The 288,358-nt window shown below is 40.7% G+C and overlaps 2 protein-coding genes across 2 annotated transcripts; one reads left to right on the forward strand and one right to left on the reverse strand.

Moving 5' to 3' along the window:
* The first annotated feature begins 21,680 nt into the window (after nucleotides 1-21,680).
* On the forward strand, nucleotides 21,681-238,603 carry ADAMTS12 (ADAM metallopeptidase with thrombospondin type 1 motif 12). Its single transcript, XM_060761364.2, has 23 exons — nucleotides 21,681-22,038; nucleotides 25,637-25,998; nucleotides 112,372-112,543; nucleotides 151,331-151,527; nucleotides 154,740-154,823; nucleotides 155,862-155,986; nucleotides 158,270-158,419; nucleotides 160,994-161,137; nucleotides 164,566-164,710; nucleotides 170,972-171,064; nucleotides 172,527-172,672; nucleotides 174,066-174,235; nucleotides 178,156-178,289; nucleotides 185,463-185,583; nucleotides 196,842-197,086; nucleotides 202,646-202,787; nucleotides 207,891-208,017; nucleotides 214,366-214,576; nucleotides 217,331-218,413; nucleotides 225,662-225,814; nucleotides 230,380-230,553; nucleotides 231,368-231,584; nucleotides 234,616-238,603. Exons 1-23 carry the CDS (start codon nucleotides 21,906-21,908, stop codon nucleotides 234,780-234,782), a joined length of 4,695 nt encoding a protein of 1,564 aa, XP_060617347.2. The 5' UTR covers nucleotides 21,681-21,905; the 3' UTR covers nucleotides 234,783-238,603.
* A 16,891-nt stretch (nucleotides 238,604-255,494) lies between these two features.
* On the reverse strand, nucleotides 255,495-280,465 carry TARS1 (threonyl-tRNA synthetase 1). Its single transcript, XM_060761363.2, has 19 exons — nucleotides 280,313-280,465; nucleotides 280,019-280,099; nucleotides 276,615-276,805; nucleotides 274,713-274,836; nucleotides 274,270-274,391; nucleotides 273,604-273,721; nucleotides 272,650-272,714; nucleotides 272,487-272,565; nucleotides 271,665-271,811; nucleotides 271,467-271,565; nucleotides 268,971-269,137; nucleotides 267,195-267,357; nucleotides 266,971-267,108; nucleotides 264,957-265,034; nucleotides 262,531-262,631; nucleotides 262,310-262,414; nucleotides 260,591-260,663; nucleotides 258,508-258,622; nucleotides 255,495-256,110 (listed from the first exon to the last, which is right to left on the reverse strand). Exons 1-19 carry the CDS (start codon nucleotides 280,328-280,330, stop codon nucleotides 255,962-255,964), a joined length of 2,133 nt encoding a protein of 710 aa, XP_060617346.2. The 5' UTR covers nucleotides 280,331-280,465; the 3' UTR covers nucleotides 255,495-255,961.
* Nucleotides 280,466-288,358: the final 7,893 nt, after the last annotated feature.

Raw genomic sequence — 288,358 nt, forward strand, 5'->3', positions numbered from 1 at the left:
CTTACATGATAATGGACAGGAAAAGTAATTAATCCTTGCCTACAAGTATCTACAGGTAGACTCAGTTAATAACAGCCTGGCTGCCAAGGTTGAAAATAGTTCTGAGGTCTTGACCTCTTCCATCAAAATCAAAGCAGATAGTTATAATGACAAAGGGAAGGGCATTTCCAGTTGCAGCTCTTCTAAACTGTAATATCTTTCCAAGGTAGCTTGCTAAGAACCATCATAATGCCATGGGAAGACAATCCTCTAATGTATTGGAGCCAAGGTACAGTAAATCATAGAAAACTTCCAAGGATCTTCCCAAGATGCTGAATGTATTTGGAGACTCAGGTTGGACAATTATTTTAATGTTCAGGCTAAATCTCAGAATATATTTAGTCAAACAGATGGTGGCATTTGAAATAACCAGATGTGAGCCTTTTTCAGTCATTCATTTTTTATCATGCCAGAAGCGACGTGAGAAGCTACAAGTCACTTCTGGTTTGAGAGAGTTGACCGTCTGCAAGGACATTGCCCAGAAGATCAACTTGCCTGCATCAAATAGGCAGCAAGCCAGGAACTAATGCAGAGTAAGCTCGGAAGCAAACATTCAGTAAGCCCGAAGTTGAATTACAAACATTCCCCAGTTACATCCCTTCAGGAGTGGTGCAAACTTGCTGACTTTAATTATCCTATTCACACAGCCTGTGTATTGTAATTAACCCGGGTGAGTCTTTTTCTCTTAACACACACACAGGGTAGTGATCCCACTAAAACTTAGCCAGTTCCTTACATATACCATAATACAGTTCAGCAAACACATGGAGACTGCCGTTTATACCTGGCTTGTGTGTGTGAATAGCAATAGAAATACAAAATTTATGACTATGATGATGTGGTGACCAGTTGTGGGGGACAAAGGTGGGGGAAAAGATATTGCTTAAAGCCAAGCTGCATAGATAACTATGTGGCATTGTGCTTTGCTGTGAGCAGGCCCGTAGCCAGGATTTTGATTTGGGGGGGGGGGGGGGCTGAGTCTGAGTGAAAGAGGGTCTAGCCTAGCAAACCTTTTGTATCGTTACCCCAATACCCCCATGCATATGGGATATATTGAGCATGGTGATCAGATCATGATATGAATAAACATAACAGTTTAAATAATGTACCAGTAAGGCCTTCTCGCGGACCACCATGAGAATTTCAGGGGGGGGGGGTGAAGCCCCTCAAGCCCCCCCCCCCCCCGGCTACATGCCTGGCTGTGAGATTTTTACTTTACTTCATCCTTCTTTTTCGTGAGCAAGGAAGGCTCAAGTGTGCTCTTTCTGTCACAGTTTGATGCTGATGATAATGCTAATGACAACGAGGATGTAGCTAAATGCTTCAAAGTCCTGACTGATGTTGCTATGCCAATGTGCCATGACTTGATCTTCAGGCAGCTCAAGGCAAGGAAAAGAAGCAAACCGTGAAGTTATCTGTCACCCCAGTGTTTAGCCTCATGACTGACGTGAGATCTCATTTGGAAGAGCTGGGTGCTGTTCTGACACTGCCCACTAGAGATCGCAGGAGCCACGGTAGAAAGCCCTGATTGAAAGACTCTTAAAATAAATCCTTCTGCCTCATTCTTCTATAGCATCAGTAGCAGATAAGGAGATTATAATTACTGCTGCACTTGAACCAGAAAACCTTGAAATCTTGTAATTGTTTGCTGCAGACTCGAAGGGATGAGGAAGGTTGAGTACAGGCTGTGCTCAGTGTCACTCTTGATCAGCATTTCCCAAACTATCATAAAGGGCTTTTGACATGAGCATAGATGTCTTTACAAAGTCAATGAAACATCCTGTTTGACTCCGAAGGAGAATAACATGCCATCAGTGTGCGTAATTATGAATGAGGTCCAGGAGGCCAACAGCTCTCCTTGGGCACACAGACATAACCAGTCAATCAGTGGTCTTTAAGGTTAAGGCAGCATTAAGAACTGAGATTATGTAAAAATCTGCAGCAAATACAGTCAGCCTCTCACATTTGCAGGCTTTACTGTTGTGAATTTTATTATTCATAGATTTGCTTGATAGGTACGATACTATGGTCAATCTCTATTAGAAGTTAACCATAAAATTGTACTCTGGGAACCGAGAGTTTCCTAGCAATAATACCTCTAGGCATTTGTAGATTTTTGCAGTGGAAGCTCTACAAATTTCTAGAGGTATTACTCTAGAGGGTCTGTAATTTCCTCAAGGTTTCCATGGCCGAGTGGGAATTCAAGGCCTTGTCTCCAGAGTAATAATCCAAATGCTCTAATCACTATACCATGTTTCCTCTTTAGGTCTAGCTTAAGACATTGAAAAAAATATAGAAGAGGATGAAGCTCAGGAACATCTGAGGACCTAAGGTTAGAAAACATTGCTTCATGTGTTAATTTTCCCTAACTCTCATTTGTGAGTTTTATCATTTTTAAGACATTCTGTGCTTTTTAAAAAAATAACCATTGTTATTTTATTTTTGCATGCCACTGTTTTATACTCTAGAAGTTAAGCACTCTAGAAGTTATGCTAAATAAACAAAATTAATATATTCAGGCATGGGCCCAGGATATGTCTAGACTATGAGATCAGCCATAACATGGCTTCCTTCTCTTTCCATGTTCACAAGTACTTACTGGATTTTCGCACACTCCTCTATAATTTCATTAATTGGAAAGAAGCTATTTTGGGTCTTTAATTAAAAGAGTCCCAAAGTATTTCTGCTTGCCTTTTACATGATTACACAAGTGAATAATTTGTTTGAAAATCATCATCATGACTGGCAGTACGTGCATGAATGTGCAACTGATTTTAGATCATTTCATTATCCAAACATTTTTAAAAGTCAAGTAACACAGAGGAATGGAAAAAAAAAAACGAATCAGTTCATCTCTTTGTTGAATATTAACATTCTCAAGTTTAGAAAGTACTAGGGCATCTTACAGTTAACCAGAGCCTGCAACCAAGGCTCAGTACAAGCGCATTGCATGTGTCATGTATCATGTTCCACAGTTGGTTGTGGTTGGTGGTGGTAGGCCTAGCAGTTGGTGATGGAAGGCATTAATGTAAGTCTTAGTTCTAAAGGGCTGAGTCAGGTCCGTAGCCAGGATTTTGTTTTGGGAGGGGCTGAATTTGATTCAGGGGGGCTGAGTCTGAGTGAAAGAGGGTCTACCCTAGCAAACCTTTTGTATGGTTACCCCAATACCCCCATGCGTATGGGATATATTGAGCATGGTGATCAGATCATGATATGAATAAACATAACAGTTTAAATAATGTATCAGTAAGGCCTTCTCGCAGACCACCCTGAGAATTTGGGGGGGGGGGGCTGAAGCCCCTCAAGCCCCCACCCCCCACCCGGCTACATGCATGGGCTGAGTAATCTGTAAGTAAGAGTTTACAGGTGAAAACAATTAAGGTTGGAGGCATGCAAGAGATAGGCTGCAGCTGGGTTTTACTGGGTATAAGAGCTAACCTGGAGTCTGATCTTTGGGAGAAAAATATTTGTTTTATTTTGGTTGTGGATGCTGCTGGTGTGTGGATTTTTGGAATCCTGATCTATCTCCTGAAACCTTTCATCTCTGGACTGGCTATTGATTATAGTATAGGCTCTTGATCCTTGGACTTTACTCATTGAACTCTTGGTGTTTGACTTCTGGACTGTACACTATGGTGTTCTCTTGAAACTGCACCAGTGTTTGCTGTCATTCTTTGTTTTATAATCTGTGGCTGAATGCTAACTTTATGTTTTATATGTTGGACTATGAAAACGGCCAGACAGTAACTGCTGCTTTAATTAAACAGTTTGACACAAGTTGAATGTTTGTTTTGGTTCACCTCTGCCTCTGTACTGGCAGAACCCTGGCAATGTGACAGTATAGTATATACAATAGCATAGTAAAATGGTGACTATTAAAGAAATGGCATAAACCAAGTTTTCAAACTCTGGATGGTTGCATCCATACTAAAGGCTGACTGTACTCAAATCCAGGAAAATGCTTGTATCTAATTCTGACTAAATTCCAGTGAGATGTAGAGATTACTCAGATGAGAACTGAGTCATTTTACCATTGGGTAAAGACCATTGGGTGTAGCTTGGCTGAAATGAAATGTAGAGAATAGGATAAAACAACATGAAATGCTCAAAACTTAGGACAATAGGAATAGGGAACAAAGGAGATATATTGAAAAGTAGGTAAGTGGGGAAATGATTGCAGAAGTCTTTCAACCAACTAAACAAGTTACAATGCTGAACATTTGTATTATGCTTTGGACTAACCAGTAACATTTGAAGCAAAAGTTTGTTGAAGAAGAGTGAGTTTCAATGTGTATCTCTTCATTTATTTAATAAAGTGTGTGCAAGGAGAGTAATGGGACATACAGGACAGCAACTCTCCTACTACAATGCCTCCTACCTATACTTTCTATGTGTGTAAGCCATCAACCGAGATATCTACTAACCTATGAATGTAGAACTATTCTCTCTAAATGAACCCCTCCAGTATCATTGGAATGATCATTCCTAGCAAAGACCACCAGTATTGAAGTGATTGCCATCAACTATCCTGGACTGGCCATGTTGTCCAAATGTCCGATCACCATCTCCCAAAGCAGTTACTATACTCTCAACACAAGAACAGAAAACTGAATGTTGGAGGATAGGAAAAAAGATTTAAAGATGGGCTTTAAAACTGTGGCAGAGACACCAAGAACTGGAAAACCTTGGCCTTTGAGCATTCAAACTGGAAGTCAGCTGTTACCAACAATGCTGTGAAATTTGAAGAGGCACGAATGGAGGGCAAAAAGGGAGAAGCATGTCAAAAGGCAGGCACATCAAGCCAACCTTTATCAGGACTGCCTTCCATCTGGAAATCAATGTATTAACTGCGAAAGAACATGCAGATCCAGAATAGATCTCTACAGTTACCTAAGGACCCACTACCAAGACTCTACACTTGAAAGGCAATCATACTCTGCCAAAGTTGATAGTCTATGATGACAACATATTCAAAGGTGAGAAATGTTGGGAGCTGCAGTCCATCAACAATTTCAAAGACCTTATTCCCTCCCCCCCCCCCCCAAGGACTGAAGTGGGGCAAGTGGGTCATTGGACATTGATGTCTTGAAGGCACACAACAATGAGTTGGCAAAATCTTAAAAGATTATTTTACAGTATTTGGAAAGGTTATTGCTTTGGATGGTAGCTCCCAGAACACCCCCCCCCCAACACACTCCCACCACCAGTCAGCATGCTCACTGGAAGTGAGTGATATAAAAAGGTAAAGGTTTCCTCTGGCATTAAGTCTAGTCATGTCTGACTCATCTCCATTACTAAGCCGAAGAGCCGGTTTTGTCTGTAGACACCTCCAAGGTCATGTGGCCAGCATGACTGCATGGAGCACCGTTAACCTTCCTGCCGAAGTGGTACCTATTGATCTACTCATACTTGCATGTTTTCAAACTGCTAGGTTGGCAGAAGCTGGGCCTGACAGCAGGAGCTCACCCTACTCCCTGGATTTGAACCACCAACATTTCTGTCAGCAAGTTCAGCAGCTCAACATTTTAACCTAGTGAGCATTTTAACCTAGTGATACGTTGTTTATTTGTTCAGTCACTTCCGACTCTCCGTGACCTCATAGACCAGTCCACTACAAAACTCGGCTATGGCCACCCCCAGTTCCTTCAGAGTCAAGTCAGTCACTTCAAGGATACCATCCATCTTGCCCTTGGTTGGCCCCTCTTCCTTTTTCCTTCCATTTTCCCCAGCATCATTGTCTTCTCCAAGCATTCCTGTCTTCTCAATATGTGACCAAAATACTTCATATTTGCCTCTCATATCCTTCCCTTCATTGAGCAGTCAGGCTTTATTTCCTGGAGGATAGACTGGTTGGATCTTCTTGCAGTCCAAGGCACTCTAAGAATTTTCCTCCAACACCACAGTTCAAAAGCATCTATCTTCCTTTGCTCAGCCTTACTGATATATCTCTGATTGTACTGATCCATTTAGTTTCCATGGCAAGAATACTGGGGTGGGTTGCCATTACCTTCCCCAGGGATCGTGTTTAATCTGACCTCTCTGCCATGATCATCCTGTCTTGGGTGTCCCTTCATGGTTTCGCTTGGGGCATCATTGAAGTGTTCATGCTCCAGCACCATGACAAGGTAATGATCCTTTGCTGGAGATGAGTGATATACTTTCTCCTAAAACTAACTTTTCCAATTTCTGCCCCTTTTGTCAAAACAGTTTGGAGGTGCAAGAGGTGTGTGAGAATGGGTGAATAAGCACATACTGTCATTCTAAAGAAATTTTCACAACTACAGATTTTTTTTAAAAAAAATCTGAGGAACTGAGGACTAGATATTTTTGTACTTGATAAGATGGCATTTTCATTATTATTATGTATTTTTTAAAGCTGCTTCACCTGCCAAGTCTCCTTCTCCAAATTATACAGCAAATACAATTATAGCGAATTCTCACTTCCCAAAAGCATTCAGGCAGAAAATATCTTTTTGAGCCACCATTATAATCAGAAATCATTTTAAAAGGTTTAAAACAACAGGATGAGAAGAGTGAAAAACAGGAGATGTTAATAAGGTACTTTAAAAACAATAGGGGAGAGAATATAATGGAATTTCATACCAAGTGTAATTTTACTCAAACGAGATGACACCATTCAGCTGATGTGAATGGGTTGGTCATTATTCATGTATTAATCATGTCTTTCCTGCCTGTATCCCAAACTGTACAATGAAATACTGTACATCTAAAACCTTAATTAAAAACAGGTTTAGAACAATTTTTAAAAACCGTGTTAAGAAACAAATATGCTGCAATTTCATCACGGTGGGTGTCTGAGGACAAGGCTGTTCATGATCACAAACTACAGTTTTTATTTTTCGGGGCTGCTGCAGATCTATTTACTAAGTCCTATTGAATACAGTAAAATCCATACAAATGTTAATCTTACAGTAGAAGCACTGTAAATCATTAGGGATTATTTGGACTAACTCTGCTTGGTGTGTTGTAAAAGCTCATAAACACAGGGCAGCTAGGTAGCAACCCAGATAGTATCCCCCTTGTATGGGGGATGATCTGAATCAAAGGAGGCAATACTCCTTCAGGTTCACTCCTGTATCCCTATATCTCTAAATTGTCTGGCACAGCTGAAGAGCAATTTCAGATTCTCCAATTCATTATTTCCCTCTCCCTTGCATGGTATGCTTGGGAAAATGCTCATTACATCCATCAAGAGGCGGGGGAAAATGTTTGCATCTCAGAATATAAAAAGAAGCACTCCAAACCAGTATAAGAATCTATAGACCAACACTTTGTCACATGGGCAACCAGATATCTACAGAAATCATGCAAGCAAGACGTAAGTGTTATTGCCCATCAGGTGGTAGACAGAGGCAAATTATATTTCATACTAGGCATAGCATGGTATACTGGTTTGAGAGTTGGACTATTGCTCTGGTTCCAGAACAGGCCTCCGCAGTCACTTATGGACCCACCCTCAAAACTCTGCCCTTGGAAGACAATAATTATGGTTCAATTCCCCATTCAGCCAGGGAAACTCACTAAGTAATCTTGGGCATGCCATACACGACCCCAGAAACCCTTGTGATAAATTTGCTTTAGAGTCACCATAAGTCAAGAATGGATTGAAGGCACATACAAGCAATGTACACCAATTCTTTTTTAAAGCTCTGATAGCCTGATCTGCCAAGGAAGGGAGGAATGAAGAAGCAACACTGCTTTCACATTTTTCTACTTTGGATGATTTGAAAGATATCAGGGTAATTTTCAGGAAACATTTCTGGTAAATACAAGGCAGCCAGTGTGGTTTCAGTGCCAAAGTCGGATTCTGAAAGACTTGGGTTCGAATTCCTTTTCAAATGTAAATACAGTAGACTCTTGCTTATCCAACCTTCGCTCATCCAATGTTCTGTATTATCCAACATAGTTTGCCTCCCATCCGAATCCACAGCTGTTTCAATACATCGTGATGTCTTGGCACTAAATTCATAAATACAGTAATTACTACATAATGTTATTGTGTATTGAACTGCTTTTTCTGTCTAATTGTTGTAAAACATGATGTTTTGGTGCTTAATTTGTAAAATCATAACGTAGTTTGATGTTTAATAGGCATTTCCTTAATCCCTCCTTATTATCCAACATTTTCGCTTATCCAACATTCTGCTGGCCCTTTTATGTTGGATAAGTAGTCACAAACTTACACTATTGCTCCCCTCAGCGTTCTTGTACCTGGAGTACACTTCCCCCTCCTTGTATGAAAGCTTGGTTTTTACAACCCCATTTTTTTGTAAGCTCTCCCTTGCAAATAATCTGTTTCTCTTTTATCTCACCCTGAGTTTTTAACATTTTATCTTGCACATGCAGCCCGCTCATAGTCTTTGTGATTGTGGATATTGTATTTGTATATTGCTCATTGTATTCATATGTTTTTATGTATTTTACTGTTTTGTTGCTCATGTTTTGGTTTTTATTTTTTTGTAAATTGTTGTTTGGGCTTGGCCTCATGTAAGCTGCCCCGAGTCCCTGTTGGGGGAGATGGTGGCGGGGTATAAATAAAGATGATGATGATGATGATGATGATGATTATTATTATTATTATTATTATTGAGACTCTACTGTAGTATACCCTCTGAATGGCCTTGGCCAAGTCACACCCTCCAAGCCACAAGGAATGTTATGGCAACTTTTAATTACATCTTCTCAATGAAACCACATGATAGGATTGCTGTAAGTCAATTTAAATAGGGTCAGCCTGGCAACCATAACTGTGACAGACTTTGCTGTTACTGGGATTCCAGTTTCTAATGCAGACATCTAGGTATCCAAGGGCAACATGCTAATTTGGAAGACAACAAGTGCCTAACGTGGAATCCATGACACACAATCCTTATAACATTTTCTGCCAGCATCGTCTGCTTCAATGACTACCTCAGTCTCCCTAATGGTATGGCCAGCCCTGTTCTCCTGGCCTGTCTTCCAGCAATTGATATTTAAGGTTTTCTCTTGCTGTATTGCTACTATTCCTTCATTTCATTCCATGGGGGGATGGGGACGAACTACTTGGTTATTTAAGCAGGATGCCACATGTCATAAAATTTGTATGGGAGGCACATGCTGCATTTCCTTGGAAAAAAGGTGATATTAAATAAAATGCAGCTTAGATTTCCATTGTAAAGCTTCTTCCTGTAGCAGGCTGCTCAGTCATATGGGAAACAGATTTTTCCAGAAAGCATGGGTTACTGCAAATGGTTTTGCTAAAAGCCTGACTCTGTATTTCATATATCCAACAGACTTTTGTAACACATAGCAGAACAGGGATAGAAAATGTATACATTTTCACAGGTCGCATGAAGTGAGATGTAAAGATAGCCAAGAAAAGTAAGGCTGGCAAAGATTTCTCCCTTGCTCATCATATTGCTGTTCCTCAGCAGATAATGTTGGTTTACATGTGCTCATGTCTAATCAGTCAAAACCAGTGTTTGAGTGTGAGCCTCTAATGAAGATACAGCAGAGATTATCCCCTGGAAAGCATAAATGTCACTCAGCAATATTTCATCTGGATAACATCACACTGAGACTCTTAATTAGAAGGGACAGACTCTTTAATTGATAGATGCACTTCCAATAAGTAAACAGGACTTGTTGTTATGTACCTCCAAGTGCATTCCAATTTATGGCAACCCCTTTCTATGGCTTTCTAAAGCAAGATTTATTTGTAGGTTTGTTGCCTTCTTCCTCTTAGCATGGGAAGTGTGACCTGACTAAAGTTATCTGGTGGACTTCCAAGGCTGAGCAAAGATTTTTTGGAGCTTACTCCACCACTCAAACCAGTATATTACAATAGCTCATTTAGTTCACTGGCTCCTATAGATGTGAGGAGCCTCACCGTGGTTATATGATTGATTGGTTGGAGCAATGATATCAAAAATGGGACCTTTAAATCATTTGATAAAGTAAGAGTCCACATCTACAAAAATTTTGCTATACTATAGGATTCTGTCTGCAGAGTCTCATAAATAAGTAAAACTCTGCTCCCAATCTAATTAATCTGATTAATATCCAATCTGGAACTCTGGAATTCTCAGGTAAGTAGCAATGTATAGTTAAAATAGATATTAACATTACTGGCTTTTGTTTCACAGTTTTTGCTGAAAATTGTTGTCTTCTCTTGCTCTTTTCCTCTTTCCACTCCCAAGTAAACATTCTTTATATATTTGGACATTTGGTCTCATTGCTTTAAACAGGGAATTTCTCATCAAAACATTCCTTACATGCAAAGCTGTATGGTTGATGAGCTACTTGTTTATTCTCAGGATATTTTGTTGAGTTCTTCATCTTGTGGCCTTTGAGCAAATAATTTGACAACCTCCCCCCCCCCCCCCTTTCTTTCAAGACCTAACCTGAATCCATTTGGGAGAAGAGCTCAGTAATTCTCAAGCCAGACAGACTATATGGCATGTGAATTCACATTCATGAGAAACATTAAATAAAAGAAAGATAAACTTTAAAATGGTAGAAGCATAAAGTTGTGGCAAGGAAGCATAAATCATGAAGTGAAGAGGCAGAAGCATCATTTTCCTCACACTATATCCATTCCAGCATCCCTCCCTCTTGCTCTCGCTCTCTCTCTTCATGAAGCCAAACATACCAGGAATAAAAACCACGTAAAATCAACTAACCCAAAGTTCCTCAAAGTGGACAAGAACAAAGCAGACAGCAATCTCCCAAAGTGAGAGGCATAGAGCCACTGGGACTGCTTCCTTGAAGCTCTAAACCCCGTACTCTTATGCTAGCACTCCCTCTGGCACTAGTGCTCCCTCTGGCACTAGTTCTTAATGCAATATGCTACTCTTATGTCAAAACAAAACCTGAGCTGAGCAACAGTTCTTAACTCGTAAGTAGAGGTTTCACCGTACTTGCATCTCTTTTGGCCAAGCTGAATAAACCTCTGAAGCTTTGCCTTCAACACAGAGTGCTTTTTCTCTGTTCTGGCTGATATGCTTTGGCGAAAGCTCACTGGGCACGGAGCTCTTTATTTGCAATTCTAGCTGAAATCTCCACAATGTTGCTGGGCCATATGTGTTCTGTGGTCAAGCAACATGTGGGATATAAGGGACTCTGAGTCTACTCTTGTGGGACCAAGAAGATATCTCAACTCAGTATCTCCCATGTTTCCATTTCAATTTTTCTGATGTATCCTCTCTTTCCCTCCCATGAAAGGTTGGCAAGGTTGCTAATTCAATTATTTCTTGACAAGGAAATTGATGGTTCCTGCTGATTGTCAGGTTAGAAAACTGGAAGATGTCCAAGTATGTCAGTAGAATTCTGGCACTTATCCCAAAAGGCTGAAAAGGTAAGCCAAAGACTGAATATCCATTGACATTGCTTGTCATGCTCACAAGCACCAACAAAAGTACTGTCCAAAAAGCCTGGCTTCCTATTCTCCACAACCACAAAAACAACATTTTTGCAAAAGATCAAAAATAGTACAGTTCATTTACCTCAATAGTAGATGAGAACAAGAAATATTATTTTATTTTATTTTTCAAAATAATGTTTATCTATTAGTTTTCATACAGACAATCTGATCAGCATTCAAAAGAAAAAGGGAAAACAGAAAAAAGGAATATGGGAAAAAAAGAAAAGGAGATAGATAGATAGATAGATAGATGGCAGGAGGTGGGGTGGTCAAGCTATGGCTAGCTGAATCTGTGGATACAGAAACTGTGGATCTACAGTCAACTGTACTTCATACAATTCATTAAAGGGAATTTTTAAAAAAGCTCCATTCCCTGGATTGTGCGAAGCCAAATGATAAGACATTTCTCCTCAATGGGATCCTAGGAATAGGTTAAAATATCCTTGGTAAATATGCACTCTTGGATAAAGCTGAATATTATGCATTTCTAAGACACTCTAGGCAAAGATCAACATTATACCATGTAATGATGGTCCCCATTTGTGTATCCTACATCTGTCTGGTGGCCTATACCAGTGTCTTGGCTTGCAAAAAATGGCATAACATTTCTTATGGCTGCCATTTTGTCTTATATTTGGCAGAATAATTTCATTTTCATTGGTGTTTTGAGGATGTTTGGGGGTCGTTGTAGGTAAACAAACCGCTGTGATATAGACTCATTTTTGATGCCTTTTTCAAGCAAAAGAATGACTGGAGCTTGTGGGGAGAGCCAGCGACCCCATTTAAGGGCGATAACAGCCATTTGTGACCCAACTTTATGCAACCATGCCATGACTAGGCTGTAAATGTCCTTGCCAAGTCTGAGCTCACTCTTGCTTCCAGTCTTGTTGACTTAATACAGGCCATTAGTTTGCACTCTTTCTTGGTAATTTGCCTCTTCTTCTACTTCTTTTGCCATGCATTTTCTCTTAGCTAGTCTGAAACCTCTCTGGGGGTTTATATGTGGCTTTCTTTTTTCTTTCCTATGCCTTTGCTATCATATTTTTAAGAACCTTCCATTCATCAGGCATGAACTCGCTTTTCCTCAGATCTGTCAGCACTTGAAAAAAATGCTGTCATTACTAGGAGCCAACATAATTTTCCCACCCAAAAACAAATCATGCCAGACTAACTTTATCTTTTATATAAAGACATTTGAAGCCTGGCAGATCAGGGAAATATTGCTGATATAATGTGCCTGGATTTCTCAGCAATTTTGACAATATTATGCATGATATTCTAGCAAATAAGCTGATAATACATGAAATAGCAGGTATTACTGTTAGGTGGATTTGTAGTTGTTTGACAGACCAATCCAATGATTTTCACCATTGTGGAGAGTAGTGACAAGTGGAATGTCACAGGATTTGCATGTGTCTGGTGTTGTTCATAAAGGACTTGGGCGATGAAACAGAATGAATCCTTAACAAATCCACACATGGCACCATACCAGAAGGGTTTGATAACATCCAACATAAACCATGGATTCAAGATAACCTTAACAGAATGAAGAAATGAATTGAAACTAAAATAATGGGTATTTACAGGGATAAATATACAGCTTTGCATTTAGACAGAGGGGGGAAATTAAATGTGCAAATACAGGATGGATGACAGTTGGGAAAGGATCCAGGAGACTTAGCAGATGACAAGTTAAAAAGAAGTCAACAGAGTAATGTAGTGACTAAAATATTGAGGCAGTTCTGGAGTACATTAACAAAACTATAATGTCCAGGGCTGCATTAATACTATATGACACCATTTTAATTCCCATGAATCAATGCTATCAAATCTTGGGATTTGCAGTTTAGGAAGGTGTCAGCACTCTTTGGCCAAAAGGGACAAACCTCTTGTGAAATTAAAAGCGTCACAATTCTGCAGCATGTCCAATGGTGGAAGTTAAAGTGGTGTTAAAGTGCACTATTTTTACAGTGTATATGCATCCCAAATCAAAAGAAGTGGGAGCCTCTGGTGACACAATGAGTTAAAACCCTTGTGCCGGCAGGACTGCTGACCTAAAGGTTGACCGTTTGAATCCAGGGAGTGGGGTGAGCTCCCATCTGTCAGCTCCAGCTCTCCATGCAGGGACATGAGAGAAGCTTCCCACAGGATGCTCCCCTGAGCAACATCCTTGCAGACCACCAATTCTCTCACACCAGAAGTGACTTGCAGTTTCTCACAGACACAGAAAAAAAATCAAATGAAGTAGTCATATCATTTTAATCTGCTGTGTTTGAACCTCACCTGTGTCCATATCTGGGCATTGCAGTTTAGAAGAATATGAGCAAGAAGCTTTTCAAAGAATTTTGAAACCAAACTGTATGAGGAATTGTTGGGATTATTGGGTATGTATAACCTAGCCATGGGGAAAGAAGTATGAGATGAGATATGAGAAATATCTTCAAATATCTAAAGGGCTAGCAATTGGAAGATGTAGCAGATTTGTTTTCTGTCACTCCAAAGGGTAACATTTGGATCGCAAGCTAAACATTAAGAAGAATTTCTCAATGGTAACAGCTGTTTGACAATGGAACGGATTACCTTGAACCATCGTAAGAGCTTTTTAAACTATGTATGAATTATCATCTCTCTAGGACAGTGGTTCCCAACCTTTTTTTGATCAGGGACCACTTTGGCCAGGGACCACTTCGGCCAGGGACCACTTCCAACATTAGTACCAAAAGGGTTACAAATCAGTTTTTTATCAACTTTAGGGTGATGTTTGGGGTGCTGATTCATAAAATTGCATTGGATAGATTACATCAGCTCTCGTTTCCGATACAGAATATATGCCATCCAGTAGTCACCATCTACTCACCCACAAAAACCCATATTTAATAACCTAGAGCTGCAGATCTTATTTTAGGTCTCACTGGTGGGCCACGACCCACAGGTTGAGAATCACTGGTCTAGGATGATGTAATTATTCCTGCATTATCAATGGGTTGAAGTAGGTGACCCATTAGACCTAACTGTAGGTTCTTTAAAAAATGTTGTCATTCTATTAGAGTTTTTTTTATAAAGAAAATACTGGCAGACTTTTAGCACTGAATTGTCTCCTTAATTGTCTTTTTAATGGATTTATCCTACATCTATGGGTGTGTGGTAGAGAGACTGCATTTCTAAAGTGTTTTAAAACTCAATTATTTTTAATGCTACCCTTTATCTAACTGAGCTTTAACATCACAAAATGTCTGTCTCTGTTTTTATCTTTTCTACCTGTATATTTTCATATAAAGCAAATTAGATCCAGACCCAGAGAAGACTGGCTCAGATGCCACCGTGCTTCTCCCAGCATTTCAGCAAACTGGATAAAATCTTGCTCTCTTATATATTTGAAATGCTGAGACTTTTAAATAGAGGTTGGGTGGTCATCTCTCGTGAGTATTTTAGTCTTGCATTCCTTCATGGCAGGAAGTTGTTCAATCTAGATGGTCCCTGTGGAATCTTTCACCTCTGTGATTCTGTATGACTGATAGTGGTGTCTGTGTGACTTTAAATTGCCCCTTGTCTGACCCCTGTGGGCTTCATAGGGTTTTCTCAGGCTACGAATAATCTAGGGTTGATTTTGTCACTATTCCCCTCAGAAATATAACTTGCAGCATCTGGTATTCATTGATCGTCTCACAACCAAGAACTAACCGAGGCTGATCCTGCTTTGCTTCCAAGATCAGACAGTTATGATGCCTTAGTTTAGGGCATTTAGTTTAGGGCATTTAAGCCTTTTGTGGTTTCATGTCTTCAAAAACCTTATGGTTAATTCATCACAGGGGTTTTGAGTTAAGAGCTCAAGGGCACTTAGTGGGTTTTCATGGCTGAGCAAGGATTCGAAGGCTTCCCCAGAATTCTAATCCAGAACCCAAACCACTAAGCAATAATAGAACACAAATGACAGGAGCACAAAGCTGTTGTGATACATAGCTAAATAAATATACTTATTTTATAACCATGATATAACATCCAGTTGGTTGTTGTATGCCTTTAAGTAATGTCTTACCTATGATGACTCTAAGCAGTGGTTCTCAACCAGTGGGTCCTCAGATGTTTTGGCCTTCAGCTCCCAGAAATCCTAACAGCTGGTAAATTAGCTGGGATTTCTAGAAGTTGTAGGCCAAAAACACCTGGGGACCCACAGGTTGAGATCCACTGCTCTAAGGTGAACTTACCACAGGCTTTTCTTGGCAGTTATTTGTTCAGAAAAGGCATGCTGTTGCATCTTTTGAGGCTTGAAAAGTGCGCTTTGCCCAGTGTGACCCAGTGGGTTTTATGGCGGAGCAGGAAGTCAAACCCTGATCTCCACAGTCATCAACATCACCACCACCATAAACATCAGCATCATAGGCTATCACTCGTGGCCGAGTATGATTACCTTCCAAGTCTAGTCTTGGCAGTGGGTCCATAGGTGACAATAGAGACCTATTTTTGATCTGCATGTTCTTTTGCAGTGAGGACATTGGTTTCCAGATGGAAGGTGGTCCCAGCAAGGGTTGGCTTGATGTGCCTTCCTCTTGACATGTCTCTCATAGAATCCTAGAATCAAAAAGTTGGAAGAGACCTAATGGGCCATCCCGTCCAACCCCCTGCCAAGAAGCAGGAATATTGCATTCAAATCACCCCTGACAGATGGCCATCCAGCCTCTGTTTAAAAGCTTCCAAAGAAGGAGCCTCCACCACACTCCAGGGCAGACAGTTCCACTGCTGAATGGCTTTATTTATTTATCTATTTATTTACTGCATTTTTTTCTTCCACCTTTTCAGCCAGAAGGCGATGCAGGGCGGCGCATGAATTGGCAACAATTAAATGCCACAACATACATACATACATACATACATACATACATACATACATACATATCAATTAAAGTTAATATCACATAATAAAAATCTATATAAGACCACTTAAAACTTAATCAATGTCTACCAGTTCAGCTCCTTATCCATTTACATTGTTTAAGCCATTCCGTGTTCGTTATTTCATCATACTGTGTTTGTCCAATTACACCGTGTTTCTGAAGGCTTGCTCAAAGAATTGTCAAGCATTCCAGAGCTGCTAGGGGCATTGGGTAACCGATATTATCTTCTTGTTCTTCGCCTGTTCTGTCGGAGGCGTGTCGGTTCGTGTGGCTTGGAATTGATGTTTACACGTCCATTTTTTTGGCTCTTTTTACACTTTGGTGTGCTAACCTGCTAATGAAGGTCAGGAGGGAGGGGGCTGATCTAATATCCCTGGGAAGGGAGTTCCACAGCTGAGGGGCCACCATTGAGAAGGCCCTGTGTTTCGTCCCTGCCAAGCGTGCCTGTGAGAAAGGCAGGATCTTGAGCAGGGCCTCCCCAGATGATCCATTGCCCTCCATTTGGGCGTCTTTAAATTCTGCAGCACTGTTGGTAATGGCTGACCTCCAGTTAGAATGCTCGAGGACCAGGGCTTCCCAATTCTTGGTGTCTATGCCAAAGTTTTTAGGGTTAGCTTTAAACCCATCTTTAAATCTCTTTTCAACATGGCATGACAAAAGTCAGTCAAATTGAAAATGAAATTAATGGTTATATACAGCCATATTACAATCAAGGTATAAAACCAAGATGACAACAGAAGCAAGCAGATGGTAAATTCGGAAGCAGAGACTAAGTACAGCTAATATTTGAAGGGCTTTTCCTGGAAAATGGAGCAAGCTGGCTTTCTCTTGATCTGAGAAATGGACCCCAAACCAAGTATTACTGGTTAGGTGATTCTGGGAATTGTAGTTTATAAACTAATTTTCCTAGGCTCTGCTCCCTTCTCAAAGCATCTTCAGGTACGCATTTAAAATTGTTGGAACTTAATTCCTATGACTATGCAAGAACTACATTCTCACTCCCCAAATTAACTGTATTGTAGGCAGCCACAGGTTTTCCCCTGACAATGAGAATGCAAAGTAATTAAATCTGAATTTATTTTTCTCATGCAGATGAGAGAGAAGAATTGATATGCCTCTAAAATGAACACAGTATTATTAATCAACATAACCAAGAGTTACCCAAAATGCTAATTAAGAACTGTTTCTCTGTAAACAGAAGCATATATAAACTGGAGATGCTTTAACTTTGTGACTAATCTCTCCAGCTGCTTGTTAACGATCCTGAAAAAAGGTCAACAACATGAGGCTAAGTGCTCTTATTAGCCTGCGGGAAGTTTATGTTCTCAGAGCTATCATCTTGTTTTCATACCATTTTCTCTAGTTGCTCAGTTCAAGCCTTTAAAGAGACATTAATCAAGGGACTGGGGCATATTAGAGTCTGCAAATACCTTTTGGCATGCTTTTTAAAACATGTTTTGTGTTCTTTCTTCCATTCCTCCAAAACATGATGCTCCAGGGGCACCTTTTAAAAGAAAGGGTTGCCTAAGGCAAAGTAGTAAAATGGCACTCCCTTTCATCCCATGACCAGAAGCAAACTCAAATGGCAACTTCCCAGGGATATGTGTTTCAAGTTGGATTTATGCAGACTTTCCTAGAGTTTTCTTGACAAGATGCATTCAGAGGAGGTTTACCAGTGCTTTCTTCCAAGAGCAAGAGAATGTCTTGCCCAAGATCACCAAATGGGTTTCCACTGTTGAGTGATTTCAGTTCCACTAAAACTGTGAGTCTGGGGGTGGTTCGTCTCTAGAAGATGTCAGTAGATAAAGCACTCCAAAGTAGTCATATACCACAATTGCTAACACGGGGCATTTTTATATCATTTGACAACTATTCAAGAAACACAAATCCTCCCAATTGGCTGCAAAACCATCCAGCTAGGATCTGTGCCTCAGTTGGCTTGTGTTTCTGTCAGATGTCATCGTTGATTGGCGGGAAATTCAATAAACTTTGGAGCATTTGAAGTTTCAGTCTGTTTTATTGATCCACCCCAAGAGGGACATGATCAGAAAGGAATGTCATGTGGCATTGAGAAATGAGTCCATGGTGAGCTTAATGGGTTAGCTCTGGTTAATACAGTGGTTCCCAACTTTTTTTTTTTTTTTACTAGGGACCACTTTAACCAGGGACTACTCTCATAGTACCAAATGGGTTATAAACCAGTTTTTGGTCAACTTTACATTTGGTTTGATAATTTGGGGTTCTGATTCAGAAAACTGTATTTGACAGACCACATCTCTTGTTTGTGATACAGAACATACGCCATCTGCTTGCTCACAGAAAACCACATTTAATAAGCCTCAGCACTATATGAGACCAGTCACTCTCATTGCAATGGTGAAGCCGCAGAACATATTTTAGTCCACTGGAGTCCACGGACCCCAGTTTGGGAACCACTGGGTTAATACAATAGATTACGGTACACAATGGATGCTTGGGAATGATAAGCATTTTAATAGGTGAGGTTGGCTTGAGTCATGAATGCTGGCTCTTTCTCATTGATAGTCCTGATTTTATGAATGGAACCAGGATATGGACCCAGGAATGGATACAAAATCTATTGATAGTTCCTCTCGTGTCTCCCAGTTTATTGTGATGGGATTGTGTAGATTAAGGAAGGGGGTTTAGTTGTGATTGGACAATTCCAGAGATAATTCATATAAAAGTTAATGTGAGACAAAAGGTGCTTGCGCTCACTAGATTTTAGTGAAGCTGAAGTTTCTCTTTTATACAATATCATATTCATCATAATTTGGGGTCCCATTTTTCAATATCATTATGGTTGAGAAAGGAATTGAACATCATAGTTGTCCCTCCATGTTTGTGGTTTTGATTTTTGTGGATTTGGTTATTCATAGATTGGATTTAAAATGTTCTCTCTAGGAATCTCTAGGTACTCTGGTGTGATCCTAGAGCCTGTTAGAGAAAAGATCTCGCTATGGCTCTCTGTGTCCTTCAATGTGATCCGGCCAGTGAATGTTGTTCATGGAATCATGCTGGAAGACAGAGAGAAAAAATAAGAACTATTTTTGTGCTTTTTCACTTTCATGGGGGTCCTATGTTCCTAACCCCATTGGATATGGAGAGTTGACTGTACTTCAAAATTTGTGACAACCAAGCCAGCAATGTGTCTCCTGCTCCAGGGTTTCTCTCACTCTTCATGGATAATGAATTTCTAGTGTACAAAGACTTCATTAAGTATTTCAGTCTGACAGCCAAGCAAGTAATTGCTCTAAATTATTAAAAAATGGAAAAGATTTATCTACAGATTGGTGGAGGGAGGAATTGTGAGCACTGGTGCTGACTGAAAATTAACAGTACATATTAAAATGTTCCTGGTAGTATGAGATGTGCCACAAGTGAACACACTGTCCTGCCTTGGGGTAGATTCTCCCTCAGGAGAGACTTTTAAGTGGAAGCTGCCAGGGATAATGAAGTTGCATGGATTCTAATCAGTGGTTCCCAAAGTTTGTTCCTGCAGCTGTTTTGAATTTCAGATCCCAACATTCCTGACTGTTAGCCAAACTGGCTGGGAGTTCAAGTCCAAAGCCCCTGGAGGACCAAAGCTTGGGAATCACTGCAGCAGATGAGGCTGGAGGTTCCTTCCAACTCAGATGTTGAAATGAAATCTTGGGTAGCAAGAGATAAAGGGTGCAACCACACAGATACATTTTATTTATTTATTGCATTTATATCCTGTCCTTCTCACCCCAAAGGGGACTCAGGGTGGGTCACAAAAAAGCACAATTTGATGCCATATACATATACAAAACATATACATATACAAAACATACACACACACACACACACACACACACACACACACACACACACACATATATATATATATATATAAACATATATATATATATATACATAAACATATACATAAACGTATACATATAAACATATACATTGAAAGCAATAATTAAAACATCATAATCTTAAGTAAAAGTCCCCTTGACATTAAGTGTAGTTGTTTCTGACTCTGGGAAGTGGTGCTCATCTCCATTTCTAAGCCAAAGAGCCGGCGTTATCCATAGACACCTCCTAGGTCATGTTGCAAGCATGACTGCATGACGTGCTGTTACCTTCCGACAGAAGCGGTATCTATTATCTACTCACATTTACATGTTTTCAAACTCCTAGGTTGGCAAAAACTGGGCCAACAGAGGGAGCTCACCCTGCTCCCAGGATTTGAACCACCAACCTTTTGGTCAGAAAATTCAGCACCTCAGTGGTTTAACCTGCTGTGCCAGCAAGGGGCCCATAATCATAAAGCCACACAGTCCAAAGGCATATTTCAGGAGCCATTCCAATCATAAATTGCACTATCCCATGGTCACTTATTGCATTGCAGATTATTAATGCAGTTTGACACCACTTTAACTGCATAGCTCAATGCTATGAAATCATGTCATTTACAAGATCTTTATCCTTCGCTGCCATAGAATGCTCCTGCCTCCACAGACTGTAACTCCCAAGGTTCCCTAGTATAGACCTGTGGCAGTTAAAGTGGTAACAAACTGCATCAATTTGTTAGTGTAGATGCACTCAAAGTAGGGAATAAAAAGAATCATTTTGCTATGGTTTGGGGACCATAGCAAGTAAACCATTACACTATGTAACAAAGTTTTAAAAAATCTGTTTCAGGTTTGAAAGTGTTATTTACTTTTTAATTGTGCAATACTAACTTTGAACATAGTTGTTACTACTCTAGAAACTTTGTTTTTGTGGCTGCCACAGACTATGTTAAATTGGTTGAGACTCTATGAAAAATTCACTGAAAAACTATAGCAAAATATGCTGCAGTTTAATAAACCTTTTCCATGTTTTTATGATAGAACCAATTAGGAAATAACATTTAAATCTCAGGAACAAAAATTGTGTTACAGTGTTATCATCACTATAGCATTTTCCAGAAACCCAAATCCTTTTATGTCTGCTTTATGATGTTATGCTTGAATGGGGTTAGGAAATATAATGCCGGAAACACAGAAAGTCCTTTTTAGGAGACAATCCTAGAGACCTGAAAATAAACCACACTGGATTCAATGGCACGACCATGCTGCAATATGATAATTATTATGTGTGAAAACAGTCTTTCTCTTCTGCTCGATTTAATGTAAACACTCAGAATGACAGAAACACTGAACATAAAGGGAGGGATCTTTTCATTCCCCAACAGAACTGCATTCTGTCATCTGAGCAAGAAAGAGGGATTTCCCTCTCCAGACCCTCCTTCTTCTCCCCCTCCAGAAATCAGACACCAGGACTCCTATTCACTCCCTCTTTCAGGGAAGGGGGAAAAAACCCAGCCTCCTCCTGGAGAGCACTTTCTTTTCTCCCTTCCTCCTTCCCTCCCTCCCTTTTTCTTTCTCTGCCTCTCTTTGTGCCTCAATTAATTCCCATCCTCCTTGGCCATGCGACTTGATCGCTTTCTTCCCATCGAGGCACCCTTAAAATAAAATAATAAAGACCAGAGAAGCACATTTTTCCTCTGCAACCCAAACATGTCATGTGGCCTCCAGAGAAACTGGATTGCAAACTTTGCCTTCTGGGTTCACCTCCTTAATATCCAGGCGTTGGGCAATGGTAGGAGTCCTCCAGCGGGCAGATTTGCTGCCTTCCCAGACAAGAGGCAAGGTCAGTGGCTTCTCTTGTTTCCTAATAATCAAAAGGACTGCATTTTGACGTGGCAATCTTCTTCCACATAACCCTTTTCTTGATCTCTCTTTTTCTTTCTCTAACAAGAGCCCCACCAGTAGAAAGTTTCATCTTTTCTTCTAAAGAGCTGAACTGTGTCATCAGCTGTACCTAATTAAGTAAATCATTTGTTTCCAAAACTATCAGAAGCTGCACTGGATACCAGGTGGATTCTGGAAGATGCAGTCCAAAAGATAACTTTTCCAGGCAGGGTTTCTCAAGGCAGCTTCACAAACGCAGCCACACAGACCCTTGGAAGTTTTGCTGAATCTCTTATAAAACACAAGGCTTGCTTGTTCATAACATTTAACTGTCAAAGTTAGATTACCAAAAAGGGAATGCTAGTGATGGATGGGAAGGGTTGGCACTCTTCACTAAAACATTTGGGGATTTGAAAAAAGGCCTTCTAACAATGTTTCAGTTACATTTTCCTTTTAAATATCTTTGACTTAACTTAGGTGATCCCTTGTAGTCCAAGGATGATGGTCCTCCAAATGTAGTGTCTTGGCAGTGGTTCCGTAGGTGGCTGTGAAGCCCTATTCTTGATCTGCATGTTCGCCCACAGTGAGAACATTGGCTTTCAGGTGGAAGGCCATCCCAGTCAGGGTTGGCTTGACACGCCTTCCTCTTGGTACATTGCTCCCTTTCACCTTTCATTTGTGCCTTTTCGAATTCCACAGCACTGCTGGTCACAGCTGACCTCCAGCTAGCCAAAGTTCATTTTTCTTTTTTGGCCACAAGGTGGTCACCCCTCTGGACATGGCAATCCAGTCAGAGATAAGAGAGGCAGACTATGTTTAGGGCACCTTTTCTAGCTCCTTCTTCATGTGGGGTGAGGTGAGTGGATCCTAATAAGGGCTGTTCAGTCATGGATACACTGCCACACTACTCAACCGCCTAGGACCTTGAGGTAAAATGACAATCCATATCCACCACCCACGTGCCAGTCCGTAACTAGTCCTGCCCTTGTCACCACTCGCTGATCGCCATGGGACTTTGGTTGGTTTGATTTTACTTTTCTTGAAAGACACCTGAGTATGAGTTTTTTTAAATGTGTGGAGATTGGTGCACAACTGATCAGCAAACAGTCTTCACATTTATTCTGGCTAAATAATGTTTTTTGCTCTGCCTTCTCGATCCCTCCCTTCTTCCTTCATGAAAACAATGACATTTCATACAATTGGAACCAGATCATGAAAATGTTACTTTTTGAGCTACAATTCCTAGAAATCCCCAGAAAACAATTCCACTCCTTAAATGCCATTCTTCACCTCTGCAGTTCTTCCACTCCTTGTTGAGACAGCCAGATCTTGACTTGGACCTTAACTTGAGTTACACATTTTCATTTCTGCTCAGAACGCATACACTACCAGCTGTTAGGAATTATGGGAGCTGAAGTCTAAAACACCAGGAGGACCAAAGGTTGGGAACCACTGCACTAGGTCAATGTTTCCCAAACTTTGGTGTTCTGTTTTGTTTTGGTTTTTTTTTGGGGGGGGGGGGGGGGGGTTGAACTTCAGTTTTCAGGATCCTTCATTGTTGTCCAAGCTAGCTAAGGATTCTCAGAATAGGAGTACAAAACAGCTGATCCAAGTTTGGACCTCACTGCACCAAGTGAACTCATTTGAAGATTCAAGTTGGAGAGTCCACCTTCTCTTCCAGTTTTTAAGGGCACTAAAGAGGTAGAAATGTTGAATAGCTGCTTTGGAGGTGAAATATGTGTAGACTTTCTGTAGCTTCTAAAAGACTATATACTTCACACCTGTGCAAGCTTTAAGATACCCTATTCCTTTGATTCTAAGATATCAATTGCAAGATGCACACTAATTTCAGTACCACCAACAGATAAAAGCTGTACACACACACATATTTCACATTCTAAGATGCATGCCATTTTAAAGAGGTTTATATGGGGAGAAGCATGTCTCAGAATTGAAGAATTACTGTTAAGTACACAGTGTTTACCTCAGGAAAAGAAAATCTAAGAAAAATGAGAGGAGAGATGTAGTAAAAGCAGTCAAAGGATATAACGTAAGATCTGACCAAATTATATTAACAGAATCATAGAATCATAGAATCAAAGATTGGAAGAGACCTTATGGGCCAGGCATGTAGCCCAATTATCATGGTGGTTCGCGAAAAGGCCTTGATCTGATCACCATACTCAATATATCACCATAATATATTTGGGTAATGATACAAAAGGTTTGCTAGGCTAGACCCTCTTTCACTCAGACTCAGCCCCCCCGAAACTCAGCCCCCCCCCCCCGAACCCCCCTGAAATTTTTTTAGCCCCCCCCCCCCCGAAACGAAATCATGGCTACGGACCTGTTATGGACCATCCAGTCCAACCCCCTGCCAAGAAGCAGGAATATTGCATTCAAATCACCCCTGACAGATGACCATCCAGCCTCTGTTTAAAAGCTTCCAAAGAAGGAGCCTCCACCACACTCAGGGGCAGAGAGTTCCACGGCTGAACGGCTCTCACAGTCAGGAAGTTCTTCCTCATTTTCAGATGGAATCTCCTCTCTTGTAGTTTGAAGCCATTGTTCCGCGTTCTAGTCTCCAGGGAAGCAGAAAACAAGCTTGCTCCCTCCTCCCTGTGGCTTCCTCTCACATATTTATACATGGCTATCATATATCCTCTCCAGGCTAAACATGCCCAGCTCCTTAAGCCACTCCTCATAGGGCTTGTTCTCCAGACCCTTGATCATTTTAGTCGCCCTCCTCTGGACACATTCCAACTTGGCAATATCTCTCTTGAATTGTGGTGCCCAGAATTGGACACAATATTCCAGGTGTGGTCTAACCAAGGCGGAATAGAGGGGTAGCATGACTTCCCTAGATCTAGACACTATGCTCCTATTGATGCAGGCCAAAATCTTGGCTTTTTTTGCCGCCACATCACATTGTTGGCTCATGTTTAATTTGCTGTCCACAAGGTCTAATAAAACTTCAGGGAAAACAAATCAGTTTAACCATAATCCAAGCTTACATTCTAACTATAAACAGCAGCTCTGAAGGAAATGGACATGATCCTGGAGCATCAAGCTACACCATTAAGTACTAAAATTAGAATGTTCCATGACACAGCTTGAAAAGACTGTGCATGTTCAGCTTAGTGAAGGGAAGACAGACATGATCTTGTTATTTAAATACCTCAAGGGCTATCACAGAGACAAGGAAGTAAGTCTGTTCTTTGCTTCTCCAGAGTATGAGGACAGAGTTCATGGTTTGAAGTTATAGGAGAGTAGATTTCAATTGAACATTAGAAGGCACCCCTTGACGGTAAGAAATGTTCAGTAGTGGAATCAATTAGAAAGCAAATGGGGTTTCCTTCTCTGAATGACTTTGGCTTTGTTAACATTATGAAAAACTGCACAGCATTCTTGTCATTGTATTATTCTTTGCAACTGTTTTTCTTGAATGTTAGGAAACCTGTTTCACAGCCAGGAAACCAATTACGGTGAATATTCTTTCTGTCACTAGTTAATAGTTGCCATGCTTCCTAAAACTGATTTTTTTTATTCTTTCCCAGATGATTTTATCAAAACGCTGCAAGATTATGAAGTGGTCAGCCCAGCAAAAGTCAATGCTTATGGACATTTTCTCTCATACAGTTTACATCACAATGCCTCCAATGTCCGAAGAAGAAGAGACTTCAGAAGAAAAGACACTAAAGTGTATTACAGAATTAAGTATAAAGAGAAAGATCTCTTCTTAAACTTAACTTTTCATCAAGGACTACTGTCCAATAATTACATTCTGGAAAGACGTTTTGGCAACTACACTAATGCAAAGATTGTCCCATGCCTGGAAATTTCATGTCATCTCATTGGAACAATCTCACATCCAGATTCCGGGAATGGGAAGGCAGCAATCAGCACTTGCAGTGGACTCGTAAGTGGTAAAGTTATCTCAAAATGTTCATTCCTATTGCTAATTCTAGGAAACTCTAAACAAAATCTCTATTCCAAGGTCAAGGAAGCTTAAAAGAATATGGGGAAATTGTCTATTTATACATTATTATTTTTAAAATCCATGGCCTGTATCCAATTGTTCCCAGTTAAAGCCACTTTATCAGTTTCTGAATGTAATCAGCCCCCTACATTTGAGGATTTGATTAAAATGTTCCCTTTGGGGATCTCTAGACCCCTCAATGTTACTCAATGGTAAACTTCCACTAAGTTGGAGGACCTTGAGATTTCTAGACCTTGAGATTTCTAGAGATAACACTTCTCTAGTCATTTGTAGGTCCTTCAGTGAGATTCTACAGTCAACTTCTATGAAATGACCATAGTTGAAGGAACCGGAGTACATGTGTCAAACTCAAGGCTTGTGGGCTGATTCTGGCCCTTCATATCATTTTATGTGGTCCTCCAGATACTAGACTACAACTCCTGTATTGCTCATCATTAGACATCATGACCAGAGCTGATGGGTATTACGATATAGTAATATCTCGAAGAATTCAGTTTGTTGTGTTTAGTCAGGATAGTGGGGTTTAAGTTTAGATACAAAGTTTGTGGATATGATGTCTGACTTTAAAATATCCTTTTATATACCTAAAATATCCTAAAATATACCTTTTCCCAACCTCAGAGTCAAAAGTGCTGCTGGGCTGCAATTTCCATTATTCCCAGTCTGTATGATGGATAATCAAAAGTGATAGGTGATGTTGTTTATTAACATCTGAGATCCTAAACTAGGCAAACATTAAAGAGCACTGATCACTATGTAAAAAAATATAGTTGGGTCTCAGTATCACATATTCTTCATCCATAGATTCAGTGGCCTTTTGAAGGCAACCGTAAGGCTGATGTCACCCTTGATGAAAATGAATTTGACACTCCTGATCAAGAGGTTCCCAGGGAGGTGTTGTCTTACTTTTAAAAAATAATGTCTTTATTTGTGGGTTTTCACTTTTGTGAGGGTCTTGTGCTCCTGTTCCTAGGGAATGTGGAGGACTGACTGCAGTAAGTCATTACTTGTGTACACTCTATCTACTTAGACTAGCAATTGGGATATGTCCATACTAATATGGTTTTGTTTGGTTCCATCACCTGGTTCTCAAAGATGTGTTTCAAATAAAGTTTTCCCAATCTCATGTAGTACTTTGAAGAAGTTGGATTCATGTATGTAGTATTATTCCATTCACGGATGTTGGCAAACTTTTTTTGTCTTGCACGAATGGTTTTGTTTCTAAGAAGTCTCTTTAAAGATTCAAGTATTCATGGCTGACAAAATGTACTCCTCTTGGTTGAAGTGTTCATGACATCTAGGTGCTCAGCTTGTTTTCTCTTCGGCAGAGAGAACTGACTGTGCCTGAGGACTGTAGGAGACTGATTACAATGTCTGAAAAAGATAATTTGTTAAAGGAAATGCAGGACGTGTACCATTTGTAGATTCTTGCCTGATCGGTTGTTTCTTTTGTTGAAAATTACATGGGAGAAAAATGAAGAGAGTGAAAACTACAAGATTAGTACCATACTCCCTTCCATTTTGATTGCTTGCATAGTTGCCACTGTAGGAAAAAAAGGTTTTATTTTGTTGGTTCCTCTCATATTCCTACTCCATAGAGAGGGAGGGAGGAAAAACATTACTCTGGCTGTGTTGTCAAAGGCTTTCACGGCTTGAATCACTGGGTTGTTGTAGGTTTTTCAGGCTGTATGGCCATGTTCTAGAAATATTCTTTCCTGATGTTTCACCTGCATCTATGACAGGCATCCTCAGAGGTTGTGAGCTCTGTTGCAACCTGGGGAAATTGGGTTATTTTGGCTTTCTGAATTCCAGTAGTCAGATCATTTACCAAACAAGTTTCATTTATCAAATGACTTTTTCCTTTCACACTAAATCTTTAGTCCAAAAGCTAAAATGAAATCCTAATTGTTCAAAGGAAAAGCAAGTGGCGTTTTTGCTAAACATGCCATCAGCAGCAACCATCAAGAGAGGGAGAAGTCAGCGTTGCCTCCTTTTGTATATGTTTAATCCCAGAACTCATTGATAGGAGCTGCTGTCATGACTAGTGAATTCTGAATGCCATCCCACACCCCATTCAGGGAAGGAGGCATAATTTGACAAGAAAGGGAAACCCTGTCTGTATACACAGTACACACTGTAGAATTAATACAGTTTGACTCAAGGTGGCTTACAGATTGGCAGACATTTGATGCCACATCAGCCCACAATATACAGTTAAAACCTTTAAAATAACATCATAATACAATCTAAACACTATTAAAAACATATAGTAACCAACGTCTTCCTGTTAATCTCATTTTCTGGTAGCATCATCTAGGCAGTTCCATGTTTCAAACTTACAAAAAGGCCAGGAACAGCACCATGGCTGAGATAGCAAAGGGGGTGTGTATCTTTTAGGTTCTCCTGGGACCAAGCTCATGACTTTCCTCATTCTACTCAGAGAAATATATGGTTCCTTTTTTAATAAGTGTTAAAGTACAGTACTCATGTTGAGCCATCGAGTCCCCCCTCGGGGGTGAGAAGGGCGGGGTATAAGTAACAGAAATAAATAAAATAAATAAGTTGACCCAGGTTTTGGGAAACTGACTATTTGACTAAAATTTCTAGATGCATATATCAGTATATATATATATAGGGTATATCTAGACAGAATAAGCAAAGGTTCTAAGGAGAATGATATGTAATAACATGTATCAATGCAGTTGGAAATCAGCATGTGTAGTAGTCACACTTTTTGGAGGAGGGAAGCAAATGTTTTTTCAGTACTTTGAGAAAACAGCTAACATATCTGTTTATTTTTGATTTTTTTTTGTTCACTGTAGTTGTTAATGTGTCTTATGTTTTAAATTATAAAACTTGCAGAGAATAGTTGTTAGTTCATTTGGAGGACACATCCAGGTATGACTGTTAAGACCTACGCAGTAGCCATGAAGGTTATTTAAAGGGAAATTAAATAGACTGCTCAGTGCCATATTTTTTCCTTTAAGTATTTTGTGCTGTATATTATTGATAGCCTGATTCACCATTCATTTGACTAATCTCTTTTTAAAGCTATCCAGACAGGGACCTGAAAATTGTATTCCACCTATGCACCTGCAGTTCTGCATTGAAATGTGTGAATGCTCCAGCTAAATAAATCAGTTTAGAAAGTGCCACTAGATTGCCTCCCACCTTTTTAATACTGAAATAAGCTAATATGACTTCCTTTTTGAAATCAATCTTTCCATAATTTACAGTAACTATATTGTGCATGAAGAATTACCTCTCTTCCAGTTTACTTGATTGGATGACCCTGGATTCTAACATTTTGTCTTTTTAGTCCACTTTATTTAACTTTGCATTATTTTATATAGTCATGCCATACATATACAATTTTGTACTTCAAAATGTGCCAAATGTTTTTTCCTTTATTGATCAGGCCTTTTCTGCTCACACCATATCTCAGTTGAGCCCATATTTGAGGTACACTTGACTTTATAAGTGGATATCATTCTACGCTCTAGTTATAGAATCACAGAATAACAAAAACATCAAGATGGAAGAGACCACAAGGGTTGTCCAGTCCAACCTTAAGTCATGAAGGAACATCAAAACACCTCCAACAGATGACCATCCAGCCTTTGTTAAAAACCCACCAGAGGAGACTCCACCACACTCTAAAGCAGCATTACTTACTTACTTTACTTACTTAGGCAATCCCTTGTTGTCCGAGTAAGATTGTCCTCCAAGTGCGGTGGTCTGGTGGGTACGTAGGTGACCATGTAGCCCTATTCTTGACCCGCACATTCTCCATTTGTGCCTCTTCAAATTCTGCAGCACTGCTGGTCACAGCTGACCCCCAGCTAGAGCACTCAAGGGCCAAGGCTTCCCAGTTCTTGGTGTCTATGCCACCGTTTTTAAGGTTGGCTTTAAGCCAATTTTTAAATCTCTTTTCCTGTCCACCAAAATTCCATTTTCCATTCTTGAGTTGGGAGTAGAGTAACTGCTTTGGAAGCTGGTGATTGGGCATTTGGACATCATGACCAGTCCAGTGGATTGATGGCATAGGAGCATTGCTTCAGTGGTAATGGTCTTTGCTTCTTCCAGCATGCTGACACTTGTCTGCCTGTCTTCCCAAGAGATTTGCAGGATTTTTCAGAGACAACGCTGATGGAATCATTCCAGGAGTTGAGTGTAACATCTGTAGACACTCCACGTTTTGCAGGAGTATAACAGGGTTGAAAGGACAATAGCTTTATGAACAAGGACCTTGGTCTCCCTACAGATGTCTCAGTCCTCAAACAAAGCATATTTCCCTGCCAAACAACTTTCACTCTCAGGAAGTTCTTTATCCTAGTCTCTGAAGCAGCAGAAAAAAATATTACCCCATCTTCAATATGTCATATTTTCAAACATTTATATAGTGCTATGATGTCACTTCTCAGCCTTCTCATCTCCAGGCTAAACACACCCAGCTCCCCAAACCATTTGTCAAACCTTTTATCATTTTGGTCATTTTCATCTTGACACGTTCCAGTTTGTGTTGCCCAGAACTGGACACAGTATTCTATGTGTAACATTTGACATAGGCAGAATAGAGTGGTACAATTATTTTTCTTGATCTTAACACTATACTCTTCTTGATGCAGTCTAGAATCATATTGAATTTTTTAGAACTGACAGAATCTAAGGCAAAATGTAGGGCTGTGTGCTAATATCACTTTTCTTCTCTATGATTTTAGCAGCCTACCAATGTAGAAGCCAATTATCTTTGAAAGCTTGCATGATGCATTTTGTGCATTTTGGTTGCCCAGTAAAAATAATGCGATGTTTTTGGATTATGGAATTTGGTGTATTTTGTGCCTGACCAACTTGGTCACCAAAATATATATTCATAGTTTTGTTTTATGTGTTTTAACTTAGCTTAGATAAATGTTTTGAGCTGCTTCTTCTTTTATTTGTGTCTGCTTAGGTTTGCATCACTTTGATAATCTGACACATCTAAACTGGTTTAGATCTTACAGCCACAATGAGGAAGGTATTCTCTTCCCTTGAATTTTGAAAATATGAGTTTTAGATTGGTTCAAGGCCAGTCAGAATATCTAGAAACCAGGCGGTTTGAGAGACTGTTGGCCTAGTCCCTAACCGCAAAGAGAGGAGGTGGATCAAGCTTGCAGCAGTCAATAGAATTCAAGCCAAGAGTTTGTTCTCAATCCACAGCTCTTTCTTATGTCTGCAAATCAAACTATGCTGATGTAAACATGTGTGAAACATTCCCCTGCTCCCATCCCATCAGTGTGGAATGAAAATGCTTTGCTTTGGAAACATTGCTGGTCTGCAAAATGTCTTGAAACTGTTCAAAAGCAATCTTAAAAGTGGATCTGGTATGAAGGAAAATGCTGTTGAGTTAAATCGATCCATGAAAAAATGGTAACTATTATTTTGCCTTAAATATATGGTTTCCTCATGTGTGCTGTCCAAATTCTACATAATCAGAGCACATAGATTTAAGCTGATTGAATATGACCACTTTAATAGTTACGGCTCTAGCCTAGCAAATCTGGGTCTGTGTTCATGCTATTTGGTAAGAATTTTTTTCTCACCTGAACTTTAGTTCAAAAGAGTTCATTGCAAAATTAAATGATTTAATCTCCAGTCCCTGTACAGCTGTCAAGATTGCTCATGGAGTAATCACAAGTATACTGATGTCAAATTGCTATAAGTTTATGTGCACAGTTAATTATGCAAGCAGAGAGAGAAAATGTGGAGGCAGTGACAGACTTTGCATTTCTAGGCGCAAAGATTACTGCAGACTCAGACTGGAGCCAGGACATCAGAAGACATTTACTTCTTGGGAGGATAGCAGTGACAAATCTCGATAAAATAGTGAAGAGTAGAGACATCACACTGGCAACAAAGATCCGCATAGTTAAAGCAATGGTATTCCTTGTAGTAGCCTATGGATGCGAGAGCTGGACCATAAGGAAGGCTGATTGAAGGAAGAGAGACACTTTTGAACTGTGGTATTAGAGGAAAATTCTGAGTGTGTCTTGGACCACAAGAAGGCCAAACCTGTCCATCCTCAAGGAAATAATGCCCAAATGCTCACTGGAGGGAATAATATTAGAGGCAAAGATTAAGTCCTTTGGCCACATAATGAGAAGACAGGAAAGCTTGGAGAAGATAATGGTGCTGGGAAAAATGGAAGGGAAAGGGAAGAGGGGCCGACCAAGAGCAAGATGGATGGTATCCTTGAAGTGACTAGCTTGACTTTGAAGGAATTGGGGGTGGCCACGGTTGACAGGGAGTTCTGGTGTGGGCTGTTCTTTGAGGTCACGAAGAGTCAGAAGCAACTGGATGAATAAATACAAAAATTATTTAGACAGGCATCAGGTGGCAAGATAAACCCACTCAATTGGGCAATATGGTAACTGTATAATCCACTCTTTTTCATACTTTTTCTCTCCCTCAGCCACTATCTCATGCTCATTGGGTCTTCCCCTTTCTTCACCAACATATGAGCCAGCAGGTATTCTTATTCTGTGAGTGAGAGAAAGAAGATAAGGAAGGGAGGGAGGGAGAAAGAGAGGGGGGGCAAAGCACCCGTGTCATTCCAGGAATAATAAAGACTAGGAGTTCAATTAACTTGGTTTTCTAGTATGTTCACCCAAAGCCAGCAGCCATCCTTAAAATCATACTTCCTACTTTTATTCTTGAGGAGACTATTACTTGCACAATGTCCCATAGTAACTCAGTGACTCTAAAGACAAATTTAAATTAATTAAAATTAATCCTTTTAAAAATAACATAATTTTGAAATGCACACCTCTCATGGACTTCTAGCATGCACATCAAGTTTTAGATCTTTATGTTTCATGGCCTTAGAGACAGGTGTTGACATAAAGTCAAACTCGTAAACACAAACACTTTCATGATGATGGATTATTTATTCATTTTATTTATTTAAGTTATTAATATATTTTCAGCACTTTTAGTTATTATCCAAGAGAAGGCCATTTTCTGGTGTGTTTTCTCCCTATTGTTAACCAAAGTCATTTGCCTGCAGTGGGATGAAAAATGAGATTTAAGTCCAAACTGAAATTTGTTTCTTTTGTGTGGTTTTATGCCTGAAGAATAATTCAGTAATGTGCGTATTGGCAGAGTAAAATATAATCTGTTTCCCTTCCACCACCTCCAGGCTTGATTGCTTCATTTTGCCCTAGAATGTCGCCCTACAATGTGCTTCTAGATTTCATTGATTAAACATTCAAGAAAAAAACAGCTCAAAAATATGTGAAAATTGGCATATCAATCTGGAAGGCTACTAGCAGAATAAAAGACACAATTTTAAAACTTAATTCTACCTATAAAGAAAGAAGATTTGTGACTGTGTCATACTAATTCAGAATAGCCCTGGTGTACTTCTTAACTGCTGTAATAAATTATAAATTTCAGGTGCTGGCAATTTCAAGATTGAAGACCAGAGATATAATTCTTTAGCAGCAGGAAGGATTTCAAAGAACCAAATAAGTGAACTGGGAGCCCTTCCACACAGCCCTATATTAAGGCCGAAAATCCGCATTACCCAGATGTTTTTGGCCTTCAACTCCCAGAAATCCTAACAGCTGGTAAACTGGCTGGTGTTTCTGGGAGTTGTGGGCCAAAAACAAATGGGGACCCCAGTTTGAGAGCCACTCCATTAAGGGTTATAGCCAGTAATGCGCCCTGAAAATAAATTTCCGCTCCTTCCTACAGCCCTCCATCTTTCTCCCACATTTGCTCAACAGAATTTGGAGACATGGGAGTACAGAAAGGAGGCAAGGAACCATCCCAACCAGTTGTTTGAGCATAAATCACATAGAGTTGTATTCCAGCAAGGTTTCCTGCAACAATAGTGGTGATTTTAGTCATTACTATTTTGCTCTACAAGCTGGAAGAGCATGTGCTAGGACTTGACCTTCTTGTGGAAGGAGGTGTCAATATCCTACAGTGTTTTGATGAGTAACAACACCCATCTGGTTGAAATAACAATGTAGTTCTCAAATAAGGTGGCATTCCTCTTTTGACAGAGATCAGAAATCTAAAGCGTTATTATAGAATCATAGAATCATTGAGTTGGAAGTGACCTCATGGGCCATCCAGTCCAACCCCCTGCCAAGAAGCAGGAATTATATGGTAGATCAGCTTGGCAGTGTTTGTTAAAATGTTCTTTAAGACACTGTTTCACCACCTTGTTAGCCTTCTAAAGATTAACCACCAGAGCTTATAAACACGTAGACCCTAATTTGCACCCAGTGGGTTTAAATCAGGCATGGGCAAACTTCCCCAGTAGGCTGTTATGAATTGTGGGAGTTGAAGTCCAAAACACCAGGAGGGCTGAAGTTTGCCCATGCCTGGTTTTAATCCACCTGACAATGTGATAGATTGAAATGTAAATGTTTCTTTCATGAAAGTGTCAAGAAGAACCTTCCTCCTTTTCAGGAAAATCAATCTACTGCAATTCAAAGACCATATTTTGTTTGATTCATATAAAGAAGATCTTGAAAGAACATCAGACAATCAATCTGGTTTCTTTTTTGTCACCAAAGCAGTGGTTGTTCTTAGATGAAAGAGCACTACAATTGTTTCAATTAAAGCATGACAAAATTTCAGAAAAAGAAAAGGAAAGGGGGTGAAGGATAGACTGAACAGATTAAAGTGGGAAGGAATGGTTTTTAATACAAAAAAGCCAGCACAAATGCTCTAGTGCATGGAAATGCTACTGTCTTAGATCCCAATATTCAGAATCCTACAGCCAACATATACATTCGCCATACTGGCTGGCAGAATCTGAGAATTGTGCTCTAAAAAGGTAGCTTCCCCCAATTATGAAATATTCCCAGTTCATATGATCCAGTTCTTTAAATCCAGTTCAATAAAGTGTGAGGTTCAGTGGATTTCTGCACGTGTGTCCAGGAACATAGCTTAGTTAGCTCAATGGGATTTGCACATATACATAGGATTGTAGTGTTAAATGTCATCCCAAAGAATGAACCTGTACTTTCCATTTTATATTCCAATGTAGGTTCCTCTGTGTGTGTGAGGTCGGGTGGGGTAGGGGTATAAGTACATTTTGTCTTCTCATCCAAACAGGCTGATTTAATACTATGCATGCAACTGTTTGATCTTTGAACAAACATTGATTACTGGATTTGGGTTTTGTCATGGATAGTGTGGATGAGTGTTTGCTTGGGCTGGAGTCCAGCCAGGAACAGTAACTCCCTCAGCCACACCCAGAAGTAACAACTACTAAACTTGCTGGCCAGATACCAGGGGCTTCTGTTGAGCAGGCTGAAAAAAAGTTCACTGTACCTTTCATTGTGCAACAAAGTAGAGAAAGGGCTCAACTGACTAGATCAGCAAGTCTTGCTGAGAAGAAGGCCAGCAATTGGGATCAACTCTGAAAGCAGCATTTAAGGGTTTGGAATATGTTACCTGATTGCAACTTCTGTATCCATGCCTGCACCTTGGAAGCTTGATTCTTATGTACGTTTTAGAATTTGGACTTCTCCTGGACTTTCACTCTTGTCTTGTGGACACAGCTTCATTACTTAGAATTCTAGTATTTGGCTTTGACTCTGGACTGGACACTTGGCTTTCCCTTCTGCTTGTTCCCTTGAGTTCTGTTTCTACCATGGACTATTCGGTTTTACCTTGGACAGTAGTTGTCTCCTGTCGGTGTTTCAAGGTTGAGGTTCATGACAGGTTTGACTCACTGACCAACCCAAGACAATTTGTTACCTAAAACAGATAATAAGATGTTGCCCTCTTTGCATGTAAGAACTGGTCAAATTGAAAGGTAATTTTATTGCAGTGCTACCAATGAAATATAGAGGGCCACACTACACCTGCAGTTACAGGCTGAATTGGATAAATTTTGTGATAGATCAGTGCCTTCAAAGAAAAGAAAACAACCAGTAGGTTCAGGAGAAAAGGTCTTGAAAGGGCCTCAGCAGATACTCAAGATTCTGCTGCTTGAGATAATTGTATGATTTTTCTCATTTCAGTTGAACCTCTACTTAAGAGTACCCCAACTTAAGAGCATTTTGAGTTAGGAGCTGCCACTTGGCCTGGATTTTAAGACGGTAGTAAGACCACGTTTGGTCTCCATTCATTTTATTTGACAGAACCGAAACTGCTACTATTGTACTGTAAAATTGGTGTAAAATATTACCAAAATGTATATCTTTAGGTTGAGTATGCGTTATTAACTTGATTTTAAAGCTTTGATAGCACTTGAGAATATTATCAAGTCTGTAGTAAAACTGTGTTTGTTTGTTTTCTTTTTTCCTTTTTGACAGTATTGGTATTTAAACTGAAAAGTGTAACAATGTTATGGTAATACTTGTGTGAAGTGTTGCTAAATTGAATACCTTCATGTGAAGAACTATAGAGGAAGACATTTCATTACATATATTGAACTCAATATTTCATTACTCTATACTATATACCTACTTTCCTTTTTACTGCAAATTATAGACATTTGTGCATTTAGTTTCTGGATTTTACTTTGACATAAGAGCAGCATTTTGAGTTAAGAACTAATGTCAAAGGGACTTTAGGGCTTTAAGGCTTCAAGGGAGCAGACTCCGTGCTTTGTGCTCTTGTCCACTTTGGGAGATTGTTGTCTGCTTTGAGGAACTTTGGGTTAGTTGATTTTGTGTGATTTTTATACCTGGTATGTTTGGCTTTAGGAAGAGAGAGAGGAAGAGAGAGCAAGAGAGGAAGGGAGTACAGTATGAAGAAAATGATGCTTCTGTCTCTTCACTTCCTGTTTCTACCATTTTAAACTTGATCTTTCTTTTTTATTGTTCCATGCAAATGTGCATTTATTGTTCCATGCAAATGTACATTTTCTTATTTTAAGAAAATTTGCTTTGAGATAAGAGTGTTTTGAGTTAAGAGCTCAGACATGGAACAAGTTAAACTCTTAAGTCAAGAGTAAACTCTTACTGAGGTTGACCCTTTTCTCTGAAGAGTCTAATGACTCCTTAAGGCCATCTGTCTTCTTCTATCTTCACAAACACAGCTGACACCAGTCACCTCTGTTTTATTTCATGTCAAAAGCATTGCATAAATAAAACAAGTATAAAACTGATAAAATTGAGGGAGTTCAAGCAGCTAAATAATTTTAGACCAAAAAATGGGCAACAGTGACCACACTGTCTGTAGCGTTACACAGTTCTTCCTCTGTGCACGATACAGGGCATTGTGGGCAAGCATATAGATGTGGAGCTGTTTGTTCAGCTCTGCAGTTGCACAAGGTGAAAGATTCTTCTAGGTAGTGCCATTTAGCCTGGTTGTCTTTTGATCTCCCAACACCACTTCTGAGTCTGTTCAGGGACTTCCAAGTTGCCCATTCTTGGTTTGCCCCTGAAGGAAGACTCTCATGGGGGGCCATCCAGTTGGAATTTCCTGGTTTAGCTTCCCAGAGGGAGACTCTTGTTATTTCAGACCTCTATAGGCCTGATAGAGAGAAAATTTTGAGATCTTAGTGCAGGATACTCGGTTGCCTCAGGGAAAATGGCGGAATCTCAGGGAGAAAGCATGCTTTGAATGGTGCAGATTTGTATCTGTTCTGCTGACCCTCCTCATAGAATCATAGAGTTGGAAGAGATCTCGTGGGCCATCCAGTCCAACCCCCTGCCAAGAAGCAGGAAACTCGCATTCAAAACACCCTCAATAGATGTCCATCCAGCCTCTGCTTAAAAGCCTCCAAAGAAGGAGCCTCCACCACACCCCTCCTTAGAAGTGGTTGCCCTATACTCTCCACCACACATCTTTTCCTCTATTCACCAACACATTTTTCCCTATTGTTTTCCTTACTCAACGTTTTCCAAAGTTCCTCAGAGCTTGCTTTAGGGATCAACAGGAGGGAATAATGTGTAGAGAAATACTAATCTTCTTTAGCGTTTGCTGCCTCAAGAGTCACTGAATATAGTATGACAAGATTGTTGCTTTTAAAGTCTTCTTATTTTTGGCTTTTAGCACCACTTTCATCCTGGTTGAAGCCATTTTAAAGGCTAATCATTTCCCACTCTCACAGATGGATAAACACAAAATGATTCATAGCAAAGGTCACATGTTCCATCTTGCAGTTACCACTTGCAATTGCTGGTTTTTAAAAAGTTGTGTGTGATAGTGATAAAGACAATATTGATTGAATCTGAATATCATACAAAGAAAGGAAAGTAGTGTAATTAAAACATGCACAAAGGGGAGTAGAAAGAAACCTAGAAGTAACTTTAAATTTAATGTGTATTTGATATGCACAAAAGCTCATGCTAAAACAAAAAAAACTCGTTAGCCTTAAAAGTGTTCCTTCAACCATATAAGAGCTTTAGGATAGCTTTTGCAGGTTCAAGTTCCTTTAGAGATGACAACCTTTCAATATTAGGATGGCTAATCATGCCAGCTAAGCCTCTGGCAGGCACAATTGGCTGTCCAAAGTTTGCTCCCCCATTTCCATCTTCATTAAACTTGAAATACTCCGGGTTTTGTTTTCTTTTTGGAGAACTAACAAGCAGTTACTTCTATTTTTTCTGACTTACCTAATTACTTAGGCAATCCCTCGTGGTCCAAGGATGATGGTCCTCCAAGTGTAGTGTCTTGGGGGTGGAAACATAGGTGGCTGTGGAGTCCTTTTGATCCGCATGTTCTTCCACAGTGATGACATCGGATTCCAGGTGGAAGGCGTTCCTGGTCAGGGTTGGCTTGACGCACCTTCCTCTTGGCACATTTCTCCCTTTCTCCCTCTATTCCTGCCTCTTTGAAATCTGCAGCACTGCTGGTCACAGCTGACCTCCAGTTAGAGTGCTGAAGGGCCAGGGCTTCCCAGTTCTTGGTGTCTATGCCACAGTTTTTAAAGTTGGCTTTAAGCCCATCTTTAAATCTCTTTTCCTGTCCACCAAAATTCCATTTCCCATTCTTGAGTTGGGAGTATAGTAACTGCGCTGGGAGATTGTGTTCGGGCATTCGGACAATGTGGCCAGTTCAGTGGAGTTGATGGTGTAGGAGCATCGCTTCAGTGCTGGTGGCCTTTGCTTCTTCCAGCACACGGACATACTTCTATTTTTTCTGGATACTGTTGGACTAGCAGGCCAAGAAACCCTGAAATAGCCTTGAAATGGTTTTTAGCATTTTTGGAAGAATGTCTGGCAAATTTTGTGCCAATCTTTTTTTCCTCTTAGGAAGATAGAAAAGAGTCTAGGAAACACATTGGGGCCCTGGTGGCTGTAAAGTTGTGGAGCTTTGCCTTAAAGAGCATCCCAAAATATCCCAGTCGGGGCTAAGGAATAGAATCAGCATGTTGCTGTGGCTGAGAATTGGACTAGATGGACTTTGGGAGGCCAGGGTTCAAACCCCTACAAAGTTAGAGAAATCCACTGAGTGACCTTGAGCAAATCATACACACTCTCGGGGTGCATCTGCACTGTAGAATTAATGTAGTTTGACACCAGGGCCTAGAGATTCCTAGCGAGAACATTTTAAATCAAATCTGTAAATAATCAGATCCGCTTAATGTACAAACCGCAATGTGGATGTATAGCTGAATATTTTTAAACCCTCTACATTCAGTTTTTGAGATAAAAAGATTTCCCCGTCCTTGGTTTGAAATACATCTTAAAAGAAATATCTACCTATTTGTCCTTTGGCACATGGTAGCTGTGGAGAGGCCTGATATATTCCTTCTTAGGGGGCACATATCTTTAGTAATGTCACTGTGTTTATATCTTCCTGACTAAGGAAGTGATCTGTATGACTGATACAAAAGCAGTGGTATTGGTTCAGCAATTTTCAGAACAGCTGGAGAGATACTCCCTTTTTTATCCAGTCAATCAGGCAATCTTCATATGCTTTTGCTGCTTTCCAGATATGACAGCCTTGGGATTGTTGTGTGCTATAAAATTCATGCACCACTGATATTAATTTTGGAGGGTGAGGAGTGAGTTTGTCACTATTCCCAGAGCCTGTAGTCAGTTACCCTTGATGCTATATTTGGGTCTTCCACCATGCCTAGCTGTTATCAAGATGTTCACAGGCTAATTGTTGCTGCTGCGCAGCCTTTGGTGCTTTGAGAATATGATCATCAGACAAGAAATCAGAGCAGAGCAGTGACATAATCCATTTCCAGATCCAGTACTACAAGACCTTTCGTTGTGTCTGCAGAGAGTTCTTCAACCTTGGATTTGCTCCTGATCAAATAAAATCAGGCAGCTTGCTCCATTTAGTCAAACTGGAGTCGGTAATACAGATTTTTAATCTTAATTAGGTGCATCTTTGTGTTACTGGTGAGGGAAAATGCATTGCTTCTCTTCAGGGCCACAAGACAGAAATATTTGCTAATTATTTTTCTCATGTTTCGTGTTTTTGTGCATCTTTGTACTTTTAGTCAAATGCACAATGTTGAAGTAGATAGCATTGAGTGTATTTAACGTGCACTGAATCTTGGTTCTATAGGGAAAAATACATTCACTTTTAAGAAAGCAGTCTGATCTTATTTTCTGTGAACCAGAATGCTGTGCAAATTGCATTACAATGTGTGCAAATTATGGGAAGTACCAAGAAAAACCAATACATCTGGCATCTTGGTCTCAGACCAGAACCATAATCTCTCAAGGGAACTGAAACATGGTCATGAGACACTTACTGCTTTATCCATACATAGACTTGGATGTCCTAAACTGGAACTTCAAGAATATGTATTTTTTGAAACGTGATCGATTTGTATGTTTGTATGGGCCCAGCCCATATTCTATGTGTTTTCCCTTCCATGAGGGCATGCTCGATTCCGGCCACAGGGGGAGCTGCTGCTTTACAGTCCACTCATGATACTCAGTCCTTTGATGCAGTACTTCGTCATTCTTCTGCACACTGCTGGAAAGTTTTATGGCATCATAAATTGGTTAAATTAGCCTCCCCGCATAAAGTGCTACCTAAATTTCCTACTTAACAGATGCAACTTTCGGGCTGCATAGGTCAACAGCAAGAAAGACTATTAATTGCTGGGAGCTCACTCTGACCCAGGCTGGCATCGAACTCATGACCTCTTGGTCAGTAGTGATTTAACGCAGCTGGCTCCTAACTAGCTCACCACGGCCCAGTCCTATAGTGTTGTGCTCAAGGATCTAGGATATTTCTAAAGAGGTCTAGGTCAGGCATGGGTAAATTTTCTAACTTGGGGGCTGCATGGCGGACAGGAGTGGGGTGAACGGGCCAGGAGGGAGAGAGGGAGGGAGCAGGGACTCTCCTCAAGTCCCCTCCCTGCCCTTTCCTCCCTTTTCTGTTCTCTTACAGAGGCAGAAAATGAAGGAAAGACAGGAAATGTTTGGATCCCAAAAGGGTTAGCCTTTGTCAGGATGAGATGGTGGACGGAAGAGAGAAAGTGTATCCATTAGACCCTGTATTGCCAACTCTTGATATATAATCCTAGAATCCTATTGCTGGAAGAGATCCCCAAGGGCCATCCAGTCCAATCTTTTGAAGAAGGCACAATCAAAGTACTCCTAATAGTCAGCCTCTGCTGAAAAGCCTCCATCACACTCCGAGGCAGCTTACGCCACTCTCCAATAGCTCTTACTCTCAGTTAGTTCTTTCTAATCTTTTCAGTTGAATATATTTTCCTGCCATTTGAACCCATTGCTCCCTTGAGCCCTGGTCTCTAGAGCAAGAAAGTGAGTTTTCCCCCTCCTCAATGAGACACCCTTTAAATCTTGAAACATAGTTCTCATGTTCCTTATCTACCTTTTCTTCTCCCAGCTAAACATTCCCCAGAAGGAAAGGAGAAAGGAAAAAGAGAAGGAAGGGGGTGGGGGTGGGAGAGAAGAATGAAAAGAAGAAAGGATGGAAGGGGATGGAGGGAAGGGAGGGAGGAAAGAGAGAAGGAAAGACAAAAGGGAGGGAAGGAAGGAAGGATGAAAGGGTGGATGGGAAGGAAGGATGGATGGAGAAAGAGGGAGGTGAGGAAGGAAGGGATGGAAGGAGAAAGGAAAGAGAGAAGGAAGGAAAGATAGGATGGTGAGGGAGGGGGGGCGAGAAAAGGGCCCTAGGGGCTGCATCTGGCCCCCAGGCCTGGTTTTGCCCATAGCTGCTCTAGTTCTTCAACACAACTCTAAGCATAATGGTGTCCAGTCGTATCCATTGTTTCAGGTAATCACAGTCCACCTGGGAACGTAACCCCCATGGATACAGATGGCTTGCTGGAATCATACTTTTAAAATCCAGCAAGATTCTTTCATATCTCTCGTCAGTAGTTCTGTGAAATTGTTCCAAATGATTAGACAAAAACAGTCATCTCTAACGTTGGAGTTCTGCCTGACTGTGATACATTCCCCATTCTACATTTTTCACTGTCAGGATAAATTTATGTGCATGAAGCCTGATGATGGGTTTTACACAGTGAAAGGAGAAACATGACTCTCCAAATGTCACTGAGGTTTGTGATCCACGTAAGATTTGTAAACCACAGAAATTGAAATGTCCTGCCCAGATTGGCTCGTATATCTTTGGACAGATTGAGATTGATCAGATCAGACTTATGAAAGCTTGCTTTGTAGCAAGAAGAGTGTCCAAAATCATTAAACCATAAGATTATTTTTGCCAAGGAGTTATGCAAATTGTCAGGCCATATGAAAAGAATCGCTCTTTCTATTCTGTCTGTACTAATTGGACGAGTTGATGATCAACATGAAAAGTGATGGCAAGCTGTTCAATTCTTACACCTTAGATGCTCTGATGAATAGCATGAAAAGCAGTAGCAAGGAGCTCAGTGAAAGCTTCCAGTAGCAGGGTCTGCAGGGCACTTTTAATGGAAAGAACTGTTTGAAAACTTTGGTATAGGTTATAGCTTTATAGATGTTGGTCCATCTTTGCATAGTTTATTCAGCTCTCCTGTTTTAGATTTTTAATCTCTTGGATGTCCTCTGTTTGGTTACTCATATTATTTATTTATTTATTATAATATTTATTATATTATCCATTTGTATCCTGCTTTTCTCTACCTTGAAGGAGACTCAAGGCAGCTTTACATGTGGAAACTACTTGATGCCTTTAGACAACAGACAATTAAATATATTTCAGTTAAATTTTAAAATTAGAGTTAAAGTGCACATTAAAACATATAACATTATTGGAGAAACTAAGGACCAGGAAAGCACATCTACTGTGCTCCCTGACTTTCCTTCTACGCTGCAGAGACACAGATACCATCCCACAATTCCTCGCAGCCAAAAGGACTTTCAAAACACCACAGGCTCACCGGATCTATGACCGCCTGGAACGCAACCTCTTAAGAGAGAGAATCCACACCATCCGCAAAGAACTCGCAAACACAGACAAGGAACTGCTGCATCTCCATATCAATATCAGCCAGAAGATGAATTCCCAGGACTGGGACAAAATAGACAATCTCACTTACAGGAAAATGGAGAAGAACATGGTTGTCCACACCAACAGACAAAAACAAAAATTCCACAAACGACAAAAGCAACAACCGAAACCAGAACTGGATACATCACGGACCATCATCAACCTGACAGACAGACAACTCTCTGAAGACCAAGTATCCATACTAGCGAAAGGAGGAAACTTTGCTGTAACCGCCACCAGGATCCCAGTAGAAAACATCATTGCCAATGTTGAATCAGCAATTTACCGCCTACCAGAGGAGGAAGCAGAAGAAGTACGAGCGGAAGCCGCAAGGATCCTGAAAAAGGCAAAACTCCCCTCCAGTAACATTACTAGGAAGGAAAGAGAAGCCATTCGAGACCTAAATTCAGATCCTGATATCCTCATTGTGCCAGCAGACAAGGGGAATGCCACAGTCATCATGCATACGGAGCAATACAAGGAGAAGATCAGAAAACTCCTGGACCCTACTATATACAAAAAACTCAAGCAAGACCCAACTGCCAAAATAACCAGGAAAACCAACACCCTGATTAAGAACTCCTCAATAAACTTTGACATACGACAGCAGCTATGTAAATCGGAAGCCCATCCACCCAGGCTTTATGGACTCCCAAAAATCCATAAGGACTCCACCCCACTCAGACCCATCGTGAGTGCCATTGGATCCCCCACATACGACCTAGCAAAATTTCTTGCTGCACAGTTACAAAGCCATATTGGGCTCACTACACACTACATCAAGGACTCAGCCCACTTCATAGAAAAAATCAGCAATCTCAAGCTAAATACAAACGACAAACTGATCAGCTTCGATGTGGTATCTCTATTTACCATGGTCCCGGTAGCAGACACCATGGCACTCATCAACCAGAGGTTCCCAGAAGACATCACGGCTCTGTTTCACCATTGCCTCACCACCAGTTACTTTCAGTGGGACAATGAATTCTACGAACAGAAAGATGGAGTAGCTATGGGGAGCCCTCTCAGCCCAGTCATAGCGAACTTCTACATGGAACACTTTGAAGAACAAGCCCTGGAGACAGCAACCAAAAAGCCCACGATATGGTTCAGATATGTGGATGACACCTTCACCATTTGGAGCCATGGAGATGAAGAACTCAACAGGTTCCTGGACCATCTTAACAGCATCCACCCAAACATCCAGTTCACCATGGAAAAAGAAAATGAAGGAAGACTGCCTTTTCTAGATGTCCTAGTCATCCGCAAACCAGATCAACAATTGGGTCACACCGTCTACAGAAAACCCACACACACAGATAGATATCTACATAAAAACTCCAACCATCACCCAAGTCAAAAAAGAAGCACCATCAAAGCCTTGGCAGACCGTGCAAAAAGAATCTGCGAACCCCACCTCCTCCAAGATGAACTGAACCACCTCAACTGGGCTCTCCAGGCCAATGGATATTCCATCTCAGACATCAGAAGAGCTGCAAGACCAAGAACAAATCACGAGAGTAAAGATGATGATCCACCCAGAGAAAAAGTGTTCCTGCCATACATCAAGGGAACCACTGACCGCATAGGGAAGCTGATGAGGAAACACAACATACAAACTATCTACAAACCCACCAAGAAAATCCAACAAATGCTACGTTCAGCAAAGGACAAGAGGGATCCTCTCACCTCTGCAGGAGTCTACCGTATACCATGCAGCTGTGGACAAGTCTACATAGGGACCACCAAACGCAGCGCCCAGACACGCATCAAGGAACATGAAAGGCACTGCAGACTTCTTCAACCAGAGAAGTCAGCCATAGCAGAGCACCTGATGAACCAGCCTGGACACAGCATATTATTTGAAAACACAGAAATGCTGGACCACACCAACAACCACCATGTCAGACTACACAGAGAAGCCATTGAAATCCACAAGCATGTGGACAATTTCAACAGAAAGGAAGAGACCATGAAAATGAACAAAATCTGGCTCCCAGTATTAAAAAACTCTAAAATTATAACAGCTAAACAACAGAGAGGAAGAAACCAGGCACAGATTAACACCTCCCAGCTACAGGCTTTCCCAGGTTCAAGCAGGCCTTCAAATGCTAATGAAGGTGATTAGCCAAACACTCACACCTAATTGCAGCAGGGAAGAGCTCCTTGCCCCACCCCAGCCATTCCACAGATATATAAACCCAGTTGTCCTAATTCCAACAGACCTCTGATGATGCTTGCCATAGATGCAGGCGAAACGTCAGGAGAAATGCCTCTAGAACATGGCCATATAGCCCGAAAAAACCCACAAGAACTGAGTGATTCCGGCCATGAAAGCCTTCGACAATACATTGAACATCTCTACGGGGAGAAACTGTTCCAAGACACACGGAAATTGGAGAAACTAAGGACCAGGAAAGCACATCTACTGTGCTCCCTGACTTTCCTTCTACGCTGCAGAGACACAGATACCATCCCACAATTCCTCGCAGCCAAAAGGACTTTCAAAACACCACAGGCTCACCGGATCTATGACCGCCTGGAACGCAACCTCTTAAGAGAGAGAATCCACACCATCCGCAAAGAACTCGCAAACACAGACAAGGAACTGCTGCATCTCCATATCAATATCAGCCAGAAGATGAATTCCCAGGACTGGGACAAAATAGACAATCTCACTTACAGGAAAATGGAGAAGAACATGGTTGTCCACACCAACAGACAAAAACAAAAATTCCACAAACGACAAAAGCAACAACCGAAACCAGAACTGGATACATCACGGACCATCATCAACCTGACAGACAGACAACTCTCTGAAGACCAAGTATCCATACTAGCGAAAGGAGGAAACTTTGCTGTAACCGCCACCAGGATCCCAGTAGAAAACATCATTGCCAATGTTGAATCAGCAATTTACCGCCTACCAGAGGAGGAAGCAGAAGAAGTACGAGCGGAAGCCGCAAGGATCCTGAAAAAGGCAAAACTCCCCTCCAGTAACATTACTAGGAAGGAAAGAGAAGCCATTCGAGACCTAAATTCAGATCCTGATATCCTCATTGTGCCAGCAGACAAGGGGAATGCCACAGTCATCATGCATACGGAGCAATACAAGGAGAAGATCAGAAAACTCCTGGACCCTACTATATACAAAAAACTCAAGCAAGACCCAACTGCCAAAATAACCAGGAAAACCAACACCCTGATTAAGAACTCCTCAATAAACTTTGACATACGACAGCAGCTATGTAAATCGGAAGCCCATCCACCCAGGCTTTATGGACTCCCAAAAATCCATAAGGACTCCACCCCACTCAGACCCATCGTGAGTGCCATTGGATCCCCCACATACGACCTAGCAAAATTTCTTGCTGCACAGTTACAAAGCCATATTGGGCTCACTACACACTACATCAAGGACTCAGCCCACTTCATAGAAAAAATCAGCAATCTCAAGCTAAATACAAACGACAAACTGATCAGCTTCGATGTGGTATCTCTATTTACCATGGTCCCGGTAGCAGACACCATGGCACTCATCAACCAGAGGTTCCCAGAAGACATCACGGCTCTGTTTCACCATTGCCTCACCACCAGTTACTTTCAGTGGGACAATGAATTCTACGAACAGAAAGATGGAGTAGCTATGGGGAGCCCTCTCAGCCCAGTCATAGCGAACTTCTACATGGAACACTTTGAAGAACAAGCCCTGGAGACAGCAACCAAAAAGCCCACGATATGGTTCAGATATGTGGATGACACCTTCACCATTTGGAGCCATGGAGATGAAGAACTCAACAGGTTCCTGGACCATCTTAACAGCATCCACCCAAACATCCAGTTCACCATGGAAAAAGAAAATGAAGGAAGACTGCCTTTTCTAGATGTCCTAGTCATCCGCAAACCAGATCAACAATTGGGTCACACCGTCTACAGAAAACCCACACACACAGATAGATATCTACATAAAAACTCCAACCATCACCCAAGTCAAAAAAGAAGCACCATCAAAGCCTTGGCAGACCGTGCAAAAAGAATCTGCGAACCCCACCTCCTCCAAGATGAACTGAACCACCTCAACTGGGCTCTCCAGGCCAATGGATATTCCATCTCAGACATCAGAAGAGCTGCAAGACCAAGAACAAATCACGAGAGTAAAGATGATGATCCACCCAGAGAAAAAGTGTTCCTGCCATACATCAAGGGAACCACTGACCGCATAGGGAAGCTGATGAGGAAACACAACATACAAACTATCTACAAACCCACCAAGAAAATCCAACAAATGCTACGTTCAGCAAAGGACAAGAGGGATCCTCTCACCTCTGCAGGAGTCTACCGTATACCATGCAGCTGTGGACAAGTCTACATAGGGACCACCAAACGCAGCGCCCAGACACGCATCAAGGAACATGAAAGGCACTGCAGACTTCTTCAACCAGAGAAGTCAGCCATAGCAGAGCACCTGATGAACCAGCCTGGACACAGCATATTATTTGAAAACACAGAAATGCTGGACCACACCAACAACCACCATGTCAGACTACACAGAGAAGCCATTGAAATCCACAAGCATGTGGACAATTTCAACAGAAAGGAAGAGACCATGAAAATGAACAAAATCTGGCTCCCAGTATTAAAAAACTCTAAAATTATAACAGCTAAACAACAGAGAGGAAGAAACCAGGCACAGATTAACACCTCCCAGCTACAGGCTTTCCCAGGTTCAAGCAGGCCTTCAAATGCTAATGAAGGTGATTAGCCAAACACTCACACCTAATTGCAGCAGGGAAGAGCTCCTTGCCCCACCCCAGCCATTCCACAGATATATAAACCCAGTTGTCCTAATTCCAACAGACCTCTGATGATGCTTGCCATAGATGCAGGCGAAACGTCAGGAGAAATGCCTCTAGAACATGGCCATATAGCCCGAAAAAACCCACAAGAACTGAGTGATTCCGGCCATGAAAGCCTTCGACAATACATTGAACATCTCTACGGGGAGAAACTGTTCCAAGACACACGGAAATTGGAGAAACTAAGGACCAGGAAAGCACATCTACTGTGCTCCCTGACTTTCCTTCTACGCTGCAGAGACACAGATACCATCCCACAATTCCTCGCAGCCAAAAGGACTTTCAAAACACCACAGGCTCACCGGATCTATGACCGCCTGGAACGCAACCTCTTAAGAGAGAGAATCCACACCATCCGCAAAGAACTCGCAAACACAGACAAGGAACTGCTGCATCTCCATATCAATATCAGCCAGAAGATGAATTCCCAGGACTGGGACAAAATAGACAATCTCACTTACAGGAAAATGGAGAAGAACATGGTTGTCCACACCAACAGACAAAAACAAAAATTCCACAAACGACAAAAGCAACAACCGAAACCAGAACTGGATACATCACGGACCATCATCAACCTGACAGACAGACAACTCTCTGAAGACCAAGTATCCATACTAGCGAAAGGAGGAAACTTTGCTGTAACCGCCACCAGGATCCCAGTAGAAAACATCATTGCCAATGTTGAATCAGCAATTTACCGCCTACCAGAGGAGGAAGCAGAAGAAGTACGAGCGGAAGCCGCAAGGATCCTGAAAAAGGCAAAACTCCCCTCCAGTAACATTACTAGGAAGGAAAGAGAAGCCATTCGAGACCTAAATTCAGATCCTGATATCCTCATTGTGCCAGCAGACAAGGGGAATGCCACAGTCATCATGCATACGGAGCAATACAAGGAGAAGATCAGAAAACTCCTGGACCCTACTATATACAAAAAACTCAAGCAAGACCCAACTGCCAAAATAACCAGGAAAACCAACACCCTGATTAAGAACTCCTCAATAAACTTTGACATACGACAGCAGCTATGTAAATCGGAAGCCCATCCACCCAGGCTTTATGGACTCCCAAAAATCCATAAGGACTCCACCCCACTCAGACCCATCGTGAGTGCCATTGGATCCCCCACATACGACCTAGCAAAATTTCTTGCTGCACAGTTACAAAGCCATATTGGGCTCACTACACACTACATCAAGGACTCAGCCCACTTCATAGAAAAAATCAGCAATCTCAAGCTAAATACAAACGACAAACTGATCAGCTTCGATGTGGTATCTCTATTTACCATGGTCCCGGTAGCAGACACCATGGCACTCATCAACCAGAGGTTCCCAGAAGACATCACGGCTCTGTTTCACCATTGCCTCACCACCAGTTACTTTCAGTGGGACAATGAATTCTACGAACAGAAAGATGGAGTAGCTATGGGGAGCCCTCTCAGCCCAGTCATAGCGAACTTCTACATGGAACACTTTGAAGAACAAGCCCTGGAGACAGCAACCAAAAAGCCCACGATATGGTTCAGATATGTGGATGACACCTTCACCATTTGGAGCCATGGAGATGAAGAACTCAACAGGTTCCTGGACCATCTTAACAGCATCCACCCAAACATCCAGTTCACCATGGAAAAAGAAAATGAAGGAAGACTGCCTTTTCTAGATGTCCTAGTCATCCGCAAACCAGATCAACAATTGGGTCACACCGTCTACAGAAAACCCACACACACAGATAGATATCTACATAAAAACTCCAACCATCACCCAAGTCAAAAAAGAAGCACCATCAAAGCCTTGGCAGACCGTGCAAAAAGAATCTGCGAACCCCACCTCCTCCAAGATGAACTGAACCACCTCAACTGGGCTCTCCAGGCCAATGGATATTCCATCTCAGACATCAGAAGAGCTGCAAGACCAAGAACAAATCACGAGAGTAAAGATGATGATCCACCCAGAGAAAAAGTGTTCCTGCCATACATCAAGGGAACCACTGACCGCATAGGGAAGCTGATGAGGAAACACAACATACAAACTATCTACAAACCCACCAAGAAAATCCAACAAATGCTACGTTCAGCAAAGGACAAGAGGGATCCTCTCACCTCTGCAGGAGTCTACCGTATACCATGCAGCTGTGGACAAGTCTACATAGGGACCACCAAACGCAGCGCCCAGACACGCATCAAGGAACATGAAAGGCACTGCAGACTTCTTCAACCAGAGAAGTCAGCCATAGCAGAGCACCTGATGAACCAGCCTGGACACAGCATATTATTTGAAAACACAGAAATGCTGGACCACACCAACAACCACCATGTCAGACTACACAGAGAAGCCATTGAAATCCACAAGCATGTGGACAATTTCAACAGAAAGGAAGAGACCATGAAAATGAACAAAATCTGGCTCCCAGTATTAAAAAACTCTAAAATTATAACAGCTAAACAACAGAGAGGAAGAAACCAGGCACAGATTAACACCTCCCAGCTACAGGCTTTCCCAGGTTCAAGCAGGCCTTCAAATGCTAATGAAGGTGATTAGCCAAACACTCACACCTAATTGCAGCAGGGAAGAGCTCCTTGCCCCACCCCAGCCATTCCACAGATATATAAACCCAGTTGTCCTAATTCCAACAGACCTCTGATGATGCTTGCCATAGATGCAGGCGAAACGTCAGGAGAAATGCCTCTAGAACATGGCCATATAGCCCGAAAAAACCCACAAGAACTGAACATTATAATCACTATTAAAATCATACCATCCACAATCGTAATTCGGGGCCGTTTTATTTTGCATTCTCATTGTAAACTTATAAGAAAACATGAGATACACATAATTTAAATATTTGTTTTTAAAATATAAAAATAACTGCAACATGGCCAAGGCTATCCTTTTCCATAAAAGGATGAAGTTAACAAAACAGCCAAAGCTCATAAAATAATCCAAAATAGTCTTGTTAGCCATTGGTTAGGAGTGTGAATACACTTCTGTTGATTTTTTTCCTCATTTTTTTTTGCTTGGTCATCCATATATGCTTGTAAAGTTGGTTTCAGATGTGGCCCTGGAAAATCACAGCTAGCGTCTTTGAATTTTAAAATATGCAAAATTGCCTTTTTGAGCTGAGCCAAGAGACTCCAAGAAATTCATTTGCAGTACACAGTGGGTTTGGTACCACCAAGCATCCATTTCCGATGGAGCCACACCCTTTCCTCCAAATTTGGGGATCACATGATTTTTCAAGAAACAGTGTTTTCAGTGGTTAGCAAGTGGGCAGTTTAACATGGCCTTGAGCATATTTTTCTTGAGTTTAATTAATCTCAGTATCAACTTGTATTTTGTCGAATGCTTACATAGCTGGAATCACTGGGTTGCTGTGAGTTTTTCGGGCTGTATGGCCATGTTCCAGTAGCATTCTTTCCTGACATTTTGCCAGCATCTCTGGCAAGCATCCTCAGAAGTCTCTGAACCAAGGTGGGACATCAGAAAAAAAAAATGCTACTAGAACATGCCCATAGGTAAAGGTAAAGTTTTCCCCCTGATATTAAGTCTAGTCATGTCTTATTTTGGCCATCAGAGTGGTGCCATCTGCATATCTGAGGTTGTTAATGTTTCTTCCAGCAATTTTCACCCCAGCTTTGCATTCATCAAGCCCCGCACATCGCATGATGTATTCTGCATACAAGTTAAAAAGGTTGGTTGAGAGTATGCAGCCTTGCCGTACGCCTTTCCCAATCTTGAACCAGTCTGTTGTTCCGTGGTCAGTTCTGACTGTTGCTACTTGGTCCTTGTACAGATTCCTCAGGAGAGAGACAAGGTGGCTTGGTATGCCCATCCCACCAAGAACTTGCCACAATTTATTATGATCCACACAGTCAAAGGCTTTAGAATAGTCAATAAAGCAGAAATGTTTTTCTGAAACTCCCTGCCTTTCTCCATTATCCAGCGGATATTGGCAATCTGGTCTCTAGTTCCTCTGCCTTTTCTAAACCCAGCTTGAATATCTGGCAACTCTCTCTCCATGTATTGCTGGAGTCTTCCTTGCAGGATCTTGAGCATTACCTTACTGGCGTGAGAAATAAGGGCCACGGTACGGAAGTTTGAGCAGTCTTTCGCATTTCCCTTTTTTGGTATGGGCCTGGGGATATAAGTTGATTTTTTCCAGTCTGATGGCCATTCTAGTGTTTTCCATATTTGCTGGCATATGGCATGCATCACCTTGACAGCATCATCTTTTAGGATTTTAAACAGTTCAGCTGGGATCCCGTCGTCTCCTGCTGCCTTGTTGTTAGCAATGCTTCCTAAGGCCCATTCAACCTCAATCTTCAGGATGTCTGGTTCTAATTCATTCACCACACCGTCAAAACTATCCTCAATCTTATTATCCTTCCTATACAGATCTTCTGCATAGTCTCGCCACCTTCTCTTGATCTCTTCAGCTTCTGTTAGGTCCCTGCCATCTTTGTTTCTTATCATACCAATTTTTGCCTGAAATTTACCTCCAATGTTTCTAATTTTCTGGAAGAGGTCTCTTGTCCTTCCTATTCTGTTGTCTTCTTCCACTTCCATGCATTGCTTATTTAAAAATAGTTCCTTATCTCTTCTGGCTAACCTCTGGAATTGCGCATTTAACTGGGCATATCTCCCCTTATCACTGTTTCCTTTTGCTTTCCTCCTTTCTTGGGCTACTTCCAGTGTCTCAGCAGACAACCATTTTGCCTTCTTGGTTTTCTTTTATATACTATTACAGCCCTTTTATTAAATCCCATTGCATATAGACTGATATACAGGAAAAATGGAAGACAAAGCTTCTCACAATGAACCCAGGAACATTTAATCAAATTGGACATGAGAGCTGAAATTAAGATAGCCTCTGTTGATGATGCCATGAAAATCCACTGGGTGATCATGGGAGAGTCCACATACTTCCAGTCCCAGAAAAAAAATGATTGTATAGCATCTGTCTTATTATATACTTGTCTTATGGTGACCATGTTGTAGGGTTTTCTTGGAAAATATTTATTCACAAGTTTACTTCCAATTAGGCTCCAAGATGCCCTATTACTTAAAGCTCTACTTGGGTCTTGCAAACTCAGGGTTGTGACTTCCTTAATTGAGTTGTTTTGTAGCCTTCTTCTTTTCCTACTATCTTCCACTTTGGCTGAAATCACCATCTTTTCTAATGAATCATTATATGTCCAAATTATGAGTACCTCAGTTTCTTTCATTGTAGCTTCTAGTTGGGTTTCACAACTTATTGTAATTTAGGGCTTATTTATTGACTTTTTAGTAGGTCATAGTTTCTGTAGAACTGTCCCTGGTGTAATGTTTCAGATAGTTTTTTTTTCTGACCACCTCCACCCCTTTTATTTACTATCCAGCTTTCACCACCATACATAGAAATGACACCTATAATGTCATGGATGTATTGTCGAAGGCTTTCATGGCCGGAATCACTAGGTTCTTGTGGGTTTTTTCGGGCTATAGGGCCATGTTCTAGAGGCATTTCTCCTGACGTTTCGCCTGCATCTATGGCAAGCTCACTACCTCTGAGGATGCTTGCCATAGATGCAGGCGAAACGTCAGGAGAAATGCCTCTAGAACATGGCCCTATAGCCCGAAAAACCCCACAAGAACCTAATGTCATGGATGATTCTGACTTTGATCTTCGATTGTCGATCTCTATACTTGAGGAAGCTGCCCTTCCACATTCTGGTATTCCACATTCTTGTCTATTTTAATTAATGACAGAGCCAAAAGTATAGAAACATTAAATAGTTTTAAAAAGTTTTCACTACTTTAAAGCTATGTGCATAATCTGTCATTATTTTTTTTAACATTAAGCTATTGCTGTACTTTTTCTCTTTCTGGTTTGACTGTAATCAATATTCATTCTAAGTCGCTGCATGATAACATCAGTGCCATGGATCATTTCAGCCTCTCTCCACTTTGAGGATATTTGAAGGCAATCACAACTGCAAGAACAGCCTCACTACTAAGTGAAGAAAGCCCACAAGGTCAGAGTGGGCGTGGATGATGAAGATGAATTGTCAATGAACAAAATTCAAAAGCAACATAATTTAGATGATAACCATGAAAAACTGATTTGTGTTTACCTCTTTCTGTACTCTGTGGGGGTTCTCCGTTCCTTAGCTCTGCCATGGAAACATTATCCTCATGGCTCATTTTATACAGTCAGTAAGAAAATGCTTGCCACGGCAGACTGTTCAGCTGCTCTCCCAAACCCTTCATGGTAGTAGTATAGTGAGATCCTCCTCCCCTCGCTTTTTGTATTTATGACCATAAGTAGAGAATGTTTGTCATTATAGCCCATTCATCACTCCAAGACATGTTGCACTTCATGCTATAGTAATGCTAGGTTCCTGCCAACAATTTATTTTCTCACAGCTCTGCAGCCAAATGCATACCTGCTAATATTAAAAGGCCCAGAGTTTCTCCATATAGTATAGAAATTATTTGCTTCTGGCTTATTATTAGGCTAATGGTTTGTCCTATTTTGCAGAGAATAGCCCACGGCTTGAAAATATCCTCCATTTCAGGTCATAGGGTAGAGGTCATGAGTTGAAGTCATAGGGTAAAGGGAGCAAGCTTGTTTTCTGCTGCCTGGGGGGTCTAGGATGCAAAACAATGGCTTCAAACTACAGGAAAGAAAGGAGATTCCACCTGAACATGAGGAAGAACTTCCTAACTGTGAGAGCTGTTCAGCAGCGGAACTCTCTGACCCGAGTGTGGTGGAGGCTCCTTCTTTGGAGGCTTTTAAGGAGAGGCTGGATGGCCATCTGTCAGGAGGTTGGACTGGATGGCCCACAAGGTCTCTTCCAACTCTATGATTCAAGGTCTAGTAACTACAGAGTTGGTTTCAATATTTTGGAAATTATGCACTGCCATTTCCACTAACTATTAAGGCTTATTTTTAGCCTTTTTTTTTTCTTTTGGCAAGTGAGAATGGGGTTTTTGTCATTTTAGGGAAAGCAAACCTTCATATTTGTATGTGATTTTGGGCATCTCTTGGCCAACGAGGGCTTAGAAATGCTCAAAGATTGCCCTCATTTTTTAATGTTGTGGGGTGATGGTGGTGTTTCCGATGGGCTTTAGAGACCACTTCTGTTCTGTTTTAAAGGACTGTCCTATCCAAGTCAACTTAAAGATAAAGTACTGCCTAAAAAGCCAAACCAGGAGGCTTTAGACAGCAGCACAGGCCACAATAGAGCTTTTCCTGCGATAGTGAAATATAGTGTACTTCTACTGAAGTTTTAGTAATTATTTCTAAAGTTGCAGACTGACAGGTATATTGGCATAGAGGAACCCATGCCTTCTTTGTTTTGTTTCTCTCTCTTTTTGGTAATATCTGCAATATTGAAGCAGATGTGTCCGTGGGCTTTACTTCTCTAACAGAAAATTTGATATTAGAAGCAGAAATAACATGGAAAGAATAGGAATAGTTTCCTACACCACAGAAAAAAAGAGCAGTTCAGGATGCTTCAGCAAACATTTTCTTCAGAACTACCAATATGCATGTGAAATGAAACAACTAGGCAAGCCTTGTATGAATAAACAAAAATCAGACCTTCAATAGATCACAAGAAAGTTACTTCCAAAATGAATCCGTGGATGAGCCCCCTTACCAGCCTCTATATTTCTGATGATTACCATTTCAGCAGGCAGACTTCCAACTCTATACTTTTTTAAAATGACAAAGGAGGTTTATATGGTCCCCCCCTTTTCTCTCTATATTGGTGTTCATGTATATTCAGTAAGGATTCTGGAGCTACCTGCTGTTTCCTTTGTCTATTTGAAACAGGCATGCACAGCTAAAGTAGAATTGGCTAGAGCAGAACTTCATGCTTTCCCAGTGCAAGCTTTATTGTATTGTTTACTGCTTATTTGCTGCTGCAGTTTGACACCAAAATCTGTTTCTCCAGTATCCTTTACATTCTACCATTGCTGATGCTACTAAAATAAACTTTTCAAGTAGACCATGGATGGGCAAACTTCGACCCTCCAGGTGTTTTGAACTTCAATTCAAAGTAGACTGTTGGGACTTGTGGGAATTGAAGTCCAAACTACTTGGAGGGCCGAAGTTTGTCCATGCTTGAACTAGACAGACCACTAGGAGGAACCTGAGGTGGAGAGGCATAAAGTGGCTCTCTAAAATGCAGTTTCTTTGTTAGATGCTTTAACTGAATTGTGGTTGTTGTGAAGTCTTGGCACTGCCTCTTCCTCTCCTTTGCTTCAGTTCCCCCTGTTCATAGATTTCTCCAATAGTGTAGACACCTTCCTTTGTATTCGTTTTTGGGTGGAGCATAACACCCCCCAGAAGCCAGCCTTAGTTGGTCTATTCCATTTCCTTATATACAGCTGTCTTGTTGGACTCCTCCTTTTTTCTACACTCCTCTGGATTCCTCCTTTTTTTCTAGAGGCTTGAGGCATTGCTTGGTAATCCTAGGCCAAGCAATCCAAAAACAGGCATTCTTAGCTCCTGCATTTATCAGTATTTTTATACCAGCAGTCCAAAGGACAACAGAAGCTTTTGGCAAGCCTAAGTTTCACAAAGAAGAATATTGAGACAGTTTATAACCATCACTTTGCACCAAAGGCAAGAGACGTTCAAAGATTCCAGAAAGATGACTGCAACCAGCAAAATCTCTTTTTGTAATATATTGTTTTAAGTTACCTTATGATAGTTCTGGGTGGAGTTAACCCTTTATTCATCTTGTAAACTCATTTAGTTATCTTTTCCCCTTGCCTAAAATGCCTCTGTCTGCTAAGGGCCTTAATCTTAACAGAAGTTATACAGATAACCCCTGGCAATATAGTTTTCCCAAAGGCTAGGGCATGCCATCACAGTTGTATTTGTACCAAAGCAAGTCCTATTTTAGAAGATACATTTCTTTGAGCTTTCTACTAGGAGTGAAATGGCTTTCTAAGAGGTTATCACTGGTTGCTTTATAAGAACCTTTCTTGCTGTTGTGGTATGCCTTAAAGTAATTTCTGACACATGGCAAACTTATCATGGGGATTTCTTTGCAGAATCTATTCAGAGGACATTGTCCTTGTCCAAGGTCACCCACTTGGCTTTTTTCCCATGTCCAAGCAGGGACTCAGGCCTTGGTCTCCCAATGTCCTACTGTCCAACACACAGGCTGCTACACCACACTGGTTCTCCATAAGAACTTGCCTACACTAAAAATAAAAATCCAAGAAAGAAGCAGTTGGTAACATTTTGGGAGAAAAAAACCTCTTCATTATCTTTAATCAGATTCATTGGAAAGTTATTCAACCTCATGGGCCTATGTTTGATTATATTCGATCTTTACTTTCTGTTTTAACTTTATACCAAAGTCATCTAAGGAGAATTTTGTCTCAGGGAAGGGAAAAGGAAAGAAAGAAAATGTTCAGTTCTAAACTCAACATGATGAAATTCCACTATTATATTTCAAAACGAGACAGGCTCTAGGGCTTTTTAAAAATCTGCTTTCATTTCATGTTCTTCAGACATGCAGAAGTCAGATGTAGCCCATGTCCCGCTGAAGCCAGTAGGGTTTTAAGGACATACCACTGTGTGTATGCCTTTTCTGAGAAGAGCTGCTGGAAAAAGCATTCAGGACCTGCAGCCCTACATCAAAAGTGAGTTGAATGTATAGCAATGAAGGACTGGCTGCTGTATCCTCTTGCCCTAAGCTAAACGACTGTACAAGCATCGGCCTTTCTGCATTTTAATTATTTGGAAGCAAAGGTGGAGAGAGCTCTAATCCAATTGGAACACATGCAGTTTAAATCTTCCCCACTTGCTTCCCTCTTGATGTTCAATGGCTCCATATGAAGGCTTTCAAAAGCTCTTCACTTGACATAGTGGGTCTAATCCAAATCTCTCCTGTGAATTACTTGTGGGTAATCCCAAAGTATAAATAAACCTGGTCTCAAATACTCACTCACTCACTATGGGACTATGTGTCATGGTCAGTGTGCAGAGCTTCGATGAGGGATTGCTAATCGAAGGCTTAGCAGTAGAACTGGAATCTAGTAATGAGCAGCAACTCCCTCTGCCACGTCCTAACGTAAAGGAACATCTATAGAAGGAATGACTACTTAGCCTGCTGACCAAATGCGAAAGACTTCTGCTGAGCAGGCTGAGGAGGAGTTAACTGTTCCTGCATTTGTGAAGTTAAGGGAAGAAAGGTCTCAGCTGTGTAGATCGTAGCTAAGAAGAGAGCCAGCAACAGGTACCACCTATGAAAGTAGGATTTACCTGATTGCTGGCTGCAACATCAGTGTTTGAGCAAATACCCTGGACCCTTAATCTCTCATGCTCTCTGGAACCTGGACTACTCTTGATCATCAGATTTGGAAATTGCAGACTCATCCTTGCATCTTGGATATTACTGGTAATTGGCCCTTGATCTCGGAACAGGCATTATTTGGGTTTCCCTCTTGTGTATTCCTTTGAGTGTTTGGCATCTTTGTGAACTATTCGGCTAGACCTAGACCTTGACGCTATGAACTAAGAATATTGAAGGAATATTGAACCATGTAGACATTTCTTAAGACTACATAACACCTTTCAGAGTTTTAAGTCTAGAGAAGGAATTGGAAGTTAATTTGTACTCAATAATCCAAATGCAAACGCATCATGTTAGGAAGTTGTATGCTGTTCTCCCACTTTTTTTCAGCATACACATAGCAACCCACTCTATAATTGCCTGTATTGCTGCATTGTGTGTATCTTTGTCTTGGTGTCTATTGCTTTGCATGAGTTTCCTCCCACATACAAGAGGGAGGGGAAAGCTGTAATCATCTCATCCTTTTTATCACTCACTCATACCTCTCTATCCCTGCCTTTCAGGAATTAAAAACATATTTAATATCTGACAGACTGGTTAAAAGAGAGAATGGCAAGTTTATTTTGCTCCCACATAATTTAACATCATTAGTCTGAGATAGCCCTTGCCTTTACAAATATGAAATTTCAGTTTATCTTTATATACATAACCTCCACACCTCAGGCATGGGAAAACTTTGGCCCTCCAGGTGTTTTGAACTTCAACTCCTAGAAATCCCAGTCAGTTTACTGGCTGTTAGGAATTGTGGGAGCGGAAGTCCAAATGTCCACCCAAGTAGATGCGATAGGCAGGAGTGCTTGCTATCAACTTTAGCTGATAAGCCAGCTGCACCGCTTCATAAGTTTGGGAGACCTAAAGATGGTAGTGCATACATTGGTAACCTCAATGTAGAACTTCTGCAATGCCCTTTACATTGGGCTACTTTTGTACTAAGCTTGGAAACTCCAGTTGGCTCAAAATACAACAGCCAGATTGGTTAAGATGGGAACATTCAGGAGTGAGCATATCACCCCTATACTAAAATCACTCCACTGGCTGCCAATTAGGTTCTGGGCATAATACAAGGTGTTGGTTTTGACCTTTATAGCCTTACATAGTTTGAGTTTAGGTTATCTATAGCATTGCCTTCTCCTATACAATCCACCATGAACACTTAGGTCCTTTGGGGGGGGGGCAGCTACTCCATTTATCCAAAACCCGAATCACAACCACCACCCAGAGGACCTTCTCATCGTTCACCCCAAGACTGTGAAATGACCTGCTGGAAGATCTCTGACTGCTAAAAGAGCTGTTGAAAGACCTATCTCTTCCAACATGCTTACCCAATCAGGTTTAATCATGAACTTATGCCTTGTGTTCACTATATTTTGATCTTGTTTCTGTGAATTTTAATATATGTATTTTGTAGAAATACATTTTAATATGTGTATTTTATATAATATTTATGATGATTATGTGTTTTTAGCTGTGTTGTAACCTGCCTCAAAGCACGAGGAGAGGCGGGCAAGAAATAATTTTTTTATTATTATTTAGTAGTAGTAGTAATAGTAGTAAGTTCATGGGGGTTACCATAAATCAACAGACCTGAAGACACATAAACACAAACACACACCCAATAAATGACAGTGTGCAGTTATCTAAATCTACGTCATAGTCCAAAGTGTGGGTTACAAGAGAAACCCAAGTTCCAAAGAAAGAAAAACTACCCATTCTTGCTGTTCCATTTGCAGTTGAATAGCTTAGTTGCCTGGAATCCTTTGCATATAAATATTGAATGGTCTCTGGTGCTTAGATGGCTAAAGGAAATGAAGTATGCTTTTCTTACAGTGATAAAATGTAAACAAATTTTAGGAACTCACAAAGGCAGGATATACAAAGGGTGATTCATTGGCAGAGGAGCTTACTTCAGTGTGGACACCTTGTTACAGCAAAATCAAATTTTGGTTACAGCCCAGCCTAGGGATGTGATGTATTCTTTACTTATCAGTAGCAAGTTTCTACTTTGATTAGCCACCCATCCACTTTTTTGGGGTAACTAGATTGAACCACCAGAGGCTTCTTTGTTTGAGAGGTACATGCCTTCCCATTAAAAAAAATGTATAGGCAGCCTGGCCACAAAGAAAAGGGGAAAAATAAAACAAAAATGATAAATTTATATACAGTGTAAAAACATGCAGGGAATATGATGAAAGATTAAATTTAACGAGACAAAGCGACAGGTCATTAGATAACATAAACCGAATATGAGACAGATTTTACATTGTAGATCTCTTCACGTGGGCATGTACAACTAGTGCCTCCCACCAGCAAACCCAAGTATAAGACACATACTGTGTTGGGATAACAAATGGCCACAACTTGTTTATTACTTACAGAAGAGACTCGGGGTTGGCAGCCATGCATGGGTCCTAGATCTGGGGATTGAGCAGCTCGCTGCTGTCTGATACCGCTTAACCACTCCAGGGAGAGCTGCTGTTACTGACCGGCAAAATACTGGGATCCCGACACTGTTGCACCCCTGGAGAACCATTGCACATCCCCCCCCCCCAATCCCTCCAATGGGGAGGAGGATAAGCAAGCCAAATCTAGGGCCCATTCCACATGCCATAAAGTCGTGACAAAGGAACAATGCTCAACAAAACCAGGAAACTTGAACAGCATTTATAAAGCGTGGATGACTGGGACACAGGAAAGGTGCGATGCTCAGCATGGCCTTTCACAGCCTTTTTAGGCTGCCCGAAGCTCGCAAGGGTGGCTGGCCCACCCAGTCATGAGGCAAGCAGGGGTCACCACTCATTGTCCTGCCACCCAGCCGGTGGGAACTTTTCCCACCACTGTGGGGGCTTCTGGGAAGAAGAAAACCCCTCCAACATCATGGTGGACAGGAGGATGCCCCACTACCACAACATCTCTGCCTGGTAAGTCAGGCAAAGTGTTAGTAGCAATAGCTTGAATGCTTCTTCTCCAACAACTGATTGAATAGCCACTATGTATTTTGTGGATTGTCCCACCTAAATCAGTATGACTCTTAACCGTAACAGCTGTTCTGGATCTTAACAAGTCTGGTGGCAGACTTCAAGAAATGATGTTCCTGGGCAGGTGGGGTAGGGATGGGGAGAGATTGTGAAAGCATTTGTGACAATGATAACACATAGAAGCCTGATTATTACACATTTCGGATGTCTAATTCAACATCTGAAACTGGCCACACCTAGCCAAAATGGACAATTCACAATCAGGTTTCTGTTGAAGGTGCAAAACAAAGAAAGGGACCTTTTTCATGTATGGTGATCTTGTGAACTGGTGCAGGTCTATTGGGAAAAAATAATAAAGGAAACAAATAAAGGAAACAAAATGATCCACAACAAATTAAAAGAAATCCAGGGATATGCCTATTAGGGATATTCAGAGATAGATTAGAACAACCAGAAAGAGAAACTTGTCTGTACATCTTTGTGGCTGCACGCATTACAATTGCCAGAAATTGGAAAGGAGAAAAATAATTAAGCATTAAAAATTGGAAGGATAAACTGTGGGATTATGCACAGATGGCTAAGATTTCTAGCAATTTGAAATACGAAAATCATTAAATATTTGAAAGAAACTGGAAGCTGGCCTTAGCATAGTTGATGGAAGATTTAAAGAAACAAAAACAAGAGGAATTTATTGAGCTGGAAGTATAGAGGGTTAAACAACATGTGCGTAAACTCTGTGGGAATCAGTGATGGCAGCCATGGTGGTGGGTAGCACTGGGGGTGGGTTGAGGGTTAATTGTACTGTGAGTGGGGGGTTGTCTGCGTATGTGTATGTCTGCAGTGTATATGGTTGGTGTATTACCTTTTTAAAATTAAAAGTTAATAAAAAACAATTTTAAAAACCTCTAAAATTAGAATAGGAAACATGGAAACAGTAAATGCATTTTACATTATCTCTCAAGTTTGGTTTTTGTTTGAATTCAGAGTTGCAAGCAAATCTTGCTTAGGCACTAAAAAGCATACCAAAAAATGGCCACGAATAGCCAAGTAAATCCTTCTTTCCTAGTAAAATGGCCTCATCCCATTCTCAATTTCCAGTTTGAAATGCAATATTAGTCTATCAACAGAATAAATCCAGAGGTGTTGCAGCCTCACCGTGCTGGCACTTGGCATAATCATTTCAAAACAATGTCTTGACAGGCTTCCAAATCTTGGAATGACAAGCCAAATGCTTCTTGTTAAGCACCAAGGTTCATATATAAAACTGAAATGAGTTGGAGAATTATCTTTTTCATCTGTCAAGTGCCGAAGGGCATCGGTAACTTTTTTCACCTCTGAAAATGCCAACTCTGCCTCAGTTTCCATCAAGTTCTAATTGTACTATAAATGTAACAGGGCAGCAGCCTACCAATAACACAGTCACAGCAGCTGGCATCAACTTAAAAGAAAAAAAATCTCCCTCTATTCCTGGGGAAATGATCTGTACTGTGTGCAGGGGTGGCTCAACCCATTACGCAAAGTAAGCATTTGCAGTATAGTTGATTTTGCCCAGGGGTGCTCTTGAGGCGCTCTTAGGGGAAAATAGACCTTGCCATATGCGAGTTGTAGTTACTGGGATGTATAGTTCACCTACAATCAAAGAGAATTCTGAACTCCATCAATGATGGAATTGAACCCAAAAATGGCACACAGAACTCCCACGACGAACAGAAAATAAATATCAGTAATTGGTTGGGGGGGGGGGGTGCCAAAATGCTGTTTGCTTACCATTGAAAATAACCTAGGGACGCCTCTGACTGTGCAGAATCAAGAGGTCCAGGTGGGAGTCTGGTCGACCAATCAATATTAAAGGGAAGGTAATGGGTGTTGGCCTCCAACCACTGAGTAAGTCATGCCCCTCTAGATGTTCTTGAACCTCAGTTCCGGTATGGTGGCTGGCAGCAAGAACGCTATGCTGCTCGGCCTAAAATCCTAATCTGGAGGAATCCTGAGCCCCCCCCTCGCCCACCACCCGCAAAACGAAGGGGGAGAGGAATCTCAAGCTTCGGACCCCCGATAGAGGGGAGGAGAGCTGAATAGAGCCACGAAAGCCGGAAAGCGGAGAGGAGAAGGAACACCCGCCGCCATCTTACCCCGGCCTACCTTGCGGCCTACTCAGCGCTGTGCCGACGCCGCCTGGATCTCGGGCTTGGCAGAACAGACCGCCGCTGTCACCGCCGCTAGCCCACTCCCATCACTGCTGGACTGCGGGACGACCGTCATCGGAGCGGCTGGACTGTCGGGGCGCCGTTGCCGCCGTTGCCGCTGCAGCCATCGCCGCTGAATCACTCCGCTGCCGGGAGAGAAGCCGAGGGCGGCTCGGCCAGACCATCGGCCCGCCGCGGGTTTGCTGCCGCCGCCAAATCATCGCCGGCAGCCAGCAGCCGATAGCCGAGGGGGGGAAGTTGAGTGCGGCTGAACGCGGCCCGACCGCCGCCGGACCACCGCCGCTGTCGCCGAACCACCCCATTGCCATCTACCACCGGCAGCCGAGAGGAGAGGCCGGGCGTGGCCTGGCCCAGCCGGATCTCGTTGCCATCGCCGAACTATCATCTACTGCAGGCGGCAGGGAGAAGAGGCCTGACGCTGAAGAGGGAGAAGAGGCCTGGCGGCAGGAGAAGAGCACCGCCGGTCACTGGGTGGGGAGGCCGGGCGCTCCCCGGCCTCCACAGCCGCTACTGACCCGCCCCTGTCCGCCTCCTGCCCTCTCCCTCTCCTTCCCTGTCAGATTCAGGCGAGTCAGGCGAGTCCTCCATTCTGCAGGCACGGAGAGTTCCCACCTTCGAGCGAGTCCGCCCCTGCTCTCCATCGTCAGGCGGACCCGCCCCTGCCCTCCTCCTGCCTCTCCCTGCCAGCTTCAGGCGAGTCTTCCATTCTGCAGGCACGGAGATACAGAGACCGGGACCCTGGGGAACCACCCCGGTAGAGACCAACGTGAGGTGCCTGGCCCATTGTCGACTGGCCTCATCGTAACTCTCGGCCCATTGTTGACTGGCCTCGTCGTGATTCCTACAGGGGCCTGCCCATTGTGTAGAACCATCTATAGGTAGACCAGCTTTCGCTGAGCAAGAGTGTTGACTGTCTATCTGTGCTGCCCCACCTCCGAGTCACCAGCTCCGGAAGCCCATCCGCTGGCTTACAATCTGTCTAGATACTCTGGGGTCATAGCAATTCAATTAATTTACCACCACTATCACCCTTAACAGGGAGTTGTATAACATCAACTAGTCCTTTCCTGGTAGTCATTGCTGTCATCTGCCATCGGTAATAGGATAGAGCACTTAGGCGCCTGCCATCGACTGCCGGATCGCACCAGCACTTACGCCCCTTCCCCGTCCCTCTGTGCCGCACTTTATTATCATTAGTAGAGCACTTTAGGCCTAGCACTTTATTGAGATCTGCACTTTATTTATATGCCTTTAGGCCTAGCACTTTATTGAGATCTGCACTTTATTAATGTGCCTGTAGACCTTGCACTTTGTTAATGTGCCTTTATGAATGTGTGCTGCTGCTAACCAATTACAATCATTACGACTACTGATGAATTGCTCCCAATTTTAAGCACTTTATGAACTGCCCTATTGTAGTAGTTGGAATATCAGTGACCGCCTGTATTGCTGCTACCCATGTGGTCCCCTGCCCCCATTTGTGTATTGTTCCTGTCGCTGCTTTGTAGCGGGGGGGGCAGAAGGGGTGGTGCTCTGGAGCCTATGATTGAAGATGTGGTGGGGAGGGGGGAGGAGGGGGAGAGGGGATGCTGGCAAGAACCTATAAGCTTAACAACAATTGTAGGAAAAAGGGATCACATGGTCCAGAACTGCGGCATGGAGGGGGGGAGGTGTTCCACTAGCCGAGGGGCCCCCATAGAGGTCGTGGTGGGAAGGAGGAGATGCGGTAGAAGGAGACCTCGAATTCGGCTCAATTCGGACCGTTTGTCTAAATTAACTATCCCCAACCGGTCTCCGAAGGTAATTTGGTGTAACCAGGTGAGCGGGCCCTCTGGCTTGAAGGTGGTGTTGTTGAACGCCAGATCTGTCAACGGTAAGACATCTTGGATCCAGGACCTAATCCTGGAGGAGCGGGCAGATCTGGCGTGCATCACGGAGACCTGGTTGGATGAAGCGGGGGGCGTAAACCTCTCCCAGCTCTGTCCTCCAGGCTTCTCCGTGCAACACCAACCAAGAGCCGGAGGACGGGGAGGCGGTGTCGCAGTGGTCTATAGAGATTCCATCCATCTAACCAGGAGCCCCATCCCGCAGACCACAAATTTTGAATGCGTCCACCTGAGGGTGGGTGACCGGGACAGAATAGGGATTCTGCTAGTGTACCGTCCACCTCGCTGCACTACAGTCTCCCTACCTGAGCTAGCGGGGGTGGTCTCGAGCCTGGCGGTGGAGTCCCAACGGCTTCTTGTGCTGGGGGACTTCAACATCCATGCCGAGACAACCCTCACAGGTGCGGCTCAGGACTTCATGTCCGCCATGGCAACCATGGGGCTGTCCCAACGAATAACTGGCCCCACCCACTGTGCTGGACACACATTGGACTTGGTTTTCTGTCAGGGATGGGAGCAGGGTGGCGGTGTGGAGGAGTTGTTCATCTCTCCGTTGCCATGGTCCCACCACTTCCTGATTAGATTTAGGCTCACTGCGCCCCCTAACCTCCGCAAGGGTGGAGGACCCATTAGGATGGTCCGCCCCAGGAGGCTAATGGATCCGAGTGGATTCCTGACGGCTCTTGGGGAGTTTCCCGCCACCGCGGTAGGTGATCATGTCGAGGCCTTGGTCGCTCTCTGGAATAGGGAGATGACCAGGGCTATTGACAAGATCGCTCCGGAACGTCCCCTCTCGAGTAACCGAGCTAAACCAGCCCCTTGGTTTACTGAGGAGCTGGCAGCGATGAAGCGAAAGAAGAGGGTTCTAGAGAGCGTGTGGCGCTCAGACCCAAGCGAGTCAAACCGAACACGGTTTGTGTCCTTTTTAAGGGCATATGCCGCGGCAATAAAAGCCGCAAAGAAAACTTTCTTTGCGGCCACTATTGCGTCTGCAAAAAACCGTCCGGCGGAGCTGTTTCGGGTTGTCAGAGGTCTTTTAACTCCCCCTACTTCAGGTGGGAGCCCTGACAACTCGGCAGCGCGCTGTGAAGCATTTGCTCGGTTCTTTGCAGACAAAGTCGCTTTGATCCGCGCTGGGCTGGATGCCACATTAGATGCAGTCTCTGTGGATGTGACACAAGCACCTGCTTGTCCGATTTTGTTGGATTCTTTTCAGTTTGTGAAACCCGAGGATGTGGACAAGATACTTGGAGGAATGAGACCCACCACGTCCATCCTAGACCCCTGCCCATCCTGGCTTCTGAAGGAGGCCAGAGGGGGATTGGCCGAGTGGGTAACGGTGGTGGTTAATGCCTCCCTTCGGGAAGGCAAGATTCCAGCGAGCCTAAAACAGGCTGTTGTAAAGCCGCTGTTGAAGAAACCATCACTCGACCCCACTAATTTGGACAACTTTCGGCCTGTTTCCAATCTTCCCTTCCTGGGCAAAGTCATGGAAAGCGTGGTGGCCTCACAACTCCAGGTATTCTTGAGAGACACGGATAATCTGGATCCGGCACAGTCTGGTTTCAGACCGGGGCATGGTACCGAGACGGTCTTGGTCGCCTTAGTGGATGATCTGCGCCGGGAGCTAGACAGGGGGAGTGTGTCCCTGTTGGTGCTTCTGGACCTCTCAGCGGCCTTCGATACCGTCGACCACGGTATTCTTCTGGGGCGCCTTGCAGAGATGGGTCTCGGGGGCACTGCTTTGCAGTGGCTCCAGTCATTTCTGGAGGGTCGTACTCAGAAGGTGTTGCTGGGGGACTCCTGTTCAGCGCCACAGCCGTTGATCTGTGGCGTTCCTCAGGGTTCCATCTTGTCCCCCTTGCTGTTTAACATCTACATGAAGCCGCTGGGTGAGATCATCCGGAGTTTCGGGGTGCGGTGTCACCTGTACGCAGATGATGTCCAACTCTGTCACTCCTTTCCACCTGCTACTAAGGAGGCCGTCGAAGTCCTGAACCGGTGCCTGGCCGCTGTAATGGTCTGGATGAGGGCGAACAAACTGAAATTAAATCCAGACAAGACAGAGGTACTCCTGGTCAGTCGCAAGGCCGAACAGGGTATAGGGTTACAGCCTGTGCTGGACGGGGTCGCACTCCCCTTGAAGGCGCAGGTTCGCAGCTTGGGTGTGACCCTGGACTCATCGCTGAGCCTGGAGCCTCAGGTTTCAGCGGTGACCAGGGGAGCATTTGCACAGCTTAGGCTCGTGCGCCAGCTGCGCCCGTACCTTGGGAAGTCTGACTTGGCCACGGTGGTCCACGCTTTGGTCACATCCCGCCTCGACTACTGCAACGCTCTCTACGTGGGGCTGCCCTTGAAGACGGCCCGGAAGCTCCAGCTAGTCCAACGCGCGGCAGCCATGTTGTTAACGGGAGCAGGACGCAGAGAGCATACAACGCCCCTGCTGTCCCAGCTCCACTGGCTGCCGATTCGCTACCGGGCCCAATTTAAGGTGCTGGTGTTATCCTACAAAGCCCTAAACGGTTCCGGCCCAAAATACCTTGCAGACCGCATCTCGGCCTATGAGCCCACGAGGGCCTTGAGATCGTCCGGGGGGGCCCTTCTCTCGGTCCCGCCTGCCTCACAGGCACGTCTGGCGGGGACGAGAGAGCGGGCCTTCTCGGTGGTGGCCCCCCGGCTGTGGAACACCCTCCCTGTTGAAGTTAGACAGGCGCCCTCTTTGATGGCCTTTCGTAGGGGCCTGAAGACATGGCTCTTCGAGCAGGCCTTCAACTGAGTGTATCTGGATCGACACTGGAACGGACTAGGACTATGAATTTTGGCTATGACCCCAGGACTTGACGAAGCGGATTTTTTAGTATAAGTATATGTTATGTGTGTATGGTCTGGTTAGTATTGTCTTGATTTATTGTACATTGTCCTTTTTGTTGTTGTTCACCGCCCCGAGTCGCCCTCGGGCTGAGAGGGGCGGTCAATAAATGCAAAAAATAAATAAATAAATAAATAAATTTTTATCATACTTGATGACTGGTCAGGCTGGTTGGATTGGAAAGAAGCTGGTCTGATAGGCCAGAGGTTTACCTATTGAGACTTATGAGTCATGATGTGTGTTCCCATATCTAGTTTGACTTTTTGATAGAAAGACAATCTGTACATATAGTAAACAAATAAAATCTCAGAATGAAAAGAAAGCTGTAAAAAAGAGTCCCCTGTCAATTCTCTGTCTAATGTCTGCCTGCCAGCCTCCTTGCCTCCAACACGAAGAAATTGTCTTATTAAAAAAAATTTCCTAAGTGTTGGAGGGCTCTGTATCTACTCATGAGTAGAGCTATGTAGAGCAAAGAAAGTCTTTCTTTCTCTCTGTCTGTCCTTCTCCTCCCCTTTTTCTCTTCTCCTGCTCTGAGAGGGCCTGTCCCACTATGTCCCCTTTCCTTCCTTCCTTCCTTCCTTCCTTCCTTCCTTCCTTCCTTCTTTTCCTCCTTTTCTTTCTTCCCTCTTCCTCCATTCCTTCTCTTTCTTTCCCCTTTTCTCTTTCTTTCCTTCCTTTTCCCCTTCTCCAGCTTTGAGAGGATCTGCCCCACTATGTCCCATTTCCTTTCTCTTCCTTTCTTCTCTGCTGTTTCTTCCTTCCTTCCTTCTCCTCCAGGAGAAAGGTGGGATAAAATAAAATGTCTGAAATAAGATTTGTAACTGAACTGGGGGAAGGAATTTGTTTCTGTTTGCCTGTTATATTATTCTTTTTGATCAGGTATGCCTCCGTCAGTGAAGAGGATTTGTACCAGAGCATTACTTCTTCAACCACAAATGTGGTGCCAGAGGCATAAGTAACATGGAAAGAATAGAAATAGGTTCCTACATCATAAAAAAGAGAAGTTCCAAGCATTTTAGAAAGCCTTTTATTCAAAACTGACATGCGCCTATGAAAAAAGTAATCAGATCAGCCCTGCATAAGTAGCATATTCACTCTCTCTGTGTATGTGTGTGTGTGTATGTATGTATGTATATATATATAGAGAGAGAGAGAGAGAGAGACAGAGACAGAGACAGAGACAGAGACAGAGAGGAGAATGGTGTTCATAATCATTTGGGAAAACCAGGAATCTCCATAGGCTTTTGGAAGTGTAACCCTCTTCACACTATTTGGAATAATTATAACTTTTGGAAAGGTTAGAGATCATAACCTTTTGTAAAGTATGACCTTCCCGAGAACAGTTAAAAACTCTCTTGAGCCAGCCTTCTCTTTAGTGGTAAATATCTACTAGTATTCATGAAACACAGTTAGGTTTCTCAGCTGTTAGACTGATATACTTAGATATCTCTTTGAACTGTTAGGAACAAAGATATGCCAGTGCCCAAAAAACAGCAGAGCTTCAGAAGTGTTCTTTTCACTTGCTCTCCCTTAAAACATCTTGGTTTAACTCATGCTCTCAAGAGACCAGAAATAAAGTAGTCTTCGTTAAAAGTAACATAGTTGGCTTACTTACAAACTTTATGTATTTAGCATACAGGTACATTTTTATCAATCCAATTACAGATAGGATTTGAAGTAGTTTCTTTGTGCACAGGGCATCTTCACAGTCCAAAGTCTAAAGCATCTCTCTAGTCTGAGAGTCTAATGGAGTCTCTAAAGCATTCTGTTTCTACTGACTTCTAAAATGGAGTCTGAGTCTGAACAGTCTCAGATCTGCAATTTCACCCACAACATAGAGTTAAGGAAAACTGCATACTCTACAGTAAACAATCTGAATTATATACAAACAAATTACTAGTGGAGGCTTGCTATTTCCAACATATTTTGACCCCTCTAGAGATCACATCCATCCAGGAATGATTCCTTTTTCTTTCAATTTTAACATGCTAGGTAGCTGATGATGAAGTTTTATGTTTTCTCCCTCTTCTGTCTGTCTTTCTATCCCTGTGTGTTTAGTAACATTTCCTGTTGTAGACAAATACAGCTATAAGAGGATCAGCTAGACCAGAATCCCATTCTTTCCCAGAATAAGCTTTATTGCACTGTTTACTGCAGGGTCACTGCTATAGCCCAAAACAGAAAGTCTGTGTTTCTCCAGCACTCCTTGACCATACATCTAGTGTGAAGGCTGCTAAAAGAATTTCTAGCTAGCTACCAGATGAAGAAGAAAGGGACGGATGTATGGGAAACCACTTTCCAAAGGACCTTCACTATCAGAGGCATTTGTTAACAAAGACATGCCTCACACTGGGAAGAGAACCTGCCTCTGGGTTTTGCTGGGTCCCAAATAATTTGATTAGTCAGTGGTAATCTTGACTTGTGAAAAGTCAATATTTGTGTATTTGTCTCAAACACCGTGATATCTTGGCCAAAGTCTTTGCAATTTGAGGATTGTGGTTCTGAAAAAAATGACTTAATTATATAGACTATGGTAACTATATTGTGGAGTATATCGTATTCTGCAGCTGTCTGTTTTGGACAAGGAAGCCTCACTTACATATCTGTATTTCCTAGGCCTGTCAGTTTTGTATCGTTAATTCGTTTTTCGTATTTTAATCGTTATTTTTTTTAAAAACGAAGCGATATCAAAACATATTTTCAAACCCGGAAGGGTTTGAAAATATCGAAACAGCAGCCCCATTTTTTTTACGAGCTTCAGCTCATCTCGTAAATGCAATGGCGGCTGCTGTGCTGACTTCAGTGCTGTGGTCATGTGCTGGTGCCTGGGAACCAATCAGGCGCTCCCAAGCAGGCAAGCACCCCAGCAGCACCGTGGCAGGAGCCGATTGGATGGCGCGCGCGCGCTCACCCGCGCTCACCTCCTCCTCCTCCTCCTACCAGCTGTGTTGCAGGAAGTGCTACGAGGAGGAGGAGGAGGAGGAGGAGGGCGCAGGAGCCCGAGCCGGATGGCGCGCGGGGCTAACAGCAGGAGCGGAGGCCGGTTGTAAAGGTGAGCGGAGCGCGCCGCGCGCCATCCGGCTCGGGCTCCTGCGCCCTCCTCCTCCTCCTCCTCCTCCTAGCACTTCCTGCAACACAGCTGGTAGGAGGAGGAGGAGGAGGAGGAGGAGGGCGCAGGAGCCCGAGCCGGATGGTGCGCGCGCGCTCCGCTCACCTTTACAACCGGTCTCCGCTCCTGCTGTTAGCCCCGCGCGCCATCCGGCTTGGGCTCCTGCGCCCTCCTCCTCCTCCTCCTCCCAGCTGTGTTGCAGGAAGTGCTACGAGGAGGAGGAGGAGGAGGGCACAGGAGCCCGAGCCGGATGGTGCGCGGGGCTAACAGCAGGAGCGGAGGCCGGTTGTAAAGGTGAGCGGAGCGCGCGCGCGCCATCCGGCTCGGGCTCCTGCGCCCCCCTCCTCCTCCTCCTCCTCCTCCTACCAGCTGTGTTGCAGGAAGTGCTACGAGGAGGAGGAGGAGGAGGAGGAGGAGGAGGAGGGGGGCGCAGGAGCCCGAGCCGGATGGCGCGCGGGGCCGATTGGATGGTGCGGGAGGCCGGTTGTGTGAGTTTACTTTTCAGGGCTGTATGTATGACCAATCCAGAAGCATTCTCTCCTGACATTTTGCCCACATCTATGGCAGGCATCCTCAGAGGTCTGTTGGAAACTAGGCCTGTTTGATCAAGAAAAAATTTCGATATTTAAAATACTAGGCAAATGGAGTTTAAAAAATGTTTTGTAAATATTTACGAAATTTACGAAATTTCGTAAATAACAAAACATTTTTTTGGAAAGTTTTGAAAATATTTTAAATATCGAAACAAAAAAACACCCCAATTAAGAATCGAATTTAGAAACAAATTTTTTCTTGATCAAACAGGCCTAGTATTTCCGCTTTCTAAGCTATTTTTAAAATGTTGCACCTTTTCCTTTTTCCTCCCAATCATTTAAATTGTTGCAAAGTGCTTAGTACTTTGCATCAGGCTGTGCTCACTTGAACAGAAGAGGAGGGCTGCCTTTCATCCAGAGTAAAAGAAACTAATAGTGCCTACGAACTGCTTCTTTCAACTTGTACAAAGCAGGAAAAGTTGGGGATACTTTACAACTAACTGTGGCTTTCTTTGACAATATACCCCTTGAATCATGAATTGAGAACATAAACTTTGATTTTTCAGACTTGTAGATTCTCTCTCAATTTCTCTCAGAAATGTTAACTTGAATTAATTTTTAATCTCCCCACCTCTGATTTCCCTAAAATAGGATACATTTTAAAGAGAAGCGTTCTTTATCTGCCTTTAAGGATATATGCTTTCTCTGTGTGTTTCAATGACAAATACCAACCATAGTAGCTCACAGCTTATTGAATAAGACTTAATGATGTCACCAGGAGTCATTCTTAGGTCTTGGGTTTTGATCCACAGATATCCTTGGAGGATCCTAAACTGGTAACCCTAGTGGCCAACCCATATTGTGCTTGTAAGAATCACGATCTTTCAATTTTATTTGTTAGTTGATTAGTCTATTTGTTAATAATAATAATAATAATAATAATTATTATTATTATTATTATTATTTATACCCCACCACCAACTCCCCAAGGGGACTCAGGGCAGCTTACATGAGGCCAAGCCGAACAACACATCAGTAAAACAACAAAGCAGCAAGCAAATAAAACAGTACAAATAATATAACTAACATATAAGCAGTAACACAAAAAAAATTAAAACACTATGGCCAGGCCAGATGTAATAGATTAAAAATTTAAAAACAAACACTGGGCGTGAACAGAGGTAAGGTATAGCTAAGAAGGGGGGTTTAAAAGGGTAATGTAGGGAGATCAACCCAACAGGTAGATAAAGTGCTTCTGAGGACATTTTGCAGGGAATTGGTCAGAACAGGGCATTGTTTCCTTTATTCAGGAAAGGCACACTGGAACAGCCACGTTTTCAGGCTCCCCCTAAAGACTGCCAATGTGGGGGCTTGTCTGATATCCGTGGGGAGTGAGTTCCAGAGACAGGGGGCCACCATAGAGAAGGCTTCTGAGTGATTCTGTCCCATTCTTTAATGAAAAAGGATTAAATATCTTTGCGTTCAGGCTTACAATGTAAATAATACAGGACATTTAAGGAAAAGGGGGTTTCAGAATGGGTGGACATTTAAAAAGGTAATGGTTTCCCCTGACATTAAGTCCAGTTGTGTCCGACTCGGAAGGGGGGGGGGTGCTGATCTCCATTTCTAAGCTGAAGAGCTGCATTGTTCATAGGTACCTCCAAGGTCATGTGGTCAGCATGACTGTATGGAGCGCTGTTATCTTCCTGCAGAAGAGGTACCTATTGATTTACTCACATTTGCATGTTTTCGAACTGCTAGGCTGGGAGAAGCTGGGGCTAACAGCAGAAGCTCACCCCGCTCCCTGGATTTGAACCACCAATCTTTCGATCATCAAGTTCAGCAACTCAGCGGTTTAGCCCACTGTGCAACCAGGGGGGGGGGCATGGGTGGACATTTGGTTCATCAAATGATGGCTACTATCTTCTTGAATGAGGAAAACAACTGCCCTGCCCCTCCAAAGTAGGCAAAATGAATAGCAACTTACCTGACAATGTTGAGCACTCCATAACCACACTACTAGGAGAAATTAGGATGGTTAAAAACAATTCTGCAGTGGCTTTTAAAGTTGAAGGTGGCTTTAAAAGAATGATGTTCTCCATGCTTCCTATTTGTTACCTTGGTGTGGCAGCTTGCCCAGAAGTCAGGACTTAATTTTTTTGCAAGATGTCCCCTGAAGAAGAAGGAGAGAAGGAGGAAGATGAAGATGAAGAAGATAAAGCAGAAGAAATAATGAATTTATCATGCACCCCATCCCCAGCCAAAAATTGCCCTTCCTTCCTGTATTGTATGCTTTTTGTTGAAGGAACAAAGGCCAAGCACTAGGAGGCCATCAAGTCTTCCATCAAATGAAGCACAAAACCATGGGAAAATAACAAGAGCTGAAACTGTGCCACTGTTAAGGAGAGGAAATTGTTTACAAGCCTCCTCCTAGCCCTTTCACAGCCGTTTGTGCAGATCAAGGAGCCAACCCATGAAGTGGCACCATTAGTTTCGGTTCACCAGCTGGCCTCAAAAAGGTCAGAGTAGAAATAAAATGTGCACTGACATTGCACATTGCGGATAAAACCGCTTGCCTGTCTACTGGAGCAGAACTGATTTGGAGACACAATCCTCAGCCTCAGATAATGTAGCTGTTGGTGGTGTTGTGTTGCCAGTTAGGAACACATCCAGGTGTTGTTTAAAAAGAAACAGGTGGAAAGTGACTATGACACTAGCAAACCAGAGTTCAAATACCTATTTGACCACAAAAACCCAATGGGTGCTTTTGGGCAAGTTATGCTCTATGCCTCAGAGGAAGGCAAGAGCAAATGCTATCTGAATGAATCTTGCAAGAAGGCCCCATGATAAGTTCACCTTATGGATGCCATAAGTCATAAATGATTTGAAGGTCCTCAACTGTAATGCAATACTGAAATACGTTTGCCCTCCCAAATTGTTTGCCTCTGTTCTCCTCAATGAACATTGTCTTGTCAATCCAGTACTCTTAAGAATGACTCACTGAGCTGTTCTCAAACATTATGGGTTTTTTTTTTAAAAAAATGAGAACCCCCTCAAAACTACAGTGCTATCATTAGAAGACACTGCATTTTTTTTCGGAATTGGCTGTTACATCTTTTAAAAGTAGCAGTTAGTCTTGTGCATTTATACAGAATCACTATCCATTTTGGTTCCTTTTGAAAACGGGTGCCTTTCTGAATGAGCTTTTCCCCCCAAGGTCCAAAAAAGAGAATATTTTCAGCCCATTGGTGGCAAAATGCCAGGGCCTAAAGACAAGTGCCGAGCACCAAGTAAGAAGCGTTCGGCTGTTGAGTGCCGAAAATCAGTTGACCAAACAGTCAATGTTCCTACTTACCTTTCGTTTCACTAATATTTCCAAACAAAAGAGTGGTGTACCATTTCGTGCCATCCGAATGAACTGTATAAAATGAAAACACAAAAGAAACGAATGAGACAAATACCAAGCCCATGTCCAGTAACATTGCTTCATATAAATTGTACTGTCCCTCTTACACACACACCTGTTATGCCCGAAAATTGCCCTGCTTTGGGCAGGACAATCCCAATTAATCCTCTCCTGTCCCATTTTTAAATGTTCCAGTTTTTGTCCTTTCCTCTCACTTTCTTCTTTTGTTCTCAGCTTCCCTCAGTTGCTGCAAAGTGAGCTCAAAGTGAAAAAGTAGTTTACACTCAGTTTGCCCAGCAGTGAGGAATGGAGGGGTTGGAGTGATATCTTGCCCTTCCCAGCAGGCTTAGCAAAAAGAAACTACGGCAGCCTCTTCTGACTTCTGTGTTCTTCTTCACTAATAACTTTCACAATAACCATCTGTGAAATGTTGGAGGATATGATATATTTGGTCTTAGAAGCGGAATTATTTCAGGTCACTGTCCTTTTTTTTTTACTGTATGTGAAGAAAAGCTAGCTATGAATATTAAAATGACAATTGTATGACTTTGCATGCTCATGAACGTAAAGGGAGAACAGTGTGCATGCAATAAAAACATTAACTTAAATTGCTGCCTTTGCAAGTATAATCACAGACTGGTCTTTTTGTTTGGGGTTTGGATACTTTCCACTTCCTCAAACACTTTTGTTAATGATATGGAACCACTGCACTGCAGAATAGCTAATCTCCATAAACTTGCATGCATTCTTTTCCCTTTCCTGTTTATTTCCAAAGGTTTTGAAAAATAAAATCTCTTAAAATGAGAAGGTAATATAAAGCTGGCTGCAACTATGTTTTAGACAGAGCCAGGGATGCAAATTCCTAAGTCTCAACAAGCAAGTTTTTCAGGGAATGATTGTGGCACAAATGTATAATGATAACATTAATAATGACATTAGTCAAAGACATAACCAGGTTAGTCTGGATCATTATACAAACAGATCTTTGAGACTAAAAGCTGAAAGCTAATGACTCAAAGGTGCTAAAAGATCACCTTGCATTAATATTAATAGTGAGCACATCTCACTCACCATGTAGGCTCCAGTATTGCTCCATTCTGCAAGCTCAGCTATTTTCTTTCCCATCAATTCTTGTATGCAATATAATTCATAGTGTTGATCAATAACATCTCTGTAAATCTTTATCTCAAAATATCTCATTATAAACCATACTCACTTTGCACAAACAAGTTGGGCTGTCAGACTGAGATCTTCTGGGACCTCCCTTCAGTAGGACATGTCAATTAATGTAAGTGGCCAAGGTTTTACCTTCCGGGATGTCTACCTCACAGCATGGATTGTCAGTGATTCAGCTGTAATTGCACTGCCCCAGTAATCCCAAAAGAATTGCAGAATTCACAGTAGTTCCTTGCTTTTGACATGTAGATCACCAGACCTGTCTGAATCCTTTGGCGGGGTGTACTCTAATCTGAGTGTTATTGATTCAGCCCCTGGCATTTCAAATCTGGCTCCTACTAAATCAAGATGATGATGTAAAAGAGTCATCTAGAGTAAAACTGCAGGAATAAAAATAACTTTGAGCCCTGAACTGGGAAGAAAATGGGATAGAAATGATAATATAGTATGACTTCTGTATCTACAGGAAACCCACAGTTTCACATATCCATGTCCAAAAAAATCATTCTCTAGGAATTTTCCAAGTTCTCCAGAATGGTTTTAAGGTATGCTTCAGTGGATGTTTACCATAGAATTGTTCTGGAGGAACTAGAAATGGCAGAGAGATATTATCACTCAACAGTTTCTGTGTTCTACAGCATGATACTATGGTATGTTTATGGTGGAAAGTCTTCAGTATGTGATTAATTCTCAGGTATCCTGCACAAACAAACAAAAATTACATTATTTATCACAGCAGGATTAAATCACCCACTAGGGATCTGATGGTTAAAGGCTTTCTGAGCTGCCTCCAGAAGCAATAAAACATGTTTCTGTGAGGGTTTAATAAGTGCACTGTAAACTATCAATTTTATTTTACAAAGGCAAAATGCCTGTTAAAATTTATACTCTATCAATGCAGAGGAAATTTCTGAAAGTATAAATTGCAATGTATAACTGACCAAAAATCCTATGACACCTTGAAGATGTAGAGGATTTATTTGATATAAGGTTTATGAAAAAATCAAAGACAAATTGCAAGCCTTCCCTTGCCAGGAAAATGGTAGTATTTGACTTCATGTATATGCTACAATGGTTTTAGTTTGGTAGGGACAAGTCAATCATTTCTCTATCATTCCACTTTTTTGGCTGGTTTTAAATTGTCTCAATCATTCTCATATTTCCCAGCTTGTTTCATTTGCTGCAGTTAGATTACAAAATGCAACTGTCCTCTAAAGAAATCTTGTCACAAAAACCCTGGAATAGGGAAGCACTGGCACTTAAGCATTGTAACTAGAGGTCAGCTGTTACCAACAGTGCTAGGGACAATCCTCCTTGATGGATTGTCATGTTGTCATGGTGAGGGGGCTTGCATTTTCCAATGAAGTTGGGGGCATAACCATCAGAGTCATGCACTCCCAGGAAGGGGTGGGAGGAGGGGTCCAGATCAAGCACAATCCTAAGACCTGAAGACCTCAGTGGCAGATCAGGCAGAAGATAACATGGTACATGTTATAGCAGCTGTGAAGGCAGAAGAAGGCTGCAACAGATTGAGAAGCCACTGTCATTGTGTTAACCATGCTACTGGTTGGGACCCTCACTCTGTGAAGAGTATGTGTTGATCGGATGTACACCAACCTTCACATACTAAAAAAAAAAAAAAGCTCACACACAGGCATCTTCCAAGAACTTGGAGGGCCATCATACTCTGACAATGAGGGATCACCTAAGTAAGAACTTTGAAGAGGTACAAATGGAGGGAGAAAGGGAGAAACATGTCAAGAGGAAGGCGCATCAAGCAAACCCTTGTTGGGACCACCTTCCATCTGGAAATCAATGCCCTCAGAGTGAAAGATCATGCAGATCCAGAAAAGCTCTTCACAGTCATCTGTGGACCCACCACCAAAACTCTTCTGCAAGTCGCTTCTGGTGTGAGAGAATTGGCCATCTGCAAGGACGGTGCCCAGGGGACGCCCGGAAGATTTGATGCTTTTATCATCCTTCTGGGAGGCTTCTCTCATGTCTCCACATGAGGAGCTGGAGTTGCAGTTTCTCAAGTTGCTCCTGACATGACAAAAAACAACAACAAAACAAAACAAAATTCTACCCTTGAAAGACAATAATGTCCAGTCACAGTAGTAGTATGTTTACCGTAAGTTGAAAATGACCTGAAGGCAGTGTGGATATTTTGGCATATCTACTACTCCATTACAATCACTCTCCCTACCTGTCTGGCTGGGATTTTTCCCCCACAGTGTAGTAAAATCCCAGTCTTAAGGGATTTATCACTCACATTACACATGCATTGGCTTTGGTGGGGGGATTTATGGCTAAAATGGCAGATATATTTCTGCTTCAGTTTGTCATTATGTCAACACACATGGCAGGGCATATTCTCAACTTGACATTTTAAAGACAAATTTTAGCCTTTTTAAAAAGTGGAAATCTGAAATTCCCCAAGATCCCATTGTTATGGTCAGCCCATTTCTAGGCAGTGTTTTAAATGATGGCAATTTCTCATCTGTTGCTGGTGGTTACTGATTTTAAGTTACTGAAATGATATCCCGCAGTTGTAAACTGTAGACTTTCATGTGTCTGTCTTTCTTAGGTTTCAAAGGTTAATATTCCTGCCTCCCACTGCATTGACCAAAGATCTCCCCTGCATCATGACCTGCCATAGAGCCACTGAAAAGTAGAAAATCGCTTTTGTGTCTGCCCATGTCCCTCTAGTTAGATTGCACCAGCCATTCTGACCTCCAGACAACCTCAATAATTGTTTGCGTCTAGCTTCAAGCACATAGTGCTCATATCCACACTAAATGAAGCCATCAGTGGTGCCATCCTAACAGACACACTAGGCTTTATGTCCAGATTGCTGTCTGGTTTAATCTGGTGGGAAATGTTTGAAATTTACTAAAGGATTGCTTGGAGAAATTGGCCGGCCTTAAGTATGCTTGATCCTTGCCCATTTTAGTTATTAGCAATGGTAGCTTGGGGAATGAGGCAACTGACCTCTTATAAAAGGGTCAGCTGCTGTAATGCCATTACCATAATCAACAATGCCATCACTGGGATCAAAACTGGACTTTTTTTCAAAATGCCCATATTCATAATTATGCTGTTTGTCAGTGACTGCTCTCTTGTGTGTCTTATTAGCTCAGATGCACTCTAAAGAAGCCCAGGAGACAGTTAAAGGATTTAAGTGGAGAGTACTTGAGATTCACGAGTCAATATCTGGCATGAATTTGTCATTTAATTTCATTCAGTCTGTGCAGAGGTGAGAAAATGGTGTAATTGAATAGCAACATGTTTTTAATGCAACCCATCCTGTAAGTCATTTACTTCACTATTAATCATAGGTAGTTGTCAGAGTCTGTGGAAAACATAATTCTTCTTTATGATAGGATTTCTATTGTTTGATGTCACAACAAAAACCAGCTGAGAAAAACAGGGAGGATATGCAGTAAAATCCTTCACATACTGTAAATGCTGCCTTTTCAATTAAAATATTTGTTGTTCAGTTAGCCCTCTACTTCTGCTGGGACCCCTCCAAAAGGAAAACAACTGTAAATAATAATATATTTCCTACCTGAGAGAACATGCGCGGACATGAGAGAAGCCTCCCACAAGGATGATAAAACATCAAATCATCCGGGCGTCCCCTGGGCAACCTCCTTGCAGACAGCCAATTCTCTCACACCAGATGCGACTTGCAGTTTCTCAGGTTGCTCCTGACATGACAAAAAAAAACCCTGAGAGAACACATCTCTAAAAAAATCTAGGTTCTCCAGCATGATCTAATGGCCAACTTCTGCCAAAGGGTGACCATAGAATTGTCTCGGACTACCATGAAATTCCCAGAGAAGTGTTTTCCTTATGAATCACTAGGTCTTCCAGCAGGACTCTGTGATCTACTTCCAGCAGAAGTTGACCATACAGTCATACTGAAGGACCTAGAGATTTCCTGAGAACATTTTAATTAAATCTATGAATAAATAAATCTGCAAAAGTCGAATCCACAAATGTGGAGGGTTGACTGTATTTCATTAAAATGATAGCTGTATTTAATTTATTACTATAGCACATTCATTAACCACATTTTGAAAGTAAGAAATATGGAAGTGTATGTCCATTTGTGTTTGAGTACTACCATGTTTCCCCGAGAATAAGACACTGTCTAATATTTATTTTTCCTCAAGAACACACACTATGGCTTATTTTCAGGGGATGTCTTGTTTTTTATTAAGTATGGTGTAACAATCTGCCTTTATGAGATAATCTCATAAAGGGCCTTCTCTGTGGTGGCCCTTCGACTCTGGAACTCGCTCCCCAGAAATATTAAACAAGCCCCCACCCTGGCAGTCTTCAGGAAGAGCTTGAAAACCTGGCTGTTCCAGTGTGCCTTCAATGCATAAATGAACAATAATTCCCTGACATCACCTACCTCTGTAAAATGGCCCTTGGTAGCACTTTATTTTACACCCTACTCTACCTCTCGGATCCCCTGTCCAGACACATTACATTGCTGTCTCACCAGTGTTTAAAATTTTTAATCTATTCAAATTGGCCCACCCAACGAGCTCAATTTCTATGTTATAAATGTTGTGATTTTATATTGTTGATATGTTTAAAATGGGTTTGCATTTTATTTTATTTTAATTTTTGCTGTGTTCTGATGTATATTGTTTTGCTGTATTGCTGGGCTTGGCCTCATGTAAGACGCCCTGAGTCGAGATGGTGGCGGGATATAAAGTTTATTGTTGTTATTGTTGTCGTCTCTCTGGGCTCAGTAGCAGACTGCTTGCTGAAGCTTTTCCCATATCCCCTGGTGTTTGTGTGGGGTGACAGAGACCCACAGATTGTTGCTGGTCAGTGCTGGGGAGCAGCAGCTTTACTGGTGTTTGTGGGGGGGGGGGGGTGAGAGAGACCCACAGACTATTGATGGTTGGTGCTGAGGAAGAGAGACCCACAGTTTTCTTCTTCTCCCTGAGGACACATAATGCCTAAAGCAGAGTATACTACTTCTCACTTCACTGAGGAGACCTTTCCTTTCACTTTCTATGTCTCCCTCTAGGCCTCAGTTTGCAGCATGCACAGAATGACCAGGACTTGACAGGGGAGCCAACCTTGTATAGCCATGCCTATCACTATGTCTTATTTTCGGGGTGTAGCTTATATTGCACAAATGCTTAGAAATTCTACTATGGCTTATTTTATGAGTATGTCTTATTTTAGGGGAAACAGGGTAGTATGTTAATGAATTGTGGGTTATTTTCAATAGTTAGGGGTTTAATGCAAATGTATTGAGGTGTTTTTTTTTATCCCAATGAGAATGCTAATGTTACCTTGAATAGGGCCAGCCTACCAACAACCACTGCATATCATGCCTTGATCTTATGATTTGTTGAAGAATAACATGGAACATTGTTTGTCCCAATAAAGTTTGCTGGCTAGGACAAAAATTGCCCCATGGCTAAAAGCAATAGATTTATTGGGACACTTTTTGTCCCAGCTGTTCTTTGTGGTTGTTCTAAATCCTGCACTTGCTGAAATTTGGGGAAACAGTTCAGATGACAACTTAACAAACTGCCTGTGTTGTATGCTTGCTTTTGTGTCAACTCTCTAGCAAAGTTTAACTCCCAGGGAGTAAAATGCTCCAATCTCATGCTTGAGGGTCAGGCCCGTAGCCAGGATTTCGTTTCGGGGGGGGGGGGGGCTAAAAAATTTTCAGGGGGGGTTTCGGGGGGGCTGAGTTTCGGGGGGGGGCTGAGTCTGAGTGAAAGAGAGTCTAGCCTAGCAAACCTTTTGTATCATTACCCCAATACCCCCATACATATGGGATATATTGAGAATGGTGATCAAATCATGATATTAATAAACATAACAGTTTAAATAATGCACCAGTAAGGCCTTTTCGTGAACCACCATGAGAATTTCGGGGGGGGGGGGGCTGAAGCCCCCCGAGCCCCCCCCCCCCCCCGGCTACATGCCTGTTGAGGGTTCAGAGTAGCAGAAGAGGTCCTTCTTAGTGGCCTCGTAAGAGTAATAGATGAAAAGAATAGTCTTGCCAATTATTTTGCAAGTTTTAGCAGCCCAACCAAGGCTGTATTTTTTCAGATGGGAAACACGGATTGGAAATTATTATTTTATCACTTTATTTAATTCGCTCGATGTAGAGAAGGTAGATTTATTGAGTCTGGAGAAAATCTAGCAAGAGCTGAGACCACAAAAGCATCGCCACATCTTACAATGCTTGCAAGACTTCTAGAGTGATTGAAATGCCTGAAGAAGTGCTATTTTGCAATTCTGGGAAGAATTTTTTATCACATCCTAAAGAATGTTGCCTGTTTAGATAAAAATGATAGTACAAGGACTCACCACCATTGTTACTAGTCTCCTTTTAAATCTTGAGTTGCAGAGTGTAGAATTAGTTTAGCATGAGATTAGTTTACTGATTGTGTTATGTACTGTTGATTTTAACCTGTTAATTGTTTAATTGCTGTTTTGTATGCATGTATATTTGACATAGGCATCGAAATGTGCCTTCTTTGTAAGCCGCCCTGAGTCCCCCCTCGGGGGTGAGAAGGGCAGGGTAGAAGTAATCGAAATAAATAAATAAAATAATTAAGAAATATAGCAAAATAGCAACACAGTACAGATTACTTAAAGTATTGGGAGCCAGTGTGATGTAGTAGTATGAGGATTGGACTTTGGCAACCTAAATTAATCCTCACTCAACCATCAAAACCCATTGGATGACTTTAAGCAGGTGACACTCCCTCTTCCTCAAGGGAAGGCAATGGCAAATTCTCCCTGAATAAAACTTGTTGGAAAAAAACTTAAGATCATGCAACATACAAAATATTGTCACTAATAACTTTAATAATAAAACATTGTTCAGGCCGTTCCCAAGTTATGAACAAGATGGGTTCTGTAGGGTTGTTGTGCTGTCGCACGCTGGGCCTGTGCATATGACTGTAGATAGGACATAAATTCCGTGTCCCCAACAGGACGCCGGGGCTGCCTCAGATTAAAGGCCCTTGGACCTCCCCACAAACAAAGTTCTGTAGATGGGTTCTGTAGGTTTTTTCTTAAGGTGAATTTGTTTGTGAGTCTGAACAAGTATATTTTTAAATGTAATTCCAGCCAAAAATATATCTTTTTAAAGCTTTGGATAGCATATTTCTTTATTGTATCAGAAGTGAACCGAAGATTCTGTTGTAATGTATTTAAAAAACACAAAGTTTAAAAAACTTGGCATTATACGAATTGTCCTTTGACACATGCCTCTGGTGTTGCTATAAGAAGGTCACCATTTTGCATAAGACAGGGGGCAGTTTGCGTTGTAATAGGTGGTCTGTGGTTTGCTCTTCTCCACACTCGCATGACATGGACTCCACTTTGACCCCATTTCTTAAGGTTGGCTTTGCATCTTGTGGTGCCAGAGCACAGTTTGTTTAGCACCTTCCAAGTCTTCTGGTCTCCTGTGTGCCCAAGGGGAGTCTCTCATTTGGTAACAGCCACTGATTAAAGTTCCAGGTTTTAGCCTGCCACTTTTGGATTCTCACTGCTGAGGTGTTCCTGTCAGTATCTCTGTCAATCCTGCAGAGCTATTTCTCAATTTAAGGCAGAGTGCTGGCTGATATCCAAAGAAGGGATGAAGAAGTCACTGCCTTAATCCTTTCATTATTGGCTGCTACTTCCCAGTGGATGTCAGGCAGTGCAATACTGGCTAAACAGTGTAATTTCTCCAGTGGTGTAGGGCGTGGACATCCTGTGATAATGTGGCATGTCTCTTGTCTCCACTGATTTAGCGTGGTGAGAAGTGTTCCACATTGTGCAAGCATATTCAGCAGCAGCGTAGCAAAGTGCAAATGCAGATGTCTTCACTTTATCTGTGGTGTTTCTTTTACTGTCTGTGCCCTTATTCAGAAGATTTCACTTCACTTTCTGTCCCTGTGAGAATTGGATTCTGAAAATCTTTGGAAACAAAGATTGGTGAAAAAGCTTCATTGTAGATACCTTTTCCCCATGATAACTCTTTCCTGATTTAATTTCCCTTCCAGGGGGTAGATTTCTCTCACTTCCAATAGTCTCACCTCTGTTCTTAACTAGGAGCCTTTTGTAAGTCAGATGTTTGTAACTTGGGGACTGCCTGTATTTGAATATAAGGCTAGCAAGGATGTCAGGGGTGGGCAACTGTTTATATCACCATATTTTTTAGCAATAACAACCCAAGTTCTGGGCATAAGGCGGCATAACCCACAATGGCAAGATGAAGCTTAGATCCCCTGCTAGAAACCTGTGGGAGATGATGGGGCCGGATCATTTGGAAAATGGATGTTGATTTTAAAAAAACAATGAAAGGTTCATGTACAATTAATTGCAATCGGTTTTTGGATATCTGCCTAGAACTGAAACTTTTGTAACTCCAATCAGCATAAACATTGTGGGTAGACACTGATTTCCTTGCAGAAGGGAAAATTTGTTCTGGGCTTAGTTACTTTCTCTCTCTCTCTCCCTTCAGACAGCATTTAAAAGTTCAAGTGTAGTTTTCTATTTTCTGATATTAAAACATCACACACCTCAGCTGAGCTAACAAGATTAAAATGGCTTAAGAATGCTAAATATGTCTTTTCCTCTTTAGGGAATTAGCAGACATGCACCCAGCATTTCGTTTTATTGATGCAGTGGAAAATACTTACTTCCAGGAACTTCACACATCTCAGAGCATGGAATTCCCTGGTCCATATATTCTGCTTGAAAGAGCATGACCTCTCCAGTCATCGTGCTGAAGTCAAACCTGTCAGCCCTGGCCTGCTTCATGAACTAAAAAATTACTTACAGCAAAACATGGTGCAGATGTTACTGCAGTTAACCAACCCCTATAAATATCAGCCAAGAGGAACTGTCTTCTCTTCTGTCAGGTGAAGAGTTAGGAGATGGAAATGGGAGTAGAGTAAGGCAGCCATTGATTTTTTTTCTGCAGCCTTTTCCTCCATAAATTTCCATAAAGCACCTCTCCAAAACCTAAATGAGGATTACTTTAAAATGTGCTAACATCCTTTCCGTTTGGGTAAGGAGACCTGAAAGACAGCAACAGAAAAAGCTAACAAACATACCACGCCTTCATTGAATTTCAAAAAAATCACACGATAGAATTTTAAAGATGGAAGAGAACTTTGGGAGAGACCCTTCCTGATTCTGACCAGTCATTCTTCCGTGTGTGTGTGTATCTTTTAAAGTTTTCTGCCTTTTTTCTAGCAACAGTGTAGCTTTGTTGTTGTTGTTGTTGTTGTTGTTGTTGTTGTTGTGTGCTCCTTCAAGTCATTTTGTGTGCGCCTTCAAGTCATATATAGCGAGCCTAAGGAAAGTATCATAGGGTTTTCTTTGCAGGATTTATTCAAAAGAGGTTTGCCATTGTCTTCCTCTGAGGTTGAAGGATTGTGACTTCCCAAAGTCACCCATGGTCAAGCAGGAATTCGAAACCTGGCCCCCAGAATCATAGTTCACTGTGCTGAAACCACACGGGCATATAGTGAAATGTAATTTAACTATTAATTACAACGCTCCTTCATGTCAATTGGTGTTCTTTACCTGCAGCATTTAACTTCTTAATGCTGTCACTGTTATTAAAAAGATAATTTAAAAATATAAAAAGGCAAAACTGAAACTATATGAGATAGATTTGGCCTCCAGATGTTTTGGACTTCAACTACCACAATTCCTAACAGTCTCAGGCTGTTTAAGTAACTGAGCAAGAAAAAGTAGGTTGTTAAAAATTGTGGGAGTTGAAGTCCAAAACACCTGGAAGGTCAAAGTTTGCCCATGCTTGGATTATAGTATTATATTGCATACATACAAAGTCTTTTTGGTAAATATTTATGTATTTATTTACGGTATTTCTAAGCCACCTTTCTCATCCCAAAGGTGACTCAAGGCAGCTTACAACTGGCAACAACAGAGGAGTTGTGTGTTCCCTGAGTGCTACTCCCGTTAGCAACCTGGCTGCTGCCCATTGGGCCATTTGAAGCTTCCGAACCCCACGCAGAGCACGTTGCAGTAGTCTATAAGGGATGTCTAAATCTTGCCTTTTCGTGACTGAATTAGCTTCACTTCCCCTGCACTGAAGCAAAATTAATGTCCTCGATAGGTTTAACTAAAGTTTTCCCTTTGGGACAACATGTTCTTGGTTTATTTATTTATTATGTCAGGAGCGAACCAAAAGAGTTGTATTGCATTAAAAACAAACAAACAAACAAAACACAAAGTTTGCAGGCTTGGTATTCTATTAAATGTCCTTTGATCAGTAGCTGGCCAACTGTTTCAAATATGCTACCAGAATATGTGAGTTATGAGGAGAAATATTGAAAGCTTAATGGGGCAAATTTAAAAGACTAGAATGGACTGCATAAGTTGAGCAGTTCCAAAAGCATGAAGTAATTTAAATCCCACCTTTCTTTGAGCATAGGTCTCTAAAGTGGTTTACAATAAATTAAAGCAAAATAGCTTTTAAAATGTATTACTACAAAGGTTTTTGTAGTTAAAAACCATTCCATTAAAAACATGATATTAAAGCAGTTAAATACACATTGAAACTATAATAAAAATGTAAAAGAACAGCAGGACGTATTAAGAACTTCTGCCACCGCAAACTGAGAGCCAAAGACCTGTTTAAAAGTCTTCCCTGGAAGTGGACAGAGTTCAACCAAATTCTCATTGGAGGGAATCCTGTTTAGCAACTCTTTTTCATCTCTCAGTCAATTACTCTTGTGCAGTATTAGCAACCACCAATGGGTTGCTCATCTAACCTTGCTAGAAGGGGACGAGCCTTGTTGCCTATACTCCATCCAAGACTCAGTCTGAAAGACAGGTTTAAAAAGAAGGAACTGCGGGAATCTTGAAGTTGCCTGCCATCAGCTGGCATTTGAATTGAGCTGGGAAAAGTTTACTTTCTTGGACTGTAGTTTGCAGAATTACCCAGTTAGCTTTTCCTGCTTAATTCTGAACATGGGCAGCATATTGAGAGGCATGCAAATCAGGTGGCGACATTCTTCCTGAAGATGCATTATAACTTCAATTATAATAGTTGTTTCTAAATGTGCAACAATAGTTACGAATTAGCATATGTGGATTTTATGCAAACCATGTCCCTCTTTTCCCTTCCGAGTTTGGTGATGCGTAAGCAGCTACCCTGTGTCAATGGAGCAAGCTACTGGTACTGACCCTTGGCTTTTGCACAAATCAAAATGAGATTGCTGTTAGCAGAGACTGCTGTCACTCAGAATAATATAATTTGTTTTGAAAAAATAGTGTCCAAATAATGTCTAAATAAATACACAGACACGAATATGTTCTCTGGCTACATTAATCTCCTTGACACTCTACACTCTATTACACATTTCGTTCAACTGGTAACTGTTTTATCTATAGGTGAAAATCCACGTTCAGGTCATAGTGTAAATGCGTTGCAGATGGAACTGTGTAGCTCTATGAAGATACTAGATAACATTTCAATCTCCTTCTGCATAGTCACCATTTAACCGCTCCAGCATACACAGAGAAAGCAATTCAACAGCTAGTTGATGGTGAAAGGGACCAGAAAAATTGTCTGGCTATGTCCCTGAAACCAGATTCAGATTAATATCGGCATCTGTCAAGGCCCACCAGGGTGGTTTATATATTTCACTGGATGAGGTAATCACAGGGAAATGAATTACTGGGATGATTTTGGAGATACCAGATAATATTGGCCATTTGCCTCCTGATTACATTGCATTGAAACCAGGTTTCAAATCCCTGCTTAATCATGCATGGCATTGAGTGACACTGGCAAATATATTTTCTCAGCATTAGAAGAAAGCTAGGTCATCCCTCCTCTAAATAAACCTTGCCAAGAAAACTCAATGATAGGGTTGACATAGGTTGGAGGTGACTTGAAGGCACATAACAACAACATATTTTTCTTTTCCTTCCTGGAGCATGTAATGAACCGTCATTCCCTGACCTGCTGCTCTGCATCAAGACTGGGAATTACAAAGCCCTATGGAAGCAGTTGGATTACAATTCCCATGATTACATGGCCATTCCATAGGCCCACTCTAGAGGACCACTCCTGTGCTACAGATATGGCAGACAATAACTCCTGAGTTTTATTATCCCACCAAGTACCACCAAGTCACGATGGTCTATCCCAGGCATGGGCAAACTTCAGCCCTCCAGGTGTTTCGGACTTCAGCTCCCACAATTCCTAACAATTCCTAGGAATTGTGGGAGTTGAAGTCCAAAACACCTGGAGGGCTGAAGTTTGCCCATGCCTGGTCTATCCTCTTGTGCTGATTCTATTGCTAGTCTTTTCCCAGTATGTCATAGACATTGCAAAACAAACAAATGTGCACACTTTTTATGCCTTTTTAGTTGGCTTATTGAAAGTAATATGACAATATGGAATTTGGGATTTGTGTTCTGGTCAGCACAACTACCTCTGTGTCATTGGTTTTTTTAAATATAAAAATATTTTTTATAAAATAAAAGTAGATTTCATATTTAGAAATAGAGCATAAGTTTTATCAGCAGAAAATATAACAGCAAAGAGGTAAAGGGTTTTTCAGCCCCTTTTTAAGGCTGAAAAAGCCCCCCTCAGCTTATACTCAAGTCAAAGTTATTTATCATTTTACTCTTGTTGTTGTTGTTGTTGTTGTTATTATTATACGCTATTTATTTTTATTATTAAATTTATTATTTTACTCTATTATTATAGTTATTATTAAATTTGTTATTTTACTCTATTGTTGTTATTATTACATTTCCATTTTTTACTTTATTATAGTTTTTATTACATTTATTATTTTACTCTATTATTATTGGAAGGATATGTAAGCACATTTACATTGAAGAAGGTTAGACTAATGGTTTAATCAGAGTTGGACAATCTTATCTTAAATTACAGTTTTATGTAAATATTCAAAAACATAACCTATTGATGCCTCAATTAATGCAATTTTATTGGTATCTATTTTTATTTTGAAATTTACCAGTAGCTGCTGCATTTCCCACCCTTGGCTTATACTTGAGTCAATACATTTTCCCAGTTTTTTTGTGGTAAAATTAGGTGCCTTGGCTTATATTTGGGTTGGCTTATACTTGAGTATATATGATATATATGTTTTTACCAAAAGTTTACAAAAAAAAACTAAAATTGTACATTTTTGTTTTAAAAGATACACACATAAAGGTATTAAAGAGAAATAGAATTTGAAAGTTTCAATACCTTGACAAAAGTTTCTGTGCTGAAGATCTGTTTATCTTCCTTTGGGTATTTGTTGAACTGAAAGGTGAAGTTTTTGATGATTAAATCAAGGATAGAGATAAGACAGACCTGCGCATAGCAATCCCCAGGACTGTCTTCATCATAGGCTACATTGTCTGTCTGGGGCTACTTTGAATTTCAGATCACAGCATCTGGAAGACCATATAATTTCTGGCTTCACTTCAAAGAAATAAGCAAATAACCTCCCACTCTCTAAGGCTAAGGCCTGTGCTCTTCATCAACTGAAGAGCATGCTTCAGAATATTCCATTAGCATGAATGAATGAAATGTATTGAAGTTTTTAGCAGCGTGCAGAAATGAAATATAGATCCATGTATACAAGGCTTTTGCGATGCTCTGTGGATACTGTCTTGTTATCAGCAGTTCAGCTGTCAATCTCAGTAGGAAACGAGCCCACAGAGATGTATCTGTTTAGGAAGCAGGGGGCATTTAAGATTATAGCAAAAGGATAATTTCATTTAGAGTATTTGGAGCAGCTGCAACCGCTCTCATACATCAGCAGCGATGTTGATGTGCTCAGGAGGATTTTGTCTGCTGATCTCTCAAAAAGTTCAGAAAGGCCAACACCAAATAGCTGTCTTTCTGCATTCCAGATGAAATCATTTTGCACAGGGACAGAAAATCATTTCCTGAATTTATGTGGCAGGTTTTCTCAAAGGATATGCCTTCACCTTGCAAGGATATGTAGGTGGAATAATGACAGTGACACACTTGCCCTAGTCAGACAAAATGTGTCTAAATGGCCAGGCAGTTCTTCAAACCTTCATATGTTTAGTGCCAAGGTTTAAAGATGGGTTTTAATATATTGATCAAAATATGCAGAATTATTTAGAATCCTCAGCAAGCACAGCTCCTTGGTGTGCAGACATCTGGAAAGTCTTCTCATTAGAAAACCTTATTCAGCCCTCTATGCGGAACATAAGAAGGACCCTGAGTATGTAGGTATTGAGGGAAAGACTTATATGTATGCCATTTAGGTATTTACCCTATATAGAAATGTATAAGTCTAGAAATTTTAGGCAAAAAAATCAAAGACAAAACCTTTGTTGGCTTATACAAGTTCAATGTGAGAACTGTACCCTAATGCTAATGCTTACCATATATACTTGAGTATAAGCCAACCTGAATATAAGCTGAGACACCTCATTTTATCACAAAAAAACCTGGGAAAACATTGACTCAAGTATAAGCCAAGGGTGGGAAATGCAGCAGCTACTGGTAAATTTCAAAATAAAAATAGATATCAATACAATTACATTAATTGAGGCATCAGTAAGTTAAATGTTTTTGAATATTTACATTAAACTGTAATTTAAGACTGTCCAATTCTGATTAAACCATTATTCTAACCTTCTTCAATGTACTATGTATACTCGAATATAAGCCTAGTTTTTCAGTCCTTTTTTTAGGCTGAAAAAGTCTTCCCCCAGTTTATACTCGAGTCAATGTTATTTATTATTTTACTTTGTTGTTATTATCATTATTATTACATATATTATTTTATTATTGTTGTTATTGTTACATTTATTATTTTACTTTATTATTATTATTATTTTACTCTATTATTATTGGAGGACATGTAAGCATATTTACATTGAAGAAGGTTAGAATAATGGTTTACTCAGAGTTGGAGAGTCTTATCTTGAATTACAGTTTTATGTAAATATTCAAAAACATTTAACCTACTAATGCCTAAATTAATATAATTTTATTGGTATCTATTTTTATTTTGAAATTTACTAGTAGTTGCTGCATTTCCCACCCTCGGCTTATACTCGAGTCAATCCATTTTCCCAGTTTTTTGTGGTAAAATTAGGTGCCTCAGCTTATATTCGAGTCGGCTTATACTCGAGTATATATGATAAATGTGCTTGTGTATCCTTCCAATAATAATAGTCAAATAAGAAATGTAATAATAATAATACTAATAATAATAATAGAGTAAAATAATGGAAATGTAATAATAACAGTAATAATAGAGTAAAATAATAAAATAAAATAAAATAAAAATGTAATAATAAATGGAGTCAAATAATAAATGTAATAATAATAAATAAAGTAAAATAAAAACAACTTTTGAGTCTGGTAATAAATGTAATAATAATAATAATACATTGAGCCTTAAAAAGGGCTGAAAATTTCAGCTTATACTCAAGTATATACGATATGTTAAAAAAGGACCATCACCTTTTCTGAATAAAGTGGCAAAAGGGGAAAGCTTAACCTATTTTCAGAGGACCTAAAAGAAGCACTCTCTCTAGTCTCTTCACTGTTGGACTGTTTCTGGTCTTTTTGAATGCCAGGATGGAGAAATGGTAGAGACAGCAGGGTGAGTGGAAGGGTGGCTGGTCCCTTCCCATCTCTGCGGAATGACCCTTGACAACAATAAAACTCAAATGGCTGTTTGGCCATCTGTCAGGGGTGCTTTGACTGTTATTTTCCTGCATGGCAAGGATTTGGACCTTGTGGTCTCTTCCAACTTTATGATTCTATGATTATCTACAGGTCAGATAAAAATCCACAATTTTAGACTTCAACCCTGCCTCCAACTTACACATAAAGTTGTCTTAAACATGAGTGTATATGGTACTGACTACCTGAAAGACTACATCTCCCTATATAAGTCACCACTAGATTTGTAGGGGCTGGCTTTATCTTGGTCCCTCCATTTTTGGTGGTATGTTTGGTGAGGACACAGGAGATGGCCTTCTCCATGGCTACATCCAAGTTGTAGATTGTCGGTTACCTTCCAACAGGTGAAGATCTTTTTGCCTTTGAGATGTGAATTGTGTTAAGCAGAAGTGTGTGCAAAATGGTGCGCTGTATTCTATTCTAGTCTTTTAATTTTTGTATTAGTAGTTGATGTCTTAAATCAATTTTAATCATTCTAATCATGGTTTTAATAACATTGACATTTAATTCTTTTTAACCTTTGTAGAGTAGGAGTTTTTGTAATGAAAACTTGTTTGATATTTCTGTAAGCTGCACTCAAATGTGGCTGGGGAAGTTCTCCAGATGCTCGTATCAAAGTAAGATTTAATTGCCAACCCAATTGGCTTCTGTACTTAGACTGAAGCATGTGGCATCATTTTGTCCTTTATCTTCCTTATGTCAGAATGGGGCTGTGTGTTCCTTCCAATGTACAGAAGCCAACTGGATTGCCATTTAAATCTTACTTTAATACTAGCGGCTAGTAGCTTCCCCAACCACATGTCATTGCAGCAGGAAAGTTTAGTGGGTGAGAATAAGTGACGTGGCACACTTAACTGTGCTTTCCAAGAGAAGAAAATTGACTAAGGGCTCAGGAGAATGGGGGAGGCTGCTGATTCCTACATCTGTCATTGCATCTGAATGTGACCATGATGATAAACCATGGTTCAGCACAATGGGAATCAGTCAGAGTAAGCCTTGATCTCACAAACGTCAATCTTCTCCATCATTCTCTAGGTCATCTGCTGTTTCCTTTAGATCAGTGGTTCTCAACCTGTGGGTCCCCAGGTGTTTGGGCCTATGACTTCCAGAAATCCCAGCCAGTTTACCAGCTGTTAAGATTTCTGGGAGTTGAAGGCCAAAACATCTGGGGACCCACAGGTTGGGAACCACTGCTTTAGATGTAGTATTATGTGATTGCTCTTACCTATGCCTTATGGAAACAAATCAACTTCACAAACTACAGTTTGAAACTATGTTTAAGATTAAAGATATTTTGTCTCTGATTTGGACACAACAATAAGGTGTACATAATTTAAAGCCAAAGCTGGAACAGAGCCTGAGGGAGTTACCCATAAGCCTCTTTGTGGTAATGCTATGGTACTGTTCCATCACAGTGTCCTCCAGATGGTTTGGTCTATAATTTCTCTCATTCTGATCATTGCTCATGTCGGTGGAGACTAATGGGAAATGTAGTTTAAACCAGGCCTGCACAACTGTGTCTCTCCATCTGTTTGGCCCTCCAACTCCAATAGTTCCTGGCCATTGGACAAACTGACTACACCTTCTGGGAGTTGGAGGCCAAAACATCTGGAGAGTCACAGGTGGCGCAGGCCTGGTCTAAACCATGCAAGATTGGCAGCTTGAGGAAGGTGTGCTAAAGCATGGTTTAGGATTTTATAGGGCTGTCGCTGAATGGCTGAACAGTGAACACTGATCTTCTCAATTCAGCTCAATTCAGCTCTTACTACCTCCCCCCCCACCCCACATGGCACAATGAGTTAAATCCTTGTGCTGGCAGGACTGCTGACTGGCAGGTCAGCAGTTTGAACCCAGGGAGAGTGAGTTGAGCTCCCTCTGTCAGCTCCAGCTCCCCATGCAGGGACATGAGAGAAGCCTCTCACAAGGATGGTAAAACATCAAACATCTGGGCATCCCCTGGGCATCGTCCTTGCAGACGGCCAATTCTCTCACACCAGAAGCGACTTGCAGTTTCTCAAGTCACTCCTGACACACACACACACACATGCACAAATCTCTTGCTAGCATATTTTAGCCCTCAACTGGAAAAAAGGAATGTACTAATTGCTCTATAGTACAGTCTAACGGCTTAAGGCTACCCACGGTTATTTCTAATTGACAAATAGCAAAATAAGGCTGAAAAGGTGTCTTGCCTAAATCTCGGAGATTAGTCTCCTAGATTCACATCCAATTCTTCATGCAGAAGATTTCTGCTATAGATAGAGCATACAAGAAAAAAAATGTTCTGCATACTTGGATATTCTCAAGGGAGATCTAATAGGATGATAAAATGCCATAACTAAGTGGAACTCTATAATCCACTAGGGATAATTTTCTGTTGGCAAAAGCATATAGGTCCTGACCATATTTTTTAAAAAAATTCCAACTATGTGCTGAGCCTGTAGAATGATGCAAAACAGAATGTTGCAGAGATTTTTTTTTTAGGCAAAAGTAATGAAGCACTTAGCAAAATTTGAATTATGAACATCATGGTTTCTAGTCACACCGTTTTCAGTAAGCTTGAAATATAGAGCTGTCAAATGAGTAACTATAACACTCTTGCTAGCTTGAGTGGAATTATGAGCAGTATCAGTTCTGCAGTTATGTTGATGCAACATACACACCATCTGCGTTTCCTGTGAATTGTACATTTTCCTCTGGGGTTTCATTTCCGGGGGAAAATAAATGGAACAATAAAGTAAGCCAATTAAATGAACGGATGTTTCCACTTGTTATGGGTAGATCTCCTGAAATAGGAGCATGCCATATAAATTATGAAAAATGTGAATTTTCTACTACACATCTGAAATATACACACATGTACCATATTTACTTGAATTGAATGCACACCATTAAAACTTGTGCACCAGTTGCGCCCATACTTTGGGAAGTCTGACTTGGCCACAGTAGTCCATGCTCTGGTTATACCCATATAGACTACTGCAACATGCTCTACATGGGATTGCCTTTGAAGACTGTCCAGAAGCTTCAAATGATCCAACAGACAGCAGCCATATTACTAACAGGAATGGCACTCAGGGAGCATACAACTCCTCTCTTGCACCAGCTCCACTGGCTGCCAGTTTGCTACTGGACACAATTCAAACTTCTGGCTTTAGCCTATAATGCCCTAAATGGTTCTGGCCCAACTTACCTGTCCGAATGCATCTCCCCTTATGAACCATCTAGAACAGTGGTTCTCAACCTGGGGTCCCCAGATGTTTTTGGCCTTCAACTCCCAGAGATCCTAACAGCTGGTAAACTGGCTGGGATTTCTGGGAATTGTAGGCCAAAAACATCTGGGGACCCCAGGTTGAGAACCACTGATCTAGAACTTTAAGATCGTCTGGGGAGGCCCTGCTCTCGATCCCACCTTCATCACAAATACATTTGGCGGGGACGAGAGACAGGGTCTTCTCAGTGGTGGCTTCAGGTCTATGGAACACCCTTCCTAGGGACATCTCCCTTTTAACATTCCGGGGGGAAAAATTAAGACTGTTTGAGCAAGTGTTTGAAAATGCAGTGTAAGAGATATAGCAATATGGAACGACTGGATGATGAGATTGGACAACGTTTTTAACTAGGAGATGCTAATGACTTATGTTTTTATTGATCTTCTTATTGTTTTATATTATATGTGAATGTTTTTAAATATGTTTATTGTGTTGTTGGGCATTGAACTGTTGCCTCTGTAAACCACCTTGGGTTACCTGCGGGCTGAGAAGAGCAGTATACAAATACAGTAAATTAATTAATTAATTAATTAATAATTTTTTGGCTAGATTACCTTGCCAAAATTGGAGCATGCTTTAGATTCACATCATACAGTGATCCTCGTGCTGCTAAACTAAAGCAAAACAGGAAGGTGCTTCAGGAGCTGCACCTGGGGGTCCATCATTTCATTGCCTTGGCTTAATATGCTATGCAATCCTGGAATTTGTAGTTTAGCGAGTCACCAGCATTCTTTGGCAGAAAAGCCTCAAAACCATATTAAACTACAGCCCCCATGTCTCCATAGCATTGATCCAAGGCAATTAAAGTGGATTCATTCTGCAGCATAGATGCACCTCAAGGTTTTCTTTTCCATTGCTGGAAGCTTTGGTGTTTTAACACAATGGAGGAATTCTAAGTAATGCACACTTTTGGCCAAACATTTTGCTGCTAGGCATTACACCTGATGGCAAATACTTTTTTTGGTTCGGGGTTTTAAAAATGGAGGAGCACTTTAAATTTGATGGCGCATTAGACTTCAGTAAATACAGGTATATAGAATCACCAAAGAATGCCTATTCTTGCAAAGAGTTTTAACCCAACAGCCATTCAGACCAGATGGTTTAAAAAGCTTGTACTCTGAAAGATGAACTTTAATGGAAGGATATTATTGTTGATTTACTTATGAAGCCAGGGACAGCTGCAAAAGAAGAAATAATTTCCTCCCTCCTTCCTGGACAATTTCAGAGTGTATTGTGATGTTCTGCCTTCCCTTCTCAACTCCTGCACCTCCCATTTTTGAACAGGATTAGGGTAAAACAAGAAGGCAAATTCCTCATCAGGAGCCTTTCAGAAATAGACAAAGGAGCTATTTAACTGTTTATCTTATATGCAAACTACCTACATTTTTAAAATATGAGATGCTACCTTGCAAAAATAAAAGTTTATACAGCAAGGCAATTTCTAACTTCAGCTTCTTTTGTGGAAAGGTACTTCATAACATGATCTTTTATTACTATGCAAACACTCTTAAGAAGCTGGAAATATAAATGAAAAAGATTCAGTGTAAACAGAGTTGCTGTGTAACTTGAGATGTGAAACTGCAAAGCTGAAATTTTCAATTGCATGTCTGCACCAGCTGTTTTTCCTGGGAGATATCCCAGAATATATTAGGAATAGTTGATATATTCCAATCGCATGCATCATCTTTGGTGGTGTCTCTGAGTAGGGTCCTGGATCTTGTTCCAGAAAATGTCTCATAAGGAATTGGGGGCCAATCCATCCACATTTAGTACATGTAAGATTCATTCATTTCAGTGGAAGATATTATAGAACAAGCAGTTACCCATTGTCTCAAAATAATAAAAATAACTTAACAGTTCTTAAAATGGGCTAGATATTGGCAGTGGCATTGGAATGGCACAGGGCTAGCCAGTTCAAGTAAAAAGGGGGTTGTCCAACAAACATGAAAAATGCATTGCTCATTTAGCAGAATGTGAAGTTGCAAATGAAGGTAGAGGTATGAAAGAAAGAAGTGAGAAGAGGTCCATGCTGAACTTCCAGTCAAAGGACAACTACTGTGTGTAGTCCCAAATACAGTTACCCAAAATTAAGTACCACTGGTCCTTACTCTCATATTGTGACATGTGTGTGGGCAGAGCTAGAGCTCTAAAAACATGCAAATAACATTTCTTGTGTGAAGAGGAAAACACTGTGGTCCTTTCGCTTTCTCCTTTGGTGGAAAGTGGCAAAATTGCTCCATTTGCTGTCTTTTCCCCTCTTAGCCTGTTTAGAACCAGATGACTGATCAAACCACATAGGAAGACAGTAAAGTTTGCAAGGGGTAACAAAATAGAAGTGTTAGATGCTGGGCTACAATTGTGCAATAAGAGAATATCATCAGTTATAGATCTAGGAATGAGCTGTTTCATCCACACCATTATTTAATGTGGAGGAGCTTATTTTTGCATCTGCCAACAATGGACACTGATAAGAATGGATGACTCCTTTCCAGAACTACAAGAAAGAGTTAAACAGCAGGAAAGAAAAGTAAAAACATGTCTGGAGAGTGCGGGAAAGAGAAACAGCAGCAGGACAGCTTGGCAAAATAGTTTAAAGCCAAGAAATAAGTCTATTAACATTTAGACTGCCTCTTGTGTCGCATGGCCAAAAAGTGATTCCATCTCACACTTTCTGCTCTTGCAGGTAATAATTACTTCTGACAGTTTGTACTTATATTTGTGAGTGTGAAACCTGGATTCAATTCTGATTTTCCATCCCACCTGACACCAAAGCTATAGCCAAATGCAATCTCTCTTAATCTAAATTTAAGTATTTGTTTTGCCATATTTACTTTTTCAGCTATGCACCTGAAAAGGTGATGCATGCGGATCTTTTGTACCTGTCTCTACCAAATAGGCACGAATTAGGCCATAGCTCTTTTCCATTGTCTCTTAAGACAATTTTAGCTAGTTGATGTGGACTTAAATCAGTCCTTCATTTGCTTTTCACCATTCTCCTTGAAGATGCTGACCAACAGGTGAGTTCTATCATCCTCACCTCTCTCAGTGGTGTCCCTGGGTAGTAAATCTTATTATTTTTACTTTTAGATACTTATAAAACATTTAAAGTACAGTATTATACAGAAATATCTATAATTAACACAATCCCTACTGTAACAATCACAACCCAAGAGGAGAAGGGAATGGATGGGAAGGAGGAAGCAAACAGAATCTCCTTTTCAGCTGATTCTAGATCTAGCCTAGAACCTGGTAGCCAGACTACTGGCATCTATTGCAGTGATGTCACTTCTTCACTCGTTGCCGATTGGTCATAAAATGTAACTTACGATGGCTTACAAAGCCCTACAGGACTTGGGACTAATCAGTTTGAAAAACCACATTCACGGGGATGAAGCTGTCCAGAATTTAAGATTATTTGAAGAGAACAGATTTCTTTGCTCTATCACTACAAATGGTAGATTTAGAGAAATGCAAGGGAGGGCCTTAACAACAGCTGCTACACTCAGAAACTTTTTGCCAAGTGAGGTCAGACTATTGCCATCTCCCTTGTCTTCCAGGATGCTGACAAATAATTTTTATTCCAGAAAGGTTTTAGCATATTTGTTGAATTCATTTTTAACTGATTGTCCCTGTTCATTTCTCATTTTATTACAAGTTTTTAATTGATTTGATGTTATCTTTTAATTATTTTGTATTTTATCTCAGTTTCAATTAAAACATTGGTACTCTATCTGTAAAGTATTTTATTAGAAACCTTGAGCAGGATGTTTTGTGTAAAGGTGGGGTGTATGTTTAACACATGCACAAAAAACAGATATTTTTGCTAACTGATGAATGGAGCCACATTAGTCCGACCTATTGCCTCAAAGTTACTTCCCCATGATCTGCTACTCAATGGCAAAAGCCAAAATTTTCAATCCCAGATATTAAAAAAAAACAGGCCAAGTGAGATTTGGAGTGAATGTACAACAAAAAGTGATCACATCCGTTGTTTGGTCCTAACTGAGTTGAATATATATGCATTTATGGGCAAATTTTTCAGAGTTAAAAACCCTGTGCTCTACACCTGGAGGAACAACCTGTCAATGTTGATGTCTTCCATGTTGGATTTTCAAAAATCTCAAGTTTGGGCAAATCACACTTTCACAGCCTCGAAAGAACACAACGGAAATCAAGAACAGGAATCTTGCCAAGAAAACGTCATGATGCCTAGAATTGCTGTATGTCAGAAATTACTTAAAAGCATTCAACAACAATGCTATGTCATATTATGAGGAGACTAGACCTATTAAAAAGACAATGATGCTCAGTAGGATAGAAAGAAGTAGGTAAAAAGGTCAGAATGAGGTCTCATAGGGTTGTCTTAACTTAAACTTGACTTGACAGCAAATAACAATGCTGCTTCTCTGCCATCTTTTTTCATTCTGCTGTACAAAGGCTTGGCTCTTCTGGTACATAAAGGAAAATCCAAGGGGTGGCCTGGCTATATCCCAGTCCACGTGGCCAGCAACCCTCTTGGAAGATATTAGAAATAATAGTCCAAAAAAAGGAACTTCCCAAGTTCCTTGGGAAATTCCATGTGAATAAAACCTCTTTAAACAGAGAAAGTTAACATTCCCTCTCAAATAGCGATATATATGATTGTGGAAGCAAGAACATTCTGTACATAGCAACTCAAAAATGTTAGTTCTTGTGGGTTTTTTCGGGCTATATGGCCATGTTCTAGAGGCATGCCTCTAAAACATGGCCATATAGCCCGAAAAAACCCACAAGAACTGAGTGATTCCAGCCATGAAAGCCTTCAACAATACATCAAAAATGTTATATTATTATGTCTGTGCACAATAGATAATTGAGTAAAAAAAACAATCTTTGTTGCTTTTTACGCATGTCTTGTATTTAGATAAGTGCTCCTTTAATAGCCTTTTAATATGTGTTTTATTTTTTTTATTTCAAGCATTTATATCCCGTCCTTCTCACCTCCGAAGAGGGACTCAGGGCGGCTTACAACTGGCAGCCACTAGATGCCAATACAATACATTGAAAACCACAGCTACAATTAAACAACAATTAAAACAATTATAAACAATTCAATTTAAAAACAGTTCACTGGTTCAAAATCATAGTCCAGGTCAATCCATTGCAGTCACTTAAAACATTCTCTTCCCAGCTGCTCCATCTCTTGTTCAAATGCTTGATCCCATAGCCAGGTTTTGAGGGTTTTTTTTTACAAAAGTTCAGGAGGGAGGGGGCAGATGTAACTTCATTGGGGAGGAAGTTCCACAGTCGAGGAACCACCATGGAGAAGGCCCTGTCTCTCATCCCCACCAGTCGCACCTGTAAAGGTGGTACGTTTGAGAGCAGGGCCTCCCCAGATGATCTTAACATCCTTGGTGGTTCATAGGGGGAGATATGTTTGGACAGGTAAACTGGGCAAGAATCATTTAGAGCAGTGGTTCTCAACCTGGGGTCCCCAGATGTTTTTAGCCTTCAGCTCCCAGAAATCCTAACAGCTGATAAACTGGCTGGGATTTCTGGGAGTTGTAGACCAAAAACATCTGGGGACCCCAGGTTGAGAACCACTGATTTAGAGCTTTATAGGCTAAAGCCAGCACTTTAAATTGTGTTCGGTAGCAGTTAGACAGCCAGTGGAGCTGCTGTAACAGGTAGGCTGTACACTCCCTGTACTCTGCTCAGGTGAGCAACCTGTTCATTGGACTAACTGGAGCTTCTGAGCAGTCTTCAAAGGTAACCCCACGTATTCGGGATGTAACAAGAGCGTGGAACACCGTGGCCAAGTCAGACTTTTAAAAAGTCTCTTCAGTTAAATTACTTTCAGAACAGGAAAAAATAGGACCACTTGCACCAAATTCAGACTAGTGTTCTTCACATCGCATTGTGTGACTGAGTCTTTTAGAGACCTCATCAGACTCAGGGAAAGGAGTGTCTTCTTCCCACTTCTCTCCACTGGCGGGACGCAATCCCACGGAGCCCATCGCATGCTGCTGGACAACTTCCCGCATGACTCAGTGGGACTCCATTATGGCTGTAAAGAGAAACAGAACCTAGATTATTTATCTGACTCCTCATTGAAGAAGGTGAAGAGGTAGTGGGGAAAGCCAAGGAAATGACATGGGGAGAAAGAAGACTGACCCTGATGGGAGGGAACAGAGCCTGACTTTCCTCCATTTTCCCACACTTTCCTACATTTCCTGCGCTTTACCCCTACATGTTCCCTACTCGTCTGATGAGGTCCTAAGTAATACTGGGTTTTTAGAATCCAAGTAGCTATTCTATTTATTTTCCTATACTTTGGCATTTTGTGGATTTGGAAGGTTTTATTATAGTGTGAGGATTAATCTCTTGTTGCAACAGTATCTGCTTCTTTGAACTTCTAGCTACTACTTCTATTTCATTAGGAAAAAATTCTTAGGTCTAGGTGTGAGGTCAAGCAAACAGAAGGCAAATGAACAGAAAGCATACTCCTGATCTCCTGAACACCCATTGAACTCAAAAGGTTTGAGGAGGTCTTTGTTACTGTGTTCGACTGGTTATAAAGATTGTGTATACTGGGTACAACTATATGAGTATTCCAAAGAGCTAACAGGCCCCTCTCCCTTCTTGCTTTCTGAAATGGAAATGTTAGTGAACTGAAGACTGTAGTTTATTTAACCACAAGATGCTGGTCCAGATGTTAGCATCCAAGGTTGGCAATATGGCAGCAAAGTAAACACACTTCTAATCAATCACAGAAATGTTCTCAGCAATAGCAAATAATATAAGTACATTAATATTTGCATTAGCCAGTTGTTAAACAGCCATAATGGAAAATTACTAGGCAAGTACCAAGTGAACATTATTCGTATTTACCTTTCCCATTACATTTTAGGTTGCTATTCTTATTAATAGAAAGTCTCAGCCACTCACCAGCAGTATCCAAATGCTTTGAAATGCTTAATCTGATTTTCCTTAAGATTACTAAAAAAGTGATAACTCTGAAGCTTTCCCTGGCTAAAGATACTTTTTCATTCGGCATCTTACCTTCCAGCTGTTGTAATTTTGCAGCTACAATCCTGATTAATCTTCTGTCATCCTCCTTATCCAACTCCTTGTAAAACATGCCAGTATATCTCTCACTTTCTTTTTTTACTCAGGCAAAAGTCTCTCCTACTTTATATCTTCATCCTTATGGGTAACTTTTGTTGTCTTGACCACACACTGATGTTGCTTTACCATATATGTCCTGGCTATGGGGCGTTAATCTTCTAAACATCTATTAGAGGATATTTTTCTAAACCTCTGCAGCTGCTCCCACCAAAAACAGACCCCTCTGTCTTTTAATATTTCACCCTTTTGTTCTTCCTTAGCTGTAATCATGATAGTAAGCACTAGTTTCAGGCTTATGTCAGTGGGTCCATAACATTGCAAGGGAGAGCACAGTACAGCTGTTTCTTTCTAACACCTGGGAAATCAAGCATGGTACATTTTAAAAGTGATTTTCATCAGGGGAAAAGAAAGAAGGATAAAACAGATCATTTCAAAAGGTTATGTAAGCATAGCAGTGCAATGGTATCTACAAGGAAACAGAATTGAATGGCACAGAAAATTTAAAACATAAAATGAAACAATGATTATGGATAGACAGATGGATAGATGCCGAGTATGCAGGTATATTCTGGGAGTATGGAATAGGATTAATAGTTTATTGACAAAATTGGACACATTTATTGTGAAAGATTGGAACCTGTTTGTGTCATTCCGATACCAAAGATTGGTATCAGAAGTATTCAGTGTTTTGGATTTTTGAATATGTGCATAGGGATGGGACCCACATTTGAACACTAAATTCATTTATGTTTCACCTACACCTAAATGTCATTTTACACACAATATTGTTAAGGGTAGTGGTGGTTCAGCAGGTTAAACCACTAAGCTGCAGAACTTGCTGACTAGAAAGTCAGCGGTTCAAATCCAAGGGCAGGGTGAGCTACCGCTGTTAGCCCCAGCTTCTGCCAACCTAGCAGTTCAAAAACATGCAAATGTGAGTAGATCAATAGATACCACTTTGGTGGGAAGGTAATGGCACTCCATACAGTCATGCTACCTACATGACCTTGGAGGTGTCTACAAACAACACTGGCTCTTCAACTTAGAAATGGAGATGAGTACCACTCCCCAGAGTCAGACTCGACTCTGTTAGTCATTCATGCATGAGATCTGGAACTATTAGAAAGTAAAGGTGTCAGAATCTCAACCAAACGTATGTAGACAATTTTGGATTTTGGAATTCCTGATAAAAGATGCTCCATCTCTAGAGTGCAAGTGTTGTCTTTCAAGCCAGATTTGTGCTATATTTTTAGCCAACATAATGTCCTTATGTTCCATATTCATCATTTCTAAAAGTCAATTGAAAGAGCATCAATATGCTTCCAGTGTTTGGCCACTTTGAATACAGCTGCTACCAGAAGGAAGATAATCAGCTCTTACTAATCAGGGTGTTTGTTGGATTCAATTAAAAAGTCCAGAACACGATGACCTCTGGAATAAGGGTAAAAGTCTTGTGTAGGATGGTTGCTGTTTCAGCTTCAACCTGATTGTAAAGTGTGTTTTCTGTAGGGCAGGTCCAGCACATAGAGAAATAAAATCTGTTTTTATTTATTGCAGAGCCTGGAATTGAATGCTTTACCTAAAGTAGATGAAGTTTGTGTGGTCATCATTTATGGTGCTTTTCTTTGCACAGTTGTATTGGATTTTGTTGGGTTTAGGCACCATATGGAAGGCCAGTTGTCATCTGATAACTTGTATATCAGGTCATCATCACTAATTATCCACAAGCCTAATGAAGAAGGGGTGTTGATTGTTTATGCATAACTGGTACCATTTGTTTGTTCCTTCTCACTAGGTTAACACTACCCTTTTTAAAAATACTGGGAATTCTGGTGGCTTTTGTTAGAATTGCAGTATTTACAATTAAATGTAGTATCTGATAAATGTGCAACCATGACCCTGAGCTAATCTGTAGTGTGTTTTTAGACATTGTCCTGAAAGAGGATTGCCCTTATAATAAAAGTCTGTAAACTGGAAGAAATTCTTTGAATGGCAGAACATTGCATGAGCTGACAGTTGTATAAGCAGAGATATTGGTGGAGTTAACTGCCTTTTCCATCACTTTCAGACTTAAACTGGTTCCTGGAAGAAAGGATTGTGTGTATCTTTGAAAGAGTTTTGATGGTTATTGGTAGAAATAGGATATATCTCTCCTGATTCCTCTACTACCAATGGCTTTCTGGTTTCATTATGTACTCAAGAGAGTAGACAACGCAATGGAAAGCTGTCATGATACTGTACTTCTGTAATCTGGGTGTAATTTATTTTCTGTAATTTATTTTCTCTGTGTAACACATGGTCTACAAACCAGAGAAATAAATAAGATTTGATTATCTGCGGATTTGAGTAATAGGTTCAACCTGCCCTGGAGTAAATGAATCATGTTCCTACATCGTTTTTGGGTAATTATGATGAATTGATGGAAGCTTATAAAAGTATTTGTTTCTTAAGATTTTTCTACTTGGAATTTTCTTTTATACTTCTTGGTTGTTACATTTTTTGTGTTCTCCAGTTCCTGATTTTTAACTAGAGATGAAATGTATGAAATAGTCATAACTTTCCAAAGTACAGTTCAAAGGTCCTAGGAATGGGAAGGCCCATAATACATTCTGCCTGAAAGTATCAAGGCAATGCTTGGGTATTCAGAGAAGTAAAATTTGCATCCACTCACTGCAAACTATCAGGTTTCAGGGTGGTACAGTAGCTAATGAATACATTAAGAGAATTGTTTGTGGCTTCAGTAGACACTTCATCGCAGTAGGAACATGTCTGCACAAACTGTACAGACAACCTTCGTGAGGTTAGGATGAGAAAAATGATCTCTCTGTGTTAAGTAAATTACTAGGCAGCTGCACATTCTGTGTTTGCACGTGTGTGTTGTGTGTGCTCCTGTATTATTCAAGGAAGAACTAATTATTATCTCAAGGGAGCATGTGTTTCCAAAGCCATACATGGTGAGCTAGTGCGAACAATTGTCTGTGAGTGAAAGAAGAGGTGCTTCGTCCTTCTAATGCCTTGATCAGTGATGAAAAATTAAGCTGGGATATATTGAGGCAAATTTCCCAGTGGTTTTAGCACATTTGTTTAAATATTATATTCAGATACATTGGGAAATTTTCAGGTAAATTTCCCAGTGGGTTTAGCACATTTGTTTAAACACATTCAAACACATTCAAGGTTTATTGGAATTATACTAATCAAATACTTGCAATAATGTAAAAAGGAAGGCATACAATGTAACCTTACCCATGGCAGATATGTTCCTGAACGTAAAAGCAAAACAGAAAAAATTGGGTTATAGGGAATGCTATTGGAATAAATGACTTCTGCCAAAAATTATCATATGTCTCTCTGAAGGATACCTAAGCCAAGCTGCAGCAGTTTTCTTTGGCCCAGCCCGGGTTGGGGTGAGCACGCGCTGTTAACCCCAGATCACCTGCCCACCTCAAAGGTTGAAAACAGAAATGTGACTAGATAAAATAGGTACCGCTTTTAGCGGTAAGGACATAGATCGGAGGAAAGCTTCATGACAGCTCCGTGACAGCACCCCACCCCCACCCCCACCCCGTGACTTGGAGCACAACCTCCAAGATGCCAGAAATAAGATGGGAAAAACTGCCTTTACCTCTGTTGTGTTTTCTGTCCTTGTTAATTGTATAATCACCATTGAATGTTTGCCGCATGAGTGTTCTGTAAGCCGCGCTGAGTCCCCTTCAGGTGAGAAGGGTGGGGTATAAATACTACAAATAAATAAATAAATCTACAGAAAGTGGCAATACTTTATCCTTTCCTCTCCTCTCCAGCTGAGTTAATTGTGAGCTGCTTTTGCATTTTGAATTCAGTTTGTAGCAACTGAAGTAACTAGAGGGTAAAAGGGGGAAATTGGAATGAGGAGAGACAAAGTCCCTCAGGATGTCTGAGGATGAATTAGGACTATCTCCATCCATCCAATAATGAGAAGACTTTCATGGGCAAAATCCCAAAGACCTGTACTTCTGGAACATCTTGACTCTGGTAGGCATACACAAGCAATATACTATAAATTGAAATTTATTATAAGAGGATAATTATAATGTTTGTTACTAAATTTGGTGGGGAGGTATATTCTGCTCTTTCTCCCCGAGGGGACTCGGGCGGATTATAGAACACATATACGGCAAACATTCAACGCCGTTATACAATTAACAAGGACAGACAATACAGAAACAGATGTAAAGGCTTTCCCCATCTTTCCCATTTCTGGCACCTGGAGGCTGTGTTCAACTCTGACCACAGGGGGTTTGTGTGTGCTGTCGCTCCATCTTCCATGCCAAGGAGCTTTGTCATCAAATCGCCACATGTCCTTATGGGCGCCTTTTATTGCTTCCCCACTTAAAGCGGTATCTATTTATCTCTCACATTTATTTTCCAATCTGCTAGGTGGTCAGGGAGCTGGGGCTGACAGCGGGTGTTCATCCCGACCCGGGCTTGAACTGCCAACCTTTCAATTGGGAGGATTTTCTGAAGTTTAGCGGTTAACCTGCTGTGCTAAGCTCAGCACCATCAAGGCAACATCAAAATAAGCATTTAGAGGAAAAAAATTATTATGATACCCAGGGAGGGCAATGCTTTCGCAAATATAGCCTCATATTCGGTTGCTACTACTGCTGTTGTGTGATTATTTTCTAAGATAAGTCTATTGTGAGGTTTTTTTTTGCAATATTTATTGCCTTTCCTTTCTCAGAAACCGAGAGCATAATTTGCCCACATTTACCCAGTGGGTTTCTATGGCTGAACAGGGATTTGAACTCTAGCCTCCAGTCCAAGATAATATGGGGTAATACGTTTTGAAAATATTTCCACCAAGTGAAGCATGATGAATGACCATAACATAAAACAAGATATTACTAAGCTTATGGCCTTGGACTATAACTCTCAACTCGAATGGAAAAGGCTGTTCTAGTATTTATTTTCTCACTAAGAAAGTTAGCTGCTTACTTCTGTGATGTCTTTCAAATAGTAACTGAAAGCACTTTTTCCTTTTTACCTATTCTTACTTCAAAGACCAATTAATTCAGCTGAAGTATTAGGCAGAAATCCTGTCTTTTTGTCCTTGTTTTGATTTTATTCTTCTACGCCGTGCCTTTGTGCTTCTTTCACCAATTTTGTAATTTATTGTAAAATGCTCAGAAAGAGATTTGTTGAAGAGCAGGACAGAAATTGAATAAATAAACAGAAGAAAGTAAAATAAAAATGCACCAGTTTCAGACCATTGGAATTGCAGCATATTTAACAGATACACTATGCAACAAAACCAGCTGGAGCTTTGCTACTCGAATAGACTTCCAAACTTGATATATTTTGAAGTTAGATCGTGCAGCTCTTATGAATCAGTTACGCTTTTATGTGAAGAGATCCATAGCTGCAGGATCATTCTATCTATCTATCTATCTATCTATCCATCTATCTCACCCACGGGTTTTTACAATTTTTACCCATCGCATCCTTCATTGTTTTATACTTCGTTTCATTATGTTATTGTCATCATTTTATTGCATTGCTATGTTATTGTTAAGCATTTTTATTTAATGTTATTGTCTGATTTGTATGCATTTTATTTTGCCTTTTTGTAATTACTTGGGTTTGGCCTCATGTTAGTCTTCTCGAGTCCCTTCAGGGAGATTGTGGTAGGTTATAAATGAAGTTTTATTATTATTTATTATTATTTATTGCTCATGGCATCCAGCTGTCTTCCAGATGTGTAAAATCATGTTGTTTGCCTAGAGCAGGCATGGGCAAACTTCGTCCCTCCAAGTATTTTGGACTTCAACTCCCACAATCCCTAACAGGGATTATGGGAGTTGAAGTCCAAAATACCTAGAAAGATGAAGTTTGTCCATGACTGGCCTAGAGGCACAAGGACCATATGGAGAGAGTGGTATATTTGTCAGCATTTAGAATGGTGGAAATGAGGAAAAAATTTATTATTCCCCAACTAGCGGCCATCAGCCAAGTTGGCAGGAGATTCTGAGAGTTGCAGTCTAAAAATAAATGGCAATTCCAAAATTGCAATTTAATTTTAGTGGGTTGTTGTAGGTTTTTTCGGGCTATATGGCCATGGTCTAGAGGCATTCTCTCCTGACGTTTCACCTACATCTATGACAAGCATCCTCAGAGGTAGTGAGGACTCACTACCTCACCTCACTACCTCTGAGGATGCTTGCCATAGATGGAGGTGAAATGTCAGGAGAAAATACCTCTAGACCATGGCCATATAGCCCGAAAAAAACCAACAACAACCCAGTGATTCCGGCCATGAAAGTCTTCGACAATACAATTTAATTTTAGTCTCTGGAGTTTATGATCAGATTTTGAAATGAGATGATAGATGATAGTATCTATAGTATGTACCTCTGCACTCATGAGGCAGGTTTCCACAGTTTAACTCATCCACATTTGGAAGAATATGACCTATGATTCAGCCAGAAATTACCAGAGATTTCTGGCATTTCTCAGAGAGGATGCCTCTTTAGGAATTTTCTAGTTCTTCTATGGTAACATCCAGTGAAGTTATACATTTCAATAGAGTTCCTGATTTCACGATAAATTCAGATTATGAATTTCAGTAGGGTTTCTTGTTTCCATGGTGAATTCAGGAACATGTTCCCCTGCCGGTACAAAAGCCATACTGTATTACTTCACTCTACAGTATTTAGTATAATCAACTATAGATTTTAGCCTAAAGAAAAATAAATGATAAACAGTGAAACAACAAAACTCCAAAAAGTTGTTAATGTCTTATAAGATATATTACAATTATAATATATAAATATACATGATGTAAGCAAAATATAAAAAGTATTAAAAGTACAAAATACAATTATAATATACATAATACAGAAGTGAAATGTGCAGATACAATGTTGGCACATACAATTACTGAGTCCATTACTCTCAGGTAATTCTGGGTTGGGTTGTTTTCACTGCAGATCAAGATAAATTAACCATAATTGATTTAATTGAACTGGACAGTAAGTAGATAATTTTACACCACTCGTTAAAATTAGCTACAGGCACGAAGCATTTTACCAAGTAATTTTCCCCGGGGCGTCATATAATTTACAATCTAACACATAATGTACTGTGTGTTCAGTCACAAAAAGAGAGTCACCCTTCTCTTGAAATATTCTTCTGTCCGCCTTCCATAAAGCACAAGGTTGTAAATTCCTTGAGGGAAGAAATCTGGTTAATCTCAATCAAATATTTAGTTTCCCAGGAGCATGTTTATAAAGAGAAAAACTAGAAGAGAATCTCAATATCTTGATTGTTTCATCGGATATCCTGGTATTATATTTCTGCAACTTGGACTGATTTGTGAATTATGAATATAAAATCCAGATTCTCTGCTTTGAACTGGATTATATGGTAATGTAGACACACATAATCCATTTTAAAGCAAATAATGTTGATTATCTGCTTTGATAATCTGGATTATATGGCAGTGTCAATCCAGCCTCAGTTTCAGAAGAAGTCAAAAGCAAATCACCTCTGAATAAGCCTTGCCAAAACAAAATGCTATGATAAGTTTGCTCTAGAGCATTAGTTCTCAGCCTTCCTAATGCTGTGACCCCCTTAATACAGTTTGTCATGTCGTGGTGACACCCAATCATAAAATTATTTTTGTTGCTACTTCAGAACTGTAATTTTGCTACTCTTATGAATCATAATGTAAATATCCAATATGTAGGATGTGTTTACATTCACTGGACCAAATCTGGCACAAATACACCCAAATTTGCATACTGGTGGGGTTGAGGGGGGGTGATTTTATCATTTGAGAATTGTAGTTGCTGGGATTTATAGTTCACCTACAATCAAAGAGCATTCTGAACTCCACCAACTACGGAATTGAACCAGACTTCGCACAAAGAACTCCAATGACCAAGAGAAAATACTGGAAGAGTTTGGTGGGCATTGACCTTGAGTTTTGGAGTTGTAGTTCACCTATATCCAGTGAGCACTGTGGACTCAAACAGTGATAGATATGGACCAAACCCCCCTCGCGACCCCCTAGGGGTTCCAATCTCCAGGTTGAGAAACGCTGTTTTAGAGTTATCATACATTGGAAACAATCTGAAATAATAGGATCATTATTAGTCCTGATCCAAATAGAGTCATTGAATGAATTTGATTTATTCGCCATTCAGCAATTGGCTTCTGGTTGTATGCTAGACAATTTTCATGCTGTTCTACTGGATCATAAAGAGGTGTGATTTGCTGAATGCCTGTTTTGTTTCTGCAGCTGGCTCTATGTCAGGCTGCTTTTGCCATGTTGGAAATTTGGGAGAATAGTGCTCATTTAGGTGAGGTTCTTCCCCACGTCTTCCCTTTGAAATGAAACTCCAGCTGTAGGGCTCACAACAGGAGTAACAAAATTGGCTGGCAATTTCTAAGCTGTGCCATGTAATTTTTATAAGTTTAGTGTACTAAGTTCTTAGTGCAAATTTAATTGCCGTTTTGCATATTCATATCTTTATAGGAGGTGGAAAGGAAGGTCAATACGATGTGTAAACAGGCTAATGGGAAAGTAATTTCCCAACTGTTTTTATGTGTAACTATCCAACATAATATTGAAATGCAACTGCCTGATAGAAAGTGATCCAGGGCTGGAATCAGTGGAGAAGACTGTCATGTCAGTGGTAATTTCAGCTAAGTTTCTCATCCTCAGAGTCATGCCGATCTTAGTAAATCTCAATTGAGCGTATTTACAGGACATAACAGGCATGGGTGAACTTTGGCCCTCCAGGTGTTTTGGACTCCAACTCCCACCATTCCTAACAGCCTCAGGCCCTTTGCTTTTCCTCCTCGGTCACTTAAGCGGCTGAGGAGGAAAAGGTCTGCCAGCCTCCATCCTCTTTATTTGTTTATTTTATTTCCACTCCTTTTGCGCCATCTGCCACTCCTTTTCCCTGTTGCTGACCAACCCCGACCCCTTTGATAGACCACATCAGCTCTAGATTATTAAATATGGTTTTTTTGTAGGCGAGCTGATGGCGACTACTGGATGGCATATGTTCTGTATCAGAAACTAGAGCTGATGTGGTCTATTCAATTCAGTTTTCTGAATCAGCACACCAAATAACCAAACCAAATCTAAAATTGACCAAAAACTGATTTGTGACCCTTTTGGTACTAATGTTAAAGTGGTCCCTGGTCAAAAAAAAAAAGGTTGGGAACCACTGCTCTGCAGTCTACAGCATTAAATTGGTGTCTTCACCTCCCAAATTTCCAAAGTGCTTTGCTAACTTCGCATCTGATGAACATAATAGCGGAGTTGAGGAGAGAGATTTTATGCAACTAGAATTATTATAAGGTGTCCAACGTTTAGTATAATTCAAATATACTTCCACTGTTTCCCTTTATATATTTTTTTTCTTTCAATCCTTCTTCTCAGACTGGATATTTCCATCTGGCTGATGGAGACTACTTCATTGAACCAGTAAAGAACTATCGGTCAGAAGACGGGGCTCATCCACATATAATCTACCGAGCAAACACCGTTCAAAAGGCTGTGCGGAAACGACGGGACACCTGGGCAGAGAAGAAACACGCTTGTGGAGTGAATGGTATATCTTTAAATACTTTTGGAAATATGTGTGTTCAATCCACTTGTCCTGGGAAAACTTTCTCCCGCTGCTGTTTCGTATTACATTAGGTGCATCCTTCTTTAAAACCATATGTAAGTAGACAATATGTTCCCTTGAATACTTTTGGGAACTGTACTTGTCAAGAATGTTGAAGAATTTTTGTTATGATTCTTGGCCAATGAATCTATGTACATTTTTGTTGTCAACACAAATGTGTTGACACATTTGTGAATTTGGCCTCATTATTTCTATGATAATGGACCAAAACCAGGTGCCTGGGACAGTGATAAAGTGACCCTATCATGGGAACCCTATCTATGTACATTTTTGTTGTCAACACATATAGAAGTGGAAAAAAAGTTGCTCTTGTAGAAAGTCAAAAAGTGCAGTCAGGTTTTTCTATAGATGACACTCTTCTTGATGTAGGGTTGGCCAAAAACATTCTGTTGCTGAGTTGGACAGGAAATCACCATATCTTATTTCGTATACACAAAGGCACCCTGGGGAACATTCATGCTGAAATGTTTGAGTGAGTCACCTCTACAGCTTAGAACAGGTCATGGAATCATAGAATCATGGAGTATAGATTAAAATGTCTCATCTCTTTCACTCCCCACTGTGGCATTGGACAACATGATTTACATTAGCCACTGATGAAGACCTTGAGCCATCTTTTCCCCTTCAACAAATAATTTATGTCGTATGGACCTTGTATTGCTGTTGCTGTGTGCCCTCAAGTCATTTCCAACTGATGATGACCCTGTGATGGGATTTTCTTGACCAGATTTGTTCAGAGAAGGTTTGGCATTCCCTTCCTTAGTAGCTGAGGTATGTGACTTGCCCAGTGGGTTTCCATGGCTAAGAGGGGATTTGAACTCCAGTTTCCAGTATCCTAGCCCAACACACAAATCACTACACCACCCTGCCCCCCCCCCATAGACCTACTGTTGTTTATAGGGTGGACTTTGTAGCATTAATTTGAATAATTACTGATTTCATAGAATCATAGAATAATAGAATTGGTGTCATGACTCCTTTCCTGATGTCGGGAACCATGGAAGTAGGTCATGCCTTGGCTGGTAGCACACCTGAAGAAGGGAGAGCTGACAGGACAAGGATCTCCATGGAAATGGGGTGGGCACAGTGAAGGGGAGGGCCAGGGTGAGGGATATGAGGAAGTGAGAGGTAAAGTAACTTTCAGATGGAACTTTGTTTTGTAACCGTACTGTATGCTTTGAGAAATAAAAGCCTTCCAGTCTGCCTATGAGATAATTTCATCTCTAGAGAGTTGCAGTACAAGACAGTTGGAAGAGACCACTTGAGACATCCAGTCCAACCCCTTGCCATACAGGAAAAGCACAATCAAAGCACCTCCAGCAGATGGCCATCCAGCCTCTGTTTAAAAGTCTCCCGGGAAGGAGCTTCCACCACACTCTGAGGCAGAGAGTTCCACTGCTGAATAGCTTGTATTTCAGGAAATTCTTCGTGTTCAAGTGGAATCTTCTTTCCTGTAATTTGAACCGATTGCTCTAAATCCTAGTCTCCAAGGCAGCAGAAAACAATCCTGCTCCCTCTTCCTTATGACATCATTCCACATATTTATACATAGCGATCATGCTTCCTCTCAATGTATTATATTCGTTATATATTTTATACACACAACTTTTTTTCATCTTGTGTTGACCGTACCACCTATTCAGTTTCATCTGGTGGCTCTTATGTGACTGCCACAGAGAATGTATTCCTGGTTTTAATCTAGGCTTTAAAGGAGTGTTCCAAGGTTTTCAACTTTATTCCTTAATAGCATTAGCACCTTGGAAAGTTAATTTAAAAGTAACGAATATTTTTGTGTCAGGAGCGACTTGAGAAACTGCAAGTTGCTTATTGTGTGAGATAATTGGCCATCTTCAGGGGATGCTCAGATGTTTTATCATCCTGTGGGAGACTTCCTTGGATGGGAAGCTGGAGCTGACAGATGGAAGCTCAACCCATTTCCCAGATTCGAACTACCAACCTTTCGGTTAGAAGTCCTGCTGGCACAAGGTTTTAACCCATTGCACCACTCGTGGCTCCTGAAACCTGGAATAAATTCACTGCTCCATTGATGGCATCCACCAGTTGCTACCACTAAACAATGATAAAAGAACAGTAAGTGTATTACTTTCCTAGATAAATTTTTGTGTATTTGATTCAATCTGTAATTTTTAAGGGAATTTAGATCTTTGCTTTGGGCTAAAAGCAAGATTTTACAGCAAGAGGTTTCCCATTCCATCCAACTGCCACTCATCTACAATTATCTGAGTCAGCCCTTACCTTTGACATAGAGAAAACTAAGCTGCAATACAAAAATCTGGGGAGAATGGAAGAATAGGACATATTAATGAATTGTGATGGGAAAGAGTTTGTGAAGTGGTTGATACCCACTCCACAGCTCAGATTGTCATGTCTCTTAAATGACAGGCATTGTGCAACAGACAGCATAGTCTCTTTGCAATTGGTTCATTGCGCTCTCCTACTAATGCCATGCATTCAGATACCAGGCTCTCAAGGCTCCTGTCAGTCTTTTATGTGCAAATGAATCTTTTACAAAATCCATTATCAAAGAAGTAATAATCATATCTCAGATGTATTCCCATGTGTCAAGTGGGGTGATTTGTGTAGTCCAAATCTGCTCTCCATCCAACCTTCAATCAAATGCATTATCTGATAATTCCACCCATTCAGAATCCTTGTGAAATCTACACAGCAGAGCTGTCCTTCACAATTCTCTGAATGTGGATGAGTGTGCTTTCTGTTTGCTCGTTGGTTTTTTTGAGCAGTCTAACTACATCCATTTCAAAGTCCATAACAATGGCCAAAGTATGAGCCAACATGGTGCAGTGGCTTGATCATTGGGCTACAACTCTGGAGCCTAGGTTCAGCCTTGGGCAAGTCACACTTTCTCAGCCTCAGAAGAAGGCAATAGAAATCTCCTCTGATCCAGTCTTGCCAAGAAAAACCCATGATAGGATCACTTTATCACTGTCCCAGGAACCTGGTTTTGGTCCATTATCATAGAAATAATGAGAGGCCAAATTCACTGTATTCCTAACACATTTAAGGAGGAGATTCCCCCTCTTTCCACCTTCTTTGTGTCCGATTCCTGCTGAATTTAGTCATAAACAGAATCCGCCAGCACCAGCTGTTTCTTTCAAATTGCCTATGGAAATGGAAGTTCATTTCTCGCTCACAGCAGTTGCACAGGATTTTTTTTTAAAGAACCAAAATAAATTCTATTGCCAAGTGATATGTTTAAGATTAATATTCTGTAGAGTCTCAGCTGGATGGAAAAGCAATAGTTGTGTGTACATCTTTATCGCAGTCCAATTCCCAGCAAGGTTCATAGTGAAATCCTTTCGCTCAGCTGGAATGGGGTCAGGTCTCATAGTATTGGGCTATGTGTACAAGTAGAGTTGTATTTCTTTCCTAAGCTTTTGATCATTGAAACACATTGTTTAGGGACACATTTCACTCTTATATTTGTAAATAGACTATACACGTCATTTTCAACAGAGGAATTTTCAGCTGCCAAGCTTGTGTCCTTCTCATTATGTGGATCGAACATGATTTGTCTGTGGTTCAAGGACCAATGTAAAGAAGGATCAAAGGGCAGTTCTAGCCCTAGGTTATTTATTTTTGATTACTGGTTGGAGGTAGACAGAGGTTTTGTTTTGTAGCAGTCTCTCAGCAGATGCAATCTCATCCGCTAGATTCACTCCACCCACAAATTGACCGTGGGTCAGAGTCCAACCTCCTGCATGGTCAGAGACTAAGACTGGTTTACTATCATCTGCCTCTGCAATTGGAGTGAAATATGCCAAGACCTTTTTCTGTCTCTTCTTATCACAAGAGGGAGGATCCACTCCACCAGGCTTGGTGGGAGAAAGACCCAGGCTCCTGTACCCCTGCCTGGTCAGAACCATTGTCCCCACTGCACAAGGCATTTGCTCCCTTCCAAATTCAGTTCCTTTTCTGGATTCCTGTGCCCTGTCTAATCTAACCTTGTCTCCTTTTTCATGTCAGCGGCACAGTCTCAAGACACGAAAGTTAAATGTCTTTATCTTTGGAGCACCTTAATTAAAGCACCGGCATGCCTTGAGAGGAAGAGGGGGAAAAGCGGGCTCACAGAACTGTTGCAATTCCCAGTGTTTGGAGTTTTCTGTTTATAGAGTTTTACTTTTAGTTAGAAACTCCTCAGCAGTGAGTGTTGCTTGCAGAGTAACAGAGATAAGTCTGAGCAACAAGGAGAAAGAAGTGGTGTAAGCAATACAAGCAATACAAGCAAATGGCCAAAGTTTCTAAAGCAATGTTGTTCACTTCTCAAGCTTAGAGATAACTAAAGTAGGCTGTTCATTTTTTGGTGCTGGTTATCGACCACAATAAATAAATATATTAACTATACAAGGAGTGTAAGAGAGAATATTTATAATTTGTAACTTTAGCACAAGTCTTTCACAACTGTAATGAAAAGTGTAAGAAGAAAGTTTGGAAGACTGGAGATCCCATTTGTGCTTCTACCGAGAGCCAGGAATCAGAAACCAGGAGATTTCCAATAATTCATTTCAATAATATGATGATAAGCACAGAAGTTAATATTCCCATAGATCTTAATACAGTTTAGGTATCCCAAATACTCCTAAAATCCAAAATTGTCCACATGTGTGGCCAATACTGTTATGCCTTTGCTTTCTGATAGTTTAGTTCACATAAACTATGCCTCTTGCACAAAATTATTTAAAATATTGTGTATGTAATTCTTTTGAGCTATGTGTATAAATGAATATGATGCATAAATGATTTTCATGTTTGGACTTAGATCCCATCTTATGATGTATATGCAAGTATGAGGGTTATCTGGAAAGTAAGATTACAAGGCACGTAGCTCTTGTAGAGAATTTTTGTGGGGAAAGTTGGTATCATTACTGTGTAGCGGGAAGCCAGTGGAAGCGGCGAACGAGCAGTGCCAGTCATCAGTAGCTCATTTGTGGCAGTCATTAGGAAGAAAAGTAATTAGAAACTAATGAAAATTAATGAGGAAGTCTTACCTTAAGGCTTTCTTAAGGTTCGGGGGTAGAATTCTGGTGGAAGGGAAATTAACAGATGGAACAGGACTGGGACAAGGCAGGAGAAGCCATATCTTAAGTACACAAATAGAAGGACGGCTATGTGCTAAATGCGGAAGGTCAGAGAATTGGCTCTAAAAAGTAAATCGATAATTATTGATCCAAAACTAGAACATCTGAAGATATGGTACAACAGCGCCATCTATCCTCCATCTGATGTAAATAGCAGGTAATTCAGTCCTATAAACAATCCTACATAAGTAAGAATATAGGAAATAATGTGAAAGTAATTACAGAAGAATTAATAAGGGAAATGCTTGCTTTGAATAAGTTAAAGATACATATATGAAGATATATATATGGAGTCATATATGTGTGAAGAGATATATGAAGTTAAGATTCACTTTTACGTAATTCATCTAGGAACGTGGCTGGTCAGCTGACGAAAGGGGAGCAGTGGAAATTATAGTATCTTGCCAACAAGTGTTCTTGGCCACGATTCCTCGAGGACAAACTGATATTGATTAGATTGTGTAAATGTCAAGAGAGTTATGCGCATGTGCGAACTAGGTAATTCTGCCTATAAATACTGGATGTTTTTGGGGTAGTGCTCTGTGCCACATCAGCCATTTTGAGAAGCTGGGGCGCCCTTACCCGGGGTAAGCAATAAATTCTGTGAATTTGCAAAAGCTGTCTCTGTCTCTTCCTTCTTCACTGATCTCTTGGAATCCTGGAAATTGGGGACACCCCCGCAACAATTGACTGGCATTGTGGTGCAGGTTAGAGATGAGCATCCTCATTCTGTTTCCCTCCAAGTGAGAAGTTTGTGCTGCAATACACTACCTAAATGCTAAGGGCATGAAAGTCACTGCGATTCATCATGAAATCATTTCAGTTTTTAGAGAGGACATAATGTCAAGACAGTATGGGACAAAATGAGTATGGAATATATTGTGAGACCATGAAGAAGCTTCACAGAGCTATCCAAAACAAATGTCGTGGGGTGCTGATGGCGGGAGTCTGTCTCCTACATGATAATGCGTGTCTGCACGCTGCTCATGCAACACAAGAGTTGTTGACTTCATTTGGTTGGGATGTTTTATGCCACCACTCTCACAGCCCCAATCTCACACCCAGTGACTATCATATGTTCACTAAATTGAAGGAACACTTTGGTGGGAAACACTTTTCTGATGATGACGAGGTGAAAATCAAAGTGACAAAATGGCTGAAAAAGGCAGAGGGAAACTTCTTTGACACAGACATCAAAACCTTGTCCCATGGATGACAAAGTGTATTGAACTGAATGGTGATTATGTGGAAAAATAATGTAATACCTATACTACAATCCATGTAAGTTTTATTAAAATATATTCATTCTTTGTATTTTTAAAAAAATCTTGTAACCTTACTTTCTGGATAACCCTCTATAACGAAATTAGCATTGACTTTGCTGACTTTGGCAAGGGGGAAGACTTTTCAATCCCACCTCTGCCACCAATGTAATATAATTTAGACTCTACGTGACGTAACTCGCCGCTGGACACCACTGTAAAGTAATTAGCGGCTGACCATAGGTTAAATATATCAATGACTGATGTTTCTGGTAGAATTAGCTGCCACCACCTCAGCTTTATTGGTCTGAGGAACCAAAGGTGTGAATGTGTTGTAGGTAAGGTGTGTTTGCCCTTGGTTCTTCTATAACTCCTTTACTGGTTGACTGGACTTTAAAAGTGTTTGACAGACTGAGGCTGACACCAGTTAAAAGTGAACTAGAAAAGGTTTATTAAACTTTAAGAGTATTTCGACTCATAGAATGAGTGGTACAGAAACTTGATTCAGTTATAGAGACTTAGTTGGGTTAAACAGTTAGTTCTACTGACAATAAAGCTTTTAAAACTGTGAGTTTCCTTAAACACACTGTTCTATTCTTAGAAACAGTATCACTTAGAGAACAGACTCCTATCTGTCTCACACACAGGGCAATAAGCTCTCTTAAACTTCTCCTAAGTCTAAGAAGACAAGACTTTCTGTTACTGATCCTCTCAATGCAGTAACCCTAGCCCTTGTCTGCGACTTATTCCCTATCCTTAAGGCTCACTTTAAAGCTTTCTTTCCCTGTCAGACTCCCACTTTAGCTTCCTCTCCTAAAATCCCATCCTTCTGTGTCTGATGTCAAGACACTTCTCTCTCTGTCAAAAGCTGACAGCCTTTTTCCCTCTCTCAATTGACTCCTCCCCTAATTGCTCTAACCAATCAGGAGTCGGCTTGATTCCTCCTCCTGCCTCTGCCTGTCTTTCAAGATGACAACCACTGACTTTCAGGCTTCGGCCTGGTCGCCTTAAAGGTAGATTTCACTACACCCTCATATTCCAAAATAATAATAAAAAACTCAAAATAAGGAGTACTTCTGGTTCCAGTCATTTCAGATAAAAGATAATCAACTTATAATAATATCTGGGGAGCAAATTACTTGGGGTATCAATAACCACTTGATCTGTCTCATGATCTAAAATCTCGTGAAGATTATCATATTTTTTTTCTCTAAATGAACATCTAGAAAGAGCCTGAACTCTAGTGTTGATATACTTCCCCGTGTTGCTACTTTAAGCAGAAACAGAGAAAAACTGTTGGGCTTTTCTTGTTCTTTTGAAAGATAGTTGATGTCAGTGCTGTGGGAAATTAATTACTGTCAAATGTGCAATATCCTCCACCCCACCTCAACCTTGCCATCATTTTCATATTGTGAGGGGAAAAGGCAATATGTTTCTTGAAATTAAGAAGGCGATAGCATGATGGAAATTAGAACTGTCAGGATTTGGAATGCATTTTCATCATTGCCGTTTCTGAGCAAGATGACTGTGATTAGCTCTATGAAAAGCTGTGTTCTCTTTATAGAAACCATTGCAATAAGCATATTACAGCTTCATGTATTATGAGCCCTGTAGACTTTGAAGACACTCAACAACAACAACATACTTTGCTGTAGAAAAGACTGAAATGACAATGAGATGGTGTTAATTATTTTTCCTTATGAATATTATCTTTTATGATTATTCCTGCCGGGGCTTTTGAAAGTCAGAAAAATGCCAAAGGAGTGTATTTGTTTATGGCAGTTTCTCTTGTTGCAAAAGTCATGTATTTAAGGCCAGAATGGATCGTTGCAGCTATTTTTTGCCTCTGTGCCTCTACAGTGGACTCATTGAGTATATTTTTCTGAGATCGCTTACAGTTTTCTGCTTGTTTGGGGGCATTTCCACATTTTGGAGGACCATAGGCAGGTGACAGAAGCAAAACGTTTGGGATGTTTTGCACAGTTTGAGGCAGGAAATTATCTGCAAAAGCAAGTGTCAGGAAGCTGTGCAGATGTCTACAAAAAGAGGCATGTTGTGCACAGCCACTCTTGCCACACCAATTTAAGGCAGCCACATCATTTGTAGATACTGCTTGTAAAATGTGTAATAAGGTATCAAATGCTATACTGTTGTGCAGATGTGGTGTTTGAAGTATTCTTGGTGCTTACACTATGGCAAAACCAATAGAGTCAGTGGTTTTCTTATAAAGTAAGGTCCCCCACACTGCAAAATTCACATTCATGGTTCCACTTACCTGTTGTCTGGGATAACTGATTTCCTTAAAAAATTGCTATGTTTCCCTTGTCCCAGAGCTGTTCAGCAGTGGAACACTCTGCCATGGAATGTGGTGAAGGCTCCTTCTTTGTACACTTGCAAATAGAGCCTGGATGACCATCTGTCTGGGATGCTTTGAATGCGGTTTTCCTGCTTCTTGGCAGGGGGTTGGAGTGGTTGGCCCACAAGGTCTCTTCCAACTCAAGGGTTATATATGATTCTATCATTCTAGGTGATACTTCCCCTAGAAATTACTTGAGAATTGCATTGGAGGACCAAGCACGTTCCTAGGGAGGGTAATGCTCTAATAGTGTATCAGTCCTTCAATGTAACTATGTTATGCTGGGATTGGAAATAAGCTAAATTCATAATGTGCAATTGTGTCCATGGTTTCAGGTAATTGCAATCCAATTGGAAATGTATCACATGTAAATAAAAAGGTAAAGATTTCCCCTTGACATTAAGTCTAGTTGTGTCTGACTCTGGTGGGTGGTGCTCATCTCCATTTCTAAGCTGAAGAGCTGGCATTGTAGACACCTCCAAGGTCATGTGGCCGGCTTGACTGCATGGAGCGCCATTACCTTCCCACCAAAGAGGTTCCTATTGATCTACCCACATTTGCATGTTTTCGAATTACTAGGTTGGCAAAAGTTGGGGCTAACAGCAGGAGCTCACCCCGCTCCCTGGATTTGAACCACTGATCTTTTGGTCAGCAAATTCAACAGCTCAACATTTTAACATGCTGTGCCATTATGGGGATCCTATTGTAATTGGGGAAATAACTTTAAAAAATACAACTGCTACCATTCTCCCAGCCAGCATAGCCAATGGCCATCTCAAGGGGATTATGGGAGTGTACAAAAAAGTGTAGAGAAAATTCTCCCTGCACTTCCCTACAAACATTTTTTGATATCTATCAAACAATCTTCCCCATATGTTGTTGGACTGCAGTTTCTGTAATGTCTGATCATTAGCCACCCATTGATCACATAATGGGACTTGTCCTCCAGAATAAGTACTGGCAATTGACAATCAATGATGTAATCGAGAGACTCAGCCTTCACACACTTTATATGTGTAGGGAACCTATTTCATTTATGTGGATTTGCAAATGTCTGCCTAGTTGTGTCCTGACAGACAGGGTCCTTCAATCTCCTCCTTATCACAGTGAATTGAGAATAGTGGACATAGTTCTCCATCAGCCCACTTTATTCCCATCACCAATTCTATATGTAAGTGACTGTCAACCTCAGAGAGATTATTCTATGTAATATTGCATTGTAAACATCACCGTGGCTTCAGTAAGAGAAAGGGAAAGTGAGTCCTTTAAATTCTGCAATTTAAATCCAAAGTGCTTGCTTTTGAGAGATTTTTATTTTACCCCAACAACAATTTTGCAGAAAGCAAGTGGTTGAGATTCAAAGACTTGGAAAAGACACTGTGTTTGAGGAAGATGTGCCAAATCACAATATCATTATACACCTCAAATGCCTTTTTTCCCAGAAGGCAAACTCATGATGTTCTGACAAATGTCCTAGCTTACTCTTTTCCTCTTTGCCTTTGTTTATCTTATTCTTTGCCTGAGTATGTGTCAAAATAAAGCACTCACTCACAGCCAGCAACCATTCTCATTCTCTAAGAAAGAGACCTAACCTAGATAGCTCTGGCAGCCAACTTCGCAGCTTGCCAAATTTCAAAAATCTAAAAGTAATTAGGACAGGCAGGGAACCACAAAAAGCATTCCTGGACATGGAGGTAACCTTGGAGACCACATTGACCTGCAGCCACTGCTTATATTCTGCACCTATTGCATAGTATTTAATTGTAGCTAAACAGCAAGAGTTGCTATGTTTCACAAATGTCGGTGCCATCATATAGTCAGCAGCACTGTAGGGAGCTGTGTACGGAAGTATAAGCAATGGCAACTGTCTATCATTGTCCACATTTTTCTTCCTCTAGCAGTGACAGAGAAGCCCCTTCATTTACAACTGAACAGCTCCTGCTGCTACCTATCAAACATTTCAATTTTTGCAGCTGGCAGCAGATCCCAAATGTTCACTAAAAGTTTGGTGTTGTGCCTGTTTCCAAAAACTGCTTTGTTTTTCATCCTTTCTTCCTCTGTTTCCTTTTCAAAGACACCTCAAAGCTCTGTTTTCATTCCTTTCAGCCCAATGTTCCCATGCACTGTGTTTTCTCCTGGGACAATCCTTCATTGGTGGCTATTGGAAGGTGGCATATTTCTCATCAGTCCTTTGCAATGCTGTGACCCCAAGAATGCCAATTCCCCTATGAGTAAAATACAGTTTATGGGGAAGGTTATTTTAACTTAGAAGAAAATGCAAGAAAACAACAGACTAAAGGCAATACTTCTTCACACAGCATCTAATACAAGACATAGCTGTAAAGGTAACCAATTTGAACTGCTTTTTAAAAAGAGTTCAACTATATACCATTAAGGCAGTGACTCTGCTTGACCTTGGAAGCTAAGCAGGATCAGCTTTGGTTAGTACTTGGAAGGGGAACTGTAAACAAATACCAGGTGCTATAGACTATGTGTCACAGAAAAGGCAAAACCACCTGAGTATTCCTTGGGTGGTTTTTTTGGGCTGTATGGTCATGTTCCAATAGCATTCTCTCCTGATATTTCACCCACATCGATGGCAGGCAACCTCTGAGAATGCCTGCCATAGATGCAGGTGAAACGTCAGGAGAGAATGTTTCTGGTACGTGGCCATACAGCCCAAAAACATACAAGAACCCAGTGATTCCAGCCAGGAAAGCCTTTGACAATATATTGAGTATTCCTTGTTTAAAAAAAACACAGTGAAATCAATGGGATAGCCATAATACACAAGCATTTAGATACACTACTAGAAAATAAAAATGTACATCAGTAACACCTTGTCAATCAAGAACCTTGCCCTGGAATCACCAACAGGGTGGTCTTACCAATTAATTCTCAGTAACAACAAACATCAAAGGATCAAGTAAAAGAGGAGCTACATAACAGTCCTAAGTCAATCCAATTACTGAGCTTTCACACTACGAATTGTGTCCACAAATCCAACGCCGAAGTCATGAAGCAATCCAAAGTTCCAACAGGCTTAGATACAAACACTGCAGCCAGTAATCAGGTATCACACTGCAACCTTTTAAATGCTTTCACAATTGATCTCAGTTGCTGATCATCCTCTCAGTGATTGTGACTGAACACCTCAGCTGGGATTTTTCTCTTCTATATTCTGCAAGGGAAGGCACAATTCACTCTTGTTACTTCTGGGTGTGGCTGAGGAAGTTGCTGTTCCTGGCTGAGTCTAATTCAACCGCCAAACCCTCACACGCCCTGTCAATGAGATTGCTAATAATAATGGCTGTATAGTTCTACAACCTTAAGTATTGGAAGCTATCATCATAATCTTCATTAACATCTTTTGCCAGCCCTGGAACACAAGACAATTTACAATACTTAAAACAAGTACAATGCAAAATACTCTTCAAACACAGGTTAGAATATAATTAAATTGGGTTGCTGTGAATTTTCCAGGCTGTATGGCTATGTTCCAGAAGCATTCTCTCCTGATGTTTTGCCCACATCTATGGTAGGCATCCTCAGAGTTTGTGTAGTCTGTTGGAAACTAGAAGCTTGCAAGTGCCTCGTTTCCAACACATTCTTCAAACTTTGAGGCTGCCTGCCATACAAGTGGGAGAAACATCAGAAGAGAATGCTTCTGGAACATAGCCATGCAGACCCAAAAACACACAGCAACCCAGTGATTCCAACCCAGTGATTCCAACCCAGTGATTCCAGCCTTCGACAACACCTATAATCAAATTGTCAATAGAAGTAAAAGCAAGTCCATTAAAAGAGAAAAACAACAAATGCAGAGAGTGGAAATCATTACTAAAGGTTTTTTTTCCCATCCACTTTCTGCACAATATTTTTCTTAAAGCCAAGTCCTGGGAAACATTGCTAGTGAGGTGTTATTGCTTTCATGTCCTGCTAGTGGGCTTCCCACTAGACTGGAGCATATTTTGGACACTTAAGGAACAGAATGCTCGAGGGCTTGAAATCTTGATTCATCATAGCTGTTATGACATTTTTATATTTTTCTGCACTGCATGCTACCTCACCTATATATGTGTTTTTATTTCATTTCTTATTTTTTGTATTGAAGAATTGTCAGGTAGGAGAAAAATATAGAAGTTGGCCTAATTGACAGACTTCTCTAGGAGGTGAGATTTTTCTTGTGGTGGAAAATGCATCTGTCAAGCTCTTCTCCACCACACAGCTAATACTGCATGTTACATATAGGTGTGTTGTGCAGATACTAAACCCCAATAGTGTCCAGTTCACATTATACCATTCCATATGTGACTGCTGAGTGCCGCTATCTTTGTGGAGCTATGTCACCTTGTGGAGGAATCATACAGTACACAAATACATTATTAAGGGACGTGTACAGCGGATCTGAAGTATAATTAAAGGGCAGAAAAAGATCAGTAGTTTAAATCATTATAGTGTTTTCTGTGCCAGGGAGCAGAATTTCCTATGGACTTTTGGAACTTTGCAACTAAAATAACTTAGTAAGTAGTGGGTGGATAGAAAGGATAATGTATATTGGGTTGTTGTAAGTTTTTTCGGGCTATATGGCCATGGTCTAGAGGCATTCTCTCCTGACGTTTCGCCTGCATCTGTGGCAAGCATCCTCAGAGGTAGTGAGGTCTGACGATGAAAACCTTCGACTATATAATGTATATTTTCTCATTAAGCACCCAACCATCCTAGGTGTAGGATTGCCAGATTCCAGAAGCAAGAGACAAGGATGCAAATTATCTAGTTTTATTCTGGGGGGGGGGGGGGGAATAAGCTCCAGTCACAACGAAAGAGTTCTGTGCAAATTCCAATCATGCATTATATGAAAGGAGCTTGCTACAATGTACAATGAAATAAATTTGATTTCCAAAAACTATCCAAGGAGCCTATGCAGTTATATAGTTAGCTTCTTCCTTCTCTCCTCGTTGGCATGGTATCAGGGTTCACCCTCCAGTCGGCTGTGCATTTAGCTTCTTGCTAGAAGGGAGCAGGCTAGATTAAATATTTCTAGTTCCATGTGTTGGGGGGCGGGGGGGGGGCATCTGCAGTGTAGAATGAATGCAGGTTGTCATCACCAAAACTTCCATAACTCAATACTACTGTATAAGGCGCAAGCACTCTTTGGCAAAGATTAAAGACCTTGTAAAACAGTGGTTCCCAACTTGTGGTCTGTTGACCACTAGTGGATCCAAGAACTAAAATATGATCTGCGGCCTCACCATTACTACACTGTTGCTACAAGAGCGACTGGTCTCACGAAACCCTCTTATAGTGCCAAGGTAATGGGGATATCAGGAGGGGAGAGACTGACTACCCATGAAAGGCTCAACAACAGGCTTCCTGACTGCACTTCTCCTCCTCCTCCCTCTCCCTGAGTGCCTTGGTGTCTTCATTTTTAGGCCTGTTCCTGGGTATTTGGGGGGTGCTGATTCAGAAAATTGCATTGGATAGACCACATCAGCTCTAGATTATTAAATATGGTTTTCTGTGAGTGAGCAGATGGTGACTACTGGATGACATATGTTCTGTATCAGAAACTAGAGGTGATGTGGTCTATCCGATGCAGTTTTCTGAATCAGCATCCCAAATAACCAAACTGAATCTAAAGTAGACCAAAAACTGGTTCGTAATCCTTTTGGGACTAATGTTGGAGAGTGGTCGCTGGTCAAAGTGGTTCCTGGTCAAAAAAAGGTTGGGAACCACTGTTGTAAAACTACAATTCCAATGATTCCATAACACTGAGCCATCACAATTAAAGTAGTTTTAAATTGCATTAGTTCTTCAGTATAGGTGCATACTAAGTAAAAAAAAGAGGAATAATCTTATTTCAGTTCACCTGGGAAGAGCTCCTTATGTAAGTCTTAACATCCAAATAGGAAGTTCCTTTTTCTCAAGTTCTCTTTCTCTGTGTGTGTTTGAATGATAATTTGTTAGCAACTACAACTGATACAACACAACCCCTGCACTGCCCTCAAGTCTCAGGCTTTAGCCAAGGAACTTTGGGATCTGGGACAGTCCTGAACTGGCAGCCCTACTTAGTTGGCCTTGCGTAGACTCTAGGCCTTGGCTCAGGCTTTACCATTCTGGTGGGTTTTTATTCCTATTTCTAGAAGTTTTAAGGTTGCTGAATGTTATAGATGTTCATGTCACATCTTCATATATATTTTGTATCCCCACATGACGTTGCTGCTGCTTGACCACTGCTTTGATTTCCATCTCTTAAAACATCACAGCATAAATGTATGCTGTCAGCTCATCTCTTATGTAAAAAGAAAGCCTTTTCTCGGCATCCCATTCCACAGCCTCCAGCTTGGATTTTCATGTCTTTCAACTTGTTCTTTTCTTTTGTCTTTGATATATCGGCACCAATGTTCTTGTCAGATATTTTATAGCAGGAATAAAAATCACAGCAGGGCAAGAAGCAGGCTCATGCAATGACATACAGTCTCTCTTTCTCCCTAAATTTATGGCATTAAATATATGACAAACTAACTTAAGATGTTCTAACAGCACTTTACAAGACACCTTATTCATTATTGTGATAAATGAAGTCCCATGCTCTGCAGGGGTAAAGGGCTAGTCATCTTCTCGTTTGGCATATTGATGACCATGCAGTCAAAGAGATTTGACATGATGTTCTAAGAACTGCAACAGCAGTTAGAAAAATTACACGATGTAACATGATTTTTGTCCCTGGGTTATAAATGTCATTTCCAAATTGATTCTATCATAAAAACATGGGAAAAGTTTAGTAAACTGCAAAAGTTTATTAAATTTTGTTTATTTGTTTATTAAACTCTGGATTGTTATAGGTTTTTTGGGTTGAATGACCATGTTCTAGAAGCATTCTCTTCTGATGTATCGCCTGCATCTATGGTAGGCATCCTCAGAGGTTGCCTGCCATAGATGCAGGCAAAACATCAGGAGAGAATGCTTCTGGAACATAGCCATAGAGCCTGAAAAATCTACAACAACCAAGTGATTCCAGCCATGAAAGCCTTCAACAATACCTTATTAAACTTTGTTTTTGCAGGACTTCCTGCAGCACATTTTTTCATAGTTTTTCATTACTTCTCATAGATTCTCAACCAATTCAACATAGTTTGTGTCAACCACAAAAACAAAATTTATGTAGTATAAAAACTACTTTCAAAGTAAGTACCACATAATTAAACAGGAGTAACACTTTCAAATCAGGAACCTGATGTTTTTCAAAATTTGTTACATAGTGTTATATTCAGACTAATGACTGTCTTAACAGAATTTAATCAAACCCAGGGGTGCATCTGCACTATAGAATGAATGCAGTTTGGCACCACTTTAACTGCCAGGGCTCAGTGCTATGGAATCCTGAGACCTGTAGTTTTGTGAGGCACTAGCGGTCTTTGACAAAGAAGGCTAAAAACCTTGTAAAACTACATCTATCATGATTCCAGAGTATTGAGTCAGTTAAATTAATGTCAAACTGTATTCTGCAGTGTAGATACACTCAGCCAGACAATATTCTTAAAACTGAGGAAATCTAAACCAGAGGGATAGTCTTGTTGTTGGTGGGGGAACATTAAGAGGAGTGGTGGTTCTCATGAAGCTTTTCCTTGATTTGAGTCTACTGGGAGGAGGCTGATAGCCATGCAGTTCATGGCTTTCACAGTGTTCAACCTTATTTCTCTTATAATTAGCAGCAACTTCCCACCGTACATCAGGAAGAGCCACGCCAGCTAGTTTGTAGAGTTTATCAACAGGTCTAGGTTTAAGACATCCTGTGATTATTCTGCATGTTTTGTTCAATGCTATGTTCACCTGCTTCACCTGGGCAGACTTGTGCCAAAAAGGGCAGGCATACTTGGCAGTTGAGTAAGACAAGGCCATGGCTGATGTTCTTATTAATTTTGGGTCCACACCCCATGTGCTGCCAGTAAGTTTCTGCAGGATGTTATTGTATACAGCTACTTAGTGTTTGGTGTTCATGCTGTCTTTACTATATACTAGTGTTCTATCTAAGGTGACACCGAGATATTTAGGATGGAAACAATGATCAAGCTCTTGACCTTTCCAGGTAACTTTCAACTTCCTGTTGGCTTCATGGTTCTGTAGGTAGAAAGCACACACTTGTGTCTTGGCAGTTCACCGGCCTCTTGTAAGGAATATAAGTAGGGCCAGCGCAAGACATTTTATTGCTTAATGCAGGACAGATGATGGCTTCCCCTAAATGTCAAGGATTGTGCAGTAAGGAACTTGCCTGGATGCTGAAATGAACTGAACAAATCAACTTCATAATCAAAGCAATTTGATTCACCAGCTGTCAGCTTCTTCATTGCTGACAAATTACAAATGTAGGTGTAATTGTCTCTCATCCCATGAAATGACAAATGCCACAACCACAACAATTCTTTTTTTGATCATGACTCTATTAGTATGTGCTTGGTCATTTAAGCTTCACTGGCCTGAAGCTTAAAAATCACATTTTCTTATTGGTACCTCACAGTTATAAGCGAACATATTAGTCTGTTATAGCAAAATAAATAAATAAATAAATAAATTGGAATTATAGCCTTACTGCTTTTTTTCAAAACACTGTATTTCCTCTCAGCCCATCTATATAGGCATTTTTTCAATGAGTCAATCTGGTGAGGGTTTGAGGGTTAAACGAGTCCCTGCTTAGCCGTGGAAACCCACTGGTCAAGTTACAATGACAAACGTGCTCTGAATAAATATTGTCAAGAAATCCCTGTGATAGGTTAACACAGAGGACAACATACATTGCAAACAACATGGAAGACACACAACAACAACACTGAAGGAATACACATTTTGGTGCCTCAAATGTTAAACCTGTTTCTGGATATATTTGACCTGAAGATTCCAAAAATTGCACCAGTTTCTTCCATCAGCTCTAGTTTCTGAGATACAAAGCATATGCCATCTACCAGTTGCCATCTGCTCGCCCATAGAAAAGCTGACAGCCACATCTAAGAAACTGGAGTTGTTACAGTCATTCCAATGCAATTTTCTGAATCAATGACCCAAATAACCTCAGGAACAGGACTGAAATCCAAGTCACCAAGAATTTGGGGGGGGGGGGGGTTAGGCTGTGTTATGATCATAGAATCATAAAGTTGGAAGAGACCTCATGGGCCATCCAGTTCAGCCCCCTACCAAGAAGCAGGAAAATTGTATTGAAAGCACCTCAACAGATGGCCATCCAGCCTCTGCTTAAAAGCCTCCAAAGAAGGAGCCTCCACCAGACTCCGGGGCAGAGAGTTCCACTGCTGAACAGCTCTCACAATTAGGAAGTTCTGCCTAATGTTCAGGTGGAATCTCCTTTCCTGTAGTTTGAAGCCATTGTTCCACATCCTAGGCTCCAGGGCAGCAGAAAACACGCCTGCTCCCTCCCTCCCTATGACTTCCCCTTGCATTATTTATACATGGCCCTCATCATGTCTCCTCTCAGGCTTCTCTTCTGCAGGCTAAACATGCCCTGCTCTTTAAGCTGCTCCTCATAAGCTTGCTCTCCAGACCCATGATCACTTTAATTACCCTCCTCTGGACCCATTCCAGCTTGTCAACATCTCCCTTCAATTGTGGTTTCCAGAACTGGACACAGTGTGATTCCAGGTGTGGTCTGACCAAGGCAGAAAGAATGCTAGAAGCTCCCTCAAGAAGTCAAATATCTAAAATTATGTAATGTTGACTGTAAAAAAAATACTGAATTATGCAGTTTTTTTTCTTTTCCCACATAGAATGATTCAGCAAATTTTTCAATTGGCATATGAAACATCAAATAAGGACAGATGCCAGGATATTAAGAGACCCTGAAAGGGCTGTAGTGTTTTGTTATCTCTGTATCTATAGCCTGACACAGTAATTTACACTTACCTAAAGGTTAGTAATGATAGAAGAGTAGATTGGGGCATGTGATTTTAGGATGGAAGAGAATACCAATTTGCAGACATGAGGCAAATTGTCTTACCTCTGTGTCTATCACTACCAATAGAATAAAGTATCATCCACAGTGTTTTGTATCACAAGCGGTAAGATGTACTTATATTTCAAACTTGAATCTTGTTTCACTCAAAAACAAGGATTATAGCAATCTTGGGTAATTCTATATGTCACAAATATGATTCAAAATTAGTGTAAACTGGCATAGGACAATTCAATCAAAGTACATTGGATCAATCATTTTCAATAGAACTATGCAAATCGTGTGCTTAAATTCCCCCGTCTCAATTTAATGGAACTTTAAAAGGAACTTTAATACTGTGTAAAAAGGTCTTGAACTTTAATTGCTTGGAAAATATGTATCTGTTGCTCTCACTCTTGTAAATTTTACTGAGAAATGGAAGCACAGCCAACAACAGCTGGCCAGGAATGGAGCCAAGAACTGATATCGAAGTAGAAATATTTTTAAGTGTTAAAAGTATTTCAACTGTGGAATAATTGTTCAGCGTCAAGAGTTATCCAGCTTCATCTTCTAACAAAGCAAGGGTGGGCTAAGTGCAGCATAAAACCCCACCAGGACGTCCTACAATGAAAAAAGATCAAAAATCACCCAAAATGACATTTCCATCACATTTGGAGGCCCTTTCTTTGGTCCTCCCAGAGTCAAAACAAGTGTTGGCAAACTTATTTGCATCTCAAAATGTCCCCAAATGCCCTCTATGTGGCCAAGAAAGCCCAACAAGATGACAGCATTTATTTTGTCCAGAGCAGCTATGACGGAGGATACAGCTCTCCAAGGCCTCATAGGGGTCTAATGCCTCCCCCAAGGTTTCCACAGTCATCCCCTGCAGTTAACTAAGCTTCAGAAGAGTGGATGCAATGATTTTATTCTACTCATATAATTTTCCCTTCTGTTAGTGGAAACAAATAGTGAATTTTCCAGTTCAGGCTCCACAGCTGAGATTTTACAATACTCCCATCTGTTGCTGGAGTTTGGGAAGTTTTTCATTCTCTTGTAAGAAGTTTTAAGTGCCACCCAATCTCTGCTACATCCCTTTAAAAAGCCTAGTTCATATATACTGTATATACTCGAGTATAGGCCTAGTTTTTCAGCCCTTTTTAACCCCCCCCCCCCAGCTTATGCTCAAGTGAGGGTTCTGATGTGAAGGCATGGGGAAGGACTTCCTTCAGCCCCACACCTTCCCACCAGGACTCTTATCTCTCTGCGTAGCAAACCTGTCAGAGTAACCTTAGTAGCCTGCAGAATGTCTCAGCCACTTTTACTCTCAGTGTGATAAAAACTCAAAAAATACACATGAATATGTTGTTTTAGGTAGAAACAAAAATATAGTTCTATTCACTGTAGATCAAAAACACAAAGCAAAACAGAAGAATTGCTCTCAGCAATATACAACAAACAATATCTACAGTGAGTCTTCTTCTTTACACAATGATATGCAAACATATAGTAAAATAATACAGTCTCTCTAGTTAGTTATCAGTAGAATGTCCTTATATGCCATAAACAAGCAGTTTCCTTGGCATTCCAAACTGCTTCAATATTCAGCTTCAGGATGCTGTGTAACCACTCCCAGCAACAGCAAAAGGTTTCTTCAGCTCAAAACGAACCATCAATCTAAGCCAAAATGCAAAGCTCAAAGCTTGCAAACTTAGTGCCTTGTTATATGCTGAAGTAGATAATACACCCAAATAACTTCTGGCTGCTGTAACAGAAAAGGTTCTAATCCTCCCTGTTACTTAGAAAAAGCCTGTTGTAAATCCCTAGTAGCAACAAAACCAACTGGGTTGCTGTGTCAAGAAAAGAGGAGAGGCTGCATGTCTTCCTGTCCTCTCTCACACGCCTTCTTCTTCTCTTACTGTACCAAGAAGGGAGGAGAGGCTGCACACCTTCCTCTTCTCAGTATTTCCCACTTCCTCCCTTCTCACCTCAGTTTTCCCCCATTTTTCCAGCACCCCTTTCCCACTCCAGTTCTCCCCCTTCCTACCACAGTCTTTACTATCCCTTGTCCCTTTCTCCCACTTTTCCAGCTCCCTTTCCATCCCAGCTTTTCCCAGGTTCCAGCCCCTCTCTCCCCTTTCAGTCTTGCCCCCTTTCCCACTGCAGTTTCTCACTTTCCTAGCCCCCTTTCCCACCTCTATCTTTTCTACATTTCCACTTGCCCTCTTCCCACTCCAGTCTTTCCACCTTTTCAGCCCCCCCCTTTTGCACCCCTATCTTACTCATTTTGCAATCTTCCTTTCCCCAACCCAATCTTTCTCCCTCTTTCCCACCCCAGTTTCCCCAACTTTTCCCAATCCCACCCACACTCTAGACCAAGGTCTTTCCCACTTTCCCAGTTTCCAGTCCCCCCTTCACAATCCCCTTCCCCCAGTTGCCTCCATCCCATCCCAATCTGTCCTACTTTTCCAGCTACACCTTTTCCACCTCATTTTCCTACTTTGTCAGACATCCCTTCCCATTCCAACCTTTTCACGTTTACAGTCCTTCTTTCCCACCCCCTTCCCAAGCCAGTCTTTCCCACTTTTACTTATTCATACTTATGCACACAGCATTTTCCCCAGAATGTATTGTTAAAATAAACTATTGGAAGGATATGTAAACACATTTACATTGTAGAAGTTTAGGATAAGGATTTAATCAGAGTTGGACAGCCTTATCTTAAATTACAGTTTTATGTAAATATTCAAAAACATTTAACCTACTGATGCCTCAATTAATGTAATGTTATTGGTATCCATTTATTATTTTACTCTATTTATTATTGTTATTACTTTATTATTTTATTCTATTATTGTTGCTGTTGTTGTTATTACATTTATTATTTTACTCTCTATTATTCATGGAAAGATACATAGGAACATTTACATTGAAGATGGTTAGAATAATGGTTTAATCAGAGTTGCACAGTCTTATCTTAATTGACTGTTTTATGTAAATATTCAAAAACATTTAACCTACTGATGCCTCAGTTAATGTAATTTTATTGGTATCTATTTTTATTTTGAAATTTACCAATAGCTGCTGCATTTCCCACTCTTACACTCAGATTAATACATTTTCCCAGTTTTTTGTGTAAAACTTAGGTGCCTCGACTTATATTCGGGTTGACTTATACTCAACTATATACGGGGTAATTGGTAAACCCTGACTTTTTCTTAGCACTGAGATAAGCTTCAATTGCCAGTCCAGTTGGCTAATATGAAATGTCAAGGGCAGTTTTCCTCTTTGCTTCAGCCAGTGTATTTCTTGCGCTGGCCCTGGATGATAGGACCATATCCCTACCTCTCAAGCTGTGCCTCTCAGAGAGGTTATTCCAACTACATGGAAAACAGGACAACAATCTGTACTTTAGTTGTGTGTATTGCCAGGAAAACCCCATGGTAGTTGGAAATGACTTGAAGGCATACATCAGTGTTTTAAATTATATGTATAACCTCAGCAGGTGTGATTTCTTATACAAGCCACCTGCACTGATATGCTTTAATGATGTGATATGTTGAAAAATACCTTAAAATACTTTTTTAAGTTGCTACATCAGAATCAAATATTGGATTCTGCAGTAGTTGATTGCCCAATTACTGACTGCTGCTACTTGGTAGATTGAAAAGATGGGAAATGTACCTGTAATTTAAAACAGCAGAAATAGATATGAACAAATATGGGATATACATGTTATGGATGAAATTTCCTCTTTATTTAAAGGCATGTTATAAAGATTTGTTTTGGCTGGGGAAACAAACATTTGATGATGATGATTTGATTTGATTTATCGTGTCAGAAGCAAATTGAGAATATAGTTATAAAGCATACAGAAATCACAAAGTTACCATTGAACTAAATTTCCTTTGACTAGAAGCTAGCCACTTCAAGTGCCTGTGGTGGCTGTAAGAAGGCCCTCCATTGTGCATGTGGCAAGGCTCACAGGACAACAATCTGTAGTAAGGGGTCTGTGGTTTGCTCTTCTCCACACTTGCATGTTGTGGACTCCACTTTTGTAGCCCCATTTCTTAAGGTTGGCTCTGCATCTCATGGTGCCAGAGTGCAGTCTGATCAGTGCCTTCCAAGTCTCCCAGAAGGGAGTCCCTCATCTGGTCTCAGCCACTAATTGAGGTTCCGGGTTTTATCCTGCCACTTTTGGACTCTCGCTTGCTGAGGTGTTCCTGTGAGTATCTCTGTAGATCTTAAGAAGCTATTTTTTATTTAAGGTGTTGACTTGCTGGCTGATATCTGAACAGAGGATAGGCCAGAGATGTCAATGCCTTGGTCCTTTCATTACAGGCTGCTACTTCCCGACAGATATCAGGTGGTGCAATACCGGTTAAATGATATAATTTCTCCAGTGGTGTAGGGCGTAGACATCCTTTGATAATGCAGCACATCTCATTAAGAGACACATCCACTGTTTTAACCTGGTGAGATGTATTCCATGCTGGGCATACATATTCAGCAGCAAAGTAGTAAAGTGCAAGGGCAGATGGTTTCACTGTATCTAATTATGATCCCCAAATTGTGCAAGTCATGTTCCGTATCATATCATTGGGTTCAGCACTTGTGATGTGCAGATTTTCCCTTTTCTGAAACCAGCTTGCTGTGGAATCATAAATTGGTCTATTTTTTCCATAATTCTCTGTAGGATAAGTCTCTCCAGAGCTTTATAAAGATGGCACAACAAGGAGACTGGTCTATAGCTGTCTGTCTTTGCCTGGTTTCGAAATAGCTATGATTCTTGCTTTCCTCTAGATAATGATGATGTATTTGTTACCCTCTCCTCATAGCTCAAGGAAAGGTACAACATAGTAAAAATACATAGATGGAACAAAGAACCATAACATGCATATGGTGAAAATATAGAACAAAAATTACCAATACAAACACAATGCAAATTTAAAATTCCTTGCTTAAAATTGACTTAAGAGGCCTGCCAGATTTTTGTATTTATTGCTTCCTGAGAGGTCATATTCTGATTCATTTAAAAGCATAGTAATATCTTTTCTTTTTCCCTGTCTTTTCTGTTTTGTCCCTGGTCCTTTCTGTTTCTCTTGAATTTTATCCTGTTGAGTTATATAAGCATAAACAAATCAAAACACATGCAAATTCTTTTTTAAAAACGCTTTGGTGTTAATTGATTAATAGCATATTAAATTGAATCCCCATTACCAATTATGTCTTTAGTTCTATATTGCCTGTTGAGATTTTTTTCAACAGAGAAAGCAACATTTCCATCCCAAGTTAAGTGAACTTGTGGTGACTGTAGACTCCTGGAAAGATGAGAGAAGGAGAAGATTAATGAAGATTGTCCCAGGGCTTCAATGATAAATTTTGAGAACACTACCAAAAGTAATGATTTTGTCTTGTAGATGAAGAACCAGTCATTCTGGAAGCTTGTTTCAAAAGGTGGGGGGAAATGAACTGGCAACCACTCTCCCCATCTGTTGTTATTTTTGTTCCTTGGTCCAGTGATTCAGCTTTATCCCTCATATTATGCTGTGCTCTCCTTCTGTGTTATATCTGGAGATGTGGACACGGCTACCCATCAGCTTGCTTTCGTTTCCCTAGCAGATTTCCAAAAGTATTTTTCATGTGACACTGAACTGGCAGCATTCTATGCAGTTGTCTTAAACATGGAGAAGTTCTGCTTGTTATGAACCTGTCTAGTGCTTGTTTATCAGTCATTTGCTCTGAGTTTTCTTTCCAAAGGCTTGTAGTCAATGGTGCATCTATAACTGGCCTTCCATATTTCTGGGGTTCAGTATTCACGAGTTTGACCATAGTTCTTGCAGGAGCTAATTCCTGCAAGACAGTGGCAAAATGGTGGCTCTTGCTTTTGTTTGTTTTTTAACAATTCCAAGTTCTAGATCTAGAGAAGCATTTGGTAAAGTGAGTTGTGATGAATCAAACTGTCATTAAATTTGTTGGGCAACCAAAGCTAATCATTCCCCATGTAAATTATAACAAAATTTACAGTCATTTTGGTTGAACTTAAAAATGACTCATTTTCACTTGACTTGGGTCAGTTGTCCCCATGAATTAAACTCCATTTGGCTATCTGGTACAGATTTGGAAGTAGGACTGACTCTGTTTTAGTGCTCATTTAATCCCATTGCACTGGATGCCCATAAAAAGCTGAATTTCCCTCTAGTGCAGTGGTTCCCAACTTTTTTTGTTTTTTGACTAGGGCTCACTCTCCAATATTAGTACCAAAAGGGTTACAAATCAGTTTTTGATCAACTTTAGAGTCAATTTGGTTATTTGGGATGCTGATTCAGAAAATTGCATTGGCTCGACCACATCAGCTTTAGTTTCTGACACAGAACATATGCCGCCTGATAGTCACCATCTGCTTGCCCACAGAAAACAATATTTAATAATCTAGAGCTGATGTGGTAGTAGAAATCTTTCATGGGTAGTCAGCCTCTCCCCTCCTGACATCTCCATTGCCTCCGCACTATAAAAGGGTTTTGTGAGACCAATTGCTCTGATTTCCATGTGGTTTTGAGGCAACGGTGTAGTAATGGTGAGGCCATATACCATATTTACGACCATTGGTGGTCCACAGAACATGGGTTGGGAACCACTGCTCTAGTGTCACTATTCAACTGTCCATACACAGCAATTCTGGACCCTGGAGTTCAGTGGAATTTATTTTGGAGTAGATCTGTGCAGGATTTCACTGTTCATGTTTTCGGTGCAACAAAACTCCTTGTTTCAGCTACAGCTGACTGTCGTATAATGTACTCCTCTATTTTACAAAATTTATCAGATTGCTATTTCAGTGTATTTGCTTTTTATACTTCAGCCCACTATTGTATTTGATCCATGAAGGTCTCGTTGAAATAAGTGAGGACTTTTCATGAACAGAGCCTGATGAATATATCTCTGATAATTAAGAGCCCTATTAAACCAGTTTTTTCCCTCCTCATTACCATCATCATTATCAGTGAGAATATCAGGCCTTTAAAAGCCTTTGGCAGGCTCCATTAATCATTTCCAGCAGCTGTGCTTCTCTTTTCAGACTTATTACTTACAGCCTTTCCCTGGTGATGCAAGATGCGAAGTGCCCATACTTTGTTTTTCTTCAAAATGAAACATTGGGGGTTGGGAAAGAACAAACTACAGTTTATAATATGTTGCAGCCACAAACCAACAACTAATGACTTGCACTCCAAAGGGAGTTCTTGAGCCTTATAGAGTTGTCTGCACAAGTGATCTGTTAATCTGGCAACACAGGGAAAATAGGTCCCCAATGAGCAGAGAGAGAAAAATGTGCTTTTGTGTTATCCAAATCGCCTGAGAGAAATTATAGCCCCAGGAGAAATTGCTTAGCCATTAGTCTCTAGCAGTGGTCATCGGCTTTTATGTGAGTGCAGTGGAGAATTTGCTATGGAATTTAATGCAGACCTTAACAGAATTATCTAAAATGCCCAGTCTTTTGGAGGGGGAGATTCAGCACCTTGGATAGCTCTGTCCAAGTTTGATCCAAACCAGGCCTCCACCTTCCAGGTGTTTGGGACTCCAACTCCCAGAAGCCCTATCCAGCTTGTCCAATGGTCAAGAATTTAGGGAGCTGAAGTCCCAAACACCTGGAGTGCCACAGCCTGTGCAGGTTTGATCTAAACTTAGAGCAGATTCAACAGCCTATTGACATGGAAGACACCAGGCACCACTGCTTGTCTCTCTCTGTTACATCTTATCTGCTGGGCAAGTGTCAGTTTCCAGTTCTTTGTTTTATAACCAAACTAATTCCCCCACCAATTTTGGGTCTATTGAGAAGGCATCCTGTAATTTATTTAGTTTTTTGCCTAGTTCACATTCTCACTATGCACTTTAAAATAAAGAGAATGTGGCCCAAACCGCTTGGCACAGAAAGGACAGGAATATCACTAGCAAAAAAATTGGCTCTTTGGTCCACCTCTGGTTTGTTGTTGTTTTAAGGTGTGACTGCAGCTTCAATCTTTAGAGACACAATGAACTGGGGATCCTGTTATTGATGGATTTTTTAAACTTGAGGCTGTGGTTTCATTTATTGGGTCAATTTCTGGGCAAAAAATCTTTACGTTTTCTTGTCACCTCCATCTTTTCCTAGTATATAGTTCAACTAAAAAGTAAAAGTTTCCTCTGACATCAAGTCTAGTCGTGTCCAACTCTGAGGCGTGATGCTCATCTCCATTTCTAAGCCAAAGAGCTGGTGTTGTCCATAGACACCTCCAGGATCATGTGGCCAGCATGACTGCATGGAGCACCATTGCCTTCTTGCCGAAGTAGTAGCCATGTTTTCAAACTGCTATATTGGAAGAAGCTGGGGCTAAAAGTGGGAGCTCACCATTTGAACCACCAACCAAGTTCCGCAGCTGAACCCACTGCACCACCAGGGGGCCCTTTCAACTACTTTATTGATGCAAGTTCAACTACTTGCATCAATAAAGACCATAAATTAATTCATAGAAGTATAGAGTAGTAAGACACTACGTAGGCCTTCTAGACCAGCCTCATGACATGCAGAAACATATGAATGAAGTATTCCTAACAGATGGCAATCTCACTTCTGTTTTAAAACCACCAAGGATTTAGGCTTCACCAATTCTGTGCAGCGTACTCCACTGTGAAATAACTTCCCATCAGGGAGCTCTTCCTAATATGTAGGTGAGATTCCTTTGAGTCCATTATTCCATGCACTAGTCTAAAGAACAGCAGAAAACAAGTTGGCTCTATATTCAATATGACATCCTTTCAAATCTTTAAACATTGCTACCATGTCACCTTTTATTACCTTCTCTTCTCCAGCCTAAACACACCCAGCTCCCTAAACCACTCCTCATAGGGCATGGCTTCCAGACCTCTTACCATTCCGGTTCTCATAGTTTTCTGACATAATTGGATATCATGCCAGTGACAAAATTCCATCATTGTAGAGTTACATATCACAGTTATTGAGGTAGGATCTGTGCTTGCTTTAGCTCTACTGGTTTGTGTGTGTTTCCACCTGTGCCCATTTGTAATCTTGCTGAGAGCTGTTCTGAATTCCAGCCCAGAGATCAGTTAATAAATCTGGCAAACCAGCTTTAAAATGGGAAAGAAATGTAGAATGGCTGAGTTACCATTGCTTTTCCATTTGCTTTAAAGCCAGGTAGCTAAACTCTGTGCTGTGTTTAATCAGCACATGGATAAGGAGTTTGCTGTGAGAAGGTGGATGCAAAGTAGTATCAAAATAAGGATTCTTCGTAACATGGCATTCCCTTCTTCATTATCTTCAATAAAGATAGCTTTTTTTTCAAGCAGAGGTTTTGTTCGGTTTTATGAGGTACTCTTGAATAATCTATAGTAGTGCTTCTTAGACTACATGTAGTAGTTTGAGCATTGGACTGTAACTCTATAGGAGATTATTGTTCAATTGGGTGTCACACACTCTCAGCCCGAGAAAATCTGATGATAATCTTAGAGTCACCATAAGACTTGAAAGTACACAACAACACCGGGATTGTGGCGCAGTTGGCTGAGTGTCAGCTGCATTAAGATCACTCTGACCAAAAGGTCATGAGTTCGAAGCCAGCCCGGGCTGAAGTGGGTGTCCAGCCATTGTGTAGCCCGTTGTCGACCTTTGCAACCTGAAAGACAGTTGCATCTGTCAAGTAGGAAAATAAGGTACCACCTTGTGTGGGAGGCTAAATTTAACTAATTTATGAGGCCATAAAGAAAGAAGACTCCGGGGAATGTGGAATGCGGAAGAACTTCATCGGTGTCGTTGATGGACGATGAAAAGCAGCAGCTCCCCTGGCGGCCAGAAAAAAAGTTAAATAGCCTTTGTCCGTTAAATGTTGTTTGTCAAACTGGCATTGAATGTTTGCCATATATGTGTTTACTGTAATCCGCCCTGAGTCCCCTGCGGGGTGAGAAGGGCGGAATATAAGAACTGTAAAATAAAATAAATAAATAAATAAATAAAACAATGTGCTTCTCAAGCTGACCTGAGAAACCAGCAATTATAATTTTCCAGTGTGCCAGGAACTTGCATTAAAATTATGTCCATTGACTACTTTTTTAATCTTTCCTGGAAATATGGACCATCGGGAAATGGCTCATTGGCCAGCATTGGTCCAAGGACCACCATATTGAGTAACAGTGATCTACATCAAGGCAAGGAAGTGTTAAATAAAAATTAGGTTCACTTTGGGAAAATTGAGTTTAAATCCAGACATCCAAAAATGATTTTAATTAGTATTAATGATGTACCCTGAAATATTCTATAAACCAGTCCATGATAAATAGTCTCTAGAATAAGTTAGTTTCTATGGGAAAACAAAGAAAAGCTATTATTCCAGCTTGGAAGGCAGTAGGCAAACTAAAATAGTCTTGTTTATTTATTTATTAATAAGCATCCTTATTCAAAGAAACCAAAAAAATTACATCCATCTATTTTTGTGGATATACAATGGCTAGCACATGCCCCAGGTGACTGTGTGAAATAAGTCCTAAGATTTCTGCAGTTTGTCTATATTAGCATTTGGCTGTTTTTCATGCTGTTTCAATTCAGCACTGCTTAATATGAAAACCATGTGGCAGCTGGAGACCATTATGGCATTTGATCTGGGAGCCTTGACTCATTAGGCAAGATGTTTAAATCCTTTGCATTCTGAAAATCTCTCTGCAGCAGGTTGGGAAATTCAGTAAAACTCAGCATTATACAATGGCATACTAATGGATGGCCATGGAAAAAGCAGCAGTCCGGAGAGATTAGAAGCTCTCAGTAGACTGAAGACACCCCTAGGTTTAACATTTAGCATTTGGCAAATGCTTCCAACAGTAAAACCAAAAGCTGCAGAATATTTCCAATAGCTTCAGTGGAATTGCTTCAGTATAAATGGTTTGATAACAATGGACCAAAGAAAAGTGGGCGTCTTATTTTTCAAGGCCTGGTAGTACCCTTCAGATATGTGGGAGGGCAAATCTCATCATTCTCTGTCAGTACGAGGTTTGTAACATCATTCTGGCTGATGGTAGGTGTTCTGTTCTGTACATTTGCAGTGCAGCCCTATGCATGAGTACCCAAATCATTTACTTGTCTGAACGCATCTCGGCCTATGAATCACCATGGAGATTAAGATCCTCCAATGAGGCCCTGCTCTTCATCCCGCCATTGTCACAGACGCGATTGGTGGGGACGAGAGAGAGGGCCTTCTCGGTGATTGCGCCCTGGCTATGGAGCTCCCTTCCTTGTGAGATCAGATTGGCCCCCTCCCTCCTGTCCTTCAGAAGGAGGGTAAAAACTTGGCTGTGGGACCAAGCATTCCGCACAGTGCAATAAAGCAGTGATAGGAAACCTTACCAGGCCAATTAGATTTGATGCGGATGATCGAGATGGTTTTAAACAGTGTATTTTAACAATGCTTTTAATTTTTATGTATGCATATAATTGTTGCACTCCAGATCAGGAAAAGCCCTCTGACTTTAAACACCACGATGTTGGGTAGAAATGCAGTCCGTTTATTGAAGATAATTTAAAAGTAAAAAAGGACTTTAAAGGAATAGGTAAATCCAATTAGGTAGGAAGGTAAGGTGGAACAAAATAGTCCAGGGAATTAGTCCATCAAAGTCCATGAAAAACCAAGGCAGAAACTTCTATAACAAAATCCAAGAAACCAGGAAACATGAATCCAAGGCAAGTTTCTACAAAATCATAGAATCCAAGAATCAAAACCATAAAACAAAGGCACTTTAAACATTAATCTTTTCCAAGCAAAGCTTCCAAGAAACAGGAACGAGATCTTGACTTGATTCCAAACAATGCTTCATTTAACTACAGATCCTGTACTTGGGACTTTTATCTCCTGGTTAGCTATGTCCCAAGCACTCAGAAATTGGTTTCGCTTTAGCTTTGAATCTCTTATCTTTCTCTCTCTGAGCAGCCACTGCTCTGCTCTTCTGTTTCGACTAATCACCTCCCATCTATCTATTTGCTCATTAATTTCTGCAGCTGGGCCAGGTGGCAAGCTGTTCTCAAGCTCCAAATCATGGGAATTCTCTGGTAGCAATTCAGAGAGCACACCATTATCCCCACACCCTCCAGGGACATTCTTATGAGAAACTACACTTTCAACAGGGATCTCCTGATCATCCTCTGCATCAGTATCATTGACCAGACCATTACTTTCTTAAAACTCATTGTCCTCACTCCCAACATCTAAAGCACTCTGGTCCTGAAACACAATCACAGGCTGAGCTCCAACATTAAAACATTCTTGTCCTGACATTGAATGTTTGCCGTATATCTGCTATGCTTCGCCCTCCATCCCCTTCGGGGTGAGAAAGGCAGAATATAAATATTTTAAATAAATAAGTAAGTAAGTAAATAAATCAATGATTCTCAACCTCTGGGTCCCCAAGTTCGTTGTGTTAAGTGAAGTTCACTCCCAAATATGTATGGGAGGGGTGGGGAGCATATGCCTTCCAAATATTGTACATTAAAGCTCTCATCATTCCCCACCGCTGCCTGTGCTGGATAAGCCTATTAGCTGCTCCTCAAAAACATCTGGAGAGCTATACAATTCCCACTTCTAACTTAGATCATTATGTTTATATGTGCAGACGTAAGGCATATGTAGCATGGTACACACCCCATGTATGGAATTATGCTGGCAAGGCATTCCTCTTCAGATTGTCTAAGTTCTCACCAGAAAATGGAAAATTGTTTCTTAAGGTTATAACTCCCAGAAAAGTGGCTACTTGTAGTCCATATAAGTGACTTTTCTAAGCTCTGGTTCTCATAAGAACTCTCCAAAGCATGCCATTATTATTCTAATATGCTTCATAGAGAATTTCCTGGCTACTTACAGCCATAATTTATCAGAGGTTTGAACCTACAGTAATTTGCTTTCAAGTTCAATGATCAGTAGAGAGTAGCAAGATTTCTTACATATAATTATAACATCATAGATTTCTTTTATTCATTAAAATGAATGACAAAATACTCTCTCAGCTTTAAAAGGAATGAAATAGTCACAGAAAGCAGCTGCATACCAAGGGAAAATGTACTAACAAGCTGCGATTGTCATAGTTTTTCAGGGCACTCAAGACCAAGTAAGGGCAGCCACTTTAGCAATAATGGATCAGAAGCCAGAGACAATATGTTTGATTCAATAATCCTACAGGAAATGGTGTTCAGGTAGATTTTGAAGGACTGGCAGTCACCGTGATTCCTCATAGACATGTCCTAAGGAGAGTTCAAGCAACAGGGCAGCTGTATTTTTCCAAGTATCTGTCTCTATTTGTGTATATGTTATACAAGGGTATTGGAAGCCAACAAATTCCACTGGTGTGGTTGGCCCTCTTTATCCACAGTTTGAATATATGTGTGTGTGTGTGTGTGTGTATGAATGTCATAAAGCAAAACTTGACTTTGCTGTTTTATATAAAGCATCCCATTCTACTATATCATTGTGTATAATGGAACTTGAACACTTATTATGCGTTTTGGTATCCACAAAGGTCCTGGAACCAACCAAGGGTCCATTGTGTATATTCTCTCTCTCTTTTTAAAGAAATCTCTCTCACACAAGTTTCCAAGCATTTTTTTCCCCAGCACATGCGATAACATCTTTGATCTCTGAGAGATTTTACACAAGGCTTTTATCCCAGTATCACCCTGCGTCATTCATTGAAGTTTCGAGGAGATTCAGATGACAGTTATCCTCCACACTTAATCCTCTTGTGTTTTCCCACTGCTTCTTCCCATTTTTTATTTTTACTACAGAAAATCAGTTAAGAAGAAAGATTTTAATTGCGTAGTGGTTTCTCTTTGCTAGCAAAAGACGTTTGTCCAGAAATGTTCAAATCAACAAAGTTGCTCTGTTAGTTCCACACACCTCGTTACTGTGCAGACCTTGGCTCACAGGGGGAAGCCTTGGAGATGGCAGTGGGAGGCATAACAGTCCAAACCTTCTGCAAAAATTAGGTTAGCATTATTTCTTCCCCTTATTGCCAGAGAGCTTGCTTAATTGAATACACTTATATCTATAAGTGGTTGTAAATTTGTGAATACTTGGGGGTGGGGAGTAAAGAAGTGTGTGTGTGTGTGTGTGTGTGTGTGTGTGTGTGTGTGTGTGAACCGTTTCTCTGGTAGGAAGGAGAACTTATTTCATTTTTATTTTATTTTTACTATGCCACCTTCTGTCGCTGATAAACGTATGTGTACATGTAGACGCCAAGGCAATGAAGCTGCTAAAGAAGAGAAAGAAGAATAAACCTCGCAGAAACTCAGCAACTTGGGGTTCAGTTATAAATGTCTGTATATGTCTCTTTGTTGTATTACTCAATACTGTAGTCAGTATGTAGCTTCAAAACGATCTCCTCACTAGTTACACCAATATGATATTCAGCTGACTTTCAGGAATATATCTTCAATCTTGTAACTTGACACAAGACTTCAACACATTAGTTGAAACAAAGAAATGCTTATTTATGATTTCTAGTGCACATAAAGCATATTGATTACACAGTACTTTACTTCAGTTCCACTTGAATATTGTTACATCCGCATTTTCTACTTGTGAATACATAAAACTGATAGTATACAACTTTCAGAATAGTATAACTTATGTCAACTTGGTTAGGTAACTTTCTCTTCTTTCAAATGTAATTCCTTCTCAACTTTCGGATTGGTTAACATATATTATTGTCACTTCTTTCCACCAATATTCTGACTGAAACTTATTCTCGGAGAACTCTCTGGCTCTCAATTCTACCTGACTGAGGACTTAGACTCAAATTACTCTCATATCACTTCAGTATCACAACTGAAGGCACAATCCCATACATTCCTTTTTTGTGCTGAAACTTCACTTACCCCATTCCCAAGTCTAAGAAGAAATAAAAGAAACTCCAGAACAAACATTCATAAGACTGGACTGTTTTCAAACAGGGGAAGCTGAGGGCTACAAGACTTCTAATCACATATTGGAGGGACTTGCTGCTGATGCTACTACTGAGAATGAGTTCTGGAACCTAGAAAAGGTCACCCTAAGCCAACTTCTAGGAAAGGATCAGGCATAGATAAGGAAGAAACCAATTGCACGCCCTTTCAAAACTAAAATTATGCCACCATCCAAAGAGTTACTAGCTGTGCTTCCTCTCAAAAGCACCCAAAGCCAGCACACCAAGAAATAGAGGAGGAAGGAATTCTGCAAAATTGCTCCACATCCAGAAAATGGGGAAGGGGGTGTCACCAACCATGTTGTCCGTAAGCCATTCTTCTTGCCAGAAGCCTCAGCTGCAATTTACTTGTGCAGGATTAAGATAATTTTGGACAGTTCCAAGACTGATAACATTAAGCTAGCATTCTGTCCTTTACAAAACAAAAAGAAAATTGTTTTCTGTGTCCTCCAAAGAGATGAGAGAGCTTCTTGGAAAATATAGTAGAACAACTTCTTACTTATGAGTATTATGTAGATGTTGTATAAGATGTCTACATAAGCAAGCAAATAATTCAGTTCAGTATTATTGCTGTAGAAACACAAAAGGAGTACTGCTCTGAGCTCTGTGAGTGCAGCTTTTTTCCAAATGAAGCAGAAAGTGTTTGAGGACCAGGGCATCCGTAGGGATACCAAGGTGCTTGTTTATAAAGCTCTTGTCCTCCCAATCCTGCTATACACCTGCAAAACATGGACTGTCTACAGACATCACATGCGACTCCTGGAAAGATTCCATCATTGCTGCCTCTGGAAAATCCTGCAAATATCTTGGGAAGACAAGCGGACAAACGTCAGGGGCAGTGGTGAGCTCCTTCTGTTTGGAAGTGAGTAGGACAAAACATGCAGGTATTGTGCAGTACATGTTTAGTGTGGGAACACTCCTATTTAAATATTTAAAAACAGTAGACTGAACATGGTAGCATAGATCTTTCCTAAATGGCAGGTTGCAATACTTGTTTATGCATGCCTAATTCACCAGTGCTTGTCTGTAAACTTGCATTTTCAAGTAATTATAATGGCACAATCTGTGGTGTTGTCATTATGTATTATTCTGCTAGCAAGAAGGTCCTGTTATTCGTTACTTCTGTTTGTTCTTTTACCTTTATCAATTCCCAAATTTAGCAACTGATAGATAAGGTCATCAAATCAGTGGCACTTAATTCCCTGAGATTTCAGGACTAAACCTGAGAACTAGAGCTTACAAAAGCAGACATGATCCTAAGCGCCCAGTTTTTGTTGGTCATTTCCACAGGAAAGAGGAAAGTGCCATTTCTCCAGTTTTGGTGGACTTAGCTCTGGGTAAGAAGAAAGCGCTGTCTGTAAAAGTTTCCAGCTTGCCTAGTAAAGAACAGCAGCTTGCTGCAGTTTGCAAGGCTTAATTAAGTAGTTGCTGTGCCTTTTGAATACTCTCCAGGGATTCTGTGAATGTATCCAATTTCCTCAATTTTTCTCTGTTGCAGTGCTACTATGGTGTTCAGTCTCACTCTGTTTCTGCATCCACTTATTGTGTTAAAGGCAAAGCACCCAGGCTGTACTGTGTATTCTTTGTCTCATCTCCCTAAATGGGAAGGATTGCTCCCCATTATTTCATCTTCATCAGAGAACAATCGTTTCTACAAAAAAATCTCTTAATTTCCAAACAAGAAACCCAATATTGGCATAAGTGCAGAAAATGTCAACAGAAGTCCAAAATTAGTAGCAATTGGGGAAACTGATCTTTCTCTTTCTCTTACCATATGTAACCTGAACAACCTGAGCAGCACCATATATACAAGTAATTCATCAGCAGGCTTGGAGGACATGGAAGCAATTTCAGATGTGTCCATATGCTACTGATGAGGAGGCAGAGTTGACACCTCTCTAAAAATGTTTTGCAAATATACATGATACATTCATGTTATGGTCATCATAAGTTGACTTGCCTAGATACCATTTTACTACAAGGATGCTCAAGCTGTAGAGGTGGGGAATCCTCCTGTGTGTGTAAAACCCAAATTATTTTCTACAAGAACTGAGTATGTTCAGAGATAACTTAGAAACAAATGTGATCATCACTAATAGTCAATACAGATTTAACAAAAAGAAGTCATTCCAGACGAATCTGATCTCTTTTTTCGATAAAGTTACAAGCTGGGTAGATGCAGGAATGGCATGGCTGTAGCGTATCTGAATTTTAGTAAGCCTTCGACAAGGTCCCCCATGACCTTTTGGCAAACAAACTAGTCAAATGTGGGCTAGACAAAACTATGGTTAGGTGGATCTGTAAATGGTTAAATGAATGAACCCAACGGGTGCTCACCAATGCTTCCTCTTCATCCTGGAAAGAAGTGACGAGTGCCACAGGGTTCCGTCCTGGGCCCGGTCCTGTTCAACATCTTTATTAATGACTTAGATGAAGGGTTAGAAGACATGATCATCAAGTTTGCAGATGACACCAAATTGGGAGGGAGAGCCAATACTCCAGGAACAGAATTCAAAATGATCTTCACAGATTAGAGAGATGATTGGCCCAAACTAACAAAATGAAGTTCAACAGGGACAAATGCAAGATACTCCACTTAGGCAGAAACAATGAAATGCAAAGATACAAAATGGGGGACGCCTGGCTCGAGAGCAGTACATGTGATAAAGATCTTGGAGTCCTCATGGACAACAAGTTAAACATGAGCCAACAATGTGATGCAGCAGCAAAAAAAAAAAAAGCCAATGGGATTTTGGCCTGCATCAATAGGAGTATAGTGTCTAGATTCAGGGAAGTCATGCTACCCCTCTATTCTGCCTTGGACACCTGGAATACTATGTCCAATTCTGGGCACCACAGTTGAAGGGAGATGTTAACACGCTGGAATGTGTCCAGAGGAGGGCAACTAAAATGATCAAGGGTCTGGAAAACAAGCCCTATGAGGAGTGGCTTAAAGAGCTGGGCATTTTAGCCTGAAGAAGAGAAGGCTGAAAGGAGACATGATAGCCATGTATAAATATGTGAGAGGAAGTCATAGGGAGGAGGGAGCAAACTTGTGACATGGAACAATGGCTTCAAACTACAAGAAAGGAGATTCAAACTGAACATTAGGAAGAACTTCTGGACTGTGAGAGCTGTTTAGCAGTGGAATTCTCTGCTCTGGAGTGTGGTGGATGCTCCTTCTTTGGAGGCTTTTAAACAGAGGCTGGATGGCCATCTGTCAGGGTGCTTTTAATGCAATTTCCCTGTTTCTTGGCAGGGGGGTGGACTGGATGGTCCATGAGGTCTCTTCCACCTCTATGATTTTATAATTCTATGATTCTATAACTGAATAATTGCTGTGGTCGGGAGAGGGAAATAGAAAGGAGTATCAAGGAGTTGGACATGGATGAAATAGTGAAATTGCACTACTGCAACTCTCAGTTTTGTTACAACTCTCATTTTTCCATATTCAGATATTACCATCATGAAAGTATGCAAAAATAGGGGTGGGGGAGTATTTCTGGGGAAATGTAAAGGAAAACATCTTCCTAAACAATTGCTCATAGGATAGTCTTGGGATGGGGAGAGGAGGAACATAATAATAAAATGTGGAGAATTGTCCAAGAGGGTAAGAAAGAAGAAAATGTAAACAGGAGTATTACCCATATCTTAATATTTCGTTGCTGGTAGTATTTGCAGGATAACAATCCCAATGCAACACATAATCATACAGCAGTGTTTGGGCATGTGTTGGAGATATGTTTTGAGTGTTTGATAGGAAAATGGAAACCCAACAGCAAAAAACAAGTCAAACAATACAATTCAAACCTGGTCTGAGACACTTTGATGCACAACATCCCTTTTGTTTACTGGTGTTATTAAAGTTTGGAGAGCTTTCAATAAGAAATAAAGCAATGAAAAATTCCATAACTGCAAAACAATAAAAGTTTTATACAATATAAGAACAAAAGTCAAGGCCTAGGAAGATATAAAGAAGGCTGCAATATTGTGCCTTTCTAATAATACACAGAGCTTATTGAAGCCTGATAAGGACATAAAGAATACACTAGGAAATATTTGATGTTTCAGTGTTGCCTTCAAGATCATTAAAGAATTTCCATGTAACAAGCTGTCCATTGAATCTTCTTTAGTGAAAGAATGCCAATGGGGATGAAGGTTGTATTGTACCTCTTGTGTAGTGGGCTATGTTTCAACTGTTTTTTAATTAAAATCACTGGGATTATTTCAAGAGGGTCTCCTGGTGGCACAGCAGGTTAAACTGCTGAGCTGCTGAACTTGCTGACTGAAAGCTTGGCAGTTCAAAGGTTGGCCCAGATTCTGCCAACCTAGCTGTTCGAAAACATTCAAGTGTGAGTAGATCAATATGCACCACTTCTGTGGGAAGGTAGCAGTCCTCCATGCAGGCCACATGACCTAGGCGATGTCTATGGACAACACTGGCTCTTCAGCTTAGAAATAGAGATGAGTACCACTATCCAGACTTAATGTCAGGGGAAACCTTTACCTTTGCTATTTCAAGAATAGTGTGAATTCAGGACTGAGAACAGCCCCCAGACCTTGCCAAAGGATGGAGTGCATTGGGATATATTTGTGATGGCATCATTCTAGTGCAGGTCTTGTTCTCTTGTAGCTTTTGACAGTCTTTCAATAAATCTACTGTGGAATTACAGCAATTGCATGATTAAAAGTTAAAGCAGAACTCCCATTCCTTCTCCTCCCCACTTCTTTGTTTTGATCACCACACAGGTGGCTTAGCTCCAAGAAAACTGTCTTATTTCTTTATAAGAGGAAAATCCATTCACATTCCCACAGAAAATTCTTTAACATTCAAGTAAAACAACAATCCCATTTTATTTTAGCACAACTGCTCCCTTCTCCATTTCAAATTTTCTTTACTCAAGTCCTTCCTGTTTTCAGTTCATCTTCATTTCACGTGTCATGGATTTCATCTGTGAAATATTGCGGAGCATGGATAAGGTGAATGTGTCACTTAATTTCCATAATGACCCCGTCACATGAATTAAAGTGCATATGATGTGCCTCCCGTTTCAGAAACTTTGACCTTTTTCAAACAACAACAGCTTCGAAGAGAGAAATGGGAAAGAAACCACTTGGTGACGAAGGCAGCTTCGCGCCGCTCTGTGAGCAGAGAACGCTGGGTGGAGACTCTTGTGGTGGCTGACAGCAAGATGATTGAGTATCATGGAAGTGAGAATGTGGAATCCTATATTCTCACTATCATAAATATGGTATGTAATATGTTTCCATTTTTCTCCTGATTCTGTACTCCATAACACTAATGAGGAGTACCTTGTGGTTCTAGGTATGTTTAGCTAGAGAAGGTTGAGAAGGGGCATGATAGCCATATCTGAAAGTATGTCACATTGAAGAGTGGGCAAGCTGCCTTTTTTCCTGCTCTCAAGACCACATGCAGAGCAATGGAGTCAAATAGACCATCTTCCTGATGGCAAGAGCTCAGTACGTGGTGGAGTCTCCTTTTCTGGAGTTTTATAAGCAGAAGCTGGTTGGCCAGCTGTCAGGATGCTTTCATTGGATCTTCCTGCATTGCAGAGGGTTGGACTGGATAACCCTTGTGTTCTCTTCCAACTCAATGCTTCTATTATTCTATGTCTCTGAGGACTATGGTCTACTGAAAAGGCCCTCTTCTATCCCTCAACAATGTAGAATGTGTCCCTTGTGGGAGAACATGGGAAATTACTTTCTCTGTTTTGAGTTATTCCTTCTCAATGGTGTCACCAAGTGTGTAAGGCAGCCTCTGGTGTTTAGAGGCCTGTGCAGTTCCAGGAAATCAGTACCCTCACTGGACCTGGCACTCCAATCAATGGTCTACTATTGCCTTATTTGCCCCAAAGCAACCCTGTCACAAATCAATTAAAGACCATTGATGCCATATGAGCAGGAGCTGAGCTGGGTTATGAACAGAGAAGGAAAAAGAGAAGAGGGCAAGACCCCTCAGTTGCTGCCTACACTTGTCATCAGAAGCCAGTGGAGAGCAAGGGAGGGCATCTCCTCTGTGCAAGAGAGTAATTTGGGTGTCACCCCCTCTAATGGTGTGACCCAGTGCAGTCTACCTCCTCTCCCAACCCCCAAGTGATACCACTTTCCTCTCTTTAGAGGCCTTATGAATACTACCAATAGTACTTGCAGTCCTGTGCTAAGACATAATAAAATCATTTGCAGCCTGATTGATTTCCTCCAAATCTGCACTTTTTAAAGTAGTCTGAACTTTCAAATTGTTTTCATGCTTCACTGTTGTGCCCTTATTGTGGTAAATAAATAATCAGTGTATAGTTAATGCTTGCAAAATATTATGAGCCAACAAATAAATGAATAAATCACTTACTGAAGTGTACCCCAGGGCATTTTTGGACATAATCTATGGATGAAGCAACTGGCAAAGCACAACGGTGAATTCGCACTCAAATTGTATAATCTAGATTGATAACAAGAACAGAAAGTTCTTCCCATGTCTTCACTACCTTCTGCAGCACTTTGTTATAAAGTAATTTAAGAATGTGTTATGAATTCTTTATAAGTAAAGGTTCCTGACAAGACAAAACAGAATTTCTGTTTGAAAATAGCAAACCAAGGTTATTTCCCTGGAAGTGCAACTTTACCATAAAGGAAATGTAGTCTCAGAGGAAGGCAGTGGCAATCCTCAAACCCCCAAATAAATCTTGCTCATAAAACCCTTCATGAGAGGGCCAGCTTAGGGTTGTTATAAAACAAAAACAAAAAACACCCCAACTTGAATGTAGTTAAAAAAGAGTTTTCACATCTGACAAGTCTGGACCCCTTTGCATTTAACATTGTTTATTTAAACCCTCCTCAAACTCACATTATCCAGATGTGTGGGACTATAGGTTCCATCACCCACTGATTGCATGCCTAATGAATATATTGTCTGAGAATGGTGGAAGTTGAGGTCAAATATATCCGAGAATTGAGGAAGCTGATGTAACAATACCCTCAATTTCTTAAACACATACTTCAACCACAGTGTAACAGATTATCCTGAACTATGAGAGCAGGTGATGCAAAACAATGCAAAATGTTTTTCCAAAGATGTCGTATGTTAAGGTGGTTGGACGAACAGACCTGCAAATGGACTCAGATCGTGAAACATATTTAGCACAGTTTGACCCCATATTCACTCGGATTATGTTACAATGCCTCTGACAGATAATAATGAACTCTATATTTTGACTGCACTTGGGCAAGAAGTATACCAATTGAATAGCACTAGAGGACCTAGAGAGGCCCACAAACAAAATTTCTAGATCTTCCATAGTTATGTTATAGTCAACTTCAGAAGAAAGCTGCCCATTGAATTACACTGGGGAACCTATAAATTCTTAGACCAAAATTTTAGTAAACTCCACAAATAATGAAATCTGCAAAAGTTAAACCCACAAATATGGAGGGCTAACTGCAGTTGTCTATCTCCTTTCAGCCCACCAAGATCTCCAAAGTGACTTAGAGTAGTAATTGAAGTATTAATGAGATTTTCATAGAATTATAAAGTTGGAAGAGACCTCGTGCATTCAAAGCACACCCAAATGGTCATCCAGCCTATGTTTAAAAGCCTCCAAAGAAGGAGCCTCCACCACACTCGGGGGCAGAGAGTTCCACTGCTGAACAGCTCATATGGTCAGGACCTAATTTACGGTGATGCTACAGAGAAAACCTTGTCACATATACCCAGTCTCCTAACCTCTCAAGTGTTCAAATCGTGCAACAGAGTCTTTGCTGAAGATCTCGGATTTCAGGCAAAATGTCAGAAACTTTGAGGATATGTTGTTGGGAGTTTATTTATGGTATTTTGTGTCAAAACATTGCATAAATAAACAAGTATATAAACAAGTATAAAACTGATAAAATAGAGGGAACACAAGCAGCTAAATAAATTTAGATCAAAACCGAACAACAACGACCACATTGTTTGCAGCTTTACACAGTTCTTCCTCTATGCATGATGCAGAGCATTGTGGCAAAAATACAGATGCTGAGTTGTTTGTTCTGCTCCACAGTTGCACAAGGTGGAGGATTCTTCTAGCCAGGATGTTTTTTTGATCTGCCCACTCCACTTCTGTGTCTGTTCAAAGACTTCCAAGTTGCCATTTTTGGTTTGCCCCTGGAGGCAGAGCCTCTCCCGGGGGAGAGGGGAGGGGGGCATCCATTTGGGATTTCCTGGTTTAGCTGCCCAGAGGTTTTGTTCTTGCTGGAAGAAAAGTTCTCATGAAACCTTCTCTTGATTTGAGTCTACTGGGAGGAGGTTGATAGGCATGCAGTGGATGGCTTTCACTGTGTTCAACATTACTTCTCTCACAGTTGGGAGCAAATTGTCATGAGTAAATCATCATAGTTGTATTGGAGTGGGGGAGAGAGAACATATATGGAAGAGGAGTCCATTAACTTCATACTATCTGCCTTGGCCCAGGTGGCAGGTTTGTTCCATGATCCAAGCATTGGCAACGCGATCCATATTGTGCTGGTTCGTCTTATTCTTCTTGAGGAAGAAGAGGTAAGATTTCCATCATTTATACACCCATTTGATTGTGCCACCAAAGGAGGACAGGTTATTGGAGAAAGATGAAGGAAACCAAATAAATGACTCTTTAGCCATGCAAATGTATTTTAAGAAAACACAGCTTTTTTTTTGAAGGGACACTACCAGCACAAACATTTACTCATGTATAAGTTAACCTCATACAGGTTGAGGAGAGGTTTTTGGCCTAAACTTACAGATTTTGATGTGACATATGGATATGTGACATAAGTTGAGGGTCATTCCTTGGCGAAGGGAAAGCATCAATACTGAAGTCATCCATCCTGACCACCATCACCACTTAAAAATGCAAGAAGCAATGCTATGGAAGACAAAATAGAGGAAATCAGTGCTTCTTTTAGCTTCTCCTCAGACGTATTTGCTGTTGTTGTTTATTCATTCACTCGGTTCCAACTCTTTGTGATCTCATGGACCAGTTCACGCCAGAGCTCCCTGTCGGCCATGGTCACCCCCAGCTCCTTCAAGGTCAAGCCAGTCACTTCACCTAGATGTATTAAGCACTCACCTTTTTCCACTCTCCTCAGAGAAGGGGGTGGTTCTTTTTTTATATTAGTTAAGGTGCAGTATTGACATGGAGACATGATAAATCAACCCAGGTTTTGGAGGGCTGATTCTTTTACTAACATTTCTAGACTTATACATGAATATATAGGACAATTCTTTTTCCTTCCTTCCCTTCTTTTCCATTCCCTGTCCTTGGACCTTTGAATGGGAAGCTGATTGACCACTGCTGGATGACTGACCTCAAGGATTTAGCCCACTACCCAATCAGTTGTATAACCATGAAATTTCACATAACTACATCAGTGATTAAGGTTTTATTTTTACTTGGTAAGCAGCAATTAAAATGATGCCTTTTTCTCCTGGCAAAAGCATCATTTGTTAAAGCTAAATTACTCCAGCAGGCTCAATTATAATACACGGTATAATTATTACAGCTGACGTTGTTAGCATACTGGCAGTATAATGATATTTTTCTTTTTCTTTTTTCAGCAAGGGCTGAAAATAGTTCACCATGCAGATAAGACATTAGCCAGCTTCTGCAAATGGCAGAAGAGTATAAACCCCAAGACAGATAACAACCCACTCCATCACGATGTGGCCGTGCTTCTTACCAGGTATGACATTCCAGTAAAGGGTCAGGTTGAGGAGAACTGAAGGATGGGGATCTTTCAGCCTATTGAACGAGATACCTATTAGCACATTAAGTAGCCAACAATTCTCTGGTTGAGGAGAAAGTAAAGTTGTGCAGTTGGCTGATTAAAGGAGACAGAGAGGAGAGAAAGTGAAAGCTAAGTTTCTGGGTGGAATCAACAGCAACCTGGTGGTGTGAAGCCTTGCTTCCCAAATTTTCTTTCAGAGAATCTGCTTTGTAATGTGCACGTTTTCCACTTGTTTTCATATAATATATTGATTAGTTAAGTTCAGTGGTTCCCAACCTGTGGTCGGTCGACCATCAGTGGTCCACAAGAACTAAAATATGGTCAGCGGCCTCACCATTACTACATCGTTGCAACGAGAGCAACTGGTCTTGCAAAACCCTCTTATACTGCCAAGGCTTATTAAATATGGTTTTCTGTGGGCAAGCAGATGACCACTATTGGATGGGATATGTTCTGTATCAGAACCTAGAGCTGATGTGGTCTATCCAATGCAATTTTCTGAATCAGCACCCCAAATAACCAAACCAAATCTAAAGCTGACCAAAAACTGATTCATAACCCTTTTGACACTAATGTTGGAGAGTGGTCCCTGGTCAAGTGGCTCCTGGTTTAAAAAAAACTTGAGAACCACTAGTTTAGTTGAATAAAGCAATGTCCCCAAATTTGGTCCTCCAGGTTTTTAGACCCCAGGCTTTTAGATCCTTCTTTTAAAAATATAGCCAAATACCACCTGTTATTCATTTCTCGGCCTCCCATCCAATAGAACTGGCTCTGCTTAGCATCCAAGCATCTGGTGTGTTTATGATATTTAGACCTCTATTTTCCGCTACAATCCTTTTTTTAAACACAGCAAAACAAAGTTACAGGAATGGTTTTGGAAACAATTCCTCCCCCTGCTCCACATCTCTTTCCTAAACAAAACAAATGTAACAGCAAATATTTTTGGTTCTTTTTGTTAATGTCCTTTTGCTACAAAATTACAGGGCTTTTATTGCTTGTGACTTCTGCTTGCAGCACTTGTTAATGATAATTGCAGGCTTTTGAATGCTGCCGTAATAATCAGAAATCTGTGACTCGGTTGTGCCAGTTCTTGCTTTTCCTTTGCTTTGTCTTGTTGGCTGTTTTTTCTTTAGACAATGCCACAGTGGTTTATTTCTGATTTAGAAAATTGTGATTCAGTTTCTGAATACAATGAAAATCTGAGTATCCCACATAGGAAGCCGGGGCTGGATATTTACTGTTGGCTTATTCAATTCATACTCTTGTATGAATAGTATCAGCGCCATTATTATCCCATATGTTTGGTACTAAGAGTTTATATTAATATTTCAGTGACAATAAAACAACTGTGTTTGATTGCTCTGTGATTTTGTACACATACAGTTTTCTGCAGGAGAAAAAGAACAGTTTAGTGTGTAGGTAAAAAAAACAATTACAAACTGAAAGCTAGTGTAGTATTTGTAGGTGAAGTATACAACTAAAGTGATGGGAAACTAGACTTTGAGTGTGACTTGACCTTGGCTAAGTCACACTCTCTCAGCTCCAGAAGAAGTCAATGGTAAACCCTCTCTGAATAACTCTTGCTGTTTTTATTTGTTTGTTTTTTTTGGGTTTTGTTTTTTTGTCGTGTCAGGAGCGACTTGAGAAACTGCAAGTCGCTTCTGGTGTGAGAGAATTGGCCGTCTGCAAGGACGTTACCCAGGGGACGCCCAGATGATTTGATGTTTTTATCATCCTTGTGGGTGGCTTCTCTCATGTCCCCATATGAGGAGCTGGAGCTGATAGAGGGAGCTCATCCGCCTCTCCCCGGATTCAAACCTGTGACCTGTTGGTCTTCAGTCCTGCCAGCACAGGGGTTTAACCCACTGCGCCACCAGGGAACTCTTGCTGTGAAAATCCTTTCATAAGTTTGTTTTAGGCTCACCACAGGTCATAAATTACTTAAAAGAAGTTCAAAAACAAATCAGAGCTGGGAGGATCACCTTTTTGGACTACAATTCCCAGAATCCCCTAGCCTGAAAGAGTGAAACCATCAAGAAAGAGTTAGAAGGGAAAGTAGTGTAGCTCTTGCTGACATGCAAGCTTTGGCAAGTATCCAACAGTGTTGATAGTTGAGCACTGCTTATCTCAGATTAAGTGCCATTGAACAGATGGGATTCTGAATTAAGCGGTGAATAGGCATTGAATCACTATTGGACATTGCTCTTTGTGTCTCAAGCCTTTTTGCTGTATTTTCAGAAAAGACATTTGTGCCGGCATGAATCGTCCATGTGAAACCCTGGGCTTATCCCATCTCTCTGGAATGTGTCAACCTCATCGCAGCTGTAACATCAATGAGGACTCTGGGCTGCCCTTGGCATTCACAATTGCACATGAACTGGGGCATAGGTATGAAAGCACCGGTGACCTTTGCTAATTTATAAAATATCTATATCATGGGCTCTCGATATTTGCTTGGGGTTTGGTTCCAGGACTCCCTTGTTAATACCAAAATTTGTGGATGCTCATCTCCTGTTATATATAATGTCATAGTAAATTATATGAAATTAATAAATGGTTGGAGGCTTCAGAGGGATATGTCTACACATCAACTTAGTGCTTGATGCACAACGAAATTAAAAAATGGAATTTGTTTCTGAATGTTTTTGAGCCTCACTTGGTTAAATCCATGGATTCAGAATCCATGGATTTTTTGTGTGTGTCAGGAGCATCTTGAGAAACAGCAAGTTATTTCTGGTGTGAGAGGACTGACTGTCTGCAAAGGATATTGCCCAGGGGGCACTAGGATGTTTTACCACCCATTGGGAGGCTTCTCTCATGTTCCTGCATGAGAAGCTGGAGCTGACAGATGGGAGCTTACCCTGCTTCCCAAACTGTACCTTTCGGTTAGTAGTCAGTTAGTTTAACCCATTATGCCACTGGGGGCTCCTAACCATGCATGTGGAGGGCGAACTGTATCTTGTTGTACAATTGGGAAGTCATATAGAGAGTGACTTAGGTGTCTATACAGAAAGCCCATGTGGTGCCTGCTCTCAGGTTTGCAATCAAAACAGATAAGATACAAAAGGAAAGAGAGCTGGGAAGAGGAAAGGAGAAAAGAGGAACAACTCAGGTGTGTGTAATTATCAGTTCCTTGGGCAGGTAGAATAGCTGCAGGGTGACAATTGAGCAGATGCAAAGCCTGAAAGAATTTGCTTTTTAGGTGGGGTAATTATGGCTTCTCTTTTCTAGCTTTGGTGAACATAAGGGTGTTACGTCACAATGCTAACTGTTACTGAAATGGCTGCAATTAAATATTCTTTCTTTGGAGAGAGAAAAGAGCCACATGCTGTTTCAGTGGCAATAAAGAGACTAGTACTTCATCGTAATTCAGTGCAAAATGAGAGAAACTTAGACATGAGTCTAATATGCTTGGAGTTTTTTCTTGTATTTAAGACTAAAGTTTTGCAGGAGGAGGGTTTTACTTCAGCAGTGAGCACTCACCAGATATATTGCCGGATTGCACCTCTGCGCACTCCTTAAAATGGCTTACGTGGCCTTTGATGGGAGATGCAGTCCAGCACTATCTGAAGGACCACACTTTGCCCATTCTTGTTTTCTCTCTTATTTTTAATCACTTCAAAATTGTGTGTGTTGCTTTTCTTACATTTTTGCAAAAAAGAGAGCTTATGGATTACTTGCTTTCCATCCTTTTATATGTTTTAGATTAGTATAATGTCCTCATGTTTTTTTATTTCCATATAGAAAAATGTGTGCTTTCTTATATTGTTATTTGTTTACTTGGATGTTTATAACCTGCCTTTCCCCCAGTCCCATAGGACTCAAGGGCCTATAAAAGGAATATAGTTTTAAAAAAATCATAGTATAGGAAAGTTAAAAAGCAATTAAACCTCATATTAAAACCACTCAAAGCATAAACTATTAAAATGCATTAATACATTTGTATAGATTAGTGTTTTATTTGTCTGTTTTGTTTGTACTAGAAGTAAAGATGTAAACAAAACTGTAAACATTAATGTTATACCATCTCTGCCTTTGTTTCTTTCATCAATATACTCTTGGCTTCTAAGGAGTAATACAACTCCTTATTTCTCTCTTTTCTGGTAGGTGTTTTGGAGATGGGACTCTAGTTGGATGGCACTTCTTTTAGTATTGTAAAATTAGAACCAAACCTGTTGACTTCTTTCATAGATTTCTCCATCAGACCCCTTCCAGAAGCAACTTTGAGTCTCCTTGTGGAGAGGAAAAGTGGGGTATAAATAAACATCATAATAATAATAATAATAATAATAATAATAATAATAATAATAATAGCCAACATAGCCAATGACCATTTTGGCTGAGAGATTCTGGGAGCTAATCTATAAAGAGAATCAGCATTTTGCTGTAGTGTGAACGTTGGATGAAGACTCCAGGAGGTCAGATTTCAAATACTATAGAAATCCACTGGGTGAACATAGGCAAGTCAGGCACTCTTAGCTTCAGAGGAAAAAATAGCAGATTCCATCTGGAAGAAAATTGCTGAGAATATCCCATGAGAGAGTCACTTTTGTTGTTATGGACCTACAAGTTGATTTCTGACTTATGGCACCTCCAAGGCAAACCTATCACAGGGTTTTCTGGGGCTGAGAGTATGTGACTTACCAGAGTCACTCAGTGGGTTTCCTTGGCCAAGCTGGGAATCAAACCCTGGTCTCCGGAGTCATAATCCAGTGCTGAAATGTGGCACCACAAGTTGGAAATGACCTGCAGGCACAAAACAGCAGAATGGTCTTTAAAAATGACTATCAAACTCTGAGAGATACTGCCATGAATCTCCTCCACATTCTGGACATGAATTGATAAAAATTCTCTGTAGATTTTTTTTTGCAATGCTATAGGTTATTTGGAGGACAATGATTTTTATATTCCATCTTCATAAACGTTCCTGACAGTGTCTTTTCTGGTTTGTTTCTTTCTTAGTTTTGGTATCCAGCATGATGGAAAAGAAAATGACTGTGAGCCGGTGGGGAGACGCCCATACATCATGTCCCGCCAGCTGCAATATGACCCCACTCCTCTTACTTGGTCTCGCTGCAGCAAAGAATACATCACACGCTTCCTAGAGTGAGCCTGTTTGGTTGCTTTGCCATTGCCTCACTGTTTTTGAGCTGGTCTTTTTCATAAGCTCTGAGCGATCTTTGGGAATAGATTGCCAACTGCGGAATGGATAATGCAAGTTGCTTTGCCTTGTGACTCTAATGCTTTGATATTGTACTATTACACTAAGTCTGCCATAGCTTTTTTCTGTGATGGAAAGAATTTTGCTGATGGTTGACAATAGATTATATGATAGTACATTCTTTGTGATAGACTACTACATTCTTTGTGCAAGACTAAACATTATGGGTTGGGATTACTCTAAACAACATGCTTAGAACCAGAAGCATTCAGACTTTTTTGGATTTTGGAATACTTGTATCTGGATATACATAATGAGGTAGCTTAGAAATGAGAACAAAACCTAAGATAAATATTTCCCCTTTTATGTTATGCAACCCCCAAGCGCAAACGCGCCTGGTGGGGATGAGGGACAGGGCCTTTTCGGTGGTGATCCCCCTGCTTGTGGAACACGCTCCCCAGTGAGATTAGATCAGCATCCTCCCTCATTTCCTTTAGGAAAGAACTGAAATCATGGTTGTGGAACCAGGCCTTTGGCTAGCAGACATAATGGCACTTTGGACACTGAACTGGACCATATGATTATTATAATAATGGAAACTGCTATATGGTTGTATAACTAATGTTATGTGTGTGTGTGTGTGTGTGTGTGTGTATTGTATATTTATGGTTTTTGTATTGTTGTTCATTGTGACATTGTGGCATCAAATTGTTGCCAGTCTTAGCCTCTCTGAGTCTGCCCCTCCCCCCTTGGGGGTTGAGAAGGGCAAGGTGGAAATGTTGTAAATTATAAAATAAATAATTTTACTTAAAGTGAACCTGTCATTGATGGCAGTTCCAACTTGCACACATGCCATTTCAGTACCCTTTGTGCATGTCTCCAGCCTCACATCTCCTTTCTTTGCACATTGTGTTGTGTATGAGATGTGAAGCTGGAGAGAGACTGAGAATCTGTGAAATGGTGGGAAGCAATTTTTTTGCAACCAGCCATCCGCTTTCAAGGCAGTGGATTGTGGCCTTCCTGCTTGTTTGTCTCTTGCATCCTCAGTTTCTCTCTTTTTGCTGCCAGCAACCCATTTTCACCTTCTGGGCAGCGGCTGTGGCACTTCTGCTCATTCATCTCAAATTCTCTGTCTCTCTCCAACCTCACAAAAATCAAGGCTAGAGAGAGACTGAGAATCTGAAGGACAAACACAGAGGAGTAAAGATAGAATTAGTAGCAAAAGATTTTAGTTTTTGAAGGTTTTCTGGATAAGGAATGTTCAACCTGTAGAGGAAAAACAATTACCGTTTATGTTTAGTATTATTAATAGCAGTACGGAGTAGGGAAAATCCCCTCCAGGATCTCTGCTGCTTTATACCTCTAGTGCAGAGTTTCTCAACCTGTGGGTCGGGACCCCTGGAGGGGTTGCGAGGGGGTGTAGAAGGGATTGGCAAAGACCATCAGAAAACACTGTATTTTCTCTTGGTCTTGGGGGTTCTGTGTGGGAAGTTTAGCCCAATTCTTGCATTAGTTGGGTTTGGAATGCTCTTTGATTGTAGGTGAACTATAAATCCCAGCAATCTATTTTCCCCCAAATCCACCAATGTTCACATTTGGGCATATTAAGTATTGGTGCCAAGTTTGATCCAGATCCATCATTATTTGAGTCCACAGTGCTGTCTGGATGTAAGTGAACTACAGCTCCAAAATTCAAGGTCAATGTCCACAAAACTCTTCAGTATTTTCTATTGGTCATGGGAGTTCTGTGTGCCAAGATTGGTTCAATTCCATTATTGGTGGAGTTCAAAATGCTCTTTGATTGTAGGTTAACTATAAATCCCAGCAATTACCACTCCCAATTGACAAAATCAATCCCCCCTCCCCCACCCTCAGCAGTATTCAAATGTGGGCGTATGGGGTATTTTTGGCAAATTTGGTCCAGTGAATAAAAATACATCCTGCATATTGGATAGTTACATTGCAATTCGCAACAGTAGCAAAATTACAGTTATGAAGTAGCAACAAAAATAATTTTATGGTTGGGGGTCACCACAACATGAGGAACTGTATTAAGGGGTCGTAGCATTAGGAAGGTTGAGAACCACTGCTCTAGTGAGTAAGCCAAGCCACATTAAAGCCTATGAAAAGCATCAGATTTTCAGTGTTGGCATGTAGGACTTAAATACAACACCCCTTCATTGTTTGCTTCCTGCCAAGTCTTATTCATATGGAAACTGCCTCTAAATTTAAAGTTGCTGCTTGGCCACTCTGTCGAATATCCACTGATAGACCTATCCTTCAGGAAACTAATCATATTTAGTCTTCCCAATCATCAGTGTCATTTAGTAACTCTCATTTTAATATTTCAAGATGGGAATGAAAATAATTTTCTCTCCATTTCTTGTACACCATTCACAAATATATATTGCAGAGTCTGGGAAAGTTATCATTTTGGTTTACAGTTTCCCAGAGTCTCTTATGAGGGCTGAGGAATAGATTTATGTCTTCACCGTGTCCCTGGAACCAACCCTACCATTAGTTCAATCTAGGCAATCTCCTCAAATGCAAGATGGGAAACAGCTGTGTCTGTTTCCTCTAGAAATTATCCCAGAGTCACTCAGCCATTTCTTCTTCCTTTTTGATGGGCAAAGCTACATTTCCTACATAGCCTTTCCTGTACCACCCAAACAGGTCTACTGTCTCAGTTGTGATGAAAGAAGTATCTTTTAGTTGGATGAATCTGTTCGTTTTGGTTTCTCCCATATTGACATGGCTTTGATCTCAAATTCTTTCCATCATAGATATGAAGCAATCTGCAGATGTTGGCAAATTCTTATCAAAAGTGAACGGAAACAGAATTCTCACCCATCCCTTATGCAGAGTAACTTGTTTTGGGGACTGTGTTCTGTCACTGTTTTGTAGCAATTGGTCCAAGCTCTCTAAAAATAGCTGATTATCTTTTCCCTAAGATAAGCATGTTTAGTTCCTTCAGCATTCCTTCATATGTCATATATTTCAAACAACTAATTGTCTTCATTTTCTGAATCATCTTGTTAGCGGATACTTTCAGGAAAGATAGTGTTGAAAAGGATTAGCGCTCAATAGACCAGCATTTTCACCTCCTACACACAATTGTATGTACTCTTTCTATCAAATCAACCAAATATAGACAGCATTCTCAGAATGAGGAATTTTCTCCTCTGCTCATTTTTCTGTTTTTCTCCCACTGTTGGCATTGAAAATGAGAAAATAGTTGTCATTTCTGACTTTTCTCAAATCATGAGATAAAGGCTGTTTCGCTATTGCTGTCATTTTTAAAAGAGGTGGGTGTTGCTGTTTTTAGTCAAGAACTTCAAAACTGCTAACATTCAATCTCATCTCTCAAATACAGCCGAGGATGGGGCTTCTGCCTGGATGATGTTCCAAAGAAGAAAGACCTAAAGCCACCTTTCATCGCACCTGGAGTGCTGTATGATGTCCATCACCAATGCCAGTTGCAGTATGGACCCAATGCAACCTTCTGTGATCAAGTAGATGTAAGTTCACTGTTTATCCCTCCCTTGCACCTCAATTTTTTATTTGTGATAATGTAATTCATCTTCTGCATTCTAACTGAATAACTATATTCAAATGAGGGGAAATTCAGCCCTCCAGAAGAAATACAGAGATCAGAAACTTCCCATGTTAAATCATCTACCGTGCATCCCCTGTTCAGATATCAGCTAGCACTCCAGCACCTTAAATCAAGAAATAATTTTCTAAGATCTACAGAGATACCTGCAGGAACACCTCAGCAAACAAGAGTCCAAAAGTGGCAGGGTAAAACCCAGCATCTCAATCAGTGGCTGATACCAGATGAGAGTGACTAGGAAGGCACTGAAAAGACTGCGCTCTGGCACTACAAGATGCAGAGACAACCTTAAGAAATGGGCCAAAAGTGGAGTCCACAACATGTGAATGTGGAGAAGAACAAACCACAAACCACCTACTACAATGCAGTCTGAGCCCTGCCACATGCACAATGGAGGACCTTTTTATAGCAATACAGAGGCACTCCAAGTGGCCAGATACTGGTCAAAGGACATTTAGTATAATGACAAGTTTTTTAAACTTTGTGTTTTTTAAATACACTATATCTGTACCCTCAGTTCGCTTCTGATACAGATATTTAGTATAATACTATGTTTTAAAACTTTGTGTTTTTACTTTTTCTTTTTTCTTTTTTCTTTTTTCTTTTGTTTTTAAATACATTGCAACTGTACCTTCGATTAGCTTCTGATACAATAAATATATAGGAGTGAAGAATTTGCTGATGGATTCTTGCTCCCATGAGCTTCACCAGCATTGCCAATGGCCAGGGATTATGGAAGTTAGAGTGTGAAAACAGATTCCGTACCTTTATGCAAACTCACTTGGGACATGATAGGACCAGGAGATGTTGGGCATTGAGTCAGTTCATTTTCATATTCCTGCTGGTACTATAATTATGTGTGGATGAGCTCCCTCTATAAGCTCCAGCTCATCATATGGGGACATGAGAGAAGCCTCCCACAAGGATGATAAAAACATCAAAATCATCCTGGCGTCCCCTGGGCAATGTCCTTGCAGATGGCCAATTCTCTCACACCAGAAGCAACTTGCAGTTTCTCAAGTCGCTCCTGACACGACAAAAAAAAAGGTAAAATTCAAGTGAATTAAACACTGGAGTTGATTTCAGGTACTTCCTTTCCTCAGAAGACTTGAATATTGTATTGTTCCATGGAGGAAAGTAGTCTCTAGGGGCAGCCATATTTTTTCAAATGATCAGTTGCCAGTCTCCCGTCTTTCCCAATGCAGGAGAATAGCAGCTACATAGACAATGGTCAGGAAATGGCAGAAATAGTTAAAAACATTCAAATCTTGGCTCAGTCATAAATCAGAATGGATAATGAAGTCAAGAAAATAGAAGAATATAAGGACTTTGAAGTGAGCATCTCTGAAAGAACTAAACATGGTCCTCAATTATAAAGTTATCATAAATACTCGAGTCTAATGCACCATTGAATCTAATGCGCAACTCAATTTTCAAAACTCTGACACCAAAAAAGTATTTCTGCTGAATATAATGTACAGCAGCAAAAAGTTCACTCTTTGTACTTTTCCCATTTCAGTTGCTGCATGCTTATCATTCCGTCTTTAAAAACAAAAGTGTTAGAGCACCAAAACTTCCAGCGATTGAAAAGAAAACCTTGTGTTGCATATATTATGTAGAATGAATCCACTTAAACTGCCATGGCTTAATACTATGGAGTCATGGGGGCTGTAGTTTTACAAGGCCTTCTTTGCCAAAGAATTCTGATGCCTCACCAAACTACAAATCCCAGGATTGCACAGCATTGAGCCATGACTCTGAAATTGGCGATTACATCCCTCAAATAGGAGCTCCAGGTGCTTCTGAAGCAGCCTCCACTTTTGCTTTGGCTCAGCAATAAGATTAACATATTATGCAAATCTAATGTGCATCTTAATTTTGGCAAAGTAATTTAACCAAAAAAAGAGGCGAGCATTAGATTTGAGTAAATAGATAATTGAATACTAAAGTCAAGATTGCCCATGCCATCATATTTCCAATTTTTCAGTCTGGTTGTGAAAGTTTGGGCAGTGAACAAAGCTGAGAAGAAAATCAACTCATTTGAAATGTCTTGCTGGAAAAGAGTTTGCAGATACCATTGACTGCCAAAAAGATGAATAAATGAGCAGTACAGCTAATTAATCCTAAACTCCCTTTAGAAGCCAAGATGACTAAACCAAGACTGCTGCACTGCTGGAAATCTCATGAGAAAACAAGACTTATTAGGAGAAAAATACGCTTGCTAAGGTGCTTGACAGTGATGCCTGACAGAGGCTGGATAACCATCTGTCGGGAGTGCTTTGGTTGTGTATTCAGGGAATTGGAAAGATGGCCCTTGGGGTCTCTATGATTCTAAGACAGAAGGTGGTAGACTGCATTCCCAATGGATAGATTCAGCCAAGGAAGTCACAGTTCTAAAGTTTGCTAGAGCTGAGCAAGACAGTTGATATAAGGGTGATTTGGAGATCCTTCATTCATAAGGTCACCATAAATTCAAGGGTTTTTTTCATTGTGTCAGAAGCAACTTGAGAAACTGCAAGTTGCTTCTGGTGTGAAAGAATTGGCTGTCTGCAAAGATGTTGCCCACAGGATGTTCAGATTTTTTACCATCCTTTTCTCATGTCCCTCCCCACATGGGAAGCTGGAACTGACAGGCAGGAGCTCACCCCTTCTTGTGGGTTCGAACTGCCAACCTTCTGGTCAGCAGTTCAGCAAGTACAAGGGTTTAACCCATTGCGCCAACATGGCTCCATAAATTTAAGGTGACTTGATGGCAACTGACAACACAGAGCAGCAAAATGAATTATGAAAGAAAACAGTAGCCAGTGTGTTGATGGGTGGGATGATGGAGAGAAAGATGGTAAAAGTGAGTACTGAACCAAATATGGATACGGTTAAGCGATGATGAAAAGAACATGGAGGCCCCTAATGAGTTATGGAATAATTTAGGTCTTTAACAATGAGAACAAATGGAAGTACAAAGCAAAACAAATAAAAATTGGATGTGTTTGTTGGCATTTTCACATCACAGAAGAGCAACATCTGTGAAATAGCATGTTTGATGGCAAATATGGTGAAACTGAAAAGCACCAGAGCCTTTTATGTACCTTTTTAGTTAAAACAGGTTTGATTTGCAGCTTAGATGGACATGGCTCTGTGTATGAATTGCCTTTTCTGTTTATGTGTTCACACAAAGGAGATCTTTGGTGTATGGCAGCATGGTTCAGTGTGGAAGTCCTATATTTTCCTTGGGCCAGAACCATTGAGACACATATAAATGTTGCTTTATAATTTTCAAATGCTCCAACAAGGAGAGGCTGGTCATAAGATTTATATTTTCCAAAGTGTTGTGGGGAATAAAATCCTAAGAAATCATCAGAACGGTAGATGTAACCTAGTATACTGGTTTGAGTGCGGGACTGAGACTTGGGAGATCCCTGTTCTAATTTCCATTGAATAATGAAACAAACCTAGGACCAGTCACTCTGTCTCAGCCTGACCTATCACATTTCAGGGTGAATTGTGAAAGACACCTGTAATCTTTGGCAGCAAAGTAAAAAAAATGCAGCACAGGAAAACTATGATGGCACACCTGAGCCTTTGAGAAAACTATAGTGTCTGGCTTTACTCAGGGGCTATCTGTATACCTTCTGTTAAGATTAAGACCCTTTAACACAGAGGCACTTTAGGCAAGGTGAAAAGATAACCAAATGAGTTTACTGCAAACAAGAGGAATAAAGCATTAATTCCACCCAGGACTATTATAAAGTAACTTAAAACAATACATTACAAAAGGAGATTTTGCTGGCTGCAGTCATCTCTCTGGAGTCTTCTGCCACTGGTGCAAAGCGATGGTTTACAAGCTGTTGCTTATAAGCTGTCTCAATCTTCTTTCTTGTGAAGCTTCAGCTGGTCAAAAGCTTCTGCCGTCTCTAGGATTGGTGGTATAAGAATACTGCTGAATGCAGGTGCTAATGATGCCTGTTTTGGATTGCTCAGGCCTAGGATTACCAGACAATGCCCAAGCCTCTAAATCACTCTGCTGCAGAAAAAGAGGAGTCCAGCAAAAGAGCTCTATACAGGAAAATTGAATAGATCAACTAACGCTAGCCTCTAGGGCAGTGGTTCTCAACCTGGGGTCCCCAAATGTTTTTGGCCTACAACTCCCAGAAATCCCAGCCAGTTTACCAGCTGTTAGGATTTCTGAGAGTTGAAGGCCAAAAACATCTGGGGACCCCAGGTTGAGAACCACAGCTCTAGGAGTTTTTTTTTAATGCTCCACCAAACACTAATACAAAGGAAGGTGTCTACACTATTGGGAAAACCTAAACGGGGGAACTAAAGCAGAGGAGAGGAAAAGGCAGAGCCAAGACTTCACAAAAAAAACAACAGCCATAAAGTGTAAAGTAAATATCCTATGTATTTGAGGAATGGGAGGGAATACCACTAGTGCAAACATATCTAAGTTTATTTACTCACAACACTCTGGGATCCTTTTTTCTGTAGAGGATATGGAGTTCAGGCTGAAACCTCATGAGTCAGTATGGTAGAAAAGTCAGTGCTGAAAGACTTAAAGTTTGAAAATGCTACTTTACAGCAATTGAAATGCAGTGGAGCACTTGGAATACAGAAAAAGGGAATAAAGAAGTGTACCAAACCTTTTGACCATGTAAACCCTTGACAATATACCTTTCAAAAAAATAATTGAAGTGAAACTAAACTACCGCGCTAGCAGTCACTCCTTGCCATTTCATCGTATTCTCAGCTGATACTCATCCCATGCCATATCTCTGTTTATTATGCCGAAGTGGTTGGGAGCTGTGTCAGCTTACAGGCCTGAAATAAGAACAAAAAAAGCGTACTTTGCAAAAAAATTACTTTCAGAAAAAGGATGCTTATTTTTCTGTATCTTCAAAGGCAAATACATGCTAATGCCAGAACTCAACTCTGGCTCCATCTGCCTCAATTCTAAGAGGTTTAAATAAGGGAGGAATGTTTGCTTTCCACTAATGAAGTACACATTGCTGTGAGTCACTCTTCAGACCTGGTGCCACAGAGGGACATATTTATTCCTTGGCGTGAAGGGACGTTTAGCCACTTCCTGTCTCCCAGGAAATGATGAGAATGAATGACATTGTTTTAGGTAAAGAAAATGTTCTTTCAAATGTAGTCATGCTGATCAACAACACTTGACAGCCGTTAATTCATTAAATCATGAATTAATTAACATTCTTCTGCATTGTGCATAATGTTATAAATATCCTTCATAGAATCACAGAGTTGAAAGAGACCCCCAAGGGCCATCCAGTCCAATCCACTTTAGCTGTGAAAGCACTCCCAACAGATGGCCACCCAGCTTCTGCTTAAAGACCTCCAGAAAAGGAGACTCCACCACCATTCAAAGCAGCATATTCCACTGTTGAACAGCTTTTATGCTCAGGAAGTTCTTCATAATGTTTAGATGGAATCAGTACAAGGTTATTCTGTACCTTACTTTTAAAAAAGTGATCCAATTGAACTGTGGAATCAGGTTTCATGGGGAAGTCTCAAGCAGAGATACCACTCAGTGAGAAATTTCTCACTGTTCCTTAAATCGCAATTGTTTTTAAACACTGTTTGATGTGCTTGTTTTGGTTGCTTCTGCCTCTGTTCGGCTATCAGCCAGCACGACAACACCTCAAATCAAGAAATAGTTATCTAAGAACTACAGGGATACTTGCAAGAACACCTCAGCAAGCAAGAGTCCAAAAGTGGCATGCTAAAACCTGGAGTCACAAGCCATGTCTGATATCCAATGAGAGACACCCCCTGGGCACAAAGCAGGACTTGGCAACTTGGAAGGTGCTGAACAGACTGCACTCTGGCACCATGAGATGCAGAGCCAGCCTCAAGAAATGGGGCCACAAAGTGGAGTCCACAGCATGCGAGCGTGGAGAAGAGCAAACCACAGACCACCTATTAAAATGCAATCTGAGCCCTGCCAAATGCGTAATAGAGGACCTCCTTATAACAATAGCAGAGGCACTCCAAGTGGCCAGCTACTGGTCAAAGGACATTTAGTATAATGTCAAGTTTTTAAACTTTGTGCTTTTTAAATACATTACAACTGTACCCTTTGGTTACTTCTGATACAATAGATAGATAGATAAATAAATAAATAAATAAATAAATGTGGTTGTTTTTGCAGAATATATGCCAGACCTTGTGGTGTTTTGTGAAAGGCTCCTGTCGTTCCAAACTGGATGCTGCAGCAGATGGAACAAGATGCGGGGAGAATAAGGTGACTATGGACTTCTGTCTTAGTAAGAGATAAGGACAGAAAATGTGGCTTATATGATTTGTGTTACTGGTGCTCCAAGAGCTCAAAAGAACAAAAATCCAACACTAAGATATCCCCTGAAATATCTGTTGACTTTTCTGATGCTGAACTTTGTATTCAGTCACATTCTCTTAGAGTAATGTTTCACTGTGATATTAATCTAAAAGACCGACCCTATCTGACACTTTCCTAAAGTTGTCTTCATACCATAATTCTGTTCCAGCAGGCTTTTAACATAGAAGAAGGATAACTTTTTTCTGGTGATATTTATTCTTTTTAAAACTTGATTTAATTGTTGTTGTTGTTGTTTTTACTTTTATGTGGTTTTAATTGTTCTGCAGTTTTATTGTGAATGTTTTAAAAAGTTAATTTGGAAGTTGACTTGGGTCCCACTTTGGGAAAAGTACATCTTCTATTCAATCAATGAATTATTGGAAAAGCAAGATTCTAACTCCCTCCCTTTTCTGTCTCCTGCTGCATTAATTTAGCGTAAAGTTTAATTTAGTGCAAAGAACAATTCAGGTCAAAGAGGGAACGTGGAAGGAGGAGAAAACATTTTAAAAGCAGATGAAAAAGTAGGACAGCAGAAATCTAATCAATCCAAACAGTTGAAAGGTATTCAGATTGTTGCCTCTGCTCAACCAATGAATTAAACATGCTATTAACACATAGAAATGGGGTAAAATATAGGTTAGTCATGGGCCCGGTAACAGTTTCAGCTGTTTAATTCATGTTTTCGTACCATTTGTTTCATTTGGATGGCACGAAACGGTACACACACACACACCAGTACGGAAATTTCAGTGAAACAAAAGGAAAGTGGGAATGGTACCCATTTGGTTGACTGATTTTTGGTGCTTGGCTGCAGGTCTTGGCAGGCATGGGTGCTTTGGGCCTACAAGCCACACAGTGCTTGCACATGTGGCATACAGGCCCAGAAAGCACTCATGCCTGCCAGTGCCTAAAAGTGAGGGACAAGGGAGTGTGGAAAGCCCAACCAGTGCTGCCAATGACACAAAACAATTCATTTTTTCAGATTTGGGATGAAAAAGCTCATTCGGAAAAGTGCCTGTTTTCGTGAAAGGCACTCAAAAACTAAAACTGAGCTTTACGAATGAAAGAAACAGAAACAGATAGCAATTCTACACAAATGCACAAGACTAATACAGGTGTTTGGTTTTTAAAATTGTCTGGACAGGGCAAGCAATTTGTACAGACCTAAAAGATCCATTCAAATATTTCTTGCTTGGTTTCATTTTGAACCCAAGGCAAAAAAAATCTGTGCTTTTCAGTGAAAGACAACAAAATATGAAAGCTGTTCTTTCATTGATATGCAGTGTTGAACAAACTGGTATGGAAGAGGTTGTTTTGCTGCCAATGAGCACATTTTCTGACCCTTTGCCTCTGTTGCTTTGTTGTCCAGTGGTGCTTCACAGGGGAGTGCATAACCGTGGGCAAGAGCCCCGAAGCCGTTCATGGTGGATGGGGGCCGTGGTCACCATGGTCACATTGCACACGGACTTGTGGAGCCGGCGTTCAGACAGCAGAGAGGCAGTGCAATAACCCAGAGTGAGTTTTATCCCAGATCTTTCTTGATACCTCAGTCTTTTTGTAACATGAACGTATTGTTTCCAGAATATTTAATGTCTTTAAACCTCCTTCCATATTTTTATCATTTGCATTAAGGTCAGCAGTAGCAGCCATGCTTGGTGGTCTCCCATAAAGTAAAATAAATTATCAGCCATCATGAACATTACTTTTCCAACAAGTGTTGATTTTGGGTAGGGAGAGTGCTTAGCTTTTATGGCACAGTAGAAATATTTTTGCACTTTCGCAGTGTTGAGGATCTCGTATGCTTCAAGTGCTAATAATGCCAATTAAACCCATTTGAATCCCAGGTAGTAACACAACAAAATGTGGAAAAGGCAAAAGGATGTGAATAGTTATGCAGAACACTGTACCAACCCAGTGTACAGTGGGTCTGCTGCATCACTGGGAATTCAATTCCACAGATGTGGAAAAATGGGTGTGGTCATGCCTCATATGATTAAATGGCAGTGATGTGAATGGGTATGCTATTTACTAATACATGGTTCAATGATTTGTGATTGCGGGAAACTGCCAATCTGGATCACGCAGATTTGAAGGCCCCACTGTATCTCTAAATAATCGGTGCAAAGAACACATACTTTGCAGCCCCACTTATAACTAGCTGATTGACTGCTGTTGGATGGACTTTGAATAGATGGACTTTGGATCAGAGCGATAAAAGCTAGGATAAAGCAGTGGTTGGAGCAGTCTCCTTCAACTTCCAAGTTTGTGCTTTCTGTTCCCATCATAGTCAACTGTGTTGGCGAGAGTCAGAACTTGGAAAATTACTCTAAAGAAGAATTTTAATATATAATAATAATAATAATAATAATAATAATAATAACTTTATTTCTACCCCACTATCATCTCCCCAAGGGACTCGGTGCAGCTTACATGAGGCCGAGCCCATAATACAAGAATACAAGCAATACAAACAGTAACAAATACAGTACAAAGCAATTAAAATAAATCTCATACACAAATATAATAACCTACTGAAGCCATCAATAACTGAGCAATGGCAAGGTGATGCTCTGAATCGCAGACCTATTGGTGTGTCAGCATGCCCCATAAAGTCCTGTGATTCTATGAAATTATTTCCATGACATAGCTGGAGCTGATGTCAGTTGTGATCTCAAACATCTGGAAGGCAACAAGTTGACAAATATTAAGTTAGGAATTGGATGGTTAATTGTGGCTCACAGGCTACATATTCTCCTTGGAATCCCCAAAAGACTGTTTCTGGCCCCACTAAAAAAACCCTATTCTCAAATTTGGACACCAACTGATGTCATTAGAAGAAAGGCACAATATAAATGTAATTGATAAATGTTTATGGTCTTAACATCAAAGCTTCTCATGTCACTTTCAGACCACAATTTGGAGGAAAGTATTGTACAGGAGAGAGAAAACGCTATCGGATGTGTAATATTAAACTGTGCCGAAAAGTCACACCAAACTTTCGGCAGATGCAGTGCAGTGAGTTTGATACAGTCGCCTACAAAAATGAGTTCTACCAGTGGATTCCAGTTTATAACCCAGGTAATGATAGGGCTGGTGGGAAGTTTGGTGGGTAGGCAGGATACAAAGTTAGTCAACAAACATTTCCGTTCATTAAAGCTTTTTGACAATGTGGAGTATGCATTTCTAGGAAAATACCTAAGTTCTCTTTACAATGGTAACATGTTGGAATGGGCTTCTTTTGCTAATTTCTAATTCCTGTTAGCTTTACAGCATTCCCTTCAAAAATATGAGGGGATATTACTCAGTGACAATGTGGTTCTTCAAAGTAGTCTTAAAGGGATGGAGAAAACAACCTTTATCATTTTGTATCAGGCAGCGGGCAAACAAGCTGGGATGAGGACCAGTGTGGTCTAGTGGTTTGAGCTTTGGACTATGACTCTGGAGACCAGGGTTTGACTGAACTTGGGCAAGTCACACTCTCTCAGCCTCAGAGGCGGTAATAGCAAATCTTTTCTGGATGGAAAACCCTGTGACAGGTTTGCCTTTGGGTCACCATAAATCAGAAATGCCTTCAAAGGAACACAACAACATACAAATTATTACTTACATTTGGTTATGTTAGATGGTGATGGTGGGAGTTTTAGTCTTACACCTCTGAAGATCACTCTGGCATGAGTGTGCTTTTCATTACCCAGATAATTCTAATATTACTACATTATCTTAGGAAGTTACTTGACTAAAAATTGGGGTTTTTTTCTTGATAGCGCTTTATGATGAACTACAGAGTTCTTTGGTTCTAGATCTTCAACACAGATAAGGAAGATTTGTTCTCTTCATCAGAATAGCTTCAGATTAGTGTTAAAATGCAAAGATGAGCTACTTTGCTTCTACTTCACACAATGAACATTCTATCCAGAGGTTTTCCAATTGCTTTGGATTCCCTCAGGCACATTTCTAAACTTTCTGAATCAGTTGACAGAGAAGGATGTAGCGTACCTGGATTTCAGTAAAGCCTTCGACAAGGTCCCCCATGACCTTCTGGCAAGGAAACTAGTCCAATGTGGGCTAGGCAAAACTACGGTGAGGTGGATCTGTAATTGGTTAAGTGGACGAACACAGAGAGTGCTCACTAATGCTTCCTCCTCATCCTGGAAAGAAGTGACGAGCGGAGTGCCGCAGGGTTCCGTCCTGGGCCCGGTCCTGTTCAACATCTTTATTAATGACTTAGATGAAGGGCTAGAAGGCATGATCATCAAGTTTGCAGACGACACCAAATTGGGAGGGATAGCCAATAGTCCAGAGGACAGGAGCAGAATTCAAAACGATCTTGACAGATTAGAGAGATGGGCCAAAACTAACAAAATGAAGTTCAACAGTGACAAATGCAAGATACTCCACTTTGGCAGAAAAAATGAAATGCAAAGATACAGAATGGGGGACGCCTGGCTCGAGAGCAGTACGTGTGAAAAAGATCTTGGAGTCCTCGTGGACAACAAGTTAAACATGAGCCAACAATGTGATGTGGCGGCAAAAAAAGCCAATGGGATTTTGGCCTGCATCAATAGGAGCATAGTGTCTAGATCTAAGGAAGTAATGCTACCCCTCTATTCTGCTTTGGTTAGACCACATCTGGAATATTGTGTCCAATTCTGGGCACCACAATTCAAGAGAGATATTGACAAGCTGGAATGTGTCCAGAGGAGGGCGACTAAAATGATCAAGGGTCTGGCGAACAAGCCCTATGAGGAGCGGCTTAGGGAACTGGGCATGTTTAGCCTGAAGAAGAGAAGGCTGAGAGGAGATATGATAGCCATGTATAAATATATGAGAGGAAGCCACAGGGAGGAGGGAGCAAGCTTGTTTTCTGCTTCCTTGGAGACTAGGACGCGGAACAATGGCTTCAAACTACAAGAGAGGAGATTCCATCTGAACATTAGGAAGAACTTCCTGACTGTGAGAGCCGTTCAGCAGTGGAACTCTCTGCCCCGGAGTGTGGTGGAGGCTCCTTCTTTGGAAGCTTTAAAGCAGAGGCTGGATGGCCATTTGTCAGGGGTGATTGAATGCAATATTCCTGCTTCTTGGCAGGGGGTTGGACTGGATGGCCCTTGAGGTCTCTTCCAACTCTTTGATTCTATGATTCTATGATTCTAAGTGACAGATTGCACTCCACTCTCAGTTTTCTCTTGCAGTGTGTGAATTCAGGGGGAGTGTTGTATGCATTCCCAAGCAAAAATATAGAAAAATCTCTGGGCTACTTTGAAAATAGCTTTTATCTTAGACTATCTGAGAATCCTGTACCGAAGGCACCAGGTTTTCACAGCAAGTAGATTGAAAAGGTTTTTCAAGGTCGGACATGAGGAGTTGGATGGGGAAAACAATGGCCCGTCATTCAGTTTCTGTGCACGGATTGAGGTAGACCATTCAAAATGGCACTATATCACAAACAAGAAGGATTTACCAGCAGGAATGGGGAAACCCAAATATTTGTGGGAATGTCGATATAAAGGAGACCCCCTTCCCCCAATGGCTTTGTGAGGATTGTATGTGCTCCAATTGACACATTTCTGGGGGAAAATGCAGAAATACAGGGCTGGGAATGAAATAGAGAGGCTAGAATCCGGAGGTAAAGGTAAAAGTTTTCCTTTGACATTAAGTCTAGTTGTGCCCAACTCTGGAGGGTGGTGCTCATCTCCATTTCTAACCCGAAGAGCCAGCGTTGTCTGAAGGTGCCTCCAAGGTCAAGTGGCCAACATGACTGCATAAAGCACTGTTACCTTCCCACAGAAGTGATACCTATTGATCTACTCACATTTGCAGGTTTTTAAGTACTAGGTTGGCAGATGCTGGGGCTAACAGTGGGAGCTCACCCTGCTCCCTGGATTCAAACCCCAACCTTTCGGTCAGCAAGTTCAGCAGCTTAGCAGTTTAACCCACTGCATCACCCATAGAGTCCGGAAACCAACAATTAATGCTGCAGTACTTTATTGCAGGTCCTAATTAGTGGCTTCAAAATGTTTACTAATTCACTTATATAAAGTGCACTGCAGCACTTCTTCCTGATAGGTATTGATTTAAATGTGTGCAGAGACGAATGAGAATTAAACCTAATTGCCATGATAATTAAAGCTAAGCAGTTCTTCACCCAGTTTTTGCTTTGATGTGAAGGAAACCAAGGAGCAGCAGGTAAACCTCCTGCTTTTCCTAATGGAAGAAGAAAAATTATACTTGATAGCAAATAAATACAATTACCCATTGACTAATGCAGAGGCTGATCTAAAAATGCACCAACCAAGCAACAACAAACAAAGAAAAACAGTGTGTAACTTATGCCTGAAATGTGATTATTATTCCAAACCAGGTGTGGGAGACAGCAGTATTTAAAATGACCAGTCAGGCTCCTAACAGCAGTGTTTTTCCTCCACTTCTTTGTTAAGCTCAATTGCCATGAGAAAATTGCAGCGGGGAGAGAATTAAAACATAAAGAACCATTCTGACAAATTTGCTCTGAATTCCGGAAGGATACAGGTCATCAGGCAAACATAAATATAGAGCTCCCTATGTTTTTAGCAGTTTAGCCTAATGTGAGCCCCCAATACCATGTAAGAGTGAGGTGTAGAGATAGGTAGAGCCATGTTTTCAGAAGGAAGGAAGGAAGGAAGGAAGGAAGGAAGGAAGGAAGGAAGGAAGGAAGGAAGGAAGGAAGGAAGGACTAAAATACTATTCTTAAAAAAATTTAACACACTGGACCAGAGTGTAAGAGTTCACCTTCAATTCGAGGAAATTGGGTACAGTTATCCAGTTAGGATGATTTTAAAAAATATATAATTGGCTTATATGCCAGCCAAAAACTTGTGCTAAGGAAGCTAAGGGACACATGGATAACTAGCTCATTTAATGAACCATTTTTCACCTCTGTATGTTTGCACTACAACTCTCCAACTACATTCTGAAATTGTATTTGACTAATGTATCATTTGGACTTTTGGATTTCCCTCCAGCTAATCCTTGTGAACTTCAGTGTCGTCCCGCAAACAACCACTTTTCAGAGAAAATGCTAGACGCTGTTATTGATGGCACACCTTGCTTTGAAGGAAACAACAGCAGAGACGTCTGTATTAATGGCATGTGTAAGGTATTGGGTATGTTTCCTTCTCTGAACATTTCATTTATAGATCAAGGTTGATGTCTTACATTGTGATGTTGCTCTGTATGTTCTTTAAATAGAGTTATCACATGCATCCATAGTTAAGGAATTTAGGGGTAAGTGTGAAGTTGGGCATGACCTGAGTGGATGCCTAATGGAGAAATTCATGGAAATTGAATATTTCCTGATGTGAGTTTGAGGGGATCCGAAACTTGTTCCTATTGAAGTTTCAACCCTGTATTCATTTTCTCAGGAGTTAACTTTAAACAAACATTTCATTTATTATATTTTACACCATCTTAAAACTATGGTAAGAAATATTTTAATTTCTTAGTAAAACTGTTATGAATATAAAATGGAAGAGGGAAGGAAGGAGATAAAAATGTGAGTAAACACGTATTGCAATATGCAGTCTGTGTTTCCCATGCACTCCAAGACTGATATTGTGGCTCATTCCTGCTAAACCCAGGAGATAGACTTTTGACCCTCCAATGAATGACTGGGGAGAATTTTTTCCCATTTCCCCACATTTTATAGGTGATTTTGAGCCCATACCCTTATGCTCCAAGAGATTATCCTTCATCCAGGCCTTTGTTCAAAGCAGAAAGTAATCAGATAGTTTGCTTTACTCATGTTTGTCTACAGCTCTTTTCTCTTGGGCCAAGCTGAGTCCATCAAAATGAGAATTTTGCATGCCTTTCCCCCACCTACTTCCCATACACACTGCAGAATTATAGCAGTTTGTGACCACTTGAACTGTCACTGTGAAGTCTTGGCTCTGCCTTTTCCTCTCCTCTGCTTCGGTTCCCCCTGTTTATTGGTTTTCCCAATAGTGTAGATGCCTTCCTTTGTATTAGTTTTTGGGTGAAGCATAACACCCTCCAGAGGCCAGCCTTAGTTGGTCTATTCCATTTCCCTGTATAGAGCTCTCTTGCTGGATTCCTCCCTTTTTTACAGTCACTGGAGGCTTGAGTGGTAATCCTAGGCCAAAGCAATCCCAAAACAGGCATCCTTAGCACCTGTATTCACCTGTTCAAAGGACACCAGAAGCTTATAACCAGCTTAAGCTTCGCAAGATAGAAGATTAAGATAGTTTGTAGGCAACAACTTGTACACCATTGCTTTGCACCAGAGGCAGAAGACTCCAGAGAGATGATTACAACCAGCAAAATCTCCTTTTGTAATGTATTATTTTAAGTTGCCTTATGATAGTCCCGGATGGCGTTAACCCTTTATTCATCTTGTCTAACTCATTTTGGTTATCTTTTCACCTTATTTAAAGTGCCTCTGTTTGCTAAGGGTCTTGATCTTATCAGAAAGTATACAGATAGCCCGCGAGTAAAGCCAGACACTATAGTTTTCCCAAAAGCTCAGGTGTGCCATCATAGTCATAGCTCCATCCTATGGAATGCTGGGGTTTGTATTTTGTTGTGCACCAGAGCTCTCTGATGGAGGAGGGCAAATATCTCTCAAAACTACAACTCTCGGGATTCCATAGCATAGAGCCAGTGTTTCTCAAACTGTGGTCCTCCTGGTGTTTTGGACTTCAGAAATCCCAGCCAGCTTACCTGCTGTTAGGAATTGTGGGAGTGGAAGTCCAAAACATCTGGAGGAACACAGTTTGAGAAACACTTCATTGAGCCATGCTAGTTAATGTGGTGTCAAATTGCTATAATTTTGCAGTGTGAAAACTGGAGAATCAGGTCCAGGCCCTGAATCTAGCAACTCTTCATCAATATCATGTTCCAAGATAAATGCCTGAAATAGAAGATGGCAGAGCACGAGCCTGGTTCCCAATAATTTATCATCCCTAAATCTGAGCTATCTGCAATTTTCAAAATGCTTTTAGAGGAAACTCAACCCAGAAAGATACCGAAGAATGTTGTCGTGAAATGAATTTCCTGATAGGGAGCCCAAAAGATCCCTCCAGGACTTTTGCAAGTTTTTAATAGGAACAGCCTTGAGGAGTAATAACACGTCACATGGACAGGTCTTGCAAATCCATCAAGCAGGTCTATTTGCTGAAAATTGGGCTTCAGGGATGATAGTTTTATGGGATGCCAAATAATTGCTTTGATGATGGCACAGATAAGTGGTCCTTTTCATTTATTTGTTACTGCTAAACTATTGTGACCTTTCCAATTCATTCATTGCTACAGATGATGGACAAATCATATAAAGCATGGGTTTTAACTCTGTTCCATATAGTAAGGTTTTGTGTTGTGGCATTTTGAAGATAATTCAAGAGAATAAAAGCCATCTTGTCCTAATAGCACTGTGATGACAACTTTCTCATGATCTCTAATAATCAACTTGTATCTGAATAAGTGAATAAACAATGAAATGACTAACTAGTGTGATGTAGCAGTGGTATAGTTTTAGAGCGTGGGAATTGTATTTCAATGGTTCAGTTCAGATTTTCACTCAGCTGTAAAGCTTGCTAGGGACCTTGGGTCAGGCATTACATTGTTTTTGGGATAAAATGAGGAGCAGATGGTATGCAGGACTTTTTGCTCCTTGGAGGAGAGGGGAGATATAAAAGTAATAATCCAAAAAATACTATCTATAGTACTATAGTTTCATAAGCTTGGCAGTGGAGAGTGCCCAACACAATTACTTCATGTGTTCCAAAAATCCTGTTCAGGCATGCACCTAAACTGTGGCCCTCTGGATGTTGTTGGTTTCTGGCTCTCATAAGTTCTACACAGCATAGGCAATGATGAGAAATTCCGGAAACTAGATTCGAACAATACCTGGTTACATAAGCCTCTTGTAGAAGTATGGTGGCAAACATTCTGGATCTGCCAGCTCCTTCATGTTCGCTCCACCCTCTTTGGCCACCAACTACACTTGGTTTGCTTCCTTAACAGATGCCATTGCCCCAATTATGATGCAGAAGGGGTTGAATAGCAAGGTCTAAAAAGGTGTTCTGTTCACAATAGTAGTACAATTCAGAACTCTGGTAGAGTAAAATACAGCATATAGACATCTCAACAGTGTATGGGCTACATAAGGTCATCTGGAGTGAGGTACTCTGGATCAGCTCCAGGGACCCCACACAACCAGCCTCCAATCTGGCTCAGAATTCGCATCACTATCCTTACCATTCCCATCACATCTTCAGCTTAGTGGTGACCTCCAATTGCAGAATTGATGGTAGTTATTATCCATCACATGTATTGACTCTGGCTGGATGAAGCATCAGAGCAACGCAAGAGAAGAGAGGATGGAAAGGAAGAATCACCCCTTCTTTCCCACCTCTGTTTTCTCATTGCTCTGGCACTCCATCCAATTCTATTTCATGTGACAAGCCACGATGCCCAGTGGTCACTGCCTAGCTGAAGACACAATGAGATGGTAAGTGCAATTCCTTGCTTCCAAACCACCCGATCCCAGGGAAAGCACAATGGCTGTGGCCCAGTGGTGACTGTTTGAATCAGAGCTGGCTCAGTTATAGACATACTCAAAGTGCACGTGAGCCCCAGAGCTTTGGGGCATCTGCATCCCCAAATTTAGGGTTAAGCACCTTGCTGGACATTGGGGTGGCATTGTGTGTCATGTGGATGCTACAAAGTCCATTAACCATCAGCCCACCCCACTTGCCTTGTGTAGATGGGTCCAGAAAAGGCAGAAACTAACACACATTGCCATTCATGCTTCCACCACTCCCCCCACCCTTATAAATTTAAGGTCTTGTGTGCCCTGGCAAATGCCCAACCAGGATCATTATGTTACTGGGATAAGGATAGAAAGAAATATGGGGGAAGGCAGCTCTGTGCTTTTGATAATGTTCCGATGTGTCCTTGCAATGCTGTCCCCTATCTCATGCTCCCATAGACTCCCCGCACCTTATTTATTAATCACTAAAGACAATTTTTTGCTTCATATACAGGTTGAAACAGATGAAAACTAGAGTTTCAATAATGTACGAATCACTAAAAGACCACAAAATCCCCATGAAACAGGTTGCCATCCCAAAAGTGAAACCAATACTCTACTTCTGTTGCCATGACATTATACAGAGCTACAAATAATCTTTGCAGAAGTAAAGCAACCGTGCTAAAACCATACCCTTTTAACTGTTCATTTGGCACTATGTAGCTTTTCAGTTGAAGGTGTTTGAAAGCATATAAATGGATGAATGCAATTACTTATTTAATAGGTTTCTATTCTACCATTCCATTTTTAAAAATCGCAGATTTTGAAATAATGGAGTGAAAGGATGTGCTAAAATGCAGGATTGCATGCAATATTGGACAGCACAATTAGTTTATTTATAAACAAATGTATAATAAATGTAATAATTATGAAAAAAAAGAAATGCTTCCTCTACAAACTTTAAATCTTGAAATATCCTGAGCCATAAGTACAAGTGAAGCATAGTACAAAAGATGAAAACAAATAAAGCCTAACTCCATAGCTAGTTCACGTTAAAGTAGATTCGCTGTATGACTTGTTGAATAGTAAGTCAGGACATGTGTAAATCCTTTTGGTTCAATTGGTCTCTCATATTTAGGACTAATAACTGTATTTAACATATAAATAGATATCTGCCTAGCATAGAAAAGTCTTAAGTCCTTCCCAGGTAAGCCTCCTTAAGTGACCATCCCATAGGCAGTATACATCAGATCAGAACTTGGGAAAGTTAACTTTATGGAGGGCAGTTCCCCAAATTCATCATTCAGCGTGGCCACTGGTTTTGCTGTGGTCCTGATGATCTGAAACCTATGTTTTCCAAGCTCTGCCTTAGATCAAGTAACTCTTTGATGACCTCGGTGACGAGGTCATCAAACAGTGCTTTTCTTTCTGATGGTGGAAGACAGAGAAATGAAAGACCAGAGTTACTTCTTTTGTAATTTTGCAGTCCAATTGGCTTTCATAATACAGTTTCCCTAAAGGTTTCTTCTGTCATTACAAATCGCCTTCTTATGGCCGTGGCAGCCAAATAAGCAAGGGAAGTCATTCTACTTGCTGTTTGTTGATTCAGTACTGAACTGGGAGAAGCAAGTTATTTCTTCTTCCCTGGACACGGATTTCAGGTTTTCAAAGATATTGCATTTCTTTGAAAATAAATGCCTACAAAGAAATAAGACACCCTCCCTCTTTCCCCCACTTCTGTGATTCTATGAAAATTGGTACCAGTAATGGGACCAGTATTTTAAAGTTTTGGCATCCATGAGAGGTTCTTGAATCAAATCCCAGCAGATATTGGGGGTTCTTTGTAAAGGTGGAAGTTTCAGAAGAGTTTGTTCAGTCATACCTTTCCAGGTGCTCAGCTCACTTACTAAGAACAAGGCTCCCTTCTCTTAGCTGTAATTCAGTATGTGTGTGTAAGGGAGAATTAACATGCCACAGGAATCTTCACTGTTATTAACATTAAAGATTTTTAAAAGCCTATTTCCAAAATCAATGAAACATCAACTGATTAAGAAATAACAGACAGTTGATTATGCAAGCGTCCTTTGAAGTCGTTGCACTTTCATGTCTGATTCCAAAAGCAGCTGATTAAAAAAAGAGGGAAGCATTTGAGAGAGGTCTATTGCTAAAATTCCAGGTAGCAGGAGTACTTGTCTTGAAGGATAAATGTGTTCCCAGTACATTGGGTCCTCAATATATAGTGGGGTTTGATTCCAGGATCCCCCCCATAGATACAAACCCCAATGGATGCTCTAGTTCCATTATATTCAGTGGTGTAGAAAAATGGTGTTCCATATATAAAATCAGGATTTGCTTTTTGGATTTCCAAAAACATTTCAAGCCATGGTTGGCTGAATTTGGGGATAAGGAGGAACAGCTGTATTGAGATGCTTTCTGACATGAATGCAGTTGGATATCATTAGTAGCTCCCCATGTGGGCACACTTATTATAGAAGTAGAAGCAGAGCTAGGTTAGAAGAGTGCTCTCCTATCTTCTGCCCAGCAATGTTGTTTTTTGATTCCACCCTAAGTAGTAGAGTTGCCAATTCAGGCCTTGAGGTTTCCAAGCAGCACCTGCGATGCCATTAAGTGTTATGAATCAACTACCAACCACAATCATCCACAGTTTTGTCATTCAAACACACATCTTATTAGCAGGCCCAAATAAAGTATATTCATTGACTCAGTTGTTGAATAAAGGTTGAGTTTCCCTTATCAACAATTCCCAAATCCTCCAAAATTGTCCACATGGGAGGCTGAGATATGACACCTTTGCTTTCTGATGGTTCAATGTTAATGACTTTGTCTCATGTACAGTACTGTTTAAAATATTTTATAATGTTATGATCAGACTATGTGGATAAAGTGTATAGGAAACATAAATGAAATGTATATTTATACTTGGGTCCCCTCTCCAAGATGTCTCATTATGGATGCATATGTAAAGAAAAGTATTCAAAAATCCACAAACATCTGAAATCTGAAACTTTTCTGGTTTCAAACATTTTGGATAAGGAATACTCAACCTGTAACAAATAGTCAACATATTGTTGAAGGCTTCCATGACTGGAATCACTGGGTTGTTGTAGGTTTTTTGGGCTATATGGCCATGCTCTAGAAGCATTCTCTCCTGTGAGGTCTCTGAGGATGCCTGCCATAGATGCAGGCGAAACATCAGGAGAGAATGCTTCTAGAACATGACCATATAGCCTGAAAAATCTACAGCAACCCAAATTGTCACCAGTTATATAAATCCCATTAAATCAATGGGTCTAACCAGACATGGGGAAACTTTGGCCCAGGTGTTTTGAACTTCAACTCCCATAATTCCTAACAGCTGGTAGGCTGTTTGGAATTGTGGGAGTTGAAATCCAAAACATCTGGAGGGCCAAAGTTTCCCCATACCTGTTCGAACCCAATAAGGACTAACAGTAGACTTTAGGCTAGGGTCTTTTTCAAACTTAGGGATTCTTAAGCAGGGTACTTTCTCAGGTTGTGGTTTCACAAAGCCATCGGTCTCTTTTGGGGCAAACAGTAAAATCTTTTTCCTTTTTTGAAGCCAGTGGAGTCCAGGATCAGTCCCACCAGAGAGATAGTGAAAAGTAAGATCTGTGTTGACATGTGCATTTTTCTATTTTGAATAATTGATTTGTGAAAATGTGAAACAGTGAAATTGTCAGTGATTAGTTAGTTTTGTCACAAATACAATATTTCTTCTCAAAGTGTTTTTTTTTTCCTTTTCAGACGGTTGGCTGTGATTATGAGATAGATTCCAATGCAACTGAAGATCGATGTGGGGTTTGTCAAGGGGATGGGTCCTCCTGCCAGACAGTGAAGATAACATTCAATCAGAGTGAAGGATTAGGTAAAGATTTTTTCCATATCACTTTGCTATCTCAGTTTAGTAAACAATAGCTGCTGAAATGCTCTCTGTTGGGAAAAAAGGGGGAAAGCTGCCAGCTCTAAGAACCATGTAATCAGCTGGGAGGTATGTGTATGTGAGACATCCAAGATAGAGCACTAGAAAATATTAATATTTAGTCATGAAATAAAAGGTGAAACACAGGTAGTAGGAACAAGATCTTTGAAGTTTGCTCTGATGGTTTTTGTCCTGCTTATAAAAGTTATGAGCATCCAGGTTATCCTATTAGAAATGCTAGAGTAACACCTTTGTTCAGATCAATTAATTTATTTATTGTGTCAGAAGAGAACCGAGGGTATAGTTGTAATGTATTTAAAAAAACAAAGTTTAAAAACTTGTCATTATACTAAAAGTTCTTTGACCAGTGGCTGGCCATTAGGAGTGCCTCTGGTGTTGCTATAAGAAGATCCTCCATTGTGCATGTGGCAGGGCTTAGACTGCGTTGTAATAGGTGGTCTGTGGTTTGCTCTTCTCCACACTGTCATGTTGTGGACTGCACTTTGTGGCCGCATTTCTTAAGGTTGGCTCTGCATCTCGTAGTGCCAGAGCGCAGTCTGTTCAGCGCCTTCCAAGTTGCTGAGTCTTCTGTGTTCAGGAGGGAGTCTCTCATTCGGAATCAGCCATGGCCTTTGGTTCTGGGTTTGAGCCTGCCACTTTTGGACTTTTGCTTGCTGAGGTGTTCCTGCAAATATCTCTATAGATCTTAAAAAACCTATTTCTTGATTTAAAGGAAGGAGCCTGAGGCTGTTGACATGCTGGCTGATATCCGAACAGGGGATGGGTTGGAGATGTCACTGCCTTGGTTCTTTCATTGTTGGCTGCTACTTCCAAGATGACAGGTGGTGCAATATCGGCTAAACAGTATAATGTCTCCAGTGGTGTGGGACATAGACATCCTGTGCTAATGCAGCATGTCTCATTAAGAGCCACATCCATTATTTTAATGTGGTGAGATGTGTACCACACTGGGCATACATATTCAGCAGCAGAGAAGCATAGTGCAAGGGCAGATGTCTTCACTATGTCTGGTTGTGATCCCCAGGTTGTGCCAGTCAGCTTTTGTATGTTATTATTTCTAGCACTCACTAGCAGTTCTTGTAAGTCAGAGCACGGTCCAGGGTCACTCCCAAGTATTTTGGTGTACTGCAATGCTTTCAGTAGGATTCCTTCCCAGCTAATCCTCAGAGCTCAAGATGCTTGTCTGTTTTTAAGATGAAAAACTTATGTTTGTGTTTTAGATGGATTAGGAATCAGCTGGTTTCCCCTGTAATAGACAGTGAGAACACCTAAAGCTTTGGAGAGCTTCTATTCAACCATTTCAAAGCTCCCTGCTTGGGTGGTGATGGCACGATCATCAGCATAGATGAAACTCAGACCAATTAAATTGTGACCATTAGGTTTTGAAATTACCAGAATATTGAACAGGAAAGAAAAGGTGTAATTTTAATATGTGCAATAGGGCTTTATATAAGAACTCTGTCAGGAAGTAACTGTTTAGATTTTGAGCAAAATTCCTGAAAGTCTTATTTTATACCAGTAAAAAATATGCAACTGTATAAAATTTATATAGAAATAGGATGATTTGGAAGAGTTTACCACTTTGTTTACATTCTTCACATTTGGCTTAAACATTTTTTATTTCTAAGAATAGGTTCTCACTTCAGCCAGATAAGAATACCAAGAGATTAAAAAAAAAACATTTTAGCTGCAGTGAAAAGTTGTCTGGGGGCTTAAAACTACAAAACACACACTCTGAACAAAACTAAGCATTTGTTCATTTTGCTATGGAAATTACAAAGCATACCTTAATACGTCACAGCTACACCACTAATTAATAGTTCACATTTCTTTGGACCTGCATACTTGGCAGGCTATGTGGGTCCATCCTTAATGAACCTCTATTTCATAATTTCTACTTCATTAGCATGGTGACCCCATATCTGGAGGTGAGTATTTTCATAGGGTAATGAGCAAAAGTGTACAAAAGATTTTCTGTGGTCTTTTTGTGCCAGTTCCCAATTCCACCTACTTCTGGCACTGTCTGTTCTTTACATTCTGTGGTTGTCAAACTAGACATAAACAGAAGGATGCAGTGCAGATTTCTTCTATCTGGGTCATAAGAGAGATGGCATAAGGGAAAGGCAAGTCAACCTTTTTTTCCTTAAATTAACACCCCTAACCAGGAGCACACATCCCAGTTCTTCCCAATTTGTTTTCCCAGTTCACCCCATCATTCCCTCCTGTGGCATGAAAAATTTATAGATTATAGGTGTCACAAGTCCCATGTTGACCATGTTTAGCCAAGGACACAAAGAATTCACATCCTTGCATTTTTACCTGTTTTCCATGCTTGTGTTGCTTTGCCATTATCACTGAAGTCTCTAGGGCAATGATTCTCAACCTGTGATTCCCCTGGTGTTTTGACCTACAACTCCCAGAAATCTCAGCCAGTTTATCAACTGTTAGGATGACTGAAGGCCAAAACATCTGGGGCCCCAGGCCGAGAACCACTTCTCTAGGAAGAAATGCACAGGGGCCTACATTGCATATTCATCAGAAGTACTCCACTTAGACAGAAAAAATGAAATGCAAAGATGCAGAATGGGGGACACATGGCTTGAGAACAGTACATGTGAAAAAGATCTTGGAGTCCTCGTGGACAACAAGTTAAACATGAGCCAACAATGTGATGCGGTGGCAAAAAAAAGCCAATGGGATTATGGCCTGCATCAATCGGAATATAGTGTCTAGATCCAGGGAAGTCAGGCTACCCCTCTATTCTGCCTTGGCTAGACCACATCTGGAATACTGTGTCCAATTCTGGGCACCACAATTGAAGGGTGATGTTGACAAGCTGAAATGTGTCCAGAGGAGAGCAAATAAAACAATCAAGGGTCTGGAGAACGAGCCCTATGAGTAGTGGCTTAAAGAGCTGGGCATGTTTAACCTGAAGAAGAGAAGGTTGAGAGGAGACATGATAGTCATGTATAAGTATGTGAGAAGAAGTCATAGGGAGGAGGGAGCAAGCTTGTTTTCTGCTGCCCTGGAGACTAGGAAGCAGAACAATGGCTTCAAACTACAAGAAAGGAGATTCCACCTGAACATTAGGAAGAACTTCCTGACTGCGAGAGCTGTTCAACTCTCTGCCCCGGAGTGTGGTGGAGGCTCCTTCTTTGTAGGCTTTTAAACAGAGGCTGGATGGTCATCTGTCAGGGGTGCTTTGAATGTGATTTTCCTACTTCCTGGCAGGGGTTGGACTTATTTATTGAGACACTTCATCTAAGATACGGAGCAGAAAGTGAACCCTGAGAGGGAAGTAGGAAAGTAAATTAACAAAGAGCATCTTGGAAAGCTACAGCAACAAATCAATAAAACCTTGCACTCCTTTTCTCTTAACTTGAGCTGAACTCACCCCATCTCCTACCTGGAGATTATTCACAAAAACTGGAATGTAGGATAGATGTCTTCAAATCATCTGCCAACTCATGGTGACTCCATTAATTTCACAGTATTCTTTTTAGGCAAGGAATGCAATATAATCCTCATGTCCATGGTGCTGATACCCATGATTTCACTTACCCACGATCCATGGTTACCACCACTAGCCTAGATATTTCCTCACCTTTTCCTCAGGCAAGTTGGGGGAAAAGAAAGCACCACACCACAGCTCATCTTTCTTTCCTGCCTTTCCAGTGGGTCTTAGCAAGCTCCACATGCATCACTTTTCATTTTTCCAGGTTGGTGACCACAAGATCTTAGGCAGGATGTTGTTTCAACACTGCTTATACAGGATGCCTTGGTATTTGCATGGGCAACCCATCTGCCAGAGATAGGATGCTGTCAAGGGCAGCAAGTCTCCATGTCCTTGGTCACCAGAGAGAGAGAGAGAGAGAGAGAGAGAGAGAGAGAGAGAGAGAGAGAGAGATAGGAAGCTTAGAAGGAACCTGTGTCTCTTTACATGGGTATGAGAGGTGTGTGGCTCTTTGCTCGCCTGAGAAAGGTATAAACAGCCATGGGAATTGGTGCCTCTTTCCCAGGAGAGTAAGGAGAAAGGTATGACTTGTTCAGCTGAGTGTGGGACAGACACCTGGTTCCCCAGTGCCCCCAACTTTGACATGTGGCCGCATGGGAGCCATGAAGGAAGGACCCTGGCTAGTGGTAGACATGGCACTGGAGCCCTAGGTGTCTCTGTGCAGCTCTTTGACCTCAAACTGGCCCTGGTGTTCAAGGGGAACACACTGTGCTTCAATGCAAGAGTCTTTCCTTTTACTACTCTACCATTTGGAGGGCAGTAGGAAGGTGGGTTGTGGATATTTCCACAAACAATTTGCTTTTAACCTGCAGTTTTTTTGCGCACGAAGTTCTGAAATGTATCCCCTGTGGATACAGTGGTCATGTTGAACTCAGAAGTGGCTTTTGTCAGTTTCTTCCTCTGAATATAGTCTATGTTGTTGCTGTTTGTTCGTTCAGTCACTTCCGACTATTTGTGACCTCATGGACCAGCCCACACCAGAGCTTCAAGGATACCATCCATCCATCTTGCCCTTGATCGGCCACTCTTCCTTTTTCCTTCCATTTTCCCTAGCATCATTATCTTCTCCAAGCTTTCTTGTCTTCTCATTATGTGGCCAAAGTACTTCATCTTTGCCTCTAATATCTTTCCCTCCAGTGAGCAGTCGGGCTTTATTTCCTGGAGTATGGACTGATTTGATATTCTTGCGGTCCAAGGCACTTTCAGAATTTTCCTCCAGCACCCCAGTTCAAAAGTGTCTTTCTTCCTTCGCTCAGCCTTCCTTATGGTACAGCTCTAAATATATAGCCTATAGGACCTGGTATTTACTGGTAGCCTCCCATCCAAGGGCTTACATTGCTAGTTTCTAGGATCAAACAGGATCTGGTGTCATTAAGATATTTATACTTGGGCAAGGCCATGAAATCTGGCAATGATAACCAAGGGACATCTATCCATCTTACCTCAAAGATCAAATAGGTCTTAAAGGAGAGGGCAAGCAAATAGGCCCAATCTTGTTTATTCTGTGATCCCTTTGAGTTTTAAATTCCATTCACCCCAGTTAACTGAGATATCTATAATAATCAAACTTCATCCATAGCAAAATTTTCATGCAAGACTGATTGAACAGACCATTACAGCTTTTGTTATGAATGTGAATGCATAACTGCATCAAGTACCAGTTGTTACTTATGTATGCATGACTCATTCTAACTATAGTTGGGAAAGGGCCAGTGTTTTCAGCTGCTGTTTCATTCCTATTTTTACAAAAGCTACCATTTCTCTCCTCACAAGAGCTTGATTAAAATAAGAAAAATAAGGGAGAAAGCGGATGCCCTTGAGATTAGACATTACTAGGACATTTTTTGGGTAAAACAGATTAAATATTGAACACTGAATCTAGATATGATTCTGTTCTTACCCAAACACTTTCCCAGTAGTATCTAATTTTTTAAAGATTTCGTAAGGTTTTTATTTTGTACTTATTTAAGGGAGAGTGGAAAGGTAGTGATTTCGTTTTGTCATGCTAGACACCTCATTCCGTCTGTGGAGTTTTCAGCAGCTTTAAAGTTCCATGGGCCCCATGTTACCGAATAAAATTATGTAGTGATAAGACTCAGAGGCTGAATATAAGCTGATAGGTCTTCAGCATATTTATCAAAAATCCCCAAACCAGAATTTGCACACAAGGCTGCCATCCATTGAGAGAGCAGGTCCAAAGAGGTCATTCCATTTCTGATGGAATGTGGTAATAAGGACAATTTTGTAGCTGCCTACAAAACACCATACATCTGGTTTTCTCTGATAATTTTTTCCATTTAAAACACTATTGGGAAGCACATTTTTCTCTTTTTTACAATTACATGCACTTATTATTTATACCCTGCCATGAATATTTTTTATTTCCTCTGCTTTTTGTGGATGGATTTTTTCTAAGTATTTGGATAAGTTGTTAAAATGAAACCTAGGTTTTAAAGTGTAGGAACTTTCAAAGGTGCCCCTTGACAGAGTCACTCATATTCCACTTTGAGCTTGATGCCAGTATTGATTGGGGAAGAGGGGAAAATCGAATTCCTAGTTCTCAACAAGCAGGTATCTTGCCAAGATAATTGTTATTATACTGCCACAAGAGTTTTTCACACTTGAGGGCTTTTTGCATGAAATCCCTTTATTTCTGCATAGAGATCTGGGTAAGTAAAGGTAAAGGTTTCCCCTGACATTCAATCTAGTCATGTCCGACTCTGGAGGGTGGTGCTCATCTACTTTTCTAAGCCAAAGAGCCAGCGTTGTCCGTAGACACCTCCAAGATCATGTGACCAGCATAACTGCATGGAGCGCCGTTATCTTCCCGAATAAATGGTACCTATTGATCTACTCACATTTGCATGTTTTCGAACTGCTAGGTTGGCAGAAGCTGGCCTAACAGCAGGAGCTCACCCTGCTCCCCGGATTCGAACCGCCAACCTTTGCACCAAAAACCCATTGTTTTCCAGTCAGCAGTACATTTTAGCAGAACACACTTTCTTCTGTGCAAATCCCTTTTTTTGGGGGGGGGGGCTAAATATCCTGTTATAAGGCCCTGCTCATGATCCCGCCCGCGTCGCAAGCGCGTTTGGTGGGGACTCGAGACAGGGCCTTTTCTGTGGTGGCCCCCCGACTCTGGAACGCCCTCCCAAGAGATCTTAGACAGGCCCCTACCCTGGCAGTCTTCAGAAAGAACTTGAAGACCTGGCTGTTCCGATGTGCCTTCTCAGATTAGGAACCTCCAATACCAAGTCCTAGAAGCACTTTAGTAGCACTAAGATCACTGCACACCGCACACTGCACTTACTTTATAATCCTACATACCTCCTGCCACATCAGCACTTTTAATCTTGTACCCATTACTCTGGCCTGACCCAGTTTTATAGTGTCTCATTGTATTGTTTATTGTTGTTGTTTATTCTGCTTAACTGTTTTTAATTTGCTTTAGGTATTGTATTGTTGTATTGTGTTTTGAGGCCTTGGCCTATGTAAGCCGCATCGAGTCCTTCAGGAGATGCTAGCGGGGTACAAATAAAGTTATAATATAATAATAATAATAATAATAATAATAATAATATAAATTTTGTAAAATCAAGTATGTGTACAAATAAATTTCTTTTTGCAAAATATTTTCAAAAACCATTGACAATGCAAGGAATTTTTGCTCCGTAGGGAGAAAACATTTGAATTTATCCATTATTGCATGTTTGAATAAAATAAGTAATTCATTAAAGCCCTGATATTGGCACTATTTGAGTTCAATAAAGCAAAAAGAATTATGGTGGCATGGTCTGACTTATGTTTTTCTAATTTTTGAAAAGGATGTCAGCCATCATCTCTAAAACCTCTGTAGTTCCATAGATTCCCATAGCTCTCCAAGGTAGTAGCTTCTAATCTGGATGCACTTACATGGGACTAAACCTCAGCATTACATTAATACTTTTGACTATGTAAATATGCGCTGGATTATATGATATGGATCCAAAGATTAGGAATGTAAATATTTGCTTTGCTTGTTCTCATATGCAAGTGTGAAGCATTTCAAAAGTTTTCTCCGTACTGGGTGACATGAGAACCCGTGTGCATTTTTCATGATGACTGTGACCCTTCCTCAAGGAGACATGGCATAAAGTTCTCTCCAGGACTATGCCATGTTCACTGGTGGAAAAAACAACTTTTATATTGCTTTCTTCCCCATTTAGGGGCTGGTGGAGATGGAGCAACAGCCAAGAAGTACCTGGCATTGTGACTGTAGCCAAACACAGAAGAAGGCCATCTTCTGGGACCTTCAGATGAACCCTGGGACATCTTAAGGATGTCTCCAACATTATGCATCTGATCATAGTCACATAGCCAGACACTTCTTGATCACCTCTGTTCTCCACCAACCACTACATAGACATGTCAATGGTGATGGCACCAAGAGAAAGGTGGCCTTTCAAGGTATTTTGTTCATTGCAGAAGAAAGGTAAATAATTCCAGCCTCCACAACAACCAAAACAACACACTCAAAGACTTAGGTTTGATTCCCACTTTATTCACTAAGAAGAATGCATTTTTGTGTATCCCAAGTTTTTTGTGCAAACAATCCTCCCTTCCCAGTAAATCCTGGAATGCTAAAAATTTCATGACAGTTGACCATTCTGTTGACATGGGTGACACTGAAGAATTAATGCAGCTTGAAACCATTTGAACTGTCATGTCTCAAAGCTGTGAAATCAAGGGAGTTCTAGTGAGGTAAGACATCCACATTCTTTCAGAGAAAACTAAAGAACTGGCAAAAGCACAACTGCCATGGTTTCATAGCACTGAGCCATGGCATTCATTCTGTCAAGATAATTTTTTCCTGTCAGCTATGAGTACATGTGTGAGTGTTCTTCATATCATAACAAAGAGTCCTAAATACACTTGGTAGGAACATTGGACATCTGTAGCTGCTGTAAACACATGAATGAGAGGATACAAGGCTCATCCACAAAACTCTGTAAGCCCCTCACATATTGTCGCAGTGCATTTGGGAGGGATTATTTGAACTCAATTAAGATCAATAATTGAGTGGGATATTGCTGCAGCAGAATTGAAACTAGCTACAGAAGATCACTTAAAGGGAGGCAGAAATTAGACAAATGTGATTCTGATCTGCAACAGCCACCATTGTTTTGCATTGTTAATAGTACTTTCTGATAGTCATATGCACAAAATCCATTTCTCCCATTACATTAGTTTATTTTGTTCATTTGGAGGCATGGAATGGAAAAGCCTCTCCCAAGATGAAAATAAACTTAATGCAAAAGCAGGCAGGAGTGGATCCAAGCAAACCAAGCCTACTTTTCGGCATCACAGTTTTAAAGGAGAGAAGAAGGATTGCTCTCAGGGTAAAAACTTGCCAGCTCCACCACCATTTCTCACTCCTATTTCCCTCATCACTGTGTGATGTACAGGCCCAAAGCACCAGCACCTGCCAGGGCCTGCAGTTGGGCACTGGGTAAGAGGCATTTGGATGCAGGCCTTGTCAGGCATGGGTTCTTTGGGCGTGCATGCCACACATGCAGTCTCCTTGGAAAAAGAGTGCATGTGTGGTGTGGAGACCCAGAAAGCACCCATGCCTGCCAGTACCTTTCTGGGCCTACACAGCTACGGAGCAAGGCCACCAGCAAATGCAATGGAGGGCAAGTCCTGGCAAGCAGCCTGCATATGCAGCATGTTCCAACCCCACACCAAGGATCCCACTGTGGGTCCACCCCCAACTCCAATGAAGAGACCTCAGCAGTGGCGCAAGGTAGGTTTCCCAATTGAAGGGGGAAATGGCAGCGGAGCCATCAATCCCTCTTCTCTCCTCTATCGCTGTCTTGGGGATTTTCTTAATTTTCTAGTGGGGATTTGTCAAAATTTCAGACTAGAATATGTTGTGTTGATATGAACCAATAGTGTCATTAATTAGGATACAGCCAACCCTTTGTTCAGTTTTAAGTTTAAATCTATAGACATTTTCAAGGGCAGTGAATCAGGGAAAAATCACCAACTGTCAAATTGAGTGGTCAGTTCACAACTCTATCATCTTGGAAAAGTAACACATTATTGTTACTTTCCTACCTCTGAGAATCCTTGCCATAGATGCAGGCGAAACGTCAGGAGAGAATGTCTCTAGACCATGGCCATATAGCCTGAAAAAATCTACAACAACCCAAAGTAACACATTGTTTTTTGGTTATAATTTTCCCCATTTAGTATTACATTTGGAAGCAAGACAATTATTTGTGGGATCCCCATTATAACCTCCAGAACTAATGGTATTAAACATTTCAAGTTTAAATTAGCCTGTCATTTTGATAGCAGAGTTTTGCCTTATAGTCTTTGTTATCATGTCCTTCCCTTGCTCAAGAGTTTCATTTTTCAAAGCTTGTCATGTAGCTTTTGAACCATAATGAACAATATCTCCAGTAACAATCCAACATCTGGATGGCAACAGTTGGTTCCCAGCTGTGTTTAATACCATTAGTTCTGGAGGTTATAATGGGGATCCCACAAATAATTGTCTTGCTTCCAAATGTAATACTAAATGGGGAAAATTATAACCAATGGGATAGAATTGAGAACTTTAGGGAAGTAAGAGGAAGGAATGGAGCATCTTAGATGAGGGAAGCATTTATTCTCTAGCATTTTGTTAAAGGCTTTGTGTAATGGCTCATTGCACCTTCATATTTTTCATTGTGTTTTAGTAGTGATACCCAAACTCTGATCCTCCTGATACGTTGAACTTCAAGTCCCAGCAGTCTCAGCTATTTTGGTCAATGAAAAGAAATTCTGGGAGCTAAACACATTGAGTTTTGGGAATCACTGCTTCTGATCACACCAAATAGATACTTTCAGTTCAAGATAGGAAAGAATAGAGGAGTGGGAAGCAGTGGGTGAACGTGTGGTTGTTTCAATTAAATGTACTGAGGCTGTTACAGTAGGACACAGGATCCAGGAATTGTGCCAAAGTCTTCATGACTGAATCATTTAAATTAACCAACTCTGCACTAAGTTGTGCATTCATTCATTTAAAACCTTGCGATTGATATTAAAAAGGCACATGTAATTATCTGGCACCAGCTGTTAATAACATTTAATACATATATTTAGAAGGAGTAAAACTGGCATCCCTCCTTTATTCAAAGACTGGAGGAAAACCCTTGCTCTTTACATTGCTCCAAAACAGAGAATGCCCTTTTCCTCAAATATTTTTATTCATATGCAACTGCACCATCACATATTATTGTAAAATCCTCTAAGAAAACATATGAAATTATGTGCAGATTAAGTAGACTGATGTCTGTACTCTCACAATGTAAAGAAAATCTTAAGAGTTTTTACACAGAATGGGGAAACAAAAGAAGAGAATTCAGTTATGTAGCTTTAGTAATTAACAGTTTAAAACAGTGGTTCCCAACCTTTTTTGACCAAGGACCACTTTGACTAGGGACCACTCCCCAACATTAGTACCAAAAGGATTATGAATCTGTTTTTGGTCATCTTTAGATTTGGTTTGGTTATTTGAGGTGCTGATTCAGAAAATTGCATTTAGATTTGGTTTGGTTATTTGGGGTGCTGTTTCTGCTACTGTTGTTACAGTGGGTACATTTTCCCTATATGTTACCTAAAACTGTGGATGTTTTCCACCTAGGTTACGTTGATATTGGCCGGATTCCAAAAGGCGCAAGGAATATCAAGGTGATCGAAGTGGCAGAAGCAGGGAATTTCCTTGCATTACGGAGTGAGAATCCAGAGAAGTATTATCTGAATGGGGGCTTCATTATCCAATGGAATGGAGACTACAAAGTGGCAGGAACGATATTTCAGTATGGGAGAAAAGGAGACCTGGAAAACCTCACTGCTCCTGGACCTACAAATGAATCTGTATGGCTGCAGGTGTGTCAGGGCATCATATGCTGTAGCAAATGGTTGTGGGGATAGAATGATGTTTTCTCTTCTTGTTCTATTAGTTTCATTATAGAATAGGACTTTCTTGATGGCTGCTTCCACACTTTGGAAGCAGCCATCAAGAAAGTCCTATTCTATAATTTATTTATTTTTTTGTCGTGTCAGGAGCAACTTGAGAAACTGCAAGTTGCTTCAGGTGTGAGAGAATTGGCCGTCTGCAAAGATGTTGCCCAGTGGACGCCTGGATGATTTGATGTTTTTATCATCCTTGTGGGAGGCTTTTCTCATGTCCCCACATGAGGAGCTGGAGCTGATAGAGGGAGCTCATCCGCCTCTCCCCGGATTCGAACCTGTGACCTGTCGGTCTTCAGTCCTGCCAGCACAGGGGTTTAACCCACTGCGCCACTGAGGGCTTCTTATTCTATAATGAAACCAATAGAACAAGAAGAGAAGTTAGGAAAACTTCTTTGTTTCTTTTGACAGCTGATTAAGATCTTTCTTTTCCAGCCAGCATTTGGAAACGAATTTTGATGGGGACTTTTATGGCATGGTACTGTTTTTGATTCAGTTTTAAGTTGGTTGTATCTTAAATTTGTTAAATGATAAATCGGTTTTGCTTTAAATCAATTCTATTTTTAAGTTGTTGAATTTTGAGTTGGTTTTGTTTTAATTTGGTCATATTTAAACGTTTGTTTTATTTTAATTTGCATTGATTGCATGAGTTCTGTCTATAACTGAAAAGAGTAGACATCAAAAACAGGCCTGGGCAAACTTTGGCCCTCCAGGGGTTTTGGACTTCAACTTCCACAATTCCTAACAGCTGATAGGCTGTTAGGAATTGTGGAAGTTGAAATCCAAAACACCTGGAGGGCCAAAGTTTGCCCAGGCCTGGTCTAAAGCAAAGGGCACTGATATAGCATTATAGCTATGCAATGTGAAAGATCATAAGTAAAGCTACCTTGGTCCCAACCTGGAAGAAAATCAAGATATAAAGAAAGGGATGGATGGATTTCAATGAGTGAAAGTTTTTCATCCCATTATGATGAGGCTCATGTGCAAAGTTACTATCTTTTGAACCAGTCCTGTAGCTATCTATTATGCCTTTGGCAGTGCCACAACCAGCAACAGATAACATCTTCCTGCATATCTTGTTCCCTGTTGGGTCCTGCCTAGCAGACTACTGTTAAAAGTTCTGGAAACACTAATGTATATGCCACCATTCCCTCTTCTGTATAAATACTTCATACTTAGACAATATGCCATCTTCTGCAGCTGGTTACTCATAAAAAACCCCTCGATGGACTGTCACCTTGTCGTGGTGAGGGGGCTTGCGCGTTCCGATGAACCTGTAGGCACAGCAACTGGAGTCGTGCACTCCCAGGAGTGGCTGCGGGGGAGGTTCCAGACCAAGCACAGTCCGAAGACCCAAAGACCTCAATGGTGGAGCAGGCGGAGGATAACATGGCACATGTTACAACGGCTGCGAAGGCGGAAGGAGGCTGCAACAGACTGAGAAGCCACGGTCATTGTGTTAAACTACATCACCAGTGGAACCTCACTTTGTGAAGTCTGTGTGTTGATCAGTTGTGCACTGACCTCCACCCATTTAAAAAACCCACGCACAGGCGTCTTCCAAAGAAAATAAAAACCAAGCAACCAAAGTCCCATGGCGATCAGCGAGTGGCGACGGGGGCAGGACTGTGAAATCTGGAAGCCCCTAGTCACAGACTGGCACATGGGCGGTGGGTACGAACTCAGTTGTTCTACCTCAAGGTCCGAGGCAGTTGAGTAGTTCGGCAGCTGTATCCGCGACTGAGCAGCCCTTTTTAGGACCCACTCTGCTCACCCCACACGGGGAGGGGGCTAGAAAAGGTGCCCTAAACATAGTCTGCCTCACTTATCCCTGACTGGACTGCCGCGTCCAGTGGGGTCACCACCCTGCGGCCAAAAAAGGAAAATGAACTTCGGTACGTGGAACGTACGGACTCTGATGGACAACAGCAGCAGTGAACGCCCCGAACGCAGAACTGCCATCATTGCAAGGGAGCTGGGACGCTTCAACATCGACATAGCAGCCCTTCAGGAGACCCGGAGAGCAGGAGAGGGACAGCTGAAGGAAGAAAAAGGAGGCTACACCTTCTTCTGGAAGGGACTGCCCGAAGAAGACCAAAGAATGCACGGAGTTGGTTTCGCCATTAGAAATGATCTGATGAAACATCTGCCCGAAGCACCCACTGGCATCAACGAACGACTCTCAACCCTCCGAATCGATCTTGCCAAAAACCAACGGGCAACCATCATAAGTGCCTATGCACCAACACTAGATGCTGACGAAGACATCAAGGAGAAATTCTACTGTCAGCTGGACACCGTCCTATCGGGGATACCTAAGGAGGACAAAATCATCCTCCTGGGGGACTTCAATGCAAGAGTCGGGCGAGACTTCGACCTGTGGCCAGGGACCATAGGAAAAGACGGGGTTGGAAACAGCAACTAAAATGGCATCCTGCTTCTCACCAAATGTGCGGAGCACAACCTTGTCATCACCAACACGCTCTTCCGCCAGAAAAACAAGTTCAAGACATCATGGAAGCACCCCCGGTCAAAGCATTGGCACCTCTTAGACTATGTAATCACACGCGCCAGAGACCGCCAGGACGTGCTCCTCACAAGAGCCATGACAGGTGCTGACGACTGCTGTGCTGACGACTGCTGGACTGACCACAGGCTAATTCGATCCTCGATGGCTATCAAGATCGCTCCCAAGCGCAGACTCCAAGGAAGGAAGACAAGGTGCAAAATGAACACCCAAGCCCTCCAGGAGCCCTCCAGACGAGCCCATCTCCAAACAGCACTCAAGGACCATCTACCCACAGTACACCCCGAAAATGTTGAGGAACATTGGAACAAACTGAAGACCTCCATCATCCAAGCCTGCGAAGAAACTATTGGATACCAAGCCAAGAAACATCAAGACTGGTTTGATGAAAATGACATCGAGATCCAACAGCTAATTGACAAGAAAAGGAAAGCCTTCCAAGCATGGCAGAGAGACATCAACTGTGCTGCTAAGAAAAAGATCTATGCCAGTGCAAAAGCTGAGGTCCAAAGAAGGACAAGAGAACTCAAGAACATCTGGTGGACAAAGAAGGCCGAAGAAATCCAACACCTGGCAGATACCCATAATGCTCAGGGATTTTTCAAAGCCACAAAGGTCATCTACGGACCAAGAAACCATGGCATACAGCCTCTACGCTCATCAGATGGAACCAGACTCCTGAAGGACCAAAACTCAATTGCACTACGTTGGAAAGAACACTACCAAAGCCTCCTGAACCGCAGCTCCAATGTGGCCGAAGAGGTCCTCTCACAAATCCCACAACAACAAACCAGGGATGAGCTTGCAGCACTGCCCAGTTTGGAAGAAGTCAGCAATGCCATCAGCCAGCAGAAGAATAACAAAGCCAGTGGACCAGACGGGATCCCTGCTGAAATCTTTAAAGAGGGAGGACCTGAGCTGACACACCAACTCCACCAGCTCATAGAAAAAGTGTGGGTGACCGAGAAAATCCCAGCAGACTTCAAGGATGCCACCATCATCACCCTCTTCAAAAAAGGGGAAAGAACAGACTGCGGAAACTATCGAGGTATCTCCCTTCTAACCTCTGCTGGGAAAATCCTCGCAAGAATCCTTGCAAACCGCCTTCTGCCCCTCTCAGAAGACACCCTCCCAGAATCCCAGAACGGCTTCCGCCCCTCCAGAGGAACCGTGGACATGATCTTCACTGCACGACAGCTCCAAGAAAAATGCAGGGAACAAAACCAACCTCTGTACATGGCGTTCATCGACCTTGCAAAGGCATTCGACACAGTGAATCGCAGCGCTCTCTGGACCATCCTCCACAAAATCGGGTGCCCAAGCAAATTTGTGAACATCCTGCGGCTCCTCCATGATGATATGATGGCAACAGTCTTGGACAGCAGTGGCTCCCAAAGTGACCCATTTAAAGTGGAATCCGGTGTCAAACAGGAATGTGTTATTGCCCCAACTCTATTCTCCATCTTCATCGCTATGATACTTCACCTTGTTGATGGGAAGCTTCCCACCGGAGTGGAAATAATCTATCGGACAGATGGCAAGCTATTCAACCTCAGCAGACTGAAAGCCAAAACCAAGGTTACAACAACATCTGTTATAGAACTCCAGTATGCTGATGACAATGTCGTCTGTGCACATTCAGAAGAAGATCTACAAGCCACTCTAAACACCTTTGCAGATGCATACGAGAAACTCGGCCTGTCATTGAACACTGAAAAAACCAAGGTGCTTTTCCAGCAGTCACCAGCCAACCCCTCTCCAATGCCAGTGATACAGCTTAATGGTGTAACATTAGAAAATGTTGATCATTTCCGCTACCTTGGCAGCCACCTCTCCACCAAAGTCAACATCGACGCCGAAATACAACACCGCCTGAGCTCTGCAAGTGCAGCATTTTCCAGAATGAAGCAGAGAGTGTTTGAGGACCGGGACATCCGTAGGGAGACCAAGGTGCTTGTCTATAAAGCTATTGTCCTCCCAACCCTGCTCTATGCCTGTGAGACGTGGACTGTCTACAGACGTCACATGCAGCTCCTGGAATGTTTCCATCAGCGCTGCCTCCGGAAAATCCTGCAAATCTCCTGGGAAGACAAGCGGACAAACGTCAGTGTGCTGGAAGAAGCAAAGACCACCAGCATTGAAGCGATGGTCCTCCAACATCAACTCCGCTGGGCCGGCCACGTTGTCTGGATGCCTGACCACCGTCTCCCAAAGCAGTTGCTCTACTCCGAACTTAAGAACGGAAAACGGAACGTTGGTGGACAGGAAAAGAGATTTAAAGATGGGCTCAAAGCCAACCTTAAAAACTCTGGCATAGACACTGAGAACTGGGAAGCCCTGGCCCTTGAGCGCTCCAGCTGGAGGACAGCTGTGACCAGCAGTGCTGCAGAATTTGAGGAGGCACGAGTGGAGGGTGAAAGAGTGAAACGTGCCAGGAGGAAGGCGCGTCAAGCCAACCCCGACCCGGACCACCTTCCACCTGGAAACCAATGCCCTCACTGCGGAAGAAGATGCAGAGCAAGAATAGGGCTCCACAGCCACATACGGACCCACAAGGAAATCCATAATGGAAGACCATCTTACTCGTCCAACGAGGGATCGCCTAAGTAAGTAAGTAAATAAGTAACTCATAAAAACAAGAGAATCAATGTGCCTGTTTGTCTCTCACTAACCTAAAAGGAGACAGGAGACTTTTGCCACAACTTTTTACAGAGTTGAAGAACATGTTTCCTTCTTTTTAAGTAACCCTATACTACACTTTCCATAATCCCCAACCATTGGCATCTTGTCTTGGACTGAGGGCAGTCTGAGATCATCACCATCTTAAGGGACCACCAATTGCCCATCTTTGCTCCCCTTCCAAATATGAAGCTGTCTTGCATTTATGTTTTCTTGCTACTCTTTTGTGATCATATATAGATGAGATCATGCTGGGTTTTTTTTTTCAGCTACTCTTTCAGGAGAATAACCCTGGAATAAAATATGAATATACTGTCCGTAAAGACTGGAGCTCAGAGAATGAGGTGGAAGAGCCGGAGTATTTCTGGCAGTACGGGAGCTGGACAGGTTGCAGTGTGACTTGTGGACGTGGTAAGAATACACCAGCGCCGCTTGCCAGCTGCTTTGGCCTCACCATTCATTATCTTAACAGCATGACAGTTAAGGAACAAATAGACTGCTCAGGGGTTGACAAATGGAATTTAATTAACACCTGTCTTGAACCACATGCCCTTGGAGAGGCCATCCTGGAGAGAGAATCAGCATATTGGAAGCCACTTCAGGAGCTTGCTTATCAGTGATTGGTTGGATGTGATGTTAAACAATTTAGCATGTAATTTTGCCCTTCCTGTCAACAAAACAGGCAGTTTCCCCCCACTCTCTCCCTTGATTTAATTAAGTGAACATTTGCCATCTTGCTGTACAAAAACAATCAAAAATATTTTCACAGGCTTTTCAAAAATAGGAAGCAAATGTTTTTTAAAGAAAACAAAAAAGTTGTTTGTCAAACATTTATATAATCCTTTAAGACTCTCCATAGCCAGCAGTGACTGATGACATTTTCTAGCATGCCACTGTGGAGGGATCAAAGCAGAAGATGAATATACATCCATTAATGTTAAAGTGATTGTACAAGCCAGGAGTAGTGCGTGATACACGATGTAAGCATTCATCGCTGACTTCTCAGCTACCGTTCTTTGATCTCAGCAGTCTGAGATCATTTGTGGAGTAGCTACTAGCCATGGTATGGGCAACTGAGGAGAGAACATGGGCATCATGTACACAGTGGGCTGCATGCCCTTCAAATAAGGTAGTTTCCATGTGGGGAGAAATAAAATCAGACATAACTATCAGTCTCTGATTCATAGAATCATAGAATCATAGAATTGGAAGAGACCTCATGGGCCATCCAGTCCAACCCCCTGCCAAGAAGCAGGAATATTCCATTCAAATCACCCCTGACAGATGGCCATCTAGCCTCTGTTTAAAAACCTCCAAAGAAGGAGCCCCCACCACACTCTGGGGCAGAGAGTTCCACTGCTGAACGGCTCTCACAGTCAGGAAGTTCTTCCTCATGTTCAGATGAAATCTCCTCTCTTGTAGTTTGAAGCCATTGTTCTGCGTCCTAGTCTCCAGGGAAGCTGAAAACAAGCTTGCTCCTCCTCCCTGTGACTTCCTCTCACATATTTATACATGCCTATCATATCTCCTCTCAGCCTTCTCTTCTTAAGGCTAAATATGCCCAGCTCCTTAAGCAGCTCCTCATAGGGCTTGTTCTCCAGACCCTTGATCATTTTAGTCACCCTCCTCTGGATACATTCCAGCTTGTCAATATCTTTCTTCAATTGTGGTGCCCAGAATTGGACACAATATTCCAATTCTGACTATTTTAGGCTGTTTATAGGGCTGATTTTAGTTTGGGGGGTCGATTACCTTGTAACATGCCTTTGGGGCACTTTGGGGTAAGGTGGGCTGTTTAAAATAGTTGTAGTTTTCCTATCTCTGGGCTAGAAGGAACCCACACATTGTATGGAGCTGACAGAGTTCCTTACTTCTGCTGCCACCTCCTGTTAAGAGCATGGTAATTCCTCTTCTCATCTGATTTCTCTCTCAGACACACACTCACATCATGGTGATTTCTACTAGTGACCTACTTCTATTTCCAGTTAACATAATTAAATGGACTGAACTATAAAATATTGCTAATCTGAACTGTAGCTATTTAGAACTGATAAACTTTGCAACCCATGGGCTAGTTTTAACAAACAGCCATTAAGATAAACCATAGTTTGTTTGAATTCAGATGTCCAGATGAGCTGAGGTTTGTCTAAGCATGACATTCCTATTCTTTTAAATCCTCCTCCCAAAAGAAACAGAAGAAGAGTATATAAGCGGATTCCTATAATAAGAAACCAAACTTAGTGGTGACATCTGAAAAAGCTGATATTGCGAGTATTTTGCAACTATTTTATTGCATTGTTATTACTCTCATATTGCAATGGACTGAGGCTGAGAATCAACAGCAAATGTGTCTGTCACTAAGGTTAATCTAAACACATATCAGCCTGCAACTAGACATGTAAAGCAGTTTAGATTTCTTTGGATTGATGTTCATTCGTTAGGATGTTCTAAAAAGTGGATTCTTTTCCAAATTAATTTACCAAAAGTAAGAATATGCAGAAATAAGAAAATACTATATTTTGTTTGATAGTAGTAGACCTTTCCTAATGTACAGATACAGCCTTTCAAAAACGTTACATGATTAATTTCTGCCTGTTGTGATGGTTATATAGAACCTCTAAAAAGTAAAATGGTGGTGCAACTAAATATGAATCTAGAGCAGGCCCTACTAATAGGTAGATGCTGTTGGTGGGGTATGAAGAGAAATGCAGTGTGTCACCATTGCAAAACAAACTCAACAACTAGACTAGTTAACCAGATTTTGTAAGGAATGGTGGTACCCACTTGTCCTTTTCTTCTGGCAACAAAAATACTTTAACGGGTTTAAGATTTGGGAACTGCTGTGGGGTATGTAGTGAACATATACATTAATCCAATATTCAAAGGAGTTTTGTCTGTTCCAGAGCTTGAAACAATTATTTCTCAATTGTATTTCCCATAATTCCCTAGTAGCCATGCTGCCAGGGGCCTTCTAAAAGTGTCCTAAAAATATTTTTTACAGATTCCTCAAAACTAATTGGAACGCTTTACAATCAAAACCTGGGAAACCTGCCTAGCTATAACTGAAGTAGTACTTGTAGCTGAAGCACATGTGTACATATTTGCAACAATATTCTTGTATAGTGTTTCTCAAACTCTGCTATTCCAGGTGTTTTGGACTTCAACTTCCACAATTCCAAACAGCTGGTAAACTGGCTGGGATTTTTGGGAGCTGAAGTCCAAAACACCTGGAAAAGCAGAGTTTTAGAAACACTGCTCTTGTTAAAAATGTGATGAGAGCTATTCAGTTCTTTTTTAATTACCTTGTCCTTGCACGAATCTTGCTAGATGCCCAATGTATTGCTCCGATTCCCAGACATTTCTACTCATTTTATGATAATGACTTAAAGGAAATTACTTTGTGACATGTTAAGTTAGATGGCTAATTAAGACATGCCCTGGTTTTCCTCTTTTTGTTACATTAATGGATAAACAATTAGCTATTTGCTTGAGTCAGATGGGCATTAGAAATTGGTTGTTGCTAAAGGTCATGTCCAATGCAAGACATTTTTCTGGTGAGGGTGAAGTTGCCTTCGTCGGTTGTTCCCCATTCAGAGGTTGATTGGACTCTCAATTGAATCTTCCTTTAACCGTAGTGACAGAGTAGCATCCTTCACTACGCTAGAGGACACAGATCAGTTCAAAGCAGTTGTTCAATCATAGAGTCTCTTCCAACTCTATGATTCTATGAAAAGTTACTAATCTCAAGGATAAAATTTGCAACAGTCTCACAAATGAATGCATCAGAGTTGTTCAGAAGATATGGAATTTTATAACACCGTTGTTATTGAGAATACGCTGAAAAAATGGAATTCCTGTATTTTATCTTTATATTATCATATTTGGGGCAAGCAAACAGAGACCCAGTAATAAGAACAAACTCTTTTAGAAAATTCCATTTTTTAATATCTACCATCCCAAAATGCTGATGGCAACATATTCTATCTTTCAGTGTACCAAAGCTCTTCTCAGGGTGGGATTAATCAAAATGTGAAGATATGCTGCCATGACTCCACACTCGCATGGCATTAATGATGGGGTAGGGGAACAATATATTGCTGCAATGTTAGTTTGTGCAGAAGCCATTACTTCTTATTGCTGTGAGAGCCACGGCAGGTTATATTTATAGCAAATACCAAGGTATCGAAAGTATTTGACCTGTTCCCAATTCTGCCTTTTTGCATTTACTGCCTGAGACAGATTCTCATTGTGCCTGATAGTTCTTAATGTTTATGTATGTAGTGTGGACAGCTGACCAGAAAACAAAATTTTGTTCCTTGCCACTTTTCCAGAAAGCAATGAGAAAGTGGTTTCTCTTTCCTGAAGCCATGCAAGTCTGAGGCCCCTTCCACACCTGAATTATGCCACATTATCTGCTTTGAACTGGAATATATAGCAATGCGGACTCAGATAGCCCAGTTCGAAGCAGATATTGTGGGATTTTCAGCCTTGATATGCTAGGTTATATGGATGTGTGGAAGGGCCCTGAAATATCAGTATGCAAAGGGATTATAGCATCCTTGAGACTAACTGGGTGAAAGAAATTGTAGCATAAGCTTTCGTAGACTAAATGTGCATCTATACTGTAGAAATAATGCTGTTTAACATCACTTTAACTGCCATGGTTCAGTGCTATAGAACAGTGGTTCTCAACCTGGGGTCCCCAGATGTTTTTGGCCTACAACTCCCAGAAATCTCAGCCAGTTTACCAGCTGTTAGGATTTCTGGGAGTTGAAGGCCAAAAACACCTGGGGACCCAAGGTTGAGAACCAGTGCTATAGAATCTTGGGAGTGGTAATTTGGTAAGGCACCAGCAGAGAAGATGAAACAATTCCCATGATTCTATCGCACTGGTTCTCAACCTGTGGGTCCCCAGATGTTTTGGCTTCAACTCCCAGAAATCCCAACAGCTGGTAAACTGGGATTTCTGGGAGTTGTAGGCCAAAATGCCCTGGGGACCCACAGGTTGAGAACCATTGTTCTATAGCATTGTTAAAGTGGTATCAAACTGCAGTAATGCTACAAAGTGGATGCAGCCTTAGCCCTTTTCCTCAGATGCTAGACTAGATACTTACACTATAATTTCTTTCTGTCAGTCACTTTTCCCTCTGATATATTTCAACTTCTTTTTTATATTGCACACGTAACCTAGATTGAGCTCCTCTACTAAAACTGGATTCTCTTCCCTGGACTGGGCTTCTTCCTAGTCCCACCTTCAGATCTTGAAGAAACTACTCTATGCATAACCAGAACTTGGAAAAGTTGCCTTTTTTAACTACAGCTGTCAGGATCACGCAGCCAACAAGGTCAGCAATGGCCTTCCTGAGGATCTGTGCCATTGGGAGGATGCTAACAATATTGATCCCAAATGCCTGGCATGAGTATGCCAGCTGCTCTCACACTTAGAATCCTCCACCTATTAAAAGCCACTCATTGCTCCACTGGCTCTGAACTCAACTTATTCTTTCTTTGTAGGCTTCCAACGACAAACTGCCCGCTGTGTGAAAAAGGGGAAAGGTGTGGTGAAAACCCTGTTTTGCGATCCAGAAACACAACCAAATGGAAAGCAAAAGAAATGCATTGAAAGAGATTGTCCACCAAGGTAACAGAGATAGATCTATAAGCACAGACATACTTACAGCATATATATGTAGCAAAGGAAGGAAGGAAGGAAGGAAGGAAGGAAGGAAGGAAGGAAGGAAGGAAGGAAGGAAGGAAGGAAGAAAAGTGGTGTTGCATATACTCACAGTCATACAGAGAAACAGAATGAAATTGAAGGCAAAGAAGCACACTGAGAAAACTATTCGCCAAAGACACACACATAGAAAGACGAAAAAAGAGAAAATGTTTCCAAATCATTACGACAGTGGATAATAATTTGTCAAAAGAAATTTATATTTTTATCCACAGGCACGAAAACAAAAATTGCAAACAAAACTATGCCACATTAAAAAGCAAAGTAATGAAACAGCGTAAGAGTTGAATAATAGTGTGGAACAGGTTTGCAGACAAGTGAATTAGTTTCGAGGCAATTTACTCTTTTTCAATTTCACTCCAACTATTAAATTGCTAGGTAGTCAGTCTTCTAAAACAAGCCGCTGTCTCTTACTTCCAGCTCTCCTTCTACCTAGAGCTACACAATGGTCTTATAGGGATTTTTTTTTCTACTGCAACTTTTGGATATGCTAAGAGCTGTAATCCCCAAAAGTAACCTTCCTAAGTTTCAATAAGAAAGATAGGTTAAAGGTAAAGGTTGTCCCCTGATATTAAGTCCAGTCATGTCTGACTCTGGGGTGTGGTGCTCATCTCCATTTCTAAGCCGAAGAGCCAGCGTTGTCCATAGACACCTCCAAGGTCATGTGGCCAGCATGACCGCATGAAGCGCCATTACCTTCCCGCCGGAGTGGTACCTATTGATCTACTCACATTTGCATGTTTTCGAATTGCTAGGTTGGCAGAAGCTAGGGCTGACAGCGGAAGCTCACACCGCTCCCTGGAATCGAACCTGCGACCTTTTGGTCAACAAGCTCAGCAGCTCAGTGCTTTAACCCACTGCGCCACCGGGGACCCCTAAGAAAGATAAGAAGGTAGTAAATAGATTGTATTCAGAGAATCTGGGACATTTCACCTTGAAGACAGCTGGTCCAAGACTGCGGTGGTGAAGCATAGATGCCTCCCAACCTGGTGGAGTGTGCCAGAGTCCTTCAAGATCTCAAGGTCACCTCCACTTCACCATGAGATGGAAGAATAGGTCTCAGTGGAGATGTGCATTCTGTTAGCATTTAAAAGTCAAATATGCAGCCTCAGATAACATGGATAACACCATATCTGCTTTGACTGAGTTACTTTTTGCAACATACAAACGTGATGTGTCTGCTTAAAAGTAAGCCTCACTGATTTAAATCAGATATAACCCTAAGTAAGTAGGTTTCGTTCTCCAGCTTGATCCTGTTATTGTATTGTCAACCGTCACTGTCCACCCACTCATGAAAAACTTCAACTGTGCTCGGAGGAAATATGTCTTGAACTTTCCATTACAAAACTCAGAGGTGGTTTCCTTGGCTGAGAATATTAATCTTGTCTAATCATTCATCCGTGATTAATTTTAGGTCAGATTCTGCTGGTGTTACAGAATATGTACTGAACATCTGTTAGAGAATTTGTTATTTATTTTGCTAACATCTCAGTGGGAAGATTGTCTTGGAATGTCATTAAACATGTAAACAGTTTGTTAAAGTATATGAGTGGAATGATTATCCAAAGCTAATTACTGAAAAGCCACCTGACAGTATAATCTGATTTGATAACAACTGGCCTCTGTAATATCTGATCATAAGCCGGAGACGTTTTGTGTTTAGATTGAAAAGAAATGAAAATTGAGTTCTAGAGTCAGCCAGGAAAAGGAGAACAACAATTCTATGCATATTTACTCAAAAGTAAGGTTAACTAAATTAAATTAATTCCCAAGGAAGTGTGGCTAGGATTGCAGACTTAAATGGTTAAGACACAGTCTATTGGGATCTTTTGCCCTGTGGAAAGCAGCACCAAATTGGATTTATTTGATGCTTGCCAGATCTGCATTGTAATTTAATGGCTGTCTAGTACCTGCCAGCACTTGGAAAAGGCACTTTTCTGACTAATATTCCCAAAATTCCCCGGCCAGCATGACTAGGCTAATTGGTAGATTGCTTTAGTCCAGAAAAGTAACTTTTCCAATTCCTCTTACCATTTATGCAAACTTCACTGTGGAAGAATGAATGTAACTCATACAAAAGGAGTTGGAAGCTTTTTGAATTCTTTGAGAATGCTGATAAGCGTATAAATAAGTGGAAACAAGTGTTTTTATTTATACAGATGGGACTTAGGGCATTGCATTGCACAGTTGGACACTAAAAAGCTAAATATGGTAACTTGAATGTTCTTGGGAATCCCCTTGGTGCACTTTGGTGACCATTATGCATCAGAACTGATGCTTAGTAGTCCACTTCACTTACTCCCGTATGGAGTAACCTCACAGCAGCCCTTTGCTAAATATGGATGTTCCAATGCTCCTCAGTTCTGTTTCCTGCAGAAATAAGTCCCCTTACTGAATTCCAAAATACTGATTAACATGCTTTTCCTGCTTTCCCTCTCTCCCTTATAATTTCATTCTTCTTTTCATCTCTTAATTTATTTATTTTTACTTTTCTGATTCCCACATGGATTCCAGTAAAAACCCTCGAGTCCAAAGCCTCAAGATTCATTTTGCCTTAACAGATGAGATACAGGAGGACCACCTGGATGCAACAAATGCCTTTCCCCTGTCCAAACTCGAATAATTATAGAAATAAAAGTAAATTCCATTGTATTCTTTTGAGAAGAATTCTTTGACCAGGTGATCTGCACGCTATTTATTTATTTATTTATTTGCAGTATTTATATTCCACCCCACAGGGGACTTAGGGTGGCTTACAATGCACATATACATGGCAAACATTCAATGCCATAGATATACAACATATATAGACACAGAGACAATTTAACATTCCAGCTTTCTGGCCACAGGGAGAGCTACCACTTCACCATCCACTTGTGACACCAAGGCCTTGATGGAGTACTTCCTTATACTTACAGACACTGCCGGATGGTTTTATGGTGTCATAAATTAGTTGAATTAGCCTCCCCACATAAAGTGGTACCTAAATTTCCTACTTGATAGATGCAACTGTCTTTTGGGTTGCATAAGTCAACAGCAATCTAGACTATTAATGGTCAGGAGCTCACTCCGACCCGGGCCGCCTTCGAATTTATGACCTCTTGGTCAGTAGTGATTTAATGCAGCTGGCTATTAACTAGCTGCGCCACATCCCGGTCCGATATCCAGGAATAGTTGATGGGCTATTTCAGCAGCTTTCCCTTCCTTGTTGTCAATTGCCATCATGTTTATGCTGCCTCTATGAATGAGAGATCTCCAAGTCACTTCTTTGTCTATAGCTCTAGTCAGTTCTTCCACATTCCCAACTATGGCTTCCTTGATTGAGTCTATACCCCTGTAATATGGTCCTCCTCTTTTCCAAGTTAATCCTCCCTTGCTAAGAATTACTCTCTTCTCTGGTGAGTCATATCTTCTCATGATGTGTCCACAACAGTCTCAGTTTAGACACCTAGATGTCTATGAATTGCTCAGGCTTGATTTACCTTTGGATCCATTTACTTATTTTTTTGGTGGACCATGGTATCCACACAAACCTTCTCTAGAGCCTCCTCCTTCCCCCTTTTCTTTTATATGTTTCTTTGTACCAAATATGAACCGGATAGCTGTTAAAAAATAATAATGCCATTCAAATAGAGGTCTGGTCTTTAGCAGCCATTCATATAGTAGAGTAGGACACATATTAAGTAAAACACATGGCTGCCCAGCAACTAATAGATTTATTCAGTTCTTTGGGAAGCACCAGAATGCACTGAATGGCTTGTGAATACAAGGAATAAGCAGAAAAGGCAAGTGTAAGGAACTCTTCATCTTAGAAGATACCACCCTTGTTTATCAGCTTATTAACCAGTAGAATGCCCCTGTTTGCTGTAAATTGATCTTTAGCCATGCAGTAAGTTGTGGACATTAATAGATTGTCTAATTCTTATGGGTAAATCTATTTGCTTTTGAATAAATAGGCAATTTTTTTAGATTTTGAGAGCAAAGCCTGTACAGCCTCTTTCTCCCATCGAGGCAGTTAATATTCCCCAGACTAGCAATTAGCAAAGGCTGGCTTTCACTCAGAGAGGATTAAGAGGCTTATCAACTCACTATTAATGTATGGAGAGGGATTATACATACTTCCTAGGAAATGTCAAAGGTGTAGTCTACAGTAATTATACAAACGTGGAAAGAACCACCTTCAGTATCTCATCATCAAGGAGAAATTAATCCTTCGGCCTGATGAGACAGTTGATTTTTAATATGCAAGTTCCAAAATTTGATTGGCTTGAGGAACTCATTAGCAAAGCATAAAATACATTTGTTGCTGTGTGCCCTCAAGTCAAGTCTAACTTATACTCACCTATCACAGGGCTTTCTTTGCAAAATTAGTTCAAAGTGGCTTTGTCTTTACTTTCCTCTGAAAGAGCAAGGTTTCCATGGCTGAGTTTGAACCCTGTTCTCCAGAGTCATGGAGTCATAATCCAGTGCTCAAACCACTTCCCCAAACTGGCTCATAAAATAGATGTGTTCGTATGAATGTGGCATGTTACAAAACTGATGGTGCCATGCGTTTGCATGAATACATCTAAGAGTAGTTATAACTCATTGCAAAGTGTCACTTTAAATGGTAGCTTTACCATAAAGGCTTTGCTGGTCCAAGATACAATGAAAAGAAATGAGAGCATCTGGCTCTGTTAATATTTTTTATCTGTGCAATAAAACCTTCACGTTGTCCTGTCATGAAAGATGCACCATCAGTACATACACTCACTAAATTTACCAAATCCAGTATGTAGTTGCAAGCTAGTCAGGTTTAATTCGTCAATAGACGAGTTGAGTTATCATAGGAGAGGATAAAAGAAACTGAGATAAGGTCTAAATCAGGCTGGCCTCCAGCATAGAGGACTGTTATGTATGTCAACCTTCCCGAGAAACTAAAGATGGATAACTGTCCTAATACACTGCTCTAAAATGCTAATTTGGGCTGGTACTGAAAAAGTTATAATAATTATAGATATTCATAAGGAATTACAAATGTAGTTGAGATACAAAGAAAATAGTAATTATATGTAGTTACAGAAGCCTTTTAGAACTGTGTAAATTCCACAAACAAATTTGAATGTATTCTGTCATGTATATCTGGCTGAATTATATTATTAAGGGGATTGTGAATATACAAGGGACAGAATTGTTTACAAGCAAATGCTTTTAGGAAATGTTTGTATAACATCTTAGCAGACAATGTGGGAAACTATAAAATTATGATGGAACTTGATGGTGACGACGACGACGACGACAACAACAACAACAACAACAACGGTGATTTTTATGATGGAGAAGTATGTTAAATGGTTCAGAAGAATGATGTCTTTACAGCTGTTAATGTTACCAAGCCTATTAAACAGAAGCAATGAAATATCAAGGATTAATCTTGCTGGACATGTAATAAAATGGAATGATGCCTTACACTTAATTTAATGGAATATAATGAAATCTCATCTCCCAGACATAGTTATGTCTGTGTTTCACTCTAAGAAAATTATATATGTTCACATGTCTATGAATACTTATAATAGATAACTTAAAAGGTACTAAAAGCACCTGTTTAATTCCCATAGAAATATCCTGAAATTTCCAAATTTAAGGACACTTAAATAAAGTGTTAAAGTTGACTGTCTGTTTTAACCACTAAAATGAGTTGGGCACTAAGGTTGCCAAAAGTTTATGAAAGTAACCAGACAGAATCTAGAACTAGTTGACAAGCGTGTACTGTAGTGTTACAGGCTAGATTACAGTATGTAGCTTCTGGTCATGTATACAGAATTAACCTTATGTGGCATATAGAGTATAAGATACAGCATCAGAACTAATTCAAACAGACCTGTGAAAGTGTGTCCCTTCTTCCTTTGATACACCATTAAGAAACTGGAAGCAATGTCAGATCTCACTGGAATGTAAATAAGATAAGATGTGTGTATGTGTGTGTGTACAGTTATAATCCAGTACTTATAAATGCTTAAGTGGAGTATTGATGATAATGCTAACTATCCAGTTCAACCACCATCGTGAGTTGGGCATTTATGTACTCAGAAGTTGATATACCACAGAGAGTATTATTGATTAGTTGACAAATGGCAAGGACCTTCGGAACATGAATATTTCAACCTTGTTTCAAATCGTCTTCCTTTTCATACTGTCCTTTGTATTCCTAGTGTTCATCCTCTGATTTAGTGTCCATGTCCCTTTCCTGACCTCATTTGGTTTGCTCTTCAGATGGTGGGCAGGAGAATGGCAGAAATGCTCAACTACCTGTGGTCCAACAGGAGAGAAGAAAAGAACTGTCCTCTGTGTCCAAGCCATGGGGATTGATGAGCAAGCCTTGCCTGCTGAAGAGTGCCAGCATCTACTGAAACCAAAGACTCGCCTTTCATGCAACAGGGATGTCCTCTGTCCATCTGATTGGACAGTAAGCAACTGGACTGAGGTGTGTTTTCAAGACCAACTATTTTTCTTTGACAATGCATCTATCTCTTCTTCTTCAGAGCAGGTTATGTAAATTGTGAGCTTATATGTACTAGCGGTGGCCCATCCATAACTTAACTTCAGCAAAAGAAGCACATCATTTGCCTTCAAACCATTCTTTGTGCTTACAGAAAACAGTCTTATTATAGGTAACTACTGTTTTCTTGACTCAGGAAAAGATAGCTGCTACTCTGTCCTTTTTGATCCTGTCAATTGGTCTGCAGAGCACTGAAAATATTTAACTAATTTTGCAACTGGTTCTGAAACAGATAGTTACAGTAAATTCTAATTGAAGCCTGGGCATTAAGATAAAACCACTGTACTGCACACAGATGCAAAGCTTAGTTAAATAAATCATGAGGATAGGGCATGAACTGGGCAGTTATGAACTGTGCCAGTAAAATAGGGCAGACAGTCCTCTGGTGCAAGTGTAAATTTTCAGGGATTCCCAATAATCTGAAGTGACAAGTGAATCTACCTCCTATTTGATCTATGCTTTGTTTTAAATTTCAAAATATATCTTGTTTCAGGGAGAGCAAACATTATCTCTCTCTTCAAAAAAAGGACTTAGAGATTACTATAGAGAACATTTTCATTGGATCCAAAAATAATCTAATCCACAAAATCAAACCCACAAATACGGAGACCCAACTGTATAACCTTTTTGTATACCAGGCAATATAGTAGAGGTGCTAAGAAAACCCTTTGTTAAATTACAAAGATTGAGCAAGTGTGCTCAATGTGAAAGAGCAATGAAGAAGATACTTGCTTTTCATTGTTCTTGTTATGCAAGACCAAAATAAGCAAAAATTTACATGGGCTGTCTAATCTAAGAAAAAGTGATGTGCCTCTGCTTTATTAATAAATAGCTAATTGGTATTTTTTTAAAAAAATGAAAATGCCCATAAGAACAACAACTTCCTCCTCAATTAAAATGTGGAATTTAATGTTTTGCAGCCCCTTGTTGCAAATAGGTCCTAGCTGGAATGAGTAATAGGTACATAGTAGAAGTATTTCTCTTAGTCCCAATGCCTTCAAGCTTTTTTCCTCTTCACTCATGCAAAAATTAAATGGAAGATTAAACTGCATATGACTTTATCCAAATTCCTCTGCTGGTCATTTTGTGTGCTTTTTCAATTCCCTCTTATCTTCTAATTTCTGGACAAATGAAAATTTGATGCTGGTAGAAATTGAATTATATGTTAATTTCAGCTCGTATTGTTGATTAAGCATAATATCTACATTAATAATTCTGCCTTTAAGCAGAGCCGTGTCTCAGTTTCCTGTGAAGCTGTTCCAGACATGGCACGATAGTTTGGCATCTGCTAACATGCAGTACTACCACATTGTACTGTGCCTTCAAATTATTCCAACTTTTGTTGACCCTAATGTGAACCTATTATAATGTTTTATTTGCAAGAATTGTTCCAACGGGGTTTGCCTTTGCTTTCCTCTTACACTCATTGGGTTTCCCTAGTTAAGCAGGGATTCAAACTTTGGTCTCCTGAGTCCTAGCCCAACACTCAAACTACTACAACACACTGGCTCTCTAGTGCTGCAATTAGGGATTCATGACTTTGTTCAGAGCTTGGACACAGTTTTGGGCAACTCTCAGATTTTGCAGTGGTCATGCTGGCTAGCAGGTGTTGGGATTTGTAGTTTTAAAAAAGCAATTTCTCCCATTTCTGATTTTAATTCAGAGGCTCTGATGAAGTTGAAATTACATATACACATCAAAAGATATTGTGGAACTGCACATGGCACGCATGTTCTCCATCCTCATCTGCATATGCAGACAACAGCTTTTGCAAAATGCATATAGAGCTCTTCTGAATGGATCATGAAGCCAATCCGGTTAAGGTCCTCATTTGTGTGGAATTGCTCCATGTTCATAGCTGTACACTGTCAATGCCAGCTCGGGACATTGCTGTATATGCCACTGAGACACAGCTTTGCAAGCCATTGTATATACTTTTGAGTGAGACATCTCACTCTCCTCTTCCAGTGAGACATCTCACTCTCCTCTTTTAGTAAAGTCATCATGTCATAAGGACATTTGCAACTGGCACATAATAAAAAATAGCCACTGAAGACTATTTAAAGAATGGCCGTAATCTATACACACAACATTGGTCAGCAACAGCAATGGCTGCTTTGTTTTGTTAAAAGCAACTTCTGGGCAAGAGAAGTCTGTCTGTGTAGCAGCTGTCTGAGTGCTGGCATCACTATCCTTTGAAAACCGTAACTACCCTTGGTTCAGTCCAGTGCAGATATGTGTTCTAGGAAAAGTGTACAACCGTATCCCATCCAATGTGCAAAAAATATGGTATTGCTGCTAGACCGAGTGTAACTAACACAAAGATAACACAGAAGCATGCTTGAGGGCCATCAATCAAACCAGGAATGTTAGACCAAAAGGACAAGCTTTCAGGTTAGAGCTAAAATACATGTAAGATGTACTGATTCCATTAAAAATAGTTGCTTAGTAAAACATAAAAAAGAAAATGTGTGAGCACATCCTGTTCAGAAAGATCCAGTGGCCTACAATGGAGTCAAGCAGATGTTTCCAGCTGCAGTTCCAAAAGTTCACCACACAGGCAGCTGCATAAAAATCCAAGAGTTTCTAGATTTAGCCTTGAGTTTTGTAAATGGCTTGGTGTTCCTAGGAGATGGAGAAATAAATGTGATATCTGATGATTGTTTGTTTATTTTGCAGTGTACAGTTACCTGCGGTGGAGGAGTACGAACTCGTCATATCACCTGTCCCAAAAATAACGGAGAACCCTGTGACATTTTAAAGAAACCTCATTCTAAAGCACTATGTGGTCTCCAACAATGCCCACCCACCAGAAGACCACTGTTTCCCCACTTCAAAGTGCTGAATGGAAAGATAATCAGGAGAATTGGACCCAATACCAAAAGAGGCCCTGTCAATTATTTTCCCACCCAAAAGCCAAAACCAGGCATCTCAACCACCACCATCGCCATTTCCATCTCCACACATGTAACTCAGCCCGTTACTTCAATACGAACACCATTTAGCCTTAGGACTTCTTCCCAACAAGAAGACTTGGAAGTAACAACAACAGTAAAAATTAATTCTAGTAACTCAAGCATTCACAATTATTCCCATGCATTTAGTGATAACAGTTCACTGAAAAATACCACTTGGAAACCCCTGACAGATAATTCAAGTGTTTCGGAGTCTACAGACATCTCCACGATAAAGCCCTGTCATTTTTCAGCTAGCGGTTTTATAAATAACTCCATTTCCACTGACCCCGTGTCTAGCACTGTGACCTCAGAGTATTCAACTGAAGTAGCCAACCCAATTTCTACTAATACTGATGGAGGAGCAAAAGACAAAGTTGAGAGTGAATGGACAACACAACGATCTTCTGTTACTATCACTGGCCAGATGTCACCAACTTCACCTACAGTGCATCTTCCTGACACTTCTAGCCAGATTTCAGTTATCCCAACAGAAGAGGTTTTGCTGACCACAGTAGGTCCCAAAGACCTACAGATAAATAAACCTACAGCAGCAGATGCTGTTACAGAACAACCAGCCCAGTTGGAGGACATATTAAGGGATGAGAACAAAACAACAGTCAGATCTTTTAGTGATGGGACATATAGCTGGCCCACAAAAAGCCCATTACTGCAGGACATCCATGTTCCAACAAGTCAGGATGAAGCTTTCAAGATGGTTTTGTGGAACAGCTCTAACCAAGAGCATCCAGAAGACCCCATAACTTCCCATAATGAGGCTTACTGGATAGTTGGAAACTGGAGTGAAGTGAGTTTTGTGATTTCTTATATTGTGTGTGTGTGGGGGGGGGGGGGGGTGTTGTACATAGTGTAACATGGAGAAAGGGCCTTTAGCCCCAGTCTTTGGTATATGACAAGTAGCTGTGTATCACATAACTGTTCTACAGATTTCTGAAGTGTGCAGTTCATGTGTGTGTGTGTGTGTGTGTGTGTAGAGCAATGTGTAGGCAGAATAGCCTTAGTTTGACCCTGAGCAAGGGCCAGGTAAATGACCTTGAAGGGCCGTATTCGACCCCCGGGCCTTAGTTTGAGAACCCCTGATCTAGAGCAAACTTGCCCAACATAACAAACTTTAAGTACTGATGGAGTTTTCAGGGTAAACCTGGCATGATGTGAGTTGTACTTCACCCACAACCTTATGCATTTTGTACAATTCAAAAACTGACTATATCAAATAACCCGGGCAATGCCAGGTACCCAAGTTAGCATATTAATACAACAGCCCTTGCAACTACACATACAACAAAAGGAATCTTTTCAGAGAGGGTTTTGAACTCTGTGAAACTGACTTTCAATAAGCAAATGTATTGTTTTCTCACATCAATACTAACTGACCACGCTTAAAAATGCCTGCATCAACTTGCCCAACCTTATGAAAATTTAGGGCAAGTAACATGATTTGAATCTTTCTGAGTCCTATTAAATTACTTTCCACAACTGTATATTATTGATGCTTGAAGCCTTATTACTACTCAATACTGCATCCAAAGAAGTAGATTTATATAGGTTTCCTGAGCTTATTCAACAGGGGAAGGACCAGGGCAAGGGAGGGGGGTAGCTTGTAAATGCAAGACTGAGCACTAGATGGTGCCAAGTTGATTGAGATAGAAAAAAGAGGGTTGAAAGAGCAGATGGGTCGAAAGTGCAGTACTTGACTAGAATGTAGATCTGTCAAGTGAGTTGTTGGAACTCAAGGCATCAAAGCATTTTTGCCTAGTCACCTTCTTTCAGGGCCAGTTCTTCCTACAAGACTAAGCCAAGCATATCAGTATGAAACTGCTCACAGAATAAAATTGCTTGCCATGGGAGGTATAAATAAAATGTATTATTATATTACTAGTAGTCTCTTCCCCAGTGCTACGCAAACCTGCTCTTGGGTTTTGGCATTATTTCCAAAGTTGCCCAACTTTTCAACTATGGCTGTCCTTTGCAATAGTGAGATTCCATTTTAAACTATGTATTGAATGAATTCATACTTGTTTTTATATTTCCTGATGTTGCAGTGATGGCTCATTGACCAAATATGAGGGGCGGGCAGGGAGCAGAATATCTCACCCTGAAGTGGCCACAGAGTCATGCTTAAATATATGTTCTATGGGGGGGAAACTAGACCCATGTACAAATACAAGAAATTCAACTCTACTTTTGGCTGGGAAATTTAAAAAAGCACTTCTAAGGAAAGGAGAAATTATGCAGAACTGTCTTGGTCATGAGGCTCACCATACTGTCTTGCAATATCCACACTTCTACTTTCTTTTTCCAAGGTTTATTTGGGAGGAAAATAGTCAGACCACCATTGTGCATAGCATCTGATTTCAGGACATTATGTGGAGAATATTTGTTGGAAATTCTGTGCAGTGACTGTTTATTTGGAGGTAAATTGTGAAGACAGGAAAAGTCACTGTAGTTTTCTCAGGAACAGAGCGACCCAGCTCTAAATATGACAGAGGAAAACTATCTCCCCAGTTTTAGAAACAGACTATAAAAGGGAAGTTACTTCATTTGTACTTGATGAGAAATGATTACGATCTGCCTCTTAACACAGCAAGTTGCATCTCACTGGGAAACTTTGAGGTGCTCCCACAGAGACATTCAGAACAGCTTGTGGAAGCAGTTAGGCAAGAAATTGATGTTTTCCCATTTTCCAGCTCATCATAAAACTGTCAAGTCAATCAACAGGGTACTATGGAGACTTTCAGTATAATGGAATAGTTTGCGCAGCTGTTCTTTGTCTCTTAGGGATCCCTCCTTCTGAATGAAAGGAAGTTGCTTTTTCTAGAACCCATAATAATATGTGCGCACTACCATCTTTAGGTCCTCCAATTCTAAGAAGGGGCGCAGCTGGTATACCAGCTGAAGCTGATAATAAGCACTCCTGATGGTTACATCTATCTGGGCTGTAATTTGGAGGCACCCCCATGCTACAAAAACATTTTCCAGAGGAAGCATAACCTCATCAAGGGCTGATTGATACACATCCAGCCCCAGGTTAGGCTTTTTGACATTAAGAAGCTCCAACTTGACTGGGGTTTTGTTCTGTTTGTTTGTACTCATCCACCCTCTTGCCTCTTCCAGGCATGCATTCAGGGGAGACATGCTGTCTTTAGCTGATGTTATTATTGAAGGCATAGAGCAGCACATTTGGACGCCATCAGCTTACTCACAGAATTATCTAGTCCAACCCCTCACCAGGTGAAATGCACAATCAAAGTAGTTCTGACAGATATCCAGTCAGCCTCTGGTTAAAATCCTCCAGAGGAAGAAACACCACTATTCCAAGGCAGTGTATTCAACTACTGAACAGCTCTTATCATCAGGAAATTATTCCTAATGTGTAGGCAGAACCTCTTTTCTTCTACTTTAAGTTCCAACATCTTGAGCAGCAGAAAACAAGCTTGCTCCAATATTACATTCTTCAAATATTTAAACATGACTATCAGGTCACCTTTCAACCTTCTCTTCTCCAAGCTAAATATACCCAACTCCATATGTCGCTTACTTATAGAATGTGGCTTGCAAAACTTTGATCATTTTGGCCATGTTCTCTGGACACATTTTGGCTTGTCAACTTAGCAAAAAGTGGGTGCTAGAAATAATGTCATATGAAAGTTGACTGGCACAACCTAGGGATCACAACCAGACATGAAGTGAAGACATCTGCCCTTGCACTTTGCTACTCTGCTGCCGAATACATCTCACCACGTTGAAACAATGGATGTGGCTCTTAATGAGACATGCCATATTATCACAGGATGTCAACACCCCACACCACTGGAGAAATTACACTGTTTTGCTGGTATCATACAACCTGACCTGCCAGGAAGTAGCAGCCAACAATGAAAGGACTAAGGCATTGACATCTCTGGCCCATCCTTTGTTTAGATATCAGCCAGCATGCCAATGCCTTAAATCAAGAAACGGTTTTCTAAGATCTACAGAGAGATACTTGCAGGAACACCTCAGTAAGTGAGAATCCAAAAGTGGAAAGCTAAAACCCAGCACCTCGATCAGTGGCTGAGGCCAGATGAAAAACACAGAAGAGTGGACAAGTTAGAAGGCGTTGAACAGCCTGTGTGCTCTGACACCACAAGATGCAGAGCTAACCTTAAGAAATGGGGCTACAAAGTGGAGTCCACAACATGCAAGTGCAGAGAAGAGCAAACCACAAACCACCTACTACAATGCAACCTGAGCCCTGCCACATCCACAATGGAAGACCTTCTCACAGCAACACCAGAGGCACTTTGAGTGGCCAGCTTCTGGTCAAAGGACATTTAGCATAATGTCAAGTTCTTTTTTAAACTTTGTTTGTGTTTTTAAATGCATCTTAACTGTACCCTCAACTTGCTTCTGACACAATAAATAGCTTGTCAACATCCTTTGAAAGTTGTGATGCCCAGAACTAGACAGTATTCCAAGTGAAGTATTATGAGATGAATAGGATAGACTGGTGCTATTATTTCCCTTGATCTAAACACTGTGATACTCTTGCTGCAGCCTAGAATTGCATTGGCTTTTTTAGCTGCCACATCATACTGTTGACTCATGTTCAGCTTGTGGTCTATTAATACTCCTAGATCTCTTTCAAATGTACTGTTTTCAGGTGTTATCCATCCTTTATTTGTTTATTTCCTTTTCTATGTATGCATAGTACCCAACATTTCTCTCAGTTAGCAGTCATTTTGTCAAATGTGATCCAGTTCTCTGATCTGTTGTCATTTTGAATTCTGACCCTGTCCTCTGAGGCATTTGATATCCCTCCTAATTTGTTGCCTCTCAAAATTTCATAAACATCCAAGTCATTATAAAAGATGTTGAATAGCACTGAGTCCAGGATAGTACCCTGCACTATTCTTCCTAAAGATCTTTCCCAGTTGGTCCATATACATATTAAACAGCATTGAGGTAAGAATGGGACCTTCTGGTATGTCATATAACTCCTTTTTGGGACCTGCCTGAGAGATAGGATTGTAACCTCCAATTCCCACTACATTCTGGCATTCCAGAATGATAAAATGGTCAATGGCATCAATTGCCACCAGAAATCCAAATGCACCAGCAGAGACACATTCTCCCTGCCAATACTCAGGCAAAGTATCCACTAAGTATCCACTAAGGCAACCATAGCAGGCTCTCTCCATATCTACTCTGGAGCTGGTTTGAAATGAGTCTAGGAATGCTATGTCATCCAAGACTGTGTAAAGTTGAGAGACAACTGCTATCATAATTTCCTTGTCCAGAAAAGGAAGATTTGATGCTGGGCTATATTTGTTAAAATCCAGGTAATTGAAGAATGGCTTTTGAACACATGCTCACACTACTGCTTTTTTAAGCCAGATGGAAAACTTATTCTGGGATATGCATTAATGCTAGCATACTTCAATTGTGGTCTAGAGGCATCTCTCTGAATGGCCAGCCAAGAAGGACAGGGATCAAGTCTTCCTAACTTGCCATAGTAGCTTGTCCTCATCAGTGATATTCACCAACTGAAACTGATCCAGTATAATCCTACCCACAGAGATAGATAGCCCATTGTCAACTTCTGTTATAATGAGAGTGTCTAAGTTGGAGCTTATTAAGACAAAGTGCTTGGCTTTGAATCCATTTATACCCACTGAAGTAAAACACATCAGATTAGTTTACCTTCAAATACTTCAGATTGATTGCCTACCAAAATTTCACCTCAAGCAAAAAAGCTGGAGTGTTGGAGGGCAACGAATTCAATTTGGCCTGGAATAAAGGAACCTTGTTAAAAATAACAAGACCAGAGGAGCCTTGACGAAACTAGCAAAACTAGTCAGAATTGGGAAAGCTTGTGTCATCTGTATTGCAAATGGGAATTTATCAGTTTTGCATGAATGTAAGTGAAGATGTTTCAGGTTGAGGTGAGTAAGTGCAGAATGCAATGAGTGGGACAGCCCATTGTTTGGGTTGTTGTAGGCTTTTTCGGGCTATATGGCCATGTTCTAGAGGCATTTTCTCCTGATATTTCACGTGCATCTATGGCAAGCATCCTCAGAGGTTGTGAGGTCTGTTGGAACTAGGAAAATTGGTTATTTTTAACCTTGTTAAAAATAACAAGACCAGGGGAGCCTTGATGAAACTAGCCCATTGTTTACTTCTGCAGCTCTTCTCCAGTATCCAGAGCAGATTTTGAGAGTAAGAATTGAGCAGTATGGTGGGGGCAAATATCATTGTGGTGATAGAAAAGAGTAATTGGATCCTCAAACACACAAAGTTTCCCACATCATCTACTGCTGCAGTCATATAAAGCTTTCTATTCTCCACTTGCACTGCACATCTGCCAGCCATAGATCACATTTTTCACAGTTGACACTTTCCACACTAATCTCCTGTTGACCTCATAATGATCATACCAGCATGATGAATTTCATATTCATGGCTCTTCTCTGAAGACAAATATAAGCAAACTATGTGCATAGTTAGTATCACGAAATGATCGATGTTCATGAGTGTCATTTAAACAAAACTTGCTAAGAAGGCTAGGTTTGAAGCTGGGGAAATCTTCAACTGGAAGCCTAAATGGTGAACACACCAACACACACCTTTAAAAATATTGTATGCCCATTTCTCCTAATATGCACATTTTCTATTGATTTTTGCCCAACATATGCATTTCTCTAACTGACTTCTCCCAATATAATGTATTTTTATAATTAGAAAATGGTACTGCAAAATTTAAGAAAATACACAAATGCAATTTCCATTTTGTATTTTAGTCTGGGATGAAATTGTTCAGCTTGATTCAAAATGTTAACTGAATACATGTATCCTTTGTTTCTTGTCCAGCTAGTTCTTGCTAGATGATATTGATAGCTGAGAAATCGGAGACTGTGTTGTTAAAGGTTTTCATGTCCGGTATCACTGGGTTGCTGTAAGTTTTTCAGGCTGTATGGCCATGTTCCAGAAGCATTCTCGCTTGACGTTTTGCTTGCACCTGTGGCAGGCATCCTCAGAGGTTGTAAGGTCTCTGACAACCTTTGATGATGCCTGCCATAGATGTAGGCGAAACGTCGGGAGAGAATGCTTCTGGAACATGGCCATATGGCCCCAAAACTTACAGCAACCCAGTTGGAGACTAGTCTAACATTTTATGGATGAACAGTATATGCCATACCACTGAGCTGTATTCTCTCCGCTCACCAATTTCTCATACAAAAGACAGCATTAACATGATTATTTGAAGCAATCATGTATCTGTTAGCAGTTGATGTTTAGTTATGAATCATATTTTGTGGCATTTGCACAAACCCCGAAAGACATGCAGTGCTGCTCTATAGCAAGTGTAGTTGTGCTCCATTTACTTTTCCATTGCCCATGATCACTGAGGCCAAGAGGTGCTGGATGCAGACAAGGAGGACTGCAATTTATTTCACCTACAAAAGCAGAGAAGGCTCTTCCTATAGGAATGCTAGGCTCTGTCCACAGCTCTTTCCATTTGAAGAAACAATTCTATAAAGTTGTTGTTATCTCCCTGCCAGTTTTAATCTTCAGGCAACATTGGAAAGGCCAAAGGTGTGGAGTGAACTGGAACAATCATAACTGATGTGAAAGAGCTTCCAGTTTTGAAAGAGCACATCATACTTGGCAAGGTACAAAGCATATTTGACATTATCTTGAGCTGTCAAGTTCTGCAGGAAAGAGCAGCCACCGAAGAGCTGAGTTTGGAGGGAAAGCGACCTTCACATGTATCTTTTACATTATAAATGTCAGAAGTTCCACAAAATATTGCAGACTTTGTGCACTGCTAACAAAGCTGCAGATGTTTTAGCTAGGGATGTTAATTGTTTTCTTCTAATTTCTGCCTATATTAAATATGTAGAGCAATAGGCTATTATTATCTTCGGCTTCCAGTTACTCTGTGCTCTTGGGCTGCAAATTAGCTGCTCAGTACTCATCTCAAGAGGCCATCCCAGCAATGTAATTAAGATAAGAATGTCAAAGCAAAGTCCTTTATTTCTCATTTGCTTTACAGTGTTCCACCACATGTGGCGGAGGAGCTTTTTGGAGGGAAGTGGAATGCAGCACCAAGAAGGACTCTGACTGCCAGCACATTACAAAACCTGATCCAGCAAGAAGGTGCTACCTCCGCCCATGTGCCCAGTGGAAAGCGGGCCACTGGAGCAAGGTAATGAGCCCACTTGGCCATGAAAAGCCTACTAAATGATCTTGCACAAATCATACTTTCTGTTTCAGAGGAGAAACCCCGCTGAACCTTTTAGAATCATAGAATCTTAGAGTTGGAAGAGACTTCGTGGGCCATCCAGTCCAACCCTCTGCCAAGAAGCAGGAAAATCGCATTCAAAGTGCCCTGAACAGATGGTTGACCTCACAGTCGCACTGGAAGTTGACCACACAGTCAACCAAGAGGCTGATCACACACTTGCACCTAGAGATTCCAAGAGAGGCCTTATTAATGGAATCCTTGAACAACACTGACCAACACATGTTTTGGGGCCTCAAATTTTAGACCTGTTTCTGAATATATTTGACCTGTTGATTCAAAACTGACATCTGTTTTCCCCTATCAACTCTAGTTTTTGAGATAAAGAACATATGTCATATACTAGTCCCTATCTGCTCATCCATTAAGAATCATGATAACCATATGGAAGAAACTAGAGTTTATGTGATCTATCTAATGCATTTTTTAATCAGCACCCCAAATAATCTCAGGAACAAGCCTAAAATGCAAGACACCAAGATTTTTTTGGCCTGTGTAATCAAATTCATAAAAGTAAATAGCACAAACTTTAACCTCACAAAAATACACAATACCTCCTAATTAATGAATTGCAATGTGCACTCACAGTGTGCATCCATGTGAAATGTATACCATTGCTCTGCATATGTCACTCTGCTTCTGCAACACAGAAGTGTTCTCCATTGGATAAATATGTATATTGCAGAAACAGTGTGGTTTCTACTGGGCGATACAAATGACTATGTAACTTACAAAGTAGCCCTTTTTGCTCATTCTGCAAAAAAAGATCAGAAAGACAGAGTTAGATAAAATTGCTATCAACTGCCAAGGAAATTCTAAGGGTTAACTGGATCCTCTCCTAAAATGAATTTAACTATTATTAACTTCCATTGTTTTTGTTGTGGGAGCAAATTATGGTTCTGTTTAGCATCTTTGGTGCCTGTACTCTGAGGGTACTATTGTGTACGTGTGGTGCTTTTTGTCATGGCCTTGGGCCTGTTCAATAAATTATTTTGATGATGACGAATATGTCCAACCACTTCTATGGGGAGATGGATAAGTACAAGGCACCAGTGGGTCCTAGGCAAAGTTGCCATAAACACAATGCTGCAAAATACCTTTAAAATAGGAAGAAGTTTTCACGTAAGTTAAATACATTCCACCAAATCTCTGAAGATATTGGCTTATCTGTAATAGTACCCTAACTTTCTTTACCCTAATACTAGCCTTTATTATTAAGTTACTTGATATTTTGAATACTAAGGAAGAAACTGAAAAGGAAGATTGAATCAAAATGCATGGTATGTCAGGGATTATAAACCCAATTATGCATCTCATTCTAATGCAATGTCTTTCTATTACAGCAACCACTATCATAAAGGCTATGTTTTTACGTTTTCATTTTCCCTATGCCTTTCTGTTCTTAGAAATAATCATTTTCTTGATTACCTAAATTGCTGATGTTGTTTTGCTCATTACCAAATATTACTCTTACTATTGGACTGCACCATGACGGATATTACTGTTTGTTTGCAGCCATCTAAATGGGTGTCTGAGGATAATAACACATTTCTATTTAAAGAGAATTATCTTGATGCAGTGAAAGATTTTGCAGAAGGTAGATTCACCTGGGGAAAGATACTTATTGGATTATAGCTCTCCCGGTTCACCAGACAGCATAGTCATCTTATTCCCCATTTCTGTGCAAAACAATCTTGAGGAAAAAACTTTGTCCAACATTTACATGTGTCGATATGCCTGAAATTTGTACTTCCTTGGAGCTTATATGAGGCTGGTTTCTGGTAGAGTTAGCTCTCCATATCCACAGATTCAGCATCTGTAGATTCAACCATCCACAACTTGGCTTTTTTTAAAAAATTGCACAAAGAAAACTTAGATTTTGCAATTTTATATAAGGGACATATTTTTAATATGCCATTGTCCCTAATGGGACCTGAGCGTCCATATTTTGGCCTCTCTGAGGGATCCTGGAACCAATTCCAGTAAATAGCAAGGGTCCACTGTGGTTTCTTACACAAGGATCTCCTCCTCCTTTGCTCCTCGCCCTTCTGTGACCTTCCCATCATCATCATCATCATCGTCATCATCATCATCATCATCATCATTTTATTTCTTACCTGTCTCTCTTCATGGCTCGAGGCAGGTAAAAAAAATCACTTGTTTCCTGTCTTTCTTTGTCATAAATGCTTCATCTACTGAGGGAAATGCCTCTGGTAAACAGCAGGAGGGAGAACCAGGGAGGAATTTGTGGCGGAATGAAAATCACACATAGTGCATGTCTTTACCAATCCATACTTTCTAGCTAGAGAAAAAATATACCACGCAGATGATCAGGAAAGAATAAGGTGTTTACTCTTTGTTATGCAGAGCAACATATATACAGTCATGTGAGCAGTTGCATTGACTGACACAATGTCCTTTGAGAGAGATTCAAATGTTCCTTGGGTGTCAATTTGAAGGATCTTCTTCCAGCACCTCAGAAGCAGAATATATACTGACTTATTTTGGCAAGTTCCTACATAAAAAACCTAAACATGTAACTGTTGCCAAAACTCCCAGGCTCAGCTAGCCTCTCAGGCATAGCCCAACCAATCAGCTTCATGCTCACCAACTGATTTTTGCATGTTCCAACAGAATTGCTGGCTATATGGGATGGAATGAGTCTCAACATTAGAAGTTTGCTATTTTATCCTTTGAGCCTTTTGAGGAAAAGCACTACTGGCTGACATCCTTTTAAAGGGAGACTGCACTTGACAGGGACTATCCGGTCAGCAAGAGGAGTAAGTGTATGCATGAGGAAAGGGAGGCAATCTAGTGTAGCTGTCCAGGTAGTGGTTTTGTTTTGTTTTGTTTTGTTTTGAACTGGATGTTGGCTGGAATACTGCTGGCGTACAATGCTAGCAGTTGCACTTTTTCCAGGGTCACTAAGCAGTGATGAGTGACCGTAGCCACTGGCTGGAATCTTGTATGGTCCAGATTAGCATAACAGTTCTGAATACATAATAACTATGCTAGACTTCACAGTTTACCAACCCCCAGGCTTACTATAGAGCCACTGCAGCTACAGCACAATCACCACCATTTCATGTCTGGGAAAGAGCTGGGGATAAATCAAGAAGTGCAGCCAAGCATTTCTTGATTTGCTTCCAGCTCTCTCCTAGGCATGAAATGATGATGGTAATGGGGTAGCTGCCATGGCTCTGTAGTAATCTGGGGGTTGGTGAATGACACATCCCTATAGCCAGACGCATCATGATTGCATCATCCAGTGAGGGGGTAAAATACCAATCTTGCATCAACCAAAAAAAAAATTACAACACAATAAATAAGGTTGAATTATTCCTTTGTGTGCTGCTAACCTTGTGCCATCCAGTATCTGTCAGCACTAAGCAAACTGTTTTTCCAATGCCTCACTGCCTTCAAGGCTATTAAATTAATGGCCTTGTTTTTCTTAATGCCAGTTCCAGTGCTTATGCGTAGTTATACTGGGAGAGTGCAGCAAAATTAGGTCTCCTATAAAGTCACCTCATTGACACTTTGGTTAGAAATCTACCCAGTGCATGTGAGAAAGCAACACAACCTTGTTATTGCTACCCATCCTGAAAATGACAAATTATAAGTAGTATGTAGGTATATAATGACCTCCTCCTTTTTACTATCATGGTGTAATAAAGTCACATTTCAAAAGAAATATAATTACATCAAAAATATAGATTTTTTTGTGTATCCAATGACATTTTCCAGTTGCTTTTTGAAAAGTGATTTTTGAGAGTGTTTATAGGGACTTTGATTAATTTTCTATTCCATCCTTTTATCAATTTTCTTGACTCCCCCTCCCATGTGCCTGAGCTTTCCTGTCTTTCTTTCCCCATGTCCCTTTTCCTTTTGTGTTCTGTCTTTCGTATTGTAAACTGAAGGGCAGGGACAGTCTTGTCCTGTTACTATTGATATGCAAGCTACTTTGAGAGTCTTTCTGACTATAAAAAAGGTTATAAATAATCATACTAGCCAGCTGGCTAGCAACTGTGGGAGGCTGTTGAAATCAGCATGAGGTGAAAGCAACAAGAGAAAGGGCAGGGGACATTTTTCAGGAGACTGACTGAGCATTACAATTACCGTACTTTTATTCTTCTTGATGCAAAGAGCAGCCCTTTGGTTGCATCTGATGAAGTTATACTTAACGCTATGGAAGTTTGTGCTCCCAACATCCCTCTCTCAATCTCAAAGGTGCTACAAGATTATATGGCATATTGATCCAGACTAACATGGCAATGATTTTGATTCAACTCCCAGTTTAGCCTATAAGATGGTAACTTTCCCAAGGTCATTCCTTGGCCCTCCATCGTCAAGCAGATTTCGGATGGGAGTTTTCTTATCTGCTATATCATACTTACTCTGTTGTTGTGTTGACCATAGATTCCTCAAAGGAGGCAATTAAAGCTATGGTTTTCCTGCTCTTCTCTCTGCAGTGCTCCTCATACTGTGGAGGTGGATTCAAAACTCGTGACGCTTTTTGCCTCGATGTGCGTGACAACAGAATCCTGCGGCCGTTCCACTGCCAGATAGTAGAGCGCAAGCCTCAGCTGACTATGAGCTGTAATGAGGAGCCCTGCTTCAAGTGGCATGTGGAGCCCTGGAATGAGGTAAGCAGCCCTCTAAGGCAAGCTCTTAGACCATGCAATTAATTACTAATTATATGTACAACTGTGGTTTCTCAAGGCATTATGAGCATTTAGTTTCAAAGCAAAGCATAAACACATTATTGACCGGGACTTTGCAGTTCCTCTTAGGGGGTGGCAAAGCATTTTTGCTTGCAAATTTATCAAAGGTGTACAGTGATCCATGAGTACTCACAGGCAACTGTGTCCAAGTTGTGGCCCTCTGGATGATGTAATCCCTGAACTACTACATAATATGGTGCATGGGTATTATTTATTTATTTATTTATTTATTTATTTATTTACATTATTTATATCCCGCCCATATGAGCCCGGAGGTGACTATCGCATTATAACTACCGCATTTACTCAAAGCCAATGCTCACATTTTTGGACTAAATTACATTTCCAAAGTTAGGGTGTGCATTAGATCTGTTCAACCTTGCATAAAAGTGGATCATATTAGAGCTAGGAAAAGTCACTTTGTAAGGCAGAACTCCAGAATTTTCCAGGAAGCAAATTCATTGGGACTTGAAATCTAAATAAGTAACTTTTCTCAGTTTTCTAATTCAAAACAAAACTTCTGCAAGATTGACTTAGGTAGCAGTATATTCAGTGATAGTTTAAGAACCAGATTTTGGTGATTCACACAAGGCAAATAACAATAGGTTAATATTTGCCTTTATTACATTTTTGTGGCTTTCAGAAGTTAGGCTACTTGATCTTTTGGACAGATGAAGTAAGCAAGTTCTTATTTCCATTACTTTGCATGTACATGATTATTCATGCTATCTTCCAGTGTCCTGTTTCATGTGGTGGAGGTGTACAACAAAGATCTGTGCAGTGCATCAATGTGGAAGGACACCTAGTTCCCAATGAAAGCATATGTGAGCACAAGGCCAAGCCACCAGATGTGCAGAAATGCAACCTGCAGGACTGCATGGAAAGTGCAAGTGGACTGAACCAAACAGCAGAGAAATCTCATTTTAGAAATAAAGCGAATTCTACCAAACAAGGTACTTCATTGGGAATGTGGCCACCTGTCGGGAGTGCTTTGCTTGTGCATTCCTCCATGGCAAGGGACTGTACTAGCTGGCCCTTGGGGTCTGTGCCAACTCCTCAAAAATTGCAAAAAATTGAGGCTGAGAGACATTCTGAAAGTGTGGGGATCATTTTCACCATACTTTTCACATGTGCTTAGAGAGTGAGATAGGGAAAGAGAGGAAGAGAGAGAGAGACTCAGGAGAGGCTTTTTTAACTACAGAAAGTGAGCAGAAGGGAGGGATTGAGGGGGTTTAAAAAGGCCTCTCCTTGGCCTAAAATAATCCAGAAGAGCCCATAAATTGTGAAAATTTCCTTATGCACTATTGAGAGAACTTAGGGACAAAATGTTTTTGAGCCCTTAGCCTACGACTTTGCGTTAGATTCCTCCGTCTCCATGCCAGTTTTGAGCCTAACGTTCCTATTTTAAGGATTTCCAATTCCTGACATAAGGACTGACTTATTATTCAGCAGCTGATGTGTTACGTTTACATTTGATAGACCTGCCAGTTCAATTTGGGTCTTTATCATGATGCTATTTTTTTGTGATCTTGAGCTGAAGGCTGCAGCACAAGATACAAAGAGGTACAAAATCGGAACGTCTGGTGCATTTTGATGTGAAGACTCACCTGATGTATAGACTCAATGAACCAGGTCAGTTCAGATGAGTTCACAAAGTGAATTCCTCATGCATCCCTACACTGATAGATTGTTTATCAGTTTCATTTCCCAAAACAAATTTATTGAAACCAAGATAGCGGAATCCTGTAGGTGCACAATGCCAGCAAAGGTGATGGCAGCAAGAGGGAAAATACTGCCAGCTTAGGGACTGGAAAAATAGTCCGCTCGAAGCCAAGAGATTTCATCTGCCTTCTTCACTTCCGCTGCATCACCCTGGAAAAAATGCAGCTGTTATCATTGTGTATCCACAGGAAACCAACCAGTATCCAGATAAGATTAAACCTCATCTGAAATTGAAATGCCTGCAAATCACTGTAAAGTGGCAGTGGCATCAGTCTTCACATCATTACAAATCTGGCAGATAATTACATCTCCAGGAGGGTGACGTCCACATTGACAGCTGCAAAAATTGATAAAACTTTCCCCTATAAATTGAAAGAGACTCCTAAGTCTGGATAATAAAGAGTCTGGAACAATATGAACATGATTACACTAGCAAAACAAAAACAAAGCCTAAGTTCTGTGTGTCCATAGCTTCCTAAGTAAGGAATATCAGACAATAATTGGATATATGCAGCTGAGAGCAGATATCAGCTGTTTGCAGAATTTATATTCATGTATACGCACCTGTAAGTCGACTTCATGTGTAAGTCGAGGGCAGATTTGAGGACAAATTATGGATTCTGATATGAACTATGGATACGTCAAGGGTCATTCCACAGAGAGGGGAAAACGCCAGCACCATCTCGGGGGGGGGGGGGGGGGGAGCTGCCCTACCATGGTTTTCCTGTCCAGGCAGTCAGAAAAGGCCTTTTTCCATACTACTCAGGGAAATATATTTACCATTTTTCATCACATATTTACCGCTGCATAATAGTTGCCTCCCAATTTTTTTGTTCCCCAAATGGTTTCTCCCCCCTCCCCCCATTTCTTGTGTAATTTTCGCAGATAGTTTTAAACAAAACACAAACAAACCGTGAGCTCTTCCCCCCCTCCCTTCCCTCCACAAAGACAGGGGTAACAGGTGTTTAAAAAAGAAACCAGCAAAAACAAGGCATCAATTTTATTTCATTGCGTAAAAGTTGCATCCTCTTTTTTCTCAAAAATAATGGATTAAAAGTGCAACTATTATGCGATGAAATACAATATGTCATCATGGCTACATGTCTGAAGCAGAATCTTGGTCCCCATTTCTTTACAACCGGATGTACCATAAAGTGGATAGAAGACTATACATATATGGTATATAATCTTGTATAAGTATAGAAATAGTAGTAAAAAAATCAACCCCTAAAACCTGGGTCAATTTATCCATAGGTCAATGTAAATTCTGAAATGTAATTCTCATTTAAATAAAAAAGGAACCATCCCCTTCTCTGAGTACAATGGTTTTTGTTTTTGTTTTTTTCATGTCTGGAGCGACTTGAGAAACTGCAAGTCGCTTCTGGTGTGAGAGAATTGGCTGTCTGCAAGGACATTGCCCAGGAGACACCCAGATGATTGATGTTTTACTATCCTGTAGGAGGCTTCTCCCATATCCCTGCATAGGGAGCTGGAACTGACAGAGGGAGCCCAACCTGCTTGTTGGATTTTCTTAGTGGTTCTGTAGATAGTTTGTAGGCTGACCAGAGAATTTTCCTAGTTTCCAACAGACCTCTCAACCTCTGAGGATGCCTGCCATAGTTGCAGGTGAAACATCAGGAGAGAATACTTCTAGAACATGACATACAGTCCAAAAACCTACAATAACCCAACTTCCTCATAGTAAGTTCTCTTAATCAATGGAAGTAGCACTCAGAAGGTAATTGGGTTCTCCTCCATTGGAGATGTTTAAGCAGAGGCTGAATGGCCATCTGTCTCAGATGCTGTAGTTCAATGAGATGGTAGCCTGTTGTACATGACAGCAACAAATCCCATCACCCCAACACTACCCATAGTGCCTAGGGATGACAGGATTTGGGGTCCAGCACTGGGAAAGCAATGGATTTTACCATTATTGCAGTTGTGTGATTTCTTCACTGAACAGAGGGCTAGATTAGATGAACTCCAAGGTCCCTCCCAGCTCAGTGTCTCTGTAAATAATGAATCCTTTCATCTCTATATAAAAGATGTTCAGTATGCTGAGCAGGCTCACTCTTGTCTGTTCATGTTTTTCTCTTTGCTTTTGTTATGCCACGGAATACAAACCTGTTCTGACAATGGTCCAGTGATTAAAGCTGGGTCACTTCATTTCTTTCCTTCTGTCTCTCTGACACCTTACTATCTTATCCTACTTCTGTCCACAGCAAATATGATTAACTTTTATTATGTACATGTTTCCCTAAGATTCGCCTTGCAGCAAGGACAGGCTGTCAACAAATTTCTGCAAGAAAGTGAAGGACATCGGCAAATGCTCCGTGCCCTCGGTGCGGAAACAATGCTGCTCCACCTGCAAGAGGCCCTGGGCTGTTAGCAAAATGGAGCCCCAGAACCCACCAAGCCTGAATCCATGATATGCCTGAGAACTTCTCAAAATTCAAGCTAAGGAATGTGAATGTTATAGAGCACCACTGCCTTTCTTGCTATTTTCTGTGGAATATTAAACCACTCCAAATTCAGGGTTATTTGTAGCAAACATTTGAAATGGTCGACTTGCTTTTTAAATATGTTCTATAGTATATATATATTTCTATTGTCACTATATCTATTTATCTGTTATCTTGCCTTCCTCCTCCTTAAAATATGGCTATGGTGCTACCTTTATGAATCATTTTTGTCATGTTGTGTTCACTGTTTGCCTGAGGCTGTGGAAGCGACATCAACACCTTCATCCTTATCCTGCAAGCGAGAACTACCTATGGTGGGAACTACAAGAGTTTGATGTTCAAATACCTTGATCTGTAGTGACATGTTCATCCAAGACAGTTTGGTTATGTTGTTGAATAGGGATGGAAAAACACTTGCCCAATTAAAATGATCAGTTTTCTACCAATACATCATCATCATCATCATCATCTATTTATTTGTATGCTACTATTCTTATAAGATTGTATCCAAAAAAGCTTAGAACATTTCAAAGAAAATCTAATTAATTGTGCCAAAAAAACAACAGATTCCAAAATCCAAAAAACAATGATACCTTTATTAGGCCAACTAAAAAGCACAAAATACATCATGCAACAAAAAATAGTAATAAAAATAGCTGTTAATGAGCATAGTGTCAGCCAGTATATAATACCATTCAACACATTCACTTTTGCTTAAAGCAATAGAAATAAACTAGCTGCTTCAAACTAAACATGAAGGATACTAAAATCTAATGCAGATATTAAATACAAAGTCAAACAAAACAGAAACAATGAATACAATATGAAAACAAAGTCAAACAAAACAGAAACATGGCACTATACACTAAAATATAACACTTGGTAACATCCCAGAAACAGGAGGGTCCTTGGCCAATTTGTCATATCTCCTTTCCAGCCAGCATTGCACTCCATTACAATTACTTCCTCCATAATTTCTATTGCTATCTACTCTTCTTGCCGGTTCACAACCTTTTTTTGACCAGTGACCACTTGACCAGGGACCACTTTGACCAGGGAGCACAGTCCAACGTTAGACCCAAAGGAGTTACAATTCAGTTTTTTGTCAACTTTGGATTTAGTTTGGTTATTTGGGATGCTGATTCAGAAAATTGCATTGGACAGACCACATCAGATCTAGTTTCTGATCCAGAACATATGCCATCCAGTAGTCGCCATCTGCTAGCCCACAGAAAACCATGTTTAATAAGCCTCGGCACTATAAGAGGGTTTTGCAAAACCAGACACTCTTGTTGCAGTGATGTAGTAACGGTAAGGCCACAGACCATAGTTCTTGTGGACCTCTGGTGGTTCACGGAACACAGGTTGGGAACCACTGTGTTAGACAATATCTTCCTTCCCATCTTTGTCCCTCAGTAACCATTGTTAATACCGAACTTGTCACCTCATCACCATACCCACAATTTGCATTTTTATGGCTATGCACACACACCGTCTGCCTTGTAAAAATGTTGGTAGCAAAGTTGATGCTACCAACTTTTTTACAAGATCCCTTCACAAATGGATATTGCAGACTAACATGGCTATGTCTTTTAAAACAGACATTTTCAAGAAATCAAGAGCGATTTTTTCTCATCCATATTTAGCCACATTCTTGTTGCAGATTTCCTCCTAGTCCTTATCTGCATTCCTTCCTTATCTGACCTGGATTTGAATATTTGGATTAATATTTTGAATTTTTCATCTTGTGATAATGGGGATGTGATAAGTTTCAACAGTGAATATTTTATTAAACTAAATTATATTTTTAGACTGAATACTAATGCTGAAAGGTGGTCTGGTCCAATGGCAGCAATTGATAAGCACGTATAACATATCATTACCCAGATATCCTCTTCTGCCTTGAACCATCCAACATATTCATTGTTGTTGTTTATTCGTTCAGTCGCTTCCAACTCTTCATGACTCTTCGTGACCTCATGGACCAGCCCACGCCAGAGCTCCCTGGCGTCACCACCCCCAGCTCCTTCAGAGTCAAGCCAATCACATCAAGGATACCATCCATCCATATTCATACTAAAGTGATATACATTTCAAATTTTACCCCATTTTTCACTTTGCATCCATCTTCAACAGCAATAGTCTAATAATAATAATAATAATAATAATAATAATAATACTTTATTTATATCCTGCCACCATCTCCTCAGAGGGATTTGGGGCAGCTCACAGACAGCACACGATAGTGCTATTAGGCACATAGGATGCAGAACAAAATACATAAAGAATTACAATAAAATAATAACAATTTAACATAAGACAACACTCACAAAAGGTCACTTAGAAAAGATAAAAGCCCAACTCCATTTAAAATGAAATACCCCTTAAAAAGTAGCGAACACTACTAGTTAGAGAATGGGCAGTACTAATTTACAAATGGTATACAGTGCAGAGTCAGTGTCAATTTGATTGGTTAGGCTGGAATCTTAGGTGTTGTCAAAGGCCTATTTAAAGAGCCAGGTTTTCGGTTCCCTCCAGAAACATTGTACGTGGGGGCTTTCCTAATTTCCCTGGGGAAAAGGCCATCACCAAGAAGGCCCTCTCCCTTGTCCCCACCAGCTGTGCTTGGAATAGAGGTGGGATGAGAGGAGGGCCTTCCCAACAGATCTTAGAGCCCATGTATGTCCATATGGGGGCGGGGGATGTGGGATCCAAGGGAATACACAAAGGACTATTATCACCATGTTACCTAGTTTATTTGAACTAATACGTACCTGGGTCTTCAGGCAGGAAAACCATGTGATTGATTACTGAGTTATAACTTCTTTCCACATGTCACATCCAGTTTGGCCCATATTTTATCACAAACTTATCTACATTACAGCCTTGCATTTCAGTGAGGGTCAGACTGGATGAGACATACAGTGAGAGCCAAACTGGATGAGGATATCTGTGTTCAGATGCTCTTTCCTTGTAAATGTCTATCAAAAGCAGCTGAAAGGAAGATTCGGTTTTTGATAACAATGAGACAGGGTTAACCCAATTGTGGGGAACCATGTTTTATCTAAGTCTTATAAGCCTCAACTAGCTTGGCCAATATAGTGAATGTGGTTAATATTCCAACATTCACCAAAGACAAGGCTATCACAGATCTCCATCACCTCACTTACTGTGATCTAAAAAAATATTTTAAAAGTTACCATTATAGACTTGCTCACCTTTCACCTCTGAATTAAATTATTTCCAATAAGTCTTATTAATCCTGTAATTTCCCAAATCCCAATTTTGGAAGAAAGACCAGATGATGATGATGGTGCAAAAATTATAATGATGAAGGCAATGGCTCCCTGTGTAGAGATTTTTCTCAAGGAAAAGTTGGCAAGCTGAAGTCTCAAAGGGTCCTTGCATTAGCTAGAGGTCATTGGAAAGTTGTTACATGTCTTGAGCATTGCCAGTACTCGTTATTTTCTTGAACAATTTGACATATACCTCTAAGTGAACAGAGCATTTTTGTTTTCCTTTTTGGTGCTGAATATGGTGCTGTTAATACCATGGTGCTAAAACCTGCATGGCACCTGAACATTGGGGACATTGTATCGATGTGTTTATATCTGCTCTGAAAGTATACTTTAGCTTGGTGTTGCTGTGCAATGCCCAGTGTATTCCTTTTTTTCAAATAGGATGGGATGAGTTTCTCCTAAATTGCTTCAATTTGTAAAATAGCAGATTATTTTTTGTATAGTCCCTCATGAGAATAAAAAGTGTATCTGCTTCTTTGATGTTGGAAAGAGCTGTAATTGGATTTCTGCATGAAAGGAAGCTTTAGTGTACGGCTGAGATCTGATGAGCATGAACAAGCACCAGCCGGATGGTCACTTGAAATGCCACAGTGTGAGAGTGGGTTGCTGCTTCCACATCCAAGCAAATGAACAGACTCAATTGCTCACAGTGATCCGAGATGATGTACAGATGCACCTAATTATACATAATGGTTGGCATTTAGTATTGCTGTTGCAGATTCAGACCCTAGAATTATGGACCCATAACTGTTCCATATTCAGTACGTCTACATAAAAGCTCCCCACACATAAAGAAACTACCTTAACAGTCAGAAGCTGAATCAGACTGATCGGGGTGCAAGGGAGATGCTGTTTTCCTACAAGTAAAACTGTGACAATCAGAGCAGGACCCTACAATTCCTTGCTGCACAACAGATCACTGGCAGGAAGTGGTTGGCAACATCCTCCTCCTTGGAGCCAATTGGCATCTGAGCAGACCACCATTGCCCAATCCAGCTGCTGGCAGTTAAGGCAGGTTTTGAAGGGTTGGACCAGGAGCTCTTACTTAGTCTTGCATACAAATCTGAGTAGTCGATGTAGAATATTGATGAATATTTGTGTTACAGTGTCAAATGTTCAAAGTATACAAAAGAAGACAGTCAGCCCTCCACAATTTCTGTGGTTAGGGGCACAGGACCTCTGTGTAAGTACAAAAACCACAAATTTTAAAACTGCTTTTTTTTTTTTTGAGGGACAGAGAGACACATTTATAGGGATCTCTAGATCCTCCAGAAGTAAATTGTAGAGTTGCACTGGAGAATTTAGAGATTCCTAGAGCAACCATATTAATTATTCCAATCCGCAACAGTCAACCCACAAATGTGGCGGGCCAACTGTACAGTCTCCAAAGATAGATGGCCAATTTAGTGGACACTCTTAAACAAAAGTCGCAAGCCTGGGGCTAGTCTTCGTTATTTTTACTTTCCTGGTTTCTTTGTGTCTGAGGCCTCTGAGTGGGTTTGTGACAGAGGAAAAATTCAAGCCATAATAATAATAATAATAATAATAATAATAATAATAATAATATACAATCTGCAAGGAAGCAGATGAAACAATAGATCACATCCTCAGCTGCTGCAAGAAGATCGTGCAGACAGACTACAAGCAGAGGCATAACACCATTGCTCAGATGATTCATTGGAACTTGTGCCACAAATATTATCTGCCTATGACAAAGAACTGGTGGGATCACAAGCCAGAAAAAGTTACAGAGAATGAACACGTCAAGCTACTCTGGGACTTCTGGATTCAGACAGACAGAGTTTTGGAGTACAATTCTCTTGGCCTCACGATTGTGTTAAAAAAACAAAGTATGGATTGTCGATGTTGCAATCCCAGGTGACAGCAGGATTGAAGAGAAACAACTGGAAAAGATGACACGATATGGGTATTTAAAGATCAAACTGCAAAGATTTGGGGAACCCCTTGAATCCATGTTTTAGGAGAAAAGAAAGGTGAAAGTCAAGGGGTAAGGAGAATATTCATTCTTGAAAGACAAACATCTCCCTCACTCTTGCATTTGACTCTGGAGTGAAAACTGTTGTTGCCACATCCAGAAAAAAATCCCATTTGTTTTCATTCTCTTTCAGGTAGCTCTGTGAGACTGAGGAACTGCTTTGTTTTCCAAAGAGTTCCCTTTCCTTCCTTCCCTCCCTCTCTCTTAAACCATCATTTGAACTCTGATCCAAGTGATAGTGGAGCCAAACAGTTCCCTGCAGAGTCTTCCTCCACAAATAATAGAATTTACTTTGTTATGAGCCAGAGGTCAGCTAATCATGAAAACCCATTTTCTGATCTTAACCAGAAGGACAGGTTAGTTCAGGCCCATGAAAAGAAAAGATTTCCATCCAACAGCAGTGTAATAAATATATTTCCCCACTAGCTGTACCCGCCACGCATTGCGGTGGCCAAACTTTCCTCCCTCTTTCTCTCCTTCTTTCTTTCTTTCTCTCCTTCCTTCCTTCCTTCCTTCCCTTTTTTTCTTTCCTTCTCTTTCTTCTTTCTCTACCTCTTTCTTCCCTTCCCTTTTTCTTTCCCTTTTCCTTTCTCTCCTGTCTTCCTTCTCTATCTCTTTCTTTCCTTCCTTCCTTTGCTCTTTGCTTCTATCCTTCCTTCACGCTTTCTTTCTTACCTTCTCTCCCTCTTTGTCTTGAAATGAGGAAGGTTGAGAACCACTTCTCTAAAGTTTACCTAATGAATCAGAAAGCAGGCTAACAGAAGCATGGTTTCCCTGGAAAGATTCATGATACAGACAGACCTCTGTTAACAAATCATTTGACAAAGAAGCTCCGCTTTACAAAATCTTTTTATTCTTACCAAGCTTGCCTCCCACTTCAGTGAAGACAGCATTGGAAAGATGGCGAAGGAGGGCAGTAGAAACACAGGTTATTGATGTTGGGTCACAACAGTAGGTTTGCAACAAATAACCACTTAGTGATTTTTTTTTGTAGCTGGATGTACAAGCTTACAATGGACAAGATAGAATCATAGAGTTGGAAGAAACTTCGTGGCCCATCCAGTCTGGCCTCCTGCCAAGAAGCAGGACAATCGTGTTCAAAGCACCCCCAACAGATGGCCATCCAGCCTCTGTTTAAAAGCCTCCAAGGAAGAAGCCTCCACCACACTTCAGGGTAGAGAGTTCCACTGCTGAACAGCTCTCACAGTGAATAGCAAACCGGGAGAGCAGATACACCTGCCTCACTAGCAACGTGCAACCTGTTTTGTAAAAAGCAAATATCTATTCCTTTGCCCCCTAAAATGGAAATTACAAGGAAATGGAGGCAGGTGAAAAAAGAAGAAGTCATCCCTGGGTACATTTTGAAAGAAGCCTTCAAGTGTTCTCTGGAAGTTTCAACATGTTCTTCTTCTGAAACACATTTCTGACCTGGTTGTTTTATTTCGCAACTGCATGCTGTTAGTATTAAATCGAAATGTTTGTTAAAACATGTTGGAAAGCTCGTTTCTTTTGTTGTGTAGGCACTTACCCATTTTCTTCCTATGTTACTTCTGCTTCTGGTATCAAATTTTCTGTTAAAGAAGTAATGCCTAGGAAGACAGCTACTTCATTAATGTATCTGCAGAGCACAGCTGTGTCACTGAAAAGTGAAGCGGTGGCAAAAGGAAAGATCCCAATAGAAGGACACAAAATTACAGAAAATTACTTCTTTTCATGCTCCACATTGCGTACGCCCCAGGAACCATCCAAATGGCACCTCTTATCTTATGTCCTTGTCACATTAACAAAGAGAAATATCTCTTTTTGCCCTTTACTGACTTTTGAAAGGAAAATTAAGAGTCGCAACAAAATTTGCACTTGTGACTTGGGCTGTCAAAACTCGCTGTTAAAAGCACAAGATATACATGGGGAGAGGATGGGGAAAATGCAACACCCTCGATGTAACAAGGAAGTCTGCTCATTAGAATCACAGTATTTGGAGAGACCCCAAGGGCCATCTAGTCCAACCCCTTGCCATGCAGGAACATACAATCAAAGCACTCCTGGCAGATGGCCATCCAGCTGCTGTTTAAAAGCCCCCAGAGGAAGAGAATCCACCACACTGTGCGGTAAGATATTCTGCTGTCAGGAAATTCTTTCTAATGTTTAGGTAGAATTTTTTTTCCTGTTATCATACTTTCCTCCCTGTTCTAGTTTCTGGAACATCAGAAAACAAGTTGACTCTATCTTCAATATGACATTGTTTTAAATATTTTAGTATCATGTCATCTCTTAACCTTCTCTTCTCCAACATACCCAGCTCCTTAAGCCATTCCTCATAGGGCCTGGCTATCAGACAATTCTCTGGACACATCCATTTGCTCAATATTCTTCTTCAATTATGGTGCCCAGAACTGGACACAGTATTGCAGGTGATGTCTGGCCAAAGCAGAACAGAGTGGGACTACGCCTTTCCTTGATCTTGACATTGATAGAGCCTACAATCACATTGGCTTTTTAGCTACTGCATCACACTGCTGACTCACATTCAGTTTGTGGTCCACTGAGACTCCTAGTTCCCTTTCACATGTATTGATATCAGGAGAGATGTCGCCCAACCTATATATGTGAATTTCATTTTATCCCCCCGTCTTCTGAAAAGAGTACTGAAGCTCTTGAAGGATGATAGCATTGGTCTCAGTCTGGCTATGGGGACACTGCAAGATGTGTCCACAGTTTTCCCCAGGTCATTAGAGGTCACTTTAGCTGCCGAAAGGTGGTTTTCAACAGAATGCACGGAGTTGTAATCCACTTCCACAGTCATACAAGATTTGAGATCTTTGATATTTGATATTATTTGATATTATTTCCAATAATTGATTTTATTTGAAAAAGGGAGAAGGAAAATAAATCTACATGATTCAGCACTGTCCACAAACCAGAGATCCAGTCCTGAAAAAAGCTTAAAGGTAAAGGTTTCCCCTTGACATTAAGTCTAGTTGTGACTCTGGGGGGTGGTGCTCATCTCCATTTCTAAGCCGGAGAGCCGAAATTGTCCATAGACATCTCCAAGGTCATGTGGCTGGCATGACTGCATGGAGCACCGTTACCTTCCTGTTGGAGCGGTACCTATTGATCTATTCACATTTGCATGTTTTCAAACTGCTAGGTTGGCAGTAGATGGGGCTAAAGGTGGGAACTCACCCTGCTCCTTGGATTCGAACCACCAACCCTTTTGATCAGTGAGTTCAGCAACTCAGCAGTTTAATTTGCTATGCCACTGGGGGCTCCAGCGCTGTGTAAAAGACCACAAGGAAAATTCTAATTAGGAAGGCATAGAATCTTCCAAAAATAATAACCCAGGATTTGTAAAGAGTCTGGGGGTGATTGAACATCCTGATTCACAACTTATTGTAAAAGTGTTGGGAGTAAACACAAACAAATTGAAAGGCAAAGTTCCCTTCTCTTTGTGTTTCCATGTATATCATGGGGAAAAACCTACATGAAAAAAAATGAGAGCTGGAGAAGAACTGGACTTTGAAAGAGAGAAAACAAAATGCAAAGGGGCACTATAAGCAAAATATCCTATCTAAAAAGAGAACTGCACAAAAGGTAATCTTCAGTGAAAAGGATGAAGAAAAGTGAGCGCCAACCTTTTGATCCACTGCTCACCTTGGGATTTTTCTGATTCTGATTAGGTTCTTTTCCATCATAATGAAGGATCGAAATAGATGTTATGAGGAAAGCATATTCTCTGTGATTAATCAGTTTTTCCTTCCACAGTGGGATTTCTTCAAAAAATACTTCAGCAATCAGAATTGCAGATGAAGTGCTTGTTTCCTTACCAATGACCAATCACAAAACAACTCATGCTAAAGACAAAAGGATGTAGGTGCATAAATCATGTCCCATAAACGTGTCTTCTTTCATTTGCTGAGGATAAGCTCTCCAAAACCAACAAGGGGTAAATGTGTCTTGTTTGAGTATAAAATTCAAATCTCTATTGTTGAATGGTGAAGCAGGGAGGAAAGTGCATTTTAGCACTTAGGAAGTAAAGGTAAAGGTGTCCTTCCCCTTGACATTAAGTCCAGTTGAGTCCAAATCTGAGGGGTGGTGCTAATCTCCATTTCTAAGCCAAAGAACCGGTGTGACTGCCATGACTGCATGGAGTGCCATTACCTTCTCACCAAAGCGGTACCTATTGGTTTACTCACACTTGCATGTTTTCGAACTGCTATGTTGGCAGAAGGTGGAGCTAACAGCGGGAGCTCATCCTGCTCCCCAGAATCGAAACGCCAACCTTTCGGTCAGCAAGTTCACCAGCTCAATGATCCTGGACTCATCACTGAGACTGGAACCCCAGGTCTCAGTGGTAGTCAGGGGAGCTTTTGCACAATTAAAACTTGTGCGCCAGCTGCGCCCGTACCTTGGGAAGTGTGACTTGGCCACGGTGGTCCACGCTCTGGTTAAATCCCACTCTCTATGTGGGGTTGCCTCTGAAGACTGTTCGGAAGCTGCAATTAGTCCAACGAGCGGCAGCCAGATTACTAACAGGACCGGGTACAGGGAGCACACTACTCCTCTGTTGCGTCAGCTCCACTGGCTGCCAATTAGCTTCCGAACACAATTAAAAGTGCTGGTGTTGACCTATAAATTCCTAAATGGCTCCGGCCTGTCTGAACAGATTCTCCTCTATGAACCATCAAGGTTGTTAAGATCTTCTGGAGGGGCCCTGTTCTCGGTCCCACCACCTTCGCAATCGCGTCTGGTGGGGATGAGAGACAGGGCCTTCTCGGTGGTGGCCCCTCGGCTGTGGAACTCTCTCCTGATGGATATTAGATCTGCCCCTTCCCTCCTGACTTTCAGAAAGCTAGTGAAATCCTGGCTCTGGGACAAAGCATTCTCAGAATGATTGGTGAGTCAACAATAACCTAATAACTACTGACCACATTGGCAGACTGTGATGAATGCGATTTTATCTTGTCGATTTGGCTTTGTGTATTTATTCTGTTTGTATTTTACGGTATTATGATATTATGATATTAGTTTATTTGTGTATGCATTTTCTGTTGTTAGCGGGCCTGAGTTCCTCTGCGGAGGTCGAGAAGACCGGGATATAAAAGTTCTGAATAAATAATAAATAAATAAACCCACTGTGCCACCAGAGGGCCCAATTTCCAAGTTATATCAAAAACCGTAATTTTGCCCCCCAAACCTGCCTTTGAACTCACCCCGACCCATGGATTCAAACCACCGACCTTCCGGTAGCAAGTTCTGCAGCTTAGCCGCCCTGAGTCGCCTTCGGGCTGATATGGGTGGGATAGAAATAATGTAAATAATAAATAAATAAATAAATAAATAGTGGTCTAACCCACTGCACCACCATGGCCCCTTAGGAAGAGCTTCCCTTTATCTTGGAACAAATACAATGAGCCTAGATATGTGTTACCAGCAAAGGTTTTGTGATAATAATGTAATTAGTACCAATACATTCTGCTTTTAATTTCCCTTACACCTTACTATCTAATCTCACCACTCCCAAGACATGTACAATATAGTTACTTGAAATGCTAGATAAGACTTCATTCAAGTGAACCATTGCCCACAAAAGCTGATTCTATAATAAATGTATTAGCCCTTAAGGACACTGTGTGGAATTGGGACATTGTTTTTTGAAAAATAAAATTGTGTTGCTGTAACATGACTATCTCTTCACCGAGTGTATGAGTCCCCATCTTGGGAGAAAGGCAGGATAGAAAAGAAACTAACATACACCTTTTTATATACACAAGATCAAGCCAAACTTACTATCTCGTAACACTTGATATAATTAGTGTTTATGTTCATCAGTGATGAAATGTGACCTAATTCTTAATCTAGACCATGCTCCAAATGAAGTGTTTCTGATCTTTTCTAATCAGTGTGTTGGGAAGTGACAATGGCAGTATTTATTTTTATTTATTTATCGTGTCAGAAGTGAGTTGAGGGTAAAGTTAAAATACATTTTAAAACACAAAGTTTTAAAAACTTGGCATTATACTAAATGTCCTTTGATCAGAAGCCGGCCACTTGGGAATGCCTCTGGTGTTGCTGTGAGAAGGTCCTCCATTGTGCATGTAGCAGGGCTCAGGTTGCATTGTAGTAGGTGGTCTGTGGTTTGCTCTTCTCTACACTTGCATGTCGTGGACTCCACTTTGTAGCCCCATTTCTTAAGGTTAGCTCTGCACAAGCAGGACAATGATGTCTTGCTTATGGGGTATACATTGTGGCAAGTATCTATAACAGAAACCAAGGACCCTCTTGTTCTTGGCATGCCCCGTGACTGTCCCAAGGCTCCAATTTACAGAATTCTTTGGTTGAAGCATTGCCTGGCTTAAGAAGTAAGTTTCCATCAACAAATGTAAGATCTACAGAGACACTCGCTGTAACACCTCAGCAAGCGAGAGTCCAAAAGTGGGAGGCTAAAACCCAGAACCTCAATCAATGGCTGATACCAAATGAGAGACTCCCTCCTGGGTACACAGAAGATTAGGTGACCTGGAAGGCACTGAACAGACTGCGCTCTGGCACCACGAGATATAGAGCCAACCTTAAGAAATGGGGCCACAAAGTGGAGTCCACAACATGCGAGTGTGGAGAAGAGCAAACCACAGACCACCTATTACAATGCAGTCTGAGCCCTGCCACGTGTGCAATGGAGGACCTTCTTATAGCAACACCAGAGGCACTCCAAATGGCCAGCTACTGATCAAAGTACATTAGAATGCCAAGTTTGCAAACTTTGTGGGGGGGTTTTTTAATACAACTATTTGGTTTGCTCCTGACACGATTAAAATAAACAGATGTAAGGGCAACAGTGGTGTGCAGTCATTAAGGCAGGACCTCAGCCATTTATTTGTTGTTTGAACAGAACACCTCGGCAACATTTCTTCATCTCTTATTAACAACATTTCTTGCTGTGCACATAAAAATAAAACTTGCAAAGGTGAAAACAAGTCCTAATATCTAATTCTCTGAGAGCAGGGGTGTCTATCCTCCCCAAACATCTCACATCTGATCTTCTCTAAGTCTCTTGATTTCCTTCCTTTTCCAGAGCTACTGTGCCCTCCTCTAACCTTTCTCAGATCTGAACATCTCAGCCACAGATTTTGTAAGATACGGGGATAATTACTGCTCCTCCACCATATGATTTTTTTTTCTTCCCATAGTAGAAGCGAAGGAATGGGCAAGTAATGATAGCTATGAAACCGGTTCATGTCCTTTTTGAACTTTGTCTGCTGCAAGAATTCAGCAGAGCTTGGGAAAGTTTTGTTTTGTTAACTACAGCTCCCAGGACCTCCCAGTTAGCATGGCACCCCCATGGCTGAGAGATTCTGGAGTTGTAGGAAAAGAAAGGCAGAAAGAAAGGTTTTCTTCAAGTGCTGGAATTCAGCGTCCATAAATTGTGTCTATCAGAATGTTTCATAAACTACAATCAAGACAGAAAAGTTGGTGCCTTTATATGTAAACTTTTGAAAGCACTTCCTGGACAGTGATGGGTTTGAGGTAAGAATCAGCCCATGAAGTTTGACCTTTTATGAAAAACAGCTGGTGAGGTTTGACTCTTTACAAATACAATCACCAGACACTATACCTTTCTAAACAAATACAGGAAACAAACAGTGCATGGAATTCCTATTGTTTCAGTGTGCAGAAAATCAATAGGGCATCTTGATTATACTGTGTTGGCCTTGTATAAACTTGCTCAGGAGGCTGAATTAAAGAAAGGAACAATTTGTGTTTCAGCGGATTCTGATGCGGCATTTTGTTAAGCTGCAGCTGTTGGAGATGTTGATCATTATTCAGCCTTGTTTTCCCACTAAGATTGCTCATTCTTTCTCCCCATTGTAATATGCAAGGTTAGGGCACATCAATTTGGCCAGCACGTGGCTTGTCTGTTTGAAAAAGCCATTAGTTTAAAGCAGGCATCCCAGAGTGACCATTGTAACATTTTTCTTTGGGGGCAAATTACATGTGAACTGAAGTCTTGTTGACTCCTTTTCAACTGCAAAGTGCACCTGGGCCACATCTGGCTATAGAGCAGTGGGTGGCGCAGTGGGTTAAACCCCTGTGCCGGCAGGACTGAAGACGGACAGGTCGCAGGTTCAAATCCGGGGAGAGGCGGATGAGCTCCCTCTATCAGCTCCAGCTCCTCATGTGGGGACATGGGAGAAGCCTCCCACAAGGATGATAAAAACATCAAATCATCTGGGCGTCACCTGGGCAATGTCCTTGCAGACGGCCAATTCTCCCACACCAGAAGCGACTTGCAGTTTCTCGAGCCGCTCCTGACACGACAAAAAAAAAATAATCTGGCTATAGATGTGCTGGTGAGAGAAGAGAACTGCAGGTGGATGTGTGGTCCGTAAAATGGGAAGGTTGGAAGGGCTTGAGCCCTCCCAAAATCAGGCTGGGGTGCAGAGTCCCAATGATTTGGTACCAATGATCAAGAAAACCAGGATTCTTGATCCCCCCACTCCAAAAACTAAACTTTTTTTCATGTCAGGAGCAACTTGAGAAATTGCAAGTCACTTTTCGTGTGAGACAATTGGCCATCTGCAAGGACGTTACTCAGGGGACAACCAGATGTTTTGATGTTTTACCATTCTTGTGGGAGGCTTCTCTCATGTTCACGCATGAGGAGCTGGAGCTGACAGAGGGAGCTTCTCCGCACTCTCCCTAGATTCAAACCTCTGACGTGTCGGTCTTCAGTCCTGCTGGCACAAGGGTTTAACCCATCACGCCACTGGGGGCTCTAAAACTAAACTTAAAAAGTAAGAACTGAAAAGCAAAAGAGTTCTCATTTACAACTACCTTGGCATTCACGCAATAGATGTGATGTTTTTCTCTTTTCTTTAATCTATTAAGTTTATGTTGTAAACCATTTTAAAATATTTCAAATCTGTCCTGGTATCCTATATAAGCTATGTTCTGAATGGGTAACTAAGTGATAACTGTGGCCATCTTAGCAGCCAGCAGCTACATTACACACAGGAGATCTGTTTAGCTGTTGGAATAGAAGGCGGATCATATTCCAGTCCCTTTCCACCAGCAATTCAAAGCAGATATTGTGCACTATCTGCCTTGATATTCTGGGTTATATGGCTATGTGGAAGGACCCTGAGTTCACCCAAGAATCAATGATAGGCAGGCCTGTAGCGAGGGGGTGGTTTTAGGGGTTCAAACCCCCCCCCCCGAAATGTTTCAGATTTTTTTAAAAAACCTGGTTTACTCATGAATTTTAACTGGTTAACCAAATCCCCATGCTGCTAAGTCTATGAGTCCCTCCAGAACTGTAAGCACTATCTCAAGCAAATATTGACAATTTATTCACACTGTCATTACTTGCAGCAATAGCTGGTGTAGTTGAATGCTCTCGTTAAGGAGGCCAGACTTGGTGGAGGTGGTTGACAGGGGCAGAGCTGCAAGCTATTGAAGGTTGCTCTGCCCCCTGCTATGCTCTTTGCTTCAGTGTGAGCTAGGAGGCAGATTTCAACCCTCCCCTCTAAATTTTCAACCCCCCCCCCCCCCGCCGAAATTATCAACCCTCCCCAAAAAAATTTTCTGGCTACGGCCCTGATGATAGGGGTCCTGCTTCTGATTGTTCCAGCCTTGATCAATAGAGGGAGGAGGCTGAAAACATCTTCCTCCTTCCTCAGCAGCTGAACTAACATTTGCTCAGTGTTGTTCCTTTGCTCCCAAAGTGGACTGCAGGGCAAGGTATCTACAGATGTGCTAATAGTCTAACAATCGTTGACTGTTGTGGTTCAGCACCAACTTGATGGGAATGGGAGTGAGGAGAGTGATGGGAATGAGAATAGTGCAGATGTGGGCTCTCAGTTTTCTTCCCATGAATTTAGAGACAGGCCTGTGTCTTCAGTGTCTTCACAAGATTGGAATGTAGTTGATAAGACAGTTGCTGGGAAGCAAGGTCGCGCTGGGCAGGTGTTGCGAAGGAGTTCGCGGCTTGCAGCGAAGTGTTGACCTCATCTGTGGGAAAACTGCTCGTTAAATGCTTGTTTGATGTTTGCTGTTTTGATGTGTAACGTATAAGTAACCTGCCTGGAAATCGATCCTGTGTTAGTTTCAACGTTGCGATATGGCTTGCTGTAGCTCCAGCTCGGGGGCTAGGGATTTAGAAACGGCCTGCTTCTTGTAACCTTAAGCTACTTCCTGGTTTTGGCTTGCTGCTTTGCTTCATGTCTCCTGCTTAAACTCCAAAGGATTATATTGGATTTTTTACCTTGTACCACTGAACTTTTACTGCTTTTACTTTGACTGTTTCAATAAACTTCCTACCTCTCAAGATTGGCTGGTTTTGTCAGAGAAAGCAAGGTGAATCTATTCTGAGGCTCAACATTGACTATATGTGATTACAGAGCAGTTACAAGAGCAATCACTCTAAGTTATGAAGCCATAATGGCAATACATAACTGCCAACTATTGCAGGGGTTTTCATTCATGGTAGTTTTTGCTTTAGTTAGTGAAAAGGTGGCGATGGTGGTGGTGATAATGATGTCTGCCTGTGAGGGTCTGCCTAAGCAACACTGGCAATGCTACCAGTTGGGGTAGCATTGCCATGAGGCTGATGTGTGAATAGTGGCTCTGGAGACCATGCTTAGTTCCCCATTGCAGGAGTTGTAGCAGCCCTGGTGAAGTAGTTGTAAGTTACCTGTCTACTTATGGCAACCCCATACATTTAATAGGATTTTCTTAGGTAAGACAGTTGTATTTCAACAACTTCTTTCCCATTTTTCTGAGGAAGGAAAAAGCTGTCTTAGTATAACTTAATATCCACCCATTAAGCAATCAGTTGGACCTCAGTTCAGTGGCTATTCCCATTTACAGTGGACCAGTTGAATCAACTATTAATGAAAATTTATCTAACTCCCATACAATTATTATTATTATTCTATTATTCTATTCTATTCCATTATTCTATTCTAACTGGGATTAGCCCCGCGTTATTTCAGGTGCCCTCCTCCCCTTCTCCCTCACACTGGTAAAAGTTCAAGACTTGTATTATTTGTAATGCTTTAAGTAACCAGATAGAAGAGTGAGGTCCTACACTTTTAACATAGTCAAGGGTAGTTGTGTTGGCTAAGCAGCAAATTTCAAACCAGTAGAGCAGGGGTCCTCAAACTTTTTAAACAGTGGGCCAGGTCACAGTTCCTCAAAATGTTGGAGGGCCGGATTATAATTTAAAAAATAATAATAATGAATTCCTATGCACACTGCACATATCTTATTTGTAGAGCAAAAGACACTTTAAAACAATACAATAATTAAAGGAAGAACAATTCTAACAAATATAAACTTATTAGTATTTCAATGGGAGGTGTGGACCTACTTTTGGCTGATGAGATAGGATTGTTGTTATTGTGTGGTTTCAAGTCATTTCAGACTTAGGTTGACCCTGTGCGAGAGCCGGGTAAATGACCTTGGAGGGCTGCATCCGGCCCCCAGGTCTTAGTTTGAGGACCCCTGCAGTAGAGCTTTGAAAGCTCACGTTGTCTATTTTGTGCATTTTGGTTGGCCAATAAAGCTATCACCCTATTGTGGATTTTGGATTTGATTTAGTGCATGGCCAACATGGCTACCTATGAATATGTTCCTAAGAAAGGAGCAATTAGCTTTTAGCAATTAGCACCAGAGCCCACAGAGGGTTAAAGCACTGAGCTACTGAACTTGCTGACTGAAAGATCGCAGATTCGAATCAGGGGAGCGGCGTGATCTCCCGCTGTTAGCCCCAGCTTTTGCCAACCTAGCAGTTCAAAAACATACAAATGTGAGCAGATCAATAGGTACTGCTACGGTGGGAAGGTAATGGCACTCCATACAATCATGCTGGCCACATGACCTTGGAGGTGTCTACAGACAATGCCGGCTCTTTGGCTTAGAAATGAAGATGAGCACCAACCTAAGAGTCGGACACGACTGGACTTAATATCAGGGGAAAACCTTTACCTTTACCTAATACAGAGACAACTGCATCTCAAGGAAAGTTATTTTTCAGTGGTAATAGAGTTGAGATAACATTATCTGTGTTTTATTGACCTATACTCCTAGTCCTCATATGGACAAGAAGAGTAATTTCTGTCTGCATTGAAATCCCTCAACACCATGTAAACTGAGTAACATCTGAGACAAAACATAGGCTGCAACTCCATCTTTGCTTGATGAGGAAGCCTTTGAACCTTCAAAAGCTTGCACAATGTATTTCATGCTTTGGAGTTGGCCTAAAGAAGGTATTGCGGCTTGTGGATTTTGGATTTTGCACCTTTTAACAGGTTTTGGAGAATGACTCTCCAGCCTTTAGTAGCATGTCTTCATTTGCAGGCATTGTAGTGCCACCTATTGATCAGAAAACAACAAGAAGCAAACTATCCCAAATGCTCCACTATTGCATACTTTTGTCTTATCCTTTTGCAACCGTATTGATTCCAGTGACACTGTGAAACAAAACAATGCCTGCTTGTGCTTTCCCATCTGTGTTTTTCAAGCTGGACACAGTTTATCTATGAATTACTGACTTACAGGTTCATGTGGAGTCGACATTTCAAATGCAGTGCACGGATGAGGCTGCTCTGGAATATATCTGCTTTGTTGGTCACAGCTGTTCCTTATCAGCACAGCAGAGTAAGGCATCACCTTTGAATGACCTTGTGGAGATAGCAGAGGAACCTGACTTTTGAGCTTTGGGTGCAAACATTTCAAATCAGACAAATGCACACATCTCGTGGGCTGGAGCCTAATGTTAGCTGGCTCCTGATGAGCAAAGTTAAATTAACCAGCAAAACAATGATGTATTATGTTAATGATATCAAAAATACGAGGTATGTGCACAAAAAGGAAAATCAACATCCTACTTTGAATGATTGACTATCTAGGAGGCTCATTTTTTTCCCTCTCTGGTCTTATCAAATCTAGAAATGGAAGAATTAAAGGTTATCTTCTTGTCTCCTACCCTTCCTCCCTTACAGATGTAAACTAATTTGGCAGTCATTTCATTTCATCAGGAAACCTCAAGTGATAACAAAGCTATCTTTCCATTTAAGGCAATAGCTCTCACCCCTCACAACCGCTTGTCAGGAGATACAGGCTTTCCTTGATTGAGCTGCCACTTTGACACAGAGCAAAGTAGTGACAATTGCATGGCACGCCAGATACTGTCAGATTGTACTTCCCAGCATTCATCGCCATTGGCTATCTGCCTAGGACTGCTAGGATTGCAATCCAAAAACAATTGAAGGACAGCATGATTCCTACCCTTGTCCTAGCACATCATCCTAGTCTTTCCAGTCATGGTCAAATCTTGCAATTTTCATGCACTACAACTCTATGGGGAAAAAAAGGATCTCTGTTTTTCATCCACACTTAATGGAAAGCTTTGCCTTATGCAAGTTTGCCTTCTTATTTGTTTCCAATAATTACTTGTCTCTTCTTTTTAAAAAGGCATTTGCTCCTAAAAGGAGTATGGATTTTTGCCCATGGAAGTTGAGATCTTAGGGCTTTGGTGAAAAAAAAAGTGTTGTCTAGCCTATGAATTTTTATGTTAAATGGAAAAAAACACAACATTCAAGTCCCCATGTGCTTTTCCCCATCTCTAAGACAGTGAAAAAGAACAGTATGTCATTTTGGTATGAATTAATTGTCTGATTGTGAATAATTACCATTTAGCAATGAACTGAATATGTGCTGGTACGGCTGTACCAGTAGCTCCAACTTTATTTGCTTTATATTGAATGTTTGTTTGCAGTCCTAGGTTAGAATAGGTCTCTTTTAGTTAGAACTAATGAATGGAGCACCGGTGGCGCCGTGCATTAAAACACTGAGCTGCTGAACTTGCTTACTGAAAGGTCACATGTTTGAATCCAGGGAGCAATGTGAGCTCCTGCTGTTAGCCTCAGCTTCTGCCAACCTAGCAGTTCAAAAACATGCAAAATGTGTAAGTAGATCAATAGGTACCTCTCTGGCAGGAAGGTAACTGCGCTCCATGCAGTCATGCCAGCCACATGATCTTGGAGGTGTCTACGGACAATGCTGGCTCTTCTGCTTAGAAATAGAGATGAGCACCAACCCCCAGAGTTGGACACGACTGGACTTAATGTCAGGGGAAAACCTTTACCTTTACCTAATGAATAGATACTATTTTCATTTCTTTTTGAAATATGTTGTCTGGCCCTGATCAGCTTGTGAAGTGGGCTTATGCCTAAAACATAAGCTAGTATTGGATTGTTGTAAGGTTTTTGTTTTTGTTTTTTTGGGCTATATGGCCATGTTCTAGAATCATTCTCTCCTGACATTTTGCTCGCATCTATGGCAAGCATCCTCAGAGGTTGTGATGCAGGCGAAATGTCAGGAGAGAATGCTGCTAGAACATGGCCATATAGCCTGAAAAACCTACAACAACCCAGTGGTTCCAGCCATGAAAGCCTTCAACAAATAAGCTGGTATTGCTTACATCATGAGAGCACTACTAGAAAACTCTATGGAAAGAGATTAAGAATCTTTATGAATTACTTTGAGCATTATTTGCACAGGAAAGAAGCAACACATTTTGTTGAACTTACATATAAAATAGTAAATCTGGACACCGTGACATGTGCAGAAAGTTTACTCAATAGTACATCAGCTTACTACCCAGAATAATGACCAGAATGACCTTTGACTATGTCCTCTAATTACATGATTTTAAAAATGTGTCTTAATGTTTTATTGCTTTTTATTTTGTTTTAATTTACATGTCTATTGGTTGACGGCATCAAATTGCTGCTGATTGTAAGGCCGCTCTGAGTCCTCATTGGGGTTGAGAAGGGTGGGATATGAATACAGTAAATAATAAATAAATAAATAAGTACATTTAGAGCATAAAATCATCCCCTGCTTTTTAAAAGAATAAGATGCCCCCCCCCCATCCCATGTTATCTTCTTATCTTTCCTCACTGATATTTAGCATTTTATCCTTGTCTTCATTCCCTTTTCCACATGTGTTTACTTGGACTAGATTACCATTGTCTTTTGATGTCACAGTTAGCAGAGCTAGCCTGGAACTGTGCGGACTTCCAGAAGTTTCCCTGCATCTCAGCCAATAGGGAGAAGTGCTGGGAGTTGCAGTCCACCTCGAATGGCTCACAATTCCCACTCCAAAGAGAGTATAAACAAGTACTATATAAATAAAAAAAATAATCACAGTTTTTTTGCAACTGGAATAATTGCCAATTAATTATTTAAAAATATGGACTGAGTCTTGATTTCCAGTTATATTTGTAATCTAATTCTAATAATGAAATTGGCAACTAAAAGATTTGGGATATACTCTGTGATACCTTTAATGAAAAAGATTAATTAATTGGACCACAAAGCTTCTTGTTGAACTTTGGAAGGCATTTTCTTACAAATTTATTTTGAAAAGACAGAAAAAAAATTGTTGCTACACGGTCATTTTAATCCCCAATTAAACATTTCATAGTTTGATTCATTCCCGGAGTTGGAAATACAGTGTTCTACAGAAGCTCATTAGTTAAGGTAGCAAAAGCTGCCAGCAGTTGCCATTCAACGTTTGGAAGACTCTAGTATTCCCTCCCATATTTGGAAGCCTAATTCCAACACCTTCACAAGCTTCCATTCAGGTGCAGGCAAGGCAACTGCGCTCATCATATAAAATGGACTCTCAATTCAGTTAGGATCATACAAAACAGTAGGGAAGTGCTGGGCAAAATCCTATTTCCAGGAGAATACAGTGCTAAGATCACTGTTCAGCTGGGCTAATAAGTGAAGAAGCCAAAGATCCAGCTGCAACGCTAGCCTAAGGCGGAGAAACAAGGTCTTGATTAAAACTCCTCTTCAGCATTTCTTGAGCGTGAGCGCTTCAACTGCTGCAGCCTCTCCACCGTTTCAGCCACAGTACGTTCACCATGAACCTTGTTATCTCTCGTGCGGATATTAACCGTTCCACTTGCCTTCTCTTTTTCGCCAATTACTAAAAACAGAACAGAGACAGAAAGAGTTCAAGTTACTTTTCACATTCAAGCAGCAGCACTAAGCAATGATACTATTGAGGAAACAAGACCCAAAATAATGATGCCACACTCCTATGCCCGAGGAACATTGAACGTAGGGAATAAATACATAATGTTTTGGGTAAAAGAATGTATTGAGCTTGGCAAGTTGAGAGAATGGCACGGAAGATAAAAGGTCGAAGAAGGCATTTCCATACAAGAAAAGAATCGAGTCTGTACAAATGAAGGAATGAAGAGGAAGAAATATACAGATTATGCAGATAACTGTGCACGTTTAAAAGGCTGTCAGAAAGTTGTTAAAGATCCTGGCTTGAATTTATTATGGAACTTATATCTACATAAATGGACTTACACCTGCAGGAAATAGAACTGATCAGTTTCACAATGCCTGAATTCAGCAATGGTTGCTATATTGTTACAGCAGAGTCTCGCTTATCCAATCTCTGCTCATTCAATGTTCTGTATTATCCAACGCAGTCTGCCTCCCGCACAGATCCGCAGCTGTTCCAATACATTGCGATGTTTTGGTGCTAAATTCATAAATACAATAATTACTACAGAACGTTACCATGTATTGAACTGCTTTTTCTGTCGATTTGTTGTAAAACATGATGTTTTGGTGCTTAATTTGTAAAATCATAATGTAATTTGGCGTTTAATAGAGTTTTCCTTATTCCCTCCTTATTATCCAACATTTTTGCTTATCCAACGTTCTGCCAGCCCATTTATGTTGGATAAGCAAGACTCTATTGTACTAAGGGAAGCAATCAAAGTGATCGTCGCTCAATGATACATAGGTCACTCATAATGTGCAGTGGACCTGATGTACAGAGAGCATTCACAAGGCACATCAGAAGAGAGGTTAAATCCTACTGATGGCACACTGGGACACTACCTAGGACAGCATTTCTCAACCTGAGGGTTGGGACCCCTGGGAGGTCGCAAGGGGGTGTCAGAGGGGTCACCAAAGACCATCAGGAAACACAGTATTTACTGCAGGCCATGGGGGTTCTGTGTGGGAAGTTTGGCCCAATTCTATCATTGGTGGGGTACAGAATGCTCTTTGATTGTAGGTGAACTATAACTCCCAGCAACTACAACTACCAAATGTCTAAGGTCAATTTCCTCAAAACTCCACCAGTGTTCACATTTGGGCATATTGAGGATTTGTGCCAAGTTTAGTCCAGATCCATCATTGTTTGGGTCCACAGTGCTTTCTGGATGTAGGTGAACTTCAACTCCAAAACTCAAGGTCAATGCCCACCAAACCCTTCCAGAATTTTCTGTTGGTCATGGGAGTTCTGTGTGTCAAGTTTGGTCCAATTCCATCATTGGTGGAGTTCAGGATGCTCTTTGATTGTAGGTTAACTATAAACCCCAAATGACAAAATCAGTTACCCCCCAACCCCAACAGTATTCAAATTTGGGTGTATTGGGTATTTGTGCCAAATTTAGTCCAGTGAATGAAGATACATCCAGCATGTCAGATATTTACATTACGATTCATAACAGTAGCAAAATTACAGTTATGAGGTAGCAACAGATGTGATTTTACGGTTGGGATCACCACAACCTGAGAAACTGTATTAAGGGGTCACAACATTAGGAAGGTTGAGAAACACTGACCTAGGGAGTGCTGATGTTCATCAGGATGCTCTTCCCAATGCCCTGATCTGCATCGTTGCAATTCACTAGGAGGGTTCCACTGTGCCTCTGCTACATGGCTAAGTATATGTGGAGGATTACACAGTGTAGAATAATATATATAACTTTATTAAATCTCACTATTCCAGCTCAGCACTGAAATAATTCTCTTCCAATAATATTCCCTGCATGTTTTCTAAGAATTGCAGGGCAACTGAGATGAGAGATAATTTAGGATATTGGAAAGACTGAGTTAAGTCACTTATGTTCCCATCCTTTCTATTCCTGTCTCTTCTTATTGTGATGGCTACAGTCTAAATGCATAAATCTCTATCAAATAACACACCTAATAAAATAAGTGGGACAAGCATGTTCAAGATCAGTGACTATTTTCTTTTGAGAACATAAACACAAATACAACATGTGCAGATCATGCCAAAGAAAAGCAGCATAAGCAAAAGAGGGCCAAGGATATTCCTCATGGATGGCACTGATATGGGTCAAAGGAACAAACACACTTGCTCCCAGTAATGAGGCAGACAGGGAAGCCCCAGGGAGAACTCTGCACTTCCAGATCAGAGGGCTGCTGGCTAACAGAGAGCTTTATAAGATAACAAGCATCTGGGGCTTATACCCTCAGAAGAAAGCTTCAAAAATTACAGTGCACACATGACATCGAATGCACTACATCATATAAACAGGGACATTTGTACCTAAAATGAAGTTGTACTGTGCAAGCTGAGCATTTCTTATCTTCTTGTTCAGAGTACAGCCGGGGTCCACATCAACATCTGCCATTAACCCAGCATCATGGAACTGCTGCTTCACCTTAAAGAACATCAATGTGACAGCTTTAGGTTATGCTTCCTTGTGGTGAAATCATTTTAGCCTCAATACAAAGTTGAGTAAAACTCAATCTAAAGTGTTATCCCATAAGGACATAAGAAGACGCAGAGTTTACAATTAAAATAGACATTTGACACTGGCGTAGTAAGTACTTCGGACTTTCCCCCCTTGATATCCAGATGATTGCAGGGATTTATAATAATAATAATCTTTATTTGTACCCTGCCACCATCTCCCCAAAGAGACTCAGGGTGGCTCACCGAAGCACTCCAAGCGCCACATGCAGAAAACAATATATAAGTATAAATACAATGACATAAGTATAATTACAGTGCATAAAAATCTCATTAATAAAATTATAAAAAATATATAAAATTCCTAAAATGCAGTGGGATTAAAACAAATGAATTATGGATAGATATAAATATTTTTAAGACAGTGCCACCAGTAAATGTTCATTATTCATGTGGAAACATAAACAAACATAAACTTTCACCAACGTATACACTACAAGGACATACAATGAAGGAAAAGTGAGAGACTGACTTATGACATGAACAATATAGTGCCATTACTAACTACACAAGTCCAGAGTAGCAGAGGAAAGGCCCTGAGACCCAATATGACTAAATATATAGAGCATTTCTAAGTGGGGGGTAACATTGCTGCCGTTAATGTACATAATAGATAACTGAAATATTTATTCTAAAGTTAAATTAATTTAATTAATTGTTGTTTAAATTCGTTATCTGTTTTTTCGTGGCTGTTAAAAAAGCAACACCTAGCTTTTGACAAGAGGAACTTTTTTGGTGGCAGTGCTGTAAGAGAAAACAAACGTTTGCCATAATAAAAGGTGGGAAGGCATGCTTACTGGTTTCCAGAAAGAATGAAAGAGGAACTGACATCATAAGGGGCAGAGATGGCCACCTACAAGTAGTTTACTACACCGCAGCCAGAGGCATTCTTTGGGAAATACCCGAGGGCCAAAGAAGGATACAAACAAGGAAACAAAGCTAGAAACCTTTGACCTATCCTCCGAAAAAGCCATTGTTTACCACATCATCTGTGAAACAACTGGAAGACAGTGCAATGACAGGGGAAGAGAAGAATGCTACCAAATTGCAAAATATCACTAAGCTGAAGGAATACATAAAGATTTCCATGGGATGAATAAATATCTCAGCAGTCACTCAGTACAAGTTTTTAAAAAATTATTTGGATGAGCATTAAGTAAGCATTTTGGCAAGCAAGCCAGAACATCTGCAAAACCATGATGCTACAAATCAGGTATGGAGGACACATGTGGTTCTCCGGATGTTCTTGGGCGTCAGCTTCTATGATACTTCAGCCCTTGGGTATGGGGACTAGGCTGAAGGAAGCATAATTTGACATCTGGAGGGCCACATATCTCCCATCCACATACACAATAAGCGAGTAGAGCAAGTCTCTTCTTCAATCATTTTTGAAACTTATCAAAATATGCTACTTGTGAAAAAGTTCCATGCACAGAAAAGCCTTTTGGATTTGCATCTCTCCAATAGCTGACCACATCTATGCCACACAGACAGCAAAGAACATGTTGGAAACTAGGAAGAACTGCATCAGTGTTTCCCAGACTGTACTCCTCCAGTTGTTTTGGACTTCAGTTCCCAGAAATCCCAGACATCTTACCAGCTGTTAGGAATTGTGGGAGCTGAAGTCCAAAACATCTGGAGGAGCAGTTTGAGAAACTGTTATGTGTAACGTGTTATATCTGTATGTTTTCTGCTTTTCAAATGGAAAAAAGCCATGATTTACACTGAGCATCTGCAAGCTGTTGGGTGCACATTAACTGAGGACCAACTTGTGGTCAACACAGTGTCATATGTCATTTAGTTTCTGTTTGTGGTTTTATAGGCTTTATCTGAAAAATCTGAAATTAAGTATTTGTATTTCTTTATAAATCCTTACCTTCTGTGCATATTCATCACATGTTGGTCCAACTGGTACCACCATTACTTGCTGAGGAGACAACCAGAGTGGCCTTGTGAAAAAAGAGAAGCAAAGTAGAAGTATTAAATGTGATTATTATACCATGTTGTGGTAAAACATGTGGATATCCTGTATTTAAAGTTGTGGATATACCATCTAACTAGCCTGTGAGTCAATTTTATAAAATGTTATTAGAAAGCAAACATGATTGTGGGGGGTGGGAGGGTTGTACAGATACATAGATGTATCGTTTACTGGAAATTATCATATATTCCCTTACACATGCAGGACACTTACATTCCCTAACTCATTGGTTCCCAACCTAAAGTCTGTAGATCTTCAGTGGTCCCCATTAACTAAAATATGGTCCATGGTCTCACCACTGCTACAGCATTGCAACAAGAGTGAATGATCTCACGAAACCCTCTTATAGTGCCAAGGCAATGGGGATGTTGGGAGGGGAGAAGCAGGTTACCCACAAAAGTCATGACAACAAGCCTCCTGACTGCTGCTTCTCCTCCTCCTCCCTTCCCTGAGCCATGTGGCACCTGGAAGTGGGGGTGCCTTGGTGTTTTCATTTTTAGGCCTGTTCCTGGGGTTATTTGGGGTGCCAATTCAGAAAATTGCATTGGAGAGACCACGCGGAACAATGGCTTCAAGCTACAAGAGAGGAGATTCCATCTGAACATGAGGAAGAACTTCCTGACTGTGAGAGCCATTCAGCAGTGGAACTCTCTGCCCTGGAGTGTGGTGGAGGCTCCTTCTTTGGAAGCTTTTAAACAGGGGCTGGATGGCCATCTATCAGGGGTGATTTGAATGCAATATTCCTGCTTCTTGGAGGGGATTGGACTGGATGGCCCATGAGGTCTCTTCCAACTCTTTGATTCTATGATTCTATGATTCTATGACATCAGCTCTAGATTATTAATTATGGTTTTCTGTGGGCAAGCAGATGGTGACTACTGGATGGCATATGTCCTGTATCAGAAACTAGTGCTGATGTGGTCTATCTAATGCAATTTTCTGAATCAGCACCCGAAATAACCAAACCGAATCTAAAGTTGACCAAAAACTGATTCGTAACCCTTTTGGTACTAATGTTGGGGAGTGGTCCCTGGTCAAAAAAAGGTTGGGAACCACTGCCCTAACTACACCAGATTTTTTATTCATCTCCTGTTCAATGAAGTCAGATGGAAATACAGGAAAACATGGTTTAAACAACCAGGAAAGAAGTGCTGACACCATTAGAAGAGGTGAGAATCAAGAATAAAGACCCAATAAGAATTCACAATGCAAGAAAATGCAAAATAATCAATTAATTAGGCCTTTTGATACTTTCCATAGAAACTGCATGTCGTGTTTGTTTTTTTAAATCACATATATTTAGAAGCCCACTTTCCCAAAGATTCATTTCTGATTTCATTATTCCACTGGTCCCATTTCAAGGAGAGCAGCTAATATTTTAGCTAAAATCAAGATTCTGGGAAACTTGGCAGCAAGCTAGTAAAAAATACAAAAAAATGCTTTCAGCTCCTTCTCCTGGGCTTGCTGAAGGAGCATGGAGGGGATAAACTCTGGTTAAGGGGAGATAAGGGGAGACTAGACTTATTTATATCATTGACAGCCAATGGTTTATTGATGTCACATCACAACCACCATGAAACTGAGCAAACCAGAACTAAAGTACATGTTAAATACCATTTGCCGCCATAGTTTTCTGTCAGGATTGCGATCATCCTCTCCACAGATCCCAGAATGGCACGGTGTATAATGACGGGCCTGTTTTTGTCATTACCATCATGACTAGAAGATAAAATGTGATTTTGTAAAAAAAAAAAAAATCAACAGGAGTACATCAATAAAATAAAAATAGAAAATAAAAATTACATTGAGCAAAATAAACTGCACATTGCACTTACCTCACATATGTGAGATTAAATCTTATTGGAAGCTGGAAATCTAACTGAATTGTAGCACATTGATGGTATCGTCCAATGGCATCTTTAATCTGAATGTCAATCTTTTTCGAACAAAATGAAATGAAATCAATATTACTACAATACTCATGTTCAGCACCACATTACGATCATTTGAGGAAGGGCAATTACAGGGATTCATCTAAGTCAAACTGAATCTTGTCCACACTTCTACCTCCATAATATTTCCTTATGACTGTCATACCATAACTTTATCAGCAGAGCTAAAGCAGTGCAGTCTAACATTTTCTAAGGGGATTGCTGAATGTTGTATATACATATTTTTTTACTGCAAATTATGATGGACTGCTCCATTACCCAGGGAAAAAACTAGATAGTCAACTGGACATTTGATTACTTTCTATTTTTATGCCTTAATTGGTCAAGCAATTGCTCAGTATGGCACTGAAGCAGAAATACACTCCTCTATTCCACCATTCAAATAGTAAGATGAAAAAATTATGAAACAGTCCTTGGCCTTCTACAATTTAAACACTAATTACACATTAAGGCCTAATTCCTGCGGTTACATCTGAATACAGTAGATCCACTTAAGTACCACCTCGTTGTTGATTCAACATGAAACAACTGTGTAGTGAAGTGTGAGTTTTAATCTACAGTTATGTATAATAATAGATAGGTGTTTAAAAGGGTAAGTATTTAAACTACTATAACTGGGGAGGTTGGTAGCCAGCTCAACTCACTTTCAGCTGGGTTGCCATGGAAAAAGGGGCGGAGCCAACTGCCACTTGGCAGGGCAGCCATTTTAAAACTGTTAGTCTGTAGTCAGCAAACTACAGGGAAGGCTGGTTCTGTTGTGTGTTGAGAACCAGTAAGGTAGTCTGTAGTCTAAGAACTACAGGGAAAGACTGATTCTACTGTGGTGAGAATCAGGAAAGTTTTGGCTTTTAGCCTGTGTAGTTTAGATAGGTCGAGTTGACTTATTTATATTACCAGTCAGTGTATGAGCAAAAGGGGGAAAGAACCCTAATAAGAATCTTTACTACAGCAAAAATAAGATAAGGAAAGAATAAGCTTGTGCCTGAAGTAATCTGTTAAAGAAACACATTTTGAAGGAAAATAAGTTTGAAACCTGTTTAGTGGAAGGAATAGTGCTCTTAAGAGTTGTTTTATGAAAGTTATAAATGTAACCTCTGAAGATATGTGCCTCTAAGAGTTAAGAAACATTGAAACCATCAAGCTTCTTCTATACTTCAATAAACTTGTTACAGTTTCTTCTAAAGCCAAGTCTCTGTTACAAATACTTTCAAGTTAAGCCACACTACACACTGAAGAAAGACCAATTCAATATTACAAGCTATTAGTTGTGTTATCAATTTAGTAAGTCCTTACAAAGTGGTGGCTCCTTTACAAACTGTTACAAACTGGTGGCATCTTTACAGTCTGGTTGGGATTAATCAAGAGGAGTCTAACCTAATTCTGTTAATATAAAAACACAGGCTGCTCTCCATTTGTGAATACAATGAGACATTTCAAATCATCTCACAGGAACACAAGATACTGAAGTGGAATTTCTAGAATGCAATGTCTCCACAATCAACATATATGCTTATGTATAATTCAAGGGTAGGTTTGGGGGGCAACATTACAATTTTTGATATAAACTGTTGATAAGTTGGGAATCGGGCACCCTGGTGGCACAGCAGGTTAAACTGCTGAGCTGCTGAACTTGCTGACCGAAAGGTTGGCGGTTCGAATCCGGGAAGCAAGATGAACTCCCACTGTTAGGCTCAGCTTCTGCCAAGCTAGCAGTTCGAAAATATGCAAATGTGAGTAGATCAATAGGTACTGCTTCTGCGGGAAGGTAACAGCACTCCATACAGTTAAGCTGGCCATATGACCTTGGAGGTGTCTATGGACAACGGTGGCTCTTGGGCTTAGAAATGGAAATGAGCACCACCCTCCAGAGTCAGACACAACTAAAATTAATATTGAGGGGAAACTTTAACTTTTACTAAGTTGGGAATTATTTCATGGAGCAGGAAAAGAACCAATGCTGCCACAGGGAGTCAACTGCCCCTGGCTACCATGGCCATCTCCTCATCCCGGCATTCAAAAAGACCAAAAGCAGCACCATGGCAGAGATAAAGAGGTTAGTACTTCTTTTAGGTTCTCTAGGAATTGACTACGCTCCCACACCTTTTGCCAATCTACTCAAGAGAAGGAGACGCTTTTTTATTGTTTTGATAAATTAATGTACAGCTGACCCATGGATAGGTTGACACAGGTTTTAGGATTTTTTTACTAATATTTCTAAACAAATACAAGGTAATACTTTTAAAAACAAATTACAGACATATTATTTATCAGCAAAGGATTTTTTTTCATTCAATGAATTATCTACTAACCTTTGGTCCATAGAAAGCACCATCCCCAGGATTCAATTCCCACTTTTCACCAAAGTCATTCAGGCTATTTTCAAGTTGCTAGTGGAAGATAATACACAAATTCAGTTGATGTGCCTTGCAAGATGTCCTTAGTACATGACCTTAGCTACATAGGTACAGAATCGTAACTAACTAGCTTTCTTGAATCCTATATTCAAATTCTGTCAACATCTCACTCCTGCCTTGTCGGTTGAGATATTATCGAGAACTTTAGTTCTATCCTTGCAATGTTTCAGAGAATCCTAGAAACATCATCTTATACATAATCATATACTGAATGAGCAAATTAGCATACACTCTAGATCAGGCATGGGCAAACTTAGGCCCTCCAGGTGTTTTGGACTTCAGCTCCCACAATCCCTAACAGCCTACCAGCTGTTAGGAATTGTGGGAGCTGAAGTCCAAAACATCTGGAGGGCCTAAGTTTGCCCGTGCCTGATCTAGATCAACTAACTTTCATGACACCATCCTGAAAATATGTTCTCAGGCATCAACCTAGAACCTACTTGTTTGTAAGTACAACCCATTGAAAGTAGTCCACTTTCTTTGTTCAAATTGTCACCAATAACAGAACTATCTCCTCCATGCACGTTTTTCTTGTGCAACAGAGTTTTCCCTTTTCTTCCCCCCGAAGCCTCTTCCCCTGTATCCCCTATAAATTGTACACAGTCCCAGAGAGAAGATGTTGGGGAAGTACAAGAAGGCTGCAAGAAACTGTTGGGATTTATTCCTTTAATGAAATTAAATGCCATTCTGCTGATAAACAGGTAGGCACAGGTTGATCCATCTCCAAAACTTTGTTTGCCACAACAGAACAGCTGGTTTGAAATTACCGTATTTACTCAAGTATAAGCTGAGTTTTTCAGACCTTTTTTTAGGCTGAAAAAGCCCCCATCGGCTTATACTCGAATCAAGGTTACTTATTAATTTACTCTGTTATTATTATTATTATTATTATTACTAACACAAAAGCACAGCATGTCATGGCAAATGAGATCTATATGCTGGATTTCGTATCACAAAATCACAAGTCGAACACTTCCCAAGCATCTAGGACTGTGTAATGTATTATTATTATTATTATTATTATTATTATTATTATTAAATTTATTATTTTACTCTATTATTATTACATTTATTATTACATTTATTATTACATTTATTATTTCACTTTATTATTATATGAAACACAAGAAGACTACTACACAACAAACAAGATAACTATGCTGGTTGTTGTATTGGAACACATGTCGGATACTTCCCAAGTGTCTAGGACTATGTGATGTATCAGCGAATAATGTGTGTAGATCTATTATTATTATTATTATTATTATTATTATTATTATTATATGTATTATTTTAATATATTATTATTGTTATTACATTTACATTATTTTACTCTATTATTATTATTAGATTTATTATTTTACTCTATTATTATGGTTATTATTTCCATGTTAACTCTATTATTATTATTATTCCATTTATTATTTTTACTCTATTATTATTGGAAGGATATGTGCACACATTTACATTGAAGAAGATTAGAATAATGGTTTCATCAGAGTTGGACAGTCTTATCTTAAATTACAGTTTTATGTAAATATTCAAAAACATTTAATCTACTGATGCCTCAATTAATATAATTTTATTGGTATCTATTTTTATTTTGAAATTTACCAGTAGCTGCTGCATTTCGCACCCTTGGCTTATACTCAAGTCAATACGTTTTCCCAAAATTTTGTGGTTAAAATTAGGTACTTCAGGTTATATTTGGGTCGGCTAACACTCAAGTATATATGCGGGTACTTCTTTTTATATTGTTAGGTTCTTTTTTATTTGTGAAATAGACCCAATTTTTTAAAAAAACTCATTTTCAAGGGGTGGAAGTACATATTTAGAAAATAAATGAGTGGATACATAACATTAGAAATTATTTAAAACCACAAAATCTGCCCATGAATTTAACAATTACCTTCTCAGCTTGATTCCACACTTTAATGTCTCCAAGGTATTTTTCTGGACGGGTGGAGAGATTGAGTTTGAAAGAAAATCCAAACACATCATACACCGCACGCAAAAATTCCAGACAGTTTTTTATCTCCCCTTCAATCTGTACATGAAATGAAAACAGATGCAGTCAGAGACTTTGCATTCTTTAGAATGCTTCCTGTGCCAAACAGACATATTGTCTTGTACCTGTTCCATGGCACAGAATATATGTGCATCATCCTGCTGGAACCGCCTCACTCTGGTGAGCCCTGTAAGTGTCCCCGACAGTTCATTACGGTGCAGAACTCCAAAGTCAGCCAATCGCAGAGGCAACTCCCTCCAGGATCTTGGTCGGTGATCAAACATGAGGCTGAAGGAAACAAGGCATGTGTTTAAATTCAGGACTCGACTGGTATGAAAATGTCAACAATATTCTAATTATTGTTTGCCAAGAGCTCCAGGTAAAATGAAAGTAACTGACTGGTGTCAATGAAGTAGTCTGGACCAAGTAGCTAAAACCCATTACTATATTTCTCAGTTCAATATGAAGGAATGAATGTAAGAGTATGCCGGGTTGCTGTGAGTTTTCCAGGTTGTACGGCCATGTTCTAGAAGCATTTTATCCTGACATTTTGCCTACATCTATGGCAGGCATCCTCAGAGGTTGTGACATCTGTTGGAAGCTAGGCAAGTGAGGTTTATGTATCTATAGAATAATGTCCAGGCTGAGAGAAAGAACTGTCTGTTTGAGGCAAGTGTGAATGTTGTAATTGGCCACCCTGGTTAGCACTGAATGGCCTTGCAGCTTCAAAGCCTGGCTGGTTGCTGCCTGGAGGGATCCTTTGTTGGGAGATGTTAGCTAGCCCTGATTGATTCTTGTCTGGAATTTCACTATTTTTTGAGTGTTGCTCTTTATTTATTGTCCTGATTTTAGAGTTTTTGAAATATTAGTAGCCAAATTTTGTTCATTTTCATGGTTTCCTCCTTTCTGTTTGTGGATATCAGTGGCTTCTCTGTGTAGTCTAACATGGTGGTTGTTTGAGTGGACCAGCATTTCTGTGTCTTCAAATATGCTGTGTCCAGGTTGGTTCATCAAGTGCTCTGCTATGGCAGGCTTCTCTGGTTGAAGTAGTCTGGCATTAGCATTTTATAGTGCAAAACATCATTTTATAATATAAAATATCATCAGACTGGATCGAATTTCACTTTAGAGAATGAAATGCAAATAGAAGCAAAAAAGCGAAAGAACTATGAATGAGGAAGCAGGAGAGTGAGTCATAAGCTCAGAGCAGAGACACAAAGCTAGACACAAAGAAGCCGTTCTGAGAAGAACCCACCCAATTTTTTTTAAAGGGAGGATGAATAATAGAAAGTGTGGCTTGAAAAGGAAAGTGATGTGTATTATTCCTGGTTCTCTGCCATCCATAAACCTTGTTATTCACTTCAACTTTACCTCTATAAGCTTAGGTAACAATGCAAAATTAAAGGGGGGGGGGGGAGGCCAAGTTGCTTACTGTTTGGGTTGTTCTATTTACAACAGTGTTCCCAACCTTTTTTTGACCAGAGATTACTTGAACAGGATCCACTTTGACCGGGGACCACTCTCCAGCATTAGTACCAAAAGGGTTACGAATCAGTTTTTGGTCAACTTTAGATTCGGTTTGGTTATTTGGGGTGCTGATTCAGAAAACTGCATTGGATAGACGACATCAGCCCTAGTTTCTGATACAGAACATATGCCATCCAGTAGTTGCCATCTGCTTGCCCGCAGAAAACCATATTTAATAAGCCTCAGGACTGTACGAGGGTTTCGCAAGACCAGTCGCTCTCATTGCAATGGTGTAGTAACGCTAAGGCCGCAGACCATATTTTAGTTCTTGCGGACCACTGCTCTACAAGAATGGTTCATTAATCATTTGTTCAAGAAGAAAGGAAGCTACTGTAAAAGTTGCCCCTAATTTGAAACTGAAATGGAATCATTACCAATGTCCAGGGCAGTTCATTGGCTTCAGTGCAAAGATTTCTTTCTCCACCTCAAAGGAAAACATGTTGTCACTGTAGTGCTGCCAGTGCCCAGATGTCACCCAAAGCTTGCTGTTGTAGACATTGGGAGAAACAACTTCCTGGAATCCTCGCTTTCGATATTCACTCTGAAAGAGAAGAACTAAAAATCGGATGCTTTCCACTGAAGTAGATAGATTTGGGAAGGGGAGACAAAAATGGAATGTGGTAACCTATTTAACTGTTTTTATTGTTTTGCATAAGCTTTTGGATGTTTTGCATCCAGTCCTCTCTGGATGTAGGTGAACTACAACTTCAAAACTCAATATCAATGCCCACCAAACCCTTCCAGTATTTTCTGTTGGTTATGGGGGTTCTGTGTGCCAAGTTTGGTTCAATTCCATTGTTGGTGGAGTTCAGAATGCTCTTTGATTGTAGCTGAACTATAAATCCCAGCAAATACAACTTCCAAATGACAAAATCAATCCCACCCCCAACCCCAGCAGTATTCAAATTTGGGCATATCAGATATTTTTGCCAAATTTGGTCCAATGAATGAAAATACATCCTGCATATCAGATATTTATGTTACAATTCGTAACAGTAGCAAAATTACAGTTATGAAGTAGCAACAAAAATAATTTTGACTGGGGGTCACCACAACATGAGGAAGTGTATTAAGAGATTGTGGCAATAGTAAGATTGAGAACCACTGCCATAAATCAAAGTCAACTTGGCAACAGAAAGGAAACGAATGTGTAGCTAAAAGAAAAAAAATGAGCTCCAGCTATAAAACCAAAGAAGATGTTTTGATCCAATATGCTCTTTGATGCCCGTAGAGCATCACAGTACACATTTATGATGATACCACATATCAAAATCGATCTCTCAGCACCTGCCATCTTTATTCATTGGAGCAACCAAACTGTGTATCAAGAGAATATGTCCCAAATCAACAGAAGTTGACCAAAACCATACCTATACTGTTGTCCAAAGCTTTCAAGGCCAGAATCACTGGGTTGCTGTGTGACAAATACAGATCTATATGGAACTGTACTGTGGAATGGCTTAGACATAATTTTTTTGGACGAGATGGACATTGGAGGCATTGGTTCTGTATGTTTTAAATGGTTTTACCGTATGATTTTAGAAATTGGTTTTTAAAAAAATTAAATTATATACTGCATATTGTTACAGCATCAGGTTGTAAGCCACCTTGAGTTACCTTCAGGTTTGAGAAAGGCGGGATAGAAATAGCGTAGATAAATAAATAAATTTTCTGAGCTGTATGGCCATGTTCCAGAAGCATTCTTTCCTGACATTTCACCCACATCTATGGAAGGCATCCTCAGAGGTTGTGAGGTCTGTTGGAAACTACGCAATTGGAGTTTATATATCTGTGGAATGTCCAGGGTCGGAGAAAGAACTCTTGTCTGCTTGAGGCAAGTGTGAATGTTGCAATTGATTAGTATTGAATTGCCTTTCAGCTTCAAGGTCTGGCTGCTTACTGACTGGCGGAATCCTTTGTTGGGAGGTGTTACCTGGCCCTGATTGATTCATGTCTGGAATTCAACCAGAGACGTTAGCCATAGCAGAGCACTTCATGAACCAAACTGGACACAGCATATTATTTGAGAACACAGAAATGCTGGACCACTTAACCACCATGTCAGACTACATAGAGAAGCCATTGAAATCCATAGGCTGTGGACAATTTCAACAGAAAGGAGGAAAAGATGAAAATAAACAAAATCTGGCTACCTGTATTAAAAAAAATCTAAAATCAGGACAGTAAATAAAGAGCAACACTCAGAAAACAGAGGAACTCCAGATATGAATCAATCAGGGCCAGCCAACACCTTCCAACAAAGGATCCCCCTGGGCAGTAAGCAGCTGAAAGACTATTCAATGCTAATCAAGGTGGCCAATTACAACATTCAAGCCTTCCTCAGACAGACAAGAGTTCTGTTCTCCCACCCTGAACATTTCACAGATATATAAACCCCACTTGCCTAATTTCCAACAGACTTTACAACCTCTGAGGATGCCTGCCATAGATGCGGGTGAAATGTCAGGAAAGAATGCTTCTGGAACATGGCCATACAACTCGGAAAACTCAAAGCAACCCTCACCTTTGCTGTAATTGTGGGGGTCAAATGAATCTTGATATATATTCTGTTTCTTTACAATCTTCAGAAGGTAGAAAAAAGAAGTAACTTGTCGGGGTATACTAGTCAGCTCTCCTAGGATGGGTGGGCCATTATACTATTATAAACTATTTCTTAACCAATAATATTTTTAAATACTAGTCAACTCTCCATGCCTAGAGGGTTCTGATATGTGCCACAAGTGGTGCAGGCTGTGCTAGAAATATGTGGCCAAGCAACATTATTAAACTAGAAGCTCCAAAAAATGACTGTACATACAATAATCCCTTATACAGCAAGACCATTTTCTAGCTTCTGTGTCTTGACTTACCCTGATAAATTCTATCAGTGTATTGTAAATATAAGCTCCCTTTGGAAGAAAAAAACAGCTGCCAGGACTCAGCTCATGGAAGAAAAACAATTCTTGATCCTATTGAGAAGAGAGAAAGAGAAAATCAGGACAAAACAAAACAAATACAAAAACCAAAATGAGATATTCAGATCCATGCTATGAAGAAGTGAGTCTCACCCGTCCAATTTTTCTGTGATCTCTGTTCTTTGCCTCCTCTTGAAACTTCTCCCACTCTTTTAGCATTTTTGCATCTGGGAATGAAATTCCATAAATTCTCTGCAAGCTTTCCATATCGGATTTCCCTTCCCAATATGTTGAGGAATTCTGGAGTCACAAAAACAGTTTCAAAATAGTGTTACTGAAGAATTATGAATTTTAAAAGGGTAAAAATATCTGAGAAGTTATATATTTGTTACATTTTAATGACATTTGAATAAAGGGCTTGGGAGGTTGGCTTCACTTTTCTCAAGTGTGATTATTTCAACTCAATTAGTCACTTTGAAGAAGAGTATCCTGGCTTAAAGTGACCAAGAAATCACTGCGGTAAATTTTGTCCTACATGCCCATATTTCTGATCTACCAGTAATTGTAGTGTGGAATTGAACTTCGTTAGGGCATGTAAGAAATCAGTTGGTGAGTGTGTTAACTGTAAAATGCATGAAGCTGATTGGTTCGGCCACACCCGGGAAGCTAGCTGAGCCTGGGAGCTTTGACAACAGTTACATGTTTAGGCTTGAGATAGTTTTTGCTTCATGGGCTGCTGGAAGAAAATTTTCCACATGGACATTGAAAGACCATTTAAATCTCTGTCAAAGGACATAGTGTGAGTCAATGCAACTGTTCACATGATTGTATATGTGTCGCTCTGCATTACAAAGAGTAAACTACTTGTTCTTTATTGACCATCCGCATGGCATATTTTCTTTCTCTGGCAAGACAGTGTGTGGCCTGATAAAATGTGAACTACGCATGATTTTCATTATGCCACAAACTTCTTACCTTATGAACTTTTAATGCCTTTATTTTCCCAGTATGCCTTACATGAGGTCCCCTGCAAAGATCAATCAAAGGGCCACACCTAGAACACAAGAAAAACTCATGAACTCCTGAAATAGTTTGTGTCATTCGCTTTAAGAGAATTTGGGTCCAAATTGATTTTTACCTGTATACAGTAGTGGTTGGAGTTGTGACTTTTTCATTCAAGATCCGACATTTGAACTGGTTGTACTGCAGGGAAATTAAAAGAAATAAACTATTCTGTGGTCGTTCAAGATCTAGCTTATCATCTAATAATTGGAGCTCCTGGCGGGCCAATGGGTTAAACCAGTGGTTCTCAACCTGTGGGTCCCCAAGTGTTTTGGCCTACAATTCCCAGAAATCCCAGCCAGTTTACCAGCTGTTAGGATTTCTGGGAGTTGAAGGCCAAAACATCTGGGAACCCACAGGTTGACAACTACTGTGTGAAACCCTTATGCCAGCAGGACTGCTGACCAAAAGGTCAGCGGTTCAAATCCGGGGACCAGGGTGAGTTCCCATCTGTCAGCTCCAGCTTCCCATGCAGGGAGATGAGAGACGCCTCCCACAGGATGGTAAAACATCCAGACATCCCCTGACCAACATTCTTGCAGATGACCAATTCTCTCGCACCAGTTTCTCAAGTCGCTCCTGACACTAAAAGTATCTATTAATTATTTCTCTCCATCATAATCAAACCATCTAAAAACATGCTTCCAAACCGAATTAATTGGGTCTCCGTCCTAGATGAAGTCATCATTCAACCTTAACTTTAAGGAAAGCTGCCATGTGGAATCTACGGTGAGTTTATGGCATAAGAGTTACACAAAATCTTTGTGGCTCATTTCAGGTAAGAAAAATAGGGTTCAATATGCGAAAACTGAATCTTAGAATGGATCAGTCACATAATATGCAGGCCTACTATATCTTTAGCTAGGGGATTGAGGTAGCAAGGCATGTGGGCCCACTGATAATCAGAACTGGCAAAAAAGAACTGCATAAACCCACAGTATAAATTGAGCATGATCAGGAAAAGTACAATGCTGAAACACAACTAACTCTACGGTTAATAATTACAGTCTATACAAAGCTATACAATTACCTTAAACATTTCAAGTAACGTTTCTTTCTTAACTTCTAGTCGCTCAAAAACTTGCTTTTCCTTCATAATTTTCTTGCACAATGATTCTAGAGCAGGAAAATCATTGCTAGAGACACACCTAGAACAGATAAAAACTTAGTAAGGACTGGACTTGTTGTTTACCCAAGTTCTGCTATCTCCAAGCCTTCATCACAAGAATTTTCTAAACAAGAGGGTTTCCTTTCAGCCTTCGAGCTGAGAAAGGAAGTATATAAATACGGTAAATAAATCTATATAAATAAAAATGTAATATTCGTATGTGATATTCACAGAACTCAAAAACCACTGGGGGAATTGACACCAAATTTAGACACAAGACACCTAACAACCCAACATATGTCCTTCACTCAAAAAAATTGATTTTGTCATTTGGGAGTTGTAGTTGCTGGGATTTATAGTTCACCTATAATCACAGAGCATTCTGAACCCCACCAACGATAGAATTGGGCCAAACCTCCCACACAGAACCCCCATGTGGGCCACAGCAATGAGTGGCAGGGGACGGCTAGTAAATAAATAAATAAACACGGACTGGACAGCAGTGGAAACAGCTGATGAACCCAAATCAAGTGTACCAGCCATTCTGATATTACAAGAAATTTAACATTAAAGCATGAAAAATCTCACCCATTTTCCACAAACATATCGTAATAAAATCCATTCTCTATTGGTGGACCGTAACACAAACAACCGCCATATATTCTTTCCATGGCTTCACCCATTATGTGGGCACTTGAATGCCAATATACCTAATAAGAGGGAGAAAACAGAAACAAACACATCAGGTTGCCACAAATATACTGCAATCCAGTACCAGTTTTCCTCCACTGAAATATAGGGCCCTTCTGACACTGTCATATAATCCAAAATAATAAAGCAGATAATATACATTATCTGCTTTGAACTGGATTATCTGAGTCTACACTGCCAGATAATCCAGTTCAAAGCAGATAATCTGGATTTGGCATTCTTTGGTGCTACCACGTCTAAGTACTAACCAGACCTGATCCCACTTTATTTCCAAGAAAGGCCAGGATCTGTTAAACACTAATACTGAATTTGTAGGTTACCGCTTGTGCTTCTTCGTCATCAAACTTTAGGAGTTCCAAGGTACAATCTTTCTCCAAAGGACGATCTAGATCCCAAACCACTTTGTCCACTCGAGCAATCACGGTGTTGTCTGCCAAACCTTGACTACAAATGCAAAACAAATAGTCATGTACGCCGTCTGTATACAGTGAAAAGCAACTGACTCCTACATACAAATGTTACTATGTGTAACTCATTCTAATGCACTCCCTAAAAAACGAAGAAATGAAACAAATGGTACTTTTCATAGAAAAAACCCTGATGCCTAAAAATGTGTGTTCAGGCATTGTTTACAACCTGAATAATTACAATCGGTTGGGAGATGTGTATATGTAAGCTGTAGTTATGCTAAGCAGTGAATCAAAGTCCAACCCTCCCTATCCAAATCCCTACAATCCCCCCTTACCAGAAGCAGTTACTGCAACCAATGGGGGTCAGGAAGTTGATTTTTTTTTTGTCGTGTCAGGAGCAACTTGAGAAACTGCAAGTCGCTTCTGGTGTGAGAGAATTGGGCGTCTGCAAGGACGTTGCCCAGGGGACGCCCGGATGTTTTGATGTTTTACCATCCTTGTGGGAGGCTTCTCTCATGTCCCCGCATGAGAGGCTGGAGCTGATAGAAGGAGCTCATCCACGCTCTCCCCAGAAGTTGATAACTGCCATTTCCACTACCTCTCATGAACAATGATCAGTTTGACAGAGAAATCCAGTACCTTTGTCACAATTCCCCCTCATGCCAGCAATTGCTTGCGTTTATGAAGTGGCACCCTCAGCCATTTCCTTCTTCATCTACAGAGGAACAGATCCCTGTCTACAGCAGCTGCCCAATAATTAGGGATTGGGAGATTTTCACGGTCCCTATATCGCGTATAAAGACATCATAAAAAGTAAAGGTGTCCCTTTGACATTAAGTCAAGTCCAATTCTGGAAGGGGGTTGTTGTTGTTTATTCGTTCAGTCGCTTCCGACTCTTCGTGACCTCATGGACCAGCCCATGCCAGAGCTCCCTGTTGGCCGTCACCACCCCCAGCTCCTTCAGGGTCAAGCCAGTCACTTCAAGGATACCACCCATCTTGTCCTTGGTCGGTCCCTCTTCCTTTTTCCTTCCATTTTCCCCAGCATCGTCTCCTCCAAGTTTTCCTGTCTTCTCATGGTGCGGCCATAGTACTTCATCTTTGTCTCTAGTATCCTTCCCTCCAATGAGCAGTCAGGCTTTATTTCCTGAAGTATGGACTGGTTGGATCTTCTCGCAGTCCAAGGTACTCTCAGAATTTTCCTCCAACACCACAGTTCAGAAGCATCTATCTTCCTTCACTCAGCCTTCCTCATAGTCTAGCTCTCACATCCGTACGTTACTACGGGGAATACCATTGCTTTAACTATGCGGATCGCTGTTGCCAGTGTGATGTCTCTACTCTTCACTATTTTATCCAATTGTGCTCTTCTCCATTTCTAAGCTGAAGAGCCAGCATTGTCCGTAGACACCTCCGAGGTCATGTGCTTAGCATGATGAATGGGTGACACTCACAGTGGTAATATTAGATCTCTCTACAGTTAGCAGACCAAATTTTCATTGCTAGTTTTAGAAAGTAATTTTTGTAAGGTATTTGTTTCTCCTACTAATATGTATCACCTAAACACATCAAGTCATATACTTGGGCTTTTAAAAGTGATGCCTCTCAAATATAACACACTAAGTGTGTTATATTAAGAGAATTCCTGTTATTCCTGTTATAAGCAATTTTGGAGTATCAGATAAAAATTGACAGTGAGTTTAATGCTTCAAAATGGCAGGAGAGGAAGAGACTCTGCTGACATAATGTTAAAAATAAACACATGTCTTTGCAACCCTTACTTTCAATTTGAATTCCCCAACAACAAGCTCACCTGATGCCACAGGCAATTTGGTATGGCGTTGTCTTCCAGGACTCAGCATCGACTTGCTTGCCATCCGGTAAAGTAACTTTAATGGGGTGGCTTTCTTTAGCAGCGCGTTCTGCCAGAAGCGCATCATGCTCTGCTTTCAGTTTATGGTACATTTCTAAGCGCTGGTTAATAAATTCTGGCCAGGGATTCAACTGCAGTTGGACAAGAAAAGATTTTGAGAAAGAAAATTCTGTGGAAGCTGGTCTTACAAAATTCTGTGGAAGCTAGTCTTATATTTACAAAATATGTCAAACACATCGTGGTTACATTTATGATCTCAATTTGAAGCACCAATCCCTGTGCACCCAACATGGTTTCATCTACATATAAGACAGAAGTACTGACATGTTAATGCAAACATTACACTGTACTGGTAAGTTGAAGCAAACATTATAAGCATCTTGCAAGGCTGAGAGAGGGAGATAGAAAAGCTGCTGATGGCAGCAGAAGGCTTGATGTATCATTCCTTTGTATTGAAAGTATGAAAGAATCATGTTATGATTTTATAGTTTTTATTTATTTTAATGTATGACGTATTTTGTATTGTATGTTTATGTTTATTGTGGCATTGAATTATTGCCAATTTGGAAACCGCTCTGGGTACCCTTTGGGGTTGAGATAGAGCTGGGTAAAAATACAGTAAATAAATAAATACAATATAATATATCTATCATTATATTATACTACACACACACATATCCATGTGTATGTATGTGTGCATATATAATACACACACATATATATGATAGAAAAATACAATATATATATATATAATATACACACACATATACATACACGCATGCATACATATATCTCCAGAAACCACAGTAATATATATATATATATATACACACACATACACATACACACACACACACACACACCGTAAATAAATAAATAAATATTTGTGTATATATGTATATTTGAATATATGTGTATGTGTGATTTTGTTAATGCATTATAATTATATATTTTTTAGCTTTTAAGTCTCTTCTGGTGTGTTTTTCAGTGTTTTTATGAATGATGGTCACTTGCTGACCTGATACATGTATTTTGTCCAAATTTGGTGTCAATTCGTCCAGTAATTTTTTATGTTAATCCCACAAATGAACATTACATTTTTATTTATACCTAGCTGTTCCCTGCCATGTGTTGCTGTGGCCCAGTCTGTGTGTGTGTGTTTTGTGTGTATATATGTGTGTGTGTATATTTGTGTACATGTGTAGTTTTGTGCGTGCGTTGTAATGTAATTTTCATTTTTTAGCTTTTTAAAGTCTTATCTGCTGTGTTGTTAGGTATTTTTGTGAGTGATGGTCACTCATTGGACTGATAGGTATATTGTGTCCAAATCTGGTGCCAATTTATCCAGTAGTTTTTGAGTTATGTTAATCCCACAAACGAACATTACATTTTTATTTATATAGACTAGCTGTCCCCTGCCACACGTTGCTGTGGCCCACTCTGGTGGTCATGGGGTTTCTGTGTGGGAGATTACGCCCAATTCTATCTTGGTGGGGTTCAGAATGTTCTGTGATTGTAGGTGAACTATAAATCCCAGCAACTTCAACTCCCAAATCTCAAGATTCTATTTCCCCCAAACTCCCCCAGTGTTCACATCTGGACATATTGAGTATTCATGTAGAGTTGGTCCAGATCCATCCTTGTTTGAGTCCACAGTCATCTTTGGATGTAGGTGAACTACAACTCCAAAACCAAAGGACACTGCCCACCAAACCCTTCCAGTATTTTCTGTTGGTCATGAGAGAACTGTGTGCCAAGTTTGGTTCAATTCCATCATTGGTAGGGTTCAGAATGCTCTTTGATTTCAGGTGAACTATAAATCCCAGCAACTACAACTCCCAAATGACAAAATGAATTTTTTTGAGTGAAGGACATACATTGGCTTGTTAAGTGTCTTGTGTCCAAATTTGGTGTCAGTTCATTCAGTGGTTTTAGAGTTATGTTACTCCCACAAACGAGCATTACATTTTTATTTATATGGATTATATTATTTTATTTTATTTTATTTTTTATTTACAGTATTTATATATTGCCTTTCTCAACCCTGGGGGAAATATATATATGCATGTGTATGTATGTTATGTATATGTATGTATATATATGATGGATAGAAATCTATTATATATAACACATACATATCTATGGCTCCAGAAAACAGTGTGTGTGTGTGTGTGTGTGTGTGTGTGTGTATATATATATATATATATATATATATATATATATATGTTTGTATTATTGTTGTTAAATTGCTTGTATTGTTGTTGTCATTGCTTGTATTGTTGTATTCTGGGCTCGGCGTAATGTAAGCCACACCGAGTCCTCTGGGGAGATGGTTTGTTGTTGTTCATTCGTTCAGTCGTCTCTGATTCTTCGTGACCTCATGGACCAGCCCACGCCAGAGCTCCCTGTCGGCCGTCACCACCCCCAGCTCCTTCAAGGTCAGTCCAGTCACTTCAAGGATGCCATCCATCCATCTTGCCCTTGGTCGCCCCCTCTTCCTTTTACCTTCCACTTTCCCCAGCATAATTGTCTTCTCTAGGCTTTGCTGTCTCCTCATGATGTGGCCAAAGTACTTCAACTTTGTCTCTAGTATCCTTCCCTCCAATGAGCAGTCGGACTTTATTTCCTGGAGGATGGACTGGTTGGATCTTCTCGCAGTCCAAGGCACTCTCAGAACTTTCCTCCAACACTACAGTTCAAAAGCAATATTGAATGCAATATTCCTGCTTCTTGGCAGGGGGTTGGACTGGATGGGCCATGAGGTCTCTTCCAACTCTTTGATTCTATGATTCTATGAAAAGCATCGATCTTCCTTCGCTCAGCCTTCCCTAAGGTCCACCTCTCACATCCGTAGGTTACTACAGGGAATACCATGGCTTTGACTATGCGGATCTTTGTTGCCAGTGTGATGTCTCTACTCTTTACTATTTTATCGAGATTGGACATTGTAGCGAGGTATACATTTTTTTTGGTTGTGTCAGAAGTGACCTGAGAAACTGCAAGTCGCTTCTGGTGTGAGAAAATTGGCCATCTGCAAGGATGTTGCCCAGGGGACGCCTGGATGATTTTTTTGATGTTTTAGTATCAAAAAACTTTTATTTGGGGTATAAATAAAGTGTTATTATTATTATTATTATTATTATTATTATTATTAGCATGTATATGTATGTAGAGAGACAGATATTCCATATATATATATACACACACACACACACACATATATATATCTCCAGAAAACACAACAATTTTTACTTGCAGGGAAAATCAAGGCAATGTATTGCCTGGTAAACAGGATCAAGATCAGGGTGTAAAATGCAGAATCTTCCCTATGCCTGGCTACTTACCTCTGCGCAGCCCCCATTGCCAGTTTCCTCCTTGCATTTCTTCTTTCCTGGTTCTTTCTTTTTCTCCCCAGCAACTGCAACCTATAAAGAAAAACAACTGAGATTTGTGTACAGCAGACTTGGGCCAACTTGGGCCCTCCAGGTGTTTTGGACTCCAACTCCCACAATTCCTAACAGCCGGTAGGCTGTTAGGAATTGTGGGAGTTGGAGTCCAAAACACCTGGAGGGCCCAAGTTGGCCCAAGTCAGCTCTAGATGCACCCTACGAGTCTGGAGGTAGCCTCCTCCCCTTTACCTGTGCCTCCGCCTCCATCCTCCCCGCCTGGACCCTCCAGACCACGCCGGCAATGACAGCACCAGAAGCAGAACCCGGAACACGCCGCCCGGCTGGGATGAGTGCACTGCGCAGGCGCGGCAGCTGATGCAACCAGGGGTTCGCGTGGCTCGCTCTGCGTCACTGCGAGGGGGCGGGGCGTGTGGCGTCATCGCTTAGGCTCATGGGAGTTGGAGTCCAGTACGCTCTTCCCCAGGACGTGTATCAGGCGCGCATGCGTGGAAGGGGCTTTCCCTGAAAGGGAGACACTTTCATGTCAGTCCCAGCTGGAGATAGGTTGCAAAACCCTTCTCAAAATATTGTAGCTGCGCCTTAACTAATAAAGAGCTAGATATATTATCTCTCTATGTATCTATCTATGTTAGATAGAGAGATAGATAAATGGTAGACAGAAAAATATATTATATGTGTATATATACATATATATGTATAATGTATTATATATTAATTAATTATAATTATTATATATTTTATATAATTATATATATTATAATATATAATATAATGTATTATATATATATTAATTATAATAATATATTTTATATAATTATATAATTATTTATATATAATTATATTTATTCTAAGGTATATATAATATAATGTATTATACACACACACACACACACATATATATATATATACACATACATACAAGGGTTGAATGAAAAGTAATGCCTCCATCTTCGTAACTCCTCAACAGATGGCAGTACTGGTATGCGGCAGGTACTGGCTTGTTCAGTAGACTCTCCTCTACAGTTCCATCTTGGCGGGAAGCCTTAGCATTGAACGGTTGTGTTGTCAAAGTGTGAAGTATGGAACCTTGCGCAGACGGTCAGTCAATGCGACTTAAGCAATGGGCAGTCATTGAATTCTTGACAATAGAATTCACCTCACATCGCAACATCGGACTTCCACTACTTTCCAACAATGAAGTTATTTTTGAAGAGCAAGCATTTTTCAGATGATGAGACTCTGACTTCCGAAGTCACAACATAGCTTTTGGAGCAACCTGTCAAATTCTACAAGATAGGTTTTAGCAGTTGCTTAAAAAGATGGGGAAAGTGTGTGTCCCTAGGTGGCACCTATGTAGAGAAGTACTAATAACTGTGCCAAGTTTCATTGCTCTCAGCCCACAGGAAGTGGGTCAGGGGAAATCTTCAATGAATACATACATACATATATCTCCAGAAAGCACAGCAATATATATAGATTATATATATAGAATATATATATATATATTCTATCGTTATATTCTATTGCATATATGTATGCATGTGCGTGTATGTGTGTATTTTGTTGATAAGCCCACTCACTCAACATATCGCCTGTTGAATTTTTCATAGGTTTTCTGAAGCATGGAATATTTAGAGTAAGCTCGTCCACTGAAATGCAGCTTACAGTGTGTGGTATTATTCATTGGCTGTCTCCCATCCAGATCTTGATCAGGCTGACCCTGCTTAGCTTCCAAAATCAGAGAGGATCCTATGCCTTGAGGGTATTTAACCCCCTATAATTAAGCATTGTTATTAAGGAGCTATTGGTTAATCCATGCCATGCAGGAAATGGAAAATACAGTGTAAAATCAGATATTAATTATTTTAATTGCTATGTACATTTAGTTTTTAAAATACATTGTTGGCACATGGCTACAAACCTGTCATACATTATCAGGCTAAAAAGAAAAAAGAAACCCAGGTTGAGAAATCCTACATAATGCACTTGGATATTTGCCCAGTAGCTGTGAAAGGAGAGGGGAAGACACAAAGGAAGACATTGCAGCTCAGAAGAAGAATTTTGATTCTCCCCATAGAAAATTTCCTTTAGTCCACATATTTCTAGCATTGCAGCAATATTTAAACTTCATGTGACCATTTAGAAATACACTAGCTATACCTGCCACGCGTTGCTGTGGCCAACCTTCCCTCCCTCTTTCTCTTCTTTCCCTCCTTCCCTCCCTCCCTTTCCTTCCTTCCTTCTCTTTTTCTTCCCTTCCACCCCCACCTTTTTTCCCTTCCTCTTTCTCCCCTTTCTCCCATCTCTACCTGTTCTTGGACTGCAACACCCCGCAGTCCTCCTGATCCACCTGTCTATTTACCTACCTACTGATCTCTATCTATCTGGAGGATTGCTGGGAGTTGAATAGAAATTTGGAAATGTGCAGGAATTCGGATGCTCTCAAATAAATCCAAGGAGAAGAAAGCTTGCAGCTTGGAAGCAGTGTATTTGGATCCCCCTCCTCTCCTAAAGGTCCTGGTCTAGGGGATGCTGGGAGCTGTAGTCTGGAAGAGAGTGTGGATATGCTATTGTGTTTTTTGTTTGCCAGGGGGAGTCGTTTTTGCACATGCGCTGTAGTGCCTTTTTGCATTTTTTGGCTTTTTAAGTCCCTTTCACTGTTGTTTTTTATGTGCGATGGTCACTCGTTGGCGTGACAGGTGTCTTGTGTCCAAATTTGATGTCAATTCGTCCAGTGGTTTTTGAGTTATGTTAATCCCACAAACTAACATTACATTTATATATATATATATATAGAGAGAGAGAGAGAGAGAGAGAGAGAGAGAGAGAGAGATGTTAGGCATTCAGAGAAAAGGGAACAGCAAAGTTACCCTGGAAATGGTAACAGAATACACAAGAGAAATAGGTACAAATGATTCTCATTGCCAACTGCCTTGAACAAACAAGAGATAAAAAGCAAGGTTAAACGACAAAGCGTGGTCAGGTCAGGTTAATGTTGCCTGCCCTGCAGCCGCTTATATTTGCAAAATCACCCTGCTGGGACTCAACAGGGGCAGCTCACAAAAGGGTGCAAGGCCTATGATACAAAATCCTCCAGAAATTTTGAAAAAAAATCTGAAGGATTTCTTTCTATTTATATTTTGCCCTGAAATGCTTTCTAGTATGATATGGGGCATATTTGTCATGGTTTTTGTTTCCTGGGAATATACCTTATACGTGGTTTGTCCCAAAAGTAATGAGAATGATTTTGTTTTTGGGTTGTTGTAGGTTTTTTTGGGCTATATGGCCAAGCTCCAGAGGCATTCTCTCCTGAGGTTTCACCTGCATCTATGGCAAGGATCCTCTGAGGTAGTGAGGATGCTCTGAGGATGCTTGCCATAGATGCAGGCGAAATGTCAGGAGAGAATGCCTCTAGAGCATGACTATATAGCCCGAAAAAACCTACAACAAACCAGTGATTCCGGCCATGAAAGCCTTCGACGATTTTGTTTTTTATTGAACAACATGCAATTGCAGTTCGAAATAGGCTCCTTGTGATCAAATACAGAGTTCCCAGCCTTGCTGCCCCTCTTTATCACAGTGGAGGAAGTCTTCAGTTGAGATGTTGTTGAAAGCCTTTGTTGCAGCTACCTGGACGTTTCCAGCTATCCCAAAATGATATCGTTTGAGGTGGGTTTTGAGTTTGGAGACAGAAATCGTATGGAGCCACAGTCAGGCCTATGCGGTGGGTGGGAAAGTGTTCAGAACAGCCTTCGCACAAATGGGTTCATAGTTAAAAAGAAAATCAACCAGTAGGTGGTAGCAATGTTATATATTTCAGAACAAAGTTGTTAATGACCTTAGGTCTGTTGTGAGTTGTATGGTTTTGTTTTACATCCTGTTGCACTGAACACTCAGGAAATTAGGCCATAGAAGAGGAGTCAATAAAAATTAGCACTCTGGACCATCAGCAGCATGGTCCTCAACTGTCCTAATTTTACTGCGAGAGTCTTATATTTATTTATTTATATTTATATTTATCTGCTTTGAACTGGGTTATCTGAGTCCACACAGAACTGAGTCCACACTGAGAACACAGAAATGCTGGACCACTGTCATAACCACCATGTCAGACTACACAGAGAAGCCATTGAAATACACAAGCATGTGGACAATTGCAACAGAAAGGAGGAAACCATGAAAATGAACAAAATCTGGCTACCAGTATTAAAAAAAACTCTAAAATTGCAACAGCACAACAACAGAGAGGAAACAAACAAGGACATCTAATCACCTCTCAACAAAAGTTGGCTCCATGCACTATCAGGCCATTATATGCTAATCAAGGTGATCAGTTGAAACATTCACACCTAGCTCCAGCAGACAAAAGTCCTTTGTCTCACCCTGGTCATTCCACAGATATATAAACCCTTTTTCCTAGTTCCAACAGACCTCACTACCTCTGAGGATGCTTGCCATAGATGCAGGCGAAATGTCAGGAGAGAATGCCTCTCGACCATGGCCATATAGCCCGAAAAAACCTACAACAACCCAGTGACTCCGGCCATGAAAGCCTTCGACAATACATTGAGTCCACACTGCCATATATTCCAGTTTAAAGCAGATAGTGTGGGATTTTCTGCCTTGTTATTCTGGAATATAGGGCTGTGTGGAAGGGCCCCCAGTCTTTCCTCTGATGTCCCACTTCTTCAGCTGTTTCTTAAATGCTCCAGTTTCTCTTGGTTCTTCCATGTCTTGCAAATTCCCTTAGGTCTCAGGCTATACCTATTCCTGAAAAATGGGTTCAAAGGGAACATCTAACCCAGCAGGGGAAATAGGAGAAGAGGAAGCATAAAACTTGTCATGGAATAATAAGGTTTGGAAGAGACCCCAGCCCAATCCCATCATGCCATGTAGTCAATCAAATCCCTCTGGACAAATGACCATCCAGCCTCTGTTTTAAAAACCTACAGAGGAGGAGATTTCATCACACTCCTAGGCAGCATATTCCAGTGTTAAACCATCAAGAAGTTAATGTTTAAGAGGTATCTTATAGTTTGAATCAATTGGTAATCTTGTATCAAGAGCAGCTGAAAATACACTTTTTAAAGAGCAAACAAAAGGATTTCTGAGCAAGATTGGTCCTGACAAAATGCCTCTCATCAGCGGCTCTTTGCAACTAGAAGAAAACTAATATGTACAGGACCTAGCCACACCATGCAATCCAATCTTTTGAATACTTATATAATAATAATAATAATAATAATAATAATAATAATAACCCTCAGCTGCTGCAAGAAGATCGTGCAGACAGGCTACAAGTAGAGGCATAACACCGTTGCTCAGATGATTCATTGGAACTTGTGCCACAAATACCATCTGTCTGCGACAAAGAACTGGTGGGATCACAAGCCGGAAAAAGTTATAGAGAATGAACACGTCAAGCTACTCTGGGACTTCCGGATTCAGACAGATAGAGTTTTGGAGCACAATACTCCTGGCCTCACAATCGTGTTAAAAAACAAAGTATGGATTGTCGATGTTGCAATCCCAGGTGACAGCAGGATTGAAGAGAAACAACTGGAAAAGCTGACACGATATGAGGATTTAAAGATCGAACTGCAAAGACTCTGACACAAGCCAGAAAATGTGGTCCCAGTGGTGACTGGCACACTGGGTGCAGCGCCTAAAGACCTTGGCTTGCATTTGTGCTATTGTTCAATGTTTATGCTATTTGTGTATGAGATTTATTTTAATTTCTTTGTATTAGTATTTGTATTTTGCTTTGTATTGTGGTTGTTATTGCTTGTATTGATGTATTGTGGGCTCGGCCTCATGTAAGCCGCACTGAGTCCCTTGGGTGATGGTAGCGGGGTATAAATAAAGTATTATTATTATTATTATTATTATTATTATTATTATTATTATAAACACAATTGGTGCTGACAAAATTACCTTCTGCCAGCTGCAGAAGGCCACCTTATTGGGATCTGCACCATTATTCGTCGATACATTACTCAGTCTTAAACACTTGGGAAGTGTCCAACGTATGATCCAACAGCCAGCAGAGTGATCTTGTCTGCTGTGGACTCATCATGATGTGTTTCAAATAATAATAATAATTTTATTTGTATTCCGCCCTATCTCCCTGAGGGGACTCAGGGCAGATTCCAACATAACAATGGCAAACATTCAATACCTACACAAAACACATGATACTGACATAAAATCCCAGAAAAACCTCACATATAAAGTAGCATTAAAACCTATCATCAAATTGAAAACCTAGCATCAGTAAATTAAACCTGACATCAATAAATTAAACTACACATAGTCAAACAAAATTCTATAATAACATAAATCTAAACAAAACATCCACAATAGTGTACCACAACCAACAAGGGTTCACCGAACAATGTGGGTTGATTATGTTGTTGTTGGGCTGGTGTGGACCAGAAAGCCTAAATAAAAATAATTCTCAACCAGAGGCCTGGCAATGATCACTCAGCCATCTAATCCTCCTCCTCTCCATATGCTAGTGTGCAAAAGTAGTTCTTCGGTTGTTTTTTTTAAGGAGAGGTGGGAGGGGGGCAGCTTTATTTCTTTAGAAAAGGAGTTCCAGAGGTGGGCTGTGACCATGGAGAAGGCCCTCTCTCTCGTTCCCACCAGTCGTGCTTGGGATGGGGGTGGGACCGAGAGCAGGGCCTCCTCTGATGACCACAGTGCCCAGGCTGGTTTGTAAGAGGAGGCAACTTACTCAGAGGCAAGGATTTCAAGGGCATTTGCTCACAGGAAAATATATTTAGGATTTACTATTTATCTTTGTAGCTTTACAGTGATTTCCTTTATAATCTGACTGCAAAATATCTCATATGTGTCAAAAAGAAACTATCATTATTATTTGTTGTGTGCATAGATGTTGTTTATTAATATAAGATAAAAATGGATTTTGTTTATTAGTTCCTGGGACACACACAAATGCCTGTCTGTGTAATTTATGTCCATGGCATTAACATTTAAGTGATCCTCCCTATGTGTGTGGCATCATGGGGGGAAAACTCAGGACGGTTCGTCTAGTAAAAACCACAGCTATCCAAGCATAGAAAGGGCAAAGCTTTGTATAGGTGAAATACCTTGGATCAAATCCTAAGTGGGTGCAGACTGGGGTAAATATTGAGCTGTATCCATTTCCACCACTTGAAGATCTGGTTTGTTTGGTCTCATGTTAAATTTACTTAAAAATTGTGGTTGGAAAGATTGACTGGAATTAGAATGTTATTGAGTTCACATTCTTCTTAAAACAGACTGTAAAGCAACCAGCCAGGAAAATACAATCCAAGGAAATAACAGTGTGAAAAATGGACATTAGTGTGCTTGACCAATGCCAAAAACTGGAAATGGGGCAACGAGACCTTGTTGAAATGGAGTGAGAGGTCACTCTTAAACTCTAAGTGGCAGATATAGTTCAGAAGACCCTCAAGTATGTTTTTCCATAGCTTAGTTACGTCTAAAGAAGCTTAGGGAAAAGCTTCCCTTTCGCTTGAATGCAAATGGATTTTAATGTTTCCAGCTAATTTTTTATTTTGAGCAGTGGAGACATCATCAGGAAATTTAGAAGTGGAGCTTCTTCATCTCAACTTGGCTTTAGAAGCCCAAGAATTAGTTGGGAATTTCCTCACACTGTGAAATTCATTGCCTGTGTCTACTTGCCTTGTTATAACTGTTTAATCTGAGACTTATATTTCCTTTGGTTTTGAAAGCATTAATACTTGTCTAGATAGAATGTTGATGAAAGACTCTGGAAAATACATCAAAGGATATTTGGAGGTAAAACAAACATATCTTTGTGTCTATGTATTTCTTACCTACCATATAGCAACAGATCTCAGACTGAAGTACAATAATTAAGTATAAATACAGAACTACAGTCAATAAGGACTCCCTCCAATCTACACATTGTGGGTCAGAATGGGAAGGCCATCAATCCTGCTGATTTTAATATAAACTGAGATACAGAAAGAGGAACTCTCAAACAATCTCTAAGACAGCATATCTCAACCTAGGGGAGTCGCAAAGGGGTTTCAGAGGGGTCACCTAAGACCATCAGAAAACATATTTCTAATGGTCTTAGGAGCCCCTTTGGCAAAGAAGGCTGAAGATCTCTCAGCCTGCCCTTCCCTTCCTTTTTGGAAACAGGCGGAGAATCCTTCCACTAAAAGCCCCCCTCCTGCTGTAATTGGTCGGCCTCTCAGCCCGCCTCTCAGCCAAGGGAAGGGCTGTCTCTGGGACTCTTAA

The sequence above is a fragment of the Anolis sagrei genome, chromosome 2 (assembly GCF_037176765.1).
Source record: "Anolis sagrei isolate rAnoSag1 chromosome 2, rAnoSag1.mat, whole genome shotgun sequence".
NCBI lineage: Eukaryota > Metazoa > Chordata > Lepidosauria > Squamata > Dactyloidae > Anolis > Anolis sagrei.

What these genes read in the sequence shown, in the direction of transcription:
- ADAMTS12 (XM_060761364.2), top strand. Translation starts at nt 21,906, where the DNA reads ATGTCATGTGGCCTCCAGAGAAACTGGATTGCAAACTTTGCCTTCTGG. An exon ending in GCACATGAACTGGGGCATAG is followed by an intron (nt 158,420 to 160,993) that starts GTATGAAAGCAC and finishes TTTCTTTCTTAG; the next exon opens with TTTTGGTATCCAGCATGATG. An exon ending in GATTCCAGTTTATAACCCAG is followed by an intron (nt 174,236 to 178,155) that starts GTAATGATAGGG and finishes ATTTCCCTCCAG; the next exon opens with CTAATCCTTGTGAACTTCAG.
- TARS1 (XM_060761363.2), bottom strand. An exon ending in GTGCTTTCTATGGACCAAAG is followed by an intron (nt 262,632 to 264,956) that starts GTTAGTAGATAA and finishes TGTTCGAAAAAG; the next exon opens with ATTGACATTCAGATTAAAGA. An exon ending in GAAAACTATGGCGGCAAATG is followed by an intron (nt 260,664 to 262,309) that starts GTATTTAACATG and finishes TTTTTTCACAAG; the next exon opens with GCCACTCTGGTTGTCTCCTC.